The 288,358-nt window shown below is 33.6% G+C and overlaps 11 protein-coding genes and 2 long non-coding RNA genes across 41 annotated transcripts in view; 9 read left to right on the top strand and 4 right to left on the bottom strand.

Annotated features, from left to right (window-relative positions):
• Positions 1–31,004: 31,004 nt before the first annotated feature.
• Positions 31,005–35,769, top strand: LOC136271378 (uncharacterized). The gene is made up of 3 exons (XR_010709304.1): positions 31,005–31,081; positions 31,718–31,840; positions 35,659–35,769. It is a non-coding gene; the product is annotated as an uncharacterized lncRNA (long non-coding RNA).
• A 94-nt stretch (positions 35,770–35,863) lies between these two features.
• Positions 35,864–54,784, top strand: LOC136271942 (insulin-degrading enzyme-like). Its single transcript, XM_066072539.1, has 4 exons — positions 35,864–35,948; positions 53,315–53,387; positions 53,681–53,773; positions 54,585–54,784. The coding sequence occupies exons 1-4, from the start codon at positions 35,898–35,900 to the stop codon at positions 54,782–54,784; spliced, it is 417 nt and encodes a 138-aa protein (XP_065928611.1). The 5' UTR covers positions 35,864–35,897.
• Positions 54,785–54,868: 84 nt separating this feature from the next.
• LOC136271670 (uncharacterized) lies at positions 54,869–55,539 on the top strand. Its single transcript, XR_010709609.1, has 4 exons — positions 54,869–54,974; positions 55,066–55,168; positions 55,254–55,349; positions 55,430–55,539. It is a non-coding gene; the product is annotated as an uncharacterized lncRNA (long non-coding RNA).
• Positions 55,540–58,177: 2,638 nt separating this feature from the next.
• On the top strand, positions 58,178–121,027 carry LOC136271669 (insulin-degrading enzyme-like). The gene is made up of 11 exons (XM_066072060.1): positions 58,178–58,302; positions 58,569–58,679; positions 71,584–71,704; positions 80,039–80,130; positions 89,387–89,498; positions 110,833–111,000; positions 111,091–111,215; positions 112,246–112,393; positions 117,043–117,104; positions 117,414–117,551; positions 120,074–121,027. Exons 1-11 carry the CDS (start codon positions 58,192–58,194, stop codon positions 120,167–120,169), a joined length of 1,284 nt encoding a protein of 427 aa, XP_065928132.1. The 5' UTR covers positions 58,178–58,191; the 3' UTR covers positions 120,170–121,027.
• A 9,203-nt stretch (positions 121,028–130,230) lies between these two features.
• Positions 130,231–148,536, bottom strand: LOC105334644 (potassium voltage-gated channel subfamily KQT member 1). 2 transcript variants are annotated; one of them, XM_034476438.2, is made up of 14 exons: positions 147,810–148,536; positions 142,053–142,496; positions 137,875–137,965; positions 136,927–137,053; positions 136,395–136,473; positions 135,910–136,006; positions 135,399–135,527; positions 134,585–134,695; positions 134,200–134,295; positions 133,542–133,839; positions 132,351–132,435; positions 131,967–132,042; positions 131,483–131,577; positions 130,231–130,673 (listed from the first exon to the last, which is right to left on the bottom strand). In XM_034476438.2, exons 2-14 carry the CDS (start codon positions 142,376–142,378, stop codon positions 130,496–130,498), a joined length of 1,788 nt encoding a protein of 595 aa, XP_034332329.2. In that variant the 5' UTR covers positions 142,379–142,496; positions 147,810–148,536; the 3' UTR covers positions 130,231–130,495. The 2 variants fall into 2 exon arrangements, with proteins under 2 accessions (XP_034332329.2, XP_065927349.1); XM_066071277.1 differs by lacking the exon at positions 147,810–148,536 and adding an exon at positions 145,998–146,159.
• LOC136271941 (homeobox-like protein HDP1) lies at positions 143,557–156,368 on the top strand. The gene is made up of 15 exons (XM_066072538.1): positions 143,557–143,645; positions 147,941–148,046; positions 150,163–150,844; positions 150,886–150,971; positions 151,152–151,547; positions 151,818–152,033; positions 152,304–152,447; positions 152,736–152,969; positions 153,096–153,617; positions 153,888–154,103; positions 154,374–154,517; positions 154,806–155,039; positions 155,166–155,471; positions 155,652–155,975; positions 156,210–156,368. The coding sequence occupies exons 1-15, from the start codon at positions 143,557–143,559 to the stop codon at positions 156,366–156,368; spliced, it is 3,858 nt and encodes a 1,285-aa protein (XP_065928610.1).
• Positions 156,369–158,881: 2,513 nt separating this feature from the next.
• On the bottom strand, positions 158,882–162,771 carry LOC117691115 (splicing factor YJU2). The gene is made up of 7 exons (XM_034476436.2): positions 162,614–162,771; positions 162,298–162,398; positions 161,853–161,997; positions 161,095–161,229; positions 160,656–160,837; positions 160,134–160,260; positions 158,882–159,697 (listed from the first exon to the last, which is right to left on the bottom strand). The coding sequence occupies exons 1-7, from the start codon at positions 162,635–162,637 to the stop codon at positions 159,284–159,286; spliced, it is 1,128 nt and encodes a 375-aa protein (XP_034332327.2). The 5' UTR covers positions 162,638–162,771; the 3' UTR covers positions 158,882–159,283.
• Positions 162,772–163,701: 930 nt separating this feature from the next.
• On the bottom strand, positions 163,702–197,119 carry LOC105338968 (mitogen-activated protein kinase kinase kinase 15). Of its 16 annotated transcripts, none has more exons than XM_066072255.1 (41): positions 196,964–197,119; positions 196,507–196,648; positions 194,455–194,677; positions 193,937–194,112; positions 193,518–193,593; positions 193,250–193,342; positions 192,463–192,569; positions 192,195–192,243; positions 191,591–191,712; positions 191,256–191,368; positions 190,854–191,013; positions 190,590–190,671; positions 190,391–190,468; positions 189,670–189,830; positions 189,293–189,388; positions 188,985–189,072; positions 188,204–188,337; positions 187,950–188,077; positions 187,641–187,744; positions 187,043–187,181; positions 186,871–186,932; positions 185,183–185,248; positions 184,912–185,012; positions 184,121–184,189; positions 183,226–183,287; positions 182,004–182,079; positions 181,462–181,551; positions 179,082–179,147; positions 178,411–178,473; positions 176,077–176,136; positions 174,714–174,894; positions 170,593–170,658; positions 170,308–170,389; positions 170,030–170,109; positions 169,441–169,546; positions 169,123–169,276; positions 167,974–168,066; positions 167,551–167,606; positions 167,102–167,184; positions 166,908–166,984; positions 163,702–166,515 (listed from the first exon to the last, which is right to left on the bottom strand). In XM_066072255.1, exons 2-41 carry the CDS (start codon positions 196,644–196,646, stop codon positions 166,431–166,433), a joined length of 4,047 nt encoding a protein of 1,348 aa, XP_065928327.1. In that variant the 5' UTR covers positions 196,647–196,648; positions 196,964–197,119; the 3' UTR covers positions 163,702–166,430. The 16 variants fall into 16 exon arrangements, with proteins under 16 accessions (XP_065928327.1, XP_065928325.1, XP_065928326.1 ...); XM_066072253.1 differs by lacking the exon at positions 196,964–197,119 and adding an exon at positions 196,782–196,927; XM_066072254.1 differs by lacking the exon at positions 196,964–197,119 and adding an exon at positions 196,782–196,927 and having other exon boundaries at positions 182,010–182,079.
• Positions 197,120–197,270: 151 nt separating this feature from the next.
• Positions 197,271–212,153, top strand: LOC105338971 (homogentisate 1,2-dioxygenase). The gene is made up of 16 exons (XM_066072270.1): positions 197,271–197,344; positions 199,306–199,383; positions 199,568–199,656; positions 200,699–200,804; positions 202,190–202,240; positions 203,248–203,342; positions 203,563–203,597; positions 203,721–203,800; positions 204,310–204,409; positions 204,670–204,791; positions 205,933–206,037; positions 206,526–206,652; positions 207,797–207,849; positions 207,972–208,100; positions 210,533–210,668; positions 211,307–212,153. Exons 1-16 carry the CDS (start codon positions 197,336–197,338, stop codon positions 211,360–211,362), a joined length of 1,371 nt encoding a protein of 456 aa, XP_065928342.1. The 5' UTR covers positions 197,271–197,335; the 3' UTR covers positions 211,363–212,153.
• Positions 212,154–215,099: 2,946 nt separating this feature from the next.
• Positions 215,100–224,747, bottom strand: LOC105338972 (triadin). 3 transcript variants are annotated; one of them, XM_020071707.3, is made up of 3 exons: positions 224,624–224,747; positions 217,888–219,440; positions 215,100–216,734 (listed from the first exon to the last, which is right to left on the bottom strand). In XM_020071707.3, coding segments are annotated over exons 1-3 (2,856 nt in total). In that variant the 5' UTR covers positions 224,626–224,747; the 3' UTR covers positions 215,100–215,433. The 3 variants fall into 3 exon arrangements, with proteins under 3 accessions (XP_019927266.3, XP_011442627.3, XP_011442628.3); XM_011444325.4 differs by lacking the exon at positions 224,624–224,747 and adding an exon at positions 221,902–222,433; XM_011444326.4 differs by lacking the exon at positions 224,624–224,747 and adding an exon at positions 220,665–220,802.
• A 739-nt stretch (positions 224,748–225,486) lies between these two features.
• On the top strand, positions 225,487–238,088 carry LOC105338981 (uncharacterized). 4 transcript variants are annotated; one of them, XM_066071243.1, is made up of 16 exons: positions 225,487–225,708; positions 226,131–226,314; positions 226,924–227,082; positions 227,191–227,278; positions 227,405–227,522; positions 228,718–228,841; positions 229,294–229,440; positions 230,036–230,233; positions 231,475–231,600; positions 232,399–232,593; positions 234,034–234,195; positions 234,885–235,096; positions 235,819–235,945; positions 236,263–236,421; positions 236,627–236,812; positions 236,958–238,088. In XM_066071243.1, exons 2-16 carry the CDS (start codon positions 226,140–226,142, stop codon positions 237,254–237,256), a joined length of 2,475 nt encoding a protein of 824 aa, XP_065927315.1. In that variant the 5' UTR covers positions 225,487–225,708; positions 226,131–226,139; the 3' UTR covers positions 237,257–238,088. The 4 variants fall into 4 exon arrangements, with proteins under 4 accessions (XP_065927315.1, XP_065927313.1, XP_065927314.1 ...); XM_066071241.1 differs by having other exon boundaries at positions 225,487–225,720; XM_066071242.1 differs by lacking the exon at positions 225,487–225,708 and adding an exon at positions 225,766–225,788.
• A 19,563-nt stretch (positions 238,089–257,651) lies between these two features.
• LOC117691114 (uncharacterized) overlaps positions 257,652–288,358 on the top strand; it is a 139,913-nt gene continuing 109,206 nt past the window's right edge. The window contains exons 1-7 of one of the 8 annotated variants that reach the window (XR_010709409.1): positions 257,652–257,822; positions 258,262–258,407; positions 259,930–260,047; positions 260,132–260,274; positions 260,749–263,085; positions 263,174–263,215; positions 263,760–264,090. Coding sequence is in view for 1 of the 8 variants with exons in the window: in XM_066071669.1 (XP_065927741.1) it covers positions 257,766–257,822; positions 258,262–258,407; positions 259,930–260,047; positions 260,132–260,274; positions 260,749–261,170 (886 nt within the window). In the remaining 7 variants the exon portion in view is untranslated. Of the gene's footprint in view, positions 257,823–258,261; positions 258,408–259,929; positions 260,048–260,131; positions 260,275–260,748; positions 263,336–263,759; positions 264,091–288,358 lie in introns of those variants that run through there. The other 7 variants (XR_010709407.1, XR_010709408.1, XR_010709406.1 and 4 more) reach the window with 7 other exon arrangements.
• On the top strand, positions 273,444–281,725 carry LOC117692044 (uncharacterized). The gene is made up of 5 exons (XM_066071642.1): positions 273,444–273,589; positions 274,011–274,153; positions 278,386–278,500; positions 278,575–278,717; positions 280,898–281,725. Exons 1-5 carry the CDS (start codon positions 273,533–273,535, stop codon positions 281,250–281,252), a joined length of 813 nt encoding a protein of 270 aa, XP_065927714.1. The 5' UTR covers positions 273,444–273,532; the 3' UTR covers positions 281,253–281,725.

Raw genomic sequence — 288,358 nt, 5'->3', positions numbered from 1 at the left:
TTACCCTTAGAATAAGATAAGATAAGGGATTTTAAGGTATAAATCACATTAGCAAACAAGACATGGAGTTAAAAAATGCAATTAATAAGCATTTTATCATGATTTTTTGAAAGATAGGGTCAAATAACTGCAGCGATGTGTGCTAAAAATTTTCAATAACGTGCTAACGTGCGTTACTCAATTTGTATGCACACACCCCTGCAGTTATGGGACTGTTTCTTTAAAAAAAAACATGATTCAATGGAAGTGTGTTCATAGAACTGAAGCTGTGACTTGTTGAATTCACTCTTATCCTTATTTAATGATAGTTTTCTTTCAGATAGCCCCTTAAGCATAACTTTTAGATTTTTGTCATACTCGAGTTGATTTTCCCCAAAAACAATTATATTATCACTGTTGTTGCGGACAACGTGCAGTTTTTCAAACGCAGTATTGAATTTGTTCTGGAATACTTCGGCTGCGGACGAAATTCCAAAGCTGAATCGCTTGTATCTACGCATTTCTACAAGAGTTTAGAATGTTGTGATATTGCGTGATTCCGGATGTGATTCAAATTGATGATAGCCTGCATTTAAATTAAGCTTGGAAAACACTTAAGCACCGTTCAGTTTCAATAGTGTGCCATCAATTGTTGAGGTTACGTGCCATTAATGTTGAATGGTTGTTTCGCTTTACGTATGTCAACACAAAGTCTAATTTCATAGGCTTTTGGGGTTTGGGAGCGAAAAGGATTGGTATCCCCTCCACTTTTTCGATCATGTCAAGCGCTTTCAACTTTTTTCGCTTTTGTGTTATCTGTGATGGATCTATCTAACATGGAATGGTATTTGTCTAACTCTACTGTAATGAAAAACCCCTGAGACTATCAAAAAGAACCTGAGACTATAAAAAAAAACCTAAGGAAACCTTGAGTGACACCGAGTTATTCCTGAGAGACCCTGAGATTGGCACTGAAAGTACTGAGGAAACACTGAGAGACCCTGAAGTCAACACTGACGGTACTCCGAAAACTGGGAGAGACCCTGAGGTCACTTTAAAATGAACTAAATCATGGGATTAAAATAAAATCAGAAATGCTAATTTCATTAATTTTCATAAAAATAACTTTGATTTTAAATTTGACTAAATCTCATTTTAGTAACTTTGGGCTTTTAGTAAGAAAAAGAAAGCATGTTCATGTGTGAACCATTGATACTGCTTGGTTATATTAAGGTTTTATTTTCAAATAAATCGCTTAATTTTGTGTTAAAACTACAACACATTTTTTCACAATAGAGATAAAAAAAATTGTTATTGAAAAAACCAATAATTAATTAAAACAATGACAATTCACTAAAAACTTCCACTGTACTGTTTCCTTAATCTCTGCATATTACCCTCTACTTTTGTTGTGTATATCAATTGCCAGTTCATTTGTTTGCCCATGATCAGAAAAGCTCTGGAACTAACACAAAATATATACAAAATGTTGACACGCGAATTTGCTGCATGTAATGAACAGCTGCCCAGGGCTTTATTGACAATATATTACCATATTCATCTCAGGCACGTAAAAACGTGGGTTTTTTTTTGGGGGGGGGGGGGGGGGGGGCTTGCACCCCTACAATCTATCTTACAGCAAACTTTATTTTAAGTAAATTATAAAAAATGAACATGGAAGTGCTCGCCATCTCCTTTCTTCCTCTTATGGAGCATGCCAGAAATTAAAGTGAAAGAAAGGAAATTAAAATTAATTTGAAGAAAATTGAAGTGTTGGGTATAGTACGCTGCCTTTTTTCCAGGATATGGAGTTTTACGATTGCAAGAAGTTGTACATGTATTACTCCCCCTTGCTTTTCTTAGCTTGTCGAGATGTTTTGACGACCCCTCCCCCCCCCCCCGTCCACTTTCCAAAGAAATGTTACTTGCATGCACCATATTAAATAAGTCCCATTAAAGAAGATAAACAACCTTTCTCTACATTATATCAAGCATCATGAATTAAAATCGCCAATGCTTTTTAAAATCATTGCTTGTATTTTTTTCTTTTCAAAAGGTTGAAAACCTCGAAAAAAGAAATATTTCTTGTCACCGAAAAAGCCGAAAGAGGGCTATGGAATTTCCGAGGTCTGTTTAAAAATGTTTACTTTTAATGAAATGGCACAGTTAAAGAACTTCGACTCTTACTGTCGTTGCCCTTTGTTATTGGACAAGAACAAACCTTCAAATTAATTATTTGAATTTTTGTTTGAATAATCGGACAGATAAACATCACTAGGTTTAAAAAATGAAGCAAATAACTTTCCCCTATTTCTTTCCTTTAAACTCAAAAATTGAAATGATATTCAAACACAAAGTTCAGCTCTTTCTTTGTGTACAAGTACAGAACACATTCTTTTGTTGTCGTGGAAAATAACAGACAGGATCACACTATACACACAACAGAGTGACTGCGGCAACGTGTGAAAATTGGCCACCTGTATATATCTTGTAGCATCAAAATAAATAGCTGCAACGGCCGAAAATGCACCGTAGAACAAAAGACTGATTTTTTAAAATTTTAATTAAAAAAGGAACTACCACTGGATCTGCACGGAAAGTAAAATATATTAAAGTTTATTATTATTAATCAAGGACTACATACATAAAGTGATCGTTTTAAATCGGAACTTGACAATTACGTAGAGATCAAAATAGGTAGGTTTATTTCATTTATTCATAGCTTAAGAATGAATTTCTTTACTAATGTTCTGTATCATTTCCCTGAGAGAGAGAGAGAGAGAGAGAGAGAGAGAGAGAGAGCATATGGAGTTCGGTAACTTACATAATTTTATTGTTATCGCATTTAACCTGTGGTGGACCCCTCTTTCGAAATATCATAAAAATATCTAAACTAATGTGTGGCTTTATGTGACAATTGTCTAAGCATCAAAATAGTCTGCCGATCTATGTGTGCACAAGACATAAATTTTAATGTTCCGGCAATATTATCAATTAGTTAAAATGACCATACTGGTGCTTAAATAGATTATCACAGTAGGCTATTTTTTTTTTGTCATATGATGCAAGAATATGCAACATAATAAATCAGAAATAAAAACATTTAGAAATAATGGAATCTATGAATACTCATTAATCTAATATGTTTTGTTAGGGCGACTTAACTGATATAATCATGATTATTTGTTTTAAAACCATTTCCTTTGATGACTGACTTCTATAATTTCATATCGGAAGAATATTTTAAATGTTTATGGCCCATGATCAATTTTGATTCATAAATTTTGTAAACAAATGTGGCCCTTTCTTGTCGCATGTACAATGTAAAACCAGTATACATGTAGAAATGTACATATACATGTAAGTAAGGGATATATACTTATTATTTGGGTTTTTGTATTTCCCTTAATCTGAACTTAAGGCAGTTTATTAAAGATGTACTTAAAATGAGCACAAGTCTGATCATATGTAATTGCATCAATAAAACGAATTTATTTCGATGCATTATGTTAATCATGTTTATATTTAATGAAGATGAAGCCAATTATTCAATACTTGATCTTCAATAATAAATTATTATCAATTTTTTTTTATTTTAAATTTTGATACTATGTGCCTACCTAAGGGTCTCTCTGGGTTTTCTCAGTACCATCAGGCCCGACCTCAGGGTCTCTCAGGGCTTCCTTAATACCCTCAGTAGTCTCAGGGTTTTTTTTATTACAGTTGTGTATGTGGCTGCGTTACTAGTGGTATATTTTTGTCAAAATGGAGTTTAATTTGTTTATTCTTCAAATTTTATTCCATTAAACACTGATAGGTTCTTTTGGCACGATTTCTCAATTTCGTTTTCGTGCACGGTGGTCGCAATCCATGGTACAATCTGCATCTCCATGCATGTAATGTATTCTAGTATTCTAGTATGCAGCCACAATTTCTTTTGGTCACATAAACTTCAGCTGTTCCGATTTTCTTTTCATTTTCGATGGTTGATGTGAATTTTCCAATCATTTCTAGCTTTGCTGTTGAGCCATATGCAAAAACAGAATTGTTCGCTTTCCTCAGTTTTTCTACTTCTTAATTTCTATAACGTTTCACCGTCGATTGCGTTGATGCTTGAGCCGGTGACAACAAGTCACGGGGAATTCGTTGATTTGAACTTTCATTTGTGGTTGCTTATATACAGAGTTAATCTGACCCATACCAGAAACGTATTTTTCAGATTCATCATCAGAGTCTCTTTGGTTGGTAGCTTTATCAAGTTGTTTGACTGACTTAAAAAGGAGCATGCAGGGTTTTTTTATTGGCCCACTAAGGCAGAGTCACCAGGCTTGTGACATGAATTGCACGTTATACCTCTGGCGGGCCATCTTCCAGTCCGATGAGGAAATGATACTCCACAAAAACAACACTTATCATATGGTTGCACATCCTTGTGATGCGACGTTCTCTGTTTCTTTCCAAGAAACTTGGGTGCGTTTTGCGTGTTTTTATCGCATTGACATCATTTGCGGATCTGTCTGATTTATAAATTTCATTTGATTGTCTGTCTAATAATTCCATATATCGCACTTGCTTCAATAAATCGTTCAAACTCATGCCTTCCAAAAGTGCTCATTTTCTGCAGCGCGTTGAGTTGCATCCCTGAATTATTTGAGTCTTTAACTTCTTGTTGTTTATGGCGAACTCGCATGTTAATGATAACCGTCTAAGCTTCGTGTGAATCGTGTTTATGCTCTTGCTGTTTCCTCTGCTTAAATTAATAAATTTCGATTTCTGCATTTGTGTTTTTGTGCAAAGTATTCCGTAAGCTTGGCTAGAGCAGCGTCTAAGTCGTCTCCTGTGTCTTCTCCAGCATAGTATAGGAGTAGCGCACTTTGTCCCGGTTTGTTGTTTTTAACACCCACTGCTTGCAAGAATAAGATTGTCTAGTCTTAACTTCCACTTTTTCCAAATAATATCAGATGCGTTTTCATGCAAGAAAAAGGTGAGAAACGTTGTAATGATTACATTATGAATATACCACAGGTGTTCCATACGGTTGAATGTCCAAATAACACCAAGGAATCCTCGTCGCCATCGTAATGTATTTGAGATTGAGTAAGAAACACGAATCTTTTTATTTGGTAAAGTGATATTATCATTTGAAAACAGGTGTTGGGTTTGGACAACAATTTACTCGCGAGAACAATGGCAGTCAGAGAGCAGTTAATAGCTTGAATATAAACACATAAATATAAACACATATCGGGAGTCGATTCAAAATGTTTGGACATTACAGGGTACACCGTATGTAAATGTACATGTATAAATCATGTGCACTTGCCACATACAGTTAACAGGCATAGGTAATTGTGTTTGTATGACTGTTGAAAAATCATGTATACACATTAATAATTTGTACATACACCATATAATTTGTTAATCCGCCGTAATTGTATAATATACAAAAATTGACTGGGGTTGAGGACAACATTGATTATATTAGCCCCAGAGGGACGAAATATTGCCCGACGCGAAGCGGAAGCAATATTTTCGTCCCAAGGGGGCTAATATAATCAATGTTGCCCTCAACAACCCCAGTCAATTTTTGTTTTGTTATATGAAGAAACAAACCAAAATTTAAGAAAATAATTGAAAATAAGTCGCCGTTATTTTCTCAGCTCAACAAAGAATTCACGAATTCAATTTTGTTCGAAAATCATTTCCAAAATATCCTAATCATCAAACGGTCACTGGTGATATTCCGCTGACTGAAAGAATTAACACACAGATGTTCTACTTGATTTTACTTCACAGTAATTCGCAAATCCGTATATCCTTTATGATAGCAAACCGTCGCATCACGCGTCTGTTGTTTACTTGCCTTGACTGACTGTCTATTAGGATGTCACCTTGTTTTGGAGTCGCGAATTTATTTATGTCACCGTTTACAAAGCAACAAATCAGTGGCGATTATTTGAATTACAGAGAATGTTCTATAGGTAATATTCCTAGCCGGTCAATAGCAAGAAAATATTGACCGGTCAATATTTTTCGGACGAGCTATTATTCAAATTATTGACTATTCATCTATATAGAGTTATTCAGTGAGAATATACTACTGAATATAACAACATTTAATATTACATGTAGTACGTGCTGTAATGGCGCCTTGATCGTGAAAACATGTAAAATGCCTATAACTTTACCCTGATAGTGAACAAATATCAACGCATTATTTTAAAAAAATAAGTTTCATCTTGTTCCTAACATTTGATAGTTATAAATAAAGGGAACGCAAAGGTACATGTATATACCGGTTCAAAATTATATTGTAGTGAGCCAAACAGTTTCCAATCATGTAATGTAGTTTTTTTTCACTAAAGACCGACTACCACAACATGCCTGCATGTAATAAGGCATTAGTTGTTAAAAACTAAATTGTTGTTAAAAACTAAATGGAAGCTAAAATATTTGTATGTCAACAATATTCAAACACGTAACATTGATTTAAGAGCCAATCATTTATAAGATAGAAACACTTCCTTACAGATGAGCTCCCGTGGCGCAAGTCGGTGTGCTAGTAAACTGAGGGTACCGGCTTCAATCACAATCTTGGGCAGATTGCTCAATTTTTCTATATTTTTAAAATAATTGAAAGCAAACACCGTTTTTAATAATTTTTTTCTTCATTAGAATAATTGGAACTTCATCAGAAATACATATTTTTTTCACGAAATTTACAAGTTCATGTAAAATCAATTTCTCTTGACTAATTTGCTGGTTTGTGTATCTAGATATGCATTTATTTGTGTATATCTAGTTCAAATGTTTTCTTTGTTCAACCTCAGAAAAACCCTAGAACTAACAAAGAAAATACAGATTTTAAAGAATAAGAATGTGCGGACGCATGGCTGGTTTTTTTTAAAATAATTACATCGCATAAAGGTTTAATATATTTACCAATTGATCGCAATTGATTAATCTGTCATATAGTGAATACTTTTTGTTTGTAAATTAAGTATAATATTGATAAAAGACTGTTATGATCGAAAAAAATGGCTTAAATGTGACTTACAGAATTTTTGACATTAAGGACACCTATATGTTACAACATTGACCTACCGGTCCACCACCGAGAGGCACCAGGCCATAATTCTCTTGTTGCACAGGCAACTGCATATATCTAATGAATTCCATGATGGCATAAACAAGCAAATTGACTGCATTTAAATGAACGTCTCATATTCTTTTCGGCTACCCATACATTATTTTCACCTATTCTGTTAAATCCGCCTGGTTCAACTTTTTTTTCCTTTTTTTATCGACAACTGTTTTATTGTAAAATCAATTTCTTAGATTGATTTGATAATTTGGAATAAAATCAATGTACCATATGACTTGATATCGGGTGTAAATGTTTGGTTATTAGCCAATTTTTCATAGGCCTAATTACCCCAACCAGACGTAAAGTTGAAAGTCGATTGAAACTCTAGAGCGATGGGCGACCGACTTCATGACCAACACCCCCACAAACATTTATATACTAAACTGTGAAAAATTAAGTTGCTGTTTCTTTATAAGATTCCTTAGTAGTACTAGCTATAGTGCTATATGTACTCTCTTTGTTTTCATTCTATGTAACTTTAAATATCATACAGAACGGACTGGCCGTCTTTTGACCAATGTGTGTGAGTGGGTGGGTGGGTGGGTGGGTGTGCGGGTGTTAGCTTTATGTCATAGAGGAACGAACTGGCTGTCTTTTGACAAATTAGTGTGTGTGGGTGTATGGGGGTTGGTGGGTAGTTGGGTGTGCGGGTGTTTGCGTGCGTGCGTCCCATTCAAACAAAGAGAATGACATGTGAATTTTATCGTCATTTTTGACGTCATATACTGCCAGTTAATGAAATTAAATTCTACAAAAGAAATAAAAATTTGATGCACTTGAAACACTTTTAACACATTTGCACTTGCAAGCAAAATGATATACATATAATCTTTCAAGTTTAATTTATCTATTTGCAGAAGACATGGCAACTCAACATGTTTTTGAAGTATTTGAAAACGATGAAATTGAACGTTCGGAAAGTGACAAACGAATCTACAGGGCCTTGAAATTGAAAAATGGGCTGAAGATTATTTTGATAAGTGACTTTGATACAGAAAAAGCATCCGCAGCCCTTGATGTTCATATTGGTAAGTATTAATAATACCGTAGCCTTTTCGATAAAACACAACTTTTTCAAAAACAGTTGTTTAAAAAAATGTGTATGCCTTCACCAAACGCATTTGCGAAAGATCTCATCTTAAAAATTAATTTTATGTACAACAAGTCCCCTCCTTATCAAAATATTTTGAAGAAAAAAAATCAGATCAATCATGATTTAAGTAAGTTGAATGTATGAAAATCTATAATAAATCTTCAACATTAACGATTTTATGCCTCCTCATTCTCCAACCTACACATCAAACAAACTCAAAAATGTGTTGAAAATCTTATTGATCAGAATATGATTATATCCTGATCAAAAAATATAAACATTGATGTACATCATATCTAGATCATACTAATAATTCAAGTAGAACAAAAAATGGAACAGTTTACGCTTTATAAACCGCTAAGCGGTTTATAAAAAGGCGTCAACTGTTTCAAACCATTTTATATCGTATAAAACAAATAAATACTGAATTCATTGCTTATAATTTAAATTTTTTACTCTTAATTGTAGATGAAAACGGTCACTTGACCTTTAAAATGACGAAAAATTGTACAAAAGTCAAATGTAACCTCAGGCGTATTGATATGTTTTTGACGCTATGACGTAGGCAACATTCTTTATACAATATAAAATAATTTTTAGCCAATCAGAAAGCGCGTTACAACCAGAGATAAAATTATTTATAAAACAAACTGATGGCAGAAGGCCAGAATATGATTATATCCCGATCAAAACATATACACATTGATGTACATCATATCTAGTACATACCAATAATTCAAGTACAACAAAAATAAAAATACTGTAACTGTAAAAAAACATATGTTAAAACCAACTGCAACATATATAATATGTAGAGCAGAATACTATACAAGGTAAACTATGCACTCAAACACATAAGTAAATTATTTATAATACAAACTGATGGCAGAAGGCAATTAAGCCAAAATGACAGAAAATGTACATATACAATAGATGAGTTAACAATGATAACTAAGAAATGTAGAAATAAAGCCGCTCCTTGGGATTATAATTGAATAATTAGCGTTAAAGTTAAGAAATTCGACAAGACACAGACTGTTCAATTTATAGACTGATAAAGTTAAAGTTAAAAGTACATTCGTATATTCGTCTGCTTAAACCATTTATAATTATAAATTGCATTTATACTAACTAGTTAGTTCCTTTTTATTGGTTTGAAAATAAGTACCAAAACAGTGTGAAGTTAAGTTAAAGAGTGATTCAATACTTTGAATACATGACTTTTATTGTGTGTTTTACATCAACAGAAACGTTTGTTGATTTTAAATACTTGCTAGAGGACATGTGCTCTCGTAATGTTAGAAAACTAAGACGTGCAATAATATATGTATTATTGTTTCAAAGAAACGGATCAAATCGAATGATACACCAGTTGATATAAATGCTTGTAAAAGTATATTCTAATTAACATACTTTGTCCGGTTTAGAATTTTTTAATTTTTAATTATTTGACCCAAAATATCTTTTAATTTTTTTTAAGGGAAAAATAATGAAAAAAACGAACAAACAAAACAAAAACATAAATATGAACTCATTATTTAAAGATACATAGTAAACACTTTTATACTTTGCGCTACGCTGCAACAATAATTGATCAAACTTATATATATATATATATATATATATATATATATATATATATATATATATATATATATATATATATATATATATATATATATATATATATATATATATATATATATATAAATTTGAAAGAACATGATGTGTTTTGATTTGATCATTTCATTATTCTACGCGGCTATGTTAAAGCTGCCCGATTAATTTCGCAGCGATATGGCAATCTTAATATATTTTACGTGAAATCGGGAGAGAAAATAAGTACAAATGTGAATCTTGCTGTGGGAAACCTACCGATTAACCCGATTTTGTGTAAATCGAGCTTAAACGGTAAAAATGTGCCTATTTTCGATGGCGGTGCGATATGTTTTGACAATATTTCAAATAAACGAAATATTTATATGAACCCCAAGCAAGAACGGCAAAATACATTACTTATCGAAGGATTTTTCATAAAAATATTTTTGATTTAATGTCATTATTCACATGCGCCGATGCGATTTTTATAGATTATTTACCGTGTTAGAATAGGTATATGAAGTCATTAAAAAACATCAATTTCTTTTTTTTTTTTTTTTTTTTTTTTTTTTTTAAATATATATTTTATTCAGAAAAGATGCAACCCTTTACAATATCTGATTGCCCCGGGCCAGGACAAGCAGTTAAAAAAATCTTAACTTATAAACAGATTATAACAATCGAATAAGTTCTAATATTTTACCTCTATATATTTTTGTTTTTGAAAAATTCAACATCTAGTCCATTTCTTTTTACCGAGAGACCTTTTGAAAAAATTCAAAAGCGTGTTAAATGACTGAAAATTTCATTCATTCTATATGTTATTTTATATTTTAAAATACATATGATATAATTGTATTTAAAAATACTGTTTTTTAATTTTTTTTCTAAATAGAATCCTATAATGATGTGTTTCCAGCATACATCGAAATTCAAAATACTATTCAATTTTTGCCACAATCTTTGTACAGATATACAATCAAATAAAAGGTGTTTAATGTCCTCCTTTTCACACGGACAGAATTCACAATTTGCATTAGACCTTGATTTACATTTGTATTGAAAGGAATTACAATTCAAAATATTCTTTAACAACTTATAATAAAATTCACAAAGTCTTTTGTCATACATGTTCTTAACCTTTCTTTCATAAATATCTTTCCAATTATCTTTACCAATATTAAATAAATTGTTAAATGCAGATTGGTAACAAGGTGGTTTGAATTTTTTATGAAGCAAGTTTACATAGTAGAATTTACATTTCTTATCGTATATATCAAATGTTCCCTTAGGAAAATTATAAACATTTCTTTTCAGTATTTTTGTATAAAAACAACACTTCATATCAAAACAATCACTTTTTTTTCTTAATTGCTTTCTTTAAAATATTGTATTCACACAACCAATTATTTTTCTTCTTTAGATCATTTGAAAGTTCTTGTAGTGTTTTGAATTCACCATTTTTGTTGAATAAATCTTTAACAAACAAAATTTTACTCATTACCCAGTTTTAGAAAAATAATGATTTTCCCTTATGTTCAAACAGAGTATTATTCCACAGTGGTTGTTGTGCAGATGTTACATTAAAAAGTTCAGATATATTAATTAACCTTTTACATTCATTAAAACAACACAGCATTTCTTTATACACAGTAGGTAGATGTAACAAACATACAATATTTTCAACTTTTCTTTCAGACATTGATAGTATATAATTTATATCTAATCCCGTGTTTTTTTAATATATCCTTGAAATATGTTATTAAGCATGCAAGATTCATCTACAAGTCTTTTTACCCATGATGCTTTCATAGCCTTAAGTTTCAGTTCTATGTCTACTAGACCAACGCCTCCGTCCTCAATTTTGCCAATTATTGTATCTCGTTTTATTCTATCTCTTTTATTACAAATAAAATTAAAAATGCTACATTTGATCTTTTTCAAGAAATCTTGATTTGGGAGGGGTAAAATTGACCCTACGTAAATCAGTTTTGAAATAGCTAGAGAATTTACTATACAATTTTTTCCAAAAATAGTAAATTTTCTTTTTTTCCATGTTTCAAAAAGTTTTTCCATTTCATCGTAATTTTTTTTCCAGTTTAAATCAAAACATTTTTCTTTATCATGTCCAATGAAAATTCCTAGACATCTTACAACATCGTTTGTGACATTAATTTTGCCAATTTTAGAATGTTTATCTTTAAGTTTTCCAAGAAGTATACATTGTGTTTTGTTTAAGTTAACTTTAAATCCAGCATGATCACATAAAGACTTTACTGTTTTAATGGCTTTGTTTAAGGAAAGCATGTCTATAAGTGCTAAAGTAACATCATCAGCATGTTGTAGATTTTTAATTTCTTTACTCATATTAGCAATTTTTATACCCTTTATATCATTTTTAGTTTTAAGTTTTATAGCTAAAATTTCTGCAATAAATAAATGCAATAAAGCTGAAATAGGACATCCCTGTCTTATACCACGCGACATTTCACATGTTTTTGAAATCCAGCCATTGTTTTTTATTCTAAAAATTGGATTAGTATACAGTATTTTTACCCATGAAATAAAATTATCTCCAAAATCAAATTTTTTAAGCATTTTAAATAAAAAGTTCCATTCTACTGAATCAAATGCTTTTTCGAAATCTAACAACAATAGTAATCCGTCTTTATCATTCTCCATGCAATACTCGTAAATATCTAAAATAGTTCTGGCATTTGCGCCAATAAAACGACCTTTGATGTATGCAGTTTGTTCGTTACCGATTAAATTATTAATAACTTTTTGTAGCCTTCTTGCTAATATAAACGCAATAATTTTGTAGTCAGTGTTTGTCAAACTAAGAGGTCTGTAATTTTTTAGATTTTTATTATCTCCTTTTTTGAAAAGAACAGTAATTAATGCTAAACGTTGTGAGAATGACAATTCTCGTCTTTCAAATATTTGCATGAGCACATCATAAAATAAGGGACTAATAAGTTTCCAAAAGATTTGTAAAATTCACTTGGTAATCCATCTAACCCAGGAGATTTGTTATTTTTCATATTATCTATAGCTTCTTTGCATTCTGCGAGTGTAGGTCTAGAATTTAGTATATCCTTTTCATTCTTCTTTAATTTTGGACAGTTAAAATCTTCTAAATAATCACATATTTTTTCGTCTTCAATTTTTTTAGTTTGATACAGATTTTCATAAAATTGTGACATTTCCTCTAAAATATCAGAATTAGATGTAACGGTTTCATTTCCTCTATCTAACTCGTATATGGTATTATTTGTTTGATGTTTCTTTTCTAGTCCTAACAAGAAATTTGTATTTTTTCCACCTTCACTTATCCATTTTGTTCTAGATCTAACTTGTGCTCCTTTAGCTATTTAATTATATAATGCATCTAAATCTGATTCTAATCTCCTTTTTAAATTCATGTCTATTTCTGAGCTAGGTAAGTTTTCAATATAATCTATTTGTTTTTCAGTTGATTTAATCTTATATCTTATATCTTAAGTTGTTTTTAGATTGTTTGGAGTATATTATAGAGAAATCCCGAACTTTTACATTAAATTATTCCCATTTAGAAGTAGCGTCTAGAGAATCATCTAACTGATTAAAGATAGAATTAGTAACTTCTTTATAATCTTCTTTATAACATCAAATATAGTGGTGGATGTCACTGTTAATTAATGTAATAAAAGTTTAAAGAAACTAGCTAGGCTAAAGTATTTTTCGATAATTAAAATAACATCATTTTTCTATATATATTTAGCATCGGACTTCCTTAACATAGCTGCATATTAAAAGTTAAATTTTACAGGTTATATGAAAGACCCGAGGGATATTCCTGGACTTGCCCACTTTTGTGAACATATGCTTTTTATGGGCTCAAAAAAGGTAGGTAAAGATGTTTAAAGTTGTTTAGTATGATTAAAACTACATTTAAGCATGCTGTAGGAGTGTAGTTAAAAGGATGTCCAACATTAAGGATCGTGAATCAAGGCTAAGACCTTCGATTTTAACTATTTGATGAGGTACGCAGTATTATATAAAAAAAAAAAGCATTAGGTACACTCATATGTGAGTGTTGAACACACTGAAATTCGAGTTTCTAAAATTTTTACAAAACAAGTATTTTAGAAGTACTTGTAATGATAGTTTAATTGAAAGGGAGATATAGTGAAACTATATAAATATAATTGAAGACAAAGATGCATGCTTATAGAGAATTGTTTTAAACATAATAGAGTAGCTTCTTAATTGTTTTTACGGTCACATACCGTACATCGAATTGTTCGTACTCTAGTATTCCGTGCTTATTTTTGTTTTTTGTTTTGAGGGGGGTGGATGTTTTTTAATTAGACTTTAATTTTATTTTTTTTAACCAAAATTATTCATTTTTTTATTTTCTCTATCAAATATTAAAACCTTAATCTAATTGAAAAATTGTGAATGAATTGAAATGGATATTTTCATTGGATTTTCGGGCATTCCTTGTTTAATGTGATAGGATATTCATTAATGACTTGTAACCTTGTAATCTCGTGTTTATTAATCTATGTAATGTATATTTTGGAACAAAGTAGAATGTTAGTTTAACATCAGTAATAGTTTATTTTGCATCCCGGTTTTTTGGTTTTGCAAACCACAGGGCGAAAAACCATCTTTCAGCAAGTACTTAAAGGTGGCTTAAAGATGACTTAAAGGAGCTTAAAGGCTATACAACCTTTAAGCCGCCTTTAAGTCACCTTTAAGCAAGTGCTTATAGGTCCTTAATGTCCAAACTTCTTTAAGCCACCTTTAAGCCACCTTTAAACATCTTTAAGTGGCATTTTCGCTCTCTTTACACTGCCTTTACACTGTCTTTAAGTGGTCTTTAAGTCAATATTGATCAAGCTGAACAATAAAAACATATATTAAATGCAAAAGCTCTTTTATAGGGATGGGAGGGGGTCATCCAAGTGATAATATAATTTCCAAGGAAGGGGGGTGTTCCAGGCGGTTTTAATCGTCGCTCCATTAAACACAGATCGCTATCATCAGCACCGCTCCGATGGACACAGATTGCCGTTATAAAATTCTTTATAATTTTTGGGGGTTTCAAAATCATTGTAGGGATTAGCGCAGTCTTTGTATCTTAATATGTGCATAAAACTAATTAAAGTATGTTTGTTTCCTATTATAAATTAATCGGTGAAAACAATCTCTCTCTCTCTCTCTCTCTCTCTCTCTCTCTCTCTCTCTCTCTCTCTCTCTCTCTCTCTCTCTTAGTTCATCCAGTTATTAAACAAAATAAAGATAATGAACCACAAATGCATGATTTAATTTGATAATCGGTTTAAGGTTTGTATTTTTGTTTTCAATTTTCATTATTTCTAACTCTAGATCTGCTAGATACATGTTAAAGATGAAAAGACTCTCAACTGCCTTTGTTATATCGGGCAGGATATTACTGCTTTGTTTGTCTAGACATAGTTTTGTTCGTTTGTGTATATCTAATTAGAGTCTATTGTTTGTCCAACTTAAGAAAACCCCTGGAACTAACACAGAATATACAAGATATACACAACAGTTGTGTCGTGTGCCCAGGTGCATGTTTGTGTATATCTAATTAGAGTCTATTGTTTGTCCAACTTAAGAAAACCCCTTGAACTAACACAGAATATACAAGATATACACAACAGGTGTGTCGTGTGCCCAGGTGCACGTCAGGGTTTCTTAAGGCGTTGAATCTTAGTATGTACGAGTATACGAGAAGTCTAGAGAATGAAAGTTAATTTACATTCATTCTTCATTTTCAAAATATTATTTCCTAGCTCTGGGTTTCAAAAATGTTGCGTCTACAAATTAACAATACATGTATGTTAGAGTAAAATCTTGAGGTTAATTAATTAATGTACCGGTGATCATAATTAGGGGTTGATTATTTAAATATATGTATAAGGGTAAATATGTCAAATATGCCCAGCCTGACACATCATACAATTGTATGTACAAGTCATTTGCAATTGCCACATGCAGTAAATACGTCACCTGTAATTGGTAATTCGTTATAGAATTGATAGTTTAAAAATCATGTACATACAATTACATGTAAATGTTTAAACATATTGGAACGGTACCGCGATCATGAAAACCGGGAAATTGCGGAAAATTGAACAAATACCCTAATAGTATCAATGCATTTAATAAAAAAAAATTATTTCATTTTCTTTCTTACATTTTTATAGCTATGAAATAGATGAACGTATATCTACTCGGTTTAAATTTATTAACTAAGAAAGCCTACTCTAGTGAACCTAACGGTTTCCATTTAGGTATAATATATTTTTGTTCACTGAAGACCAAGTTCCGTATTTCATTCTAAATACATGCATGCATGTAATTTATAAATTAGATATAATTGATTGTTACAAACTGAATGGTTTGTCAAAATCTTTTCAAGTAAACACATTCAATACAGTGATTCAATATCCACTGATATATAGGATATAAAAACGTCCATGTAAATGTAAGTTGCCGTGGCGCAGAGGAAGTGTGGTGATGCTAGTAAACTAAGGGTCCCAGGTTAAATTCTCGCCGTGGCCGGTTTTTTTTGTTTGTTTTTTTTTCATTTTTCTTTCTAGAACAAAAACCGTTTGAATACCTTTTCTTTCATAAAGTTAATAAATTTTGTTGGAAATTAAGCACAATATTGAATTAAAAAATTGTTAATGGCTTAAAGGTGGCTTAAAGGTAGCTTAAAGGTGGCTTAAAGGTGGCTTAAAGGTGGCTTAAAGGTGGCTTAAAGAAGTTTTGACATTAAGGACCTATAAGTTGTCCTTAAAGATGGCTTAAAGGTGGCTTAAAGATAGTCTTTAAGCTGCCTTTAAGCCATCTTTACGCTTTCTTTAAGCCACCTTTAAGCAACACATATAGCTTAAAGGTGGCTTAAAGATTGTCTTTAAGCTACCTTTAAACACCTTTAAGCTATCTTTAAGGAGGACTTAAAGATGGTCATTCATCCTGTGAACGAGTCTGTTGATTTTGTTTATAGCAGGTGTGATTCGTATTTCACAATGTTTAAGAAAATGGGAAGACGCCAGATTAATTTTTATAATTCTTCGTGTATGAGGATTATGGTCAAAAACAAAAACTGTCATTTGTGACCACTGAATTTGAAATATTACCCTACATGCTACTTAACTGTTTAGGTCGTTATGGTGGAACGTTGGTCGTTGATTGCTCTGTGGTCAACTGTTTCCTTAATGTACTGTTTAGAGCAAACATTGCAACGAACGTTGGTCGTTGATTGCTCTGTGGTCAACTGTTTCCTTAATGTACTGTTTAGAGCAAACATTGCAACAGATGAAATGAATTCAGTTTTCTGTGCAACAAAAATGCAGCTCAATATCTTATGTACGACCCAAAATAATGTAGAGAGCACATAGTTGCATGCTGCAATCTAATTTTCTCATCCAAATGTTGGCGTAATAGAAACCATTTTGGTGCCCGCAGCTAAATATTTATTTGCATGCATTGTTTGCCATTTAAACGATCTTTTGTTTAACCTTTAAACAGGTTTATTTACTTTGGAAAGTAGGGATATGAAGGAAGCATATGGAATCAAAGATACCTGTAATTCCGCAAAAAACATCGTAGGTACTAAATGCCTATTAAATTATCAAAACCCCGACCAAAGTCAACTTAAAAATACCAGCGACATTTTTTTTATAATTTAGACTGCAGTATTACGTAGAATTACCAACTAATGACGTCATGACTGAAATGGTTCGGGTTAGTATTTTTTGCATTATGTCAAATAACAGAACAGCCAGGGTAGGGTTACATCCAACTATCACAGGCCAGATAGTAATAAAGTAAATCCATACATCAGTAGATATGTATTTTTGTGATCGGCTTCAGCCAATCACTGTTGTGTCCATATGAGGCATCCGGCAAATGCTTCCACGTGCGCACACATTTCGCTTGCATAAGTAGTTCTTATAAAAACTTGAAGTTTGGTTTGGTATTTATATAACATTTTACCCAGTTTTATTTCAATTCATTTACCTTAATTATGAGATGCAAACATACATAAAATACAGTTCGACCTGTTTATTCAAGAATGCAGGTTTTGTCTCACGCTTAAGAATTTTGATCGAAAGATTCATTCAGTAATGCAGTTGACCTCGATGAACTAACCTCAATCATAAGAAGATGCTCCATAAACTGACCTCGATCTATTTATGTTGCATAATAGGATCTAGGAAGATGGCTTGATTTATAAACAAGGCTACGTTATAATGCGACCTCAATAGCAAGTTATGATGGCATTCAATGTTTTTCAGTCGCATTAAATTATTTTAATACAACTCTTTCTTTGTATACGCGTTAATGCTCTTTGAAGAGTTTTATTCAGTAATAATAATAAGAAGAAGAAGAAGAAGAAGAAGAAGCATTAACATTTAATAATTACGTAAAAAAAAAAAATAAACTAAACAAGGAGTTTACGAACGGCTTTCCCCAAATTTATTTCAAAATTAAATTTGTTGACGGTTTATAATGATGAAATTATGGTGTACAGATTCAAAATATTCTATATTTTGTAATAATACAGTACTTTTTTTAAATTTTTTGACATCAAACTGATCATGTTGATTGCTTCTAGCTATTAATATATCATTATTGCCGATCATTCCTTTAAAAGGAATACTTGTTACAATTATTGCATGTCTGCAAATTTCACAGTATTAATTCTAAACATTTGTATTTTTTGAAATTTTTACAAGTACCACAATATTGTATCTTACATTATATTTCAAATATAAAACCAATGCATTACATGTCTCTGTTTTGTTTTGAAATCTACAACATATTTTATATTTAAATATTTTGTAAGCTATGAAAGACACAATAGTATCGTAACGTAAAACCCAAAATATCATCTTTTCTTTGTATATCAAATCCTATAACTCTGTTAAACTCTGTTAAAGGTGACCATATCGTCTTAACATGTTCACACTAAAAAGCAAATGTTTTACACCTTCAGTTTCTCTAGACATCTGCAAAAAGCAGAGGACCTATTGTTCATTAAAAAGAAAGCTGTAACAGCACACTGTTTTGTTTAGAAATTTGAAATTCAATTCTCACATTCGTTTTTCAAATATATCTTTTACTTTGTTTTGTAAATGTCATACCAATGTTCTTTTTTCCACTAAATAGTCTCTTAAACAACGTCTTGTGACAAGGAGGTTTAATTTTTTTTTTTTTATACAACAGATTTTCGTTGAAAAATTTACATTTTCTTGTCTTCAGTACAATGTAAACCATTAATAAAAAGAAAATCGCCATTGAATACTTTTTATACAGAACTGATCAGACCCAACCTAAACGAATGTAAGGAAAGTAAAAAAAAAGTGAAAGTAAACCAAGACTTAACCCTGGGTTTACTTTAGTGGTTTACTCTAAGTTTACTAGAGTGGACCCAGGATAGACCCAAAGTAAACACAGAGTAAATCTGAAGTAAACTCAGAGACTTAACCCCAATCAAATGTAGAACCCTGAGGCACACGCTACATGCGTATTTGTAATATACAAGTGGTGGGAATGAAAGACAGTGAGATAATTAGATAAAAGACAGGTCTGCTATATAATTAAATGTTTAATCAAAGTACTGAAGAACTGACGGGATTTGATTTTGTCGATGTTTATTTATTTAAAATAAAGGGTATATGTTATTTTGCATGACAAGTACATGTAGTTTCTAATTTGAATTGCGCACATTTTTATAACATGGATTTTTGGACTTTTTCGACAAGAATGTCGAGAAACCCCTATATGAATAATATTTAAAGATAAAATAAATTCAATCAAACTATGTATCAGTAAGAAAAATATTTCTCGAAAATTGTATGGATCCAAGCAATATTGAACTCTAGTCTCGTTCAACCAAACGCTCGGCTGACACCGTAAATCTCCGACAAGTATTTACGGGGACAACCGAGCGCCGAGTTGAACGAGACTATATTGAACTCTGGCGTAGGAATACATACGACTACAAAAAAATTTGTTTGTACCATTTAAAATCTGACTATGTTCAAGGTATTTATAAATAAGATTCCTTGAAAAACAATGTTTTATCATATATTACATCGAATTCATCAATTATTTTCTAGAACTAAATCTTGTCGGCAACAATTATTTGTGCCGAGGTTCAAACACTGTTTCACTTTCGGTTTGTTTGAGTAACTGCATAGGAGAGTTGATTAAATCAACTCCCCAAAAAGGCCATAAAATCATACAGCGAGTAAACCCAAAGTAAACCCTGAGTGAACAAATATTTTCCCCACAGTAAACCCGGAGTAATCCCAAAGTAAACCCAGAAAGTAAACCAGGGGTTACGTTGTGGCTAACTCTGGTGTTAGGTTGGGATTGATAAGTACATTATATATACATGAATATTTATACAACATTTCATTTTAAATATTTGTGATGTTTATATATTGCATTTCTTTATGCATACATCCAGTTAGCTGCTTAGAGTAAATGACCATTTTGGAAGTGTTTTGATTTAAGCACCAGCATTAAAAAGATCCTTAAAATACAATATGGCGCTTTGAATCCAATTTTATGACAAATTGTTTTACTATCAATTTGAAAAAAATTATTGTTCCAAATTGGTTGTTTGGCAAAATTTATATAAGAAAATTTAATCAGGTCTTTTTTTAACAATCGTTCAAACTACAAAATACTTGTTTATAAAAAAAAATAGGACTTTAGAAATGGTTTTAAAGTTAGAGCTATTAGTCTTCGATACGTTAAATACATAATTGATATCACAGGGCGAAAAACAATCTTTAAGCATGTCCTTAAAGGTGGCCTAAAGGTGGCGTGAAGGTGGCTTAAAGGAAATACCATCTTTAAGCCACCTCTAAGTCACCTTTAAGCTGAGCTTATAGGTCCTTAATGTGCAAACTTCTTTAAGTCACCTTTAAGCCATCTTTAAGCCGCCTTTAAGCATCTTTAAGTGGCATTTACGCTCCCTTTAAGTTGTCTTTTAACCATCTTTAAGTTCCCTTTAAGTCAAGTTTGATCAAGCTGAACAATAAAAACATATATTAAATGAAAAAGCTCTTTTATAGTGATTCTAGGTCTAACTCTAGATCTGCTAGATACAAGACTCTCAACTGCCTTTGTTATATCGGGCAGTATATTACTGCTTTGTTTGTCTAGACATAGTTTTGTTCGTTTGTGTATATCTCATTAGAGTCTATTGTTTGTCCAACTTAAGAAAACCCCTGGAACTAACACAGAATATACAAGATATACACAACAGTTGTGTCGTGTGCCCAGGTGCATGTTTGTGTATATCTAATTAAAGTCTATTGTTTGTCCAACTTAAGGTCAGACGACACGTTCCTCGAGAATCTTTTTGTATTTCTTCGTAATAAAGAGTTCCAATAAAAAATATTAATTTTATAATTACTTAAAAAATGATCAAAATTTACTTGGATTTGGTAAATGTCTAGATGGTCGATCGGTTAGAACCGTGGCCGCTCACTGCCAGAAACGTATAGGTTTTAGAGGTCGTGAGTTCGAAGCCCCGCCCGGCGGAGATATAGATATAATATTGTGAGTTTATGTATTTATTTTTATATCAGCAATTCAAGTGTATTTTCAAGAAGATTATATAGGAAATTGCATACTCTAGTATTTTGCAGAAATGCCTGGTAAGGTACCCTAATTTTTTTGCAAGAAAGCTTGTCAAAGTAGTAGTAAACCATTAACAAATTTCTGGAAAAAGTTATCTAAAATTAAGGAACGTGTCGTCTGACCTTAAGAAAACCCCTGGAACTAACACAGAATATACAAGATATACACAACAGGTGTGTTGTGTGTCAAGGTGCACGTCAGGGTTTCTAAAGGCGTTGAATCTATTATGTACGAGTATACGATAATTCTAGTGAATAAAAGTTAATTTACATTTGTAATTCATTTTCAAAGAATTATTTCCTAGCTCTGGGTTTCAAAAATGTTACGTCTACAAATTAACGATACATGTATGTAAGAGTAAAATCTTGAGGCTAATTAATTAATATACCGGTGATCATCAATAGGGGTTAATTATTTAAATATATGTATAAGGGAAAATATATCACATACCCGGCTTGGTATATCATACAATTGTACGTCTAAGTACATCATTTGCAATTGCCACATGCAGTAAATACGTCACCGGTAATTGGTAATATTGTTTGTTATAGAATTGATAGTTTAAAAATCATGTACATACAATTAAATATTTAAACATACTGGAACGGCGCCGCGATCATCAAAAAACCAGGAAATTGCGGGAAATTGAGCAAATACCCTAATAGTTTTAATGCATTTAATAAAAGAAATGATTTCATTTTCTTTCTAACATTTCTAAAGCTATAAATTAGATGAACGTATATATACTCGGTTTAAATTTATTAACTAAGAAAGCCTACTATAGTGAGCCTAACTGTTTCCATTTAGGTATAACATATTTGTGTTCACTGAAGACCAAGTTCCGTATTTCATTCTAAATACATGCATGCATGTAATTTTTAAATTAGATATAATTGATTGTTACAAACTGAATGGTTTGTCAAAATCTTTTCAAGTGAATACATTCAATACATTGATTCAATATCCACTGATATATAGGATATAAAAACACCCGTAAATATGTAAGTTACCGTGGCGCAGAGGAGGTGTTCCAGTAAACAAAGGGTCCCGGGTTCAATTCTCGCCATGGGCGTTTTTTTGTTTTTTTTTATTTTCTAGAACAAAAACCGTTTTTAATACCTTTTCTGTCATAAAGTTAATACATTTTGTTGCTAAATAAAGCACAGTATTGAATTATTTTTTATAAATGGCTTAAAGGTGGCTTAAAGGTAGCTTAAAGGTGGATTAAGGAACTTTGGACATTAAGGACCTATAAGTTGTCCTTATAGGTGGCTTAAAGGTGGCTTAAAGATAGTCTTTAAGCTGCCTTTAAGCCTTCTTTACGCTTTCTTTAAGCCACCTTTAAGCAACACATATAGCTTAAATGGGGCTTAAAGATCGTCTTTAAGCTACCTTTAAACACCTTTAAGTTATCTTTAAGGAGAACTTAAAGATGGTCATTCATCCTGTGTATCTACAACTCTTAAATACAGTAAAACACGCTTATAACGTCCCAGGGACGGGCAATAGTACTTCGTTATAAGCGTAATTCGTTATATCCGTCAAGTTAACAACATGAAATAGAGACTTGGGGAATGAAATTTACTTCGCTGTAAGCGTTAATTCATTATAAGCGTGTTCGCTATAAAAATGTTTTACTGTATCTATGAACTATTTTGTTAATTATAAAATTTGTGTCAATCAAGGTTCTAAACCATGAAGCTTTGAAGGCTTCAAACTTCGATTCAATAGCAACAACACCTATATCGCCATATTAATGTCTTTCAATAACAGTATCTCTTTTGATTTGATTTCTTTTTTTCCAAATGAAACTAAATATGCTACTTGTTAGTTGTCTAATACATTCAGGGTCAGGCTTAGGTTATATAGAACCCACATGAATTATTTAAGATATAGATAGTAATTAAGAATGCATGCTTATCCAAAGATAAATAATATTATCTACGATTCAAAAAGTTTTTCCAGATTTTAAAAATATTGTACCCAATTAAGTTCATAGCATTGGTTTTTGTTATGTCCAATGTAAATACCCAAACATTTAACAGCATCATTGGTAACATCGATGCCGCCTATATTATTGTATCTGTTTTTTAGACTACCAAGTAGTATACATTGCGTTTTGTTTATACTTATTTTTGATCTAGCGTGTTTACAGAAAACTTTAACTGTCTTTATTGCAACATTTAAAGCGCAGGACAGATAAGCCTACACATCGTTTTGATATGCTAATGAGGGGATAATGAGATGTAACGTCATAATATACGCCCTGCCTCTGTATTTCCATATATAGAAAATATACCGAAAACAGCTGTTTAAGCAAACAATACGGCTGATTTAATACTTCATAAGAAAAATATAACTACGAATCACTCATGTGTGTTTACACCAATCAGAATATACAAAGAATTTCCATCTGTCGTATGGGTGTGAATATGCGTCGTAAAAGCGCTCGTCACACGAAGTAAACACGTGTAGCTGGTATTTCCGATGATGGCGATCTTTTGATGATTTATCAGGTATGTAGATTAGATATACAGTGTATTTGTAATGTACCAGATAGCTTTATAACTATTTTATTGTTATTTTATACAGTTGATGAATTTCTGATCGACTTACTGTGTTGTTTTGTTCAAAAAATGAGGAGAGACTGCATTATTAATATTTAGGCCTATACAATGTACATGGAGCTCTATTGCCAGTCCTTTAAATTGTTAATCATTTTCATCTGACCCATCGATACGAATCAGTTCATAGCACTTGTACTGACAATATTTAGCATTACAAAACTTTTTTTTAATTTGTAAGTAAACAATACAAGGCTGTGTGAAAACAGCTGATTTGATTTTCTGAAAACCAGTACAGTACAGACTAAAAGATTGTTATAAACAGCTGATTTCATTTTCTAGGAATTGATGAACAGCTGAACAATAAGACCTTTCTATTGTGTTCAAAATTCGTCCATGACAGTTCATTTATATTTTATACACATTCATCAAGTTGATATAATTTGTTCATGCACATTAATTCTTAACTATTACTAGTTTTTTATAAGTCAGTATATTACTATCATAACACTGTTTGAAATATTGTCACCTGGATTCATACTTATGATTCTGTATTATTGGTAATAAAAAAACCAAATTATAATAAACATATGACTGCATGTCTTCATCTGATTTTCTCTAAATGAGGTACATGCATGGTCATATATGGTACTGTTTGTGTAGAATGTGTATGTGTAACTTTCAAAAAATATTTAAAGTGTTGGTCATTTTACCGATCAATGCAAAATATATGTAGACCTTTCACAAAACGTTCAAATTATTGTTGACATGTCCTATGCATGTATATTAAATTGTATGATTTCCCATAATTATTCTTTTTTTGGCAGAGTAATTTGAAAAGCGTCACACTGATTTGAAAAAAAGGCTTGAAGAAAATGTAAGTAAATAACATACATGTATAAGTACAATAATTCATCATTAAAATAATGATAAATCTGATAAATCTATTAGACAATTCAATTAGAAAAAGCATTTTCATGTACGAATTAATGGTTTAATTTTTTTTTAAATGATTGATAGAAACCTATGTTATTTATCAATCTACAATTTTGAATAGTTCATGTTTACAAATTGCTCATTCATCAACATATCAACAATACATGGTGTGTTTTCACACTGACTGCACCAGCATTATAATAATATCAATTTTGTATATAATTAGTTATGTTACAGAGAGAGAGAGAGAGAGAGAGAGAGAGAGAGAGAGAGAGAGAGAGAGAGAGAGAGAGAGAGAGAGAGAGAGAGAGAGAGAGAGAGAGATTTAAGGTCAGGCCTGGTAAAATAAAGGGGTGAAATTTTAAAAACTATCATACACATATCAAGGGTGAGGATGCTAATAATTTCAAATCGATCAAACCGAAAAGCTTTTTCAAAGCTGTATTTGAATTTGTGCAAAATTTAAATGCAAATCAAAACAAAATGAAATGTTTATTAAGATGAATAAATTCCATTGTCTATCAAATTGTAGAAAATACTCCATTTTAATCTTTCAGCCATTTGATTATAAGTTAAACTAACTGAGATATATATAGTTTTCATTTTAGCCGGTACCTGCTTTGTTTTCGGATATACATAAATGATGTTCTTTTGGTGACAATTTACCCGCACATTTATCCTGGGGTCATATAGAAGATGAAATGATGAAAAACCTGAACTTTAAGAACAGGAAAACTGTGTTTTTGAAGAGAGAAGAGGAGCAGAACTAAGAAGTCATACAATTAACACATTGACATCATCTAAAGAAATTGCAATTTTGAGTTTGCATGTATTTGTCAGGTTTAAGTGTTGTCACGTAACTTTTTTTCAGAAAGTCCCTTTATCTTCTTGAATTAATAAAACAAATTAACCAAACATAATTGTTTTTATATTCATAATTTTGTTTGAGACGTTGAAGGGGAAGGACATTTACTTAAGGTAATATATTTAATTGCTCTATGCTGCATGTATTAAGGATGTAAATGGGTGGGGGAGAGAGAGTATCTCACATAGGAGAATTCAGACTTATTTAAATTCTATTTATTGATGTGAACAAAAATGGCTTTTTATCGCCTTGTCGCAGGATTTACACACCCTCTTTTCTTTCTCTGTAATGAGAAATGAGCAATTAGAATTTATAATGTGAATGAATAGTAATGTAACCCCCCCCCCCCCTCTCCTTAATCTTAATATTTCTGCATATGTTGAAAAAAAATAAAAGTCAATTTTAATGAATGTTAAGATTAAAAGTGTAACATGTGTAATCTAAAGGTGAATACTGTTGATTGCTAATGGGGGTTGGGAAAAGGCATCATACATGGGCAGATCTACATGTATAGTCCCCTTGGAAAATTCTAATTTAATTCACAATTTACATAGTAAAAGACCATGGTAAACAGAATAAAGTTACACCTTTGAACCCCCCCCCCCCCGAATAATATTTACAGACCCAAGCAGTGCTATAGAATATGCATTCATCGGGCAAAGGCAGCACATGCATTCATCTGACATTAAATCATAATGAAAAATACTCCATATCTTATTTTTGAATATAGTTATATTATAAGAACAATTTAGTGATATTAATGTCAGGGGCTTCAAGGACACCCAATCCCTCAAAATTGTGTACAATTAGCTCTTATATATTGTTCTCATATTCCTAAAATATATAACGAACTCACTAACTCCGCGAATGCGGGTAAACCATGAAAACTGATACACAGCGGTTTTTTGTTTGCATCAATGATACGACAGAGGAAATGCGGCCGATTCATCGTAGCCATCTTGTCTCTTTTAGAATAAATGATACAAAAACATGTTTAAATAACCATTTACATAATGTTTTGTTGAAACATATCTTGAAATTAATTTGGATTGGGTGACAAAATGACATCGCGCCTATATCACAAGATTTGTCGCTCAAAGAGTTACCTCCCCTTTTGGGATCAGTGCGTTTGAAATGTGCATTGATTTGAGAGACCTTCCAGCTTAAGAAATTAAATGCAAATGTTCAATTGCAAGCCGGCTATAGCTATTATTAAACTTGGTATGATTTACTTCCCTTTTACGAGTTCTTTATGAAAACCGATGCTCATTTGTTGAGAGATGAAGGTTTGCTTTGTAATTTTAATCAAAATATACCAAAATGCACTATTTTAGGAACAAGTAGCCAATATCTAAAGACATTTACATAACTAGTAATCTTTACAACTGAATGAGCATTGATTTCTATGATGTATGGATAATTTTGAATATGTTGCCATATTACTAAACGTTCTTTGCCTTGCCCTTGAACTTTTTGTCTCAATTTAGCATTGACGTTTTTGAATTGTCTAAAAGACGCCCACTTGCCCTAAAAAGTCACGTGACCGTCAAAGTAATACACGGCCAAGTAAAGGTGACCCATATCTTAACAAAACACAAAAAATAGTTTAGAACTATACATTATGCAGAAATAAATGGACAAAAGTAAAACGACCTCCTTTTGCTGCTGTTTAAAAGCAAAATGTTGCCTTAACTGTCCTGCGAGGAAAAACATGTTAAGGTTAATGTGACATCTTCCGCATGTTGAATAGTTTTATATTGTCTATTATGTTTAATATACAGCTGAGATTGGACATGCTTGTATTATGCCTCTATATTCATTTCCAAGGTTTAGAAATTCATCCATTGTTTTTAAAATTGTATTTATGTAAAGAATTTTGACCCACGACATTTTTTTTTACCTAAATTCAATTAATTTAATACTTTAAAAAAATCCACTCAACTGAATCAAATGCTTTTTCAAAAATCTAAAAATATCAATAATCCTTCATTATCGTTTTCCATGCAGTATTCATAGATGTCTAAAATTAATTTTGCAATAATGCATATAAAGCGCCCCTCAATGTATGCTGCTTGTTCCATGCTTATTAATTTATCAATAACTGTTTGTATTCTTTTGATAAGAACAAAAGCTATGATTTGATAGTTGGTATTTATTAAACTTAGTGGTCTGTAATTCTTAAGGGTTTATTTCCCTTTTCTTAAATAGGAGAGTGATTAGAGCTAACCGCTGTGAAAAAGGTAGTGTCTGTTTTCCGAAAATATTAAATAAAACTTCATAAAAGAGAGGACCTATTGCTTTCCAAAAGTATTTATAAAATTCAGCCGGTATACCGTCTTAACCTGGGCACTTGTTATTCTTTAAATTATTTACTGCAACTGTGCATTCATCAGTTGTAGGTATTGAGTCGCAATATTATTTTTCACTGTTGCACTGTTGTTTTCACAATTCAACGTCACTTAAATATGAATCTATACCAACATTATCAATAAATTTACTGTACATAACTCTTCATAAAAGTGACACATTTCCTAAAAAAATTCACTATTACTTGTAACAGTTTTGCTATCGGTTTTTATTCTGATATTGTATTGTAAGCTTGATGTTTCTTTTCCAAGCCTAAAAAGAATTTTGTATTTCGTTCACCTTCGTTAATCTGTTTTGCTTAAGATCTCATCTGCACTCCTTTCGCAATTTAATTGTACATGTAATCTATTATCTTTTCAGGCTTGGCTGACTGAAAGTAGAATGTTGTGTAATTTGGTCGAAAAACTCTATAAACAGATTCAAAATAAAAATAATAAATCTAAGAACTCGTATACGTATTTAGGTGTTTGTTGAGAATTGAACTAGAGAAAAAAAGAATATGTGTTCACTTTTAAAGTAACATTTATTCAGTTCCTAAAATTCACAGATCAAAGAAACTTAAAGACGGAATTAAAAAAAAGACACTCTAGTTGATCTGCTAAAAACAGCAAATATATACTCAAAAAAATGCTAGTAGGTGGCTGATCTTGTCCTAAATAGAGGTGAAGTCACTTGATTTACATAGCCTACATCTTTTGCTACATGACATGAACTTCCTTCACCATATCCCGCATGAATCACCAAAAAAGCATTGTATTGCTTCAATGTATGTCATGCATCTGCTTACATAAGATAACACTGATTTAATCTTACAATCTGTGTGATATATGTAAAAAACGGGAATAGCTACATCACTTTTTGAAAACATATTATGATTAATATTTACATGAATAAGCATTTTATACAGCTATTAATACATAAAACATTATAAAACCACAGCGGATACTCTTTTAGTATTATAGTAATTTTAAATAAAATAGCGTGTAACGTGCGCCGAACGCAGAAATCTGATGAATACAAAGGAAGCGACTTTCCCAGTTCTAAAAATAGTGACCCCTCACATCCTGTTTAGAGCGCACTCTGAGATTACACACCAAACAGCTGACATAAATGCAAATGTAAACATTCAAGAGTTAATTATCATTACAAATTTCAATTTTTTTTCTTACAGTATGAGAAAGAAAATGAGTTTTTAAAAGTAAGTATCAAATATATAAACTGTATCTTCATATTATTCCCCTTTTGTTTGAAATATATATTTAGGTCAGTATTTAAAGTTCACATGGAGCACATATCATTTCCAGTAGTAGGATGTTTTCTTAAAATTATAATAGATTTCAGTTTATTTAAAACATTTAGAAAGATAGATGGATGGATGGTTGGATGGATGGATAGATAGATAGATAGATGGATGGATGGATGGATGGATGGATGGATGGATGGATGGATGGATGGATGGATGGATGGATGGATGGATAGATAGATAGATAGATAGATAGATAGATAGATAGATAGATAGATAGATAGATAGATAGATAGATAGATAGATAGATAGATAGATATGACAGCATTGGTTATTGACCATAATCCTCATTGGACAGACGCGGAAAGGAAAAGCAAGGAAAAGTTCTGGATGCACAGACTCAAATCATTCAGACCTGATGGCATGAACAAACAAATGGACTTCACTAAAATGAACGTCTCATAGCCATACATCACCTGACACCCACATAGTAATTTCATCAAATCTGTCAACTGCGCCTCTTTCATTTATTCGTTCCTTTACTACCTTTTATTTGTAAATCATTTTTTGCCAAATTTTATTTATTTATTTTCATTTAATTTTATCTCTTTTTAATAAAGAATTCGAGTCTATATCATAAGTGCCGTACGAGTTAACAACGGGGGTTCAAATTTTCATTTATTAACTCGGACGTCAATTTCAATTAGCTAATTAACTTAATCAGGCGTGAAGTTGGCAGTCGAGTGATTACTTCAGAGCGATCGGCGACAGAATATACACTTTCTTTAAGAATGTGAACAAATGATGTTTATAATGTAGCTATTCTTCTTTATACGTTCTTAAGTAGTTTAGTACTAACTTTAGATTTTGTTTTCTTTGTTTTTTACCAATGTAATTTATTTTTTGGTCCTGAAGAAGGGACTGGTTGTCCCAAAAATATGACAATTTCTATTGTTCGTGTCGTTAGCCATTTTTAGTGCTCTTATATATATATATATATATAACAATAATTTATAATTGTTATAATTGAGATATAATTTTTATATCTCATCTTATAACCTTGTATCTTTTGATCCGACACTTTAGATAACGAGTGTTGTTGGTTTGCTAGTGCTTCTTATATATATATATATATATATATATATATATATATATATATATATATATATATATATATATATATATATATATATATATATATATATATATATATATATATATATATAGTTTTTGGGTGAACATGGAGGAACCAGCAATGCAATTACTTCCAAAGAAAATACGATCTATTATTTTGATGTGACATCAGAAAACATACTTGGAGCTATTGACAGGTATATCAAACCTCATCATAATTTCCTTATAATACTGATAATCACTTTATAGTCTTTTAAATTAATGGGTTTTTTTGTAATACAAAAGCGTCTGATTTTCAGATTCGCACAATTTTTCTTGTGCCCTTTATTTACCAAATCTGCAATCGAAAGAGAAATTAACGCTGTTAACTCAGAACATGAAAATCATTTAAAGTCGGATGGTTCGAGATTGTGGAAGCTTATTGATTCATTGGGGAACGCTGAACATGCCTATGCCAAATTTGGAGCAGGTTGAGTTCTTCAGAAATGCAAAATTCTATTATGTTTTTAGTCAAAGTTTGACTTTATTTCAATTTTTTTCTACGAATAATTTTATTCAATTCATTTAGATAAAAAGTATGAGTGTTATTTTCTATTTTGTTTGAAGACCAATTTTTGCTCAATTGTAGTTTGTATCAACACATCTGAGCAACAATAGCAATAACTCTAACCAAATAAGATTTATAGTATCAAATACATAAATATATCTTGACAAATACGTAAGGCATACCTTATCGTAAATTATCTTAAAATTTCCTTTTTCAAACTCTCATAATTTATTGCTAACTTTTAGTTTTTTTCAGTTTTTGAAAATAAGACTTTTCAATGGCTATCTATTTAGTCCTATGTAAAACTTATTCTTGTGGCATTATCATTTATGTTTCTCATATGATCATTATTTGAGCATATTGGAGTTTTGCTAACTGAATATGCTTTTACACAAGTTTTTGTTGAACAATAGTAAGAATGATTTGAAATGCTCCTTTGAGGTTTTAACTAATTTTAACTAAAATGGTCAAATGTAAGCTTTCAAAACCTACACCCAAAGTTGCATATTTGATATAAAAGAATGCAATGGAAATTAATTATATGTGTATCAATTAAAGGGAATAGAGACACTCTATGCACAATCCCTAGGTCAAAGGGAGTTGATGTCAGAAAACAACTGATAGAGTTCCATTCAAAATACTACTCTTCGAACATTATGACACTAGCTGTGTACGGGAAAGGTTGGTAGAATAACTTACTCCTGTATAAAAATGAATATCAGTGAACATTAAAGTATCACAAAAAAATAAATGTTTATTGTGATGGCTCTGGTAACAAATAAACATTTGTCATTTATTTGTAATTTCACAACATCAATTTCATAATCCTTAATTTCTTAATTCTCTCACTTTAGAGCAGATTGTTTGCAATAATTATGCAATAATGTACGTCACCTTTATATGGACTGTATGCACATGCCTTATTTACATTTAATCGCATTGTTTTTAATTTTTATTCTTTAATTTCGATTTCGAACCACAAAACTAATATATATATATATATATATATATATATATATATATATATATATATATAAAACAGAATGCGACAGTCCAAATTAAATAAATTGTTTCCTGTTAGCGCTTTCAGCCATGTCGGCTCTTCAGACAGTTATACAAAATTAAAAACGTTGTTTGTAACGTTGTCAATGACGTCGTGTTTTTAAAGTTCATTATGACGTCACAATGTACATCAAGGTAGCAATGGCGAGAACTTAATCAATGCAGTTAAGCATAAAATGTAAGCAATGCATAGACATATAATAAAGTACATATATATATATATATATATATATATATATATATATATATATATATATATATATATATATATATATATATATATATATATATATATATATATATGATAAATCTATTTTCGATTAAGTTTTGGGTTAAATATTTTAATAAAATATATTTGATATAAACGAATGCAATGGAAATTAATTATATGTGTATCAATTAAAGGGAATAGAGACATTCTATGCACAATCCATAGGTCAAAGGGAGTTGAAGTCAGACCACCGATATATATACATATATATATATATATATATATATATATATATCAGGCTTAGGGTAATGCTAAATGTAATGGTAATGCATTGCAATGCATTACATGTTTTCAAAGTAATGCTAGTAATGTGTAATGCCACAAAATTAGCATTACAAGTAATGGTAATGTAATTTATTACTTTCCAAAATTTAGTGTATTGCTGGCATTTCATGGCATTACTTTGCATTACTATGCTTATTTATGCATGTTCACTTTAAAAAATGTGATGAATAAATGAATAGCTGAAATTGAATTTGATTAACTTTATTATTAAGAAGAAATAATTCTTGAAATAAAAATGTTTTAGTTGTACCGGTATTTTAAAAGTTTTATAAAATTTCATTTTTAAATTGTTCATATTCCTAGATATAACGACACAGTTTCATAACATTTTTATGAGTGTTGTTTTTCAGAGTTTTAAATTATTTAAACAATTTACTCCAATTAGTTTGCACTTCAATAAAGATGTGTCAACAACACACTATGCCCCCAGGATAACCTAAGTATCAAAACAATCTATTATAATAAGAAGTGCTAAACACCCCAATCCCCTTCCCTATGCCATGTCCCAATAGAATAGGGGACAGACATGCACCTTTAAGGGCAAAATGAATGCACTGTCCATCCATGATGAATATCAAAATCACTTCCAATATAACCCATTTGAAAATAATTTCTCTCTCTCTCTCTCTCTCTCTCTCTCTCTCTCTCTCTCTCTCTCTCTCTCTCTGTTGTACATGTATATTAAGTACATTAGTTTGGACGGATAGAAAATACAAGATTTATTTTTTCACTTAATATATCTTAAGATATCCCAGCTTCCGCTGCACCTGTAGAATGTTTATTGAGTATAGCTGGGAAAATTTTCAAACTAATAGGATGCAGTTTTGAAACTTTGATCATAAAGTGCAACAGTAATCTTTTGTCTTAAAGTGTCCTCAGCATAAAGAAATCCAATTAAAATATATTAAGAAATATAACTGGGAAAACCCCTCTGTCTATAAATTAATACAATGAAGTGTCAAAATTATAAAGATTTGCGTTATCTGGGGAAATATCTCTACTTAGCTTTTTTATTTTAGATTTGCACTATTTGCACCAATGGCGCCATTTCTTGGAGCTCGCTTAGGCACAAAAATTTGGTACAAATTTTGTATCAAAAATATCATACGTTTTGATCTGCATCTTTATTATCGATTGATATTTTCTTGAGACATATATAACAAACATGGAAGATTAGCAAGAGTTTTTCCCATATAAATCAAGAAAAAGGGGCTGGCATTGATAAACTTGGTATTCTATGTAGTTCAGTATAATTTATTAAATCATATATGAGTCTTATATTTTCTCCAATAAATCTTCCTTTGATGAAACCAGTTTGCATTTGTCTTTATTAATTTGTCTAATTATGACTTAATTCTATCAGCAATGCACCTTGATTCTTTTTTGAAAACAACGTTTAGGAGTCTTTTTGGACGCATTTTTTAGGAACAGTTTTTGTTTTCAAGGTTTCGGCAAGCAAGTTACAATTCCTAAATTATTTGGTTCTGTAAAATTCAGTAGTATGTTTCAGTTATTAATTGCTCCCATAATAAAAGATCCAATGTTGCTCCCCGTAAAAAAAATTGAAAAATTCGCTCATGTATCCGTCAGGTCCTGGACTTTTATCATTTTTTCATATTTTTTCGAAATTTTTGGTTTATATTCTGTATTCTATGGTTTTTTGTAAATATGTAATTCACATTCTGACGCAACATAAACATGCTCTTGCACTAACCCCAAAATTGATTTTCTCTCACACTAACTCTTAAATTGAATTTAATCGCTCCTTACCCTCTTCGTACTGGTATGTTGGTTTTAAAATGTCTTCGGTTTACAATTGTCTCAGAATCGTCCAAGCCACTTGCTGTAAATTTTAAATCTTCCATCCTCTAAAGTTTAGCCTAGCATAAAAAAATTCTGCAAAAGATGATTAACTGCATCTTCATATTGAGTTTTGAGACGACCCCTCTTCATATTTTTATGTTAAACATCTCATTAACTCCATCCATTTTGAAAGAAGATGAGGTAATGTATGTTATATATGTAGTAATAAATCTTCCGTCTTCTAACGTTTAACCTAGAATTTAAAAAATTCTGCGAAAGATGACCATTTTTACCTATATATTGGGTTTTGAGACCCTCTCTCTTTATATTATTTTAGGGGAAACACCACGTTGTCTTCATCAATTTTGAAAGATGTGTGATTTCGAATTGATATGTGGTATATATGCAGCATTGAATATTCCACTCTCTAAAGTATAACCTAGCATATAAAGACTTACAAAACATGGCCATTTTCACCTATATATTGGATTTTGAGACGTTTCCTCTTTATATTTACAAGAGAAGCACCCTGCATTTTATATTCATTTTAAAAGATGGACGTAAAGGTGTTCATGATATATCCATTCTTCGATATTCTACCCTCTAGAATTTTTTCTACATCAGAAGAAAGACCCAAAATTTCTATTTTCCCTATGTAATGCATACAATTATCCAATAAAATGAATACATATTTATAGACTCCCCCTATTCACTACAAAAAGGACACATGGTGATTTTTTTTACATCACTTAATTGAAAGTGTGATTTAATGTATCTACCATAAAAATCAGCAAAGTCTACCCTACAGTATTTTAATCATTCATCTAGATTGGGTCTTTTTAATCATGAACTATCCTTTTCAACCCACACAAGTTCGTAATTTTTATTTTGAAGATATATAAATATATCCTTTTTGAACATAAAATCATCATACTGCTTATCGACTACAACTCTATCCATATACTTACCACATATGACTGGGTTTTGTTTTGTTTATTTGGGTTTTTTTCTTTTGTTTGGGGGGGGGGGGGTACTTACTCATAAATTTCTGGGTTTTGTTTTCTTTTGCAATAAACAGAATCTTTAAATGAATTGGAAGAGATGGTTGTACCCCTCTTCAGTGCAGTTGAAAATAAGTCAATAGATGTTCCATTTTGGACTGAGAGTCCATACGGCCTAGAGCATATCAAGGTGAGTGTAGAAAATTAACAAAGAAATATAATCAATACATCAATAAATAAATATTTAACAAGAAAAACTGATTGTTTCATATTTCAGAAAATATTTTATGCTGTCCCTGTGAATGATATAAGAACAATGTTGGTAAGTTGGACCATTCCAGATCTAACAGATTGGCATGCCTCAAAGGTAAGATAATCATTTATTAACAAAACTGAAAGATCATTTGTTAAATCATTTGAATAGATATATTTTAGGCTACCAAATTACACTGGAAAAACATTTTAATTTAAAAAGCTCACTTTTCTGACACTAAGTAAACAGAACTATTAATCAACATAAACCACGGTCACCGTGATGCCTTAAAGATAAAAATTCCATTTAGGAATTGAAATAAAAATAATTTAAAAGGCGAAAGAAATCAGAAGACTTTGATGAATTGACCAAATTATTGTTTTGGGGGAAACATAAAAAAATAGTTTTTAGGAATTATGAGAACGAATGGAAAATAAAACGACTCAAGGATCTTCTGTTAGAAATTTGCACTACCTTTTCTTCATTGTTACTAATACCTAAATAAATGTGAATTATAGTAGTAAAACATTTTTTTTTTTAATATTAATAGCGAGCTATGCTAGTGGCGCTCTGTAGACAACGTATACGAACGGAGGAATTTGAAATTAAAATCTGCACATTGTTCAGGAAAAATTTTATAAGGTCACGTGAAAAAAATTAAACTCCTAATAATCCTTTGCGTTGCAAAGCAACATAGGGGAAAAAGAAGCATTTCTCAGAACATCCTACTCATAAATCGCAGACATATTTTTCATTATACAGAAAAAATGCTTTTAAAAATCAACTAACCAGCACATATGCTAACATAAAAACTATACCTATCCCAACTTTTGCTCACCTATGACGTCATTCTATCTCCCCAAATTTATCCGGTACACTTCTACGAGAACTACAGATGAAATGTATTTCCTTGCTTTATCATTGGTAAGAATGCCATGCAGAGCACTGAGTCCGATAAAATATGCTGACCTTCATGCAAATAACAATAAGTAGAAAAAAATAGCGATTCAAAGTGGCGGAAAACTCAATTTATTTTTTCTTCTGAAAGTATCTTCCTTATTGACAAGCAGTAACAAATAAGTCCATGAAAGAAATAATGAAAGTTTAGTGAAAATGACAATAAAAAAATGTCAACAATCTCAAAAATCGATAAAACGAAATACAAAACCAAAGCAAAGCAAACACAGACCTCAACAAAGATAGAGATTGGATCAGGTGCCTTGGAGGAGTGAGTCCGGTCGTACCTGCTGTTTGCTCTTTGTCATGATCATGAAAAACTGAAGCACTCTTGTTTATGAATGATGCCGAAAAGTGATTTTGCATAATTAAGGCGTGCTTAGTCTGAAAAAAAATATGATGGCTATGGCGAATATGGCATTTTTTTTTTTTTTTTTTTTTTTTTTTTTATTGAGTTTTTCACTTTCACAACATATATACATACATACATGACTTATCTTGTACATGTATTTATATAAATTTCTTGAAAAGCTTCTAAGTATATGATTATTCTATATTATACAGTTCTTATGTAGTGAAAGTAAATTTTGAGAGAGAGAGAGAGAGAGAGAGAGAGAGAGAGAGAGAGAGAGAGAGAGAGTAAATGAAGGGGAGAGAGCAAGGAAAAGGTTTGGGGCATTGTTCATATATGAATATAAAACTTAAACCATAATCATGTGATAGATCCCTGTTCTACAGGGATACTTAAGGGAGGAAAAAAGGATAAAACACGAAAAAAGGACATCACAGTTCAAAACAAGATTGAGATGAGACACATAAAGAGACAATTTAACTATATATAGTACAGTGCTATAGCTTATCACATATATTTTGCAAATGGCTTTCATACTCCTTATATCTACAATTTTTCATTAGCATATATTTTTCAGTCAAGAGCCTTTCTATTACAACATTTTTTAATCCATGTATATTTGGATTTGTATTACTTTTGTATTTACAAGAAAAAATATATTGCTTCACAATAAGAACCAACAAGTTAAAAAATCTATAAATATCTCTATTTTTATATTTTCCAAAGAGAACTGATTGTTTATCAAATGTTATTAACAGATCAAACTGTCGCAAAATCCAGTCTTCAACAGCAGACCATAATTCTTTTACAATAGTACATTCATGGAATAAATGTCCAATACTCTCTTCATCTCTTTTACAGAAAGTACATACAGGAGACTCTGCTTTTTTTATTTTGAAAAGATATTTATTTGTCGGAACAATCCTATGAAGAATTTGGAACTGTAACCAATGTAGTTTTGATTCTTGTGTAGATTTAAAGGGGAGTTCAAAAATTTTGTGCCAGGTTTCTTGTGCATAGTTATGACCATTTTCTCTCCATTTTGGTATAGATGTACATGTTTCTCTCTTTTTATCTAATAATAAGTTGTACATAAGTTTGCAGCCTTTACGGTTATTATTAAAAATTAGGATATGATTAGGGATAACAGGTCCATATTCTTTTATTATTTGTAAGTTTGGTATGTTTAAATCTTGTGTATTCAGTCTGGTCCTTACAGCAGTTCTTAAACTTGCATATTCAATAAAGTTTGTCATTGGATTTATTTGTTTCAATTTTTCAAAGCTTATAAAAGTTCCATTAATATTAAGTAAATCACTAACAAAAATAAATCTTGTATTGGCAAAGCTTTTAAAAAATACTGATTTATTGTCCACTGTGATTTTCGGATTGTACCATATATTATCATTTATAACCTGGGGTTTACTTATTAATACATTTTGCTCCTGTATTTTTAACCAGCTAATGAACACCTCTTTCCAGAATGAATTTCCCAAAGTTTTACATAAACTATATGAATAATCTGTGCCATTCCTCCATATTTCTGGGATTTTAATTTTCAGAATGGATTCTAGAAGCTTTACCCATTTTGTATCAGCCCTAATAAGTCTTTTTATCCAAGTGGATTTGAGTGCGGTAATAAAATCCCTATAATCAATCATTTTGAGACCTCCATGGCAGTAAACTTGTACAATTATACTCTTCTTTACTCTATGCACTTTACCACCCCATAAAAATTGAAAAATATCATTTTCGAAGTTTTTCAAGTAATCAGTACTTGGGTTGGGTAATGTTAGTATTAAATTATTTAATTTTGGTATTAATAATGTCTTAATGACTGTGATTCGCCCAATAGGGGTTAATTTTCTTGATTTCCATTGATTTATTAATTTTCTTATTTCTGAGAGTTTTGGTAAGTAGTTTAAATCTTCCATTTCATCTAGTGTTACTGAGAATTTAATACCTAGGAGCTCAAATGTTAAATTGTCCCAACTCAGTTTCCATCGTGAGTGATGAAATACATCTCTTGAAAATTTTTTACTACCGATCCAAACCATTTTTGTTTTTGTGAAATTTATTTTTAAGCCTGAAACCTGTGCGAAAGAGTCTAAAACCCTGAGGATGCCATCATATGATTGAGGTGTACCATCCATTATTATTGAGGTGTCGTCTGCGTATTGAGTTATTTTGTATTCTTCCCCATCTATGATTATGCCTTTAATATCTTTATCGTTTCTTATTAGTATTCCTAAAATTTCAGCACAAAGTAAAAATAGGTATGGCGATATTGGGTCCCCTTGTCTACAGCCTCTTTCCGGGTAAAAATATTCTGAAATTACACCGTTTTGAATTACACAAGCTTTTATTCCATTATAAAAGGTTTTAATCCAATTTTTAAAGGAGGGTCCAAAATTAAAAAGATCTAGTGCTTTCGAGATAAAACTCCATGAGATAGTGTCAAAAGCTTTTTCAAAGTCAATTAACATTAATAGGCCTGGTATATCATTTTGTTCTGTATAGTACATGAGGTCATAAATAAGTCTTATATTTTCCCCAATAAATCTTCCTTTTAGAAATCCAGTCTGGTCCTTATTTATCAGTTTATCTAGAACTGTTTTCATACGTTCAGCTATACTTCCTGATGCTAACATGTAAATTACATTTAATAAAGTTATAGGGCGCCAATTTTTCAAAAACTTTTTAGGTTTTCCTGCTTTTGGAATGCACGTTATTACACCAAGTTTATTAATTTCTGAAAAACTTCCTATTTCAAAGGATTGATTTATTGCTCTTGTAATGAATGAACCTAAGTCTTTCCAAAAAAATTTAAAAAACTCACTTGTGAAACCATCTGGGCCAGGACTTTTGTCGTTTTTTGTTTTTTTAAGGAAATTCAGTACCTCTGTATTCGTTAAAGGACCTTCAAGGGTGTTTAATTCTTCATTATTAAGTTTAGGGCTATTTATTGTTTTCAACTTATCATAAAAACTATATTCATCTATGATTTCTCTTTTCTTATACAGCTTTTCATAAAAGGCTTTTGTTTCTTTTAATATTTCTGTTTGATCAAGAATGAATGACCCATTTTCTTTTTCTATATTTGGAATTTGTTTGTTAATAAAGTTCCGAGTCTCAAGATTAATAAAATATCTAGAAGGCTTTTCCCCCTCATCAATCCATTTAGACTTTGACCTTATACAATGACCTTTTAATCTATTTTTTCTTATGTTAAGTAACTCATCTTGTTTGTCTGAAAGTGAATTTAAAAAGTTTTCTGTTAGATTCTGCTCTAAAGAAACAATATCTTTTTCTAGTTTTTTTTCTCTTTCATTTAATTGTTTTTTCTTATAGGCAGAATATGAGATGGATTTGCCTCTTATTTCAGCAAGCAGAATGTCCAAAAAAAGTTGATTATCAATAATGAATTGTATCTCGTCATTTCTAATATTTTCTAAGTTTTCTAAGTTGTATATGGGGCAAACATATTGACTTTTGACTTCCCTAATTATTTTTTTAATAGAATTAATATATGTCATATCAACTAAAAGGGAATTATTAAATTTCCAGAAGCCTTTCCCGTTTATAAATTCATTTATTTTATATTCTAAAATCACAGGAGAATGGTCTGATCGATAACTATTTTCATATTTAATTTGTGGTACTCGGTTTGTAAGTGTTTCAGATATTAGGAAAAAATCTAATCTAGCTTGTTTTACGGGGTTTTTTCTCCTCCATGTATATCTCTTTAGATTTGGATTAGTTTCCCTAAATATGTCTACCAGATTAAATGTATCTATTAATTTCAATACTTCCATTCTAGCTTTTGGGTTGTTCAAGTGCTTATAGTTCATAGAATCTGAATCTTTATTCATTACTAGATTAAAATCACCCCCCCCCCCCCATTATAATATGCTGGGTATTTAGACACGAGTCAATTTTATCTATTATTTCCGAATAAAAATTGGGTGTATCTAAATTTGGACCATATATATTTACTAGTAAAAGGTTCATATTTTCAATAGTGGTATCTAGTATCAGATAATTACCACTGTCGTCTTTATGTACATTGTGTACCTTATATTCAAAATTATTATTTAAAAGAATTGCTACCCCTCTTGAATTTGTTTTATAACTATTAAAAAAAGCTTTAGATCCCCATTGTGATTGTATTAATATTTCCTCTTTTTCATTAAAATGCGTATCTTGTAAAAAATAAATATTGTAGTTTTTCATTCTAAGATTTTTGAACACATCTTTTCTCTTATTGAAATCATTGAGCCCTTGGCAGTTTAAAGTTAATACTTTTAACTTATTTTCCTCAAGATCCTTGTTGTCCATTGGATTTAACTATAATCATTGCCCCAGTGTGGAAGAAGAGAAGAAAGATATCAACTAATGAAAAGTAATATGGAAAAAAATGTGCAGGCATGTCTTGGTGAAATTGGCGTCGAGATTAACCCCCCAAAAACCACTGTATTGATCATAGTAGTCAATTTGAAATAAAAGTATCGTTATATAACAACTAGATTCAGTTCGGGTGTAGGTGATGCCATAGGCACGCTCATATGTCTAAAATAAAAAAGATATATTATTTAATTTGCTGTATGATCCCTTTTTAAAAGTGCTTCTTTCGTGTATAGCTTAACTCGGGATATTTACAACAGTAAATTGAATTTTCTTGGGTAAGATACAGGACAACGAGAAAATTTTGACATTAAAGAGAGTACGTTTAGCCCCCTACTGTGTTTTGTGGGAAAAAAAGACAAGAAATAAGGAAACATTACTACCTTCTACAGAAACCATTTCCATGAATATCAATATTCGTAACCGGATATAAACACATGCTACGTAACATCAAAACTCAATGCTCCAACGTAATGGATAAATAAATTCCGGAATACTGTATAACTTATTCAAAATAAATAAAGTAAAAAAGATGAAATGGTTTACAAAAAGATCATTAATAACAAATTAGGAAAAAAAAAACAAATAATAAAACAATATTATGATTGAAATATTCGTGCACCGTATATCGAAAAAAAAAAGCCGAACTTTTCGGGCACATAGTAGACACGAAGTACATATACTGATGAACCCAGGAATTGTAAATCTCAGTAGGTTCGGTAAAGACGAAAAAATTGGGGTGATATATAAAATAAATATATAAATAAATAAATTTATGAAAAAAGAAAACCAAAAAACAAAGCTAATGAGAAAAAAGGAACACATATGAGGTACTTCACATTTCATATATAGAAAAAGGCTTAAGTTTCCGTGCACTTAGTAATTACCTACATCTTCATAAACAGATACAACATTATAGCGTTTTTAAGAAAAATTAACCGTTTAACTGGGAATGGTTTAACACAAAAACAGTGAGCATGTCACGTTCGGGTTTATATTCAGCCTTTGTTGAGCAGGCGAATATGGCATTTATTAGGTCAAAATTGCCAACGGCCAAATTTCACAATTCTTTTTCAAAAATTTTATATGTAGAAGAAACAAACTATCATAAATTGGTACAACATAATATTTTTCATATCTAAGGTGCGTTCAGTCCGACAAAATATACTGATGTTTAAAAATTGAATGTAAAGGGCATTTGGCACGCCTTGGTTATAATTTGATTTTAGATAGAATTATAATTGTTTGTTTTATGTATTTCTCTATTCAAGAAAAAATCATAGTCAATGCCATGCCATGTAAAACAACACATTTTTCCTGAACAACCACACCTAAGTCATGATAAAACTTTTCCTTGACCAAATGATAATCGTCCTTTTTACACGCTTTTTCTTCGTTTAAAAAAAAGGAAGAAAATTACAAACTTGGTTATTTGCCGTTTTGAATAACCAGTTTGAATTGCCGTTTGATCTAATTAACGCTATTTGTGAAAGGCACTCACATTTTTTAAGATTAAGCATACTTTCGATATGATGTAATACTCTGTTGAACCAAGCCATTAGTGTGTGTCATTTTTTCCCATTGAAAAGATATTAAGAACAAAATTTAAAGATTAGTTATCCACCATTTTGAATCGCCATTTGACCTTCTTAACGAACTTTTCATGAAGGCAAGCATATTTTTCGAAATTTAGCATACTTTAATTATAATAAAAAAAACATGCTGGACCAATAAATTATTATTTGTCATTTAAACGGATTTCTAAAACCCTTTTTAGAATCTGGACCAGACAATAAAAAAATGGTTTGTTACAAATTGTATTAAGAGCATGTCTACAAGAAAACCATGCAAACGGTGGTTGGAGCAAGGTTCTCTGATCAACTTCCATATTTTATGTGTAACAGTGCGCATATACATGAATTATTTTGCCACAAACATTTTTTTGATGTGGTCAGTCTTAACTAGCTTCTGCAGCTTTGTTACTAAAAATAGCATTTTGCACATTTTAAGAAGAAAATTGTGCATAATTCACCAAATTCTTGTTAAGAATTCTAAGTTAAGTTTAAATAAGAATTCAAAAAGTCGTTAAGAGTTAGTAGTAACAAGATACACTAGTGTAAATCTTTTTGTAAGATTTCCCAAATATTCTTTCTGTTAAGTGCAGATAGGTCACGAATCTGGCATGTTTCCAACTTTTTCTAAAATTGTAAATATATATAGATTTTTTAAATGCTTAAAAGTCAGAAAGTGGCACTTTAAATTCACGTAATCTGTTTTTAGTTATAAAATGACATTTATCTTTACAATGTATCAAACTTTGTCTTTGGACTCTCAATAATATTGCAAATATATTTTCTTAAAGTTAGACATTTTTCTACTTTTAAAACTCTCCAGATTCTGTAGTTTAACATACGCTTTACATTGTCACATGTATATTATGGGAAAAAAACTGACATATCGCGAGCCAAACAATCTTTTACTGAACTAAAGGGTTGCTTCAACACATTTCAGTTTTTTTTTTAAATCAATGCCATTAAAACACGAGAAATCATGGAAAATAGGAATTTGAATATAAGTTGATTGTACTTAACTATTTTTGTAAATTCTTATGTATCTCACTGTTAATGAAAAAAAAAGTAATTTATATCAAGCAAATTGACATACCCCACACACCCCATTATTTGCGAATGCTACACATAAAGGCAGGCAGTGTACCCATTAGATACACGAATGAATAATTACAGGGGCAAAGCTACAAAATTTAAAGTACTGAAGTACTTTAAGCCGGGCTCTTTTGGTGTGTAATTATACATATTATTTTGTAAAGATTTACAATCTCTCTCTCTCTCTCTCTCTCTCTCTCTCTCTCTCTCTCTCTCTCTCTCTCTCTCTCTCTCTCTCTCTCTGTGCTGATTCGATAAACATAGTGATACATGAATTGATCTTTTCCTTTTTTATACTTGAACTAGTGATCTTTTGATTCAGGAAGTAGGAACCAATTTCATAACCCTCACCCCCACCCCACCACCCCACTCCCAAAAAAACCAACAAAAACAAAAAACAAAAAAAAATCACCTCCATGGAAAAAAGTTATTAAAGAATAAGTAGCATACCCTGCAAGGCAGATCTGTAATGCGATTACAATTATGTTACTTTTGTCAAAACTTTTTGGCTTTTTATTTTGCAATAATATTGGTATCGTAATTTGCAACTGTATTTTTTTAGTGTTTATCATTTTTTTTTTTTTGGAAATTGTCAGATGTAAAAACAAAGAAATGATGAAAATTAGCAAATAAACATTAATTAATATTAATTATCATTTGATCGTTGGTATTAATAATCCTATGTTATGTTAATGTTATAATCTCATTTTACTTTATTTTCTTCACATGAAGCATGCACTTTGTAGCTCTGCTAAACAGTAGAGAAATCTGTTTAAAACTAACAAGCAATATCATTATAAAATTACTACAAATGATCTCGATTTCCAGATATTGCTAAAATTTTAAAATCAAACATTTTTGAACATGCTTTAAGGCAGATTGTTATATTGAAAATTGGAATTTTTTACTTTACAGTCAAATGGATAAATCAGTCTATGCTTCAAAAATAAAATTACACTTACATTTATTGAAAAATGCTTTTATTATGATTTTTTAAAAAGTCATCAGCATTTTGTTTTCACTGTAACACGACAGCGTGCATTAATCATTAAAACAGTATGCATTCTATAACTGAGACATATCCAAATTCAACATCATTTCAGAATTCTGAGTAAATGCATTTTTCTCAATAACGAACGATATGATTCTTTGCGTGTATTTTCATATCAATCGATATATTTTAACACTTTCTTCCCGACTTAACGCTTTTCAGTACTTTCAGTACTTTGATTCTTCTTAACTTATCTAACTTAATGCGAGCTACCTCTTCTTCCAGTCTTATCTGACGATCCATCAATTTTTTCTCCTGGTCGAGAAATTTGAGTCTTTGGCGAACTGCTTCAACATTGGCTTGCTTCCTTACCATTGCGGACCTAGAATTAGACGTTATTGATTGTTGCTTTCTTGAGGAGGTCACACTCATATTGTCAATGAGATCTTGTTTCAATTTTCTGATGCACTCATATGTCTTTACTACTTCTGTTTTCCTGAGAAAATTCTCTGATGAAAACGCATCATCTTCCTGCATGTCCCCGGGCCGTAACAGAAATTCAGAAAATTCAGGGGGAAAGAGTTATATACAAACGATGTTTCTCGAAGAGTTCTTGTTCACTAGATTCAATACTGTTTACACTTTTCAGTTTTTCTGAACTAACATGCTGCCGCACGTCCTTTATCCCATCCTATAGCTTTTGATTTTGTTTTTGTAATTGCTTCCTTTGATTTCCTGTAAAATTTGCCTCCCTTTTTGGTGGGTGACCTTACTCTTTCTGGTAAGACCAACTCCCTTTTCTCTGGATCTGAAAACGTCTTGTACTAGTATCCGACAAGAACAGTATATGTAGGGATAGTTATTTTACTGTACTGCCACAAATGTTGTTGATATGTGGCATGCCAAATAAGATGACAGTTAACCAATTTATTCTATACGGTAAATGACTGCGATACAAATTAAAACAATCATAAGTAAATCAACAACCAATCACATCTAAAACAATAGTACAGTTTGATCTTTAGCCACATTGATAATTATTTATGTCACGAATAACTTTACATAGTTTAAAATTAAAGCAGGACTCCTGTACAAGGCAATTATATGCTGTACTTAAAATATCAAACAGACATTCATTAGAATTTCTTCTGAAATATGCTTACATGTACAGTATAATCTCATTCAGTAAGATACATTTTAGTATGATGTTTAAGTATTAAACATGAAAGTACAATGTAGACACTAATGGCTCACCATAGTCCTATATGAGACCTTTTAATGTCATACATTTTACAGTGCTGCTATCCTGAAAGTTGACAAGGATAGGATAGGATAGGATGCAGGATGCACGATACATGATAGAAATATAAAAGTTAAGTTCTATCCTATCCTATCCTATCCTATCCTGCATCCTGTAGCCAATCAGATTCAAGTATAAATTTCAGAGTTATTTTGCGAAACAAAAATTGGCTAAACAATGCATTTTCAATGTAAATTTAATACGTTTTACAAGTTAAACCATTTAAGAATAATTATTATATCAAGAACGCAGTGCATAACACTAATGCGCGCTAAAATTTCGGCGCTACATCTTTGTCAATTCGTACGCAAGTACGGAGTTACTGCGAGAATTCGATGCAACATTTGACAACGTCAGAAATAGATTTTTGTATTTACTTCATTTAAAGTCTGCAAATTAATAAAAGCTTGAATTTATAAAAGACCAATTTGGCATTTTAAAAGATAAACATGTATACAAGAAACAGACATTGCTTCACGTTTCATATAATTTCTTCGATGCCCAATACATGTAACAGGGACTCATATTTCTGTCCGATATTAACCTGAACATATCGAATTAATAAATGTTAGCTAGCTATAAATGTTTAAGAATTTATACTTTAAGAATAACTCCGAGTGGTTTAACTATAAACGATGTAAACTTCCTAAAGAAATCATTTATTTTCAGATCGTGTTTACATTTATCGCCGAACAAATCGCTCGAATAACGAATTACGCTCAGTTATATGTGATAAGAAAATAATTTGATAAAAATATGTGACTAAACAGTTCCTCAATAAGTGCATCGAAGTTATTTATCTGTTTTTTATGCATAAATATAATTAAATCAAAAATCGAATCGCTTACCTGTTTGTTTACGTTATTGTGTCCATCCCGCGTACGATTTAATTTTACCGTAGCACAGGTAAGTAAATTATCCCGCTCGATGAATATTCGGTTTTAAGATTTAAATATTCATTTTGAGTACTATATTAATTGATAAAATCATTTTATTCTTAAATTTCGTTTCATTTAACTTGCATTCCTATATTTTGAAAGTATGGGATAGGATAGGATAGGATAGAGCTTATTTGCAGGATAGGATGCAGGATACAGGATATAGGATAGGATAGGATAGTTTTGTCAACTTTCACGATAGCAGCACTGTAACAGTAAAACAAGTAATTGAGATATATGCATTGTACAAAGTGTTCCTTGATATAACGAGAGTGTAATGGTATGTGCTCAGATACTTACACTGTTATTTCCCCAGATTACAATCTAAAAACAACAAAAATATGGTGCACGGCATGGCATACTCAAATTTGAATGACGTCATGTATCCTAAAATTAACTCGTACCAAAACAATTCATACGAACACAAAAAAATACACAATTGAGGCGGCACAACGCGACATAACGTGAATAATAGACGAATACAAGTGTGCACATTTCTAATGAATCTGACGGTGAAATTGTGATCGTCGTTCTGGCATCGCTTTCCAGACTACCACACCGTTAAACATAATTGTTTATACCTGTATATTCTCAATCCAAACAAAAACTCGTATAAATGGACCACGGGCCTTATTCTTATTTTCTGCCAGATCTGGAGAGAAATAAAAAAAAAATTAAGAAGATCCTGAAATCAAACGGCACATAATCACCCCTGCGAATGTGTGCGGAATGTTTTCTTTATAGTTGCTAAGTGTGTAATAAATCCAGAGGTGCTCGAATAATAGTTCACGAGACTTCACCGAGATTTGTTCAGTTCCTATGAAATTTCGATCGGAAGTATAAGTGTTCGGATAATATTCTCAAAATACGCAAGTACTGGTCGTTTTTCATATCGTATCCTACTTTGGTTTATGTTAAAACATGACATTCTTTTAAGATGTATGTCTTATTTCATCATACATATTTGATGATTGTAGTGTGCAATACCATGTTTTTAAAAAATACAATGGGTGTCTGTTTTGTATAAAAACTTAATATATCGAGCCATTTTCAAGGGACATTCTGCATAAAATAGTCTGTTTCACCATTGATGATATTACTAGGTCAGGCGCGGATCGAAAACTAATCATCAGGGGGATTTCTACTCAGCATGTTAATTGTTGGAACAGCAGACAAAAACTATATTTTGTATTTTCACATTTCTAGAACACATTTTATCCACCAATTAATGAAGATAAAGTTTAAAATCAATAAACTTCTAGATTTTATATTTGACTACTGTAGTCCCTAGATTCTATGAAATAGACTATAAACACGAGGCACGATTTTTACTGCTAAACTGAAAGGGTCAAATAAAACCCCATGGTCTAAAATGTAAATGACAGATAACAATCGCAGGATGTAATGATTGCTCGGAAAATCAAAATGTACACAGTGCACGGGATGTAAGCGGGTGCAGAATATTTCCGGTGCCTGTGAATAATTTGTACTCTATTAAATCTAGACCAAGAATAAAAGTATGAATTACCCTTGAATTTTAGAACTGTGAAAAATACAATCATCGATTTGATACTGAATAAATGTGCATGCTATGTATTTCATTTCTTTATTTATCAAGAATATATCAATCCTGCTTAAATCAAACAATAGAATATCCTTGTAAACAACTTAGCAAAAAAACTCTAAACGATAAAATGCATGTGCAGAATGCAGTTTGCATTGTTTTCGTAGATTCCTGCGTTGGTGTAACCTGAATCCGGCCGAAATTTCTACTTTCGACTTGCCTCCATATAACCCCTACGATCACAATTTGTAAATCTGACGTGTTCCCATATCAGCGATTAATTATTTTATTTAGACTTGGCATTTCCATCTATGTCCTTAACTTTGCACCTTAACACCTTCATATTCATAAACCAAGCGTGTTTTATGGTACTCTCTGCGTGATCAATACATTTCGTACGTGCGATCCAAAAGGTGCGTTCCAATTGCACTGGAGACATAAATTTTTATTTTATTTTTCTCTTTATTACTGTTATTACTTTATTTTTCTTTATTTATAGGGTGAGTAAGTGAAGTACAAGTCCCTTTTATCTCAAACACCTTAAACGTCGTATAAATAAAGACTCCTGTATAAGATTGTGCTCAATTTAGTAGCACCTGATACGAACTCGTTATGAGGAACAAGTAGATCTTCCGTTCGATTTTTTTAAAATGATACGATAAAATATAGATTACATTTTAGAACACCCCCCTCTTTTATATATAGTATCTGATTGCCATGATATTCTAAAAATTATATTAAAAATCTATAAAAATTAAAAATTAAAGATCGAATCTTTAGGTCCCCTAAAAATCGATAAATACATCATAAATGGGTGTGGCAATGATTTTGCAGACAGATATTGTAACGATCAACACATTTGCTTCTGTAATGCATTACTAAATCTTGATCATTTTAAAGTTAATTGTAATGTACTTTATCAGCGTTTTTGCCCCTATTGAAAAGAGGTTAGCCCCTTTGTCTTGATTTCTTTCTTTTTTTAAATGCTTTTTATACTCTACCACTCGTGTTACATATGTCTTAACAAAGTATCAACTGATAAGAAGATGCAGATCTAAAAGTTCGAAAAAATTTATTCAAACTCCATACCAGATTTTCGGTCCTAAGTTAGGTCCAAGAAAGGGCCGAATAGCGTAAAACAACTTAATAATGCACAACTTCAAACTATAGTTTACCTATCCTGAAAATTTCATAGTGATATTTCTTTTTTTCTCTTAACAGCTTTGCACAAAAATAGGTCGTAAAAATTACAGAGTAGGTCATTAATGAAAACCAGAAGTGACGACAAGTAAAATTTCAAAAATTTATTAAGATACATCAAGTCCAATCATCTGCAAAGAAATTGTTGAAATCGGTCGAATAGTCTACGAGAAATCCTGTGCAAAAGAGTGGGGTAAAATAAAAATAAACAGTACGAAACACAGGATGAATGACCATCTTTAAGTTCTCCTTCAAGATGGCTTAAAGGTGCTTAAAGGTAGCTTAAAGACTATCTTTAAGCCACCTTGAAGGACAACACATAGGTCTGTAATGTCCGAACTTCTTTAAGCCATCTTTAAGCCATTAAAAAATCTTTTAATTCAATAGTGTGATTAATTTACCAACAAAATGAATTAATTTTATGACAATTTAATCAGCTGTGATCAGTGGACAAATACATTCAATCTTTGCGAAGTAATTATTTTAAAAAAAAAAGCAAGGCCTTGTTTCTGGATAAAACAAAACACCTGTTGTGTAAATCCTGTATATTCTATGTTAGTTTCAGGGTTTTTTGGGGTTTAATTAACATTCTACTACAGTTATTGCCGAGATCAAAGAGATGCCGCGGACATTATTCTCCAATATACCACGAACGTCTTCAGTAAACTATCAGATCAGAAATACCTATCTGCATCGCACTGATCATGAAAGTACAACTTCAAACCGTAAAACGTTTTAAAACCATGTCAATGTCAGGTGCTAGTTCCAGTCAAAACGATGTGTATTGCCTCAATTGTTTATTTTTTAAGAGATCAATGCAGCTGTGCCTAGCACATTTTTACTGCGTGTTTTTACATAAAATACATAACGTGTAGTAGTAATAATCATATTAAATTGCCCTTAAAATATTAGGAATATAACTCAAAGATATTTTATAAATAAGTGAAGGGATTTAAAAACCAAAGAAAAATTCTGTCGTCTGTATGTAATTCCTTTGATCGATACACATGTAAGCATTACTAACCAAACCAATTGGGTTACACGGAACAGCCGTCAAAATGACCTATATCGTCTCTCTATAGGAGAAACGATCTGTAGAAATACTGGGCTGTTAGTAGAATAGAAATAAATTTCTTGTGAATGTTGCAGGATAACCTCCTCGATCTCGAAATGTTGTTTAAAATATAAAATTTAAAAATTTAAAATAAAAATATATTTCAAAACAACATTTCTCGACCTTGGAGTTATTCTGCAACATTCACGAAAACTCGTACTTTATTTTTTCAATTTTTTTTTTTATTTAGACTAGACTTTGACCTGTGTGTGCACGGTTTGACATTGCATAATTTGATATCGGACATTTACCATATAGATACATCGACACACCATATTGTTGACATTTACATAACCAACCTTAAGCCTAAAATAATGCTATTAATTTCACTTCACTCTGTTTAGTTAGAATAATCTAACTGTGTTTTGAAACAGGCCTTCACCACAGTTGAAGCTAGGCTTCCCATATACATGTACCAGTAATGTAGCAACAAATCCCAGAATCGCTCCGAAACGATTTTGGAGAAAATTAATGAAGCTGCATGAAAAATAATAGTAAAATTATTCATAACAAACCATTTTGAGGCTGTAAATACTTTTCATCTAAAAATTAAATTCGAATTCAACACTTTTTCAGCAACTTTTTTTACTCCCTTCAATTTTTACGCACCACATTCACATTCGGAACTCTCGGGATTTTTCATAATAAATGCAATGCGTTAGAGTTATCTCCCGTATTTTCTTTGATGAACAGAATACGTGTATAGCAAATGTTCAATAAAAATGTACAGTACACGTATTTGTATTATCGTTTCTGAGTTTATCCATGCAAATGTGATATTGTGGAAACATTAACCAAAGAGCCTCCCGTAATTTAGCGTGAATGTAATGCGTTAAATTGTTAAATCCAAAAAATTAAGATGATTTCCGGATGTTTGTTAGAAATTTTCGTTGATTTTTAATTGGCAAAGCTTGACTGAGAAAAAATAAAAACAAATTGGTAATCATCAGGTACCAATGATGTTTGAAATATATAAAACAAAAAACAGTACTCTTCCGATTTCTCGGTATTAAAGCCCAAAAGTTCGAGTCTATTATTTTAATATAGTAGTATATATATACACAACGAAATAAAAGCATGTCTAGACACACAATGCAGCGATTTTAACAAGAGAAATTGATTAAACATGAACGTGTACGGTTGATAAGTAAATAATGTATATTCTGTTGCAAGTTTCAATGATTCCAAGACAAAACAGGTATTAAAAACGGTTTTTGTTCTAAAAAAAAATCAAAACTCTCAAGACGAGCATTGGACCCGGGACCCTTCGTTTAACAGCATCACCCCACTCACTCTTTTATATCATATTAATCGGTGGCTATTAAATCAATGTAATGAATGTGTATTTTTTACCTGTAATTTTTTAAGGAATTTTTCTTAAATTTTCAAAAAAAGAATTCAATGCCTTTAATCAAAAAATAGTAATTGACCTACTTTTTCGAAAGTGATTAATAACACAACCATGATAGGTTTTTAATCCACAATTAATGGGTTTTCATTATCATCAGTGGAATTAGTTTCATTCTGAGTAAAGGTGTACCTTAATAGAGTTTTATGTTTTAACACATATCAGAGATAAATATGATATGAAAAACGATCAGTACTTACGTATTTTGAGAATATTATCATATACTCACACTTCCTGTCGAATGTTTACTGCACAAATTTCTAAAAAGTCTCGTGAACTTTCATTCGAGCATCTTTGGGTTTATCTTAAGTGTTGCAACGATATAAAAAACATTCTGTGCGCATTTGCAGGAGTGTAATTGAGAATACAATATATTATATCATTTTATTTTTTCACCGTTGATGCATTCATTTTGTAAACATTGCTTTAATGCAAATTCATGCTGCACTCGTCCCAACGATCGCCCTATAATACATATTAAGGATATCAATATTAAAATTAATATTATTAATTTTTTCAAATCTTAAACATTTTAGAGCTCAACATTTATTACCACTAACTGTCTATATTTCTTGTATCAATTTCATAGCCAGGACATATTCTTGGACATCTGATTGAGCATGAAGGAAATGGAAGTTTATTTTCTAAACTCAAGCAGAAAGGTTAAGTATGCCTTTTAATGTAGCAAATATTATTTTTCTCATTATATTGTATTCTAATAATGAATAAGATATATGAGTTTATTTTTGCTAACATATTTAATTCGTTTACTTTGTTCATCCGATACCTTCAAACACCATTGATTAACGACTTCGATAAATAGTAAATACTCAGGATTATTTACCCAAATGTTTGATTAAAATCATTTTATTCATTGGCAAGAAGTATATAGTGAAAGAAAAAACAGACAGGAAAATATTATTACTTAAATTTGACAATTTACAAATATTAACAGGTTGGGTGAATTCTTTGTCTGGTGGACAGTCAGCAGGAGCAAAGGGATTTATGTTCTTCAACATTAATTTTGAATTATCTTTGGAAGGATTAGGTATGCTTGTCTATATAATGAATATCAGGAAATATTGTCTAGAAGCCTTGGTGCACAATCAACCACCGGTTGAAAAATCCAATTTCGGGGAAACTAAAAATCTTTTTTTTTAAATGTAGCTAAAATATGATGCTATTTAACAACAAATCAATTTAACGGATATCCATGAAAAATTTATTACCCAGACACGTTGGTTTAAATTTGTAGCATTTGCAATACACAGAACAATTTTTTCTCTTCAGTCAAACGAACAAGGAACAGGAGTTATGAAAAAAATCTAAAAAAAAAAAAAAACATTCTTCATGCTACAAGTTATACACATTCGAAATTCAAGAAAATATAGTGCATTGTCCTGCAAGATTTGTGATAAAAAAAAATGCAACTCAAATTATAGATCTGTGACCAGTATGACAACACATTTTTAGAAAAACTTACTCAAAATTCACCGATGAAATAGATGATATTTTTTTCAGGAGTAAAAACTTCAGCTTTATGAGGCTAAAAATGCATTAATCTTAACTTTTTCCATAATTGTTTTTTTATTATTAATAAGATTGTTTTTAAATTCCATCTCCTCTATACAATATAAAAAAAGTGCTTTATGTAATTGACATTTTTTTATCAATCAATATTTTTTTTATGTTTCACCGCTGAGTCCTATTAGCCTAATTTGTAACACGTTTGACTGTATTTTCGTTTTCTGTATTAGGTATTCCTGTATTCTTAACTGTATTATAAATGACATACAAAATGATTCATCAATGAACTGTCTTTAAAGATAATTATTTTGAAATATGAATATAATCTTCAGAAAACATAGACAACATCGTTCAAATGATGTTCCAGTACATCGAAATGCTGAAAACAAATGGACCCAAGAAGTGGATTTTTGAAGAGTGCAAACAGATTTCTGACATTAGGTTCAAGTATCAGAACAAGGGACATCCCATCGACCATACTTACATACTAGCCAAAACAATGCAGGTAAGGAAAGGGAATACATTTTTTTGATTTCTTGAACTCTAATAACAATTTTTTTCAATGGTACAAAGAATCATAATTTTGAACTCCATATTCTCTTTAAATGATGTAAAAAGACGTTCCACCTCACCAAGGCTTTGAGTAGTCCCTGTCTATTGAAAGAGTACAGACCCGACTTAATCACAATGCTGTTGAGTAAATTGATTCCTGAAACAATCAGGTGTGTTCCATGATTATAATACATTTTACTAAATTATACTTAACGAAATATTGCATTGCATTTATTGTTCTTTTTACCCTTTTTACCTCAGAATTGGGGTTATTTCAAAGAAATTTGCTGACCTCGTCGATCAAAAAGAAAAATGGTTTGGTACTAAATATAAGCTTGAAGATATAGCTGATGAAGCAATACAGGTCAATATTTGCTTAAGAATATGAAATAGATAACGTGAATATCAATATGTGGAGCATTGTGAAATAGGTTTTTTTTTCAATATAGAAATGGAAGAATTGTGGATTAAGTGAGGATCTTCATCTTCCGCCGAGAAACGAGTTTATTCCAACTTGTATTGATATCGTCACAAGAGAAAAAAATGTACGTGGTGGTTTAAGTAGAACACTATGACCAGTGCAAACGACAGATCATAAAATATCTTGTTTTATCTTCTTTTTTAGAACTCACCAATGCCGGAGGTTATCAAAGATACTGGCTTGACTAGGTTATGGTTTAAACAAGACGACACATTTTTACATCCAAAAGCTTGTCTGACTTTTATGATTTCAAGGTATCATCATGCATTCTTTAATGTCATCTGAGCCATCGGCTCAAATTTTCTGTGGTTTTGTTTTGGGTTTGCATCTGCTTGCTTTGGAAATATATGTGTCTAGTCACAATTTGCGCTCAAAATTTTGAATTTTTCCTTTTCCAATTTAATCTGAAGAATGGTTAACATTAGCATTTCTAAATCCTCATCAAAATATGAATGTCAGTAGTCGAGTTTACTGTACCAAAAAGATACAGAATTCTTCGTTTTATAATAAAGATTGTTCATTGTTGACGTAATTGTTATATTGATAAAAATGCCATTCAAATATTGCCTTTTATGTAGAAAGTAAGAACACAATGAAAACGTTTTTAATAATTTTGCTTTTCATGATTATTGTGTGATTATGCTTATCGCTTAACAGTTGCATTATTTATGTAAAAGCAAATTTTTTGCTCCGTATATCTCTTGTCACTTGTCTTTTTGCAATCAAAGTTTTATTAAGCAACGAAAACGGTAACTATATAAAGCATTATAAATAGATTGATATTCAGAAATGAGATATATGTCACATAAAGAACATCAAAATGAAGCTTTAGATTATTTGTATATAAATTTGATTCAATTTTCTCCTTTATTACGGAATGTTTTATCAATATGTGCATTAGATATTGCTATCGCAATATATATCTTGGCACTGTGGTATTCCAAATCAATATGGCAATTTTCTGATACTGATGACGTGGAACACAAAAATACCGTTTATTTTTTTACTGCATTTTAACGAGGCCAAGTACATATCGAATGCGCACGCTTTCGCGCAGCGTTTTATTTGTATTGTGACGTCATCTTTTTGCTTGGTTGACGCCATGGCGTGATGGTTTCAACTCCAGATATTCAGCGAAAGTTGTTGAAAATAGCTCGTTTGATACGTACGATTGATATTATATTGTGGAAAAAACATAAATTCTCGACGTATAAGCTATATCTGTGCTCGGGTCGAAAACGTGAAGAGGGTTCAGCAAGTCTAGCCCTCAGTCACGTTTTCTTAACCCGCTTTCATACATGTATAGCTTTATCAATTCATATATTTCAAGACAGCAATCATGTATTATATATGAATGACCCTTAATATATGATGTTATAAATTTATTAATTACTTAGATATGTCTAAATGTTTTAATAATATTATAAAGAGCACCATTTCCGCCTTGGTCAAATAAAAAATAGCCATTATCTGACAAATCTGGGAAATTGGGCATACAAAAAACAACTTTGATACGACCCCAGGAACAAATCAGGAGGTAAAAGGGTTTTTTATTTCACCATTCGATGCCTTTTAGCAATAAATTTGATATGTAGAACAGAAAAAGAAATCCCTAAGGCAGAAGTTGTTTTCAAAAAATGTTGAAAATGTGCAAAATTGATACATTTGAAGCGAAATCCCATTAGGCACTATGTTAAAAATTAACAAATTTTGAGATGACCCCTTAAACGAACGATGTGGTAAATGTCATATTTTTTTTTTATCTTAAAATTATAATTATATCAGTAGATTTTTATGTAAAAAAAAATCATTCAAAAATCTAGAGCAGAACAAATTAGACCCGGCCTCGTTAAGAGTTCCTTTAAAGATAGTTTAGTGTATTACGAAGGACGAATAGAGCCACATAAAAAAAATTATTATCTCGTAGTTACGAGAAAAGATCTCGTAATTACAAGTTAATTATCTCGTTTTTACGAGAAAAGATCTAGAAATGACAAAAACATACCTCGTTATTACGAGTTAATTTCTCGTAATAACGAGAAAAGATCTCGTTATTACGGGTTAATTGTCTCGCAATTACGAGAAAAAATATCTCGTTATTACGAGAAAATATCGTTATAACGAGAAAAGATCTCGTTATAACGAGAAAAGATCTCGTTATAACGAGAAAAGATCTCGTTATAACGAGTTTACTATCTCATAATTACGAGAAAAGATCTCGTTATAATGAGTTAATTATCTCTTTATTACGAGATAAGATCTCGTAATTACGAGAACAGATTTTTATCTTTTAATTGATATATTTGACGTTACATTGACATAATTAATAGCTGTAATGATCAAGTGAGTAAAAAGCATAAACTGTAGCTGTCTACTTAATATGTAAACGAGGAATACGTTTATAAAACTTTCAAATCACCTTTATGATATTCTGTTCACTTTTTCTCAGTTTTGATTTGACATAATACAATGTAACTTCATTAATTGTTCAATAATTGTTAACATTGAAAGCAAAAACGCTTTTCATCTCTAAGCACAATTCCAGATTTTATATTCTTTGATATTGAATTAAAAATTACTGTTTAGATAATCAAAATCAACGATAACGTGCTTGAGGTGTTTTACAGTTTTAAAAATCATGCTTCATTACTTTAGATATAGTAGTTTAGAGCTATAATGTTATCAACATATACTTTTTATCAATCAAACAAATTTATCTTTAATTGAATCTAAAGTTTAATTTTGCAAATTTTGATTCAAAAATGTCTACAATACAGTTTCAATGAGAAGGGCGATAAATTGTGTTACATTACCTTTGAATCAACAATTGTAAATATATAAAGAGACTATGTAACTTTGACATTTTTTGCAGTCCTTTAGTTTATATGGATCCTCTGAACTGCAATATGGCTAATCTGTTTACTGAACTATTTGAGGACGCCCTGAATGAGTATGCATACAATGCAGGCCTAGCAGGACTGAGTTACAGCTTAACGAACACGAGAGTTGGGTTTCTTGTAGGTTATTTTGAACGCATATTTTCTTTTATGTTTACAATATATATAAACCTTATGTATGCTTGCATACGCATTTAATCAAACTTCTAAACACACCAACAATTTTTTTAAATGGTTTGATTGTTTTTATTCAAAACCTCTCTTTTCATATTTTTAAGAATCAAATTATCCGTCCACCAAAAGCTACACAAAAATACGTAAACCAGTTTTTGAAATACTTAATTGAGAATTTTTACTGAAATCCATAAACTCTATGTTTCATTTAGCTGACAGTAGAAGGTTACCACGACAAACAGCCTATGTTCCTAAGAAAAATCCTTGAAGAACTTTCTGAATTCAACGTTGACGAAAAGCGATTTGGCATTTACAAGGAAAAGGTAAGATGAAATAGGGTTTTTACTTATTAAATAATATGTAACCTGTCGCAACCTTTATTAAGGTATTCGATGTATAACGACCACATTTTGTACCTAATAAATGAATGGTCCGATTTGCTTAATCATGATATCATTTTGAAGGTGTTATCAAATAAAAATACTCCACCAAAGGAATTTTAATTATGGTCCAACTAATTACACCTTGAATTTTGCATTGAAGTCTATGGGCAACGTATGTTTTATTAAGATGTTGTAAAAAGTAACTTATAATTTGTAAAACTCTCTCGGTTAAAATACATGCATAAACTTTCTTTTTATCAAAATATGAAATAAAATGAATCATTTACCGCAAATATTTTGACAAAATTAAAAATCAAGGGGAGATAACTCTTTAAAAAATTTTAAAGTGCAAAATAACCGGCTTCTTACATGTTGTCTGTCATGTAAATTTGTTTCATTTCACTTTCATAGTTATCTAGCAATAAATATTTAACTATTTTAAAATGATTCAAAATTGTTCAATATCCCTTCATTATACATTGAATACCTTAAACTTCAAGTCTAAATTGAGAAAACCATCAGCAGATATTGCTGGGTGTTGCTTACATATGATTGTGCAAACTATTTGGTGCATGATGGCCATATTTGTACTTAGTATATCGAATTTAATTTACGCCTATAAATGTTTTGTAGTTTATTTTGTTTTGTACCAATCTATCTACTATAATACTTTTTGCACTCTATTAATCTGGGTTTCTGATATATAAATTTGGTAAAAAATTGGACTAACACAATGAATAATAACCTAACACGTAGTCAAAATTAGTTTGTTTTCTGACAATGATAATTGGTATAAGTATTCAAAGCATTAATATCCAAACTAGGTGATGTGTATTGAATTTATTCAAAGAAATAATATTATAACAAAGTAAATTAATAATAATTTAATTAATAATGAATCAACTCTGTTTATCAGCATACGAGGGTTGTTTATAAATTATTAAGACATTTACTCTTACTCCATTAGGAAAAAAGATATATCATTGAAATTTCACCAAAAGGTAAACCCGGATATCTTTTATCAAAGTAATATTTTGAGGTTTATGACATCATTTGCTCATTCCTGTTAAGCTAAAAAAAAAACTTGCCTACACCCATTGATCCAGAACAACCACACACTCATCGCATTGTCATTTTAATGTTTCTTCTTGCTCGAAACGGAAAACGAGAACTTTCAAAATTGCAACAGTTACAATTCTCTTGGTTCTTTATTTTCTGTTCTAAATCAAGTTATTTCTTCCTAAAAGTCATCTTACCGTAAAACGTCTTTTTCGTGTATTCTGTATGTATTATTACAAATGTTGAAATGCAGTCTGTGTGTAAAAATGCCTGCTATTGAGCCAATTTGTTTCAATTGTAGTTACATGTAAGCTATCAGTAATAAACTCCGATTTACTTAAGCTTTTGACCCTTTTTCACCGTTAAGTTTTTGTTTTAGCAATTTCTACGGCAGAAATGGTCTTCTTCCAAAATTCCCAACAACTTGATGGATTTTCATTGCGCTGCATCGACGTCAAATTTCAATAAACCGTCGTAGTCAGATGTCTCGGTACATATTTTAAAACAATCGACGAATTTCAAATCGATCACACCTGAAACTTGCACAAATGTAAGTCACAATGAATAGCAAAATGAACGTATATAATTTCATTTTTTTGTCATTAATTGTAGGTTTACCGACACTTAAAATGTTGATGTTTTAATTTCTTAAACTACAAGTTTGGGCCTGCGCCGGGTACCACGACTACCGATTTTTTTGTGTACCGTCGTGAAAAAATTATTTCGTGTTTTGTAATAATACTTGATTTGTTTGATGATTTGTTTAGATTTCTAATGCCAATTTTCATTAAAATGTGTCGCTTAGAAACGGAAATACTTTTGTTGTATCAATTACCTCCGAACAACCCTCGTATTTTTTGGATAATTTATTTCTTTTTCAAGGAACAGACATACAGAACAGACATTCAGTCACACACACATACATACACACCCACACGTATGAAAAAACACCTAAATGTATTATTTAGTGGTTACTTGCCTATATGAAAAGAAAATAAAGGAAGTTTAAGTGACAAAAGAGAAATATAAAAAATAGTCATAATGAAAATAAATTAGATGTCAGCATCAAAGATACCTTTCCAACTATCACATAATTTTTCAAAATATTGTTATTTACAAGTCTGTATTGCAGCATATCTTTCAATATTGTATTTTAGTTTTAAATGACAAAGGAAACCAATTAGGCATCGAATCTTATTTGACATAAGACAACAAAATATATATTGTTTTATATAAAGAATTATAAAATTAATGAATTTGTTATGAAACGACAATGGAAGTTGGCCAAGTATAATATTAGACATATTAAATCCGATTCTTTGAGAGGTCTTTCTGTAAATGTATAAACTGAGTTCACTCCACAGGGTATGTATTTTCTCACAAGAAATAAAAACATGTATAATAGTTTCAACATTACTTTTACAGAACCCACCCCTATCAGTAGTTTTGACATTAATTTTTTAAGGTAGAAGCCAACTGGAAGAATTTTGTGTCAAATTCTAAATTGAAGCCATTGTACAGAAAAATCTTTGGAAGTTTTAAAACAAATCTTAAAAATGTCACATACAGTAAGATCTTCAACATTATAATCCATTAGATCTGTTTTCCATTTGGTTACAGCAATTGGAACAACTACATTTTCATTTAAAATATTATAAAAAAAATTGTGTACACTTTTCATGGGGTATAACTGTTTGGGGAAAAATGGTATACATGGATAAGGATTTCTGTTAACAGAAGTCCTGTCAATATTAGACATTTTGAAAAACTTAAAAATTGCTGTTTTTACACTATTGTATTGCATTGTACATATAACCTTGAGATTGAATTTACATTTAAATTCCTCAATATCTAAAAAATTACAATTTTCATCTTAAAAATCTTGTATAACCTTACACCCGCCTTGTACCAAGCTTTAATAAAAACATATTTATTTGCTATGTGTATGTTTGAGTTATACCACACTGAAGTATTTAAAGAATTATCTTTTACCTTTGGATGATCCTTATAGGTAGTAATAAAACATAACTATGAATTTAACACATCTTTCCAAAAATCATTGTTTACCTTGTGTGAACATTCAATTACAAAACTATCACCTAAATCAAACAATTTCTGTAAAAACTCATTTTCATAAATGGTAAATAAAAAATCCATCCTAGGTTTGTGTGATTTTGTAAGCCTTTTAATCCAAGAACACTTAAGAGATGTTATAAAATTGTTAATGTCAACCATTGTCAACTCTCCTGACGAATAATCATGAGTAATGACTGACCTCTTAACTTTATTAATCTTAGATTTCCACAAAAATTCAAAAGTAGTTTTGTTAAGGTATAAAATTGTTTCTTTCTTTGGATTTGGTAGTGATATGAATAAATGGCTTAGTTTTGGAATTAGCAAACTTTTAATAACAGTAATTCTACCAATGGGAGTAAGAACTTGTCGTTTCCATTGCTGAACCATAGCTATAAATTTTGGAATTAGTAAATTATAATTCATATCGACAATGTTATGAAGATCTACCGAGAACTGAATTCCTAAAACGTTAAATGTTGTTGACCCCCAATCCAATTTCCATCTTGTGTGATGATAGACCTGATCTGAATCTTTTTTTGATCCAATCCAAATTATCTTTGTCTTAGATGGATTTATTTTAAGACCAGAAAAACAAGAAAAAAATTATGGTTTCTAGAGCTGCAAAAAGGGAATTGGGTGAACCATCAAGGGCTAGTAAAGTGTCATCTGCATATTGTGATATCTTATGTTTATCATTGTTAATAAAAATATATTTAATGTCTTTGTTTTTAATCATCATTGCTAGGATTTCTGCACACATGATGAATAAATATGGAGCAACAGGGTCTCCTTGCCTACATCCCCTTTTTACAATAAACTGTTGTGATAAATGGCCGTACTGTAAAATAGCAGCATGGAAGTTTGTATTTAAAATCTTAATCCACTGAACAATATTCTCTCCGAAGCCAAAATATTTAAGGACTTGGTAAATGAATGACCACGACATAGAATCAAACGCCTTTTTACAATCTATAAGTACTAAAAGATCAGGTATGTTTTTGAACTCAGGATAAGATAACAGGTCATAGATAAATCTAGTATTCTCTCCATTGTACATTCCCTTGATAAATCCAGACTGTGTATCAGATATTAAATAATCTAAAACTTTCCTGATTGTAAAACTGACGCACCCTGAAATAATCTTATCCAAAACATTCAAAAGAGTGATTGGTCGCCAGTTTTTTTTTAAAACTGTCTAGGTTTATCACTTTAGGCAAACATGAAATAATTCCAAGTTTCTTTGAGATGGGGAGTTTCTTCTTCAGAAATATACAGTCAATGGCTCGTACAACAAAATTTTTAATATCTTTCCAAAACAATTTTAAAAAAATCAGCAGTGTACCCATTACCTCCAGGAGATTTGTTGTTCTTCATATGTTTTATGACATTCAATACCTCTTTTTCTAAGAAAGCCTCTTCTAAACCATTTGACAACTCCTTTCCTAACTTAGGTGAATCGTAATAAGAAATAATACGATCTAAATCAATCTTTACCAAATTTGTATCCACACTTGCATATAAGTTTTCATAGTACTTCTTTACACAATCTAGTATTTCTCCTTGTTCATATAGTATTCCAATATCCTCAGTTTCAATTTTTTTTTGTTTTGTTTAAATAATTCCTAGATTCCAAATTGCAAAAATATTTAAGGTTTTTCGCCTTCCTCCAACCATTGGGCACGAGACCTAACCATATGCCCAAGTAACTTTTCCTTGCGTAGTTTTTCCCAAAGCACTTTTCTTTTCATCCAAAGTATTAATATCAACAGTAGAATTTGATTCATTATACCCTATCTCCTGAATAAGCTTTTCTTAAATGTTGTTTCTGACCTTTTTTCTATATGTTGAATAAGAAATAGCTGCCCCCCTTATTTCCATCATTAATATCTAAAAAAAAAAAAAAAAAGACTCGTCAATAACACTTTTACATTGAAAATTACAACTCTCTATATTGTCTAGATATTGGCTACTGACTGACTGAATAATTTCTTTAAATTTTACCACATATTCTTTGTCCGACAAAATAGAATTATCAAACTTCCAAAGCCCACATCCTTTGGTGAAAGGATTAAATTTTAACTCAAGCAAAACAATGGAGTGATCAGACCTGTAACCCGGTTTAATAGAGCAGTTTTCAACTAAATTTGACAAACTATTAGAAATAAGAAAAAATATCAAGACGACCTTGTTTCAATGGATTTTTCTTGCGCCAAGTGTAGACTTTTTTATCTGGATTCAGAACTCTATAATAATCGATAAGTTGCAAATCTTCCATAATTTCTAAAAATTTACTACGAGCCCTAGGGTTTTTAACTCCTGTGTAATTAAAAGTATCAAGAGAAGGATTTAGAGTTAGATTAAAAGCACCACATAGTATAAAATAATCATTATCAAAATCTAAAAAAATATCCCTTATATTTTCATAAAAACTAGTGGTGTCCATATTAGGCCCATATATATTTATAAGTGTTACCTTGTTTTCTTCAATGATTAGATCCAATGCAAGTAAGTTACCATCTGTGTCTTTTTTTTTCTCTGAGGACTTTGAATTCAAAGTTGTCATTAAAATGTATACAAACACCTCTTGAATTTGACAAGTATGAGTTAAAAAAAACATTTATATCCTCACTGAGATTCCATGCATGGTTCATGCTCAGGTATAAAATGTGTATCTTGAAGACAAATTATCGAGTATTGTTTTTGTTTGTAGTAATTAATGACATCTTTACGTTTATTTAGAGTTGCAAGCCCCTGACAGTTCACCGTAGCTATTGTAATAGTATCTGACTGTGGCATCGTGTAAAGTAATGAAATAAAAAACAGTGCAAAATAACATAATAGAGAATGACTTAGATTTAAGCAAGTAATCACTTACCAGCCCATTATTTGACAAAAACACACACACACATAAACATTCACACCACAAAGCACACCTATCGTTCATTTGTTTGGTATGGATCAATTAACTGTTCTTTGTCCTCGATCCCGATCGAATTGTTGCTCCCGCAATATCGGATTTAGAGTCTTTTTAGCTTCATGTCCACCGAATCCAGTAGATCGAATTTGTGTCGAACTCCTTGGTGGTCCAGTGCAAATATTTTCTCGTCGAAATACCAGGTTCTTTGAATTTGCTGGTCGTTGTTTCATCGCCGAAGAAGTTGTGAATTTTTTTGAGTTATATGATCAAACATAAAAAAATTCTTTTTTACTTCTTGATTTGATCTGTGTTTAATCAAATTAACTTTTGCCTCTGTGTTTTTGAATTTGGCGATGACAGGCCGAATTTTTCCATGTTCCCCCGGGATCCAGTAAATTTCCAAGATGTCAGCAGGGTCAATGATCACTCCTACTGTGTCTTTCATAATTGCGCAGAGATCCTCTCGGAGATTTTCCTGTCCTTTCTCCTTCCATCCCATGAACTTAATATTGTTCTTTTGGGAATACTGCTGGTTTTTATTCGCTAATGTATATGCAGTTTCTGTTAAAGTTTGATACCGCTTTAAATTATCTTTTAAAGATCGCAGTTCTTTCAGATGTTCGTGGAATTTCTCTTTCAATGTGTGTAGATCCATATTCACTCCCTCTGAAATGTCTTTGATGCAAGATTCAAACTCTTTAGCTTTTGTGTCAATCTTTATATCAAACTCGTTTCTCACCTTGGCCGTAACGGTACACCTGAGTTCCTCTTTAAGCGCTTCTTTTACTTATTTGATGACTTCATTTTTTATTTCTCCCTTGATTTCAGACACAATCATCGTAACAATGCTTTTTATATCGTCGTTTTTTACCATTGATGTTCTGATTTCTGACAAACTTTGGTGTATGAGTTTCAATTCATCGGAAATATCAGTGGCGTGACCCTCCGTATCGGACCTACTCGTGCGCTGTAATTTTGACGGTCTTTTGTCAGATACAGTTGAGTTTTTTACAGACGATGGGGCATAAAGCAGACTCAATTGTACTAACCTTTTGTCTGTTGTTTTCTTGTTCTTTTTTTCTTGTTTTTGTTTTCCCTCCATAGCCAGCGACATATTCCAACACAAAACAATCCGATGAGTAGGTACTACGAATATTTTAACTTCACAATTCACAATATAATATCTTTAAAGAACACAAAATACAGCAACTGCCGGATTTCCTACTGTTCCTTTATGGATTCAGTGCCTTTAGTAAGCCTTTAAAGTTTTAAAGAGACAAAAAAAAAAACAATTTTTGCGGAGCCGTCCAAAAAACCGTCAGTCAACTTTCATAACGTGACCGGAACAACCCTCGTATAAATGCATACTTAAGCTATCGTTAATATAAATCGTGGGATGATCATATATTTAATATCTCAAATTAGATTAACTGTTGTACACGGTCTTTTGTACAATTCCCGTGACAATTTGTACTCTTAGTTTGTTAAACTGATCTCTGATTTTGGAATTAAGAAATGCATTTTAGCAACTTCACAGTGCAAACTCGAAATATTTAGGATTTTGAATATCATGAGATGCTTAGATATCTCAGATTAAAACGAATTTTTGACAAACGGATGTGATCTATGTTATCATCTAAGTTTCAACTACATTTTTCTTCGAAGAACGATTAAACAATCAAGATCCGGTAATCTGGTAAACCTTGCATCAGCGATAGCTCTAGCCAAGGCATTGCTGACTCACTGAGCCCGGCTAAAAACTTTAAAAAAGGATTGTTTCCAAGAGAATACTCCAAACATCCTACGCGGTTCTTATATATAAGTTTCCAGTAATTACAAATTCTTAAACTGTAGATTCCTAATTAAACGCGAGGACCTAATATCCACCTAAAATTGCGAAAGCACATCAGGCAAATTCTAAAAAATCGTTATAATTTTTTGACAGATCTGAACGAAACTATGATTTTAAAAAACTGACGCTCGTGATTTGATTTTTTGCGATTTGATCCAAATCGGTGGAATTGCGGAATAAAGTTCTCTCTTGAAATAAGTTATTGCTGTCATAGAGATGTAAACAAAATCCTGGGGTTGTTCAGTCGGTAGACATCCTTTTTGTGCGTCAGCTGTATACGTCTTGTGAATAAAAAAAATAACTACATTATTTTAAATGTTGTGGCAACCTTGAAAGGGCTATGATGCATTTAAATAAAACATTGTCAGAGTAGAGGTAAAAGGATAACTGTTTACTTGTAAAAAAAGTCTTTTATACTCCTGATGTAGATCATAGGGGGTTTATTTTTTAATTAAAATCAAATCTATAATATTTTCTATTTGAACACATTGTCCGCTGTAACATGACTAGCGACTTTTCTCTAAATCTATAGGTTATATTATTTAAAAACAACCGGCACTCTGTAGAATATTGGAGCAAATTTATCTTTAAAGGAATAATGAGCTTCATGATATTATTTTAATGCCAACTCGAAAGTACATTAAGCTTTAAATCGAGTACTAGGGGTGAAAACACTTAGACAAAATTTGCTTCCAAAACAAATTCATACGTCTGTAAAGTAAATCATAATCTGAATTATTTTGCAACTGTATTGATGTCTGGATCTCAAAATAAATGCATTAGAATAATTTTACTTAGTGTCTATGCAATAAAAGTTTTACACAAAGCTGTCGCTGTTAGTTAGCATAGTAGTGTGAGATGTGATGTTCGGAAAATGGTGACATTTGCCGTATATGATCGACTAAAGCCGTTCACAAAAATCGTTGCTAAAAAGTTTCTATCAAAGACCAATTTTTTTGTTTTGATCAGTTCGCAACTTGTTTTCAAATTAGATAATTTTTTTAATTATTATTTTTTTTTAGTTCTGTAAGAGTTTGAATCAAGAGGTTGAAATAAATACAGAACTACGTGAAAGTATTTAACAAGAAAATATGATTTACAAACGGGGGAGGGGACATTAACCAATAAATATAAGAAATGTTCAAATGTACAGAAAAGAACATGTATTACATAGTCTTAATTGTAAAATATATGACAGAGTATAAGGTTTGAATAAAATATAACGAAAAGCATCTGAAAAATGAATATCAAAATATGGGTAAGAATAGCATAAGTGGGGTTTTTATTTCCTTAACCAGCCATATGATAAAATGCTATTCCAATACAATTTTATTATAATTTTATTTTCTAATTAGATAAAGTAAAAAAAATGTTCAATATTTGCATATAGACGATGCTATTTGAATTTCCAAGATAGAAACCATATGCATGTCAAATACCAGATAAAGTGCTAACAAGTGGTGTACCTAATCATGTTGTTTCGCTACATACATCAATGTGTATACTTTACAGAAATTATGAATATCTTTAATTTTTATGTAATAAAGATTACACATTGATGTTTGTTAATTTTTGAATCAAGAATCCAAATGGGATACTTTAAAATGCAAGAAAAAATATGGTATTTTCTTGAATAGAGATAATATTTAATTTCTGTACGAACTGTCGTATATCACATAATGCCAGACTTAATCAAAGTACTGAGAGTACTGAAAGACAGGGTCTTGAAAGTTTGAATTTGTAATTGTCCTGGAGTTCCTCTAATATGCTTCCAAAACTTATGAGTTTGAATTAGTTGTTACAATCTGTGTTAAGTCGGCTTTTTTGCAATTGTCTGATACTTTGTTTAAATTTTCCTCAATCCCAGCCCGTCATAATTGTAGAACAGGCCCGTAGCATCGGGGGGGGGGGGGGCAGGGTTTTTTTTGCTTGTCAAGATTTTTTGGATGAGTCTGCCCCCCCCCCCCCCCACTTTCAAAAACGATGCTACGTGCCTGTAGAAAATTGACACAACGGTATATTATGTAAAATAAGACCCCAAGGAAAATTTTTAAAAATTGCTACTAACCGGGAAAATCAAACAACTATATCAAAGTAGATAATTTTAATCATTAGATTTATTAAATTTTGTGACCCAAAGGAAAATCCACAAGTTGGATGGTATCCGTAATAAAAGTTTTATGAAAACTCCGAAAACTCTGAAACGGCTGAATTAACAAAGAAAGTGAACATTTGTATACCGATTACAAACACAGGCACCTGACGTTAGAAATATTTTTTTACAATAAGATTCCAAGAACTTTGACAATAAAAAGATTTGTCACGGTCGCCATTTTGATTTTAAGACCTACTTATCTGACACGATTTTCTTCATTTCCGATTCATGCAAATTTAATAGGTAAAAATAAATCCGTTCGCCACTTACTACTTGTTTGTGTAAACTCGTGCATCACCTACACGAATTACGATACAACCGTTCCTTTCATTAAAATTCATACTCCGAAAATCAGAGAATTGTCAACTCCGCAATTAGCGTGTAAATGTAACGGGACCAACCTTACTTTGAGAACTACAAGTGCAACAGCAATCTTTTATTATTCATTTAATTTGAACCTGATAGTGAACATGAACCTGTAAATAGTTTAAGCATGTTTTATTTATGAAATATTTACAAAATCTATTTATTTAGTTTTTAAATTACTTTTTTAAAACTTATTGACTTTTCACAAAGTAATGGTAATGCATTACTTTACTCATGTAATGGTAATGTGATACATTATTTCACAAAAATTAAGTAATGGTAATGGTAATTTAATGCCCTTATTCATGAAGTAATGGTAATGTAATGCATTATTTTACAATGTAATTCACCCTAAGCCTAATTCCAGCTAAGCCGGAAAACATGAACATTAGCATTTAACTTGGTTCTTCAATCGATAAGATTGTATATATTATCTGATGTATAAGTCTTCCAAATTGTATAATCTATTATAGATTTTGCTTACCATGCATTGTTTAAAATTTAAATTCAGCTCAATCAACTAAAGAGCCAACGCATGAGAAGGGAAATTTAGACTTGTTTTTTTTTCTTTGTACAAAATTCCTTTAGAGACGAACAGCAGTCATACCGCAAGTAGACTGAAAGCCAATGAAACACCTATTTAATTTGTAAAACATCTACAGGTGTATAATCCGTCCCGATTTTAACTTCGCCTTGCGCATTAAGTTTGGTGGTATTATGGTGAAAGATTTTCAAAATAGAATTCACAACTTTTCAAAAATGGCACATTGCGTTTGGGAACTTTAATTTCGATTCCACCATCCACCTCTTCTTTTGATTAATGAGCTCGTACACCAACTGAATCGTCAACAGCGCTGTGCATTCAGTTACGTAACTCATTCCACATTTGAACCCGAGCAAGAATATTTTGATCAATAAAACTATTTGTTTATTTTCTAAATAGAATTTTGTTTATACACAGAGGACTTAAAAAGATTTAATGCGTGTTTTTATAATACATATTTACTGAAATGCATGAACACTTTCTGCACTATTTTCTTACACGTAGACTCAATTCATGTGTTCTACGCGTGCCTTCCGGTTTGAGACTTCGGCTGACAGTAAACCAATATACGGGTTCACGTGACCCCGTCTAGAAAGTAAATGAAATATGTTTTGTTTAGTATAAATTTGCAGAATTATGTTGCTTATAAAAAAACAAAAAAAATAATTTTGTTGGAATTTTAACATCACCATTTGATGTTTACTTGATGTAAAATAGGTGATGCAATCATATAATACAAAAATTCATCATGATTAAAAAGGGAAGAAATTTAAAGTGCAAAAATTGATTTATATTTTTTTTTTTGGCTATATACAGTTTTTGTGATCGGCTTCGGCCGATCACAGTTGTGTACATATGAGGCATCCGGCAAATTTTACTATCTGCGCACGCATTGCGCTTTGCACTATGTTATTGACTTTGCAATGACAGCCTTATTACAATCTAAAATTTGATTAAATCACGTAAATTACTAAAAAATTTTACACATGTCTTTGCCTTGAAGGTAATTCAATTATACAATTACATGCATAATGATTCAAATCACGTTTTTCTTCACTTATGCGTAAGAATATTAATCGGTTTATTTTAGTTAATTTGCCTACTAAAAGTAAAGCTTATCCGAGCATTGCAATTTCGGAAATAAACAAATCAGTGCTGTATATCTTATTTATCATGTTTAATGCATGCTTTCGTATTACATTAACATTAACATAGCTGACATTAACATATCATTCCTTTGAAAGAAATACTTGTTGAACATTTTTACAGGTTCCTAGCTATAGTTATATCGCTTTTTTAAATATAAAATCTCGTCAATCGTCTATCAACAAAAAATTGATATAAATACGAGGATACAACTCATTAACAGTTATTCTTTAGATATGATAAAACAAACTTTTATTTATTTCATTTGCCCTGGGGTTACCTATATTGTTTTTTTAACAAACAAATACACACCAAGTACGTCGATCTACAGTATCTCTTATGCTCAACCAAACCAGCTGCAATAGCAAGTTTACTTATTACGAGAAAATTACAAAAAGTTTTTCGTTTACCTTTGTGGAGACCGTGCCCGTTAAAACTTAAATTAACATATTAAATTTTTATCGGGTACGTTCTCCAAATAGAATGTAAGCAATAAACTAATATCATATTTGGTGAATTTTTACACCATTTTTGTTATTGTATTTTATCTGTCATTTCTTGATTAAGCAAATTTCTTATGCACATTTAGATAGCGTAGAAGACTGTTGACCATAGTTTGATGCCTTAAAAATGCATGCTAGCATAAGCATAACAAACTCTGCAACTAAACCAAATCTTCAAAAAGATAGTATACTTTTTTCTGTAATTTGTTGTTCTTCTATTTTTCAGTACATGCGTGGTTTGCGTAATTTCGATAACAAGGAGCCCTATCAGCATGCTATTTACTACGCCAATCATTTAATGGCAGAACTTGAATGGACAATAACAGAATTGCTACATTCAGCAGCAGGTCAGATACATAGATATATGTCTATACATCAATACATTTAATACATAATAATCTGTTCTTAATGTGGCTGTAATGAGTATTCTTATGGAATTCAAAACGAGGTTAACTTCGGTAAAAACGATAACTTACAAAGTGTAAATCATATCACTATTACGCAATTTGTCTATATTCGCTGCGGTGACTTTTATTGTTATCAAAGACACTGTTAGAAATAACTGTAAACCCGATGGGACTAGAGAACATATAAAAGAAACAAGCGTTTAAGTAAGACATGTCACCGATGTAAGACATTATTACACTTATTTTAACATCCTCAGATATTTTTGAGAGGATTTTTTTCTTTGAAATGACTGCCACTGAACACACTTAGCAAAACTTTTAAGTGTTCATCCTGATAAATAGAATATTTTAAAACTGTCGAGATATAAAAAGTAAGTTTTTAACATTTCCTTACCGATGTGTCATCAATAGCACATGTAAAAAGAGATCATACCTATTGAAATTAATTACCCGTGACGAAATGTTACGTTCGTTAATTCGTTTAAATCAGTATTTTTCTGCGCGTCCTTGTTATGTTTGCAACGTTTTGTGACTGCTGTTTGTCTTAAGTGAAAGTTTCAAAAGAAAAACAATTAAAATGGCCGAAATCACCATTGAGGAGATACTTGTAGTCTGCACCGTTGGACTATTAGTGTCTGGATTTTTTCTATGAAAGGCTGTGCTAGCTTTAAGTCTTCTGTTTAATTTTTCATTGATGTTTTAAGAAAAATAGAGCCGATCAGCATTTGCGATTTTTCAAATCAAGGAGATAAATCAAATGTTAACATTGTTATACTTGACAAAATAAAACTCTATTCTATTATAGAATTATTTATGGATTTATCGCCAACCGGTATATGCACCTTATTTTAACCAATTTCAAAGTATCGTATCAAAATTCAATCTTCATAAAACATTATAAAGAGGATATCCATCACATTAATCTTGATATTATTTAATACTGTCCAATAGCTGTTCATCTGTGGCGTCACTAAAATTAGCAAATTCCCATAATTATGCGAACAAATAAAATCTTGTCATTTTTCCTTCATATTTTGCCTTTGGACGTATTGAGCGCAGATCTGCTCAAATAAGACTTTTACAAATGATTTTGTAAATATAATTATGCACATCATAGTTAAAAATCGTACTTGAGTTAGCACGCACTCGATGTTTTCCAGTTAAAAAAAAGTGGGGAAAAACCCTTATTTTGCTCCAAAACATAAAATTATCAAAATAAGACATCTTCGTGACGTCATTTCTACGTATATTATGAGGTTACTTGGGTGATACGTTTTTACATACTTTTTCAATATGTTTTTAAATATCATTGACATTTTTTCAGTGCTTTCTATTAAACTTTTTTAGGGGCGGGGAATACATAACACCACATTTAGTCCTTTACGACAACAAAAGCCTCATATCAAAATCACAAATAGTATTGTATTATTATCCTGTCGTGCATGGATCCTATCCTATCGTTTATCTTGTAAAACTATCGTTGCAGGTTGTGTGACATTATCTTGAAAACTCATATGTCCATATAAAACGTGATTTGCTAGGTCTATAATATGGACAGTGCCATTTGCGTGAAATTTGAAAAAAATTGAATTTTATATACACTTTTCAGAGGGTTATATCATTCAAAATTGTATTTTAATTTTTTGGCATTGCATGATTTAAATTATAATGAAGATGATGATGATAATGATAAAATGATTTTTGAGTATGAAACATTCAGATGCATTTGTGTATACTTCATCTAAGTATTAGTTGGTCTTTTAAAATGAGTAAATATTTAAAAACTCCTCAAAGAAGTCTATTGATGTGATTTGCTGCAAGTAATTTGAAGTATCAACCCAGAGGGATTAAAGACACCTTGTACAACCCAATCAACAATTATGTGGTGCCTTATTTAAGAAATAAACAAAATGTTAAAAGTTCATCGTGATATTAACTTAGTTGGTCAAGTGAACTAGTCCTGTGAAACAGGACTACTCTTACAGTCTTCGATGTTTGATGTTATTTTATCCCATTATCTATATATAGACATCGTTGTTCCCCGTTGAAAGAATTACAAAACACTTCAAAGTTACATGAATTAATAAGATACATGTATATGCGTCATCTATAATTTACTCCATAAACTGTTAAACATGTGTTTTCAGGTTCTTTGATCATTTGATCTAGTGTAAAATAAACATTGATGGATAAAAGATTGACCGCTCTAAGTTAATCTTAATAATAATACATTGTAAGTTATGAAAATTAATTTAATTGCATGTTAACATATTGAGAAAACAATTCTCGGGTAAACTATTAGTAGCTTTTAATTCAAAATCAGTACAAACTCTCTCTCTCTCTCTCTCTCTCTCTCTCTCTCTCTCTCTCTCTCTCTCTCTCTCTCTCTCAAAACATTACATAAAAACTTTTCTAGAGTTAATGCCTATTAAACGCTTCTACGTACTTTGCTGTATCACAAACATGTAACATGGAACTATGATTACAATTATACCCGCACTTTCTAAAGAAAGTTCGGGTATATTGTTGTTACCCTATTCCGTCCGTCCGTCCGTATGTCCGTCTGTCACGTTTTCTTTCTCAAACTGCTCTTACATCTTATAAACCAGCAAACTGAACTCTTGGAGTTTGATTTGGGGTGTCATGTAGTTTTGTAAAAGGGTTTCAAAAATTCTCTGGTTGTCCTGGGGGTCAAATAATTGGTAAAAAATGACTTTTTTCACAAAAAACGTTCTTCCTCGAACTCCTCCTACATTTTCAACAGTAGACAAATCATCTCTTGGAATAAGTTTTAGGGTATTCTATAAATGCGCAATAAGGTTTCGGAATTTTTAATTTTGTCCTAGGGGTCATTTAATGGCTGAAAAATGACGGTTTTTTTATTTTAAAAAATGGTTTCAAAAACGTCATTGATTAGCAGTAGCCAAATGATCTTCTAGGATAGGGTTGGGTGTCATATTGAAGTGTGATCAGGTTCCAGAATTTTTTTTTTTCATTTAGGGGATCAGTGGGCAACGGAAAATGACGTTTTTTTTGCAAAAAAAGTATTGTTCCCAGAACTCCTCTTACAACTTTTGGAGTAGCTACGTCATCTCTTGCGATATAATTTGGGCTGCCATATAGATGTGCAATAAGGTTTTAAAAATTTAAATTTCATCAAGGGAGTCAAATAGTAGCAGAAAATTGACGTTTATGACTTAAAAATAAACATAGATCCAAGAACTCCTCTTATGGTTAAATGGATAGACACATCATATCTTGGGATGTGATAGGGACTGTTCTATAGAAGTGCAGTAAGGTTTTAAAAATTTATATTTCATTCAGGGAGTCAAATAGTAGCAGAAAATTTACGTTTATCAATCCAGAATAAATATAGATCCTAGGACTCCTCTTATGATTTAATGGATAGATATATCATATCTTGGGATATGATAGGAACTGTTCTATAGATGTGCATTTGTGCATAGTTTTGAAAAATAAAATTTAACCCTGAGGCCCATTACCTACATACCGTTTGATGCCCTTTAAGGATCAAGAATATATATGGTTAAGGGGTAAGGATCTCAACCGTTTTCGAGATATTCGTGCACTTCCTGTTCGAGGGGGGTCACGAACAACCACGGGGCCCATGACCTACATACTGTTTGATGCCTCTTTGACACAAGGAACAAGAATATATACGGTTTAAGGGTGGAGATCTCAACTGTTTTGAAGATATTAAGGGACTTGCTGTTCAAAGGGGTCAGGACCATCCACAGGGCCCATGACCTACTTACATTTGATGCCCCTTGACATCAGAAACAAGAATATACTGGGGTATATGGTTTAGGGGTCATGATTATAACAGTTTCGGAGATATATGGTAATTTCCAATTCCTGGGGGTAGGGGATGACCCCAGGGGTCAGATCTAATAAACCCTACATATTTCCAGTAATAATCAATATATGATTATGAAAACCTTATATTATCATCTTTGTCCGTTTTCATGTTACCATTTACAATAGAGTCTACAATTCTTCCTACAAGGTACAATGTTAGACCCAACACCCTTTTGACCCCCCCCCCCCCCCCCCCAGATAATTTCTATCCCAAAATAAGAAAAATCAAACCAGGGTGCACAACTAGATATGCTGGCATTTCGTATCCTAGAGTTTTGTACAATTCTGTTCAGCACCTCTGAGAAACAAGTTCAGAGCGGAAAAGATGAAAAAGAAGATGAAGAATAATAATACATATAATAAGAACCGTACAAAAACAATAAGTCTCCAAATGTCATTCGGGAGACTTAATAATAAAAATTAAATAGAGATAGGATCATCAGACATCAATAATTTAAAGATAATTGACAATTGCTTGACCTTTAGGGCCATGACTTACATGCCATAATGATCTGATGCGCCATGACATTAGGCGAAATAATATCTTTGAATTAAGGTGGGGATCTCAATGGTTTTTATGATATTTGACAATTTCAGGAAGAGCACTTGGGATCATTACCTACATACCATCTGAAATGCCTTGAACAAAGAAACAATAATATATGTACATGATATATGATTCAATTTCATAACCCAGATATAGATCAATCATCTATGCTTTGTAATACTTCCTATGCATATATACATGTATTAGTTTGTGTTTTGTTCTATATAACCGTAAATCTGGAAATTTTTACGTCGATTAATTTTTGCGAATCTGAGTCAAAAAGCTATAGATTAAATTTTACGTTTTAAATTTTTGCGAATTTTCATCGGCGCTAAAAATAAAAAGCACTCAAATATTAATTGTCACACATATTGACATGCACACTGTTAGCTAACCTTTGGATATCGTATATTTCTGCCGCTTCTATAAATACTACAACTATAAAATCAATTTGATCTATAGGCATGATCGATGGTCAGTTTTTTATTTTAACCAGCAAGCACGGTCCTAACGAATGTGGCGATAATACTTTTGTGAATATATTGACGTCCATTTTGAGATGGTAGCAAATCTTTCATAACACTCCCGACTTTTTTACTTACGATCCCGAATTCAAAAAAGAAAAATTACTTTGTTTTAATCAGTTAATAAATATAGAAATAAACGTCTAGAAAAATACAACATTTATTAAAAAACTTGTGAAGCAAAAAGAAGCGATTAAAAATAAAATAACATCTTTAATTAGTCACGCATGCATACAGTGTCATCAGTGTACAATAAAATGTATGCCAACTATAGGAAAAGATTAAACATCTTGATCAAATTTTAAAACAGATGGTTGCATAATTCATAGGATTTAAAAATGCAAGTGTTCATACATGCTAAAATCATACAATTAACACTTTAAATATCAAAGGAGAGTCCCAGAGCATCGGAAATGCCGGCTTTTTTGAACCCGTTGAAGACCTTTTCTGGATTTTTTTTTCCAGATACGCTATGGCTGAGTCAAGCCACGTAGCACTTAGTGGCTTTAATACAGACATCCCTAGGTTAATTTCAATATCACCACCAGCTTGAAGAATGGATGCCACTTTCTCTCCATATCAAGTTTCAAATTGATCTGGCATGTGATCTTTCACGATCTTTTGGACACTTAAGTCCATTGGTTGGAGATCGGACGTGTAATTAGGTGGGACGTGTACATATACGAGTCCAAGTTCTTTCATCCGTTCCCTAAATTCCTCAGAAAGTTGTGCACTGAAAAAGTCTAAAATGATCATAGCTTTTTGTCTCAATGGCAGATCAAGCTCATCCCTCACTTTAATAACGTACGGTATAATGATTTTGTCCAAGTAGCGGAAACTTGTGTCTTTCATTTTTATGACTGTAGTATGGCTTAGTCCTATTTTAAATTACAATAACAAATTGTCAAATATATGACTTGGAACCCCCATCCCCAAACAAACTCAGACATAAAGTGTCGCCCCCCCTTCCCCCTTGTTGCAGGGTCGATATGTGGTCAACTCAATAGTGTAAGTCTGACACATGAAAAAAATAACTTTTGCAATTAAAGTAACAGAAACTTTACAAATGTGATAAGATAGGTAACGATGATTAGCTTATTTAAATATTAAAAGATGATGATACAGTATGATAGCAAAGGGAGATCACTTATCAAGAAAGTGAAAGTAATAGTCATGTACATATCGGTGTCTCATAATATTGTGCTACTATATTACTCACTATACATGTTATTATAATTACGCTTACCTATATTGGTCAACATCATAATGATAATCCAATTAGAGCACACTATGAATCCCTTTAGCTGATCATTCCAAAAGAAATGTTTATGCATGTTAAATACTCCTTTTCTGCATATGAAAAACACATACACGTATGTACGCACCACGTGAAACCCATCTAATCGAAGAGCTGGGTAAAACTACTACCCACTATTGAGACCTGCAGACTTGCGTTGTGTACGTAATTTAAGACAAAGATCAGTTATTTGTAACATGCATGTATTTTTATGACATATTCTTCAAAACCCCTTGCACTATTTTATCAGGTAATAACAACTTTACGGTGGTGCAGGCCACCTGCATATTGTGATGTATACTTCCTATTGAAATAAACAATAAAGTATAAATATAATATTTTCCCCAAAAATAATGTTACCTTACATTGAAGCGCAATGGGTTAAAGCAATTTCATGTCAGTAAAGGCATTGGAGTCCAAGGTGTATTTTTTGGTAATTTTACTATTGATATGAATGAATTTTCATGGGGGGAGAGGGTATTGACCCCTCACTCCCACCCCTTTTCTAAATCCGTGCACACGATTATGTACATGTAGGCGCACAGAAGCAAATCTAAAGGCGGCAATCGCAGCGGAGAGGGGTCATAATTTAATTTTGTTTGTAATAATTATATAGACTATTATACTTTCTATGACATGAAATGTTAAGATTATTGATTAACTGAAAATCACTGCAAACAGTTCAACCCCAAATTGCAAATAAAGTGCTGCTCATGTGTATTATCATATGGGAAGGGATCTCATCCTTCAGTTATGAAAATTGTAATTTTTAAATGTATTACTGGAACTTGCATGTGGCCTTTATTTTTATTTAAACTGGTACAAAACTGTGTTTAGTGACAAACACTTGGTGCAGGTATTACTGCCTAATGACAGCATCTAGTTTATAAATTAGACATAATTGATTGTTACAAACTGAATGTAAGTCAAAATCCTTTAAAGTAAAAAATACACACTCATTACATTGATTCAATAGCCACCAACTTATAGGATATAAAAACCATCTAGAGAATATAAATTACCATGGTGCAGCGGGAGTAAGGTGATTTTTGTAAACGAAGGGTCCCGGGTTCAATCCTGTCTTGGGCGTTTTGGGTTTTTTTTTTTCATTTTATTTTCTAGAGCAAAAACCGTTTTTAATACATTTTCTGTCTTGGAATCATTGAAACTTGCGACAGAATATACAGTATATACTTATATACCGTACATGTTCATGTATAATCAATTTTCCTTGTTAAAATCGCTGTGTTCGCTGTGTGTTTAGACATGCTTTTATTTCTTTGTTTATATCTAATCAGAATCTATGATTTGTTAAACCTCAGAAACACCCTGGAACTAACACAGAATATACAGGATATACACAACGGGCGTGGGTTTTTTGTCCAGACGCAAGGCCATGCTTTTTTTTTACAATAAATACTTCGCATATAGGTTGCATATTTGTCCATTGATCACAGCTGATTAAATTGTCATAAAGAAAATACATTTTGTTGGTAAATTAAGCAAAATATTGAATTAAAAAACTTTCTAATGGCTTAAAAGTGGTTTAAAGGTGGCGTAAAAACTTTGGACATTAAGGACCTATGAGTTGTCTTTAAAAGTGGCTTAAAGGTGGCTTAAAGATAGTCTTTAAGCTGCCTTTAAGCACCTTCAAGTAATCTTTACGCTTTCTTTAAGCCACCTTTAAGCACCACATATAGCTTAAAGGTTGCTGAAAGATCGTCTTTAAGCTACTTTAAAGCTCCTAAAAGCTATCTTTAAGGAAAACTAAAAGATGGTCATTCTTTCTGATATTTAGAATAGCAACAATGACGATCGTTCGTCCCTTGCATCACTGCACTTTTGCTTGATAATTCGACCTTAGCCTCATTCCGAAATCTAACACAAACTTTATCTCTGGACTCATTCAAATTCTAATACAAATATAAGATTTAAACATTTATTTTAACTGTCTTACTGTTCTGATTATAATTATATGTTACACTGTTGTTTTTCGCATGTAAGCAAGTGATTTCTGAATATTACAGATATGACAGTTGATAAACTTCAGGAGTTTATTCCAAGAGTGTTGTCCAATTTGTCTATAGAGGCATTTATGTATGGAAATGTTACAAAAAAGGTAAGACAAAATATATATAAAAAGCAAAAAATATAATGGAAAAGAAACACCGCTTGTATTTATCTGATAAATGATTTGAAGGTAAAGTATTGTTTGTTATTTACAATATGTATATTAGCATTCCTATGTCCGCTAATTTTTACGTTAAGCTGTGTTTCATCTCTAATTCATGTTCGCCTGTAGTGTGCAAAAGCGTGTTGGGTTTCATTTTTTTTGCTTACAAGGTCATTGCATTGACCATAGAACTTACGAAACAATGACTTCAATCGAGACTGTTGACTACAGGGCTGCTATCGTGAACCAATCCTGTCCTATTCGATATCCTGTATCCTGCATCCTACCCTCTAAACAAGCTTTATCCCATCCCATCCCATCTCAGACCACCAGTACATATGAATGAAAGTTAAATTAAACGAAAGTTGAGGGTAAAATGAATTTATAATCCAACTATCATCTAACATAATACTCGAAATGTTTCAAAAGTACAAAAAACTGAAAATATCAAGAACGAGATAACTATTTCACCTCTGCCTTTGTAATATTATATCGTATGCAGAGCGTACACAATAACGTAAACAAACAGGTAGGCGATTAGATTTTTTTTATTCAAAATATATATTATATTGACTCAAAGGCATATAAAAAAAATAATATACATTAATGGAACTATTGTTTAACAGAATTTATTATCATTTATCAAATTCTTCTTTAAAGCATATTTTAACTGAATGAGCTAATCTGTAATCTACTAATTTGTTAGGCGATAAATGTTAATACGAGAAAGGAAATTATAATAACTTCAGGACCATTAAAATACTGAAATTGTAGGTAGATCATTTAGATTTATTGTTAACAAATAAATTCCTACGCAGTTATGGTCAGCTTACATTTTTTAATTTATGTCTGTTTAGTATTAGGCAGGGATATACGTCCAAGTTAGTGGACAACAAAGAATTTTTTTGAAACGTGAAAAGTACACACACACAACGTCTGTTTCTTTCTCGTGTGTTTATTCATTTACTACTCTACTCGTTGATTGCAGCCATACCTTTGTAAACTGTTGAATAGTTTAAATAAAGCAATAAAAATATATTTGTGTAGTAATTATACGCTGTGCTGTGTAGCTAAAAATTTCACAGTGTCCGCATAGTTACGCCAATCACGATTAGATAAAATTGTAATGTAGAACACATCAATTTCTTACTGTTATTTAAATATGTCACATTAAAAATCAATCAAATGTTTTTTTGCTTTGCGTAACACATTAGATTAGTATCGTAAATGCATTGTTTGATTAATTTTCGTTCCGCAAAATCACTCTAAAATATATTTTCAAACCTGATTTGCTACGGGATGCAGCATAAGATGAGATAAGATAGAATAGGATAGAAATTCTATTCTGTATCGTGTATGCTGCATTTTATCCTATCCTATCCTTGTCAGCTTCAACTTTAATGATAGCAGCACTTTATCTTGTTTTATCAACTTCTTTGTTAGTAGCTTACCTCCTTTAATTTACTTGTCAGTAGCTTGCCTCGCCTTAGAAATTGTTCATACGTAGAGCCTGCCCTTGCGTTTTGTATTAATTGAGAGACAAAAACTCCATACGCAGGCAATGAAGGTATATTACTACAAAAGTAAGGATAGTTTACTACAAAAAAATTGAACTCATCACGTTTATCATAAAGTTTTGCTGTTGGGTTACCTTAAAATATGTCCTTTTCTAGTAAATTATCTAAATAAGAGATGACTTAAACTCTGTGATATCTTTTATTTCAAGTTAACTGGGATATATCGAGTCGAAATGATAATGGAAGTCACAACTGTTTATTAATAATACGTCGTCGATATGCTTTAATGTTAAGTTAAAGGCCATTTCATTTGTATCTTATTCTTAAATAGCTATTCTCCAATTTCAAATTTGATACATTTAGGCCAAGGAAAATAAGAATGGGCAGTTGACGCATCTTAAACCGTACGATCATGATAATTTAATTTAATTTAAACATATTTTATTGAGTGATCAAATGGATTAGGCAACAGGCAAAACCTATATAAACCCTCTTCAAAATAAAAAGTCAAGAAGTGGTGTTATAAAATAATCATAGAATATAGTATATAGTATAAGTTACCAGTTTACAGAGTGATATATTATTGATATATTTGTATACAAGAGAAAGGATAATTGGATAATAAATAATAAGCTTAACTTTTGTCATATGATGGAAAATTAACTTGTTGTTTAGCATATACATGAACACATTCATTCCTACATTTATAAACCCTTCACCTCATTCATTCATACCTACAGACAGACATAGAATATTGGTGTCATGATCCAGCCCATTTGAAAACAGAATCAAAAACGCTTAGAAGCTATAATATAAAGATGAACATAAGAAACAATTTTATAATTTAAGTTGTATGAAGAGTCAGAACTACCATAAAGAATATAGTTAATATGAAAAGGTACACTAATGTCATTAAATTGATTAAAAAGTTTAACTCTTTGTTGAGTGTATCTTGGACACTCAAGAAAAAAATGTATATTACCTTCAGATTCAGACCCACAATTTGTACATCGACTATCAGCAATTAAAAAATCCTTAAATAAATGAGCATTTAAATTGCTAGCTTTATTCCGTACTTGACATAAAATAATATCTTCTTCCCTATTGCCAAAGCTGTAGTGTTTGCAAGTTTTGGGTATATTTTGTTTTTTGAGTTTTGCCTTCAAAATAGACAAAGATGATGAATGTTTTATTTCTGCATCAAGATTATTCCATAATTTAATTGTAGACGGAATAAAGCTATTGTAAAGAGAAGTAGTCCGACATAGTGGCAGAGAGTAAAAATTGCCATTAGACCTAAGATTATATGCATGTTCCGTTGGAAAGTATGGTTGAATTAAGTCTAACAAGTACTGCAGTGCTAAACCATGAATTATTTTGTAGAAAAGAATAAGCTTACGTTTATCCCTTCGAGATTGAAGGGTTTCCCAGCCAAGTTCGCTATATAAGATACTTATAGATAAGTTAACTCTCAACCCTGCTATTATTCTGGCTGCTTCAATTTGTACTTTTTCAAGCAATTCAGAGTTTTCTTTGGTACAATTGCCCCACATAACATCACCATATTCCAGTATAGGTCTGGATCATGATAAATGACATATGATGTCCAAAACGTAGGTTTTTGTGTTAGAATTAGGGTTATTTATTTTTTTCTAAACGCTGCAGTTTTTGGACTATGAATGAAAATAACAGGTTTTTTTCTCAGCATGTTTGATCCGTAAATTAGACACTTTTCCATCGGCGTCCCTGATGTATTTTTATAAGCGGCTAATAATTGATTTCCTTTAATTTACTGAGGCAGACATGTAGTTGAGGAGAACAATTCTTGTTTCCTCTCGTTATCTAAAGTGTCGGATCAAAAGATACACGGTTATAAGATGAGATATAAAAAACACTAAAAATAACCAACGACACGAACAATAAAGTAAAATATTGTCAAATTTTCGGGACAACCCGTCCCTTCTTCAGGGCAACAAAATAAAACTACATAAGAAAGAAGAAAAACATCTACAAAACTAGCATTAAACTACAAACTAAATAATATATAAAAACTAGATAATGTATAAAAACCGGATCAAAACGTGGCATCTACATCTTTATATTTAAGAATTCGAGCCCGAGAAAGAAAAATCCCGTCCGATGCAGCGGATGTTTTCTCTTTGTATTGTAAAAGGGTTTTCCTATCTTTTGTAAAAATTTATCAATTGCAGATTGAACTGTGTGGGCTTTGTAGCCTCGATTACACAGATGGGATTTTAATATTTTGCTATGTTCTTCAACGATTTCATTAGAAAAACAGATTTGTCTGATTCGGGTTGTTAATCCTTTAGGAATTCCTCTAAAAGTATGGGGAGGGTGGCAACTCGATGGCTTGAGGTAGAGGTGAGAATCAGTTGGTTTGGTATGGAGACTGAATTTTATTTCACCATCTTCTAAGGTTGATGTAGTATCCAAAAATACATTTTTGGAACTAGATATGTCCACTGTGAATTTAATCGAATTGTGGAAGGAGTTGGCAAAGGTAATGAAATCATTTAAGCAGTCTCAGTTTTGGACTCATTTCATCTAAATATCATCAATGAACCGCAACCAGATCAAAGGTTTGTAAGGAGCTCTGACAAGCAGGTTGCGTTCCAATCTTCCTATAAATATATTGGCGTAAGAGGGAGCCATTTTGGTGCCGATAGGTGTACCACTTATTTGTATGTAATGTTTGCCATTAAACATGAAATTGTTCAGCTTGAGAACATTTTCAAGGAACTTGAGTAGAGATTCGGTTGACGGCTGCTGAATCGTTCTACTGTCCCATACCTCCCTGCAAGCCTCGATACCTTCATCGTGAGGAATATTCGTGTACAAGGACGTGGCGTCCATTGTAACGAGAAGAGTATGGTCTGGCAGGCCAGAGGAAGGTGTTTTATTCAGGTATTCTTTAGTATCCTTGAGGTATGATGGCAAATCTTCTACATGTGGATTGGATGTAAATCTATCAATTCAGATATTTTCTCCGTGGGGTGACCGATGACACTAACTATAGGGAGCCCAGGCATTCCTTCCTTGTGGATTTTTGGAAGCAGATAAAATTGACCCGGTCTACAGGAAATACATTGTGAACAAATAGGAAAGGCACATTGTTCACAATGAAGTTCACAATGTTTTGTAGAATGATTTGGACATTTAGGGTAAACAGTCGTAGTTCCTCGTTTTTCAAATGGCACCACTTTGTGTTCACTGGATACATCTGAAAGATGTTCCCCCACACAGGCTTTACACAGATGTATGTCACAAATATCACAGTACATAGGGGGGCCTGGGGTCTCACAGAGTCGACACCGTAACACATCCTGGGCACTGCGCTTGGGGTCCATAGCCAGAAAAACTTTAAACTAATACAATTCTGAAAAAGAATTGTTTTCATTTCATACAAATTAACTGCAGGTAACAATTGTGAAAGAAAATGCTTTCAATCACTTTCAAGCATTTGCGACAACAATAGACTTAAAGACTTTAAAAACGTTCATATCACTAACCCTGGTCCACTTTTGTATTGTCTGTTCTATACTAGCTAAATAGTGTAGAGTGTATGCATTTTAGGTTTTTTTTCGTGAATTACCTATCAATAAATGTAAGTCACTGCATTACAGGCGCATATCTGATCCTTCTGGGATTTTTTCACTTAAACATTTTTGGGCGAAGCGTTTCATAAACATTAACACCAATCTCATCATTTTCATACATTTCCTCCAGGGTGACAGTGATGAGAACTGACAACTCTTTAGTAGGATCAGAGTCCAGTTTCTTGGCTTCAGCTAAATACGCTTGTTTGTCTAGGACAGCCACTGTGGATCCTTTGTCTGCTTTCTTAATGACAATGTCGTCCCTGTTTTTCAATCTTTGTAGAGCAGATCTTTCTTCCTTCGTCAGATTGTCAGGGACGATTTTTCGGTTGGTCAGGAGCTTCTCAATGTCTGACTCAACAGCATCAATGTAAGACTCAAGTGCTCCACATTTGCCCGGTGCCGGTTCCCAAGTACTTTTGGGTCGGTACAACTTATGTTCCTCTAAGTTGTGCAAGAATAGCAAATTGTAATTTGAAATCCACTGAAGAGCCGATCAGGCGAAAACGCTCTGGATTAAATTTGAAAGAAATGGATTATTGTGTTATCGTCTACTGAAAACCTTTTTCTATATCGTTACCTATACCAAGGACTTATTGGTGTATATATATATATATATATATATATATATATATATATATATATATATATATATATATATATATATATATATATATATATATATATATATATATATATATATATATATTTCGAAACTCGTGTGGAAGCATTCTCAGGAAGTGTAAATTTTAAGTTTGTTCAAAAACCATGATCCCCGGTGTTAGGGAAGGCTGCAATTGGAGGAGTTGAATTTTTACATCAGAATATGTAAAGTAGACACATGATTAATCTTTAAAAGGGCATGATCACAATTTTGATTAAAAATTATATTTCCGTTTTAAATGTTTACATTGCTTCAGTGAGGCATTTTTTTTTATAAACAACCAAAATTTGAGTGTCATTCGTTGTGTTATTAGCGAGATAAAGGGTTCACAGTTCTCTGTCATGTAAACAAAGCTTTTGTTTACGTTTTGAAGTTGAAGTACAAATTCCTGTTAAAGATCTTGAATGAATGCAATAAACGCAAGGTACTCTTTATTCATGCTTAAAAACGAATTAATAGAGAAAAAAAAGCTTGAAAAGGCACTTTAGACGGTTTATTGAACCCATGTAAACAAAAATAAGGCACGAACCTTGTTTACTTGTAACAGAAATTTGAGCTCTTTAGCTTGCTTATAACTTTTTGACTGATACTTAAATTTTCGTTGATCATTGCATTTCTAAAGCATTGAAAACAATAAAAATAGAAGAAAAAAAATTAGACCAAAATCGTGACTATGCCCATTTAAAAATCTTCTTCTCAGAAACTTTTCAGTCAGGAAAGCTGAAACTTGTGTGGAAGCAAATTATGACCTGCGGGGTACGGTTTGACCTCAATTGGGGGTCGAATCTTTATATAGGAATATAAAGAGTAAATCTTTTAAAATCTTCTGAGAAACTAATCAGCCAGAATAGCTCAAACTTTTGTGGAAGCATTTTTCAGCTAGTATATATTTAAAGTTGTGAAAATCATGACCCCCGGAGGTAGGGTTGAGCCACATTTAGGGTTCGAGTAAATCTTTAAAAAATCTACTCAAAACCCGAATGGTCAGAAAAGCTGAAACTTGTGTGAAAGCATTTTAAGGTACGGTAGAAATTATGATCCCCGAGAATAGGGTGGGCCGCAATGGGGGGTTGAATTTGTACATAGGAATATATAAAGAAAAATATTTAGAAATCGTCTTCCCAACCTCGTCAACCTATTGATCAGAAAAGCTGAAAATTGTATGGAAGCATCCTTAGGTAGGGACAAGGTAGATTCAAGTTTGTTCAAATCATCATCCAAGGGGGTAGAATGGGGGTCACAACGGGTGGGTGGGGGACTCATTTTTACATAGGAATATATAGAGAATTCTTTCAAAATCTTAAAAAAACATTTGCTTAGAAAAACTGTAACTTCAGTGAAAGCAACCTAATGTAGTGTAGATTCAAATTCGTTAAATTCAAAATCTTGAGGAGTAGAGTTTGGCCACATTGGAGATCCAAAGTTACAACGGAAAACATTTCAATTCACAAAAACTGAAATGATATAATATATGGTTTTACTTATATGCAAGCATTATGACAAATTGCTGATTTTTAAAATTGTCTTTGGCCCCTGTTTAGGATGTTGTTGAGAACTGCAATGCTCAACATGTGATATGACTATAAAATCATCCGGTTAGAAAAGGGATTATAAACGTAAGAATATCCCAGAGGAAAATGAATTTTTATTTAGACATGTCTACATTGTCCAAATATGATGTATTATGACTTAAATGAGCTGATCTTATCATGCCTATTGTTGCTCAGGTGAGCGATGTGGACCATTGGCCTCGTGTAGTCCATTATTTCCATAGTGCATCAATTGTTTAACAATTTTTGATCTTTTAGATTTGTTTTACGGATGAATTTACTTTATCTTATGAAGATATGAATATTTGGACATATTTAGTCCATGGGATAAAAATGCTGCTAAAAAGTAAATATTCATCAATTATTATAAATGAATTTTGGAACGTACAGAAACCATACAAACCATATTGAAACCATACAAACCATATTGAAAGCGTTGAAAAGGAATCGTTTTGTACAAGAAGTGTTTCATATCGTATGATAAGCGTATCTATACTACTATATTAAAATAATATTTTTGGTCTTTAATACCGAGAAATCGGAAGAATACTGTATATATTTTAAACATCATTGGTACTTGAAGATTACCAGTTTGTTTTTTTTTTCTCAGTTAAGCTTCGTACATGCAAAAAAAGTTGCATTATATTTGTTAGTAGAGTGAAGTTAGAATATGTTTAATCGTAAAAATGAATAATGTCCTGCGGACACAGTTTTACAAAGAAAATATGTGTATGTTGGTGAAAAGGTGTTGAATTCTTCCATTCTTTGGATTAAAAAATTTAGTTGAAAGGTATTTGCAGTTGCAAAAAGGTTTGTTGTGATGAATTTGACTGTTATATTCAAAGCAACTTCATTACCTTCATCAAATTCGTTCCAGAACGATTCTGCTATTTTCTGCTACATTAATACTGTTATAAGGGAGGCATTCTAACTGTGGTGAGGTCGGGTATGGCCTTTCCCGAGACACAATTAGATTATTTAAACTAAGGAAAGTGTAGTGAAATTAATAGCATTATTGTAGGCTTATAGTTTTGTTTTGTAAATGTCATTAATAAGGTGTGTCTATGTACCTGTTTCGTAAATGTCCGACATGCAATGCCTAGTTCTTTAGTACACAAGGGAAATTTCCTTACCGTGTGAAAATCGTATTTTGTTGTACAAGGAGCGTACCGTACATTCCGAGAATGGTTATGTATGGTATAAATTTCATAGAATGCCAGAAGCGTGCAAGAAACGTACAGCTGTCAGTAATGTGTTAACTGTAACAAAGAACACTTAGAAACAGCTGGATTGAGTTGTTGTTGATGACTAAAATACACACTACATCTGACTCATGGCCTGTTATTTAAAGCATGGGGTATCATTGATGGCATTTCATAACATTTAAAGGGAAAAGAAACTATACATATGTAGTAAAATAAATCTAATTATTAACATCGCTTGTGTATAATCTGCACATTCTCGTCCACATAATTCATTCCTGTGCGATGAAATGTTTTGTACAAACTGAACAACAGCTTCAAAGTTTTAAAATGAATCAATGTAAGTTTATAACATACATTCATGTATGCAATGAATGGTCAAATATTGAAACCCTAACTTTATCAGCTATATATCATTCACAATAGTAAAGCCCCTCTCCAGTTATGTCACCATTAATTCAACAATAGATACTTAGTCTAATAAATGTCAAACCTAAATGATGTGAAATTTTAACGACTGAAAAAAAAGTATTGCAGGCGGTATTAAGGTAAAAATTATGATTTCTTCTAAAGATTTTGTATGTTTTAAATTGTTGATATGAAACATAAATGTTATAATAAAATGATCAATTTTGTATTTTCAAAACAAAAGCAATCCAGAGAATTAATGAATATGACAGAGAACATTCTTACAAAAAAGTGTGGGACTAGAGAGTTGTTTGCGAGCCAGTGTAAGCGATACAGAGAGGTGCAGATTCCTGATGGTTAGTAATTTTTATAATTTTTTTTTTATTGTTTAATGTATTGCATGCTAGTATTTGATAAAAGAGATATATCTACTTTATGTAATATAATATGTTTTCTTATCTCGATGCTATATATTTTTTTCCATGAAAGTATTGTTTGTCTTAATGAAAAATGACAATAACAAACAGTCAGTTATCTCAAACATCCACAACACGAAATACAAATTCAAAGCAGAGCACCACGGACCACTAAAAAGATAGAGGTAGTATCAGGTGTCTAAAAGGAGTAAGCATCCTCTGCTGATCGGTCACACCCGCCGTGTGCTCTTCGTTGTAATCGGGAAAAAACGGTAAAGTCCGTAGACAATTAGGCGATTAATTATGGTCTATCAATTAGTATGAAAAACGTCAGTCAGGATGCGCCCCAGTAGAAGATTGTATTTGCTGACAAGGCTGTTGTTTCGACTATAGAACTTACGAAAAACGTGACTGTTGATAGTCCTGTTTTATCAACTTGTTTGTCAGTAGCTCGCCTCGCCTTAGAAACTGTTCATACGAAGAGCATGTCCTTGTGTATCACATTAACTAAGAGACAAAAACACCAAATGCATGTGATGAAGGTATTGTTCTACCTAAGTACAAAAGTTGACAATAGAAAAATTGAAGTCATCGTGTTTATTATAAAGTGTCGTTGTTAGGTTACCATCGATGTCCATTTCCAGTAAAATATCCAAATATGAAACAAATGACACAAACTCTATGATATATTTAATTTCAAGTTCACTGGGATATATCGAGTCGACGTAAGCATTGAAATAACAACTGTTAATTGGTAATACGTCGTCGATATACCTGAATGTAGAGTTGAAGGTCACAGCGAGTGATCTGTAATGTAATGTAAAAACAAATATCAAAAATTATTTCCAGTGTTCAACATGATTAACTTTATTTTCTGTGTACAAGCGCCAATGTAAAATATATGTGATTACACTTCAATTCATCCTTGCCAATGAAATATTCACTGCACGTTTTCTTATTTGAAAAGAAACAATTGTGACTTGGCAACACCATTAAAAAAATCGCCACTTGTCTTTGTTTTGAATACCTTTTCAGTCTACACCTGATTTTCACACCAGACCACAATTGTTTGCAGGTCACCCATTAAAGGGGCATGGTCACGATTTTGGTCAAAAATTATTTCTCCGATTTTAATGTTTACAATGCTTCAGTAAGATATTTTTAATACACAACCAAAATTTGAGTGTCATTTGTTGTAAGCGAGTTGCATAGCTTTGTTAACATTTTGTGAAAATTACAGTTTTAGAGCAAAATTAATGTGTTAAACGTTAAACGTTTGTTTATGGTTAAAATGAACAAGCATTCTGAGAGTTTTGCAAAAGCAATACACATCCCCGACCGGTTTGTAGAAATTTGTGACAATAATGCAGTTATGCAGAATATCATTTCTTATCGTCTTCTGTACCATGAATCAACAGACTTACGCGATAACGAACCCGATTGTTATAATACAAAAAACCCTGTCGATTAAATTTTTACAGAACTTATTTGTTTGTTAGAAACAATACAAGGAATGGTCCAAGTAATGCACGAAATTATTCCTTACAACATACTTTCCTCGTTTATTCAATACACACCGAACCCAATAAAGAACCCGAACTTTAAAAATTGGAATAAAAAAATTCATTTTCTCGAAAATATGTCAACCAGACGCTACAAAAGTGTAAACTTGATCTGTAGTTTGACATTTTGAAGCTGTTCAGCAAATTTCATATCATTCCTCAAACGCATAAAGAAAAAAGTGTGGAAAACTGAAGTGGGACAGACAGACGGACGGACAAACGGATGGACTGACGGACGCAGAGGAAAGCTATAGTCCCCTCCGGTGAAAACCGGTAGGGGACTAATAACAAGATAGACAAATTAGTTTGAAAAAAGATTTTTACAGGTATATTTACCATTAACTCAAAAAGTAAGTCATTGACCTACTTTTTTGAAAGTGTAAAAAAACACTACAATCAAAAGGGCTATAATAAATAATAGATGGTTCTTTATTATCATCAGTAGATTTTTTTCATTCTGAGTAAACACTCTGACTTAACTAGCATTTGAAAAGAAGGATAACTCTGATCACAATACGTGCTATAATTTTAAGGCAAATAAGAGTTACTGTCCTTGAACGCAATATACAAAAATATAGAAATATGTTCTATATCATAATGAATATGATATTTAAGCAAATACAAAATATAGTTTCATTTTAGCTTTTTTGGAGATTACATTATTTTAAGGACGTTGTTTACTCAGGGTTTGGGTTCTCCAATTCGGATTGTTCCAAAGTTTAATGTCATTAGTAAAATGTGTTTTAAGCACAAAAAGAAATTATGAAACGAGTAACAATTGACATAACTTTCTATAGTTTTACTATATTATGGAATTAAGCTCACACAAAGTTGGACTTATAGCAAAACAGAGGATATTAAGACCAAATTTTTCAGATTTTGTTTTTCACTGAAATATGTTTGGGAGCGCTTAAGATTTGACAAATGTTGAATAAATAAAATAATAAATAATTTTATTTGTGTCTTGGATGGGGGATTTTAGTTTTGATTGATAAACGCTTGTAAAGCACAACCTCTGGGGAGTAAATTGAATTTTCCAGAATGGGGAAACCAAGAACGCGATTTGACAGGACGACTTCGTCATGCATTGCAGAATGATGCCTTTGATCGGCAATTTATCGTTAATTTAAAAAAAATTATAAATAAAATGGATCAATATGATACGAATTAAGTTTTTGTGTAAAGAACATTCCAGAACAGATGTTGAGGAACGCGGTTAGACTAATTAACTTCATGGCGGAAAAGATAAGGCAAGTTAACCATTGGGCAGATACTTTATATCTGACAACTTTAGTTTAAAATATGCAAATAAATATGCATCCGCTCGTGTTTTTTTTTTTCGTTCATTTTTTATCACGAAAGATTGGAAGAAAACCTTATACATTAAATTTTAAACTTTGAACAGATTGTGGTCTACGTCAATCTATATAAATAAATGATGTATGCACAAAAAGTCGTAGCTGAATTGGGGGATTTTTTTCTTCAAAGCAGTCTGAAATTGTGAAATTTTTATTTGAAACAATGACAAAAATTATAATGAAATTTGACCTGAAGAAAAATTAGTTTGCTATTTTTTCCAGACAGCTGCAATAAAAAGAATAAAGGCCACGTACATGTATACATCATCCATTTCAGTTTATATTGTTATCCTTTACCCGTTCCTCTAAATATCCAGCCATGCTGTATTTTATTTCAAATTTGAAAATATGTTAAGAAAGCAATTAAGAAAGGAAAACGTTTGGACTCTGAACAAAAATATGGTTCTGCATATTAAGCATTGTATGGGTTTAATGTGAAAAGTGTTAATTCCCTCGCATTCATCGGGATATTATCTAGTATAAGAAAGAAAATATAAACTATGTAACTATCACCTGTTTGTGGAGCAAGGTTTAAATCACATGCCTTGCTGCTGCACATGGTACTGCTTACTACAAGTAACCTGGTTACAATAACTAGCCTTTAACATACATCAAAATAAAATATCAGAGCTTATATATAAAGGTTATGAATTACTAGGCTTTTTTGACAAAATAAATTGTTTTATGAAGCAGATAATTAAGCATAAAAAATAGAATTACCAAAATGTATCAATGAACAGATGATATCAAATAAGTACAATGTATTTATTAAAATTCAAGAATCTAAAAATAAAACACTTACTATAACTGTAAAATATAGATTAAACTAGATCTCGTTACAAGTAACGAGTATGTCTTCTGTCCGATTTGTTTTATATGATACGATGAAATATCGATACTCTCTTCCAAATCTGAGAATCTTTTGAAACTAGGCTTCTTGTCTCGGGACCGGAAACGGGCGAACGGAAGTGATTAATGAAATTAAAAGCTAATATTTCTTGGACATTTGCCTAGTGTACATAACTGTTTATAAGGCTAGATGAAGCACCCAAGAAAGTATGTTAAACTTGTAAAAAACGTGAATTGCTTAAACCCTTCTTGTGAGTACTGGAAGTGACGGTTGACAAAATAAAACCCGTTAAACATAATTTCAATCAACTGTCTTTCATTCATTAAAGTCTCGTGTCTCAATCACTTACAGTGACTAAATTATCGCTGGTATCAAATTTGTAAAAAGGAAACCTACGTAAGAAATTTAAAATATTTTACTGGAAGAAGCATACTATTTCTTATAAAACATTGTATAGTTAACATATGGAAGATTTCATGCTGATAGATTCATTCCATGTAAAATAAATAAATTAAGAAAAAAATATATTTTTTAAGTGCCTCCAGTGACGACCGGAAGTTACAACGAATTAAACAAAATAATGTTAACACAGATCAATACATAGAGTTATCATCCCACAAAATTTGGTTGTTCAAATCGTCACCATTTTTGAGATGTCGTGGAGTCAAAGTTTTTTGTCTCTTGACAGGAAACGTACAAACGGAAGTGATCAGTGAAAATAACAGCTATTATTTCTTGACCATTAGACAACTGTACTATATCGTTTATTGATTGAACTAAAATTTTTAAAGAAGCACAGTTAAACATTCAAACAACTTGATTTGTTTGAACCCTTCCGGTGAGGACCGTAAGTGACGGTTGACAATATGAAAGCAATCAAACGCATTTTCCATCAAACGTCAATCACCTGACATCATGTAAGTTTTGTGTCTTAATCTTGTGCACTTTTAAGATCTCGCCGGTAAACATTTGTTTAAAAAAGCTATCTTGAGATGTTTCAGATATCTCATCGGAAGTATATTCTTCTTTTTTTATTATTTAACATTAGATAGATGACATATGTAAGGATTAATACTTATATTTCAATTCTATATGAAATAAACTAAATGCAAAAAAAGAATTTTTAAAGTACTTCCGATGACAACCGGAGGTTATGACGAATAAAATAAATAGTTTAATTACATTCACAGACATTGTTCTATCATCCTACAAAGTCTGAATGCTCAAGTCCAAAATTTTTTTTAGATCTCGATGTCAAAAGCTTTTTGTCGCGGTACAGAAACGGACGACAGAATATGAACTTTGAAAAAAAAAATGAAAATACATGTATTTTTCGAGATATATATTTTCTATCAATCCTGAAAATTTCAAGAAATCATGTGGAAAAAAAGGGGGAAACAAAATTCGTACCAAATTTTCGTGCCATAGTGAGCTCAAAATGGCACAACTGGCGTAAAACAAAAACAATATGCACAACTTCAAACTATGGTTTACCTATCCTAAAAATATTATATTCATATCTCTGATAGTTCATATCACTTCCAATCATCTGTCACTGCTGACTCTAACAAATACTGAAAGTGCCATGTTTTGCTGATAATTTCTGATATTGACTGACATTGTACTGTTATTGCTGATAATTTCTGATATTGACTGACATTGTACTGTTATTGCTGAGAATTTCTGATATTGACTGACATTGTACTGTTATGCTGAGAATTTCTGATATTTACTGATAATTTTACTGTTGTTACTGACAATTGCACTTGGTTCTGATATTTACTGTTAATTACTGATGCTTTTGCTGTGAGTTTTGATAATTAATGAGATTTACTGTTGGTACTGAGAATTACTGATAATTACTAAGAATTTTCTTTTAAGGCCAGAGAATTTTTAAGAAATTAATTTTAATCACTGTAACATGCAAATTGTTCACATATGATTTAAAATTAACGAAAAACAAATACCGGGCATTTTCTCGAAAAAAAAAAATGAAAGATCTAGCTAAAGTTGCTAAAGTTTATCAACATTAACTTCTTTTTTACAACCACAAAAAAATAGACTTGGTCATTCTTCTTTATCTGCTTCTTTATTAGAATTTATATTTTTTCTGTTTTTCCTTGCTCCAAGTTTTATTTTAGCTGATTTAAACAATTCAGCAATTAAATTAAATGCATGTAGAAATTATAAAATTGCTATATATCCCATCCCCGTGAGCGAATCCACTCGATACTACAGTGTTACATTGCATATCAAGAACAATTTATAATAAACAAAATTTTATGAAGATTTTAATCACTTTATATAATTAATACATACATCTAATGATTCTCAATTTTAAGCGATCAATTCTTTTATTGAGCCGTGTTAAATAATTATAAACTTGAGATGTTTTTATCCCGGCCATTATCACTAATTATGTCTCCAAAGTAAAATCAAACACTTTTGTTTCGCGGTGTATTTCCCAGCCACTTACATCTGTTTATTCAGAGGCAAGACATATACACAGGTGGCCAGTTTTCACACCTTGCCGCGGTCACCCTGTCGTGTGTGAGCCTGAGTCTGAGCGCTGTCTTAGTTCTGAGAGTTTTCTTCCTTTTTTTATAATTTATTTATTTATGAAATACAAACATACACACAATTACACCCACAAAAACCACACACAAACACACCAACCCACACGCTCGCCTGCATATTTTAAGTAATAAACTCCATGTATAGATGGACTTTTATAGCGCTAAGCAGTGGTTACTTGCTTGAAAAAAAAACCAATAAAAACAATTAACAACAAAAAAAGTACGGAAAAGGAAAAAATAACTGAATAGTTAATAAACAAAAGAGGAAAAAACAAAACATAAAATAGACAAGAAACAGAGAGAAAAGTTATCAGTCAAATATTTTTTTCCAACTATCCCACTAGCTGTTTTTCAAATTTATGCACTTTAGCACTTTGAATTGCAGCATATCTTTCAACATTAAATTTTATCTTTAAATGACCAAGAAAACCAATCAGTGTTGGCACCTTGTTCAACATCAGACAAGAAAATAAGTATTGTTTCATAGATAGAATAATAAAATTGATAACTTTGTTATGACATGTCAATGGAACTTCACCGAATATGATATTTAATACATTAACCCCAATCCTTTCAGAAGTCTTTCTGTAAATATGAAGACTCAGTTCACTCCACAGAGTATGAATTATATCACAAGAAAAAAAACATGGACTATGGTTTCTACATTTTTCTTACAAAACCCACAGCTGTCAAAAGACTTGATATTAATTTTTTGAAGGTAATACCCAACTGGAAGAATTCTGTGTAAAATTCTAAACTGTAACCACTGAACAGAAGAATCATGAGTTGTTTTAAAACATCATTTACTGAAATATCATCAACACCATATGGATTTAGTTCTGTCCTCCATTTTATCATAGCAGATGGGACATCCTCTTTCTCGTTCAAGTAGTTGTAAATAATTTAAGTACATTTTTCTGATATTAAAACAGGTTGCAAAAAAAACTGGCATACATGGATTAGGAATTCTTTTGACAGAACTCCTATTAATAGATAATAATTTCAAATTTTTAAAAATTGATGTTGTAATGCTATTATATTGCATAATACATATATCATTGAGGTTATATATGCTTTTAAATACATCAAAAACTAAAAGATTACAATCCTCGTCAAGAAAATCTTGCACTACCTTTACCCCACTTTTATACCAGGATTTATAAAAAATTGTTTTGTTGGCTACTTTTATATTGAAATTATACCATACTGGAACATTTAAAATGTTGTCCTAAATGGTTGAGTAGTTATTATTGTTATACTTTCATGTTAAATACTGAAATCTGATTGGTTAAGACGCAGTTAATAATATTTTCTATTACCCTCAGCGTTAGCAACGCATTTAGCAACGGGTAACATTAAAAAATGTTACATGCGCGAAAATTATGCGCGTACGGTTCGCTGTAGAATTCACATTATTCCTATATAAAAGCAGTAAAATTTTCTTAAAAATTAAGACATTCAGTATAACAAAATAAATAGTGCCTGTTTGGGAGGATAACAGTTGAAATTGACACCCCTCGAAAACCATTGTCAACCTCCGCTTCGCGTCGGTTGACAATGGTTTTCTCGGGGTGTCAATTTCAACTGTTACCCTCCCAAACAGGCACTATTTATATAATAGTTTTTATATAACATGACAAAGAATAGAGAACGTCTTTCCAAAAAGCATTGTTTTCTTTATATAGGCATTCCAATACAAAAGCATCTCCAAAATCATATAATTTCTGTAAAAAATCATGTCCATTGATAGTGTAAAAATATCCATCCAAGGTTTATATGATTTTGTTAACCTTTTTATCCATGAACATTTGTGGGATATAATCAAGTTGTTTATATCAACTATTTTCATACCCCTTGAAAAATAGTCTTGTGTTATAATTGATCTCTTAACTTTATCTACCTTAGATTTCCACAAAAATTCAAAGATACATTTATATAGGTATAAAATTGTCTCCATTTTTGGAGTAGGCAGTGAAATAAACAAGTGATTTAATTTTTGGATAAGCAAACTTTTAATAACAGTAACTCTGCCAATAGGAGTAAGAATTCTTCGTTTCCACTGTTCAATGAGTGCAATAATTTTTGGGATTTGAAGCCCAAAATTATTATCTATTGATTTCGTTAAGATTAACTGAAAACTGAATACCTAAAAGATTAAAAGTTGTAGATCCCCAATCCAAATTCCATCTTGTATGATGATAAACTTGATCAGAAAATATTTTGGAACCAATCCAAATTATTTTTGTCTTACAAGTATTTATCTTCAAGCCAGAAAAACTGGAATAAAAATCAATAGTATCTAAAGCTGCAAAAAGAGATCTAGGTGAACTATCAAGGACTAGTGAAGTGTCATCTGCATATTGTGATATTTTGTGTTCTTTATTATTTATACAAATACCCTTTATGTCCTTGTTTTGTGTAATCAGTATTGCCAGGATCTCAGCACATAGGATAAATAAATATGGAGCAACAGGGTCCCCTTGTCTACAGCCCCTCTTTATATCAAATTGTTTTGATAAAAAGCCACTCTGTCATATAGTGGCCCTAAAGTTGGTGTTTAAAATCTTTATCCACTGTATAATATTGTCTCCAAATTCAAAAAACTCTATAACTTTATATATATAAACGACCAAGACATTGAGTCAAAGGCTTTTTTTCAAAATCTATAAGTACTAAAAGACCTGGAATATTTTTTTTTAATTCAGTATAAGACATTATATCATAGATAAATCTAGTATTTTCCCTTTGTATCTACCCTTTAGAAAGCCAGACTGTGTATCTGATATCAGCGAGTCTAAAACTTTTTTAATTCTCAAGCTTATACATCCTGAAATAATTTTATACAATACATTTAAAAGAGTAATTGGTCGCCAATTTTTAAAAAAAATGTCTAGGCTTATTATCTTTTGGTAAACATAATATAACACCAAGTCTTTGTGAGATGGGGAGATCCTTTTTCAAAAAAAAAAATACAATTTATTGCTCTTACAACAAAATGTGTTATATCTTTCCAAAAAAAAATAAAAAAAATTCAGCGGTATACCCATCGCTTCCGAAGATTTGTTGTTTTTCATATGTTTTATAACAGTTAGTACCTCTGCTTCCACAATGTCTTTATCTAAACTTTCGGCCACTTGCTTTTCTAACTTAGGTGGGTTGTAATTATAGATAATATTCTCCAAATCTACATTAACTTAATTTGCATCATTGCATGCATACAGATTTTTATAATAATTTTTTACATTGTCTAATATTTCTGATTGGTCATATACCATTCCTGTACCATCCACTTCAATTTTTTTATGGTTTTGTTTAAAAAATTACGGGATTCTAAATTACAGAAATATTTTTAAGGTTTTTCACCTTCTTCTAACCAAAGAGCACGTGATCTTATCATATGACCTTGTAATGTTTCTTTGCGAAGACTTTCTAAAGCATTTTTTTTCATCCAACAATTCAATGTCAACAGAATTATTTGACTCCAAAGCTTCAATTTCCTGTAGCAATAATTTTTCTCTATTGTCTTTTTTCTTTTTCTTATATGCTGAATATGATATAGTAACCCCCCTTATTTCCATCATTAATACTTCCAAAAATAAACTTTCATTAATACTATTTTTACACTGAAAATCGGAACTTCCTATTTTTTTCTAAACATTGACTACTTACAGAATGAATAGTTTCTTTGACCTTTGACACATATTCTTTATCAGTCAAAAGACTATTATTAAATTTTCAAAGACCACGTCCTCTCTTAAAGGGATTAAATTTAATTTCAAGTAAAACAATAAAGTGGTCTGACCTGGACCCTGGCTTAATTATACAGTTCTCAACTAAATTGGACAAACTATTAGAAATCAGAAAAAAATAAAGACGACCTTGCTTTAATGGATTTTTTTACGCCATGTAAAAGCTTTCTTATCTGGATGCAAAACTCTATAGTAATCAAGAAGTTGTAAATCCTCCATGACTTCTAAAACTTTACAACGAGCCTTAGGGTTATTTATATTACAATAATTATGAGAATCCTGTAAAGGATTTAACACTAAATTAAAATCAACACATAATATGTAGTATTCATTGTCGAATTCTAAAAATATATCTCTGATATTTTCATAAAATTGAGAATTATCTGAATTTGGGCCATATATGTTTATAAGGGTTACTCTGTTATCTTCAATTGACAAATCTAAAGCAAGTAAATTACCCCCACTGTCCTTTTTCTCACCATGGATTTAAACTCAAAATTGTTGTTAAAAAGAATACATACACCCCTTGAATTTGACATGTAAGAATTCAAACAGTATTTATATCCCCACTGAGATTCAATGAATGGTTCATTATCAGAAATAAAATGTATATCTTGAAAACAAATTATTGAATATTGTTTTTGTTTGTAATAATTAATTACATCTTTACGTTTACTAAGAGTTGCAAGCCCCCAACAGTTCACAGTAGCTAGTGTTATGTTATCTGGTTGTGGCATCGGAAAAAAATAATGTAAAAAGCAATGTAGAATGACAGAGTAAAGAGTAGTTTTAAAAAGCTGTGTAAACCCCTGGCAGTTCACCATAGCTACTTGTATTAAGATATTGCCAGTCGATGGCATAAACTTGTGAACACGAACACAAAAACAGCATAAAGATAAAAAAAAAAGTAATAATAAACAAATGGATAGTTTCCTATAAGCAAGCAACCACTTACCAGCCCCTGGTTAAGCCCAAACACACACGCACCTGATCTTACATTCACACACTTATTCATTGTTTTTAGAGTATTTCGACTCCGACCACCACCAGTCATAAAGTCAGGATATTTTGAATCTCGATCCCGATCAATTTGGGACAGCCCGCAAACTTTCACCTTAGGATTTTTTTAACTTCCTTCCGACAGTGTCTAATATGTCAAACTTATAACGATCTCCTTTCTGGTCCAGTCCGAAGATTTTCCATTGTAATACCATGCACTTTGGATTCGATCGTCATTTTTCAATTCGCGCAGAAGTTCCGAATTCATTTGCGTGATATGATCAAACATGAGGAATCTTTTTTTCACCTCTTCCTTTGATCAGTCTTAATTATCTTCAACCTTTACTTCCAAGTTCTTGAATTTAGCGATGACTGGCCTCGTTTTTCCTTGTGCACTTGGGATCCTATGTATCGCCAGTATATCCGAGGGGTCGATGGGCACACCCGCCGCCTCTCGCATAATAGAGCACAAATCCTCTCGTAGGTTTTCCTGCCCTCGCTCCCAGAAATTTAATGTTATTCTTTTGGGAGTACTGTTGGTTGTTGTTGGCAAGTGTGAGGGCAGTTTCCGTCATGGCCTGGTAACTGTAAATGTTCTCAATTCCTGTAGCTGGTCGTGGAATTTCTCTCGCAAAGCCGTTAAATCCATGTTCACACCATCAGCTATATCTTTTGTATGCGATTCGAATTCTTTTGTTTGCTGTCGATCTTGTTTTCGAATTCAGTTTTGACCTGAACCCTTACGCTTTCTGTGAGTTCTTGTGTTAAAGTTGCCTTTACTTCCTCAACAATTTCTTTCTTGATCTCGCTCTTTATTACTGACACAATTTTGGTTACGATGTCTTTAATATCTGCGTTTTTCACCATTGACTCTCGGATTTCGGTCAAACTAGCATATCATATATAAGTTTCAGTTCATTTGACATATCTGTATCTAGGGTAGGTGTTGAATGCTTGGTGTCTGAGCTGCTCGTCCGTTGTTGTTTTGACGGCCTTTTATCCGACACTAGAGAACTTTTCACGGACGACGATGCCGATTGTAAATTTAAACTCAAATGTTGTTGTACCAACTTTTTGTCTGCTACTTTACTGATACGGTCAGCTGGAAGTTTTTCGTTTTTCTTATCTACCTTATACTGCTTTTGTTTACTATCCATTTTCTGACAGTTCTGTGAGCGAGAACTCATGGTGATTTTTCACTTCACAATAAAAAAAGTCAAATACTCTACGTATACTCACAGGACGATCACAGAATTTTATCAAACCATCTAGGACACTACTTTTTCTTTAGTTTGAAATTTTTTGGAAGCTTTTTAACGCTTTTAAGTGACAAAATTTAAATTAATTTGCGGAGCGCTCAAATTTCCCTCACTCTACCACCATCACGTGACCGGAAGTCTCTAAGGGTTTTCTTGATTCCAGACATGAAAAAAAGTTTTTTTTCTGCGGCTGCAAGACATATACACAGGTGGCCAGTTTTCACACCTTGCCGCGGTCACCCTTCCCTGTGTATAGTCTGAGTGTTGTCTGTTAGTTCTGAGGGTTTTCTTGATCCCAGACATACAAAAGATTTTTTCTGCATGCTTTTAAGCATGGACATTAATTATATAATCGTTGATTTATTAAGGAAAATCAGGTAAATTGAGAGAGATACAGAGAGAAGGGGGGGGGGGGTTACAATCAAATTTCTGTTGCAATAGGCAGTTGTGATGCTGTAATAGGACTTTATCGTGCTTATGCCTTTCTGCCTTGACGCCTCAAAATACTTTTTACAGATCATTCATGAGAGAGAGAGAGAGAGAGAGAGAGAGAGAGAGAGAGAGAGAGAGAGAGAATTATAAGCATGATAGGCCGTAACACTTTTTCACTATATTGAATTAGTGTTTTTGTAGTCAAAAAAAGTTAAAAGTTTACAACTCGAAAAATGATAGAAATGGCCGTTGTAATTATTTAATGGAACTTTATCGTGCTAATGCCATTGTGCCTGTTCTGTCCAATGTTAGAGTTAACTTTTTTTAATTATTGATTTTTCATTTTAGAACTCTTTTGTGTTTTTCGGTAAAATTGTCATACGAAGCCCGCCTTTTGTTTATGCAGTTGAACACCGCGCTGTGTATTTTTTGTTAAGATAAGCCTTCCACAGAGTAAGTAATGAATTAAAACTTTTGGGTGCGTCTTTTTACCCCAATGAACCCCAATGAACCCCAATGATACCCCAATGAACCCCAATGAACCCCAATGATACCCCAATGAACCCCAATGATACCCCAATGATACCCCAATGAACCCCAATGATACCCCAATGAACTCTTAAATACTCAAATGATACTAAGTATGTTCATAATTAATACACTTAGTGAATTTTTTGTAACAACATGTTACACAAATGAAATTTCAACTATTTGCCATTTTTTCACCGATTGGGCCATATCTTGTAATGAGTAATGATTAGAATTTTTTGAGCTAAAATTTGACTCAAAGATTAAATTGTTTGTGACCTGTAATTATGTCCTGATTTGAGTTTGTGCTAGTTCAACATAATTTAAAGAAAAAGAGACACATCGATTCTTTTCCATTAGAGAAAGACTTCAGTTTCGATATTTTCATTTGTGAGTTTGCTCGCAATACCTCTAGTTTCGTAAACAAAAAAAAAAAACCAAACATTATCAAAGTACATTGTATACATGTATTAAAATATACAAAACATATCCCCAATATTAATAACACAAGGCACCTTTAACGTATCGGGTCTATGTATAGATACTAAACCAGTAAATTGAATATACAGAGCACTGAAAATGGCTAACAACGCGAATTTTCACAATTTCAATTTTTCGTGTCGCTAGCCATTTTTAGTGCTTTATATACGAGGGTTTTTCAGTATTTATTGAGACATTTTTCTCTTATTCGTTTAGGAACAAAGAATAACCCTTGCAATTTCACAAATATCTAAATAAGGATATAGTTTATTGAAGTGAAAGGTTTTCTGTCTACGGCATGATTAAATCATCCCTAGTTAGCTGTTCAACGTGCCTTCTACCAGTGACCCAGCGCAAGTTCTGCAAATTTTTCACAACGTCATTTTAACGCTTCTCATTGCTCCTGTGTTTTAAACACCTTACAGACGAACAGAAATAAGACTTGCTCTTTATTTCTCATCTTTTGTTTTCATTTCAAGATGTCATCATTTATATTTTCTCTCATTCTTGATTTTTTGTGGAAAAAATTTCGGGTTATTTTTACACGAAAGTCAAATTACTGTTAATGTCTCCTTCAGTCATTTTGTACATACATTTATTTCAGAGCTGTTGATAAGGGTTATCTAGTAAAAAGATATTTAGTCCCTTTGTTTTAATTTTAGTAAAACCATCAGTAAAAAAAAATATGACGAATTAAAGCTCTTTATCCTTGTCATCGTATAGTTTTTGTTTAAGCAATTGCGTGGCCTTAAACGGTCTTCTTCTGATATTTCAACCAGTTTGAAGTATATTCGCTGCGCCGCCATGACGTCAAAATTCAATGTAAAGTCGTTGTCAGATTTGAATTTTCTATTGCTTGGTAAATATATTTGTACCATATTCGTATTTCAACTCAAACATCAGTGAAACTTGGTCAAAAGGTAGTCGCACAAATTGTAAAACGAACATATATTATTTCATTTCTTATAACATTAACTGTAGGTATACGGGCACTTAGAAATTGGGTGTTCAAGTTTTTAATCTCAGAGTTTATGCCTGCGCCAGTTAATTATAAGACGATAATCACCGAAGTCCATATATATCCTTTCAATGATTACCACCCCATATCAGATTTACAAAATCGTCAGAGAAACAACACATCATGACATTTATGTATAAGATCTTAGAAAATCGTCTTCTCTACTCCCATATATATTTGTGCGCAAAATGTTTTTATTGTGTCCACTTTCTGGCCAATCTTTGTAGATTTAATAAATTTATGAAAATATCTAAATATTGCAATCTTTATTCAAGTGTGTCATCAATTCCTGAAATTTCCGATCTACAAAATTCACATATTCTATTATTATTGTAGTGAAAAAAGTTAAGTAATAAGATTTCGACAACCTTAAAGTCATTAACTTTCTATTGGCTGTTGATAAAAAAAAAAAAAAAAAAAAAAAAATGAGACGCATGACCATCCAATGAAACAAATACACAGAGTTTGATTGACAGGTTTAGTCATACATGTATGCAAGTGTGACCCGATGTCCGAAGTTATGCGCGCTTATTGAACAAATTAAATTTAAAAACAATAGACATGACCTTTTTCACTAAAAGTTGATTTAGGTTTGTTTCTATCTAACCTTTCACATAAAAAATATTTTTTATAGACTTAAAATGAACTTTATTCATTAATGTTGTGTAATAACGATATACTAATCATTCCGTGTTGATTAAATAAATATGATCATACTAATTTTATAAAAATATTCTTATCTCCCCAAAATAAAGACTTTCCCTAATTACATAATTATTTTCCATTATATATGATCTTTTTCTGTTTGAATGTATAGTGAGAATATATAGATCTATAATTCCATATAACTTTATTGATAACGGTCGGGTGTTTTCGCTCAGATCACATGTGTGCACCGAGAGGCTTCGCGTCCAATTTAGTAAGAAATAATCTTTCATGGAAAATACAGGTTCACCTAACATTTCTCCATAAATTGTAGGCATCAAACACCTCATATATACACTGACAAATTCTTATTTTTGCTGAAATAGTGTATCTTTTTGGTGCTAGAACCATTATGACTTCATAATTGATTTGATTAATCTTTTCCCGTATTTTACGGCTTTAAAGTAATTCTGTAGAAAATAATATTCTGACATTCGATATTTAATCACGAGAAAAGTAGTCCCGGTACCTATATTCAATTTGACATCATTTTAAAGAGGAGGTCAAGAGCTTGTTTAATGCCGTTTTTGGAGAGACTGTATGCATTCTTCCTACCATATTTCAATTGTAGAAAATGGACAAAACTCCGAAATATGTTGCTTTTATCCTTTATACTTCATAGAAAATGGTTGTTTAAAACAAGATTTTTTATTGCGCTTACCATAAATTTAAGCCCCGGTACACCCTATGAAACAAAGATATTGTTATGAAGCATCATTAAAAGAATTTATATCTTGAATTTCATAAACCTGTAGGCACCTTTCATTTACTAGATCTTGACCTTAAAATAACTTGACGACATATACAGTCAGAGATCGGAGTTGAACGTCGCATACCGAATTGTACGTCATAATAGCCAATGCTTAGTGGAAAGGGGTGCGTAATAACAATTGAAGATTGTCGGTGGGGTGTGTATAAATTTTCATGAACGCGGATGTTTAAGGCGAGTTAACAATTGGACTGATACTTTTGATCAAGCAAATCTGATGCAAATAAACGTGCATACGCTAGCGTTTTATAATTTCATTTTTATACCATGACAGACATCTTCCCAGTTCAAGAGTTTCTGATCCGCTCCGCTATATATAAACCGATTTTTGAGAAGGATCAGAAACCCTTGAATTGGGAAGATGCACAGCAGATTGGTAGTTAATACTTATACTTTATTTGTAAACAATGAACGGATTGTGTTATACGTCTTTACCAATAAATGATGAACGCAGAAAACGGGAAAGTTGAATTGGATAACCCCTCTCTCCCCAATTGCTTTTTAATTTTGCTCCCAAATTGCTTTATATTCTTATTTGTGACAGTAATAAAAAATTATAGAGAAATTTGACCTTGGAACAAATTGTATATATCATCCATTTCAGTGTGGATTTTTTAAAACCCTGCCAGCTCCTCTAAATATTCAGCCATGGTTTGGATTTTTTATTTTAATTTTAAAGAATAGTTTTTAAAAAAAGAATTAAGAAAACTTTAGGTCAAAAATGAACAAAAACAAAAAGGAAAAATAACCCTTTGATATTAATTATATACATGCACGGTGTTTATTCACACGCTTGCGCGGAAGATCTTTTAACTATGCACACATTTAGTTTCATTGGGGTATTAATATTTCAAAGTTCATTAGGGTATCATTGGGGTTCATTGGGATAACATTTGGTATCATAGGGGTATCATTAGGTGTATTTGGGCATCATTGGGGTAACATTGGGGTTCATTGGGGTATCATTGGGGTTCATTGGGGTATCATTGGGGTTCATTGGGGTATCATTGGGGTTCATTGGGGTAAAAAGACGCCCCGAAAACATTTTATTATTCTGTAAAAAGATGATTTCAACATGTTTATAGCTTTTACAGTAGCCATAATCAGTTTTATGTGTAATAACTGAAGCTTTCTTATTGGAGTGTTTTCGTCTGCAACAAATGTAAACATAGGCTTGTTTTGATTTGAACAACTTTCTGTGAATTATTTGCTAAACTTTATATTGATAGTTTTACAAGTTATCTTGAATGTTTTCTTGTAGATTTGAGCTAATATTTGTGGTTAACTATATTTTCAAGTGTTATGCTGCAAAAATGTTTTTCTATGGAAGCCCAAAAGTGTCATAAGCTTTATGTATAGAGTTATTATTGATAACTATATATAAGTATCTCTTAATAACGGTGTGCACATTTATTTTATATGAAATTCAAAGTCTTTCAATGTATGCTTTGTTTATATTTTAGTCTTTTACCAAATACACATTCACATTGACAATCTTCCTGGGAGTTGTTGTTAATGTAAGAGGTTAAACATTCTGTGCAAGACCGGACCAGGGCGTCCTTACGCGACAAAATAGTGCCATTTTGACTCGATATATGCGAGCAAGAGAGAGAAAGAGAGAGAGAGAATAATGATATATATCCAACTTTTTCTTTTAATCAAACGCAACAACGAAAATTATAAATATATTTATTTATAATTATAAATATAAATATTGTTGTCAATAAAATACTTTTGACTTTGATTAAATATTCTCAAGATCATGGATTCCTGTATACGGATATCACGTAATGTCATACACAAGGTGTTAGACTGACAATTTACAAGGTTGAATTGTGGCACTCAAACCTCTTGATCTGCTATATTCAGATACATGTACTGTCTCGCCATTTTTTCTGTGAAGTAAATCCTCAAAGAAGTTTTAAAGTCCTGATTGGGTATCCTCTCCATTTTAGATAAAATAATAATCATGTTAAGAAATACGGGTTTTTTATTGTTGAAAAGAAAATGTCCACCGCATTTAGAAATTAAATTTTTTTTGGATTATGCCTTTAGTTACCAATTTTTTACCCATTTTCTAATTTTAAGTCTAAAACGTTATCTGTGTGTTTCCGAAGTTCGAAAGAAGCTATATATCAAATAAATAAAAAGAATATATAATTATATAAATAAAAAAACTCAAAATAAATTGTGCTAAATCTGAAATCTCTGTTATTTATTAATTAAAAGACAATGTTTTGGGCCTTTAAATATTCTCAGTCATTATTAGCAACTCTCAGTACCAACTGTAAATCTCAGTAAAAATAAGTAATTATCAGAACTCACAGCAAAAGCATCAGTAAATATCTATAAATATCAGAACCAACAGCAATTATCAGTAATAACAGTAAGATTATCAGTAAATATCAGCATTTCTCAGCAATAACAGTACAATATCAGTAAATATCAAACTTATCAGTAAAACATGGCACTTTAAGTATTTTTTAGAGCCAGTAGTGTGTGAAAAAAATGAAATCGTTTGAATAGTTTTGAGAAATCGCGTTCATGAGTAACGAGTAGATCAACCGGCCGATTTGGTTTAAATGATACAATAAAATGCCGATTCAATTTCAGAATTACCCCCCCCCCCTACACACACACAAACACACTATCAGATAGTGAATAACAATTCCACGTCATCAATCATCAATTTACAATAAGATCTTCCGTTGGAAACAGAAAAACTTATTAATAACTAGACGCTCTTTTCGAGCAACGAAAGGTCTTCCGTTTGAGTGCACCATAAAGTAGGCAACAAATTAGGATAGTTGTTCTTTTCTATCATTTCTTTACACTTCATCAAATTCCATACTTAAATACTTAAATTATACATTAAAAAGTCGCTATTATTGTGATTTTTGATAAAAATTTAAATGGAAATAAGTAAAATCTATCATTTTAAATATAAAATCATAAATCCTAACACAATTACGGAAGAAAAATAGTCTCTCTCACTCGGGGACTGAACCCAGGTCGCCTGGGCACAAGTCCACCACTCTTACAACTCGCACTTTCGCTTCATGACTTTGGAGCCAAAATCTCGAGAATGCGTGGACCAATTTTAAAACAAATTTTATATTTCAAAGTTTTAAAGATGTCTCTATCAAATAAAAACATAAAAACAATTTAAGTAAAAAAATTGAAAACTTAATGTTTTTTTATTTCCTTCCGGTGACGCCCGGATATTACTAGACAATAATTGCGAGCAACGAATGGTCTTCCCTTTGGGGGCACCATAAAGTACACAATAGGGATAGTTGTTTTTTTGTATCATTTCTAAACACTTCATCAACTGTATTGAACCCTCTTTTGAAATTTCAATAGACATATGATTATGCTTGAATTACACTTTTAAAAGTCGTTATTATTGTGTTTTTGATGCAATTAAAATTGAAATAAGTAAAATCCATCATTTCGAATATAAAATTATAAATCTTTACACAATTTAGGAAGAAAAAATAGTCAGTACTAGGGGACTTAACCCGGGTCGCCTGGACACAAGTCCACCACTCTAACAACTTAGCGACGCGGACTCTCGCCTCAGGACTTTGAAGCCCAGAATCTCGAAAATGCGATCGGTTGTAAATCAAATTTCATGTTCGAGAGTTTTGAGAGCATCTCTTTCGAGAGAAAAAACAATAAATTTCAAGTCCAAAAATGAAAAATTAAGGTTTTTCATTCCATTCCGGTGACAACTGGAAATGACAGCCAACGTTCGCATGTGAGTGATGCACTGCAGCCAAAGACTTCTTACCATCCTTGAAAATTTGAAATGTGTATCTTTAATACTTTTGGAGGAAAATTGTGAACAAGCAAATACATAAAATCTTCAGAATCTCGGGAACGGAGGTGGTGATAAAAAATTTCTTTAAAATTTTGTGTTGAAAAAGATCTGACATTTTCATCAAAATCTACTGAAGCATTTTTCAGAAAACGTTACAGAAAAAAATGATGATAATAGTGGAAAAGAAACAACGCGACATCAATAAGTCCTTAATAAGACCTTCATAATAAGAAACAATACGAAAATATATGGTCTGCCGTTGGAAACGGAAGACCTTAAAAAAGGTTTTTTTTATCTCTTCAACTTTTCTATCTTAGGGGTATCATGCAAGGTTAATGTTTGCCGAAGTTTGAAGGATGAAACAATAATTACCTAAAAATATCAACAGTTCTTTGCCAGGGCCTAGGAGACATTAACAAATGAAGAAATATTTTCAAGGTCCTAAAAATCAATAATCATCATTTTTATATCCTTTAAGATACTCATTTTTAAATAGATAAAGATGAAAGCTTTGTTAAAACACAATGGGCATATGACTGGGAGTTTTCAATTCATTTAAAGTTAATTTGATATGAAAGTGGATGTTCTGCGTATGAACGTTTCTTAGGCGAGACAAGCTACTGACAAACAAGTTGATAAAACAGGACTATTATAAGTATCGATTGAAGTCATCTTTTTATACGTTCTATGGTCTATACAACGACTTTCTTAGCAAATATAACCTTCTACTGGCTCGCATGCTGACTTACGTATTTCATACTTACTGTTATACCATAATTACTCACCTAGTTGTCCACGGACTTTTTCCGTGTTTGCACAGCTCCTGTTTTGTATTTTTCATTTGGACTTCTGATTTTGAACACTGTTTGTTATCACTACATCTCAAAAATAGATTTTATCAGCAAGAAAAGCAACATAAGATTGAAACTTTTACCAATGCAAAACATGTTAACAATAACAGAGTCGAGCTGTGTTTAGAAAATAAAGAATTCAAGCATCTGTATATTACTTGTCAATTTTTTTCAAATCATTGAAAAATTCTCTATGAATCATTATAGACATTAAAAGGTGAAAAAAGAGAATTTTAAACTAAAATCGTGTCCCTTCAATTATATATGTTAAATGTCATTGGTCGTATACTAAATCTGAAATTTTTATTTTCGTAGGTTGCTATTATCTCTACCAGGCAGAAAACAATGTTCATAGAAGTAACTCAGTTTGTATTTATTACCAATGCGGTCTGCAGGACACACTATCTTCAGTATTATTGAAGCTGTTCTTGAATATTATAGATGAGCCGTGCTTTGACATCTTAAGAACAAAGGAACAACTAGGTATAGAAATAGAATCAAATATTATACTTCTAGTTTTCAATTATTTTGATTTCATTATTCATAATGAATGTAAAATTTTTCTTAAAACAGGATACACTGTATACAGTTGTTTCCGTGAAGCATGTGGAGTCCAGGGATTGGAAATTGTAATTCAGTCAGATAAACCTTCACAATATCTGAACGACCGAGCAGAAGCCTTTCTTTACCACATGGATGTAAAAAAAAAAATTCTGCATATACTCATTGTTTTTATTTAGCACTTTTACATTCTACATATTTCAAACAATTAAACAGTGTTTCAAATAAACCGATTAGAAACATTCTAACACATAAGCACACCTCCAAATCATACCCCTGGTCGTTCTGTGTTCGGCCAGGAGTTTGTAAATGACTGTTTATTTCACACGAAATTTCATACAAATCTTCACATTTATATTGTTTTTCTCTAAATTTCGTATGAAATATTGAAAAGCAATTGGTCTGCTTTCACATTTTTGATCCTAAACAAATGTTTTGATTAAAATGATACAGAAAATGACAAATAATCCTTTTTTCTTTCTCTTGTCAATACTTGCTTGATTTATTGCATTTACACCCTACACACACACACACATATATATATATATATATATATATATATATATATATATATATATATATATATATATATATATATATATATAGATGTAGATAAATAAAGCCTTGGTACAACAAAAAATACTTAAATAAATAAAACAGAATGCGACAGTCCAAATTAATATATATGTATATACACACAAAAATGGCTAGCAACACGAACAATAGATATTGTCAAATTTAATTTTCGAGACATCCATTCCCTTCTTCAGGAAAAAAGAAATAAATTACATGGGCACACACGAAGAAAACAAAATCAAGCGATACTTCTAAAACTACTACAGAAGATATAAAAAAAAACTACATTATAAACAGTTTTAGTTCACATATTAAAGAAGGTCTTGACAATGCGGCCGAATCTAATATCTAATATTTAGACAACTAAATTTGGCTATCGACACGAACAAAAGTAATTGTCAAATATTTGGGACAACCTCTTCCTTTTTCAGGACACAGGAAACTAATTCATAAATTACATGGGTGAAAACACAGAAAGCAAAATCTAGCACTATAACTTATACTACAAAAGAAGCTATAAAAAATTAAAACTAAATTGTTTAGGGCTTTATATATATATAATACACAATTGTATTGCTTCTCATTCTTCAGAATGTAATAAGGGATATGAGTGAAGAAGAATATAGTCACTATGTAGAAGCCTTGGTAAATGATATTTTGGAAAAACCAAAAAATATTTATGAGCAGGATGCCGAATATTGGTGTGAAATATCTTCAAATACTTACAACTTTGACAGAGGTAAAGTTTTTTTTTTAACCAACAAATATATGGTCAAAATTATTTAATTCTTCTTTTTCACTAATGACCAAAGCAAACAAAATTTCTAATTGTTTATCCCTAAGAATTTTCTTTAAACCCATGTCGTAAGACCCGTGTAACGATAACGTCTTCTAATTCACCTTATAGTCCAAACTAAGAAACAATGACTTCAACAGTTTCAAAAAGTATCTAAATCGTGATTGTGTAGATATTACAAATTCAATACTCAAATCTAGCAGCACAGGTCTGATCTCAAATTCCAAATCTGTATAACATCATTTCACAGGAGTTTATATAGATAGGTTTGATTGTTTTTGTCCACATGTGATGATCATAAGTGAACATTTACGGCTTTAATTTCAAACTTATATTTTACATCTAAATACAGGAATAGACCTGTCAAAACTTCCATCATAGAATAGGGATGTTGGTTCTGAGCCTCCCGTATGGTTATGAGACATTGCTTAAGTACTGAAAGGTTATATATAGAAACATATATGAGTACATGGTTTTAAAGGTTACAAAGGTTAGATGAAAACTTTTAATACTTGAAGTAGCATACAGTACCAGAGCTATCGATGCGACATAGGGTCGCCAAATATGCGACTTGTTAATACACTCACAATTTCGATATTATTGTGCCTGAGTCTTGCAACTGGTAGCATACCATCGTTTTGGACTACTGCAAAATATATATTAGCTGTACTAACAAAAACCATTGTCAGGTTATAAAGTTCATTCTGTCACTGTGCATTGAAACAACGATTGTGCATTTTATAGGTATCGAAGTGTTCATGACTAATTTGGCAAACTAATAATTTGCACTCATCAGGGTCTCTTTATGGCTATTTGGTCACATATGTCCTAAAAACAAGAGAAATATTCCGAAAAAAAAATTTCTTCTGTCTGGCGCCCGGAGTAGGAAAGCATCCATAGTCTCTTCTGAATTGAATAAATTTCCTAGTCCGACTTCACCAGTCCGAACATAGAAGTAGGAAAGAAGTAGCTCCAAGTGACCTGTTCTACTTCGACATGGAAACAACTTAACCAAAATATCAGTCATGAAAAAAGTAGATCTGTGACTACTCAATAATACATCAAATCATATAGTTTGAAATCTCTCGGGTCTTCTCTGGATGAAGTCAGTGTATTTATATCCTTAATTTGGAGTCAATTGGTTTCTTTTTTAAGTTCTCCAGAGTGAATCACAAAAATAAAAATTTGTATATAGCACAAGATTAAACACACATCTAAACCTTAACACTTTTCACGAAATCCATAGTTCAAGGATTAGGAAAAATTTTTATGGCCGAATTACTCCTAGATCATCGTCACTTGTGGACAGAGGGTTGGTGCAGATGGGGAGGTTAGTTTCGCGGAACATCTTCTGCGTTCCTCTGTTGCGAAGACATAGCTGCCTTTTCTTCCATGTTTTTGTGTGCCAGCTCTGGGTCTTCAGTATTTTGCCCATGAAGATTCTTCGTTTTTCTTCTCTCTGAGTAATTGTCTTGCTAATTCGGTGAACATTGTCTATGAGCAATTGATCAGCTTACCGGATTCTACTTGTTCGCTTGGCCTGGATTTCTCTTGGTTTGGTAGCGTCTTTCACTATAGGGTTAAGTTCAATTGTTTTTCTAGAGTTCCGTTTCTCTGGCATCAAACAACAGTACGGAACGTTCTTGAAGAAACCATTCTAATCTCAATGGCTTCCCCTTGTTCAACAATATGACAAGCAACCAGCACAGCATATACCTCGCAATTTTTTAATAATTTTATGTTTCTTAATACAAAGCCTTCACGTAATTTCCATTGCCAAAGAGGAAATAACATAAAACCAAGGACTATCTACCCAATTCCGCCGTACGTGCATTTATAGGAAAGACTTGATCCTTCAGATTGTAAGGAATCTAAATTTGTCTAATTTCTGTGTATTTTAGAGGACACTATTAAGTGCATTTATCTATTTCTAGTTACAATTTTGAAAGAAATCGATGATTTTGAATTTACGTTTTTTATTATAATATGTGGTAATGACAATAAACCATGAAAACCAGGAAAACCTTGTCCCGTACTTATTTGAATGTTTTAAAATTAATCTTAGTTCACTTACGAAAGTCAGTATCATGGTTTCTTTACTTAGTCAGCGGTTCATGTATTTTGAGATTATGTTTAATCTCCTCGACTCTGCATAAACAAATTACCGAAGTGCTATGTTTGTCTTTGCTCTGCGTTGACTTCTTGAAAATGTGTGTAATCCAGCCCAACTTCCTCCGTCTAATTTCTATTAATATTGGCTCTCATCTAAAGTTCTTCATCTGTTACTCTTTTAAGCCATCGAATGTTGAAGATGCAACGAGGTCTGTAATCTCCTGCAAAGTTGTTTTCGTCATTATCCTTGTATCTGCTAAACAGCAGAACTGACTTCTCAATGTAATTAAGGAAATTCGGACTGGAATATTTATAAAAATTGTGAATGTAAACTTTATGCTTTGTATCCATTTAGTGTCACTGTCATTCTTAAACTGTATTTCATTTTTAAAAGAGTTTAGCAATTTATATTATGTTCACAATTAAGAAAATCTTAATCATAGTGTATAATTTTTAGGGATTTTTTCTTAAATTTTCAAAAAATACTTCATGGCCATTGACTCAAAAAGTAGGCCGTTGAAAGTGAAAAATACCACTACCATGAAAGGTCTATAACACACAATTTATGGTCTTCATTATCATCAGTGGAATTTCTTTCTATTCTGAGTAAATGTATTCCTTGAAAGTTATATGATGGAAAAAATATAATTTATAAACATCAGTCTATATTCCAATATTTCTAATATTTGGTGACTGAACTGTTAATCAATTTGTGGAAATTGTGGAAATATATAACACAACCAGTTTTGGTCAAGACATAGGAGAAGAAATTCGATTTATTATTTGTGAGATCTCAAAGACGTTTGACAAAGTTTAGCATAATGGCATTTTTGTTCAGCTAGACGACTATGGTATACGTTATGGGATGGATTGAGAACTATTTGTTTCATAGACAACAAAACGTTGTAGTAGATGGTTTTACATTTTATATATCTAATACTGAAACTTAAATACTGGTGTCCCTCAAGGCTCTGTTTTGGAACCATACCTGTTTTATTGTCTATTAATGATATTTATTATGATTTTTATTTAGATCATATTGTTCAAATGTCTAAGAATTGCTTGTTGAATTCAATAAAGACAAAACTGTTTATATTGATTTTTTCTAGAAAATATATTGTATATTCCAATACATATTTTTGAAAACATAGGTAAAGTATTGTTTAGGATAAATCTCATTTAGGTCTCTGTTTTCAGAACGATGCTATCTATATATATATATATATATATATATATATATATATATATATATATATATATATATATATATATATATATATATATATATATATATATTCTATCAAAAATAAAGGTGCAAAAAGATTGAATATTCTTAGAAGACTTAAATAAAGTTAATAGCAAAACTCCTGCTTTAATTAGACCTATTTTTTAATACTTTGGTGTTGTTTGGGATAACTGTTAATAAAAAAGATGCTAAACTCTAAATAAAAAGGATTTTCACCGCAGTGTTTGGATGAAATATTAGAACCATATTGCCCACCAGTTCACACTTACTATCTAAGAACCAGTAGTGAAGAATTTAAAATTCCACAAACTAGAACAACATCTTATATGGACGGTTCGTTTTCCCTTCCACTGTCAAACAATAGCTTGATTTACCAAATCAAATTAGAAATGATTCTAGGATAACCTCTTGTGAGAGTCTATTAAAATCCAATTTTTTTAGGAAAAGTAATGAACTTTTTAATTTTTGGACATGTAAATATAAGATATTATATTGTCAATTCAGGAACAATGCAGGTATCTTAATTGCAGATATGTACCTTAGTCTAGCAGAAACCTCATTGTGTGGTAAATGTCGATTCAGTTGAATATTCTTCTCAATATTTTTTGTCGAATGTTCCAAGTATGAATCATGTAGAGTTACACTTTTTTAAGTCATACAAATATCATAATTACATGCGGTACTGATCATTTGTTTTTACTTCATTTAATTTTAAATGGTATTCCTAATCATGGGCTTAATATCAATGTTCAAATATTGAAAGCAGTACTTACTTTTATTGCAGCAACAGAATGCTTTTTATAAAAAAAAAAAAAAACTATCAAAAAAAGTATTTGACCTTATCTTTTCATTTCAAACCGGTGTCATACTGTTATTTTTTTCCTCTTTCTTTTCTTTCTTCATTTGTATCTTTTCTATGATCTGTGTTGTATTAACAATTTTGAACATTTTTGATATCAATTTGTTCATTTTGACCGTGGTGTGTAATCCCATTTGATATAATATATTGAACAAAATATTGTTTAAAACAATAGTGTTAATAGATTATGAAATATTCTAGAATCTAAGAAAAGCTACAATCTTGCATCATTTAACTGGTCGAAAATTATGACTACACCTATAATTATGTTTGATAAAACTTGTTACCTGCTTTATTCAAGGTTTTGTAATATTTCTAACTAGAGCAAAGTGGTTGGATGATCTTTCTTTTGAAATCTAAATTTCTGTTTTTAAGATAATATTGAAGTTGCATGCTTGAAAACTATCAAAAAAGACGATCTAATCAAGTTCTATCAAGTATGTATCATATCATATTATATTGTCACAAGGTCTGAAGAAATGTAATTAATCTGCTGTAATTTTATTTCAAATTAGTATTTATCTGCAGAAATGAATTGGGTGTTTTTCAGATTTGCCAATAACAATTAAGCATCCTATACGTGTAATTTAAATACTTATGCTTTTTTATTAAGGAAGACAATTTTCTATACATGTGATAATGAGTTTTGTAGTGCAAGCCATGTTATATCTCATTTTTGAATAAATCATAATATTTGTTAACTCCAAAAGTGTAAAGGTTATTAAACAAATTTATTTTTACTTAAGGAGTTCATAGCCATCGACGCCCCTTACAGACATAAACTTGCAATCCACGTTTGTTCGTCATTATCGGAAGAGTTGAAGGCAGACGAGTTAAGTGCAAATGACACAGATTTGCTGCCATTACCACCTAAGATACCCGAGGTAATTTAAAAAAAAATAATACAGCTAAGGCCAAAATTAAAAATATTTATGTTTCCCCTAACGCGACCGACCCAATTAAATCCCGCCGACTGAATTGTTTTTTTTTTCACCACATTGAAAACACATTTTTATTTTTTTTTATAAAGAAACCTTATTTGACCCAAAATCATTTTTAGAAGACCCACATCGTTTTCGTTTTCCAATCATTTTCAAAGCCTCGATCATTAACATGGGCGAACTACTCGCTTAATTTTAGGTTACTTCGCCGGAATTTCCTCCGAAAGAGAATGTGTTCTGAGTTCACGATGGTGTAAATTAACCCCAGAGACATTAAAATGATAATCTTTTAATTCAATAGACGTTTCCACAGCTTCAGTTAACCACTGTTGTGATTAATTGATTGTATTATTTTTTATGTGTATAAATACGAGTGAGGCAACATGTAGTATAGCTACTGTGTTTTGAAGATTACAAACGATGTTTTATTACCTTTAGTGTTGATATGAAAATTAGTTGGTAACTTGTATTTAGTTAATAACTCTACCAAATTAATGCTAAAATAATCATAAAACCATATGCCTACAGTTATCGTAAAATTAAAATAATCCTCTACAAAATGATTGGTCAAAAGGTTGGACTTATACCTCAAAAATACACAGAAGTACAGAGACTGATTTAATTTGTCATTTAGCTAACACAATTACAAAACATTTCATCTATAAAATGTATGAATACATCAAATAAATTAAATTTAATAGATTGAATAAGTTTGTAAAACTTTTAGAAGGTGTTTTATTTTTTTAAACTTGCTTATAAAGTTTAATCCAAATTTAATCAAGGTTGGATCAGTGTATATCATCATTCCTGTAGGTTATGCTGTATAAAATATTGACAGTCTTCCTGATGTCATACTTCTTCCTACTTTTCTGTTAAGGAAAAATTAATCTCCCCAAAATTAGGTTGGAACCTGTGGGACTATTTACGTTTTGAAAAAATTAAACAGTCAAATTTCAAATCAACAGATACAGAAGAGTTGGTTTTTGTTATGACTATAACTTAAATGAAATTACATGTAGGCAAAGGACTTTATATATTATGGGCCTAAAATGGCCTCCTAAAAGGAATATCACTATCTTACTGTAATTCTTTGTTTTCTTTCTATACAGATATATATGTGATGTTATAACTTTATGTTCATTTTGATTCAAGTGCCCACAATTTAGAAATACGGCATTGTAAAGACAATCTTTTACCGCCATTTTTGCATTTTAGCATAAAAAAGCTTGTATTCAAGAAGTTTTTCTTTCAGGAAACATAGAGCGCATGCTTGAACCAACAAAATATTTTAATTAAGGAATGAATTCAATATTTATTTGTTTTATACGATATAAAATGGTTTGGGGCAGTTTACGCTTTATAAACCGCGAAGCGGTTTATAAAAAAGCGTAAACTGTTTCAAACCATTTTATATCGTATAAAACTAATAAACATTGAATTCATTGCTTATAATTTAATTTTTTTACTCTTCATTGTAGATAAAAACGGTCATTTGACCTTTAAAATGAGGTAAAATGGTACAAAATTCAAACGTAACGTCAGGCGTATTGATACGTTTTTGACGTTAGTCTTACTATGACGTAGGCAACATTCTTTATACGATATAAAATAATTTTTTTAGCCAATCAGAAGGCGCGTTACAACCAGAATTAAATTATTCAGAGATGTATCTAGCCAAGACTAATAAGTGACAAAAAATTTGTCCTGGTTCAAGCATGCGGTCTATATTTCCCATTCGTAAAAAAATGAGAAAAATGTCAACTTCGACTGATTTTGATTGACTTATAGAATTACGTCACTTCTGACGTCATATACTGCAAATAAGTGCAAATAAATTAATAAATAAATTAATATACTTTCAGACAACATTTATATACCAAATTTTGAAAAATTAATCGATACTTTGAAGTAGGTATATTATGATCATTAAAATGATATTTAAATATAGTTTTACATGTACATCGACATACAACTGATAATGAATGTATTCATGCACCTTTAGTCATTGAATCAAACATGCTAAAATTTAAGATTGAACAATATCAAATTGTTAATCCGATATTGAATTTGTTTTACATTCCATCAGCACAAGTATAAAAATTTGTTTTACAACTGGTCCTATTTTTTTAGTTTTGTAATTAATTAAAGAATTGATTTTTTTTTTCATTTTTAATTTATAATGTATTTTATATTGTGCCCTGACAGAAACAAATTTATTTACCTACCTACCTACCCAACTTCAAAATTTAGGGTCGGGTTAGGGGAAAAATAGATATTTTTAATAATGGCCTAAATCATTGCGACATCAAGAATATTATATAATCGGAATAAAATAAAATCAACAAAATGCGTATTTTCTATTTCCAAATCTATATAACAAAAAAAACCCATTAAGATAAAGTTGTACACTCGTTTCAATTGCGTTATGTTCATTTAATTTGTTTCCCTTTTTTATATTTTAACAGCCTATTCTTGTAGAAGATATTGCAGAGTTTAAGAGATGCACTGGATTATATCCTCTCCCAAAACCATTCATCAAAATTGTGAAAGTGGCTGAATAAGTTGATGCCCTTGTTCTATTTAATGAGGATTCACCAAAATTCGAGAAAAACAGTTTGACAATTTATCGTCAACTTTTTGTAGAATAAAAAGTTTCCTTATGTTTATGTTTTCATGTATCGTGTCATACTTTACTTATTAAGCATATCCTTACGAAATCGTGTCAAGATTATATCTGTGTTTGTTTGGCGATATATGTGATAAACATGTTATGATTAGCGATGGCTATTTCAAACTGGTTTACCGATTACTTTGTCGAAACGACGGTAATTGGTAAGTTGTTTATAATTTCTGAAGTGTATGTTGTAACGCATATTCTAAACCAATTTCATTGTAAGTTTCATTTTGTAAATTTCATGACATTGATACGTAATCAAGAATCAAGTTATACTGGAGACAGTTAAGGCCCTTGGGCGATGATCTGAAGAAAATATAATCAGTAAGCGTTAATTATAATTATTGTTAAAACGTGTCACCACCCTGTCTGATTTTCTTTGATCATTTTAAATGATATTTAAAGCACTTTGGAGTTTCCTAACAATTATTTTTGTAATACTTACTTTCAGTGTGTTGGTTGTACATTTCACGTTACGTTTTGGATACGCAAATGTAACTACAATCCTAAAAGACTTATTGTAATATGTGTAAATTATATATCCATTCAGATATAAAGGCACAACTTTTTAATAAAAAGACTATTTGGTTTTGTACATTAAGATGGTCGTGCTGATTTTTTAGAGTACATTAAACTCCTTACGAAAAAGAGCTCTGTATAAAAATACAGTTCATTGCTAAAGGATAGTTTCCACCAAATCAAATCATATCTGAAAAGCACAAGGTACAATTTTTGCCATTAAATTCGGAAGATTTTTAAATTTTATGAAAATACATATATATGTTATCTTCAACAAGTATGCTTATAACCTAGTAAGTTATACATGCTTTTTCATGTTTTCAAAAAAATGACTAAAACATTTTGTCATATTTCTAAGATGTAGAAATGGTGAAAAATGGCAATTTAACTTACAGTTTTCTGTAGAGAAAAACGCTGTTGCCTACAAGAAAATTAATATATTTTATATGATATCACTTGATAATGTTACAATGTGAATTTCATTGTACGCGACGGCTGTGGACATAGTTTTCTATTTCTATTCAAAAGGCAAGAATTACTGTCGTCTCCTCATTTTTAAGAAAAATACTGTAAATTGCACCGTTTATGACGTCACAACTTCACTTGTGAAAGTTTTATTAGATAACCATATATATTCCTTATTTGTAGGAATCTTTTGTTTAAAAAAGGTTACATTCATTTAAATATCACGTTAAATAAGGGCAATATGCCAAGATATGTACCTTGCTCTCAGAAGAAAATCTAATGCTTAATTCGGTGACCTCTCAGTGTTCTATGTTGGTTTTGAATTTGTTAAACATTTTTACAGTCTTCTTGATCAAAAAGAGTGGTTAGTCGTTTTTAGAATACAAATAACCGTGCATTTACATAATACTTTTTAAAATTAATAAAATTTATTAAATGATGTTCATACAATATAACTGTGTTGTTGGTCTGTTTTTGTGTTTGTGTTTATTGTACCCTCACTTTCTAAAGAAAGTTCGGTTATATTGTTGTTACCCGTCCGTCTGTCCTTCTATCCGTCCACAGGTTTTACTTCCTCAAACTGCTCTTACATCTTGTAAACCAGCAAACTGAACTCTTGAAGATTAATTAAAGGTGTCATGTTTTTTAAAAAGGTTTCAAAAATTATCTGGTAGTTCAGGGGCCAAATGAGAGATTTAAAAAATGACGTTTTTTCACAAAAAATCTGGTTTCTCAAACCTCTCTTATATTTTTAATAGTACACGAATCATCTATAAGAACATGTTTAGGAAAGTCATGCCCAATAAGGTTTCGGAAATTTCAACATTGCCCTGGGGGTCATTTAGTGGCCTAAAAATAACTTTTTTTACAAAACGTCTGGTTTCAAAAACGTCAACATTTTGCAGAAATCAGGTTTCAGATTTTTTTAACACAAAGTTTAGTAAGCAAGAAAAAATGACGTTTTTTTTTAGGGGGGGGGGGGGCAAACAAATATGGTTGCCAAAACTCCTATAATAATTTATGAAGTAGCTATGTCAACTCTTGGGATATGATAGTGGCTGTCCTATTGATGTGCGATAAAGTTGTAAAAATTTTGATTTTATCAAGAGAGTCAAATAGTAGCAGAAAATTAACGTTTATACATCCTAAAGAAAATTAGTTCCTAGAACTACTTTTATGATTAAATGTCATATTTTGAGATAAGATGGGGGCTGTCCTATAGATGTGCAATAAAGATTTAGAAACATAAATTTGATTCTGAGTGTCAATTAATGGTATATTCAAAATTATGTTCCTTCTACAAAAAATGAATTCTGGGACCTCCTCTTAAATTAACATACCATAAGATTCACAAGAAGAAAGAATATATATAGTTTTTTGGAGGGATCACAAGCATTTTTCAACATATTTGATCTTTTGTGAATGGTGTCAGAGTGACCCCTCCCCGGAGATCATGACCTACAAATGACACACGATTTGACTTGACGTGGGCATGGTTCAAGTAAAAAAAATATTTGACTGTTCGGGGGAGGGGGGGGTTCAAGATTCAGAGTCTTTTCTTACTGTTTTACAGTAGCAGAATCCTTAATTTTTCTTAATTGTTATTTTTCTTTAGTATTACCTAAAGGTTTTGAAAATAGATTTTTTTATATAGGAATTACATCAATGGGTCAGAAACTACATATAAGATAAAATATTTGATTTCCTCCTGGTCTGGAAAATTTACTGGTTGTCTCAAAGGGGGCATAACCTATTTATCATTTGATGCGCATTAACACAAGGAGCAATAATGAATATGGTTTAGGGGCGGAGATCTGGTTATTAAAAGACGTAGGGGCTATAACAGCCAAATTTGGTCCCACAAAAAAAATTGAAAAAATGTTCATGGATTAAACAAACAGGTCTAATTGAATACACAAACACGCTTTTTACCCCCCCCCCCCCTTTTTTGAATTTTTAGATGTTTTGAGCAAGTTTTATACTTCACTGAAAAATCGCCAATTTCTAACTTAAAGTCGGATATATCAAGAATCTGAATGTATGTTAAATAACTTAAATAATATATGTATATTATATTTATAGCATACAGATCCGTTGAAAAAAATAATATTATATTCGATTAGTAAAGGTGGTTAATACCCCAACCTACCCCTTAGTCCTACCCCTTGACCTTAATGCACTAAGTGGAACTGATATCCATGAAACCGAAATAAAGGTAAACTGAGCAGCTTATAACAAATACATGTAAAAATCACATAATGATTCAGATGTGTCCTTCAAGGGATATTACTTTATTCATTGTCATGCAAGTAGTCTGAATTTAAAAACCCAGAAAAATGTTATTCTTCAATACATCCGTCATCACTAGAGTCACTGTCATCGATTTCCTCTGGTTGTGGCATATCTTTTGCGTCTTGCATGTTTGGGTCCAGTCAGTAATATGGGGAAATGATTGAGCGAGATGTCGCGCATACTTGGAAGTCGTCAAACACTTTCCTTAGCAAGTAGGATTTCGACGAAATATGACGACCTTGAGGTTTGGTGCATATCAAATGGGGATCGAGTTGGTTTACCATGAATTCAAATTCTGAGTTTTCATTAAAATTTTCTTGCTCATATCACTTTGCGAAACCTACTTGATACATCCCGATTGCCAATCCTCTGATCCCCCTTTTCTGTCATTGCTGGAAACTTTATATCAGCTGCATCAATTTTCTGCCAGTGTCCTCTTATTTTGTCAAGATTGTCTCTTTTCACTCGAATCTGCAGGTCATTATTTAGTCTTGAAAGGTGAAACATTTTACACCCAATGGTTTCCTCGTCGTCCTTTACAGCGCTTAGCGCTGGTAGATATTTGTTACAAAGAGCTGCTGCTATCGAAATATCTTCGCCAACAAAACGTATGAGAGTGTTTGGAAGAACTCTGTCAAAATACAGGATTTAAGTCTAGCGTTGCCGATTCAACCACCCACCTGACTTAAATGACAAAGTATTACTTTCTTCTGTATTCAGCTGTTGTTGTCCTTTTTTTAAAAAAGACAGGCATTTCCGTCTTTATGCCGATGTCGCTAAGAAAATCTACCGAATCTCTAAACCCTCTGTCAACAACGAAAACATCTCCATCCTTCGCCCAGTTTATTATTTCTTCTTTGTCGTGGTCAAACATGTGTTTCAGTATCTTTGCATCATTATTCTGGGCATCAGATATATATGGTCCAATGACGCTTACAAAATAGCCAGAAGTAGACACTACCACCATCATCTTTATTAGAGGCCGGTGTTTGTGCAAAATGTAAGAACAGCGCTGGAACCGAAATTGAGAATTTTTTTGAATATATTTTTATGTTCCATCTAACAAATTTAAACAAATAGAGTCTGGGCCAAGGGACGGGTGTTGTTTCTAATGAGATATTCTCTTGTTACATGTTCGAAACCGATATGATGTGGCGTAAATGTTTGTAATAGATTTTTTTCTGACCGATTAAAAGGCACACCTGATAGATTCTCTGGAAACTTGGGAAAATGTAGCTAATATTTTATTTGATAAACCGGTTTTCAATTTTGTGAGGTAAATACCCAAATAGTTCCTCGCACTTCGAACCTGTGTATCATGATCGATTGACGACAGATATGTATACAAGTTTTCAAATGCTGTTCTGTTGAGACCAGTCAATTTGTTTATGTCCGTATCACTGAAGGTAAAATCAAAGTTAATCCCCTTTTCATCTTATTTCAGCAGTGCCTCACTTACTTTACCGAGAAGAGTCATGATATATGTTTGTGAGGATGTGTGATTATGTATCCTGATGACCTTACATAAATCAAAAAAACAAGTATAAAATTTTTAACAAAATATTTAATAACAAAATAAAATAAGAATTAAACAGAAATTTCAACAACAAAAAAACAAACGGAAATATACAAATGAAATAATTGAATGAAATAAAAGTATATTGTGTCAGCCCCGTTCCGGTGCACGTGGTTTTGATGAACCCTCAGGACAGTCATGTCAGGTTTATCGGCAATAACGAGAACTAAGTTGGAGTAGAATGTTCATATGCTGCACGGGTCTACCGAGGCTGCATTAAACGAAAGTTTTATTTGGTGATGTAAATGACCCATGGCCTGGTTTACACCGATTGAAGTTTCTTTCAATAAACTCAATATGAAGAATATTTTCAAATGACACAAATTATACAATCATAAATATCAAACTTTCACAATGTTAAGTTTAAACTTGTAAAACTGCGAGGATCAACCACAGGTATAAATTCATAAGTAATTTTAGAATGTGTCGAAAGGGTCGCCGTAGTTCACTCACTCACTGTAGAACAGCGGTCTCTATAAAATATCCCATGAAAATGAAAACGGCTAGTCATAAATACAGGAGCCGGAAATATTTCAGCACCCAAGAACCCTCCTTCCCTGCCAGGAATTGACGTTTTGTAGGGACGGGAAATTTAACAGCAAAACAAGGCAAAAGAGTCCCGGATAAAATAAACAAAAAGAAATACATACTACCGAAAAACTATTCAAACGCCTGTGGTTAAAACGTTAAAAAAATTGGGTGTTTTTCTGAAAACAGGCCCCTGAACATTAGACGGGATGACGACCACGTCTATCGGCTGATGTTCCCGGGTACCACCCGTGCATTCTTTTACCAACTATTTAAGGTATCAAGGAGAGGCGCCCCACAGGATTGATGTTACCACGGTAACCAAGGGTTAAAGTATTAACACAAGGAGCTCCCCAAAAGATTAACCGGAAGGGTGAAACAAGGGAAATTATAATTATACACAAAGAAGTTTAGTTTGTTCCACTGTTCTATTGAAGTTCATGTTTTGCTTGAAGTTGTTCATCACATTGACTGACTTCTCGGTGATCATGGCATCGGCAATATGTACCTTGCAGCACCTTGATAACATTCTTGTACGAAAACAATTAAACCTTGCTTTTGATGAAACAACTATCAACTTAGTCCCCCGCTTTTTGCAAACGCAATATATAGAATGACAGCCTCCTATTGATGGGAGGGGTAACGATATATTCTTTGGGGAAAATTCCGCTCATGCTTTTGCCTCTGTTTGGACAACAGGTTTGGGTCCGTATATTCCCTGATGATTCCTTTACTGTGTGATATTTGTTTAATACTCTCGTCTGCATCTACCACACAGTACCATTTTCTCTGCAGTTATCTAAGAATGTTTTCTCAATGACTTGGTGTTTGTTGTTTGCACCAGAAAGAGGTCTTCTCTCATGTTGTTTCGTTCTTTTGTTGCAAAGACGCAAGGAAAGTTTCGTCGTTGCTCTGATTACATTCTGTAAATAAGAAAGAGAAAATTGTTAAAACTCATAATGCCTAGATATAGAGTACTGTACTAAAAAATAATGAGGATGTCATTGAATTCTTGTTATTTTGAATTATTTCCGTGTGTGCTAGTAAACCATAAAATATTCCAAAATCCTTTAATTTTTATATTCAGGCTACACCCTGACCCCATTTGTACAGACATTTATTCTATCTTCTTGGTTATGAAATCCTATATCTATAGGAAAAGATGTCTTAATGAAGCACTAACAAGTCATGAATTACTTATAGATATTGAAACACATATATCAACTCTAAGATATATAGCTACCCAAAATTGCAGATAAGGTGATTTCTATAAGAGATCGGAAACTTGGCTTTTTCTTCTTAATAAACTTGACTGAAGAATTATAGCATACTCTGACTGTATAGAGATGATATAAAACTATAAATCAATTTCTAACTCATGTTCAACAACCAGTTCTCTCTCTCTCTCTCTCTCTCTCTCTCTCTCTCTCTCTCTCTCTCTCTCTCTCTCTCTCTTTTCCAAGGAAAAAATTTGTTTTGAAGTAAATTTTCTCAAAAATGTTATAATCACTTTACTGTATACAAATGTATTTGATTGTTCAACTTCAAATAAAAAAAGAATAAATTCCAAACTACTTAATATAAACTTGTAAGTGTTACGACAACTTAAGATTATGCTAGACGTTTGTGTTAGTATATACAAGTTAAAACTAATGAATAAGGCAATAATTCACAGAAAATATTTATTATAAGACAAGTAAGAAAATGAAAAAAAATGCCTATCTAATATCCATGAGGGCTGGTGCTCAACAAATTACCAAACACATATACCTTATGATTATACTCCTTTATGATATTTTTATATAACGTGTTCTAGAAAATCATATGTCTGTGCAGTAAAACTTCATATTTCCCTGTCATTGTTTTCATCTTATTCCACCTGGTCGGAATCCACGCAAAACCTTTCATGCACATTAAAAATCACGAGTTTAAATTCTTAAATTTAACTGGATTAGAGTCTTTATTAACATTTAAAATCCCTTCAAAGCACTGTTAAGGCTAACTATGAAAGTATCAGCAGATTTAAACGTTTAAAAAACGATGCATCTGTTATTACAAAATAATAATGTAAATGTATTTTTTCATGATGTAAATGTAATATAAAATGAAACAGTATAGTAAATGCTACTTTGTATGACACTTAGTGTGGCCCCCAAAATTGATAGTCACGTGACATATGTTGAAAATTCTCCCGAATGGAGGTCATAAACAAATTTCAATATTACAAGGGCATACCCTTACATGAATTAAAAGTTTTAATGATAATTAATTTCTACTTTTCTGGTAGATTTTGGAAAGTGCTGCTGCTTTGTATAGAGTTCTTCTTTTATTAGAATAAATATCAAAGAAATGAGCTCCGGTTAGAATATATATGACCTTCGCTTAATATTTTACGTATTTACTAATTCATTCTATTAATTTCATCGAAGCAGCAGCACTTTGTAATGAATTAATTCAACATTCCCTTAATTTACATCCAAAAGATCGTAATGATCTGTTTAGTGTATGCCCTTGTAAAAAGCGGATTTAGATAGTCTTCCCGAAGTCAAACACATCGAACTAGTACAGTAAATATTCTAGAAAAGAAATAATACACGCTCTAAAAAACAATCACATGCCGAATCAAAACAAGCATAAAAGATAGGATTTAATGGTATGCTTTTTTTAAGAGTGTCTTCTGTTCATTTATAAGATACATTTTTCAATGTTAAAAAATTGATTGAACCGCCTCTCTCTACACAAAATATGCGTCAAAAATTACAGTATGACGTCACATCGACAAGTGCACCGACAACAGTCAGTTGTTTTTATTTATCGTTGTTGGACTTAATTGACTACAAAGATACACGCATAGGTAATTTTGAATGTTGTTTGATGTTTTCGTACCCATAACAATCGGTCATTATATTATTTATTAGCATTTTTGACTTGTTTTGTGTGATGTCATAGTTAACATTTCCCGTACTCTCTGGTCGGCGCGACCACAAAGTAAACCTTAACAATGCTGCGTTATAAACCAGAGAACTAACATAGAAAGAAACGGTTAACAGTCAGTACATGTAGGTTTTTGCTTTTCAGTTGTTGAAAAACAAATACAACCTAAATTATCACATATCGTAAGGTATAAAAAACAATTTATTGCATGAACGTTTGAGAGATATGAAGATTAATTCCACCAGAAAAAGCATATTTCCCTCGGAAATATGTTTTTCCTGGGAAAATAAATTTTTATATCTCCCTCACAAACATGCAATAAATCTATAATATTTGATAAGTTGTTTTGCCAGTTGTTTTGCCATAAACTATTTAAAATATCGTTTCTTTCTTGATACAAAGCTCTTTGTTTAAAGGAGTTTGATATAGGCTGAAAATACCCTTGACTATCCAACTCTCTTACAAAAATCTCTATTGATAGCTCAAAATTTAAAGGTCAAAGGGCAAGGATAAATTAAGATTTATCGGCAAAGACTAATGTTTTTAGCAATAAATAAACATGATAGATTCCTAAAAACCTCGAAACGGAATCAAAAAATGGCCTCTTGGATTACACATTTTAAACTGTAAACTTTATTCTAAACAAGATATCAAAATGAATATCGACCCCTCCAAATCCCTTATTTTTTTTTAATTTTCTATCAGAAACCTTTTCTGGTCTGCACATTTACTATGTTCATTACACATGAAATATCGTAACATTTATTAGAAAACTTGATAAAATGTGACTCGCGTTATTTCAATTTAATATTGAAACTCCCATAGACGATTTCCATTGAATAATAAAACCGGAAGTACACTTTAGTCTTGATTGAAACCTAGAATATACATTAATAACTTCCATGTGAACAATGTCTAGGACTCTTATAAAATCCTAAGGTTCATTTGATTTTTTGGTTTTAGATCCTGCTATTCTCAAATGTGAGATCTAATATCTAAAAAAAAAAAGCAAGATATATAAAAATGCCTATGCTATACAGCTAAGTCCAAAATTTGGATGCTGTAATTCAAAGAGTAAGAAAGATATTGTGTTTAAATGAATTTTGAGTATTTCTTTACGTGAAAACGGAAGTACTAGAAATGGAAGTCCAAAACCTTACTTACGCATGTTATTAGGAATTGCAATTAAACTATTGCATAATTGTTTCAATACACCTTTCCGTTTTCAAAAACGTGTAATCAACTATGTCTGTCCTATGGCTATATGCCGGTTGTGCGAGTGTATATTTCTCACGTTTGTTAAAAATTGGCCGACATAAGACGACCGTTGTCCAGTTTTTAGAGGATGCCAGAAATAGAGGGTGCTGGCCGGGACTTTTTAATTCGGACGATATTTAAGGGGTCCTGGTTTACAGGGGTGCCAGTATTGAGAAGTTTCTCTGTATCTGTTAAATAGATTAATGATATCTTTAATATTATTTAATAGACAAATTAATACGCCCACACATTATGTTTGAATAACCACTTTATAAACAACAATTACAATAAGATACAGTGAGTAACAATATTCAAAGTATCATTGCTAAATCACTTTGAATATCAAAAGTGTATTTTCACAGTTGTATGTTTTTGTTGTGATCAAATTCAAACTGTCGTTTTCAATTAACTACTGTTTGGTTACTGATGCGAATCTCGTTCTTTTATCCATTATATAGTTTTCGTCAATCTCTACTCGCACAGACAGCAAAATTAGGTCAATTATTAACTTAATTGCTGGTCAATCACTCCAACAATGACTTCATTAATGTGTCCTTTAGCATGTAAGACTTCTTTTTCTTTGACCAACAATGTTAATTAGATTTCTCACTTCGTTGTCATTATTGGACGTGTCTATCACAGTCACTGGTGCTGATTACGAGTTTCTTGGTGTTGTGTGTGAAGAAGCACCAGAATCTGGTCCATTTTCATGTCAAGGTCTCGCATCTGGTTCTCCATACTGGCGAGCTTAGAGAACACAGTTGTTCTCTCTTTGTCTCTTGTTAAAACGTGGAGTGGTTTCCCTAGTGTGGTGTCAAGTCTAAACAAAAAAGAAAACCAACGCTCGAAAATGAGTAGATACTGACGAATTATTAAAATTTATTTAAATTTCAAATATATATATATATATATATATATATATATATATATATATATATATATATATATATATATATATATATATATAATTCAAATGTATATAATTTATTACGGAGTCAGTTATTTGATCCCCCTGCGTTTTAATTTTCATTGTAGTCTTAAAAAGTCTTAAATTGTAAACATACAAAATGTGTTCTATAATTTTATCATTTGAATAAGAAAATGTGCTGGGATATAAGTAAGCACTAGAAAATCCTTAATTCAAAAGTATAGTCTTCATATCTTTATCTTATTTGTTGAATGGTTGTAAACAGGTTTATATTGTACAATTCAATATGAAAATTATTCTTAAAACATCATAAATTGTGAGACATTCTTAAATGTGTTGTGGTGTGTGTAGGGAGAGCGAATACGTTTTCATAAGTTGTGCCCAATCTCTCTCTAACAATTTGTTACAATGAAATATGTTCAAATGAGTTTTCGTTTTAAAATCATGGTATAAGTCGACCTTGGTTTACCTTTGGTTTTGCATCAATTTAGATACGAAAAATATAATTTAACTCAAACATATTTGGTCCCCACAGATCAGTTTGTGTTTAACTATCAAAGAAATAAGTTTATCAAGACATAAAATGATTCCATACAATCATATTTAATCTAATTAATTTGAAAAACCACCATTTGTCATATTGTATTAATGTAAAATACTACATATAAAAATATAAAGTCAATTTTATCAACATAACAAACCTTCTCTGGAGTTCCTTGATCCGCACCATCATGTTTAAATGTCCCTGAGAATACTGCTCGATAACATCCCTGACGTCATAAGGTTTCCTGGCCAACTTAACATACAAAAAAATCACAATAACTGAAACATTGTGTTGCAGTGTAAAGTCATTGTTAAATCATGGACTTGGAAAAAGAAGAGTTACTGTAGTTTAACGATTCAAGTTACATGTTAAACTATATCAAATTTAATCTAGTGAAAAGTTAAATCATTTCAAATTTTAACTTGTTTGGTTGCATTTTACAGCCTAAATATAATGATCTGTAAACAAAGGGGTGATCTATATAATTTTATCTTTTTATATCAGTTCAAATCAATAGTTAGAGGGTATTTTATGTGCAAATGCCAAATATTGTTTGAATGACTAAAACAAAATTTAAAGCGCTTTTAAAAATGGGTCTCAATTGTTAGATCACAGTTATCTCTCCTACTTTGTCTTTTTACCTGAAATCGCCGTCTGGCTACAAAGAATTTTATTCTCCTGATGACTCGTATCATAATTTTGTGTTGTTCTGTTAATCTACAAATAGATTAAAACGTCAAATCATAGATTTACATACAGAATATTATATTTTTTTTTAAAAATAGATTAAAATATTTTTCATGGATTTACATTATTTGTTTTCTATGATGCAAATGAAGTCGGAAACATTGGGAAAAAACACTAAAACTCTAAATACATCATATATACATTCAGTGGTTTTTAAACTGCCAAATATAACTATAAGACAAACTATCATTTCCATGTACCGTATGGTTGAAGGTATTGTATATCAAATCATTATACTGTTAAGATAATCTTACAATGCACAACAAATTAGAACATACTCCTGAGGTTTTGAAACAGATTCCTCTTCTTGACCATCTATAGAGAACTCTGCCATTTCCATGGATTGGGAGTTGTTCTCGTCAGCTATATATATAAAAAAAATATAAGTGTTTCTGAATTTTACTTATGATTACTAGACTTTGACCCGTGCGTGCACGGGTTGACATTGCATATCGGACACTTACGAATAGGTACATCGACACAGTTTATTATTGAAATTTGCATAACAAAGCTATAAGCCTACAATAATGGTATTAATTTCACTACACTTTCCTTAGTTTGGTAAATCTAACTGTGTCTCGGGAAAGGCACTCCCCACAGTTAGAATGCATCCGTTATACCCGTAATGTAGCAGAAAATTGCAGAATCGCTCCGGAACGATTATGGAGAAAGTTAATGAAGTTGCCTTGAAAATAACAGTCAAATTCATCACAACAAACCTTTTTCAGACTGCAAATACCTTTTATCTAAAAAATTTAATCCACAGAATGGAAGAATTCAACACCTTTTCACCAACGTTCACGTATTCTCTTTGTAAAACTGGGTCCGTAGGACATTATTCATTTTTACGATAAAACATATTCTATCTTCACTCTAACAAATATGATGTAACGTTTTCGCATGTAATCAAATATTTTTGTCATCACGAAGACAAAAGTAATTAAGTAGATACATGTACTTGAAATGTATATTTGTTATTTTATACTTTCTCTCATAAGAAATCATTAATATATATGAACAGAATATATAGCAAAAGTCCAATGAAAATTTACCCGTATATGTATTATCATTTCTGAGTTTATTCATGCAGATGTGATATTGTGGAAACGTAAACTAAAGATCCCGTTAGCGTGAATGTATTGCGCAAGCGCAGGATTGTAAAATCCGAAAAATCCAAGTGATTTCCGGGAATTTTTGAGGAAATTTCGTTGATTATTAATTAGCGAAGGTTAACTGAGAAAAAATAAAAACAAATTGGTAATCTGCAGGTACCAATTATGTTTAAAATATATAAAACAAAAGACAGTATTCTTCCGATTTCTCGGTATTAAAGATAAAAAATTCGAGTCTATTATTTTAATATAGTAGTATAGAAGAGACGACACTGTTCAAGAAAAAAAACTCCCAGATTTTGGCACGACGTGAAAATGACAATCTACGTTAATAAGTTAAGTCTACTTTGAACTCACAGATCTGATCCGGGCTTGTTTTCTCTGGACATTCTGGGATCGATTGACAACTTCCCTGACGATCCGATATACTCGCTGATCGGGAAAACCCGCGTCTCTTCTTCAGTAGACTAGATTTTTGTGTGAATCTCGACATGGAATTCGGGTTCTGCTTACTGTTTAATTTACTCATGGAATGATTCATCAATTTTGAAAACCCGGGATGGTGTTTATCGAAATGTCGTTTCTCCTCTATGTGAACCTTCCATGTCGCTGACGACTTAAATGGCGGTTCGGCGGCGTGACATCGCCACAGACACTGAAATGATAAAATAGTACAGTAAACTAGACATAGACACCACTGTAAATATTTAATTTAAATCGTTATTTAACTTCAGCACAATAAAGGACGGACACCAACTTTAAAACATTTCGTTGTTAAAGCTCGTACAAATTTGAACAATTTAGGATTTTGAAAATTATTCAAAACTTAGTATCAACATGTTAAAACAGAAATCTGCTTACAGACTGTATATTTTCCAATAATTTTATATTAAATAAATATTATGTTCATGTTTACAGAAACATTTATTTTATTTTAGAGTAAGTGTTGATTTTATAATTAATGAAAAGCAGTTCAATAAACGTTTTTCTAGTAATATGGATAAATTAGTGTTACCTGTATGAGAGATGCTGCGGTGGGGATTTGTCGATTAAAGTGTTTCTGTCGTTGTTTTTGTTGAACTTTTAAAGCAAACCCTGATCCCAGAATACCCTAAAGAAAAATAAAGACATTAACAGTTTAGCAACAGATAATACAATTATGTATATATATATATATATCATTTAATGAAATTACCTGTAAATAACAATTTCAATAGCATTCCAACATGTTACGTATCCTGTAAAAGTCGATGATTAAAATCAAGTTAGTACTACTAACAAAGTTATTCCTATCCCTGAAATCTGAGTGCAAAAACAATAATATACACTAATTATATGCATTTAATTTTTTTTAGCAAGTACTACCTAACTAAGAGATCAGATAAGGATTGTGAACTCACTGCAGGAAGAGCGAAGAAGGATATGGCGAAGACGGAGAAGCAGGAAGCGACGATCCTCCCCATCCAGGTCTGGGGCACTGTGTCCCCGTACCCTATCGTTGTCACGGTGATCTGGAATTCAGAAAATAAACCCATTAATAAATCAAATAAAAAATCCCATGATTGTCAAATTGTTGTCACTGTTATATAAAAATCATAGGTGCAGTACTATACAGTAATAATTGTACAGAATAATTGTACAGTAATAAGTGAACAGTTATAAATTAAATCAATATCATTGTCACGGGACAGTTATGTAGATATGAAGTCAAATTACTCAAATCTTTACTTTACAGAAAATCCTGATTTTCACAATACTGAAGTTACTTGTTTCAATATATCTCTTTTTTTTGTTTCAAAATTTATTTAAACAATGTAATTTTGTATTTAGATATAATTCTATCTGATAATATTGTCATGTTGTAAATTTTAAATTTACTGGGTGGCAGTAAATACAAAATTTACTACATAACAACTTGTCATGATGTAAATTTTGTATTTACTGCCACCTGGTAAATTCAAAATTTACAACATGACAATATGCATGTCGATTATCAAGTTAAACTCCCTTTCCGCAGTATTTTGGTACATAGGCTTTCAATTTAAATAATAACTATTTATGTGGTCTACATTTATTGTAACTGGTATACAGTGATGCTACATAAGAACTACATTAAATATAAAACGGTTTAACTTATACAATTCATCTTTTGTTATTGTTTTAAGTTATACAATGCTTTGTTTGAATAAAAATTATCAAGTGATATAATCTTACCACGCCCCACCAGAGCGCATCTGCATAGCTTGTAAAATCTGTGGACCCGTTCTCTTTTTCCGCCAAATAGACAAAATAGGAAGAGAAGATGAGTCCCAGGAACCCTATGTACAGCGTCGTGATGAGTTCCTGTTAATATCCCAGGTGACGAAGTTGTTATTCATTGTAAAATGGATTCAGTTGTATTGCTATCTTTATTATTATTTGTAATACTTTATTGTAGTTTTTATCATTCATCCTTTATTATTGTTATATATTGTGTAACAGATTTTTTGTCCTTTCTAAATTTGTATCGACTTCGAATACATATCTGTTAATGTCATGGTTTATTTGAAACGGAACATATGAAATATTTTAAAATTCTCGTATTAATATAACTCTAAGTATTGACTTACCTGTACGAAGACTACTAAAAATATTTACATATTTACATACCTGTCTATGTACATAGACACCTGACAGTGTATACTTACATGTCTATGTACGTGGACAACTGACAATATATACTAACCTGTCTATGAATGTAGACAACAGAACCCAACAGTCGCCACGTTCCACCCTGTCTGTCTACGTGTAACATACGCAGTATTTGTAGAAACCGGACACCTCTGAAATAAAGTAAGGTTCAGGATGATGATATGAAACGGTTAGTCATTGGTAGAATAAAACAGTCCATTGTCAAATAGAGGTTTGTTTTGGTATTTCGTATTAGTTTTTCGACTTTTGTCTCACGGTAAAATGAATATTCATTTTACTTTTAAAATTTTTGTAATTTTGTTTTAAAATATATGATTAATCAAGGCTTGAAAATGCACATTATTTGTCCGTTTTCCTTCATTTTTTCTTTGAAAGGTATGGATAGATATATAGATTTACATTGTATATGGATTCATATAACGGATTAAGGAAAATAATGTCTTTTCATATTTGATGACAGACTTTGTATATGTAATGTTTATTTCTCAGTGGTGAAACTTTTGCATGTGAGTTATTTACCTGATGGCGGACGTTGCGAACACTTGTCCATTAGAACCGACAGACAAGACAACAATGGACGCCGTGACCACCAGGAAATCTGTCAGGAAAACAAGTCTGATGTCATGGGGTTTATAGCAAGCTCGGATTTTATAATTCAATTCTATTAAAATCTAAGGGAGACTGGGTTGTTTATTCTACCATAATTTTTTAGATATGATTATATTTGCTATAAAGTAATATTTATTAAAGAAAACTTCCATAAATATTTATGCTTTGAAATTTGAATGTTTTGTTATATCTTTATAGAAAGCTCTTCTTTTAAAAAAGATTAATGTAGTCCAAAATGTGGCCACAGCCACCCAGCCCTCTTAACAACACTACATGTATATTTAACAAACTATATTTTTTGCCTTTGCCAAAGATAATATGACATTACATTCATCTTTATAAATATATCTTTAAAAAGCATTACAAGTCAGGTGGTCATGTTTTACAATATACGTAATAAGCTTCCTGTATGTCTTGATCTACTTCCTGTTCCGGTACTTACCAATGACGGAGATGGGCTTCCGGGCGAATCTGACGCGTCCCGCCAGTCCCATGTACTTACTCCTACAGCCCGCGGCCCAGAGACGGACCACGTACTCCAGACCGAAAAACACCACCAGGACTATCTCCTACAAACAGCGGGAAAAACGTCACTGAACCGTTATCAATTAACGTCAGTTAAAAAATCCCGCTAACACAATACCACGTGCAATTTAATACAGTTAGAACATTACGTATCCATTGCTTAAGTGGGGTTTTTATATAATCTTAACAATAGCAAGACCTTTGACACAACTAAAATAGACAAACGCTCAAGTAGATTTTTATGATACTGTATTTAACAACTTTCAGCTTTAAACATTCAAGAGTACTCGATACTTTAAAATACGTTTCTTAAATTACGGAAATAGTTCCTGCATGTGTATATTTTTTTAACTGACTTAAATCGCAAAATATATTATTTTAATATTAATAACAATTTGTTTAATATAACGCATTTCTAAACGTGATTAAAATAAAGTTAAATTTTGCGATTTCCTTGTAAATTTTAATTGACTTTTTTAAACGATCTTAAAACTTTGTAAAGTATCTGGTCAAATGTAACTTTACCATTCAATGATGTCGTTTAAAGTTCCTCCTCAAACTAAACAAGTGGGCCCTTAAATAGAGATCGGACAGACAGACGGACGTTGTTACATTTATTTAACCGACCTCCCCCATTCATACCAGGTATCTCACTAGCATTACAGGGGGTACTTGTAAATACTGAAGTACTTGAGATAATGTACGGCGACGAGGCTGCCAATATTTCAATTGATTCACGAACCCTTAATATTTACCGAAGCCTATGCCATCTCTATTACATTGGATAATACACTGTTTGTATTGAATTCATTTTTATATATTCTAAAAAGTAATAACTATTCATTGCACAAGTCTTTGTTCTCACCATGTAGAAGAGTGTTTCGTTGGCAAACTCGGTGTACTGGTCAATGGTTGACAGCACACTGAAGATGAGACAGATCAGCACCATCATGAATCTGGAATAGTAAACACTAGAGATGAGAAAGATTAGCATTATCATGAATCTGGAATAGTAAACACTAGAGATGAGACAGATCAGCATCATCATCAATCTGGAATAGTAAACACTAAAAATGAGACAGATCAGCATCATCATGAATCTGGAATAGTAAACACTAAAGATGAGACAGATCAGCATCATCATGAATCTGGAATAGTAAACACTAAAGATTAGACAGATCAGCACCATCATGAATCTGGAATAGTTAACACTAAAGATGAGACAGATCAGCACCATCATCAATCTGGAATAGTTAACACTAAAAATGAGACAGATCAGCACCATCATGAATCTGGAGCAATAAACACTGAAGATGAGACAGATCAGCACCATCATGAATCTGGAATAGTAAACACTAAAGATGAGACAGATCAGCACCATCATCAATCTGGAAAACTAAACGCACAAACTTACAAGTCATGCTGGATAGCTATAAGGTTAAATCTGGAATATCAAACAAACAACTTAGACAGATTCTGAAGTATTCAGCCAGGTGCTTGAGGACATGACCCCTCCCACCACCACAACCCCAACCCCAACCCCCCCCCCCCCTCCTATTAGTTAAAAGTCATGTACACAATACATTCCTTTCCAAATATATGAAAATTAATTGAAAATTATAAATGTTTTAAAAACATCCACACTACCCTGCATATCAAAAGTTTAGTATGCAGACCGGAGGTTGATTAACATAAATCATTTATATTCATAAATTGTCAGATCTAAAATTCATATTTGAAATGGTCGTGTTGTGTACTTGATTTAATGAAAGTTTCTAATTAGAAAACAGAGTTTGATTGCAATCTACAATTGCTCTATGTTCTTTGATAAATTTATATTAACTTGTTTTGCGCGGTCAAACTGCATGTGACAGTTACTATGTAGTTATTTTAAAGGGAAATCTGACTTATAAGATACACAAAAGGCCCGTGTGTTTAGTTTGCAACATTTGGAAACAAATATCAGGAAATAAACCGCTGGGTACAAAAGGACTTCCTTCATTCTTTGTTACAATTCATCTATTGCCTATAAACAATGATAAGTATCTGGTCGTTGGAGCATGTGGATAATGAGCAGGTATTATAGCGCCCGGTTATCATTTATTCAGCGTGTTTTACCGCGCGAACAAAGGGAACCAGAGAAGGCGCGTTGCGTCAGTTTTGAAAATTCATTAAAGATTTAAAATCCGTATCTATATCTTATTTCAACAGACAAAAAGAGAAAAGAAGTAAGAAGAGTTCAATGTTCGAGACTTGTGCGCATATCAGACGTTTTATATCAGGTGTTTTATATAAGACGTTTTATATCAGGCATTTTATACGCTGATTCTAAAAAGACCCCAAAAACGTTTATTCAGGAAATAAATCAAACGGCTTAATTCTTATTATTAAGCAGAAACATAAAGGTGCGTACAAAAAAACACACTGAATATGTCTCCGGTTTCCATGGATTACAGTAGATTAAAAAAACAGATTAAAAAACAGTTGTGCGGTTTGCCAGAAATATGTGTCCATCTCAGAGTCGATCTGTTAATACATGTATCGATACAATATCTGATGATTGCTCTGACGTGACGCCATGTTGTGACGCTACTTAACCCCTGACCCCTGTGTTAGAACAACAAGCAATAGGATTCTGAATGTGTTCACGTCAAATAACAATGTAATCTTGTATACCTATACAGCGTAGCTTTAGAGGATTCTGCGATATAGTAGAATAAGTTGCTGTCCCCACAAAAAAACATGATCAACATCCAATTAACCAGACACAGAGAACTACATTCTGTGGGTTCAAGGAGAGGGGGGGGGGGCTAATTGGAATATTTTTTTACGGTTGCGACGGTTTATTTTTTATTTATTTTTTTTATTAGGATGTGTATTGGGTTATAATTTCGATACTTAACTATAAACGAAAAACAAGAGCTTCAGTTAAGTTATTCTCCTTCCATTGATGTCAAATGTGCATTGTGATATATTTTACCAGTAAATGCTTATTTGTCGATGTCGTAGGTCCTATAACAAACCAAGGCTAGGCAGACATGTTGAGTACGGTATGATAATTTGTCTGCACAGCCTTCGTGTGTTATAGGACCTACGACATCCAAAAATAAGAATTCAATGCTGATATTTTCTATAATAATGATGTTTATTTGTATGAAGTATTTGTGTCTCGTCACTTTAAAGCCATTATATGTACGCTCTTAGTCAGAGATATGAAACAAACACGGAACAGTCAAATAAACATGTATCTAGCTCGCTACTAAAAATTATAGTGCCAGAAACTTTACGGAGAAAATCTCCTTTATTAACGAAAAGATATGATTTAACGATTATTTTTCATAAGTACATTTGAAATTGGTTATGTAAGTTTGAACGAGTCATTATATCTAACAAAAATCGCGCTTTCTGATTCAATGTCTTCAAAAAATTATTTTATATCGTATAAAAAATGTTGCCCACATCATAGTTAGACTAACGTCAAAAACGTATCGATCCGCCTGACGTTACGTTTGAATTGTTAATGGTTTGATGTTATCTATAATTAATAGCAAAAAAATTAAATCATAAGCAGTGAATTCAATGTTTTAGTTTTATACGATATAAAATGGCGGGGAACAGTTTATGCTTTTTTACAAATCGCTTCGCGGTTTATAAAGCGTAAACTGTTCCAAACCAATTTATATCGTATAAAACTAATAAATATTGAATTCATTCCTTATTAAATATATTCAAAACTAAGACTAAGTGTGTTTACAGAAAATTGAACGTTGCATATTGCCATAGCAAACATGAGGGGGAATATACACTGAATATAAATAAATAAGCTATGGAGACGACCATCAGAGGACCGGGATCCTCCCTGCATACTCTGTATCATGTTCCATCCGCTGGGTTGACATTTCGACAGCCTCATTTATTTATCATTTTTGTCATTTTGTTTTTCTAGTGTGCTTCTCCCCTAATCGTTAAATAGACGGTGAATATTTACACAGAAGAAGGACGAAGTTTTTTTGTAACAGGTGTAACCTTAATTATTGATTCTGTTCTGAGAACTACTTAATGTATATTGAACCGATGCACTGCGCTTCATTGGACTAAAAAATCCTTAAAAGTCTACAGCGTGAGAAGAGGGATAAAGGACAGCGTATTTTATCTACTGATAAATCGGCACGAGAGTTGGGGTAGGGGTGGGGTCCCGTTATGAAGACTGAATTTTTTTGTCTCGGTCCATTATATTTTTAACATGACGTTATCTAAAGATTTATTTGCATGGCATCGTGTATAAAACAAAACATCTTTCCAATGGATGCAAACAGCAGATTGATAATAAATACCGGAAAAAGGCAGGACAGTATTTATATTGTAATGTCACTGGGGTCTTTTTTAAATGAAATACAAGTATTACTATACAATCCAGATGGTGTTTAATTTCGCCATTGTTATAAATCACTAATTTTTACACACAGTTTTTTATCATGGAGATACATGTAGTTTCATCCCAAATTAAATCAACCAAATTTTATTATGTGATATTTTCTTCATTAAAAATTTACATTTTGATAAAATACTGATTCAAGAAGTATATATAACAACAATTTCAACCTATCAAAATAAAACCGGGTTTCATCTAATCTTAAGTTTGTTTGATGACTTGGATAAAAGTTGATTACTGGTTGAGTCAGATGAGCACATATATTCTTCTTATATGAATACATATGGTAAAACTATCACTGAAGAACATATAGAAGGTACATGTACATATATATCAGAAACACTGAGATAAACATATCACTAACACTACTTAATAGTATGGAGAAGAAGATGACAAATCATTTTCACTGTAACTTGCTAAGTTAAGCACCTACATGTTATTGTGGTAGATAAATAGAATTACTTTCATTGTAAAATGGTAGATAAAACACTTATACTGTATAGTGGTAGATAAAACACTTATACTGTAAAGTGGTAGATAAAACACTTAAATTATACTGTAAAGTGTTAAATTAAACATTTATACTGTAAAGGAGTAAATGATGTACTCACACTGTGAAGTGGTAGATGAAGCACTTCCAGCCCGTGGGTCGCTCCAGGAAGTTGTAGACCTTGCCCTGCACAGTGAGCGTCATCTGGGTCTTGTTCCGGACGCGGTACTTGTTCTCCAGGATCTTGTCCATCTGGTTAATGACCGGTTTGAACTCCATCCACGCCGAGCCCGACCCCTCTGTCCTGTTCCCCGGGGGTGCGTCATACCGCTTGCTTGGGGAGCGGGACAGATGGTTGTTGTTTGTGGGTGGTTCCTCATTGAGCCGCGAGGGAGCGGTGGTGCTGTGGTTTAGCAGCGCCCTCTGTGTTTCGTCCCCTGCCTCCATGCGGTGGCGCTACATGTCAGACCGCGATGGACAAAGATATATCAGAGTCCTACAGGACAACGATTCACCAGAACCCGCAAATCCCGGAATGTCGATGTGTTCATCAATCATTCAGGCTCTGGAACCAAAAAAATACATCCTCTCTGTTAAAACTCCGAGCACATAATGAAAACAATTGTTATAGTGACACGCCAATAGTCGCCCGATACAGGGCTTCAGTGCGGCTCATCTAACACAAAGGTACCGAGTCCATGTGATACGGTAGTGACTGGTGTGTCAAAATATAAACAGCGGATTATAACAATCGGTATGAAGCTGAGAGAACGAGAGAGAGAGAGAGAGAGAGAGAGAGAGAGAGAGAGAGAGAGAGAGAGAGTACATTATGTGAGAGGTAGGCGTTAAGAAATGATGGTTGTATTAATTAGTTATAAGTATGGTGGGATCTAATCACGACCATCTCTCCTCTGTATGTTGTAGTAAGTGACGGAAACGTCACGGACAGCCTCAATGAGGAAATAGATAGTTGTTGTGCAGGTAATACTGGTGGATGTGGTCGTGCGATTCTCTCTGTATTGACCGAAGGAGCCATGTGGCTCATAGATAAAAAATACCTACTACTTTTACACATTAATGGTAGATTATTTGAAAATATTTCAATGTGTTTTTAAGCTATAAATATCTGAAATTCTTAAAAAATGCATGAAATCTTAGTGAAAACTTACTGTTTTGTATCTTTTAAGAGAGTGACACGCTCCAATACAAACATGAAACATGAAAATTGATTTATTTAATGTTTTGGTGTTAACCCGGGCATTAATTGGGTACACATACATACAAGGACTATATTGTGACAGTCTTGGATTTTGAAACGGAAATCACAATTCCCAAAAGTTTAAACTTTAATTTCAAAGTCAGGGTTTCATTCATTGTTCTGAGTTATGTCTGGTGTTTCGCTTCACGGTCTATGGTCTCCTATGAATTATTACGCAACCAATTTCGTTGCAATTATATTTCAATAATTTTAACAACTTCATGAAGTAAATCTCATTAAGCTTTGCAGACGGCTGACGGCTGTATCCCTTAAATCCTCTGTCTTTTCCCCGTCCATCAGTCAAAAAATCAATTTCCAGACAAGGGGTGACAACCATGATCCAAAAATCGAAGGTAGCCGCCGCGTAATGGCGGACGTGAATGACGGATCGTGGCGGGCTGTCCTGACATATGTCTACCGTCAGCTGAATAGAAATGTCGGCCCTGACAGCCGGCGGTAGGCGGCCTTAAAAGCCGCGACAGGAAGTCCAATACACGGCCATGACGGATGAGGTCTCCCCTGTCTGGGTCACGTGACATCGCTCTCCATTAGCTTCTGAATCAATACTGGCTTACTTAATATGATCATAATTTTATCCCATTGAAGTAGAAATTAGTATTTCACTGCAGTCATGACCATAAGCTCTGAGAGTATCTAAGGTCACTGGTGCAAATAACACACCCTCCACCCACCCACCCCCTACACCGTGTACGTCCACCCACCCACCCCCTATATAGTGTACCTCCACCCACCCACCCCCTACACCGTGTACCTCCACCCACCTACCCCCTATATAGTGTACCTCCACCCACCCACCCCCTGTATAGTTTACAGAGCAGTGCGAGCACAGAACGAGCAAACATTTGTACACTTGTTTCTACTTCTGCGATGTTTACCCTCTGACTGCGAGTGTTTGTCCGACTTTGTTAATGTTTCCTTTGAAATTTAGTTCGGACAAAGTTCATTAACCGAAACAATTAGCGGGTCTCGGAACATTGTATGTATATACAAGATCAGACGATGATTGGTGCTGACCGAAAAAAAACAGCTGAGAACAGTACAGGACTGTCCGAAAATAAGGTCATGCAGAACCTCGGATCTTTGGAAAGCTTAAGGTACCTCACTACACCTACACTTATACTTTTTGAGAAACTACGTCATAAGATGGCGATTCAAATGTTTTGTTAAACTGTTTATATCGTTCAATTTGGTTGTATATCGTCGTAGCTCAGTGGCTAAAGTATTGAGCTTCTAAACCACAGATCATGGATCCGCCTGGAGCTTTTGTTCATGTTAACTGAATTAAATTTTTGAAAATGTAATTTTTCATCCAAAATTGCACATGTTTTGCCTATTAGACTTAAATACTTCTATCCTTTATGATATCTATCATAATCAAATAATTTTCTGCTGATTTGAGAAAATATTTCACGGTATAGTGAGCCACCTTAAGAGTGAAGTCAAAGGGAAATACTGCCAGCGCCAGGAATCTTTATAACGTAAAGGACTGTTCAGAAATTCGGCCAGTACTAGTATACTTCGTGTCTGTGGACAGTACAGGACTGTCTGAAATTAGGCAGTACTTCGTGTCTGTGAACAGTACAGGACTGTTCTGAGAAACAGTCCCGTAGCTAACCTTCCGTTCATAAGTTATCCATGTACATCATTAGTTCTCACTAGTAGGTGTTGATTATTTTGTTAGAATAAAAATGTAAGACAGACTTCGCACTGGAAAATAGACTTGTTGTCTAACTGTCAACAGGGTCCCGAACTGGTATACACTTTAAAAAAGTTGTAGGTGTTCAGCCTAATGCATCAAATAATTTATAAACTACGAAATACAATAATCCGAAATTTTCACCATTCTGTAATTGATATGTCTTCTCGTCAAAATAAACGACAAAATAGACGATGCCGACTGAAATCAATCACCCGTAACGGAACGTTAAAACATTTTAAGCGATATTTTTCTGCGCACGCTCAATATGATTGGCAACTTTTTGTGATTGATATATACATGTATTAGTCTTTAGTTATAGTTTTTAAAGAAAAACACTAAAAATGAACAATATGATAGAGAGATGATACAGAGATATCATATATCAGATATGATCTACGTTCCTGATTGATATTAATTGAGGAAACAGTTAGAGACTTGGGAATATTGGTGCCTCGTTTGTTTCTTTGACAGGTTATACTTACTTTACATTTGCTTTTTATTTTGTCATCGACATTGTTTTAAATATTAAGCAATCCAAATGAAACGCTATTTTAATATATTGATCTCTTCTTTAAGTGAAACGGCAAACTAAAACAGTCGGAAAGCTCTTACCGGGTATTCGTGATATTTAGCAAAGGTCAAATTGGTTGGTCGCAACCAGAGGTCATGGTCAATTAATATCGCTCTTAACTACTTGAACGTTAGTTGAAAATCAGTCAAACCGACGACAAGACAAATAAATGTGTTTATTTCAAAACGTAAAAGCATAATAATGGGTGAACACTTGGAACTTTGGACTACAGTGGACAACAGTGGACTACAATGGACTACAATAGTATACAATGGACTACAATGTACTGCAATGGACTACAGTAGTCTACAGTGGACTACATTAGTCTATAGTGGACTACAGTGGATTTCGGCATTCAGTGTTTGACTTGGTAAACCTTGTCCAGATATCAGACCCGTCTAGTCTACATGTGATGTCAAACTTGTAGTGTCCAGACATGATGTCTGGGCGACGGGTTAACCCCAACCCTGATATTAGAGAAAGAGAGAGAGAGAGAGAGTGGGGCCGGACATGGTACCTGGTTGATCCAGAATTGGTGTCAATCGGTGGATTCCGAGGATCCAGACTCGGTGTCAAATCGTGTACCGGTAAACGGCGGAGTCAACCGATTCTGTTCTTGAGTTGACACATCAGATTTACTCGGTATCAGGCATCATCTGATTATCTTTGTCCCAGCACAAGAGAGACTCGACTTGTAGAGATTTGATTGCAGATAGAGGTCACTCATAGCGCGGAGAATGAACTACGTCACGGAAACAACGCATTACGAGGGTCTGGGCACACAATGGCATTATTAACTGCCGTGATCTCCTTTTATATCATAGTGGCCTCCCTTTAATCGGGGGATAATCCTTTTTTTTCTATTGATATATATATAATGGTGCTATACATTTGATGCTATTGTTCTTATCCCATTCATGTCTTATCAATATCTTTAAAGTTCATCAATTTAAAACATCTAATCAATCCTATACGATGCAGATTATCTACAAATTAAAACCCAACAATAGTCATAGAACAATTATCTAATCCGCATTTAAAAAATCTGTACAAGGTGAATATATAGGTTTTTTAAAAGCTTTCTGAGTTGAATATATAGATTATTTCTTTATTCTAAGCATCTCAATCTTTTATTTAAAAATCACAGAAATCAAAATCTGAAATATGAAGGGGGCTAATAATAGGGAAAGGGTAAAGTAACACTCAAACTAATGTATCGTTAGAGAATATGGTTCAGTAGTGAAAAAATATACATAGGGGCGGCATTGAAGTAGGATTTGACCAATAAATTTCTAAACCAACCTTTCTTATTAGCGCACGATATTTGAAACAATTATAGAAGTCTATTTTGGAAATAGAAATGCCCTACGAGCAGGATTATTTATTACCATGCGCCCTCCCACAAAGCGCCCCCTTCGTAAAGCCGGTATGCCCACATGGTATTTTCAACGAAAAAGGAAACATGTTTTTAAGCAGGGTCATTTTTTTCGTGGACCTTTATTCCAATATTTTTATCGTTTTGTTATTTCCAAATTTATACAGAAATTAAAGTGCAATTCATATGAATAACTGTTTGTGAAAGACGTGCCTCAGAAGATGACATCGGCACCTTCTGCCCTAATTCATAGCAGCGAGAAAAATATTTCTCATAAAGAAAGCTCAGCCACGTGTAAATAAAAAAATTTCTTTCCTTTAAATGGATTGTACACAGCTGTGCTATTTGTAATAAGGCCAAAGTTAGCGCCACCCTTGCTTTCACATGTGTAAGGTGTGAATTCCACTGACTGACTGATTGACAGACAGACAGACAGACAGACAGACAGAGGGACACACAAACAGACAAACAGGGCATAGAAAAAACTGTAATGATAGATGACTGCAAAATTATATAGCAGCAAATGATCCTTTTTAAAGAATCCGACATTGTAGATATTTGAAACGAATTGACTTCATGTTTTTATTATACTAGTACATCCCCGATTCTGGTGTTATATATTTGTTATATACTAGTACATCCCCGGTTCTAGTGTTTTAGAATATATAGTTATAAATATAGTGAATTCCCGTTTCTATTGTTAGAAATTAGTGATATACCTAGTTTCTGCCTGACTCCGTGGCTGATACCTGAATACTTAGTGCAGCATTCAGGACATCTATTAAGCTTTATTCTACATTGATCTTCACTCCAGATCATTTTCGTATTATGTCATTAAATTTTGAATTACTTCTATCATACTGAATAGGCTTACGTTTATTTACGATGTATTAGAATGAATGTAATATAAATATTTTAGTAAAAGGAAGTGGATTAAAATATATTTAGGATTACCACTAATCCGCCATCAGGTATTGTCCTCAGAGTTCATCGTCGCTAATATGTCGAACAAATGAATAAAAACACAGAATAATCACAACGATCCCCCACGATGTGTAGGGTTGGTGGGGTGTAAACTTGTCCAGGTCACGCGGGGACGGGATCCTAGACGCCCCCTCAATTAGACTCCTGGTCAACCACAGAAAAGGGGAATCCCACGAAACAGCTGCACAGATCCTTGAGACACTGACAGTAGGTTCACTGACACGCTGTCAGATACTGACACAATGTTGGACAATGACAGCCACTGACACTCACTGACAGCCTCCGTCCACACTACGTACGATGTACTAGTTGTACTAGTTGTACACTAGTTGTACTAGCCTTGACCAGGCTCCCAGGACTGCAGTGTGTACACGACACTCATGTAATAACGTAGATCAATGGCTGAATCCACTAGCACGCTTTAGTGATCGTAAAGAACTTGCTGTCGATCAGAGGTTTAAAGTAAGAGGTGAAGGCTGAGTAATTAAACGTCTATTGTGGGGACCCCCTTACAGAGACGGTCCGCTGTGTCTGATCCAGGATTCGGGGATATTTAACTCGGCTAATTAACTCACTGGAACCTCTCCGTTACAGCGATAGTTCAGAGGGGGCTGTCCCGGCCAAACAATGGCGTGAATAAGGACAGGACAGGGTGTACTTAGCGCCAATACACATTTAATACAGCAACACAACAGAGTCCACATAATTCCTCAATACACAACCCAACAATGCTTGCTACGTCAAAGTTTAGACACCAAGCATGGGTTTAAAATATGGACCATTCCACTCAAGGAGACCAAATGTCGTGAAGAGAGCACCGGTCATTAATATCAAACTCATTACTTAGTTCCTATATGCAATATAGCGTCCGTGTAAATACACATAAGTTATACACAACGATAGAAATGAAATGGTTGCACAAACGTTTGATGTACGTGTATATTCAACTGTTCTTGGAGGACAAATGTATAATATGGTACATTGATGAAACAGAATGATAACATCTGACATGGATAACTCAATCTATAACCACGTGTAAATCCTGATTCAATAAATAGTAGCGTAATTTATTTATAAATATTATAATAAAAAATCGTAAATTCTAGACATGTCAATAAATAGCTATTTATAATGTTTATATTTAAGCATTGAATAATTTTTTTTAAATGTGGTCTCATAACTGCAATTTATTCAATTTGTATGCACACATCGTTGCAGTTTTCAGACCACATCTTTAAATAAAAATGATTCAATGCGTACTTACAGTTGTGTACTCTAGTAGTTTTAAGGTATGCTGATTTTAGTAAAGTCGTTCATTAAAACATGTCACATTTGACTAATTTCTCCATAAACTTCTAACAACTATTAAGCAGAAAAAAGTTAACTTTTTTAAAGTGCAAATATAATGCGGCTAAGTACTTCTCTAAATGTTTCTCTGTTACTGGTATTCTATATATTTCCCTAGTACTATTGATACATTTGACTACACACGCCGCCCTCTAGTTGGATATTGACCCCGGTCTAATCCTGTAATAGGTTGGCGACAGCTGCTCTCATTTCACGTTCATAAAAATAGCGTTTGGAAGATCGTGTTGTCCTTTTTGTTTTGCAGACTATGATGCAATACAACCAATATAAATAAAGTGAAATAAACAGATGTCTTAAATATATTTTAGGAATAGGAAGTAAAGGTCAAGGTTAAATTAAGACAATGACCATTATATAATACAATTCATCCTATGGTTACTGTCATATATACATTACAAATTAAGCTAGATGGACGCGAAAATAGAGGAAATAGCAAGCTATTAGAATGTTCGCAAAAAAAGCATGAGCTAATCGCATATGATAGACAATGGACGTGGAAATAATGGGAGTAGTTTTCCTGCGATGAAGAAATCATGAACTGGTCCGAATATTTAGCAATGGGTGCAACTCTCCGTAGAGAAAGTTTAGAATAGCAAGTCAGTTTGATATTTATTTGTTGAATTTCAATTGAATGAAAAGCGTAAATACATATTACAGAAATGCACAATAAAGACAGACAACGCAATTTCAAACTGAAAGGGAGAACAGAAAATGCCAGTCTGAGAAATAAACTAAGAAAGACAGACAGATATTCCCTAAAATATGTATAATAGACACAATACAGCCCTAACTTAGAAAAAACAAACAAAAAGGCACATAGAGATACATATTAAAAATAAATTAAAAACAACTAAACATAGAAAGACAAAACCTCCACATAGATACCGGCACAGGAATACATCAACATACACAGTAAAACCCAGACATCAATATACAATAAGATATCCACATACAGGAAGACATCAATATACAGGAAGACATCAACATACAGGAAGACATCAACATACACGAAGACATTAACAAACAGGGAGACATCAACATGCAGAAAGACTTCAATATACAGGAAGACATCGACATACAGGAAGACATTAACATACAGGAAGACATCAACATGCAGAAAGACTTCAATATACAGGAAGACATCGACATACAGGAAGACATTAACATACAGGAAGACATCAACAAACAGGAAGACATCAATATACAGGAAGACATAGACATACAGGGAGACATAAACATACAGGAAGACATCAACAAACAGGAAGACATCAATATACAGGAAGACATAGACATACAGGGAGACATAAACATACAGGAAGACATCAATATACAGGAAGACATAGACATACAGGGAGACATCAACATACTGGAAGACATCAACATACAGGAAGACATAGACATACAGGGAGACATCAACATACAGGAAGAAATCAACATACAGGAAGACTTCAACATACAGGGAGACATCAACACACAGGAAGACATCAACATACAGGAAGACATTAACATACATTTAGACATTTATATACAGGGAGAAATCAACATACAGGAAGACATAAACATACAGGAAGACATTAACATACATTTAGACATTAATATACAGGGAGAAATCAACATAAGGAAGACATTAACATACAGTTAGACATCAACATACAGGAAGACATCAACATACAGGTAGACATCAACATACAGGAAGACATCAACATACAGGAAGACATCAACATACAGGGAGACATCAACATACAGGGAGACATCAACATACAGGTAGACATTAACATACAGGAAGACATCAACATACAGGAAGAAATCAACATACAGGGAGACATCAACATACAGGAAGACATCAACATACAGGGAGACATCAACATACAGGGAGACATCAACATACAGGAAGACATCAACATACAGGGAGACATCAACATACAGGAAGACATAAACATACAGGAAGACATCAACATACAGGAAGACATCAACATACAGGAAGACATAAACATACAGGAAGACATCAATATACAGGAAGACATAGACATACAGGGAGACATCAACATACAGGAAGAAATCAACATACAGGGAGACATCAACATACAGGAAGACATCAACATACAGGGAGACATCAACATACAGGAAGACATAAACATACAGGAAGACATCAACATACAGGAAGACATCAACATACAGGAAGACATAAACATACAGGAAGACATCAATATACAGGAAGACATAGACATACAGGGAGACATCAACATACACGAAGACATCAACATACAGGAAGACATCGACATACAGGAAGACATCAACATACAGGTAGACATCAACATACAGGAAGACATCAACATACAGGTAGACATCAACATACAGGGAAACATCAACACACAGGGAGACATCAACATACAGGAAGACATCAACATACAGTTAGACATCAACATACAGGAAGACATCAACACACAGGAAGACATCAACATACAGGAAGACATTAACATACAGTTAGACATTAACACACAGTTAGATATCAACATACAGGAAGACATCAACATACAGGGAGACATCAACATACAGGGAGACATCAACATACAGGAAGACATCAACAAACAGGAAGACATCAACATACAGGGAGACATCAACATACAGGGAGACATCAACATACAGGAAGACATCAACATACAGTTAGACATCAACATACAGTTAGACATCAACAAACAGGAAGACATCAACACACAGGGAGACATCAACATACAGGAAGACATCAACATACAGGAAGACATCGACATACAGGAAGACATCAACATACAGGTAGACATCAACATACAGGAAGACATCAACATACAGGTAGACATCAACATACAGGGAAACATCAACACACAGGGAGACATCAACATACAGGAAGACATCAACATACAGTTAGACATCAACATACAGGAAGACATCAACACACAGGAAGACATCAACATACAGGAAGACATTAACATACAGTTAGACATTAACACACAGTTAGATATCAACATACAGGAAGACATCAACATACAGGGAGACATCAACATACAGGGAGACATCAACATACAGGAAGACATCAACAAACAGGAAGACATCAACATACAGGGAGACATCAACATACAGGGAGACATCAACATACAGGAAGACATCAACATACAGTTAGACATCAACATACAGTTAGACATCAACAAACAGGAAGACATCAACACACAGGGAGACATCAACATACAGGAAGACATCAACATACAGGTAGACATCAACATACAGGAAGACATCAACATACAAGAAGACATCAACATACAGGAAGACATAAACATACAGGGAGACATCAACATACACGAAGACATCAACATACAGGGAAACATCAACACACAGGGAGACATCAACATACAGGAAGACATCAACATACAGTTAGACATCAACATACAGGGAGACATCAACATACAGGGAGACATCAACATACAGGAAGACATCAACAAACAGGGAGACATCAACATACAGGTAGACATCAACATACAGGTAGACATCAACATACAGGGAGACATCAACATACAGGTAGACATCAACATACACGAAGACATCAACATACAGGAAGACATCAACACACAGGGACACATTAACATACAGGAAGACATCAACATACAGGAAGACATCGACATACAGGAAGACATCAACACACAGGGACACATCAACATACAGGAAGACATCAACATACAGGAAGACATCGACATACAGGAAGATATCAACAAACAGGAAGACATCAACATACAGGTAGACATCAACATACAGGGAGACATCAACATACAGGAAGACATCAACATACAGGAAGACATCAACAAACAGGAAGACATCAACATACAGGGAGACATCAACATACAGGGAGACATCAACAAACAGGAAGACATCAACATACAGGGAGACATCAACATACAGGAAGAAATCAACATACAGGAAGACATCAACATACAGGTAGACATCAACAAACAGGAAGACATCGACATACAGGAAGATATCAACAAACAGGAAGACATCAACATACAGGGAGACATCAATATACAGGTAGACATCAACATACAGGTAGACATCAACATACAGGAAGACATCAACATACAGGGAGACATCAACATACAGGTAGACATCAACATACAGGTAGACATCAATATACAGGAAGACATCAACATACAGGAAGACATCAACATACAGGAAGACATAAACATACAGGAAGACATCAACATACAGGAAGACATCAACATACAGGAAGACATAAACATACAGGAAGACATCAATATACAGGAAGACATAGACATACAGGGAGACATCAACATACACGAAGACATCAACATACAGGAAGACATCGACATACAGGAAGACATCAACATACAGGTAGACATCAACATACAGGAAGACATCAACATACAGGTAGACATCAACATACAGGGAAACATCAACACACAGGGAGACATCAACATACAGGAAGACATCAACATACAGTTAGACATCAACATACAGGAAGACATCAACACACGGGAAGACATCAACATACAGGAAGACATTAACATACAGTTAGACATTAACACACAGTTAGATATCAACATACAGGAAGACATCAACATACAGGGAGACATCAACATACAGGGAGACATCAACATACAGGAAGACATCAACAAACAGGAAGACATCAACATACAGGGAGACATCAACATACAGGGAGACATCAACATACAGGAAGACATCAACATACAGTTAGACATCAACATACAGTTAGACATCAGCAAACAGGAAGACATCAACACACAGGGAGACATCAACATACAGGAAGACATCAACATACAGGAAGACATCGACATACAGGAAGACATCAACATACAGGTAGACATCAACATACAGGAAGACATCAACATACAGGTAGACATCAACATACAGGGAAACATCAACACACAGGGAGACATCAACATACAGGAAGACATCAACATACAGTTAGACATCAACATACAGGAAGACATCAACACACAGGAAGACATCAACATACAGGAAGACATTAACATACAGTTAGACATTAACACACAGTTAGATATCAACATACAGGAAGACATCAACATACAGGGAGACATCAACATACAGGGAGACATCAACATACAGGAAGACATCAACAAACAGGAAGACATCAACATACAGGGAGACATCAACATACAGGGAGACATCAACATACAGGAAGACATCAACATACAGTTAGACATCAACATACAGTTAGACATCAACAAACAGGAAGACATCAACACACAGGGAGACATCAACATACAGGAAGACATCAACATACAGGTAGACATCAACATACAGGAAGACATCAACATACAAGAAGACATCAACATACAGGAAGACATAAACATACAGGGAGACATCAACATACACGAAGACATCAACATACAGGGAAACATCAACACACAGGGAGACATCAACATACAGGAAGACATCAACATACAGTTAGACATCAACATACAGGGAGACATCAACATACAGGGAGACATCAACATACAGGAAGACATCAACAAACAGGGAGACATCAACATACAGGTAGACATCAACATACAGGTAGACATCAACATACAGGGAGACATCAACATACAGGTAGACATCAACATACACGAAGACATCAACATACAGGAAGACATCAACACACAGGGACACATTAACATACAGGAAGACATCAACATACAGGAAGACATCGACATACAGGAAGACATCAACACACAGGGACACATCAACATACAGGAAGACATCAACATACAGGAAGACATCGACATACAGGAAGATATCAACAAACAGGAAGACATCAACATACAGGTAGACATCAACATACAGGGAGACATCAACATACAGGAAGACATCAACATACAGGAAGACATCAACAAACAGGAAGACATCAACATACAGGGAGACATCAACATACAGGGAGACATCAACAAACAGGAAGACATCAACATACAGGGAGACATCAACATACAGGAAGAAATCAACATACAGGAAGACATCAACATACAGGTAGACATCAACAAACAGGAAGACATCGACATACAGGAAGATATCAACAAACAGGAAGACATCAACATACAGGGAGACATCAATATACAGGTAGACATCAACATACAGGTAGACATCAACATACAGGAAGACATCAACATACAGGGAGACATCAACATACAGGTAGACATCAACATACAGGTAGACATCAATATACAGGAAGACATCAACATACAGGAAGACATCAACATACAGGTAGACATCAACATACATGAAGACATCAACATACAGGAAGACATCAACAAACAGGGAGACATCAACATACAGGAAGACATCAACAAACAGGAAGACATCAACATACAGGAAGACATCAACATACAGGTAGACATCAACATACAGGGAGACATCAACATACAGGGAGACATCAACATACAGGTAGACATCAACATACAGGTAGACATCAACATACAGGAAGACATCAACATACAGGGAGACATCAACAAACAGGTAGACATCAACATACAGGTAGACATCAACATACAGGGAGACATCAACATACAGGGAGACATCAACATACAGGAAGACATCAACATACAGGAAGACATCAACATACATTTAGACATTAATATACAGGGAGACATCAACATACAGGAAGACATCAACATACAGGAAGACATCAACACACAGGGACACATCAACATACAGGAAGACATCAACATACAGGAAGACATCGACATACAGGGAGACATCAACATACAGGTAGACATCAACATACAGGGAGACATCAACATACAGGGAGACATCAACATACAGGAAGACATCAACATACAGGAAGACATCAACATACAGGAAGACATCAACATACAGGTAGACATCAACATACAGGAAGACATCAACATACAGGGAGACATCAACATACAGGGAGACATCAACATACAGGTAGACATCAACATACAGGGAGACATCAACATACAGGGAGACATCAACATACAGGAAGACATCAACATACAGGAAGACATCAACAAACAGGGAGACATCAACATACAGGAAGAAATCAACATACAGGGAGACATCAACATACAGGGAGACATCAACATACAGGAAGACATCAACATACAGGAAGACATAAAGAGAAGATTTCAACATTCATAAAGACATCAACATTCAGGTAGACATCAACATTAAGGTAGACTTCAATATACAGGAAGACATCAACATCCAGGAATATGTCAATACATAGGATGACATCCACATACATTAAAACCCAGACATCAAGGTCAGGGGTAGTTTGGGTTAACGTCTCACTCAAGTAATACTCTAATAATAAAAGATAACCATCAAAGTTACATTTTACAAATACCTAGATGTTTTCTTTCATTAGATATTCTGCTCAGCGGCGGTTGTTTACTTTAGGAGATTTTTTAAATATGTGTTTTAGAATTGTGGCTGAATCGCTTTTATAATTATGTGCATATTTGATAATTAAATTTTAAAAAAGGGATAGAGAGACTGATATTTTAAATGTCAAAGTATTATCATTATTGATATTAATGAGCGTGCTTTAAAAAAATCGTTAATTTCTTACAGCGAACAAACAGCGGGAAACACCTGACTATCTGTATTCATATGTTAAGTATATATAGGTATTTAATCGTTGTAAATATCCATGAGGGGGGAAAATCATGTTGAAATGATACACAGAAAAAGTATAAACTTACATATCTCCATGAACTAGATACTGGTATAGATTTTCAATTGGTGTTTTATATTTATTGCATACATTTCAAGATGTTGGTATAGAGTTTGACTTGGCATCTTGATCATGAACATGTCTCAGGCTTCGGTCATATAAAATTGGCAAGACCTGGGGATAAGCGAAACTAATTGCAGAAGATAGAAGAAGATGGAAGCCACTACATGTAGTCGTCCTAAAATGTCCCCCGTGGGACGCAGTGGATTAAGTCAAGTAAGTCATACAATTAAAATTTAAAATTCAGTATAAGACTGTTCCTCTTTGTTATAGCTACCTACACACATCATGTATTATTAATAAGTATCTTGTGAATGATGGAAATTTTGATTTAATTCTTAGATCTGTCATGGTCCTGGGCTTGAGTCACGCAAAATCAACGTTTAATGGTGGTAGTAAAATACATCTGTATCAAAATCAATCAACACAGATGAACGCTTCAATAATTCATAACAAAAAATATCTCGAGGGAGACGTGCTCGCGAACCCCCTGTACGGTCAGGTCATAGTGAGCCATTCATTTATTGTTGATTACGTCAGTTTTAATTATATTAATTACATTAGGTCCTGCAGTAATGAAGGAGGACGTGGGGGCACTGATCACGTGACGCAGTCTGATTTAGACTCGTCCAATAAATCCCACATATTTATTGTGGATACTTTCGCAAACAATAAGTATCTGCATTAATTCGGGATATTTTGGTATATATTGATTCAGTGTTATATAATAGTAAACTAGATGAAAACTTCGGGCTATTTTATCATAAACTTATACTCATTTTACTTTTGTACAAACTATTACAGTAACTAATGATACTTCAACATGAATTAACCAAACCAACATGATACTAGGAATAAAATCATGCATAAATTAACTCATGATACTTTTATTAGCATTAACTAACTTCGGATAAATTAGCATTCACTAACTTAGGATATTCAGTATCACCTATTCAGGTAACTTAAGCATATTAAACTGAAGAAACTTTGACATAATTATACGTTTAGATACTCAGGATAATTTAATACAATCTTCAGGATACTTTTACATAACTACCAGGAAACGACCCATTGTTTGAAATAATGAATTGAGGATAATTTTTAGTGACTAAAAGATGATCTTTCACAAAATTTTAGTATGGTTCAGTACAACTCAGTATAAGAGTTACTCTGGATACCTTGAATTAATACCTGGAATTATTATTGCAAGTTAAAATTGGACTTCTATATCTGGGATTTTGTATATTTTGATTACATGTGTAATATGTCTGAGAAACGCTTAAATGTTAACATCACATAATCTCGAGATAGTTTTATGTTGTGTAGTAGGTTAGGAGGAATGAGCATGTAAATACAATGAAAATATTTGGCTGGGCAAGGAATCGAACCCCGGACACCTGCAACTCTAGTCAGGAGCTCTACCACTGAGCTACCCAGGCCGATATCCACGGTCCATTTAACCCAAACTATCACAGTTGCTTAGTAATTTACTTTAGTATACTTTGAAGTTATTCTACTCTGATATAACATAAGAGGGTTAGATGACCATGGCCATTTTTAGACTGTATTGGTCTCCTTTAAAAGGAAAGCTCTATATAAGAATATATGAAACTGCCCAGATTTAAGGTAAAATATATGGACTTCTGTTTATTACATAGTAGTTTATAGCTATAAACGTGACATCTAAAAGTAGGATCTAATTATAATGGCTAAAAACATGACATCTAAAAGTAGGATCTAATTATAATGGCTAAAAACATGACATCTAAAAGTAGGATCTAATTATAATGGCTGACTTGTTGACCTCCCACCCTCCTTAACTGGAGTAATTCAATCAGGACGGACCATTCAGAAAAGTTTCACCTACTTCTAAAACTCTGATGTAACTATAAAACTTGTGTATAATATAAGTATAAACTTTTTAGTCTCTTGTTTATTTTCATACATAACAAATACATATACATTTTTTTTTACAATATTAATAATAAAAGTCCCTCTACATGACAGTTGTCTGGCTGAACCTATGACATAGCTTCCTGTTGGAGATTTATTGAGGGACGGTGTACACCTGACCACCCAGTGTGTCAGTCAAATCATCTTGGTACAGATTTCTTCTTCATTCAGAGCTGTTCTTACAGAATTTGGAGGACTTGAACTTCAGATAAGGAGCGGGGAACACAGTTAGGACCAATCTATCACCAGATATATATGGCCACTAAGTGTCTATGACCACCAGATATATATGGCCACTAAGTGTCTATGACCACCAGATATATATGGCCACTAAGTGTCTATGATCACCAGATATATATGGTCACTAAGTGTCGCTTTCTTCACTATCAGAGTAACTTCCCAGCATGCTCAGCGCTGAGCTTCCTGCTGTCGTAACAGGTCCTGACTGATCTCCTTTTGTCTGGGTCTGACCAGAGTTTGTATTTGTCTGGGTTTTATCTGCGTTTGCCTGTTGTTTTTTCTGATCGCCCTCCAATGTTCCGTCTACACGAGAGGAAGCACTGCTGCCACTTTGTCCCATAGAATTCGTCTTCTTTTCACTTGTGTCTGATTTCACTGTCAACGCCTCTGATTTCTCGGTCGATGCCGATCCCTTCTTCTTGTTACTTTTGACGAGTTTCATCAGCGAGGCTTTGCTGCCCACAGACCCTATACTTCTCTCCCATACTGCCGGCTTAGCTGCTTTACTGGTGCCTACTTTACTGGTTCCTGGTGCGTCCTATAACAAAATGTGTACTGGATATAAAACACTGGTACAGAAACAGATCATCAAGTCATTCTGCAAGTTGTACATGTCTTTTTGTGAAGCTTCATACATTTATAAAATCAACATTTATTTACACGCACTGGAGAGGATATTGCAATTACATTATGTCTAGTAAGTACATTATTTTATGTAAATTGATTTTTCAACAAATTAGGGTAGGTTTTTGATTCGTATCAACTTATATATACATATAAGTGCGACTACATGACATTAATGTATTTGATTTTGTGGAAATTGATACTGCTTTCTACCAAAACACACAAAATGAAAAAACAGCAAAATATGATATGTTTATAGTAATCATTCAAATGAACTAGATTCAAAATATCTTTAATTAAAAACACAACTGATGAATGATGCATGCACTAATTCTGTCTCCCATGCTTACGCTGGTCAGGAAGTCCGTTGGTTTGGTGGTGCTGACTGGTCCCTTCTTTACTGGTGGCCCTTCTCCCTCCTCCTCATCATCATGGAGTCGTTTAATACTCTGACCATTCACCTCACCAAAAAGCTCCCTGAAATTATAAACAAACACTGAAAGTGGTTCAAAAAATGCGTTCATTTTCTTCTTTATCCATTTGTAATCTATATAGCTCTTTCTCATTCACTGTAATATTTTTTTTCTCCTCCCTGTTTATCTTTTTCTTTCTCCTCAAACTTTTTATCATCAAATAACCTCCAGACTGTTTTATCTGTCTGTCTGCCTCTCTCTCTCTCTCTCTCTCTCTCTCTCTCTCTCCCCTCTCTCTCTCTCTCTCTCTCTCTCTCTCTCTCTCTCTCTCTCTCTCTCTCTCTCTCTCTCTCTCTCTCTCTAACCTTATTTCTTTCCCCTCTCATTCTGCCTGTCTCTCTGTCTCACATTTCTTCCTCCTTCTCTCTCTCTGTCTTTCCTTCTTCACCTCTCTCTCACCTTATCTCTCTCTCCTCTTCCTCCTCCTGAAGTCTCTTTAGCTGTTTCTCGTACTCCGCGTGGAATTTCAGAACCTCTTCATGGTCAACCTTTGCATGACGTGCATTCATGTCCCTTATCTCTTCCAATGTGTCAATTTCCTCAATTTCTTTTCTACTTGCCTTTGTTCTGTTTTCAAGAATCTGAAAATTTAAAACAAATTCATTGTAAAGCTCTACAGCAAAAGAAAAAAGCTCTTTTTATTTGCCATATATAGACTTTTCATTTTCAAATGGCAAAAAAGAATATTTCATTGTCAAACAGTGTATAATAAGTGAGGATGTCAACAATATTTCTCTAGAAAAGGTTTTTTGATCTATGCATGCTAAAAATATATAAGTAACTGTAACCTTCAAATGACTGCAAAACGAGTGAAAAAACCAGGATGTTGGACTGTTACCTTCATTGGATTATTTAGCTCTTCATCTTCCTTATCTTTGATTTCTTTTTCAGCCATCTGTCTGGCAAGTTTCTCCGCCTCAAACAGTCGTGTAGCACCTGCTTCCAGGGTATAGTCTGTGTTCTCCAGGTCAGTCTGTTAAACAACATCACATTTAGTATTCATCTTTCCAAACATCACATACTTTTATAATGTCTTAAATCTTAGGGAAGGCACTGAACAAATAGAAAACTGGGAGGGCATGTAATCAGAGAATCTCCTTCGATTTGATATGAGCCATGATTTACATCCTGCTCAATCTGTGATTTCTTTCATTGTGTTAGGATCTGAGATAAAAGATACACAAGTCATATCACTTTTGGCTCTTGTATCAACTTTATATGGCACTGGGGCAAGGGCATGTAATGCTTTTAGCACTGGGGCCTAGGCCATTTACATTCGGAAAAATTAAGACATATGTGGAACTTTAGGAAAAATAAATGCACACTGAAACTCTGTAGACACGAACTTTTGGATCATAGTGTTTTATTATCAAGTTTATGATGCACAAAAACAAGTGAACAAGTTTTGCTATCAGAAAAATCCAAATGTGGTCTTCTATATTGGGACTAATGACAAATGGAAAAATTCAGATAGGAAAAGGGCACTGTTTTGAATTTGGAATGACTCAAATTAATGGCACTATTAAAGACCCTGTCGCAGTCTAAGAACCATGTCAAATCAATGTTTTATATCTACTATAAATACTACAGGTGTACCTTAAACGCAATCTCTGACACACAGCGGGGACACTTGATGTAGAATCGGAAGATTCTCAGCCCCAGGTAATACTCATCTTCAACATCCTCCTTTCGAGAGTTGAACTTTTTCCCTTTGTAGATGTACTCCCCGCAGTTATCACACCTGTTGTAAAAAAAAATCAGGTAAGTTATCACACCGCTAGCCAAAGCAAAGAGTAGACCAATGTAAGCTCTATAATGTGACAGTCAGACAGGTTCGAAAGCCAGTGCCAGAAAGCTCAGTTAGTGGATCAACTGACTAGAGATTCAGGGGGCTCAGGTTCGAATCCAGGTCTGGCATGTAATTATTCTCCCATCCTGTTACACTATACAAATTGTTTACAAATATAAACCTGATTCTACACATCTTTCGAGAAGACTAGATTAAACCCATATAAAACTCTTTTAAGTATCTATAACATACCTCATATTCATGGGCGCCATTATACGTATGTTGAACGGTCGGTTCTTCTGCGTCTTCATCTTAGGGATATCCGTGGGATCAAAATCCGGGGGGTAGTATTTCTGTAACGAATCACATTAATGGTTACATCAAACTAGTCATCAAACACATTAACAAGTAAATTTGAAATAACCCAAACGGTTCAAATATATCGTCAAAAGCGAGCTAAACTCTGTATCTATTACACATTACAAACATCAACAAAAGATTAAATCCGTCATTAGTTATAACAGTTAACAAACTACCATTACAGTTTCTCAATAGTTTAACAACTTACGTTTAAGACTTTCCTTTCTGACATCTTCTTAAATTACAAGTAGTGTAAACAAAACGGTAAAGTTAAACTCGATGATCGACGATCAACAATCACTCTCGAACCAGACGGGTGTCGCTAAAACGTGGAACGTAAAGATAAACATCGTATATATTATTATTTACTTATTAATATGTTAACAAACCAGAAACGATAAATCAAGAGTATTTTAAAATTTCCAAAATGTTTTACTACAAATTTTAGTATGTGTTAATTTTTTTCCAGGAAACTTTGTATGTAACCTCAAATAAACTTTCCATTCATTTCGCGTTTTAGCAACACCCAAGTAGATAAGTCGATCACAAACTCATTCGACTATTGTTAATGTGGTCTTGAAATATTTCGTGACAAAACGTCAATTTACTAACTTACTACTATTTAATAAAGGCTTAATCAATAACATTCTTCTCATCTTATTCACTTCCAGAAATAACAAAAACCCACAGTGAGTGAGAGAGAGAGAGAGAGAGAGAGAGAGAGAGAGAGAGAGAGAGAGAGAGAATTTCATACTGAAGTTATATACAGAGAGAGAGAGAGAAAGAGAGAGCTTGCTTCATAATGAAGTTATATAAACAGAGAGAGAGAGAGAGAGAGAGAGAGAGAGAGAGAGAGAGAGAGATCGCAATCAATCGAGATAGAGAGCATTTCATAATATTAACATTTTCAACTTTTTGTCTGTGATAATTTTAACCCTAAAACCCAATTTATAACTTCATAAACCACGAGTGACACAAAATGGGCATGTTTTATAACATAACCAAAAAACGGTATTGGCTGCAACACATAGTAATACATAGCATGTGCTACGTAAAAAAAATAGTGGTTTTAAAATAATGTTGTTTTAAAATGTACAAATTAGAAATTCTATGAATATAATAAGGAAGTAAATTATGATAGATTTGACCACGTTCCGACTGATATTATATCACCTCATAATACTCAAAGAATGATTCCTTATTCTTTAAATGAAGCTATATAAACAGTGCTTTTTTATACAGTGACAATTAATTATAACCTTTTGATTTAAAAAAACACAACTCATCTTCACAAGAATTTGTATTTATTCCTGGTTGGGATGCAACACACTTGGTGACCATTTTATTCAGTGACAATATACAGAGATGTATAAACACTTGTAACTTTTCATTATTTATGCAGATAATGTAACAATCAGAGAATATATAACATTTATAACATTTCATAATCTTAACACAGAGATAACATTTTGTAACAATTCAATCTGATTCAAAGGTAATTAACTTTTGTTTAAAAAAAAAACGATTCACTTTTAATAATTAAGAGATAAACTTTCTGTATCATCAAGACATAGGTAGGATATTAAATGAAAGAATATAAACTTTATGAAATGACATTTATCTCTAATAAGAGAAGATGGACTTATGTTTAGACTCGACTTTTCATTCCAATCCCTTGCCACACATACAACGTTTGCGTCATTCATCTCAATCTCACCGAGACTTCATCTCAATCTCATCAAGACTCACACATTTGGTATAGAGCTAGACCTTTGTGAATGGGGAATACATCAACAGTAAAGCTAAGAATAAACCAGTCATAAGTAACAACATGGTAAAATAAACTGATAAAAGCAAACAACTGCAATTCTAACACACAAACAATACTGAATGCTTACTGGGAATCAAGATAAACTTTAAATTTTTTCTAATCTAATAATCAATCACCGGGCGATTTAAGCATGACTTTGGGTGTATTCGTTTGCTTCCTCCAGAACTGGTCCAGGATATCTCCAGAGTCTACCTGCTATTTGAAAAGTAGAAAAAGCAGATCTACCGGAGATCTCCATACTGCAAACGAGCAAATTACATGTAGGATTACTCTTGCAGCTCTCCAATCGACCAAACGAATACATCCTTTCTATTAAGAATTGTTTGGAGTGTGTTGAGGTGATGTTTTCTGGTATGTGCATGTGCAAGGATTATAAACAGAAAGTCGGTCATGTTGCCAAAACCCATAGCAACAAGTTTCGTACCGATAAACTAAAGGTTAAAAAATTAAAAAGTATTGGTAATAACAGTAATTTGTAAAAATGGAAGGTGAAAATTTTCAGGATATGATATTGGACAAATATCTCTGAAGGTCTAAAAACAATGTCAAAGTTAAAATGAATTAAAATGGAGAATAATCTTATTCCATTCATACTCGATATAAACCTAAAAACAGATGTAAAACTTCTAGTAGAAAGAAATCACCTTAAAGACTTAAAAAAATTCAGAGGCAATATAATGGGTAAATTCATGATAAAACAATGAACAATAAAAGTCCAATTCAATATAAAATAGATTGAGGAACAATATGAAATAAATTCAATTGATGATAAATTCTTTCGAAATAAAATTCCTAGATAACATTAATATTTTCAGATAGATCTGAGAACAGCAAGACATACACAAGTATACAGTCTGTTTTGCATTAAGTGGGCTTGATGGCCATTTTTAGACTATATTGATCTCCTTAATTAGGAGAGCTATATATGAAGATGTAGGAAAACATTCAAATTTTAAAGCTAAAAAATATAAATTTTCTTTACCAAATGAAAGTTTTAAACTTAAAACATCATTTCTAAAAATTGAGGGTAAATCTGTGGTTAATTTGTTGACAATCCGGCCTCCTTACACAAAGTAAATTGTTAAAAACAAATTGAAGACCACTTATAAAACACTTAACTTCTGATAAACTTTTCTAACTGAAATACAAGATTAAAAAAAATCATTTTGCATCATGTCTTGTAACAATAGAATTTAACAGGTAAGCTACAAGTACATGTGGAAGAGACATTGTTCAAAATATTGTGCTATCAAAAAGTTAAATAAATTTTTCCAAGAAAAAAAGTGTGATACAGAGGGTAGTTGCAAACTACAAGTCTGGGTGTAAACAGAGTCTGATTGTTCACATCTTGTTTGCTACCATCTCATCCAAATATCCTCAAATCAATGGATGGTCGATATCATCACAGTGTTTTGTTCATCAATAAAGTTAATGCCTCACAGAAAGCTGATATTTTTGACGATGAATGGGAATACACAACCGTAATGTACAGTGAAAGTTGAATACTGAAGTAGCACCACATGGACAGCATCAACTAATAAACACACCCAAAGGAAACACACACCTAATGTAAACTTACCCAATGTTAACTTACCAATGAACCAACATCACTGTCTCTAAGATACATGCAGAAAATTAACACACTAATTAACGATGTGCAATTACTTGTTGGCAATGTCATATGAGACTAGCCCCCTCCCCCCACCCCTTCATGATTCACAGCACTTTGACATCACAGACATAAAAACACTTAAAAGAGGAAAATAATAGTCAAGTTACACAAAACTTCCACAAAACAATAGTCAGTCAATGTAAAATTTGGTATAAATTAAAAATACTCGTAACTTCCTTCAATCCCATCTCCCGACTGTATAAACCAATCACAGGAACAGTCTTAAACCATGTGACTAGGAAGGAGACAGGTCATGTGACACCTTATTTTCTCCCACAGACACAGTCCTTGCTGTTTCTAAGTACCTTTAGCTGCATACACTGTCGACGTCTGACCTGTGACATCGTTTGACTGTCCAATGTCATGTGACATCATTTGACTGTCCCCGGTCATGTGACAGTCTTGTGACACAGTATGACTGTCCCTGAATCCATGAAGAAAACTGTATGACAACCATGATAACGCAGACTTGGTGACAAACACAAGGTCACTTGGTAACCTGGCCTTGACCTTTGACCTCTGTTACCTCTCCTGGAACATTTTCTCCAGGCCATGCTCCTTCCTGTGGCTCTGTATAACCCGCCACAATCGACACAGGACGCCACCTCTGCAGAGAGGAAAAGAATTCAGAACATAGTAACATCAGACAATAAATACATACAACTAATTATATCATGGTTTCCTTAATATGCAGGGATTTTACCCAATGGCATGCAATAAATTTTTGTTATAATAACACCTCAATGAATTCACAGCTGATTTTTATGTAAATCTATTGATATGACATACAGAGTTTTGTATCGTACAATGCTATAAAATCAGGTTTTACACAGTCACCAAAACTGCAATAAAACATGATATAAAGAATCTCTGATGATCTGTGAGGGTATATTACAGTTATTATACTCTTGTGTGTTTTTCCCCTCCCCAAGGTTCGCTCAAAACATTGAGATCCTATAATGTTTATTTTAGAGACTATGAAGGCCACTAGACACTGACCGGAGGCCGAGCCGTTGTAGGTCCTCGTACCGAACTATCTCCAGCAGATCCGACAAAACAAACTGCTCCTGTGTGATCTAAAAAACAAAAAATTACATTTGTTACTGTGTATGGAATCATATTCAGCTGATTCATTACAAAAAGACGAATCATGTGAGGATAATACAGCTTTAGTAATATAAACCCAAAGTTACCATCTCAATGAGATCTTCATCAAACTTCCTGTTTCTGAGCCAGAGAACCAGTGCTTCGTCCGGTGGCTCGTGGATGGCCGGGACTAAAAGTGACAAAACAACAGTATTAGTGGGGTACACATCTGACCGGTCTGTATGGAGGTGATGCAGGGACAATGTTGATTACATAGTTTAGATGTTACTGACCGGTCTGTATGGAGGTGATGCAGGGACAATGTTAATTACATAGTTTAGGTGTTACTATAATGGTAGAATATTGAAAGTAGATGTATAACTGCCATATGCTACAGAATAGCATCATCAACACAAACAATGCAGACTTCACAGTATGGTATATACCAGAAAGACTTGTGGTCCACAGTCAGCTTAACATTACACAGTAACAGAGGTCAACCAGAAAGTTTTACACCATTATGGTAAATCAGAAAGTCTTTTGGTCCAGAGCTTACCTCTAGCATTGCTGAGTGCTGCAGCCTCTGTTACATTGTTGATTGAAGATAAAGCCCTACAAAGACAGGACAATACTACATACAATACAGACTTAAAGAAACACACAGGTTTTTCATCAATACAATCTCACATCAGTTTATTTTCTGAGAATTAATTAAGAAATTGAAAATCTGATATAAATCATCAAAATCCATCAAGACCCAGAAAAGTCCTACACCTCAAGAACAGAATGTATTATTGCAGTTCTGCCTGCAATAGAGTCAATTCAAAGTGAAATTGTTCAATGATACAATAAGATTTCCTTAAAAATCCCTATTTAAATTGATCAGCTTTAAGACGTTCGTTAGACTTGCTGTATTTTCTATAAAATAAATGTGTTCTGATTAATTGGTTGTGAGATGTTCAATCATAATGTGGCTTACTGCATGTTCTCTAGATGTGTTTTCTTCTCCTCTATTGTTTTACGTAAAACATCACCATACATCCTGTTTACATCCACCAGTTGCTGAAGCAACCTAGAAAACACAAAGTCAGCCTTAAATAGTCAGCAAGGTATGCTCAGGACATTGATAGATATAATTAAAGTTGAAATTGCCATTGAGATCAAATGCATCATTACTACCATAATATCAACAGAAAGTTCACCGGTACTTCTAAATAACCCTCAGGCTGACACTTTCTGTTCTACCTGTATAAACTACTTCCTGTTTGACCTTCCACCTTTTGCATGGACACTTCCTGTATAACATGACACTAACTTCATGACCTACTTCCCGTTTGACTTGATAGTTACTGCATGTTTACTTCCTGTACAGCATGACACTTTATGACCTACTTCCTGTATGACTTGATACTTACTGTATGTTTTCTTCCTGTACAACATGACACTGCATGACCTACTTCCTGTATGACTTGATACTTACTGCATGTTTTCTTCCTGTACAACGTGACACTGCGTGACCTACTTCCTGTCTGGCCTGATATTTACTGCATGTTTTCTTCCTGTACAACATGACTCTGCATGACCTACTTCCTGTGTGACATGATATTTACTGCATGTTTTCTTCCTGTACAACATGACACTGCATGACCTACTTCCTGTTTGGCCTGATACTTACTATATGTTTTCTTCCTGTACAACATGACACTGCTAGACCTACTTCCTGTCTGGCCTGATACTTACTGCATGTTTTCTTCCTGTACAACATGACACTGCATGACCTACTTCCTGTTTGGCCTGATACTTACTGCATGTTTTCTTCCTGTACAACATGACACTGCATGACCTACTTCCTGTTTGGCCTGATACTTACTGCATGTTTTCTTCCTGTACAACATGACACTGCATGACCTACTTCCTGTATGACTTGATACTTACTGCATGTTTCTCCTGTGCAACATGACACTGCATGACCTACTTTCTGACTGGCCTGATATTTACTGCATGTTTTCTTCCTGTACAACATGACACTGCACGACCTACTTCCTGTTTGGCCTGATACTTACTGCATGTTTTCTTCCTGTACAACATGACACTGCATGGCCTACTTCCTGTTTGGCCTGATACTTACTGCATGTTTTCTTCCTGTATACTCTCCAGCTGGTTCTGTAGCTCTGAGACGGCTGAACTACGATACAACAAGGCTGACTTTCCTGAGTTTGTGGACGGAACTCCTGACGTCTCAATCTCTTCCTCCTTGGATCCGGCGATGTTTGCTCCCAGATCTAAATAATTCATAATAAACTTAAAACAAGTCCCAATACCACCAAATAACCAGATTATAAGAAGGATTTTATTCTAAACCTCACTCGGTACATGGCAAGTAAAAAGTAAGATCAAAAGAGGGATTTTATTCTACAGTACTACTTGCTCCACTCACATGACGTACCTGGAGAAAGGATCATAATGGCCTCCTGCACTGCTCCCCTCAGTAAGTTGTCCAGGGCAAACATCCAGTGGGGCTGGATGCTGTGGCTCTTTAGATGCTTACTGACCTACAAAATGTCATACAGTTAAGAGATAAGGTATCATTTTTGGACATATATCGGGATATAAATACGGGATGCCCCATTGGTCATATGATCAAATCCCATAAAACCCGAAGGTTTTTCCTCAAATGAATCTTGACCTCTATTGAAAACACTGTTTTAGCAGGGAAACATTTGCCCTTGTTTTAGTTTCACCCCTTTCACCCTTGTTGTCAGAGAGCAAATTTAAGACTGAGCAAATTTCATTCTTGCAAAGAAAATCTCTTTTCACACAATTGCATCTGTATGAATTCAAGACAAGGCGAAACCGTTTGCAAGTGTAGAAGGGTGAAAATAACACAGGGCAAAACTAACCCTGTATACATCATGTACATACAGTACTTAGTCTAGCTCTTAATAAGACAATTTTCTATTGGTTGCTGTAAAGATCAATTATTCATAAATATTTCAGATCAAGGATACTAAAGAAAACTGATAAACTGTACGCACTGCTTCGTGGAACACATAGAGGGCTAGCTGTATCTCCATCAAAGCTGCTGCATCAAAGTCCACCGCGTGCCGCAATTGTTCTGAAATAAATCAGATCATCAGCTACTTCATCCTGGTTTGTAAGATACAGGTGTACTTATGGTACATTAATTCTCAGTAATCAACCAAATCCTCTTTCTAAGTTATCAATCAAATCCCCTTTTACGGAGAGCAATTAAGATGTGCTATGTAACTAATGAGCTATAAGCCACATAGAGAGGTACAGAAGTAGGCCGTACCGAGGGTGTCCTTGATGCAGTGTTTACAGTTGGGATCCGAGATGTAGTTCTTTAGACTGACCAGCATCCATCGTAAATGTTCCTAGCAATAGATAAGTAAAAACAAATCTGTAATGTCCAGAGATTAATTAGTACACACACTATGGACAGTCTACAGATATAGCTGTACTGACTATCAACCAAAATATCACTCTCTCCTCTACACACTTGGCAAATATTATAAAACTTAGATCATGTAATTATTTTGTAATAACACAAAAGCTGATGTGGACTTAATACACTTACCACACAGAGCTTGGGGTTGGATATTGTGGCATCCTTGTGTAAGAACTGAAGCCAGGTCTCACAGATCTGTAAATGAAGAAGAAACATGATTTGATGATCAAGAACTGTTGATCATAATACCAAGCCATCCGGAGGTAACAATACATCACATCTCTCAAACACCTGGAGGTAACAATACATCACATCTCTCAAACATCTGGAGGTAACAAAACATCACATCTCTCAAACATCTGGAGGTAACAATACATCACATCTCTCAAACATCTGGAGGTAACAATACATCACATCTCTCAAACATCTGGAGGTAACAAAACATCACATCTCTCAAACATCTGGAGGTAACAATACATCACATCTCTCAAACATCTGGAGGTAACAATACATCACATCTCTCAAACATCTGGAGGTAGCAATACATCACATCTCTCAAACATCTGGAGGTAACAATACATCACATCTCTCAAACTTCTGGAGGTAACAATACATCACATCTCTCAAACATCTGGAGGTAACAAAACATCACATCTCTCAAACATCTGGAGGTAACAATACTTCACATCTCTCAAACACCTGGAGGTAACAATACATCACATCTCTCAAACATCTGGAGGTAACAAAACATCACATCTCTCAAACATCTGGAGGTAACAATACATCACATCTCTCAAACATCTGGAGGTAACAATACATCACATCTCTCAAACATCTGGAGGTAACAATACATCACATCTCTCAAACATCTGGAGGTAACAATACATCACATCTCTCTAACATCTGGAGGTAACAGAACATCACATCTCTCAAACATCTGGAGGTAACAATACATCACATCTCTCAAACATCTGGAGGTAACAATACATCACATCTCTCTAACATCTGGAGGTAACAATACATCACATCTCTCTAACATCTGGAGGTAACAAAACATCATATCTCTCAAACATCTGGAGGTAACAAAACATCACATCTCTCAAACATCTGGAGGTAACAATACATCACATCTCTCAAACATCTGGAGGTAACAATACATCACATCTCTCTAACATCTGGAGGTAACAATACATCACATCTCTCAAACATCTGGAGGTAACAAAACATCACATCTCTCAAACATCTGGAGGTAACAATACATCACATCTCTCAAACATCTGGAGGTAACAATACATCACATCTCTTAAACATCTGGAGGTAACAATACATCACATCTCTCTAACATCTGGAGGTAACAGAACATCACATCTCTCAAACATCTGGAGGTAACAATACATCACATCTCTCAAACATCTGGAGGTAACAATACATCACATCTCTCAAACATCTGGAGGTAACAAAACATCACATCTCTCAAACATCTGGAGGTAACAATATATAAATAGTGCCTGTTTGGGAGGGTAACAGTTGAAATTGACACCCCGAGAAAACCATTGTCAACCGACGCGATGCAGAGGTTGACAATGGTTTTCGAGGGGTGTCAATTTCAACTGCTATCCTCCCAAATAGGCACTATTTATTTTGTTATAACGATTGTCTTAATTTTAAAGAAAATTTTACTGCTTTTATTTAGGAATAACATGAATTCTACAGCGAACCGTACGCGCATAATTTTCGCGCATGTAACATTTTTTAATGTTACCCGTTGCTAGGTGCGTTGCTAACGCTGAGGGTAATAAAAGGGATTATGAACTGCGTGATAACCAATCAGATTTCAGTATTTAACATGAAAATATAACAATACATCATATCTCTCAAACATCTGGAGGTAACAATCTTCACATCTCTCAAACATCTGGAGGTAACAATACATCACATCTCCCAAACATCTGGAGGTAACAATACATCACATCTCTCTAACATCTGGAGGTAACAATACATCACATCTCTCTAACACCTGGAGGTAACAATACATCACATCTCTTAAACACCTGGAGGTAACAATACATCACATCTCTCAAACATCTGGAGGTAACAATACATCACATCTCTCAAACATCTGGAGGTAACAATACATCACATCTCTCAAACATCTGGAGGTAACAATACATCACATCTCTCAAACACCTGGAGGTAACAATACATCACATCTCTCAAACATCTGGAGGTAACAATACATCACATCTCTCTAACATCTGGAGGTAACAATACATCACATCTCTCAAACATCTGGAGGTAACAATACATCACATCTCTCAAACACCTGGAGGTAACAAAACATCACATCTCTCAAACATCTGGAGGTAACAATACATCACATCTCTCAAACATCTGGAGGTAACAATACATCACATCTCTCAAACATCTGGAGGTAACAATACATCACATCTCTCAAACATCTGGAGGTAACAATACATCACATCTCTCAAACATCTGGAGGTAACAATACATCACATCTCTCAAACACCTGGAGGTAACAATACATCACATCTCTCTAACATCTGGAGGTAACAATACATCACATCTCTCAAACATCTGGAGGTAACAGAACATCACATCTCTCTAACATCTGGAGGTAACAATACATCACATCTCTCAAACATCTGGAGGTAACAATACATCACATCTCTCAAACATCTGGAGGTAACAGAACATCACATCTCTCTAACATCTGGAGGTAACAATACATCACATCTCTCAAACATCTGGAGGTAACAATACATCACATCTCTCTAACATCTGGAGGTAACAATACATCACATCTCTCAAACATCTGGAGGTAACAGAACATCACATCTCTCTAACATCTGGAGGTAACAATACATCACATCTCTCAAACATCTGGAGGTAACAATACATCACATCTCTCTAACATCTGGAGGTAACAATACATCACATCTCTCAAACATCTGGAGGTAACAAAACATCACATCTCTCAAACATCTGGAGGTAACAAAACATCACATCTCTCAAACACCTGGAGGTAACAATACATCACATCTCTCAAACATCTGGAGGTAACAATACATCACATCTCTCAAACATCTGGAGGTAACAAAACATCACATCTCTCAAACACCTGGAGGTAACAATACATCACATCTCTCAAACATCTGGAGGTAACAATACATCACATCTCTCAAACATCTGGAGGTAACAATACATCACATCTCTCAAACATCTGGAGGTAACAATACATCACATCTCTCAAACATCTGGAGGTAACAATACATCACATCTCTCAAACATCTGGAGGTAACAATACATCACATCTCTCAAACATCTGGAGGTAACAATACATCACATCTCTCAAACATCTGGAGGTAACAATACATCACATCTCTCAAACATCTGGAGGTAACAATACATCACATCTCTCAAACATCTGGAGGTAACAATACATCACATCTCTCAAACACCTGGAGGTAACAATACATCACATCTCTCTAACATCTGGAGGTAACAATACATCACATCTCTCAAACATCTGGAGGTAACAGAACATCACATCTCTCTAACACCTGGAGGTAACAATACATCACATCTCTCAAACATCTGGAGGTAACAATACATCACATCTCTCAAACATCTGGAGGTAACAGAACATCACATCTCTCTAACATCTGGAGGTAACAATACATCACATCTCTCAAACATCTGGAGGTAACAATACATCACATCTCTCTAACATCTGGAGGTAACAATACATCACATCTCTCAAACATCTGGAGGTAACAGAACATCACATCTCTCTAACATCTGGAGGTAACAATACATCACATCTCTCAAACATCTGGAGGTAACAATACATCACATCTCTCTAACATCTGGAGGTAACAATACATCACATCTCTCAAACATCTGGAGGTAACAAAACATCACATCTCTCAAACATCTGGAGGTAACAAAACATCACATCTCTCAAACACCTGGAGGTAACAATACATCACATCTCTCAAACATCTGGAGGTAACAATACATCACATCTCTCAAACATCTGGAGGTAACAAAACATCACATCTCTCAAACACCTGGAGGTAACAATACATCACATCTCTCAAACATCTGGAGGTAACAATACATCACATCTCTCAAACATCTGGAGGTAACAATACATCACATCTCTCAAACAGGTGACAGAGTACAGGTAGACAGACAGGTGAGAATTAATAGGTGTAACCTTGACCTACCTGTTCCATGTCTTTGGTGAGGATGTGAACCAGTGTGATGCGACGCTCCGAGTCTTTCCTCAGCAGATAGAACCCGCCCAGTCCTGAGGAATCGTGGGAGTTGTGATCCATGTCCCCAATGTCCGGCGACAGATTCAGCATACTCGAGCTCCCAGACATACCCGAACTCCCTGCATCAGAACTGAAAGTAAAAGTACTGACCTCTCAATAGGTAGAAACAATGACCTTGACCAAAATTCATTACTGTCAAACAGTGTAACTATTGTTGATGAGATATATATAAGGAAAACAACAAGTGTTTTCTAAAACAAAGCTAAGTGAAGGTAAACATGACAAAAATGAAGAAAAAAAATGTGTCTATAGCTACTTCGATATATGAATTCTGAGTAAACAATGGTCATAGCATAGAGGTAAAACTTGTGTCTGTTGGAAAACATACAATGCCACAACATCTCGATTAAATGAACAAATGAAAAACAAAATGTTGTTTCATCAACCAAATGTATCTAAATCAAAGCTCAATGACTTTTACAAACATTAAGAACAAAGAGTTAAAGGTAAAATGTGTAGGTAATTTACATAAATTTTAACTGTAATATGTTTGATGTTAAGAGTAAAAGTTCAAAAGATATTACCAATCTGGTGAAAGCAATATTTGTTTTAGAAAGATGATTATTTTTCATCTATACCTACGGTAATGTAATAAAAAGTTTCATGAATATGAAATTTTATGTGAATTTTGAAACTAAATCATTTTAATGTGAGTTGTTATCCAATTAAATTTAGTTGCATGTTGTCATATCTCAGTTTATATATTGGAGGAAATAAAGTTATGAATGAATGGGATTCTGAAAAGGAAATAATAGTTTTGAAGTGAGTTTTGTGACTATTAGAAAATATGCAGAGAACAGCCAAGATGAGTATAATACTATTGGTATCTCATACCAGAACACACAAAAATTTACCAGGTATAAGTCATTATAAGCCATCAATATTAAGTGATAAAGTTAGTATCTTGAAATAAATAACTACAACAGAAAAGGAAGAGAAAAAATTAGTGCAGCACAGTCTACACAGTTGTACTGACAGACAGTAGCTGACAGACAGTAGCTTCAAGTTTAGTGTGATAAACAACGTCCATAGAAGTCTGACAGTCTGGGACAAAGAGGGCACCCATTATAATGCTCATAAAAAAGGTCCAGAATGAATTTCCTGCATGGGGCCCCTTTTTTGTCAGACTTCAGAGGACCAAGATATAAAGCATGCATGATATGATTAGATCCCTGCTACAGAAAGTTAAAACCAAACGGTGAGTCAAAGAGAGGCAGCAGGCACCACGACTACACCACGTTACCATGGTTACCTGTAGGTCAACCCCTCCAGGACCATAGGCGAGGGGGATCGAGTGAGTGGCGATGGTGACCTGTAAATAACAGCCAATCACATACAAGCATTCTGATCATGTGACATACACAAAACAAGCAGTGACTCCAATACCCTGATTTCCAGATTCTAGTTAGTAAAGCTTTAATATTACAGTATCCTATCTGCTCCACATGCATTCTTACTGCATTTAATAATTGACTGACTTTAAAACAATTTCTACAACAAGTAATACTTCATCAACTTTGATGTTATACTTGTCTAGTACTGTGGAAACATTTTTTTTTCTTGAGGAGGGATGTTAATGGGTAACAAGGAAGAAACCATGAAGGTTTGTGGAGATATACTATTATATCGGAACATTATCTAAACAAAATAAATGCTAATGAGAAGTTTGTGGGAATGTTAAAACTACAGACACTGAGCCCTGAAGAAAAAGCAATAAATTTATTATGATTCCACAGTACTTAATGTTAGTTCTGGAGTTATCCTTGTTAAAAGCAATACTTTATAAATGACGAGCTATCAGTCGGTGTTAGTCCCAGCCCTGGGAGAAATCATACTGGTGACTTCGGTAAATGTCTAACCGTACGCATCATTACTACTTTTCAAATGAAATTCTTCTTGAAAAATTATAGAAGATCTTTTATAAACTACAAAATTCTACAAAATTCTCCATCTAAATTACATTTACAGTTACTGAAATAAACTTTGTACACAAGAGTTAGATACAATGATTTATAAATAGGTGAAAGTATTTATCCAATGTTGCATCTTTTTTGATCATCTTGTTTACTTAAAAAAAAAATAATAATAAATAAAGTGAAATTTGTTGCAAACGGATGCATCTGCAATGCATGATACATTGTAAATTAAAACAACATACCTGAATACAGTACATGCTGTTCCCTTTACATAATTGTAATAAAATTGTCCTCTCATTTATAAGAAAATAGATGACATTGATTTATATCCAATAGAACTGTGATTGATAAGGTAAAGTCTTAGACAAAGTGATGCATGGACAGTGTGGCTGATCTGTTCAATACAGCAGATCATAATTCAACCATGATTAGGGAAAAAGCAAGCCATTAAGCCATAGGAAAAACCATTAGCTACAAAGGTAAATTAATCATAGCTCTTCAGTGAAAGGAGGTCAGTTAGGTGATCAGGAAGCAGACTGGTTTTAGAGAGATGTCTGAACTCATTGTAATCCTAATGTAATACACCATATAACTGTCTGAGTGCTTCCCTGAAATCAAATTTATTCAAAATCCTGAAGTAGACCAATCGCAGAGTTAACAAAGAATCTATTATTTAAATCATCCGGTGGCAGAATTACAGTGACAAAGTATTAATGCAGCAAAAATACTAGTGTACTAAAAAATATTTAAACTCAAATTTCTAGAACACTTTGAATTTTATCAATTTTTTGGTTTAGATATTGGAATAAGGTTGAAAGACCAAGTTCTTTATTTTAATGAAAACACAATATTTCCATGCATAAAATATATAACAAAAGGCAATAAATAGCAATCAGCATGCAAAGAAGAGTTTGGCTACAGCATGTAGTGTTTATTCTGAAACAGTTGTGAATCCTGTTCAGATTGAAAAGATGTTCTTATAATACAGGATCAGACCCAACCACAATACGCCAAAGGAGTTAATTAACAACACATGAAAAATTCCTCAATTTTAGATAATTTTTCATAAAGAATTATTCATTAATATCTATTTGCATTTCAATCTTTTAAACTCCCAAAAATTCAGGGTTTCTTTACCAGGCTTTTTTTGGAGTTGGAACATTTTGGATTTTCCCTGGAATAACATGGTTTCAAAAAAATAAGTAGCATGGAAATTGTAAATCAAATTAAAAAAAAAAACACTTTGAAAAGATGATTAAATGTTGCATGCTAAAACTTTGAGAGGTCACAAAAAATCAAGGTTTTGCCTAGTAATTTTAAGAGCCTAGGGAAAGAGATCTAACTATTCAAAATAATAAAATGAAAAAAAAAAGACATGAAATATTAGAAGCAAAGCGCCTTAAGGCTTTTATTTCTGACACCTCTACCAACAGTCTATATGATCCACACAGCCAAACCACACAGGACTTGAGTATAACCACATGGGCCGATTACAACCAACATGACTGAGTATGATCACACACAAGTAAGACCACATAGGAGTAGTTATTATAAGTGTATTCACTTCTGATCACAGCTAAGCACAGCAGTCTAACATCTCATCCATAAAGCCAAGGCATGCCAAGGCTGATCACATGACACTCACATGACAGTCATGTGACCTGACTTACCTCCCCCTCTCCAGGAATTTGCTGTCCGATCCCGCCCGTTTACGGAAAACTAGATCTATTTTCCTGAAGTAAAATGACCCGATACCGTCACATGCATTGTCAGTACAGTGTGTACTGCACACACCTAGCGGTGCAGCTAAGATTACATCCTCACACAAAACAATCCAAACTAACTCAACTCAAATAGTCATAGGTTATATCAATGCAAAACGGACTTTCCTTTTCTAAATAAATTCTGTGATACTTTTTATCAAATAATAAAATCTATCTTTTAACTTCAAAACTTTGATTTTAAATTGAGAATTGATAATGAGGTTGATGTAGAATATATATGATCATTAATGCACACAGACAGTTTAAGAGAGTATATCTGATGCATCAAATACTTCATGTTGTTGCTGCTTAAACTTACTCTGGTATTGAGTGGTGTTTTCTTTCTAACTTGTTATCAAATATGTATCAACAATTTCATTATTTACCCCTTTTTAGTTTTAATTTTCCTTTATAAAATGTTAAACTCTTCAGGCAAAGGAGGAGGGTATTAATGAATTTAGCAAAGCAAAAGATGTCATGGTAACTAGGATAATATCACGGTTAGTATAAAGAAATCTAGCTACATAGCTGTGATGTTGCCATGGTAGCATGCAATGTGTCCCCGTTGCCATGCCTACCTGTCTGCTCGGTCCATGGCCAGAAATCCGGTGTGAACACTACGTGATCTGTGGTACTTAAGATCACTGGAAGAGAAAGGAGGCCATCAGAGCCTGTCTACTGCTTGTGTCTCTTTGTCAGTCACTCTTATATTCCTTGAAAAATCAAGTCCACCCTCTTTCCTCATAAGTCAAGTCAACCGTCCTTCCAAATAGTAAAGCTAACAATATTATATAAAAGTCAAGTCCATCCTCCTAATTTAAAGGTCAAGTCCATCCTCCTAATTCATTTATTAAGTCACATATACTTACTCAGTAGTCAATTCCACCCTCCTTACTCAATAGTCAAGTCAACCCTCCTTCCAAATAGTCAAGTTTACCATGTTATATAAAAGTCAAGTCCACCCTACTAACTTAAAGGTCAAGTTAAACCTCTTTCTCGATAGCCAAGTCCATCCTCCTAACTCAATAGTCAACCCCCTACTCAATAGTTAAGTACACTATTCTTACTTAATAGTCAAGTCAATGCTCCTTTCTCAATTATTTATCCATCATCCTAACTCAATAGTCAAGTCCATCCTACTTACTCAATAGTTAAGTTACTCATCCTTACCCAATAGTCAAATACACACCTCTTAATACCCAATAGTTCAAGTTTACCCTCTTTACTCAATAGTCAAGTCTATCCTCCTTACTCAATAATCAGCCCCCCCTTTACTCAATAGTTATGTCACCTAACCTTACTCAATAGTCAAGTCCACCCTCCTTACTCAATAGTTAAGTTACTCATCCTTACCCAATAGTCAAATACACACCTCTTAATACCCAATAGTTCAAGTTTACCCTCTTTACTCAATAGTCAAGTCTATCCTCCTTACTCAATAATCAGCCCCCCCCTTTACTCAATAGTTATGTCACCTAACCTTACTCAATAGTCAAGTCCATACTCCTAACTCAATAGTAAAGTCAATTACCCTTACTCTAAAGTCAGGTCCACAATTCTTTATGCTAAATAGTTCTCCTTAATCAATAGTCAAGTCCACACTGCCTAATATTCTATTATCAAGTCCATCCTTCTTACTCAATAGTCAAGTCCACATGCCTTAATACTCAAAGTAAAGTCCACTCCTCCTTTCTCAATAATCCCGTCTTCTTTCCTTACTCAATAGTCAGTTCCTACCTTATTACCCAATAGTCAAGTCCACACTTTTTACTCAATACCGTAGTCAAGTTAAGCCTCCTTGCTCAGAAGGTAAATAAAACTAAGTTGTCTACATAATGAAGTCCAACTTCCTTGCACAATAATTAAGTTCATTCCTCTTTTATAACTACATAATTAAGGTCAACCTTTCTGGGTCAAAACTTTCATCTCCAAAACCCAATCTTCTTTTCATCTCATCTACCAATCTAATGATTATTACAACAGTACATGCAAAAACAACATACATTTACTTGTAATTGTATGCCTATAATCATATTTGTCTGTTTCTCCAAATATCTGAATACATAAAATCATATCATTATTTCTCAAGTCAAAACAAAAGCTAGCTACCTCCCAGCAACCCCTGCACCCCTTCCATCCCTCCCACACTTTGTCTTTCTATCTTAACATATGAAAGCTTATGCCGCATGCAGCAGCCAATTTAAATCTTTCCCCCCAATATTGTTTGTTTTTCACTTTTTGTTTTGCTTGGTGCTTGCTAATATTCCAGGCAACCCCTGTCACTGTCTCTATTGCAGGTTATCCCTGTAAACTGTCATAAACAGAGCCGTCTTATTGGTTCCTAATTCATGTCAAATCTAAACATCTTACACACTCATCACAGTGAAAAATGCTGCATTGAAAAATAAATTAAAGAATTGCAATTAATCAAACCATTCTGTTAATTAAAACATTATTCAAACTGTTACAATTAATCAAAATTAATTATTATAATAAATATTGATACAAAGAGAACAGATTAGAGTGTGCAAAGCCAGAGAAGATTTCCATAGTTTGAACAAATTACATGAAATAGTCGGAGGAACTATAGACCTCAATACACCAAGAGGTCATCATGGATTGGTTTGCTTATATAACACAAGTTCAAGTACAATCTCATCTAAGGTCAAGGTCATCAGAAGGTTAGACTGATGGAGGATCCAACACACTTTGTGTGAAAGATCCTCTTGTTGACTCCTAGGCCCTGAGACATTCTGAGAGAATTAGGTCACTTAATATTAATTACGTCATTTAATATTAATTAGGCATGCAGTGCGGGATACAGAAATACATTAGATGCTGTTGTTTACTGACTCTAGTCTATAGAACTACACAAAATCAGAGCAGAAGAGAGAAGAATAGAGCAACTGAACACACTGAACCAAGGGAGAGAACTGGTGTTAGGTCACAATTCCTTACATTTCTCTATCTTTCTCCTCGGCCGTGTCATAATCATCCAGATCCATCGTATCGTTACTGCCTATGCTGGAGGCTGGAGATTTGGGCTCCCTGCCAATATATACAGCTATCATGGTACATACCAATACATGTACTATACAGCTATCATAGTACACACCAATACATGTACTATACAGCTATCATGGTACACACCAATACATGTACTATACAGCTATCGTAGTACATACCAATACATGTACTATACATCTATCATGGTACACACCAATACATGTACTATACAGCTATCATGGTACACACCAATACATGTACTACCAACCCATTTTCACAGTATGTGCTTATGTCAAAACTCAAGTCGTTTCTCTCTCTCCCATTTTTATAGCATTTCCTTATTTTCCCCATCCGTTCCTCTTTTTTTTATTACCCCTCTCTTTCCTCTCTTTTCCCTCTCCTGCACTTTCTTCCACCTCCTTTGCCCTTCTCCCCCCTGTCTTGCCTTTCATCTCTTGCCCTCTTTCTTTCTCTAATATAACACAATTTCTTACATGTACCTCTTTTTCTTTGGTAGCTGTAGCTGCATTGTGGTTTTGTGCTGGAACTGTCCCTCTTGGCCTGTGGGCACTAATAAAACAACAGAAGAACATTAAAACAACGAGGCAACATTATAACAGGTACATCTGTCCTAAAACAACCAAATTCACCAAAGCAAGCTTCAGCAAAACAAGTAGACTTATCATTACAATAAACATTACAACAACCAAACATATGAAAACATCAACATAATGCAAGAACAGCACTCTCCTAACAGATCTTACCATTGAAATCAATTCTAGATTAGAATCTTGTGATTTTAGCTTTGCAAACATTAAAATCCAAATATATGTTCGAATTTAGAATTTGGTTTGACCTTGAACTCTATCCAGGTCATTCTGAATTTTTTCCCTCGAATATATAATCCAACAAAAAGATCAATCCAAGGTATTTTGGAAGATAACAATTGATGGAATATACAACTGTATAATTTGTCATTGAAATAATATAAGTTACCCAAGGGCATGCTTTGAGGTCACAAAACAGATTTTTTTCTTTTATACCCAAATTTGTCTCCCCAACAAAACATTATTACTTATTAGGTTAGTTACTGACTCACTACGGAAATATATTGGGTTGATCAATCTCATAGATGGCGAGGCGAAGCCGAGCCGTCTATGAGATTGATCAACCCAATATATTTCCGTAGTGAGTCAGTAACTAATCTAATAAGTGTTTTGTTTTCCCAAGGACTATCAAGCGACATATTTATTCACAAATAGCGATGATCTACGTAAAGCCATGTACAAGATGCCTAACATCTCGTCCAATTTAACTCATTTAAACTCTTCAAAATTTTCAATCCCACCTTTTAAATACTCTTTAAAAATCCTTGCTTCACCCATGTTTACTTACAATGTTTTGCTGCTATTCAATTTTAAATGTTTTCTCCCTTTCCTCTGCAGCGATTTGAGCAAATTTCGACGCTGCCATTTTACGGCATGCGGTTTATGTATTAAATACTATGAATTGTCGAAATGAGTAAGCGAAGCGTCGACCAATGACGGCCATATTGCCTAATATTATTTCTCACAGAACAAATATAGAGATATATGAGGCAATCACGTGCTATGTTTAAACCAATGAAAATGTGACATTTCAGTCCAAGGGAAAACAAATAATTATTTGGATCAACAGAGAGGCACTTACTGTTATTAATAAGTACATGTGACTTACTGGAAATACTGCGTAGATATTCCCCGTCACTGGCTCGCTTCTTCTTCTTCTTGGCCAGTGTCCTACAACAAGGCAACCCCCCTGTATACAATTGTAAAGATTCAACACTCCTTTATGAATAAATTTCGTAAATATCAAATTTTCTGACAAGGCACCATTCTATTCCAGTGTCTATTTAAAGAACAGAGACTTTTAATGCCAACAAATCAAAAGTCAAAATGTTATCATAAGAGAGTAAGAGTAGAACCAATCCCAATGACATAACCATTCCAGCACATTCTGATAAATTCCTCTATGACATAGTCCTTCAGGTATTATAGCATAGTTCTTAAGACATTGTGACATAGTTCTTCAGATATTATGGCATAGTTCTTAAGACATTGTGACATAGTCCTTCAGATATTATGGCATAGTTCTTAAGACATTGTGACATAGTCCTTCAGATATTATGGCATAGTTCTTAAGACATTGTGACATAGTTCTTCAGACATTATGACATTGTTCTTAAGACATTATGGCACATTCCTTCAGACATTATGACATAGTTCTTACGACACATTCCTTCAGACATTATAACATAGTTCTTACGACAAAATAAAAAATACCTTCTGACATTGTGGCATTATTACAAATTCCTTCAGACATTATAACATAGTCCTTCAAGCATAATGACATAGACTAATTATAGTCCTTTTGACATTTTGGCATCGTCCTTTATACATTTTCATAATGTCATTCAGACATCATGACATAGTCCTTCTTTTTCTTAAGATAGTCATTCAGCCATTATGTCATATTTCTTTGAAAATTAAGACATACTCTCATTGATATTTTGACATAATTTTTCAGACACTTTGACATAGCTCTACAGACACAGCGATATACATGTACTTACTCCACAATAAAGGGATGCTTCAGTAGATCCTCGGCTCGAGCTCTTAGTTCTGGTTTTGGTTCAAAGGTCCTAAAATAACATGATACATGTAAATTACATGATTGTAATTAACACACACTACATGTAAATAACACATGATTGTAATTAATAATACATGGTACATGTAAATAACACATGGTACATGATTGTAATTAACACACACTACATGTAAATAACACATGGTACATGATTGTAATTAACACACACTACATGTAAATAACACATGGTACATGATTGTAATTAACACACACTACATGTAAATTAAACATGATTGTAATTAATAACACATGGTACATGTAAATAACACGTGGTACATGATTGTAATTAACACACACTACATGTAAATAACACATGGTACATGATTGTAATTAACACACACTACATGTAAATAACACAAGGTACATGATTGTAATTAACACACACTACATGTAAATTACACACAGTACATGTATATACATATGGTACATTCATTTAACACAATACATGCAAATAAAGCTGTACATGTAAAAAGCATGATAATTTTAATTGACGTATAGTAAATGTTCATAACACACAGTACATGTAATTGTGGCATGGAACATGTGTATGGTTCTTGAAAATAACAAACAATTATACATGTAAATAACACACAGAGAAAGTAAATAAAACACATATAATGCTGTTACGACACAGTAAATGATCACAAAACTGGTTATTTTTACTCAAAACTTGACAATAGCAGACATCCAGCCATACAATGAACAGATGCTTACTTGAGCAGGAAGTCTTTGGCGTTCTCCGACATGGTGTCAGGAATTTCTGGATGCATTTTGTAGAAGCCGACTTTGAACATGGCCGCTTCTGGACTGCCCAGCTGTAAAGACAATCAACCCAGGTACTTATAGCCATTGATTAACTCCACAATACTATTTATCACATACGTGTATTGATAATCAATGAGGAAGATGAATAATGCTTCAGATGTACACATGGATTCATACAGATTCCACAAGTATCTGTTCAGGATGTGAGTACATGACCTACCTCTATGAACGGTAGCTTCCCCGTGGCCATTTCTATCACAGTACAGCCCAGCGACCAAATGTCTGCCTACAAATATCAAACTAGAGGTACTGTGAGCAAGCTCACAATTGATACCCCCCGCTAAGAAAAATCATAACTGATCTATTTTTTCTATTATAGAAAATATTGAATGAATCTATTTCATCGTCCATTTTATAAAGATAACAACTGCTCTATTTTTTAAAACTGTTAATGCTTATATGAGTACACAAACCAATTTCTATTCTTTAAATTCCATTTTAGTTCAAGTTAACTGTTTATGCATGAGGACATTTGCATCCTTATGTTAACAAACATGACTCGAATCAAACGAAATTCCACATGTCAAGCAGCCACTTAATATAAACATTTTGAATTATTGGTATACTGAGCCCGATTTTTTTTTAACAATGACCTTGAACTTCCTCAATTGACCTTTGGTCAAGGTCATGACATGCTCTCAGGTTATAAGCATTCTAGATGTGAATTAAGAACTTCCAATATTTGTCCATTAGAAAGATATGGACTGGTCACGAGTTTTATACTTTTCTGCTAGTGACCTTGGCCTTGCCCAAATGACCTTGGGTCAAGGTCATGACACACCCTTAGGTCATAAGCAATCTTTGTGTGAAGTAAGAACTTCCAAAGTTTCTCCATTAAAAAGATATGGACCGGACACGAATTTTGCAATTTTTTCTGTCAGTGACCTTGACCTTGCCCGAATGACCTTGGGTTAAGGTCATGACACACCCTTAGGTCATTAGCAATCTTTGTGTGAAGTTAAAACTTCCAATGTTTCTCCATAAGAAAGATATGGACCGGACACGAATTTTGCACTTTTTCTGTTGGTGACCTTGAACTTGCCCGAATGACCTTGGTTCAAGGTCATGACACACCCTTAGCTCATAAGCATTCTTTGTGTGAAGTAAGAACTTCTAATGTTTCTCCATAAGAAAGATATGGACCGGACACGAATTTTGCACTTTTTCTGCCAGTGACCTTGACCTTGCCCGAATGACCTTAGTTCAAGGTCATGACACACCCTTAGGTCATAAGCAATCTTTGTGTGAAGTAAGAACTTCTAATGTTTCTCCATAAGAAAGATATGGACCGGACACGAATCGAACAGACAGACGGACAGACGGACGGACGGACGGACGGACGGACAGACGGACAGACGGACGGACGGACAAGGTGATTCCTATATACCCCCCCAAACTTCGTTTGCGGGGGGTATAAATAAAACAGTTAGCACTCAAATAACATTCTGTGTAAATGTCTGTTAATGGGGAAAGAAATAACCTCAGCATTTATTGTATATTCTGTATATGTATATTCTGTATCTTTTTTTGACGAGATCAAAGAGATGCAATTGCCATTATTCTCTAATATACCACAAACATCATCATTCAGTAAATTATCAGATAAGAAATACCCCTTAGCCTCTAACTACTTTTGAAAATATGACCTCAGAACGTAAAGTTTTAAAACAATGTCAATTTTATGCCTAAAATGTTAACTTAAAAGTACCATCACAGTACATCAAACCCCTTCATGCACAAATGCTGGCCCCAGTTATAGCAAACAATTTCCTAATACATTTGATGTCGACAAGTATCAACGTTTCAATCTATACACTTCTCATAAAACACAGGTTTACATGTACATACCGGTGGTCCGTAACCACGGAGACCTTTGTCTATCACCTCAGGAGCCATGTATTGTATCGTACCTGTAACAAAATCAACAGGTAAAATCATACACAAGTCCCTTATTTACTTCTTATATCAAATTCAAACTCAATATTTCTGGAATCCACCTTCAACAATAAACAGTACTTACCAGCAAAGGTCTCGGCGCAGGGGTTGATTCCGGAGAGTCGCTTGGACGTACCGAAGTCTGAGATCTTCAGGAGGCCGCTGTACGTGTTTACCAAGACGTTATCTCCTTTGATGTCGCGGTGTACAATCTTATTGTCATGCTACAACCACAAAATAACCGACAACTTAGGACCGTGTATTATAGAACTTTAGTACGTTAAACTCCAAAACATTTAAAAAAACACATTAGTATACTTTACATTCCTGAAGACATTGTGAAACATGTCATAAAAAGAATCTCTCACGATTTGCAATGGTATATGAATTTTATCCAAATCGTTGGATCGCCAAGGCTCGGGGATAGAAAACACACAACTCGTTGGACAAAAATCATATACCATAGCAATCATGAAAGATCCTATATATATTTTTATAATATAAAAATGATTGATTTCTTTTCTACTAGGTAACTGTTTTGTAATTCAGGTTATGATAAGAATTAAAGATTTTACAGATGGTTGTAATGGTGACAGATATTATAACACCCTGTATATCTACTAGTTTTTCAGTATTATGGTACATCTATACAGTATCAGATATAAAGAACTTGGTTTATTCACCAGGTACTTGAGGCCCTCCAGGATCTGCTTGCTGTAGTAAGCGATCGTAGTTTCATTATCCTTCAGGGGGCCCCACTTGGACAGCAACAAAGCTGACAGGCTTCCTAAATACAGAAGGTTACGGCTGATGATTAATCACACACCGGCCAAAAGATCACTGGATGTTTACACACAAATGCTTCATCATGTGAAATCATATTTTCACTCAGTATAATTTCTGTCACAGATATCCATGACAATGACATTCACTTCTTTCAAACTTGTCAACAGAATGACCCTTGATCCTCATTGACCTTTGACCTTACTGACCTCCAGGCACTTGTTCCATGACGATCTTGAAGTAGCCGTCCTCACTGAGAGAGCCCAGGTATTTGACGATGTTTCTGTGACTGAGTCGACTGTGCAGCTTGATTTCTTCATGAAGAGGCTGCACTTCCCTAATTTTGAAAATTGGGCAAATTCGAGGGTAAGACATGTTCAAGTCAAAGTAAAAGAATGAAGACATACATTGTACAATGTATTTATCACCACTATGAAAGCATTATGAAGTCATAAGCCCATACTGTGTGTTTTTCTCTGGGATTTCCTTGACGGCGATCCTGACTTGTGTTTTAGTGTCACGTGCTGCGTACACCGTACCGAACGTGCCTCGCCCCAACACCACGCGCTGGTTCTTCTCGTCCAGTTCATATTGGTACTAAAAATAGACACAAACAGTTAACAGTGGAATCTACGACTAATACAGGTACTATAAATCGACACAAATAGTTAACAGTGAAATCTTCAAATCATACAGGTACTTTAAATAGACACAGACAGTTAACGATGGAATCGCCAACTAATACAGGTACTATAAATAGACACAGACAGTCAAGGGTGGAATCTCCGACTAATACAGGTACAAAAAATAGACACAAACAGTGAACAATGGAATCTCCAATTCTGGTAGTATAAATAGACACAAACAGTTAACCGTGGAATCTCCAATACTGGTAGTATAAATAGACCCAGTTAACAGTGAAATCTCCAACTACTACATGTACTATAGTCACAGACTACTCTGTCAGCATATACATATATGTTCAACATGGACTCACTACAAAAAAACGTTATTCACAATGGTTTCCATGGATAATTAAAAAGGTCCTGTTACAGGACTCATCTTCAATAAAATGTATGCTTTGTTTTCCAATTTTTCCCCCCAAAATAATTAAGTTTTTGCCTGAATTTCAACTTTCTCAATGCATTTATAACTATAATAAATTTCCCAAAATAAAAAACTCATGACTTGTGTTAAAAATCATCAGATGAGTGTCTCAGATTGGCTCATGAGTTGTCCCATACCTCTATCGAGTCATACTCGTCCACGGACTCGTCAAAGACCTGACTGTCCGCCTGGTCCTTTATCATGTCGGACACCGTCTTATAGAACCTGAAAAACAGAGTTGTTATAAGATCAATAAAAGACATAGGTCGCATCCTTACAAGGTCAGCCTCTACAAATGGAGGCCTTGTCAGACCTACCGTACTTCCCATTTTCACAATTAAAGTCCATCATTGACCCTCATAAGAGAAAAAGTTTAAATACCATTTTGGGAAGTCTAGGTAAAAATCTGGTAGAATACAAGGAGAGTCCTGGCTGTCACACTTACTGTCTTCTCTGTAGTTCTGAGGAAAAGTAGATGTGGAAATCGTCCGAGTTTTCCTGGACATACAGAAATACAGCGCGGCAGTCTCTTCTATATAAACTGAAAGAGAAAGGGAGTGGGGTTATTAAAAGCTGAACAACAGACAGAGGAGAGACAGATGGGCACTCTCAACCAAAAATATCACATATCTCGATATCTTGCATCAAAATCCTTATAAAAAACACAGAATAGGTATGATGAAGTGCATAAATACATGTATCAAAACCTCCCCATCTGATATCCCCATGACAATTCAATACACACGATAATTTATCAGGGGATGGGTGAAACTAAGATATTATTCCCGACTCCTTCGATGGCAATGGCGGGGATATCATTACCTGACTCCTTTGATGGTGGTGGCCGGGAACGTCCACTCATGGTCCTTACAACAGTCAGACTCGGGGTAATCGTGCCACAGCCGGACTTCCTTCGTTTCCTCGTCCCAGTTTATTTGGACGTAGCTCGGCATCAACACCTTGGTCGGCTCTTGTACCAACACCTGCAATTCAATTATTAATTTATCACTGATGAAAGTTATAAAATAGACAATATATCATTCAATATATCATAAGAATTTATTCTTGAATAAATGGCAATTTGGATACAAGTATCATCTGACTTTACACTGTAGATACCTAATTAAATGCGAGGAATTCATTTCCGCGTAAAATCGCGAGTAGCAACTCTCACGGATTTTAAAATCTCGCTTGTATTTTTCAGACAGTTTTGAACTATAGGAAATTTTAACCAAAAAAATGCTGATCGCGATTTTATATTCTTGCGATTTGATACAAAATACGCGGAATTAAGTACTCGGTCGCGTAATATAAGGAATTTACAGTAATTCAAGGACAAAAATTAATTCTGAACAGAGCAAGAATTATCCTTTTAAAAAATGTAGTAAAACTACAAAGAGTAAAAATTATAACAACATATGTGCTTTATGTAGATATATTAGATATACATGTAGACATGTGTGTTGATCTACATATAGACATAGATGTACACTTATAAATTCTTTAGGACCACAGTCAATACTAATAGATATGGCTGACTTACAGGGAAGGAACTGCTGGTTAACTCCTTCGGGTCCGTCTTACAGGCCTCGGCGAAAAACTCCATCCAGAAATTAAACAGCTGAAAACAGACCAGAAATGCCACTAGATCAAATTAACAACTAAAGGAAGTCAGAATGCAAAATCAATGTCTTTAAAATCTCTTTGATTGCTAGACATAAATCCTTTTTGTTTTAACCTACCTGGAGCTCTTTGGAATAGCTAGGTGTTTTCTTCTTGAACCTCATGATTAACGCAATGTTACCCACAGTAGACTTGAGGTACCTGTGAATTAATCGACAGATAACAACATTTATTTGATATCAAGTGTGTAACTTAGGAAACTTCTTATTACACAAGGCTGGCCTTTGAAGTGTTAAACTCTGAGGATCAAATTGAGAATAAAAAAGAAAATAAGATCAGGTTTGAACCAGTTTTCTGTGGAGGACTAGTTTGCCGATACTGACCAGTTTGGGGGTTCCAGTCTAAACATGCACTCTGCTGCCTGCACTGCCTTCCCATAATCCTGTGCCAGCACAGAGATCTCGAAAAACGTGGCGACATCCCAGTAATCCTGCAGGGATGTCAAACTTCCTTTCTTCCCGATCAAATTGTTCAGTACCAGACCTGACAGTGAGAGAATCTTAATGATGAATGAACATATGTCAAACAGGGCAGCTGCACAAAATATCCTTACAAAGACATTACTTTATACAAAACAAGTGCAACCAAAAGCTGCAGGAGAAAACAGTAATTCATTGGTCATTCTGTATTTTAAGCAACACATGTATGTGAATCAATTTGAAAGTAATTTTTTTTATTTAATTTAATCTCATTTATTTCTATTTATAAGATATCAATTGTCTCACCAATTCTCTGAAGCTCGGAACAGGAAGCAAAATCTTTGCCTGAGATAACTAAGAGTGTCGCTAGATTGATTCCTGCATACTCGTTGGGCTGTCTGTCAAAACCCTTCCTATACCTGCAACAGAGGTTATTCTAACTCAATTAACCTACAATCATGTTTAGAGTATATAATTTATCATTAGATTAAGGTTACTTGATTTTTAAAAATTTTAAATATTGTGGCATGGGGAAAGGATTAAATTCAACATCATGTCATTTCAAGGCAATTCTAAACGTCAAATGTTAGAGCTGTAGAAGTGAATCAGACTACGTCTATAAGACAGTATCTAGTACTGACCACTGTACAGCATTGTCCAGCATGGACCGGTCCGTGTAGTCCGAGTCTATGTACAGGTCCTTGTAGATACGCCCACACAGACACAGCATGTCCGGGCTAGGGTTCTCCGTCTGACGAATCGCCTACAAGGAGAGAATAACGGGTTAGTGGTACACTTAGTCTGGCAAACATCAAAGATTACAGAAAAAACATCAGGGTATATCTCTCACAGACATCTCTCATGATGCCAATTAATTACACATTACTTCAGTCACAGGATAATGTGAACTCATTAAATGGATCTGAAAATATTTAGAGGATATCGCTATTGAAATTGATTTGTTTCTGAGAATGTTACTGTTTTATTTAATGTGTTCAACTTGATAATAGTGGCCTAGGTAACAGATTTTCCCATGATCTATTAGGGGACTTGATTTATTTTTCAACCCTTTAAGTGTATTTTCTATATTCTGACATTAGAACATGAAAATCAAATGCAATATAATAGAGAATGTATTTCCTACATGTCATTCTAAAATTTCATCTTTAGAGCTCTCCTAGTTTACAATTCAATTTGTATATCTGACCAGAAAAGATATATATCACCTTTGACCTTTGACCTTACCTCTAAGATGACCTTGAGAGCCTTGCTTCTGTCTCTATCTCTATTTCTCCTGCAAATTATAGTTACTACATAATCAACAGACATAACAACTTGCATCATTAATCTGGTACATGGTCAACAGCCATTAATAATATGTGGGTAATGCTAGGTTACCTTCAGACTGGTAGTTACAATAAGATAAGTTTTACCACATGTCTAATGCAGAATATGTCACACAAAACTGACCTGTTTGGACCGAATGTGTAATGGTACATCACAGAGAACTTACCTGTTTAGAGCGAATGCATAATAGTACATCACACAGAACTGTCCAGTGATCTTGTTTTGAGGAATTTGCTCTAGGTCCTCTACAAGCTTCACCATGGCATCATAATTCTGAAGCAGAATAACAAAAGTTAAAAATTCCTTCCATACAAGTTAATCCAAGAAATTAAACTGCTCACATATATTGATCTACAAATCTTGATTCAATGATATTGATCTAAAGATATTGATCTATGTGTATGGATATTGGTCTACAGATATTGGTTTCGAGATATTGATCTACAGATAATGGATTATGGATAATGATTTCGAGATATTGATCTACAGATATTGATCTACGGATATTGATCTACAGATATTGATCTACAGATATTGATCTACAGATATTAATCTACAGATATTGATCTACAGATATTGATCTACAGTTATTAATCTACAGATATTGGTCTACGGATATTGATATTGATCTACAGATATTAATCTACAGATATTGGTCTACGGATATTGATTTAGAGATATTGATCTACAGATATTAATCTACAGATATTGGTCTACGGATATTGGTCTACGGATATTGATCTACAGATATTGGTCTACGAATATTGATTTAGAGATATTGATCTACAGATATTAATCTACAGATATTGGTCTACGGATGTTGATTTAGAGATATTGATCTACAGATATTGGTCTACAGATATTGATTTAGAGATGTTGATCTATAGATATTGATCTACAGATATTGATTTTCAAATATTGATTTACAGATATTGATCCAAGCTTCCACTGACCTGTGTCTCCCTCAGAGAAATGAGCATATTCATCACCACCTCCACACACAACAGTTGGGGGTCGTCCAGCCGCGTCCTCATGGCCTCCAATACCTGGAGGTCAAGGTCAAATGATATGAAATGAGGTGAAGGTTAAAGATCTCCATTAATCTTAACTAACAGGATATACAAATGACATACATTGAATTTCCCCGGAGTTTTACTGCTTCCTGTATGACTGAGATATACACAGGACCTGTTAATATTTATACTTGTATATATTGCCTACCTTGACTAGTTCCTCTCCCTTGTACTGGTCCCTGGCCTTGCGTAAGTCATTGAGGAACCTCTCCTTTATATGAACCCTGTCAGTGAACATACAATGCCTCATATGTCTCTTTTACAAATAAATGCAATGTCTCGCATACATTACATACAATATCTATTCTTTAAAAAAAAATTGGCATATACTGTAAACCAACTTTTATCCGCGACGACATCATCTTGCGATTTACTGAACATTAACTAATTTGCGACAATTAATTTTTGCAAGTAAACTTAATTTTGACCATACAACAAGGACTGGTTTGCGGCAACAAATTTTTGTCGCAATTCTCGCAATTTTTCTCACTTGCAAATAAAAAGTGTTTGCTGTATTCTTTAATATCACTAACAGGGCTTCAATAATGGTAATTTTCCCCTACTTACGTATTTTCCTTCTCCATTTCACTGAGCTTCTTTTTGAGCTGTACAAACAGGGACTGCTGTCCTTTCTCTGGGTGGACACAGCAGTTCTGGGGGAGGGTGGAGTTCTCCACCACCACACACGTCTTATTGTTGTCCACCAAGTACGGGAAAAACAGGACATTGTTACCACAGGACAGCTGGAGGTCAAATACAGACAGGGCATTCATACAGGGGGATATACAAATCAAGTGATTTTATACAGCAGAAATACACTCTCTGTTATACCAAATATACAATACATTCAGTTTATGAACAACTCTAATGGACAAAGACATAACAAGGCTTAGGGTACAAGGTTTGGGCACATGACCCAAAATTCACAAATGAACAGGAAATTAGGACCCTTTTGGGGGTTGGGGGAATGAAAGACACTGTTGAAGAAGGGGATAATAAATAGGTGCGAGGTGGGGGGGGGGGGGGGGGGGGGGGGAAGTGATACTTCCAAGTGGATGAGACTTTGGGGGAAAGGAGCTACTTACCCTGAGTGCCAGAGACTGTTCAGGATCTACATCATAATGGAGTACAATATTGAATTTCATCTCCATGCTCTGCCGGACCCCGATGTGATAGAATAGGGCCGACTGCTGGACGGGGATACTCATGTCCACGATGACCACGTCCGCATTGTAAAATAGGTCCAGGACAGAGGTCTCTCCAAAGTCCAACTTCTCAAACTGGACATTCTCAAGCTCCGCCTCCAAGCTTGTAAGAGAAGCAAATAACATCATATCAACATATGATTTATAACTCGGAGTCACAAAACGTCAGATCAAAACACAACTTTAAAAACAGGGCTGGCTAGTGGTGGCCATTTAGTTTTTGTTGCTATGTATACATGTATACATCTTTGTTACACAACAAGATCTGTATAATAATACAAGAAAATGTTCAATGGACAAAAATATCATATATATAAAAGTATAACATGTGTAAGGCATATTTGATGTGGAACTTGTTGACCACCTAGCTTCCTTAGAGACACGCTTTTGCTGATTCAATATGAATATTGAAAACCATGTATTAAAAGCATGGACATATCAAAATATTAGCAAAATTCACTTCAACATTATCTTGCATGCGACAACTGGGGTATACATGCAAGTTTTGGCAGAATAATATTTGGCAGAATTTAACAGGCATAGAATAGTTCTCAATTCAATGGCTGTTTGCAAATAAATTATCAGACATTTGGTAGGTCTGAGACAATTTGTTATCATAATTATGCTAGCCTACACAAAAAAGATTTCCAGCGAAAAAGACAATTCAGAAAGTCAAGGGGAGGGAGAGTTAAGTGTGTATTACCGTCACTGCCTCCATACTACAGGACCTCCATACTACAGGACCTTCATACTACAGGACCTCCATACTACAGGACCTTTACTGATTTAATTGTTTAGATTTTAAGTTGGGTTAGAGTTGACTGCAGTATTTGGCAGCAAATAAAAGACCTCCCGGATTCTAAGATATCGGTGAGTTTATGATGTCCGGGTTTTCCACAAAGTATTGTTTGCCAGGCATATAGTCATTGATTGGATCTATCTGAATACTACAGATATAACTGTACAATCAACTGGGGATCTGATGATTGGTCTTTAATGTATTTGTCTGCTTATTGATTTTTACCCAAGGTTAGTTTTATTTACAATGGGAAAGATTCCATTACTGGCTCAGATTGTTAATTGATTAATGCAGGTTCAGTTTAGAAATCTCCCAGATTACACTATATCACAATGTAATTCACTGGGCTATACTGTAACACACTACATAATAATGCAATACACTACATAACAATGTAACACATTAAATTGCTATGTAACACATTAAATTACTATGTAACACATTAAATTAAAATGTAATACACTTATATAAGAACGTAACACACTAATTTATAGTGTTTAATAGCTTACCTCCGACACACATAGACAACTATAGCTTACCTCTGACATACATAGACAACTAAAGCTTACCTCTGACACACTTTCTGGATGACACACATAGACAAGTTCTATAGCTTACCTCCGACACACATACACAACTATAGCTTACCTCTGACACACATAGACAACTAAAGCTTACCTCTGACACACATAGACAACTATAGCTTACCTCTGACACACATAGACAACTAAAGCTTACCTCTGAAACACATAGACAACTAAAGCTTACCTCTGACACACTTTCTGGATGACACACATAGACAACTATAGCTTACCTCCGACACACATAGACAACTATAGCTTACCTCTGACACACATAGACAACTATAGCTTACCTCCGACACACACATACCCAACTATAGCTTACCTCAAACACACACAGACAATTAAAGCTAACCTCTGACACATATAGACAACTATAGCTTACATTTGACACACTTTCTGAATGACACACATAAACAACTACAGGTGTAGCTTACCTTCGACATACATAGACAACTAAAGCTTACCTCCAACACACATAGACAACTATAGCTTACATGTACCTCCCACACACTTTCTGGATGACTCACATGGACAAGTTCTATAGCTTACCTCCGACACACTTTCTGGATGACACACAGTGCCAGCTGGCGGGATTCTTGTAGGGTCCCCGAGGCTGTGGTGGATACCTTGGGCTCCCCACCTTGTGATGACACTCTACCCCAACTGTCCACTATAGACACCACCTTCATGTCTGGTAAATACAGAAAAAGGTAAAAACAGCTGTCACAGAATCCTAATGAATGCATCATCACAAACAACAACATCAAACACAACATCAAAGGTATCACTGGCTTAGAGTCGTTTATTTTACAATTTAAATCTACCTTTCTTTGGTTTCGACATTTTCAGTAACAGAAAAGCAGCGCTTTATGACACACAGACATGCGTTTTAGCCTCGCCTGATGGCCTGAGGCATACGACGAGCATGCACACCTCAACTATTTCGACTATTTTCCAAGCATTCTTCCTGCTTATCGAAAACAAAACAAAGTGCGTCATTTCCTACCTGTTGGATTCCTAGCTGCATATGTAAAACTGTCGTATCCATTTTTGGAATTCACTTACGGGTACCTACAATATAATAATTCAAAACAATTCCCACAATGACCTCCTTTTTTGGATGATGTGAGGTGAAGGTCAAGGTTGGTATTGAAGTTTCGGGTTTTTACGCTAAAAGATATTGATGAGTACCGAAGTCATAAACTGATCATTTGAACAATTCTATTTTTTTATCTTTTGCTATTCAAAGAATGCTATTCGAAGCAAAACATCTTGTCTTATATTTTTTAAAATGATATTTGTAAAAATTAATTTATGATCCTGCTCAATCAAACGTTTGCAAAATTCAAGCGCTTTAGCGACACTGATTGATTTCGACATGGAAAAGGTACACAGACGAATTTATGGTTAAATTTTTCTCTCTTCATTACAAAATGCGAAGAATGTCACTTGTCATTGAGGATACAGTTACTTTCAAAACATATTTTTCATCTCAAATCATGCATGGTTTTTCGTGATCCTTTTTATTTCTATTATATTATAAGAAATTGATAACGACCTTGACACACTTGTAAACAGTGACCACGTCAGTCTCTTGTTTTTGACGTTTTATCGTATAAAATGATAAATACTTGCATATTCTGGAGTGTTTTTCAAATTTTGACTACGCTGATTACCACAAAATATTTTTTGTTTCATGATGTCTTAAAAAAACTGAACAGTTTTTAGAGGTGTGTCAGTTCCTAGTATTTTATTGGCTCTGTCTGAGAGGTGTGTCATCTTCTTCAATGTGAGGGTTTTTTATTAATTAGACAGGGTATTTTACTTTACCAAAAATAAGTTTTACAGTGGGACCAGGGACATGTAAACTAACTGTTATATTTATATGTCTCTGGATGCGAGCGTTGGGCTGGGTGCATTATACTATCAAATACACATCGGTATCTTTGTATAATCTGTAATTTGTTAAATTAAGAAAGGTTTACCAAATGTATTGATTTGTCAGTGTGATAGTGAGTGCAGCTACATGTTGCTCAATCACCAGCGCAAAGCAAGGGCTCGAAGCGCTCAGCTGTACCAACAAGGTGTGTGCGAAGAGAAAATTTGAACCAGCTGCACATTTATCCTGTCAAATATTTTGGCATCAGTTTTTTGTACCAACATGAGTACTCTGTTTCAGTTGGATCAGCAAATCCCTGTAAATATGTTTCCATTTCAAGCTCTCGCAAGAACCAGCTAGATAAAAATAATTCATGACTAATAAGGGTAACTATAGTCTGTCCCAAGATATTTATGCAGCACATTTGGACGATTTTTAATAAAAATACACTTACCTGTGAAAGAAGTACAATTAAAATAGTTGAAAGGGATATTTTCCAAGATAATTTCATTGACACATTATCATCTTTCACTCGGAAAAATTCACAGGGACGAAAAAAGATTCCTTACGGAGATTTATAATGGGGAATGTTTACATCTTTTCTCCATTCGGAATACACTCGGAATACATCGCGCAATATTTCAACGTTATCATCCGGGCTTGCTGCAATACAAAATCTCAGTAGACATTACATTTTTTAGCATTGTATTGAAACCTGATAAGCTAACAGGGGCGTTTTGACCGAGAAATCTTGGAAATTTTTCATACTTTTGAATGAACATGGTTTAAATCCTGAGGTATTTATAAATATCAAGCAATTAAGCCAAATGTGAATCCAAAAAATCTTGGGACAGAGTATAATATGTATAACTTAATTTACTGCTGACTCAATATTCACGGATCTATACCACATCCGACTGATCTAACCTTTAACCTCGGTACACTCTTAAAGAAATACAATCAAGTGATGTTACAGTGGTCGGCCATATGCATTATACAGGGAACTACTGGTCCAATTTAAACAGAACTGTTAATGGTCAGAATAACTTGGGCCAAAAAACTGTGTTGAAGATTAATGTGCATCTGGTCCAAATTTTTTCTTTGTACATGCCTTGATGGTAGAACTTGCCTCTTGCCAGCATACTGCGCTGGCTATAAAAAGTTAAATGCTTAAAGTGAAATTAACTCTAATGTTACAATCACTTTTAAAAGGGGTAAAAACTCTACATTGAACAGTCTTTGTCAAAATCTGTAGCACAACTATTTGCTCAATAAAAATACTGTATGAAGAGTCAATTTGAATGGTTCAAGTAGAGGACATCATGGAAAAAGTGCGCATGCATTTTAAACATAGAATTGTTCAAACATTCAAGAGTTTTACATGTTAATGGAGTTTGTTGTTCATTTTTAATCAAAATTAAACCATCATACAATTTCCTGCATCATTAAACCATAAACTGTCTTTTTAGTTGACCTACCTGAGCGGGTTTGGGAACGAGTTCTCCACAGAAGATCCCAGGTGTCCAGGGGCCTTACCTGTCGGACAGGTGAGTCTTTTTGTTGTATTCTCTTACTTCAGACAGGTGAGAATTATTGTCGTATTCTATGACTTCAGAGAGCCTACCTTTTCAATGGTCAACTTTTATAAATTGTATGGGTTTTCTTCACTTACTCGATAATATTAGTTAACTCTTACAAAGTGCACATGACGAATGATTGAACTGCTTACAGAATAATCCCCAGAAGTGCGCCTATGGATTATACGCAGAGCAGTTGTCTGGTAGTGCCTTCACAGCCCCCAGAGAAACCAACAAACGAAGGTAAGCAATCAGACAAATCTATTGAAGAACTACAGTTCAACAAAAATAATTGTAAACTCGAATGATTTGTTTGAATGTTTTAAAATTAAGATATAATAATCTTAGCTGCAATAATGTAGCCCTCTCCAATTTTTTATATTTGATGTTTACTGGAGAGGGCTACAATTCCACAGGATCTCCGTAATGGTGCAAAATTAATTTTTATTCTTGCAGCTGACTTCGGTCTGAAAAGCTCATTTTAATATTTGACTTCCTTAAGATAAAATGATTTTTTAATTCAGGTTGTACAAACTAACCGTATATAAATCAAAACCAGATAAAACACATCAGCAGGGTCTGTTTACTAAACAGAACCTAAAGCCAATATTTACAGTTTGTTTTGTTTGTTATGCCCTCCTTCGAAGAAGGGAGGGCATATTGCTTTGCTGCTGTCTGTTGGTCGGTCAGTCCACCAACAGTTTCCGTTTATTTTCTTCTCAGAGGATGAACATATTGAAATGAAATTTGGTATACAGGTTAATTATGATAATATCTAGGTCAATATCGATATTGGGTACGATCAAACAATTTTCGACAGAGTTATGGCCCTTGGACGTAGAAAAATTACAGTTATTTGCAGTTTTCTCGTTTTCTTCCCAGAGGATAAACATATTGTAATGAAATTTGGTATACAGGTTTATCATGATAATATCTAGGTCAAGTTTGTTATTGGGCATGATAGAGCAATTTTCGACAAAGTTATACCCCTTGGACTTGGAAAAATTGCAGTTATTTGCAGTTTACGTTTATTTTCTTTGTGGATGTTTCCAAGGGAGGGGGGCATAAGTGTTTCACAAACATCTCTTGTTTACAGCTTGGTTTTGTCTGTTTTCAGTTGGCTTTGTCTGTTCAAAGTTGGCTTTTTCTGTTTACATTTGGTTCTGTCTGTTTACAGCTGGCTTTATTTCCAGTTGGTTTTGTCTGTTTACAGCTGGTTTTATTTCCAGTTGGTTTTGTCTGTTTACAGCTGGTTTTATTTTCAGTTGGTTTTGTCTGTTTACAGCTGGTTATACAGGATCCGCCCCTCTGTCCTGCATCACCCCTTCAAGAAGACCGACCGAGGACTGATTACACACAACTGGGATGATATTTCCCCAAATCCTAACCAGGTCAGTAGTGCATCTACACTTTCATACATCCAATCTATTGAAAATTAGATCCTTCACGCTCTCATATTTGATATGTCACTGTGAGGGATATCAAATACGGGAGTGTGAAGGATCTAATTTTAATTAGATTGTCATACATCCGACATAACTTCTCCTGGAAATCTCTACAAACTACTGTGTAATCTAAGAGAAAGTGCTTAAGATTCTGCCCATATCTAGTGGATATCTCTTTATTATTCTCTAAACTATTGGATATCTAGTGGATATCTCCCTGAATTCTCTATATTACATGTGCTTAAATACAGGATAGCTCATGGATGTATTAATGGGCGAGTCGATCATTAATTAGAGTTCAACCCAGTAGTAAGGAAAACTTATGGTGCGCATGTCTGTGTTCGAACGCACATTGGTCGATGTCTGGTTAAAAAAATGAGAAAGATGTTAATTGGTACTCATAATTTTATTGTTCATGAAAAAAGAAGGAAAATACCTTTTAAACACATTAAATCATATGTGTGTGCACTAAAATTTAACACATTGCATGTTGTGCTCATTTAAATAAGCAAAATTTGGAGGTTTCGCTTTCCGCTGCCATCTTTAAACTACCTGACTAGAGACAGACCAGAGTCTCTCCATTGGTTGGACCACGGTTTGATTTTAGTCAGACTAAAGTGAGTTCGATCTCATTTTAGTTGAACTACGGCGACCGTAGTTTGTGATCAAACTCGCTCTATATTAATGGATATCTTGTGGATATCTCTATAATATTGGATATCTTGTGGATATCTCTATATTATTGGATATCTTGTGGATATCTCGATATTATTGGATATCTCTATATTATTGGATATCTTGTGGATATCTATATATTATTGGATATCTCTATATTATTGGATATCTTGTGGATATCTATATATTATTGGATATCTTGTGGATACATCTAAACTACTGTAGATTCCTTATGAATATTTTACCTAATAACTTGGTGTCATGATTCAATTTTTTTTGCATCAAATGGCAGGATAAAATCACTATCACCAAATTTTTATCATTATACATGTATTTTCATTTAGTTTACATCTGCCTGAAAAATAATAATGATATTTTTAAATCCGTAAGATGTGCTTGTTATGAATTACGCTTATATTAATTCCTCACATTTAATAAGGAATCTAAAGTATCCGATATCTGTTCACACCGCTAAACTGTAAACTTGACCTATACTATCGGGCCACTGATTTTCTTTTATGTAAGATTTAGTTTCAATGGACTTAAATTGAAAAGAACAATGTACATGTATTAGTTGGAAAACCGGATGTTTAAAATGTATTTCTATAATGAATGTTCACATTATTTGCATGTACGTTTGTTGATTTTGTTCCCAGATGAGGTGGCATCCATTCGATCTGCCAAAAGGAAAGAAGGATTTTGTACAGGTAAGTGTTGATACATGTACCTACAGGTAAGTGTTGATACATGTACCAGGTAAATAACTTACAGCAGAGAACCAGGGGCAAGGTTCTTAGGTATGGTGTAGTAGTTCTAATCCAACTGCAATGAGCATTACCATTAAAGAGAGATAACTCTTGCAATTAAAATTAAATGATTCCTTGCCAGTCAACTTTAATTTTGAAAAAATAGAAACTGATGACATTTGTTTGGCCTGGACAGAATTCTATCAGTGTTTGTAAAAATCCAGTATCTTTATGTTACAGTATTTTTTATTCATTATTCATTGACAAGTAAACCCTTTTTATATAGTGATTTCCTGATGTGTTTGCATTTCCCACTGAAACTAACATCGATATGAATAACCTGTTTTAAATTGCTTTACCGCCGGGTATTTTTTGACAACTTGTAAAAAAGAGTGATGAGATTTGCATCATGTTCTTAATTGTGTCTTCAAATGTCTGCACATTTTAAGTTTTACAAATCAATATCTAAAAAGCAGGAAAAAACAATAAACACAGAAAATTTTGGAAGAAAGTTGACTTCTGTTTCAATTGTGCCCCTTGGATGTAGAAAAATTCCAATTATTTGCAGTTTCCGTTCATTTTCTTTGAAGAGTATGCACATATTGAAATGAAATTTGGTATACAGGTTTATCATTATAATATCTAGGTCAAGTTTGATTTTGGTTGCGATCCAGAAATTTTCGACAAAGTTGTGCCCTTTGGACTTAGAAAAATTCCAATTGATTGCAGTTTCTGTTTATTTTCTTTGCATAGGATGCACATATTGAAATGAATTTTGGTATACAGGTTTATCATAATAATATATAGGTCAAGTTTAATTTTGGGTACGATCAAGCATTTTTTGATAGAGTTATGTGCGTTGGACTTAGAAAAATTTCAATTATTTGTAGTTTCTGTTCATTCCCTTTGCAGATGTTACCAAGGGAGGGGGGCATAAGTGTTTTACAAACACCTCTTGTTTTTTGCAGGGATTGACAACAATCTGCGGGGCGGGGGACCCCAAAGGTCGGCATGGTGTGTGTATCTATGTGTACACCTGTAACACCTCCATGGCAGAAGACAGGTGTATCTTCTCTTGCTCTCTCACTCTCATTCTCTCTCTCTTTCTCTCCTTTCTAAATATTTTTTTTCTACTATTCTAAGTACGAAATATATTTTACATCTGTATGAAAACGTGCTATCTCTCTCTCTCTCTATCTATCTCTCTCTCTCTCTCTCTGAAACAGAATATTGTAATGAAGCCTGTATTATCCAGTAACTTAATGCTGAGATTTGTTTTACAGATGCATGTATAACTCAGATGGAGACTTTCTTATAGGTGAGTTATTTAAACTAGGCTTTCAGTAGAATTCAGTTCAGTTAAAGGAAGTCCTGAAGAATGGTGTTTTGCTGATCGTTATCGTTATTTCAAGTGTTACCTGTTTCCATTCTTTGTTGACAGTTCCACAGCAAGGCCCCCTGCTCATCACCACAGAGTTTGGTAGAATGAAAGTCGACCCAAACGAGATTTGTGTCATTCAAGTAGGTCCACTGGTCTGAATGGCCAGGCTCCAGGGAGGGGCGCTCTGTGTCATGTTGTCTTATAAGAGAGGCCAGAAATTTTGGGGACATTTTGCTGTTTGAATGATTAGTAAAATTATAATTTACACTTCAGAATCATGGTTTTAGTCTATTTCTTCTGAAATCAGTAAATTTACTATATTAATAATAATATTCATGGCATAAAAAAAATTGAAATTCAAATTCAGAAGCGAGATAAACATACTAAGTATTAAGTTAAACGCAACATATTAGACTAAGAAGACATTTCAGTTAACTAATGATATGTCATTGATTTTATGATTTAAGTAGACATTTCAGTAAGCTAATGATATGTCATTGATTTTATGATTTAAGTAGACATTTCAGTAAGCTAATGATATGTCATTGATTTTATGATTTAAGTAGACATTTCAGTAAACTAATGATATGTCATTGATTTTATGATTTATCCCAAAAGAGGACTTTAGAACCTTTTTTGTGTTTGGCAGCAAGGCATGCGGTTCAGTGTGGATGTGGAGGGGCCCTCTAGGGGGTACGTTCTGGAGGTGTTTGATGGACATTTCACTCTCCCCTGTCTGGGCCCCATAGGTAAGTAGTAGAACTCATTACAGATAGTTTACAGTTCTGTTAATTATATTGAATAGGTAAGAAAACATGTTTGAATACACATGTTGCATGTTGGTTAAGGGGGAAAATAATCAATCTAACATGTGACCTCTAACTAGTTGCCCTTCATCAGTAGCAAGCTAGCACTGTACAACAGATCAAATATACCCTAATCACAGTGACCACTCATTGAAGGCTTCCCTTTGTATGTCACTGTACTGTCATGTGTCAGTTTTCTGTAGGAGCTAATGGCCTGGCCAACCCCCGAGACTTCCTGACCCCTGTCGCTTGGTTCGAGGACAGAGAGGTCAAACAGTTCACTGTCATCAGCAAGTACCAAGGACACCTGTTCTCAGCCACACAGGTAAATATAGTACACAGGTAAATAAAATACACAGGTAAGTATAGTACATAGATAAATAATGTATACAGGTAAATACAGAACACAGGTTAATATAGTACACAGGTAAATACAGAACACAGGTAAATGTAGTACACATGTAAGTACAACACACTGGAAAAACAGTACAGATATATACAGTACACAGGCGAATACAGCACACAGGTAAATACAGTACAGATGTATATACAGTTCACAGGTAAATACAGTACACACTAACTAAGGTAAATACAGCGCACAAGTAAATATAGTACCATATAGTACTTGAACCAGATGTATATACAGTACACAGGTAAATGCAGTACACACTGACAGGTAAATACAGTACAAAGGTAAATACAGTACAAAGGTAAATACAGTACACAGGTAAATACAGTACACAGGTAAATACAGTACACAGGTAAATACAGTACACAGGTAAATACAGTACACACTGACAGGTAAATACAGTACACAGGTAAATACAGTACACTGTTAGTCACAGGTAAATACAGTACACAGGTAAATACAGTACACAGGTAAATACAGTACACAGGTAAATACAGTACACAGGTAAATACAGTACATGGGTAAATGTAGTACCGGTACATATTAGGTATATGCAGAACCTGGTAAATATGGTCTAAGTGCCAGGACACCTGTTCTCACCACACAGGTAAATACAGTACACAGGTAAATACAGTACACGGGTAAATACAGTACACAGGTAAATACAACACACACTCAGGTTAATACAGCACACAGGTAAATAAATGCACAGGTCAGTATAGGACATGTTCTCAGCTACACAGATAAACATAGTTCACCTGATTCTAGCTACACAGGTAAATATTGTACACCTGATCCTAGCTACACAGGTAGGAATTAGTACAAGTACCAGCTACACTCCGTCAGGTGAATATTTATAATTTTATCAGATACTTTTTCTTTGCCAAACAGGTCAAATAGTTGTAAAAAACATGTTTTCTCTTTTATTATACATGTTCAAATTTTTAAAAAAATTCCTTCAAAAGAGATGGAGGATTTCATAAATATTTATTTACCTTTGAATCTATTAAAATTGATTAAGAGCTGCTAAATCTGGAGGCATGTTTTGTTGTTACAGACCCACTCTCCGTTTGATGTGGTGGCCTGGCATGGGAACTACTCACCGTACAAGTACAACCTGAGTCACTTCGTGACGGTCAACACGGTCTCTGTGGATCACATGGTGAGTCCCAACACACAAACTTGATACACAAATCTATGCAGACATCAGTCTACTTCATATTTACTTAGACTTACTCTATTGAACAAAGGGCAGTTAAGTTATCTTATAAGTGTTTTATTTCAGACGTATAATGTTCAGTACATCATATTTATAGTATTATCATGATTCATAGAATAAATTCCCTGGCTGTATACTTTAGATTCCTAATTAAATGCGAGGAATTAATATCTGACAGTGTATAAAATAGTGAGAAGCATATCTCACAGATTTGAAAATATTGCTTATTAGTTGTAAAGATATAAACTTCATGAAATTATCAGGCGTTTGCCTTTTTATAATCTCACAATTTGATGCAAGCAGTTGAATTGCGGAATTAGGTACTCCTGTGAAAGAAGGAATCTACAGCAATGTCAACAAATTGTTAAGTATGTAAATATAAATGATAGAGGAGACATTTGATTCATCATACATTACTATTCTCTTTGTAGGACCCCTCAATCTTCACAGTACTAACCTGTCAATCAACCAAGCCGGGTGTGGCCATCGCTGACTTTGTTATATTTCCTCCGCGGTGGGGTGTGGCAGACAAGACATTCAGACCCCCCTACTACCACAGTAAGACCTACTACAATACTAAGACCCCCTACTACCACAATAAGACCCCCTACTACCACAGTATAACCCCCAGACTAACACAGTATAACTGCCATACTACTAAAGTAAGACCCCCTACTACCACACTAAGACCCCACTACTACACAATAAGACCCCACTAATACCACAGTATAACCCCCCCCCCCCATACTACCACACTAAGACCCCTCTACTACCACACTAAGACTCCTCTACTACCACAATAAGACCCCCATACTACCACACTAAGACCCCCCCCCCCCTACTACCACACTAAGACCCCCCCTACTACCACAATAAGACCCCCCCCTACTACCACACTAAGACTCCCCTACTACCACAATAAGACCCCAATACTACCACACTAAGACTCCTCTACTACCACAATAAGACCCCCATACTACCACACTAAGACTCCTCTACTACCACAATAAGACCCCCCCTACTACCACACTAAGACTCCTCTACTACCACAATAAGACCCCCATACTACCACACTAAGACTCCTCTACTACCACTGACAGTAAAACTTCCCCTACTACCACCCAGCCCAAAGTTTGTTTACACTACAGGTTTGTAGGGATAGTGACATAGAATCCCCTGAGTTATAGACCTCATTGTTAGGTCCACGTCAATAATTATATATAGTTTATTACGTGGTATTTTTTATCATAATGTAGCATCCAATATTATGTATAATATGTATCATATGATGATTAATGGAAAGGGATGTATTATAACAATTGAAGATTGGTGAAAAGGGACTTACTGTATGATAAAATTTATAATACACCCCTAGAGTTTACAATTCTGTGGTACCATTTTAATTCGTGGGGATCAATGTTTGTAGGTAACCAAAATTGTCTTGGTTCATGGGGACGTATTTTCATTGGTTGTGTAATCATGATAATTTTGATAAATATTAAACAAATGATTGTGTATAGGTTTGTGGGGATGTAAATTCGTGGGCCAGGGTTACCCACGGAAGCCATGAACATTGGTCCCCCATGAACAATCATTATGATGATTCCACAGTGCATAGATAGATGAATTTTCAGTCTTTATTGCACAGGGGGGAAAATGATTTATGATTTAACAGTGTATTGTTTTTTTCTTTGTTCTTCAGGAAACTGTATGAGTGAGTTCATGGGTCTGATACATGGGTCGTACGAAGCCAAGGTTGGTTATCTCTTCATCCTTAAAATGATTCTTACCATCTTTAATATTTACTGCTGACAAACTTAAATATTAAGGGCTGACAATGATAAGCTATATATATTATGAGTTTTGTGTTTTTACAGGAGGAGGGATTCCGTCCAGGGGGCGCTACTCTTCACAGCATGATGACCCCGCACGGACCAGACGCAGACTGTTTCGAGAAGGCATCCAACTGTGACCTGAAGCCTCAAAGGGTGGCCGAGGGAACCATGGTAAACATCCTAGTGTCTAAATAAAACCAAATATTGATAAACAGTGCTCACTGATTGCCTAATATTAATCAGTATTGATTTTGTATGGGGAATACCATCACATTATGAAAGATTCTTTCCCTGGTTCTGTTTTGAAAACATCATTAAAATTACTGACACACAGTAAACTTACCATCATAACTGACATAGTTTTAACTAGAACTAAAGAATTACACCTTGTTAACTGGTTCTTATTACGGATAAACTGATCCCTATTATTTACATATCACATTATTGACCCATTGTAAACTGGTTCGAATAACTAACATATTGTTAACTGGTTCACATAACTAACCTGTTGTTTACTGGTTCACATAACTGACCCATTGTTTACTGGTTCACATAACTGACCCATTGTTAACTGGTTCGAATAACTAACATATTGTTAACTGGTTCACATAACTAACCCATTGTTTACTGGTTCACATAACTAACCCATTGTTTACTGGTTCACATAACTGACCCATTGTTAACTGGTTCACATAACTGACCTATTGTTTACTGGTTCACATAACTAACCCATTGTTTACTGGTTCACATAACTGACCCATTGTTAACTGGTTCACATTCCTGACCCATTGTTATTGGTAGATCGGGATTGTGTTTGAACATGGATTTATCTTTTTTCTGCAATAATAAGTAATTGATTGCAGGTTAAAGATGGTCTAGAATTCCAAACTTATATCATATCGACTCGAACTTTGAAATTTTATTTACATCACATAATAGAGAGGTTTAGCAGACCTACGTGTACTTGTACGTGTAGGTTACAAGTTAGAACTACCCATACCAGCTCAATTACTTTTCTTGTTTAGCAGTTGTAACGTGTACTTGTACGTTTAAATGTTTTAATATAATTATGGATATCCTCTCCTACTAAGCTGAGGATGTTGGTTATAAACGAAAAGTAGGAATTCTGCATGTGTTAATTTTATTAAACATCATTTATTATATATGCAAATTTTTATTTTTCACAAATTAATAAGATAACGGAGCCATTGCATGTTTTGGAGGAAGAGATGCGTGAAATAAAACTCCAATAACATATTAAACGCTAATGAAAATTTATGTTGGTAGATATCAGTATTCGCATTGAATATTCAGGCTTAAGAAAAGTTAACATATTTTTTCAAATTAATAGACAACAGGGAAACAGAGGCTACAAGTTCGACCTTACGGGTACTTTGCAATTTACACGTATGTTCATTCGGGTACATACGTGTAGAAATTCGTCATTACACAAACCGATGACGTAATGCACATATTTTCCGTTCTACACGTACACGTACACATACACGTTGGTTTGCTAAACCTCTCTAATTTTGACTGACAGCATTTGTAAATGGAAATGGAGGTAATTTTATACAAATAAACAGGTAGTGAAAATAATTCAGGCATGGGATCATGCTCATGACAAATAAAGCATCTTAATCAATTCTTAAAATATTAAGAGATTTCTACATTTGGTATGACCTAGGAACGTTATTTTCACATGAGGCATCTAACAAAGTAGGGAAATAGAAATGCTTGGCTAGATGCTAAAATATTCCTAGACTAGAATAATGTACTGTATTGATAACACATGGATAATTACTATTTTTACCCTCTTACAAGATATATGGTTCATACATTTTAAAGGGGCATGGTCACGATTTTGGTCAAAAATTATTTTTCCGATTTTAATATTTACGATGCTTCAGAAAGGCATTTCTAATAGGCAACCGAAAATTGAGTCTCATTTGTTAAGTTATAAGCTTGAAATTATTCGCTATGTAAACAAAGCGTTTGTTTACATTTTGAACATTGAAGTAAAAATTTCAGTTTTAAACCTAAAATGAATGTGTTAAAAGTTAGGAACTGTTTATCTATGCTTAAAATAAATAAAAAGATAGACAAATAAGCTGGAAAAAGATTGTTACCGGTATATGGAACCTATGTAAACAAAAACAGGGCACGAGCCTTGTTTACATGACCAAGAATTGTGAGCCCTGTATCTTGCTTATAACTCTACGAATGACTCTCAGATTTAATCTGATCATTAGAAATGCATTTCTAAAGCATTATAAATAATAAAAACATAAAAATAAAATTTTACCAAAATCGTGACCATGTCCCTTTAAAATATTTATAATCAATGAACATGTGCTGTTGAACGAAATGCTACACTAGCAATATTTAATGTACGGACCATCTAAAATCATTAGTTTAAGCAAAACATTTAGAATTTAAGAATTCACAAAGTAACTTAATTTTTGCAAAGTTCATAATTTGAGCTTTGAAAGAAAATTTATTCAAGATCTTTAACGTCAGGTTTTTATTGTTCTATTTTTAGTATATAGGCTCATGTGTCTTCATATTTGACATTGTTTACTAGTTCTGTCTACGTTTTTCAGGCTTTCATGTTTGAGTCCTCACTCAGCATGGCGGTGACAAAATGGGCCAATGAGAATAAAGTGGACGATACTTACTTCAGCTGCTGGCAGCCTCTCAAAAAACACTTCACAGGGAAACGGGGTGATGATGAGATCGGTAAATAAACTAATCAGTGAGAGATCAGTAGATAGACTAACCAATGAGAGATCAGTAGATAGACTAACCAATGAGAGATCAGTAAATAGACTAACCAATGAGAGATCAGTAAATAGATTAACCAATGAGAGATCAGTAAATAAACTAACCAATGGAAGATCAGTAAATAGACTAACCAATGGAAGATCAGTAAATAGACTAACCAATGAGAGATCAGAAATAGGTTGACTGGACGATCAGAGATACATTTAGAGATTTACTTAGTCCAATAGATGAGAGATATGTAAAAACAAAAAAAAAGTCTAACTTATTTGTGTCTTATAAATAGATTAATTAAACAATTAGTGATCAGGGCTGCATTTTACAAAAGAACTTGCGACTTCCGACCAAAAAAATGAATATTCATTAATAACAAACTGATCAATGTTTTATTGTACTATCTGTATTTAAATATAATTATGTTATCGAAATAGTTGTAAATAAATGGTTTGATATAATTTTTTTCATTATAGACCTAATTCCAAAAGACTGAAAATATTGATGACTTTGTCATAAGTTCTTTTGTAAAACGCAGTCCAGGTATTAGTTTTACTGATCAACCAGAGATAAGTACATAGATTTCTGTTGCTACTCTACAGATAATACAAATAATGGTGATGGTCCTAGCAAAGGGAAAAAGAAGAAGACAAAATAAAGAATTCAAGAGGATGGGAGGAGAGAAGGGGCTCGTGAAAGGAAGAAGAAAAAGACAAAGAATTCAAGAGGATGGGAGGAGGGAAGGGGCTCATGAAGGGAAGAAGAAAAAAACAAAGAATTCAAGAGGATGGGAGGAGGGGAGGGGGCTTGTAAAGGGAAGAAGAAGATGAGAAAGAAGAAGACAAATTATACAAAGAATTCAAGAACATTGGGGGGGGGGGGGGTTCAGGGAGGGACTGATGTTGTATAAACAATGCGTACAATCGCTGAAGAACAGTTTCAGTTGAATAACAAAGTATAATGATCTCATCACAAGTGTACCTGTGTATCCCAGATATTCCTTGTTCTCTATCAAAGTCAGAAGTCATCATGCATATAACCAGTATTACTGATGATCACTGTGCCATCACTGTGAATCAGAGACATAAATAACACAAAACACGCTAATGGCGGAGTTGCCAATCTCTGTTATTTATGTCTCTAATTGTTATTGAATCTCATAATTATTTGTTTTGATTTTTATGTATGAACCCTTACTATTAAACAGTATCTATATAAGATAATAACACATGCTGTGTAAATACTATTATATACTGAGGAATCATTAGATTTCGAGGTGGCTCAATTTTTGTGGTATTCGTGGGAAGCCTTTCCCCGCGAATTTTACATCCTCAACGAAAACAAATTTTTAAAGTGTTAGTTTTCTTCTTGAAATTGAAAACTGGTTCATCCACGAAATTACATCCCCATAAATAAGCAATAATCCTACAATCCACGAAAATTGACCCCCACGAAATTAAATGATTCCACAGTATCAGCAGAGATGCTTTTTCTCAGAGTGAGTCTTTAAAGCCGGTTGTTAAATATGCCTATATATTGTTAACCAATTTTTATTTATGTGAAAAATTTTTTTTGCAAGGTTTGTGAGAGTCTGCGTCACAGATATTTCTATCCACAAACCAGTCATGATCTGTAATCTACACCTAAGGTCATGAAAACTAGTCGCCATGAAGAAAATTTGGTTTACAGTTAACTCTATTTTATGTCATGTATGTTACTGATAAGTGACGAATCTCGGTGGAGATTAATGATAAGCAGTTTGCCTAACAATCAGAAAGGCTTGAAGTATTTTACAGTCAACAAACACATAGCTGTGTCATGTTAAAGAGTGTATAAATGATTTCATTACAACTTGATGTGCCTCTTTATGATGAGTTTTATTTAGTCATGGAGGAGATGTGAGTCTCACCACTTTGAGTACACTCAGACACTAGAGAGTAAGTCTTGTCGTATGGAAAATATTAGTGCTCAAGTTTGTGTTTTATCGGGCCATTGAATTAGTACAGTTATTATGTCTTTAATATGTTTTTATTTTTAATCTAAATATAATATAACCGACACAATTCTGACAAACAAACAGCTATCATCATGCCATGTCTACAAGACTTCAACAATAGATGTTTTATTTCTGTGACCAGCTCTGGTCCTATCCCATTGAGAAGGTTTTACACATTCAGTAGATAAGTACACGTGTATATATATATATCAGTATGGGGTACTCTGAAGTACATACTGTAGACTAGTATGTATACTGTTGAATTTTTGCAATAAACTATATGCTTTATACAAGCGGTTTTTTTTTCTTTTTGTATGTTAAGGGGTTTTTTCAACTTGATTTTGAAAAAGAAAACACCGGTTATTGAAATGGGGAAAATGGCGGGCGAGTGGGTCGGCAGCTGCCAAAAGGGTACCCTTATTTTACAGATAACTCCTTCTACAGTTTTCAAGATAGGAAGTTGTTCTTTTGCAGATCAATTGTACATATATCAGAGATGTAGATATTGCTAGGGTTTTGATTTCTGATAATTTATGAAAAAAATACTAGCTGTTGAACTTAGTCATTTTTTGGCACAATATTGCATAAAGGGTATACCCCTATTGTACGGATAACTCCTCCTACAGTTTTCAAGATAGGAAGCTGTTCTATAGCATATATCAGAGGTGTGCACTATACTAGGATTTGGATTTCTGATGATTTATGAAAAAATACCAGTTGTTGAACTTAATTCTAGTTTGCCAAGTATTGCATATAGAGTACCCAATTTCTCGTTATAGGTAGTGTTTATCAATTTAGGGTTGACATGGATTTTGGATATAGTTCACATAAACAATAAATATAAAAGAAACCCCCGTTTGCTGTCACAATGACAGCTTTACTCTTGTTTCTTATTGACTAAGTAAGCCAACTTATATGCGCCACAACTTTAGTTCGCTCACCTGAGCCTAGCCATAATTCTAATACAAGTAAGTAGAGTTGATCTAAATTTTTGAATCAAATTCAAATTTTTTTCTCCACATATTCTTTTATTGAACATTAAGCCCTTTTGGTGGTTTCAGGTTTTTTTTAACAAGAAAAGAAGACGGGGGAATAAGATGTCCATAAGATTTGGTTGTAAAACATAGTCTCAAATTTATTGATTTTTTCAGTTAGATTATATTTGATATTGTTATAATACAATTTCACAATGGGCAATTTCTAACTATATTCAGGTTTGTATACATGTACGAATGCCATGTGCGACTTTGGCTACGAATTGACGGACTATCATTATTTTTCTAAAACGTTCAATTGTTGGGATACAAAATGATATTTTTTAAAGTGTAATGGGTTATCTCTTAGTATTTAGTATAGCTGCAGCTAGCAGCTGCTATATCTTACTTGTCTCAAACTTCCGTGAACCCAAATTTCAAGAAGAGCTACAGTTTTGCAGCGACAACCAACCATACCCAAGGGATTATGAAATCTTCATCACCCGAGGATGCGTTCACACATGTTTCAGCCTATCAATCCAATTCAAAATGTTTGATAATTCTAGATTATTCTACTTTGAAAAACGGGCGTGACTCTTTATTTGAACAAAACTGAATTACATGCAGTAGCATATCTAAAGACTGTTAGAGGGCGAATTCGGAGTGTACGGTAAAGTTGTATGAATCTTAATTACTACCAAGGTTATAAAATTGTATTTAGTATAGAGACAGATAATGCACCATAAATTAATTTTGCTTTTAAAAGCTGATTAGAGTTGTCTCCCGCTCTTACACTGTTAATCCAATTTTAATTTTATGGCGTCATCATATATTCAGCAATTTGGAAAAAAAATGGCGATATAAGCTATACTCTGTCCCGAGTTTTTGCTTCCATCACTTTTTGCTTGATATTTCGATAATCATAAATACCTTTGTGCTCAAACTACGTTCATCCACTAATATGAAAAATTTCCAATACGAAAAATATCTGTTTTGAAACGTCCCCTCTACCGCTTCAATACACAACCAAAAATAAAAAGCTTACGGGGATTTTGCATTGCATCAGCCATAAATAAGCCCGGATGGTAACGTTGAAAAATTGCGAGTACTTCCGAATGGAGAAAAGATGGAAACATTTCCCATTATAAATCTCCGTAAGAAATTTGCATGTTTTCTTTCCTGTGAACCTTTATGAGTGGAAAATGATAATTGTTTAATGAAAATATCTTGGATATATTCCCTTTTATCGATTTCACCTGTACTTCTTTCACAGGTATGTGCATTTTTATTAAAACTCATTTAAAAGTGATGGAAGCAATAACTTGGGACAGACTATAAAAGAAGTAATGGGAACTTGGATGCAGAATTATCTACGGGGAGAATAATGTGCAATGCCTCATGTAAATAACATGCATTACTATAAACAACAGATAATATCATTTATTCAACAACATCGGCACCATTTAAAATCCGTAGAAAAATAAATATGTATAACAATACTGTTACCATGACAACCGTACACGTGACTATATACACTGATATCACAGCCGTTGAGCATCCACAAAATACTGCATCGGATACTGACATATAAACCAGAATCAACATTGATTAAATAAAATAGAAAATCCGTAATATAAATAAAAAATGAGAACATATATATATAATATCGAAAGACAACGCCTAAACAAAAATATTATCTTGTTTCTTTTTCTAGAGTCTTTACGTATTCATGTGTCCACGTTTACTCTCAACGTCAGCTCTATGTTCCAAACACTTCTGCAATAGAGTCAGTAGAGTGGTCCGTGTTTTTGCTTGACGCATTAAGACGCTTTGCGTTCGCCTCAATCAAAGAGGTGGCGGAAGTGGCTGCGTCTCGCTTGGTTACTTCCGCCTTAGAAAAGGCCTCTTCTTTTACCGTTTCGTCTGCTTCTCTCTCCGTTTTCTGATTTTCCTCTGTTGTGTTCTTGTCGTTTGGTTTGTTTGTTGAAGCTGGTACCGTTTCTCCCTCCTGTTCTTGTGTCTGCTGAGTGTTATCTTTATTTGAATCCTCTGTCGGTTTCTGTGTTGACTGATTCCCGTCTGTCGACTTCTCTGTTGACTGGTTCCCGTCTGTCGGTTTCTGTGTTGACTGGCTCCCCTCTGACGGTTTCTCTGTTGATCGGTTCCCCTCTGACGGTTTCTCATTTAACTGGTTCTGTGGCGCCGTGACTACTTCAATCTTCTCCGCCGATGGCTCCAATAGTTTGGATGGAGATGGAATCTGGTCTGAGGGCGTGGTGTTTGGGCTGTGTTCAGGTGGTGACTCAGCCGATGGGGCGTCTACATTTGTCGTCTGTTCAGGTTGTGTTGGTGTTTCCTGTACAGGGGGATCTGGCGTCAATTGGTCCATTGTCTCCTCGGGAATTTCTTCAATTGTATTTTTCCTGGAGCCTAACAGACTTTCTTGATGAGGATTATCGCCATCAAAATCCCACAAACGACCTCGAGCCCTTCCTCTCCCAGACAGGTTAAACTCCGACATGTTACGATAGTCAGGCGTCATGGTGAAATCCGTCGAAGTGTCATCAACTTCCGGTGTGTCTTGTTTGCCGGTCGTTTCCACGTTTGTCGAATCAGAACGCTGGGGAGATTGCTCGGTCGTGTTGTTTGACTTAATTGGGCCTCGTTTTGGATAGAAGCTATGACGCTGGTGGTCACGTGGTGGGCTTAAGGCGTTTGCAGCATTTCTAGAAATAATGACCTCGCCAGTTGAGAATTGGAAAGTCATGGCCGGAAGTTCTTTTTTCAAATCTCGTTGGATCAAGGGTAGTGGTGGTTGGGGACTAACATCCGGAGCTTTCTGCCATTCGGTCGAAGAGCAGCGTAAATCCAGTTTGACCAACGGTTTCTCCGTGTTTTTTATCGGATTTAGCTTCTTGGTACTGGTGTCCCCAAACACTTCCAGGCGCTTGAACTTCAGAACTTCTCGCTTGGCCTCGGATTTACTCATATCCAGGTTCGAATCTCTTGTCGGCGGAGGAGCGTTTCGACCATTCTGGTTTGTAACCGAGGAATGTGAGCCTGGAATGATACAGAAATAAAATAATGAATAATATATAATTATAGACAGCTGTTTTTGTGTAACCATGGTAACAGATGTAACAAATCCAAAGACACCTTTCTTTACCGGCTTTGCTAGAATTCCTATTAATATAAATATTTATATTAATATAAAAATTAAGAACTGTTAAAATATAAAGCAACGCAATTCACAACAAATACCAGGAAATACAGATTGTTTCTGGGGTGTCTGCGCAAAATTCCATTTTTTTAAAATCAATCCATTCAATTAACGAGTTTGCTAATTTATTAAGTAAATAAATATCTTCATTTTTCATCTCATTAAATCACCAAACCGTGAGATTCCGCCATCCAGCGAAATTCACGACGGTCGTTCCAGACCAGCGACATCGGCGTACGCCGGCAAACCTTCCCCGGCCAAATGAAGGAACAGGCCGGGTCCGACGCCGGTTTGACAAATGAAGTCCTACCCTGGGACTCGCGCTTTCCTCGGCAGTGGAGTTTTGGTGAACACGTTTGTAACTATACAACAAACTTGGGCCATAACATCTTAGTAACTACGTTTCAGCGTGAAGAGAAGGAGCTAGTGGGTTCATTGTTACAGAACTCTGATACAACATTGTCTAATACAGTATCCTTTTCTTCGTGTGGTGAGAAATAATGAACCTCTCGATTCTTAAGAAGGATTTCACAATTTATCAAACTGGCGTACGCCGATTGCGCCGGTTGACACGTTGTTATATATATAGGTATAATTAAGTTTGCTCATATACTACTAGTATTCGAAGTTAATGTATAGACAAAGACTGCAGAATGCTTAATTTTCGTGGAGGAACCCTTTAAAAAACCTGTATTTCACGGTGCCTTTAATGAATATTGAATTTTGATTTGATAATCTGTTACCATGGTTACATAAACATTTTGATCCACAAAATATTGCTCTATTTTTTTTACGCCAGTTTATAATTATTTTATTCGCCAATTTACCGTTTACGTCATATGACTGACGCATTATGGCTTACGCCTATATGGAACAAAAGAAGTACTAGTCTGCCTATGAAGAATAACCTTAATTACGTATGCCGTAAGGATCAAATAGACCCACTTATATACATGGGCCTCTAACAAAAGCAAAGGAACCTGAGTAAGTTACCTGGGGAGGTCACCTGTCTGTTGTCTGGGTCAGCCGTCTCACTCCTGCTCTCGTCTGTCGCCTTCTTCTCTATCTTGATCACCGACAGGGCTCTGTCCAGCGGCTGCTCCACAGACTTGGCTTTCTGCCAGGAATGCTCGATGTGACCCGGACTGACCTTTGACTCGCTGGAACGAAGCGAGTTTCTGAGTCGGATCGGGGTCAAGTCTACTGATGTCCTCGCCCGGAACAGACCTGACCTGGCTCCATTGTTCTCAACAGTTTGCTTGGCAAAGTTGAACTTCTCGCTCGGATGAATATCGTACGCTTCCACTGCGAACTGGTCGATGTTTACAGTTTTGACTCCGTCGCCGTCTTGCCTCTTGGCGTTCATGAGATCCTTCAGCGTAGTTTTCTGCTCCTGGTGATAGAACTTCTCGGCGTCATATTGATACAGAGGGATTTCCGCGTCTGAATGCGTCCTGTGACGCTCAGTGCGCGCGTTCTCGTCACCAAGCATCTTCAGCCGCAGCATGGAACGCTGCTTCAGTTTGTAATGTTCCCTGTCGATGATGACGTCACGCTTTATGGGTCGCTTCACATTTTCTCTAAGTTCTAGATATTGGTTGGGTATCGGGTTTAACGGTCTCAGTATTGGTAAATGAATCTTCTCCTTTGAGGGATTTCTGGGTAATTTCTGTTGCGAAGAGTCACTCTCACTTTGACTTGTTTTTTCCTCTCTTGCCATTTTATCGGCTTGTTCTATGACGTCATCGGGCATTTCCGAAAACCATTTTTCGAGATTACTTTCTTCCGAATTACTCTCCAGATGTAAATTCCTTTTCTTGATGACGTCACTACGCTCCTCCCCGCGAGTGAGATAGGGAAGGGTTTCTCCAGACACGGACTTGATCACAGGCAAAGGGAAACCTTTATTTTCATCTGTTAACTTGAATGGTGGAGCTTTGCTTTTTGTCCGTTTCTTCGAAGAAATTGTGGGTAATATAGTTCGCGCCACTCTTTGAGCTTCAACTTCCGGTAGTTGTTCAAGGTCCTTTAGATTAAGGTAGGGGGCGTTTATAAATAGCGCTGTGATGCTGGGGTCTTTTCGCTCTTTAAGGGTCAAAGATCTCAGGTCCTGACTACTGTAGTGGCGCTCCTTCCTGGACGCCGTGCGTAGACCTGCCGCCCGCCGTAAATCACGCATGCTCGTTGTACGCGTGATACGTGGGTAGTCTGATGGCACAGAATCCGCGGACTTGGAAACATTGGACACGTCATCGTACGACTTGACGCGCCGTTTGCTGATCAGCGAGTACACGTTCCTCGGGTTTGTGAAGTCGTTCTCAAACAGGCCAGGGTTACTCTTGTACAGGAGGTAGACGGGATCGTACTGCGATCCCACGGAGTCTTGGTCAGTCATTATCTGGTCCTCTACATTGGTCACAAGGCGGTCGTAGTCTAAGATTATAGGCTCACACGACCCGGTCGTTAGGAACAGATAGTCGGGACTGGTCCGCGCGTCACGCGACGACTCGGGGGAGACCTCGGTGTTACCTTGGAGACGGACCGACCTGAAAAACAGAGGACAGAAATAAAGAAAATATGTCAGTACAAAAAGAGGTTTGCAAAAATCCAAAACAACAAAGTCGGTTGACAATAAAAGTTCGAGCTTTCATGCAGCTATCACTGCGACCAATTACAATGTACAAGCATGTAGTTATTGCAAGGAACTAAAGATGGGTGGTTGGGTTCTTGTGAGGTCTTTCAAGGACTCCGTAACCAGTAGATTTAAAATTAAACTGTGTATCTCTAATTGTCAGCAGGCCTAAATTGTCATCAAAATACGTGAAATTGTCATAATTGTCAATCAAAAAAATGATTTATAAATTCGTTTGTATTGTGTTTTAATAAAGAATAATTTGAAAATGCAGTTATCTTTGGGATAAAGATTTTTATTATGGTGTTCCGTTACCCGTTTATGAGTGGAATAAATCGACTTAACGCTGAGATAAACAGACCGATGGAGGAAAGGAAGGATGGACGGACAGACCGATGGAGGAAAGGAAAAATGGATAGACGGACCGATGGAGGAAAGGAAGGATGGACAGACAGACCGATGGAGGAAAGGAAGGATGGACAGACGGACGGACAGACGGACGGACGGGTGAGCAGACAGACAGGGACGTTAATACAGTAATAGACAAAGCATGAAGTCCTCGTGGGGTCGAGAGCTTACGGACAGGATTAAGACGGTCAAACGATCAGAGAGGGATTAGAATAATCCGGAATAAACATATGGTCAGAGAGACGTAGATATAACACAGGTCAATATCTACACGGACTCACAGGAAAAACTGTCTAATAACCAACCTCTCTATAAAGATAAAATATAAAGATATAAAACGATAATTTTATCTTATTTTAAAGAGATATATCTCGACTGTTACTCTTACTAGGGCATACATGTTTTCTACCCCATCCCACCCCCCTCTTTGAGGTATCATTTTTAAATAGTTTACTTTATGATACACGTCCATATATATCTTTCTATAAAAAATGTTCTATAAAAGTCAAGTACAATGGCATAGCTGCTATGCGAGGTACGTATTCTATACTCTTTAATAAACTTGGATATTTTGCCTACTGAACCATAAATAAAAATTTATTTATTTATTGACAATGTCTTTAAAAACCAGAGAGAGTCTCTATACATCAATTTTTAATTACACCCTCCTCCATTACTTAGCACGCTCTACAGACACCTAACTCCTCTAATCAAAGGTAGAATAGCTTACCATTGTCAGGACATCACAATGACGCCTAGCACCACGGCATGAGGAATGAGAGACGAAGAATGAATTCAGTTCAGAAAAGCGACTAGGGATCAACGAAGCACCGATCAATAGGAAAGATTGCAAGTGAAATAAAAATCGTTGTAATTGAATTTTAATCCGCGGCAAAGCTGCGCTGGTCGTGCATTCTTATGCAAATCAGTTACCCCGTGCCGAGTCAATCCCTGTTTTATTTCTGTTTTTCTTCTATCTCTCACTCTTTCTTGTATTACCCTCTCTCTCTCTCTCTCTCTCTCTCTTTGAAATGATGTTTGTTCGACCGTCTCTCTCTCTCTCTCTCTCTCTCTCTCTCTCTCTCTCTCTCTCTCTCTCTCTCTCATAACTAACTTATCTATTTTATATTATTTGATATTAACCCTGACTGCCAAGCAATATTTTTTTGCAGTCTTAAATAATATCTTATGATCCTTTTTGACAGCCGCAAATCAATATATCCTATCTCAAGTACATACTACCGAAATATTTCGCAGACCAAAACACACTTTAAACATAATTAAAGATAAAAGTCAAGCCTAGATTATCAGCTGGCGCGTGTGTCATAATTCTGAAGCCCCCCCCCCCCTCCTTCTCCTTCGCACTTTTTTGTTTTTTATGTATTAATTTCGTCCTGGGTTTTTATTTTCAGTTTATTATGTGTTACAATAAAATAAAAACTTAGTTTTTTATCGATCAAATCATGGGCAAATAATGTAGTTGGAATGCAGACATTTCTACAAACAACAATGTACATACAAACTAGTTATGTCTGTATTGAAAATCAATGGTTTCGAGAACTGAAATAACACCGAGGGGGGAAATCGAGCCAAAAAATCGCTACCATTTTGTTGCTTGAATTTGAAATTAAGGAAACTTTGTATTCAAACAACTCTAAACAATGCTGTATTATGTATGCATAAGATAGAGTCTTGGCAATGGTTTTCTTACCGACAATCTTCAAAAATAAAATCAGTTCAGAAGATAGGATGATTATCCTTCATACTTTAAGGATGGAGTAAAATCAAGTTCATGAGCCATTTTATAGATACACTGACAGACAAACACACGGACCACACCAACCTACCGCCTCTCTGTGTGGGTACAGTTATATGACCTGATTAAAGATTTAGGAAGAATCCCTGTTTTAGGACAGAACATTTTATAGATTAAGCAAAGACGAAGAAGATAGAAGTTAGTGTTTTACCTCTATCAATTTAAATTCCAAGTAAACAATTACTCTGGGATTCAACATAAGGTGTAGTATAAGCACCACCGGACAGTTCCCCCGGGTTATCACACTGTAGGTTCACCCCCACCACACGCGGCGTACTTATCCTGTCTGTCTATCTGTCTGTCCGTATCCGGGACTCCCACTATTGGATCAATCCCACAAAATCCCCGCGATCCGATTTCGCACACGTTCCCGTGTCCGCATCGATCCGCGGCCCGGCGCAATAGGTAGTGTTCCCCAGGTGTGTATAATTAATGTCCCCCCGAGAAATCTCGCCGAACTCCAACAAGGGGGGTAATCCTGTAGAAGGGTCCTTCAGAAGAGCACTCGTCTCACAGCCAGCTATGTCCTCCACTTCTCCACAAAACCTTAATCCCTGACCGCGCATTAAAAGCCTGCCGTGTTTATACAGCTAATGAATTTTTATGAAAATTAAAAGTGAGGCAGGCTATAACTACTCGTGGATTTAATTCTCGCCGCCGTGAAATCGACCTTCTCACTCGGTTTTGTTCTATGGGTATTTGTGTGGGGAGAATGTAGGGGGCGGGGCCGGGTAGCTTTGTTATAGAGTCGTCACAATAAGTTGGACAATGATTAAACGCGGCACATATTTACTTCTAATGTTAATACCAATATCGGCCAACTTAATTCATTGTCATTACATATATACCTCTACTTATAAATAGAAAGCTACCAAAAATTTTGTTCTCTCTCTCTCTCTCTCTCTCTCTCTCTCTCTCTCTCTCTCAAACAAAGAATTTAACTAAATGTTGTATAGTCATAAAAAGAAATAGAAGGCAATACACCAGGGTCTACATTTGATTTTTAACCGTTAAGGCCTATATACACGTTCAGGGTGTCGTCATGGTGTCAGTGTAGAGTTTGGGGTTTGGGCGACAAGTCGTCTTCAGATGGGATTAACGTGAAAAAGAAAATCCTCACGCAAAATACAGCTCATCAAATCAGAAAGAGACTTCCACGTGAAAAGAGTCCAATTAATGTCTGATTATTTGGGTCTAATTTACGGTTAACATGTCTGCATGATTCAACAATCAACAATTTTTCATTGTAGCGCGGACCTAGGTGGCTATAGATTGGGTGTGTTTATCCATTGTGTATCGCGCCACAATAAGTGTTTGTACAGCTTATTATCAGCTAAACCAACTCCAGAGTTGTTCTGTTTTATTATTATGTCGTGCTTAAAATGGAAGTCTTTCTGAAAACTTATTTAGTCAACAGTAAGACCCACGAGGCTATTTATCTATGAATAATTGTATTTGACGAACTGGATTCCTCTGATACAGCATTGATCTAATTATTAGGATCATAACTTGAATAAATATTTGTTTCCTTTGACTTCATAACATGTAATTGTACAGAGTCCTTTAAACTTTGTAGATGTATTTATATTATACGGGGATTCCGATCTCGTTCACATTTTGTCGAACGGGTTCATGTAGATGTTTGATAAGTAAGAGGAAAATAGAGTGGTCAAATTGTAATCAACCTGCTTTAGGACGTGTTTTGTGATGGTTTTATATTGATATTTGGTCAAAGTTTACCAATGGACGGATAAATAGATAAGTATAGTGTTTAGAATCCTATAATACTATAGAAACTAAGATTAGAGTCGGATTGGGCAATGGTATGGAATAGACGGTAGCCGGGTTAGGCGGGTTTGTCTGTATGTGGGGAGTTTTATTATACTTTGTTTGGCGATGTAATATTCAAGGCAGAGAAAATTGAAAACCATAGCAAACTGTGACTTCTAAATAAATCGTTAACAGTTTTATTTCCGTACGTACCGTAATTAATCCTTTCGACATTCCCTATAACGCAACTTAGATAGCTTCAAACTGTTCTAAGGGAGATAATCACTTCTGTCTGTACACAGTCCATTGGAGAGTTCTTATTCAATGCAACTTTGAATAAAATACAGATAGCTAGAGTGATCTGTCTGCTTAAGTTTAAATACATGCAGAATAACATTTTATTAAACCGATGAATTAAGAGTTGTAACTCATGCGCGGATCCAGGGACCGTTCTATAGGGCGCGAGGGATATTAATTTTGTTCGCCGGGCGTCCGAGGGTGTTAAGGATTGGGAGGGGGCCCGGATCGAGTTTTTCGGACTCCCACCCCCTTTTAAATGGGTGCATGGTTGTGACTTACCGAAATGAAATTACAATAATTAACTACATATAATGCATCTAGTTGATAAATTTATTTTCATTTAGTTATCTTACAGTTGTTCCTTAGCATTGCATGACCAAATATAATTAACTCGTTATGAAAATCATATATGTTGTGATTGTATGCTTGGATAATTACAAGTCTGTAGCTTGTGATTAGACTCGTGGTTGCTAATTCGAAGCTGATTCAATGGATAATTATATGATGAAGGGGAAACCTACATGGACAGTCATATGGGGTACTCCGTGTCTCTTTTTACAAATGAGTTGCAAATTATGTAAAACGCATGTTTATCATTTATTTTTTGGTATCAACAAAAAGAATATTATGAAAGAAATAGATCTTTATCACAAAAAATTTCAATCTTTGAAGTAGCGACCTTGACAGTAGTTCTTCTGACAGAACCGCGTTAGTATATGGCGGGTCGCATTCTAGTTTTTCAAATCAGAGGTTAAATGCATAAAAATAAGTCAGAAATATGATAAGAAATTAAATCTACTTACATGTCCAAATGCCCAGCAATTACATGTACATGTACCAGTTCTATAAAATGCTATCCGTGGCAAAAATAGCCGCTCATGAACCCAGTTTGATTTCCATAGTTTAAGCTCAGCTATGAAATGGAAAGGTTAGAACAATCAGTAGGGTTAGGGGTTGTCAGAGGCGAAACGTTTGCCTCTTTTTTTAAATTTTGTATCATTATTTTGAAGGAAAAAAAATTTCTCTTCATAATTCTAAATAATATAATAACTGCAGTCTGCATGAATTTATTTAAAAAATTTTTTGCCCGATATTCATGTGAAATTCTGTATGAATTTTGTTGAGAGAATTCCCCCCTCAATATCCCCCTTTGTCCCCCCGCCTATAACTGTATACCGTTGTATTGTTTTAAACTGCGCTCACGAATAAAGCGTTCACTTCCCCGGACCAATGGTCCAAGTCAGCGCGGGGTGTCCGATGTCAAACATAGACCGGTGAAACAGAGAGGAACCTCAATACACCACGCAAACAACTTTTACCAATATTGAGAAATTGTATCTCATGAAAAACAGAGGACTTCAATTAGCAATAATTTTGATTTTAAAAGATGCAGCACCTCCAAAAATCGACCAGCACTGCTACTATTTATCAGCTGTTTATACAATGATATATACTCCGTACATATCGTTAGGCTAGCCTAAAATAATATTTTGAGAATCTGAAAGTTTATTCTATTTTCACAAAAAATAAGTCAATTAATGATTTATTTTTATATTATTATTATTTAATGCATTTGTGAACTTTTAACAGTGTTTAAACTTACCAACAAACCAAGTCTTGTGAACCGGATAAAAACTATCTGCACACTTGGTTCTAAATTTAGAAAAGTGTTTACTTCCGCATGCGAGGGAAAGATAGCAACGAACAAACTAATCCTAGAGTTTAATATTTGTGTAAAAGATAAGCGAGAAAATGACTACTAGATATAAACATCAACTAGATCTGTTGTGAAATGTATCTCGCGGTTGTCTGTTAACCGAGCCCTGTGAACATCGGTGCGTGGTGAGCCGAGGCAGTGAGTCCCTATCATGGAGGTGTCTATACTGGAGTAAGTCAACAGGTGAGACCACCTTAACTTGTTTATCCATTCACCCCGAACCTATCCGAGTGTCAGTGAAATCCGACAGTGTAAAAAGATCCTGAAGTAATATTACCGTCACAGTGTGACAATCTTGAAATCAGAAGCCAACGTCATGAGTTGTTTTTTTTTACCAATTAAATTACCTACATGTAAGCATGTTAAATTAAATAGCCAGGGCAGCTAAAGACAGTTATATGTGATATGAAAAATATTGGACATTTATGAATCAACACCAAAGTGTTGATTTTAACTAGATTTGAGCCATATTTCTACTAATTCTATAATTCTTCTGGTTGGTGGAAAACCTATAGTTAATTGTGATTTCCTGAAATTTGATCTTTTCACGTACATCTAATGATCATACAAATTTGCGTCTGTTGATTTAACAGGTGGTGACGATGCCTGGACAGTTCCGCAGCGCGGGGGACATCCTGTTCACGGACCACCCCCCTATGCCGGGCCTGATCTCGGATGTCCAGCTGAAGCAGTTCTCCGAGACCAGTAACTTTCTCCAGTGTCTGGTTCCCCTCACCCCCGACAAACCGTTCTTCTTTGCTCAGATTCGAGCTCTGTGTATGTGTTTAATCTTGATTTTTATTTTTTATCCAAATAATTGAATTGAAATGTTTTGGTTACCAAGATCTGGCAAAATTTGGCTAACCTTTGAACCTTGAATGCTAGCTTAAACTCAAATATCCAAGCACCAGTGGTCCATCTTCACAACGTCAAGGTTTTGTGATTACGGAACTCCACACAATGGAGTTCCGTAATCACAAAACCTTGACGTTGTGAAGATGCAGTGGTCTGGAACTTTTAAGATCAGTGATTTTTGCATATCTTATTTTATTGTTCATTAACAGCTACCATTAGTGATTTATTATGGCGTACTTTAGGTTTTATTATAATCAGTCATTTTTTGCATACTTTTGGCATTTTTATGATTAGTGATTTTTGTGTACTTTTATGTTACCATGATCAGTGATTTTTGATCTCCTTTTTGGATTTCATCTTTATTAGTGATTTGGGGATTGAAGATACTTTTTAATTTTTTTTTTACAACTTTAAGGATTTCGACAAAAGATTGGATTTATTGTGATATTGTGATATTGTGATAAAAAAAATTTGGCATACTTTTAAAACTTTTACACTGTTAGTGATTTTGGCGTAATTTTTTTTCAACAGCTGATAACAGTGAGATCACCATCGGAATCGCTGGACCAGACATCGCTGAGGATGGACGACCGGGCCGGTGGATTAACACGGTGGGATACAGCAGTGATGGCGTCTGTCGGACATCACACAATGATGCAGCTAACTCCCATGGAGCCAAGTATAGCATAGGTATCGGGAACTCTGTTAAATTTTAAAAAAGATGAGATAAAATGACGTTTGAATTTACACAAAAGATGCATTGTATAATTTATAATTTGCTTATTTGTTTTTTTTAAGGTGACATGTTTGGGGTTTTTGTTAACCATTTTGGAAAGTCGATGTCAACTGTCATTTTTGTAAAAAACGGACTTCCTGTTGCCACAAGGTAAGATTTCTTGATGAATCAAGATCTTTAATATCTATGATTCATTAAAGTCTTGGTTTTAAAACATATTTTCTTATGAAGACATTCTGTCTGATGTCTCTCTAAGAACTGATGTGCCTGTTGTAGATATCACTTTGAACCGGACCACAAGAAGTTTTTGCCGACGATAAGTCTACAGGGTGGCCCTATAGACCTAGGGATCATGTGGCCCCAGTCAGTCATAATGAAACCTCAATTCTCTGATGTAAGTAGGATGAATATATTATAACCAAAGAAGAAGGTGTATACTGTAGCTACCTTATTTTACGCGAGTACTTAATTCAGCTATTCAGCTGTTTCCCATCAAATCGCGAGAACATAAATGCCAAATGCCAAATTTTTATCATAGTTTTAAGTAGTTTACATATGTCCAGAAAAATAAAAACGAGATTTTAAAATTCGCGACATGAGCTTCTCTACACGGATATCAATTCCTCGTGTTTTAATAGGAATCAACAGTAAATACTGTGTTTTTATCATTATTGGAAGTAATGAACAAGTTTAAGTGAAGGAAAGTCAGTTTAGAGGGTACATATTAAATTTGACAGTATTTGTATCAGTAATATATTTTGTTACACACTTTACTATGACAGTCATGCCTTTGATTATAAGCAGATGGATTGTCTCAACAAAAAGTTCTACAAAAATTAGAGTTAAACAAACTTTTTATGAGACAGACAGACAGAGAGACACAATAATGCCCATAATGAATATAATATCTGAGCTTTTAATATTAATTGTTTTCTAGAGTGGAGAATTAGTTGGAGTGGAATCATGTAACTACCTTTTGTTAAAATGTGACATGTGTCATGTACACTACTTGTCATAATACTTGATAATGAAGGATGAGAAAGTTGTTTATGATTAGGATTAAAATGAATGAGGATTTTGTTGATGAAGATAATCATATGTGTAATGATATGATATTGTAATTAATACAGAGGTTGTCGATGGCAGTTATATAGGAATGTAAAACTGATGAATCAGATCATAATTATAAGGATGATGTTGATGATAATTATGGATGATGAATTGATGATGAAGATAATAATACTATGAATGATAATGTTATAGTTGATGATTATCATCTTAGATGATCATCATCATCATAATGAAAAAGGTTTATTTTAAACTTGGAGAAGTCTGTACCAATTCCACTTTTCCAACACCAGTTTTTCCACAGGTGATATAATCTAGTTGCAGGTGTGTAACTCCCCGTCATAAAAAAAATTTGGATCGCCAGATCTTCTATTCAAATTTTTCAGATAGAGAGTTTAGTAACAGACCTACAGCCAGAGAAATCTAGGTGATAGGTCTTAATGACAAGAAGTATTTCAATAGATTATTTGCGATAAATATGACAAAGTAAATAGAGATGAAATAAGTTTCATTACTTACAGAAAAACATGATACACTGGATGGCTGACAAGGATGTGAGATTCAATATGGCTGACAAAATGTTTCTGTTAGATTCTGAGGCAGAGAATATGGGAATAATACAGAGCCCAACTTCACTCAGTAAAGGTGATCAACACTATATGTATATACATGACCAATGAATTCTAACCTGCTCTAGATAGAGTTGCTATAGTCAATAGCTACATACACCATGCATAATGTAAAGAAGTCATATGTATCATGTGTATTTTAGAGAAGTGATTCTATAATTATGTTTGTTTGATATTAAGGTTAAGACATGACCAAAACAGATTTGCTCAAAGACATAACTACCAAATTTGATAGCTTTGATGAAAAACATCTACTGTTATTAAATATCAATAAAAATCTTAATTTATATAATTTTGGAAAAAAATTAGAGTTATCCAACCTAATGCATTTTACTCTATACCACTGATGAATGTTTGACAGAGAGGTACAGGGTGCAGACCTACATTTATACACTGTGTCTCAATGGTCACACATTTTCCATTTTTTTCACAGTTTAGTGACCAAATGTTTTCTCCATATATTCACAGAGTTTGAGCACTACGAGGTGATTGTTCAGAGTGTGTCAGAGTTACAGGAGGGACCAGCCGTTGGCATAGCAACCTGTAGTCTGCTGAAACCAACACCCACATGTAAAACAACTGTAGATTTCTTCCGACTATCTGCTGATGGTGAAAGTGAGTTTAAACTGAATGTTTAGTATAATATTTTGTATGATATCTCTGTATAATCTCTGGTGTGATATCTTTATGTGATATTTGTATGATATCTGATATCTCTGTGATATCTGAATGTTTTCTGTAAAATATTTTGTGTTATATTTTGTTTGATATATCTCTGTTAATTAAAGACAAGGTGTAAAAAATAGCTCAGAAAATTTACAAGCGAGTCAAAACGGATGAAAAAGACATGCATTGATTCATATACTGCGTAGTCAGTTAAATTCGTGAGGGCCAATTCTCTCAGATTGTTGGTTTTTTGATTATTTGTTAAGGTTAGGGTTGATTTTGTGGATGCATCAGTTGTCAGTTCATCCAGTAACAAACTATTCTTAAATTTGTTTTCATTGAGGACGTAAATTTGTTGGGAAGGGCTACCCACGAATACCATGAAAACTGAGCCACCTCAAATTCTAATGGTTCCTCAGTACATGTGCTGGAAAGAGATAATAGATTTTCATTTCATCAGGCAGCTGGAATGATCCCTGATTAAAAGTAGATAACATAGCAGACACTAAAAGTGGCTTTCCTTAAATTCTGATTCTTTTTGTAGATATTAAGATTTCTGTGGGACAAAGGATGGGAATTGGGATCCACTATCCCAAGGAAGTGCGGGAAAATCCCAGTCAGAGTGACAAATCCCAGCAGCTGGTGCTTGTGTTTGTTACCATAGATACGAAGATTGTACACGCCTGTATCATCATGCAGCCAGAGGGCGGGTTCTTTCCGCTGGTCATCCTGACCAAGAACGGTGAGTAAGGGACAATGTCATGAAGTACTTGGGTCTGAAAAGTAAAAAAGATCCAACAGTATATCTACCACTGAAAGTCAACTTCAGTATCATCACACAAGGAATATTGACACTCAGTGAATTAAATTCCTGACATTCATGTATAATTTCATTGAGTATACTGTACCTCTAAAATTTCTTAAACACAATCTGAAAAAAAAGAAACAGAAAAATTCTTTTTTTAAGCCTTTTTAGTTCACCTGAGCTGAAAGCGCTTGTGAGATATTCTAATCAAAATTAGTCCGTTGTCCATCTTTATTGTTGTTGTCATTATCATCATCATCGTCTTAAACTGTTTAATTTTTAGACTTCCTCTCCAGAACCACTAGACCAATTTCAACTAAACTTGGCACAAAACATTCTTGATTAGATGAAAGGGCTTCAAGTTTGTTTGAAAAAAAGAGCCCTTTCAAAGGGAGATTATTAAGAAATATTGAAAATATGTTGGTATCTTAAAAAAAATTTCTTTGCAAAATCAGTAAGGAAAGCTGAAACTTGCGTGGAAGCAGCCTCAGGTTGTGTAGATTCAAGTTTGTTCAAATCATAAACCTCAGGGGTAGAATGGGGCCACAATGGGGTTCAGATTTTTACATAGCATTATGTAGAGAAAAATCGTTAAACAATTTCTTCCCAAAATCCAATCAGCAAAAAAACCTGAAACTTGTGTTGAAGCATCCTCAGGTAGTGCAGATTCAAATTCGTTCAAATCATGATCCATGGGGGTAGGGTGGGACCACAATTTGTTTTTGTTGTTGTTTTTTTGGGGGGGGAGGGGGGGGGGGGTCAAACATTAAAATATACATGTATAGGGAATATGTTTAAAAATTGTCTTCAAAAGTACTACAATGCTACTAATTGTGAGATTATTATATTACTATACAAGAATCCCCAGATAGTGTAGATTCAAAATTGTTCAATTTTCTGAAGAAATACAAAACTACCTTTAGTGATGTCTCTATTTTAGCATTTTCATATCTTCATATTCTCATATCAAGGTTACAGTGACGTTTTTGTTTTTATAAGTTTTTATAGATAGTTAATTTTCCAATTTTGTTACATATAGGTTCATGTGTAAAAATTTCAAGAGAGATACAAGTACTGTTGTTTAGGTGAGCAATGTGGCTCATGGGCCTCTTGTTTTGCTTACTTGCACAGCTTTTGGTGTGTTTAGTTCAATTTACAATTAGGGATTAATTTTACAGGCTACAAAGTAACTCTTGACGTGACAACTAATCGTAAAATTGAGACGCATGAAAATCTGGATGAGGTTTTTGAGAATTATTTGGAAGAGGCCAACCGTCTTATGTTGAATGATTCTCTTCAGAGGCGTAAGTAAACTGTATCATGCTGAATGATGCTCTACAGAGGTGGACAGAGATGCTAGTGAAACAAACTGTATCTTGGTGAAATATTTAGTACCACATATCTGGTACCATTGTTTCATTGTATACCAAATTGAATGTTTAAAGGTGGAATAACAGTTCATCACAAAATGCCTGACCGCTGATCAAAACAGCATTTCGTTTTTTTAAAGGATTTTATCGAAGGCAATATGTAACTCCCTCCATAGCAGAGTGGATGAAGTGTTGGGCTTGTGTTTCGTACATCCCAAGTTCGAAATCCCTAGAGATTTTGTTGTTACTGGCTGAATTGAATTTTTTAGATATTTATTTTTTATGCCCAAACTGCTAATTGTTCGCTTATTTATGCATACTTCATTTGTCATTATATCTCTCATAATGAAATAATTTACTGTTAATTTGAAAGACTTTTTCCAGGTGTGTTATTTCACCTTAATTAGAGAAATTATATAATGTGTTACTGATTAATTCCTGTGGAAAATAAGTACATGTACATGTAATAAACTAGATTTTTGTAAAATATATCCATCTGTTATTGCAAAATTGAAGTTTCGAAAAAGATGCAAAAATAAATACAATCTGCTCAGGTTGTATTGAATTTTTTAAACTATCTCTTTATAGCTAGAAAAAGAGTAGGCAAAAGACTGTGGATAAATGATTAAGCACAAGCATTGAAAATAATGTCAATGTTCAAGCCTTGTGAAATTTTTGACTGTTAATTTTACTAGCCTAATTTAAAGTTTCTACTTCCCTCTAAATCTACAGAGCTGAAACTAGAAATGATGAGGAAATCGGAAGATTTGACGGTCGAATTACATGAGCAGCTCCCCCTGGTGGACTTCAGTAAGCAGTACTGTCGAGTGAGAGTGTCCAAGGAAGCTATGGGGATCCACGTCATCCAGTTCAGCCTACCGCTGACTGAATCCAGACCATACTACTGTATAGAGATACGTAAACTCAGTAAGTCTACCTCTGACTGAATCCAGACATTACTACTGTATAGAGATACGTAAACTCAGTAAGTCTACCCCTGACTGAATCCAGACCTTACTACTGTTTAGAGATACGTAAACTCAGTAAGCCTACCCCTGACTGAATCCAGACCATACTACTGTATAGAGATACGTAAACTCAGTAAGCCTACCGCTGACTGAATCCAGACCATACTACTGTATAGAGATACGTAAACTCAGTAAGTCTACCCCTGACTGAATCCAGACCTTACTACTGTATAGAGATTCGTAAACTCAGTAAGTCTACCGCTGACTGAATCCAGACCATACTACTGTATAGAGATACGTAAACTCAGTAAGTCTACCCCTGACTGAATCCAGACCTTACTACTGTATAGAGATACGTAAACTCAGTAAGTCTACCGCTGACTGAATCCAGACCATACTACTGTATAGAGATACGTAAACTCAGTAAGTCTACCTCTGACTGAATCAAGACCATATTACTGCATAGAGATACGTAAACTCAGTAAGTCTACCTCTGACTGAAGCCAGACCATACTACTGTATAGAGATACGTAAACTCAATAAGTCTACTCCTGACTGAATCCAGACCATACTACTGTATAGAGATACGTAAACTCAGTAAGCCTACCCCTGACTGAATCCAGACCATACTACTGTATAGAGATACGTAAACTCAGTAAGTCTACCCCTGACTGAATCCAGACCATACTACTGTATAGAGATACATAAACTCAGTAAGTCTACCCCTGACTGAATCCAGACCATACTACTGTATAGAGATACATAAACTCAGTAAGTCTACCCCTGACTGAATCCAGACCATACTACTGTATAGAGATACGTAAACTCAGTAAGTCTACTCCTGACTGAATCCAGACCATACTACTGTATAGAGATACGTAAACTCAGTAAGTCTACTCCTGACTGAATCCAGACCATACTACTGTATAGAGATACGTAAACTCAGTAAGTCTACCCCTGACTGAATCCAGACCAGACTACTGTATAGAGATACGTAAACTCAGTAAGTCTACTCCTGACTGAATCCAGACCATACTACTGTATAGAGATGCGTAAACTCAGTAAGTCTACTCCTGACTGAATCCAGACCATACTACTGTATAAAGATACTAAACTCAGTAAGTCTACCCCAGACTCAAACACGGCCATACTACTGTATAGAGATACATAAACTCAGTAAGTCGTCATTTAATTTTGTGACGAGCACAATTTTTTGAGGACTTTACCATATGTTTATTTGAATTTGAATTGTGACAGAAAATCATTTTTTGTTAGATAAATTCATGTAATATTAACACAGAATATTACTAAGTCAATGCATATGAAAATTGTTGCCTACTTCAAATGAATTCACAGTACTAAGTGTCGATAAGTTTAATGCAAGAACTATTTTTTACAGGTGAGGACTCGGTGCTAACACTTGGTCTCGCTCACTCCAGATTTCCACTTAACAAACATCCGGGAAAACTCCCAGAATCCACTGGATACAACTCAAGGGACGGCAAAATGTACTACAACAAACTACATGAGGGCTTCACTCCAGGGGAGAGATTTGGAGAGGGTGAGTGTTTCCTTGGGTACATATAGTCAGGGGAATATGAAATGTGGTAGAATATAACCACTTTGTGACCGGTTAAATATAACCACTTTTTACCGGTAAAATACAACCACTTTGTGATTGGTAAAATACAACCACTTTGTGATTGGTAAAATACAACCACTTTGTGATTGGTAAAATACAACCTCTTTGTGATTGGTAAAATATAACCACTTTGTGACTGGTAAAATATAACCACTTTGTGACTGGTAAAATAAAACCAGTTTGTAAGTGGTAGAACTCACACACCACTTTATCATATCATACACCCAATAGTGATTCATTTTGAACAGGGGAATCACTCAATAGAACATAACCAGTTTGTTAGAAATGAGTTGGATTAGTTTCTGGCCAGACCAGACTCAAGTTGTTTTTGGAGGAAGCAATTGTTTTATCCACTAAACTTAAAGAACTATTAGTATCCTGTAATCCAAAAAATTACAAGGCATTGAGTTAATTAGGCACTGAGTTAATCTGGAAAGAACTACAATAAAAGTTATGCTTGGAAATAGAAAGTGTTTTTGAATCATAACCCTGGATTTATATTGCTCACTCTTATTTTCACAAAATTTTTTGAAGAAGAAATCCATTGTAAGATGCTTTGCAGCAAAGTATCAGGACTTTATTTCTAACTTAGATTATTTTTTTTTCAGGAGACATGGTAGGGGTTGAGATTTCAATGTTTGATAAGAATCACCCAGTGGCTCTCTTCTCCAAGAACTATCGTGCTATAGGCACACGGTACGTCACGATGCCTGACCAGGACCAGATGTTACCGACTGTGGCTGTGTGTGGGAACGGTTATGATGTGGAGATTGACATCTACTGGCAGAACCAATACCTAAAGGGCCCCGCATTCAGTGAAGTAAGCTCCCTCTATTAAGGAACGAATTTATTTTTTACCTACGTAATACTCATAGAACATAGGTAGAAATTAAATTAATTCCTTATGATTAAATATTCTATGACTAAAATAAAAAAAAGGCTTACTTTTTAAAGAATGACGTTCTTATGTGCAAATTTGAATGTAACATCAATCAATTAATTATGTTTTGCATGTACATCTTATTGTGATGTAGGCAAGTTATTTTATATGATGAAAATTAATTTGTTTTACCATTCAGATGAGGCATTACAAACAGAATTAAATTATTCACTAATAGTACAAAAAAAAACAATCAGTGAAATGGGGATATAAGGTTCAAACAAAATGTTTTGTTTCTCACACACCACTGTATCATATCATACACCCAGTAGTGATTCATTTTGAACAGGGGAATCACTCAATAGAGTTATTATTATTCTTAGCAAAATGAAAGTAAGATAAATGTCTGCCACTCCATATATTAAATTTAGTAGTCTGAGAAACAAAAGATTATTTTTTAATCTATTAAAGTCTGTATGACTGTTTATCGAAAGATATGTTCAACTCACAACCAGATTTTTATGAGGTGTCTTTGTTTGGTCTCTTATTGTGTGTGTTTTCAATATCACGGGAGGACACACATTTTTGTGTGAAGACACTTTCTGAAGGATCAGATTTTGTAAGGTTCAGTGATTTGTAATGTTTCACTCAATTTGTTGCAGTGTAAGCCACGTGACTGGTGTTACCCCCAGGAAGTGACGGTGGACAGTGTTAGCCGTGTGTTCAGTGTACCGGAACACGAGGATGTCGTTCTGATTCAGTCACCGCGACCTCTGAACCCAGACAACAGTCAGTATTCTCGTTCTAATATCATAGAAGAGGAATGGGACATATCTAGGTTCTTAATCTACCCTGATTTTATTGTGATTGCTATAAAGTGCAAAAGTTTTACATTTTTGACTCATCTAAGAATGTTTTGTGGCCCAAATTTGTGGAGTTTGAACCTACATTGTACTTTAAATTGCAATTACCAGGATATATTTGAGTGTTTCGTTCTCATTATTGTCTTTCTGTACCATTCCTCTAAGCTTATGACATCATGTTACATAAATATTGTGATGTTTGATAGATGCCTTTTGAAGCAGTATGTATTTTTGTTGTTGTAGATTATGACTTTTTTGAGGTGCAGATCTTGGACGAGTTTGAGGGGTCCGATTCTCCTCCCCCAGGGATTGCCCTGGCCTCTCCCTGTCCCCAGAATCTCTCCCCAGAGGGTTCTTCTAATTTTAGATTGGATTTTGTGCGTTTTTTGGCCATTAATGGAGGTAAATAAAAATTGTTTGTGTTTGACAATAAAATTTTCCATTATTATCCATTCCATTGTTTCTTTTATCAAATCTCAAGTCTCTATCTAATATTTAATCCATTTTCATTTTTTATAACTTTTCACAAGTCTTGTGAATATTGGTTTTTGATAATGGCAGAATGTGTCTAAACAAAATGGACCAAACTTGATCTGATTTGTTTCAGCTGAAACGTCTGTTTCTGTGGGGGACAGGATTGGTTGGGGGGTGATAGTTCCGGTCAGTGAACAGAACAAACAGGAGGATCGCCTCATCATCTGTTACCTGTGTATCAACCTAAAGGTCGCCATGACCCGGGTCATATACCAACCCAGGGGAGGGGTGTACCCGGTCATCATGCTGCCCAGTGGAGGTAAGTCTAGTGAATGTGTAAATAGTGAATCTAATATACATGGCTTGGAATGTAAAATGATTAATCATGATTATAAATTAAGTTATATTTTTATGTATAGTACTGACATGTGAATAAATCTGGATTGTTTGTAATCGTCTTACAGCGAACCGTGCAAAGCTTGGAAATATTGTTCACATAAGGTCACATCCCATAACACCAAGCATAGAGGAAAACCTCCTTAAAGAAGCCAGGGACCTACTGGCCAAAGAGAAGGACTTCAAAGCAGAAGGGAAAGATGCACAGGAAATGGACATCGATAATTCACTGTTTAAGGTGCTTGTTCCAGAAACTGAAGAGACAACGCAAAAAAAGAGGAATTCTTGGAAGGTTGCGGGAAATGTGATCATGGCTGCCAATGGATTTAAGCGGAAAAACAAATCCACCAGTTGTGTGTTGTTATAGCACATGTGTAGGGTGTGTGTGGTACACAGTGTTAGGTTTGTGTCACAGCAATTGCAAAGTGTTATAACAACAGTTTTACATGTGTTGCATACCTTTTGCATGACTTTCTATAACAGTTACATGTGCTGTTGCCCAATACATGTGCAATGCAGCAACATGTAAATACTCTATAAACAGAGCAGCAACATGTTAATACTATATGTAACAGATCAGCATTGCTAATTTAGAACTGAATAACCAAGTGTTAACACATTGAGTATCTCTAAGCCTAAAGGACATGCCTCTGAATTGTATCTCTCCTTGAAATAATTGCAATGTTAACAATGGTTTGTACGCATACATTTATTTTTGCTTATTTTTAAGCAACTTGCAACATTAAGATCATTAATTCATTAATACATTTGACAAGTCATATAATTAATGATTATGTAAATATTCTATTCAACATTCCAATCTTGGGTTATCTATTTGTAATTTTCAAATTTATACTGTGTTCTAAACTCTGTATTTATTTTTGTTGGTAGTTAGATAACAAGTTACTTGTATTACAATGAAAAAAATTTCTTTATTTAGACAACTACAGAATACAAAATTTGCAGTATAAATATGTTTTGCTAATAGAAAGCAGGGTTTATTTTATCCATACCACAGTTGTATAATGGGAGACTGTATTCAATTTTTTTCACATACATTAATTTATACATATTTTGCTAATCATGTAATGTTTACATATTATATATTTTTATTCTGATGATCATAAACCTGTGATATGTTTTTAACATTGATATACTATCATATGCTCAAATCTTTGATAAAACAACCTAATAATATTGTTACATTTTGTATTGTTGATATTTTGTTACTTTTCTGAAATCAGGTCCATGGTAGTACGTCAAATTACCAATGTGACAGGATTTAGAGAAATGACACCTGATATCACACTAAGAACAAGATACGGTATTGGCATTATTTGGCCGCAAAATTTACGATACTTTCAACGTCTTTGTGTTATTGAAGTTGTGCATTGTACTAATTTTGTTATTAGCGAAATCCTACAGGCACTAAAATGACGTCATTTTTCATAATGACGCCACTAATGTGCGCTAAACATGGAATGCTCTTTTAAATGCGTTACAGTATGATGTTTTATGAGTAGTTTTCGTTAAAATTAGACACTTTTACATGCAACAACCACTTTCATAGTTTACGTGCCGGCTCATGATTTCATCATTTATTCATACAATTAAAATGGTGCTGGTTGTCACATTTGAACAATATGATTTTTTTGGAAAATGAATACGAAAAATAATATATTACTGACGTCAACAACGTTTTTATCTATTGTTATCGACGTCAACAACGCTATCGTTGGTGAGTGAGAAGCTTATTAGTAGAATGTATTTAAAATTGATAAGTTACTAATCTGCAAGCCCTAAATATTGTTCCACTGATCATGCATAGAGTACAGCTTACGAACACGAACGGTGAGACACGGTTCAACAACGTGTAACACCCGGTGTGTACATACATGTATATATGTAAAAAAAATGGAGGTTTCAAGAACAATACTATTTTGTTTAATTTAGTTATTTTAAACAAACTTAACTATGTATTAATTAACTAAAGAGAAACTAAAGGGAAAAAATAGAAAACAACAACAAATTACAAGGCAAACAACGCTTATATATATATAAACCTATACGATTGTTCCGGTGGATATCACCGACATATTGAAAGGCTTAATCAAAACACTATTATTTTTTTTTAATCATGTTTAAGTCACATTGTAACTATAATATAAGATCGTATACACAGTAGTCTGATCACTTTAAAGGGGCATGGTCACGATTTTGGTCAAAAATCATTTTTCCGATTTTAATGTTAATAATCCTTCAGTGAGGCATTCTTAATAGGCAACCAAAATTTGAGTGTCATTTGTTGAGTTATAAGCGAGTTATAGAGCCTACAATTCTCTGGCATGTAAACAAAGCTTTTGAAAAAGGGTTTCTATTGGTATATTGAACCTATGTAAACAAAAACAGGGCACAAGCCTTGTTTACATGACACAGATTTGTGAGCTCTGTATCTTGCTTAAAACTGAAAGACTGACTCTCAAATTTCCTTTGATCATTAGATATGCATTTCTAAAGCATTGCACATAATAAAAACAGAAAAATAAACTTTGACCAAAATCATGACCATGCCCCTTTAAATATCGCCTAGAATTATAACGGTAGAACATATATTGTCTCCCGTAATATTTTCTCACGAACTCTATTCAACGAAATCAAATCTAAGGGCTGATGAAAACAATCGTACTTTCTCAAAAAGAATAATATAGTTTTTAGCTCACCTGAGCTGAAAGCTCAAGTGAGCTATTCTGATCACATTTTGTCCGTCGTCCGTCCGTCCGTCCGTCTGTCCGTCCGTCTGTCCGTCTGTCCGTCTGTAAACTTTTTACATTTTGAACTTCTTCTCTAAAACCGCTTATCCAATTTCAACCAAATTTGGCACAAAGCATCCTTATGGGAGGGCAAATATAAATTGCAGAAATAAAAGTCCGATCTGTATTTAAAGCGGAGAAAACCTTGAAACTGTAGAAAAAGGGGGGTGCATTTTTAAAAATCTTCTTCTCAAGAACTACCGAGGCAAATTCAACGTAGTTTAGCATAAATTATCCTTATGGGAAGGAAAATATAAATTGCAAAAATTAAGGGGTAATTTTGTGTCAAATCTGAGTTATTACGAAAATAATAATAAAGGAAAGGCGTGTTTCAATCAGTTTAATAGCTTCGGGTTCGGCATCCGGTAAAATGATTCCATACTTCTAAAACGAGGTTCTTTGTTTAAAGCAGCCATGACATTATACGAAAAAGGGTCGATCTGACTATGATGAATTTGCTTGTTGTGCAACAGTTCGCGTATGAAGGGAAATTTTGAAAGATGCAAAATATATTGGTGCCGATTTTGTGAAGTAAATTGAGGCTAAATATTTCAATGCGTTGACAGTTTTCACACATGACGTTGGTGTTAGCTTGTTCTGATTTTCGTTTCGTTTTCATTATCTATGCTTTGTAACCTGGAAACTATCGTCTGTATTTCGTGATTTTTACGTATCAAATCAAACAGAGACTTCGGTAAATCAAACAGTTAACTGTTTTCCTGCGCAAATTAAGCAAAATCTGATGTAGGGGTACTGAAATACAATTCATTCTTTCGGTAATTCGGCATTATCTTTTGCGTAATGGAAGATTAATGCAATAGCTCGGCATTTTCTCGAGTTTATTCAGTTTAAATAGAGTTTGATATCGCTGACGGAAATATGTAGGTATATACATGTATATATATGATTCATTTCGAAAAAAATAAATTGTGTTCTTTATTTGTTATACATGTGTAACAAACGAGTATGGTATAGATGTACTTCGTTTATTGTTGATATTATTATTATTATGGTGACGCTCCTACAAAACATAATACACATATAAACTTCACAATCATAAAGCATCACAATTGATTCAATTACTATAATGACAAATATGTTCAATTACGAAATATTGTTTTTCTAATTATCTTATATTTAATAAATGATGGTCATAAAAAGAAATAACCCTATTACAATATTGAATATGCAATGTTGCAGATTAAAAATATACTCTGACAATATGTAAATGCCATAGTCAATAATTTCTCAAGTACACATGTACCTACCCTAAATAAGGGTGAAAGGAACTGTATTACATGTACTGGTAGATAATATCTGAAACAAACCATTTAGACATGTAACTATGCAAAATATGCATGTCTATAATTGTATAAAAATATATGTAAAATCAATATCACTGTACCCTTTTCAAACATTAGTCTGTATTCAAATCATGAGTACAATTCACTGTGAAACCTTTAAACTTTATAAACTTTCTTGATAATTTCAACATATACTCTTATCTGTGATACAATGATTACTTTGATATAATTGCTGATAAAAAAAACTAACTTTACTTCAATACAATATAGTAGCAGTACAATTATTTTACTTACAAAAGTTTTCTCAACTCACAACTGGCCTCAGCAATGGTCACAAACAAAATGGCTATTGTCCGAAATTTATAATCTCTATGATAATTGAAAATCTAACAAAATCAATTTCTTTATAAAATTGCTTTCAAGAAAAACTATTAATATCCATACACTATATGAAAAGTACCTTACATTATCATTATCAAAATAATACTAATTCACATATGTGTTCAAAATGTTCAAACCATTTTCCTATAGATTAACTAACAATATTATGATGTAATAAAAAACACATCTTGTTACATAAGCGTCCGTAGCCTACTGGATAAGACAGTGGTCATCACTTCCAGCGGCCAGGGTTCAATCCCCAGTGGAACCTCTATTTTTTTATTTGAATTTTTAAACTTATATATAAAATATGTATTAAAAAAATATAAGATATACAATTCTTCATCTCACATATTCCCCCACTTTGTTATTGCTGCCCTCAGCAATGGAACAAATTTTGTTATAAAACAGGATGAATACATTATGAGGTGAGAAAAAAAATTTCCAGTCAGTCATAAAAAAATTCATTCATATGAACAGTTTATACAGCATGAAAGTAATACACAATTAATACTGTTTCCACGCTTCATTCAACTTTGTTGCCAATGCAGTTCCTAAGTTAACAACTGCATCACTAAGTTCTTGAAAGTTTTTGTTTTGAATCACAGTCCTTTGTACAGACACAATAGATTTAGGAAGACGATTCGGATTCGAATGTTTTCCAGCGGTAGCTCGCGTGGAACGTCTTGGCAGAACAGTTGGCTGTTCTGTATCACTTGCTGTATTTACTGTTTCTTCTTCGATATCTTCATTTTGGTCGCAATGCATCACCTTGAAATAGGAATCTTCCTCATCGGAGTCATCAGAATTTGTAACTGGAATTTCCACATCTAGTTCCTCTGTAATAATTTCACCGGTGTTAAGAATTTCTCTTCTGTTCACATTTTTCACTGGTCCTGAACCATCTGCTAATTGAATAGAATATACGTTATCACTTAATGCACTAATGACTTTATAAGGAGTGGGGTCCCACACATCTTGAATCTTATTTCTTCCTTGCACACGATTTCGGGTTAAAACTCGGGTTCCTACAGGAATAACACTTTCTTTTGCACTTTTGTTATAATGTTCTTGTCTTCTCTCTGCATTTTCCTCTAAATTTTTCCGTGCGTGATTAAATGCAATTCCAAATTTCTCTTTATGGTTGGAAAGGTACTTATCGATGCTGTCTGGGTCTGGAGTAGATATTCCTAACAAATGGTCAATGGGTAACACTGGTTCACGACCGAACATGAGAAAATATGGCGTATATCCAGTTGACGAATGAATCGTTGAATTGTAAATGTACACTAATTCTGGTAGATGTTCCGTCCATTTCCATTTCTGTTCTGGTGATAAGGTCTTTAACAAATTATGCATAGTTCTGTTATATCTTTCAACTTGTCCGTTTCCTTCCGGATGATATGGGGTGGTTCTACTTTTGGAAACATGATACATATCACAAAGTTCTTTGACGATGGAACTCTCAAAGTTTCTCCCTTGATCACTGTGAATTCTCCTTGGTATGCCATAATGGAAAAACCACTCTTTGATAAGAACTTTTGCCACTGTCAGTGCTTTTTGGTCTTTCGTCGGAACAGCTTGTGTGAACTTACTAAAAATGTCTGTCATGACAAGCACATTCTCTCTGCCATCGGATGAAGGTTCCATTACAGTAAAATCTATCGCTAAAATGTCCTGTGGCTGATATGCTAGTAAACTGGTTATCGGTGTTCGTATAGATGGAATAGGAGCTTTGGCTACCATGCATCTTTCACAGCTTTTACAATACAGTTCTACATCTTTCACCATGGTTGGCCAGTAGCACCGTTTCTGAATTAACGATAGTGTTCTTTCACATCCCTGATGTCCTGCATGGTTATGGAGAGATTCTAACACATGATCCTTCAATATGGTTGGAAGCACAAGTTGAGTTATTAATCCAGTTTCCATTTCTATGGTTCGATACAAGATATCTTCTTCAAACTTTAATTTGTCTCTTTGTTTCAGAAGTTTCCTAACGTCTTTGTTTTCTTGCTTCAACTGTACTGTAGTCGGTTTGGTAGAGGACCTCAACCAGTAAATAACACGGCTAATCAATGAATCATTCTGTTGTAATGACGCTATTTCTGCTGTTTCATATCCTGGTAACGTTGATGTAGCATCTATTCTTGATTCTGCATGTATGGCGTTAACAGAAGTAGGCGTAACAGATATTTCCTTCGATAAATCCATCAATGGGGAACTACACACGATACTCTGAACTGCAGTTTCAGAATGACATGTCACAGTCCTAACTTTTGGAATAGGTTTTCGACTTAATGCGTCAGCATTTCGATTCGATTTTCCAGATCGGAATTTCACCTCAAAGTTGAACTGTGCTAATTGGCTAGCCCATCTCATTTCCGTAGCTCCTAACTTTGCAGTCTGAAGATAACTCAATGGATTGTTGTCCGTATAAACTATGAATCGAGATCCAAGTAAATAATCACGAAACTTCTCTGTTACGGCCCATTTCAGAGCAAGTAGCTCTAACTTCATGGAACTGTAGTTGTTCATGTTTCGTTCTTGCGGTCGAAGTGTTCTTGATGCATAGGCAATAACAACTTTGCCATTTTCCTGTTGTTGTGATAACACGGCACCAAGACCATCCATACTTGCATCAGTTTCTACGATGAATTCACGTTTAAAATCAGGATATCCAAGTACTGGCGAAGATGTAAGTTTCTGTTTTAGAGTTTCGAATGCATCATCACATTCTTTTGTCCACGACTCTGGAATGGAAATCCGTTTCACTTTCTTTTTCTTTGTCGACTTCTTTCCACCAGATGTAAGTTCATGTAAAGGTCTTGCGATTTTGGAAAAGTCTTTCACAAAGCGGCGGTAATAACCAGCCATTCCCAAGAAAGATCTCAATTCTTTTTCTGTAGTTGGTTTAGCCCACGATTTCACAGCTGCTGTTTTATCTGGGTCAGTAGAAATTCCCTCAGATGATACAATATGTCCTAAATATTTAACAGATTTTTGGAAAAACCAGCATTTTGAAGGTTTCATTTTGAGTCTATGCTGTTTAAGTTTAGAAAACACAATATCGAGTCTAGCAAAATGTTCTTCGATAGATTTTGAGAAAACTAAAATGTCATCAAGATATAATAACAGAATTTCAAAATTTTCTTCACTAAAGCAAGCCTCCATCAGTCGCTGGAAAGTGGCTGGACTGTTGCACAGGCCAAAAGGCATGCGAAGGTATTCATAGAGTCCTCCGGTACCAACTCTGAATGCTGTCTTGGGAATTGATTCCTCATCCATCTCCACTTGATAGTATCCTTGTGCCAAATCTATGGAACTAAAGTACTTAGCACCATGTAACATGTCAAGAGTCTCTTCTATCCTCGGAAGGGGGTATGCATCTTTGATGGTCTTCTTGTTCAATTGTCTATAGTCGACACATAGCCTTATACTTCCATCCTTCTTGCGGACAATAACAATGGCTGATGCGAAAGGACTGTTACTTTTTCTGATGATTCCTTGATCCAACAGCTTACTCAAATGTTGTTTCACTTCCTCCAATTGATTGGGTGGAATTCTTCTATGTGGTACACGAATGGGTATTTCGTCAGTTAATTTGATCGAATGTTTAACTAGAGATGAATGTCCCAAATCAGAATCATTTTGACAAAATGCATTGGAATGTTTCTTTAATAAAGCGTCAAACTGTGCTTTCTGTTTTTCAGTAAAGTCTACATCACCAATGTGGAATTCTACATCAGATTTCACATTTATATTGTCTTCTGCTTTTTCATCGATATCACAATGATCCTCTGTTGACTTTACTATTTCTACTTTATGCAAAGTTCCAATTCTGCTTTTGGGTTTTAGCCAAATATCTTCGTTTCCTAAATTTAAGACACGAACAGGAATCTTTCCATTCTTTACCTCACTTAGTGTGTCTATTACAGAAATATTTCGTGGTAATGATCCAGTTGCTCCTTGAATCGCTTGAACAGCTGCTACCATTTCTTCTCCTCTCCGATTTTGACGCGTTGAACCAATGACGACTTTCATTGAACAAGCTGGAATTAAAATGTCTTCTTTTCCTGCCACTTTCACAAATGATAACCGATCACAGTTCTCTGTTAAATCAAACACTGTTGATATTCTGTTCCAGTTTTCTTCTTCTTCTCTGTTAATGTACGCAGGTGTAGTGTTATCAGTTTTCAAAACACGGTTAACATATTTCAGAATATTGCATCCCAGAATTCCTTGGACAGAACTGGAATTAGTATTTTTGGATACAAGAAATCCAACACTATGAAATACGCAACCAAAAAGTTCAATGTCAAGTTCTACATAGCCTAGGTATGGAATGACAGTATTATTTGCAGCAACTAGTTTCAGGAGTCTTTGAGTATCTCTAAGTTCAACGTTTGGAAAGAATTTTCTATATACAGTTTCACTCAATGTAGAGACTTCTGATCCCGTGTCTAATAAAAATGTTACATTAACTAGTCCATTCAGTTTTACTTTTGTTGTAGGACACTTTGAAATACTGATTTCACTTTGAATGCTTTGGTGTTGTAAATCTGTTTCAGAGTCTTTCCTGAGTGGCCCCTCATCAGTTAGACTCCCCACTGAGAGGGTGTGCCTTTTGGGTGATTCATTGGTCCTTCTTCTTTTCCACGATTATAATATCCTCTTCCGCTATTATAATATCCTCTTCCATGTCCTCTTCTGTTAGAGTAACCCCGGTAGTTTTGGCCTCTGTATCTTGGAGAATAGTTTGGTTTCTGTTTTGTCATGGACATCAGCATATCTATTTGTTTCTGTTGGTGTTCTAACATGTTTTGTTGACATTTCACAAGTTCTAACAGATCTTCGCTGATCGGAGTTTCAGTTGATACTTTGTTGACTTTAACTGATGGTGTATCATCAACCCACTGTAGCATCCTCTGTCTGAATTCAATAAACGGTAATTTAGGGTTTTCAAATGCAAATCGACGCACTTCTCTCTTGATCTGTGAATCCATGATACCATCTATGAATTTATCTGTCACAACTTTGTCCATGGTTTTCATATCACAACCCTCTTTCTTCGCAATCAATGACGCTAATTTCATGAGAGCCAGAGAATATGTTTCTAATGTTTCACCATCGTTCTGTTTTCTCTCGTAAAATTTATGACGCAGTTGAGTTACAGTATCTTGCACTTTATAAGTGTCTTCAATGATTTTAAGAATATCCTCTGGAGTTTTCTTCAGTTCTGCTGGTCTTAGACGAACTTCTGTTTTAGCAGATCCAATGAGGTGGTCATTGATGAATTCAATTTTTCCTTCTGTTGATGGAATACTCAGTATATGTTCTCTCATATCCATTAGCCAATCGTCCACATCCGGATCACTGTCATTTTCAGGTCTTCCTGCAAACTTACTCAGTTTTCGTTCAGATTTGATGTATACGGTAGGCTGTTTCTGCTTCAGTTGACTTTGGGCAAGCTCCATAAGTGTAAACTTCTCTTTCATTTTCTTAAACTCGGCCTCAATTGCAGGATCCATCGCTGATTTCACATACACTATAAACTATAGTAACGAAATGTTCCTCGACGTCACCAAATCTCTATCCTGATTCGATGTCCCAGCTCTTCATAAAATGTTGTAAGTTCCTCTCCTCAACATCAGTGAAGAAGTCTGGTGAGCCATCATCGAAATCCCACTTCTGACACCATTGTAACAAACGAGTATGGTATAGATGTACTTCGTTTATTGTTGATATTATTACTATTATGGTGACGCTCCTACAAAACATAATACACATATAAACTTCACAATCATAAAGCATCACAATTGATTCAATTACTATAATGACAAATATGTTCAATTACGAAATATTGTTTTTCTAATTATCTTATATTTAATAAATGATGGTCATAAAAAGAAATAACCCTATTACAATATTGAATATGCAATGTTGCAGATTAAAAATATACTCTGACAATATGTAAATGCCATAGTCAATAATTTCTCAAGTACACATGTACCTACCCTAAATAAGGGTGAAAGGAACTGTATTACATGTACTGGTAGATAATATCTGAAACAAACCATTTAGACATGTAACTATGCAAAATATGCATGTCTATAATTGTATAAAAATATATGTAAAATCAATATCACTGTACCCTTTTCAAACATTAGTCTGTATTCAAATCATGAGTACAATTCACTGTGAAACCTTTAAACTTTATAAACTTTCTTGATAATTTCAACATATACTCTTATCTGTGATACAATGATTACTTTGATATAATTGCTGATAAAAAAAACTAACTTTACTTCAATACAATATAGTAGCAGTACAATTATTTTACTTACAAAAGTTTTCTCAACTCACAACTGGCCTCAGCAATGGTCACAAACAAAATGGCTATTGTCCGAAATTTATAATCTCTATGATAATTGAAAATCTAACAAAATCAATTTCTTTATAAAATTGCTTTCAAGAAAAACTATTAATATCCATACACTATATGAAAAGTACCTTACATTATCATTATCAAAATAATACTAATTCACATATGTGTTCAAAATGTTCAAACCATTTTCCTATAGATTAACTAACAATATTATGATGTAATAAAAAACACATCTTGTTACATAAGCGTCCGTAGCCTACTGGATAAGACAGTGGTCATCACTTCCAGCGGCCAGGGTTCAATCCCCAGTGGAACCTCTATTTTTTTATTTGAATTTTTAAACTTATATATAAAATATGTATTAAAAAAATATAAGATATACAATTCTTCATCTCACACATGTAGTGCATGTTTCTTGTGTTTAATTGTTTACAATTTCTATTTACTCACCATATTTGAGTGTTAAGCTTCGAATTGTAAGCAAGATACATAGATTCTCACAATGTTCACAATTCTATGTTTGTACACAGATCTTAAAAACTAAAGATTAAAAAAGTAAAAAAAATGTCAATATTTATTAAGAAAATTTTCAAAGTCTGTTCTTCCAGAAACCAACTTTAACAACTTATTGTATTGTAAACTTAACCTTTTTAGCTCACCTAAGGTTGGGGCCACAATGGGGGGGTCGAAGTTTAATATAGGAATATATAGAGTAAATCTTTAAAAATCTTCTTCTCAGAAACTAATCAGCCATGAAAGCTGAAACTTGTGTGAAAGCATCATCAGGTAATGTAGATACAAATTTGTGAAAATCATGACCCCCGGAGGTAGGGTGGGGCCACAATGAAGGATCAAAGTTTTACATAGGAATATATAGAGTAAATCTTTAAAAATCTTCTTCTCAGAAACTAATTGGCAAGGAAAGCTGACACTTGTGTGGAAGCATCCTCATGTAGTGTACATTCAAAGTTGTGAAAATTATGACCCCCGGGGGTAGGGTGGGTCCACAATGGGGGGTCGAAGTTTAACATATGAATATATAAAGTAAATCTTAAAAAATCTTCTTCTCAGAAACTAATCGGCCAGGAAAGCTGACACTTGTGTGGAAGGATCCTCAGGTAGTGTTGATTCAAAGCTGTGAAAATCATGACCCCTGGGGTACGGTGGGGCCACAATGGGAGGCCGATGTTTTACATAGGAATACACAGAGTAAATCTTTAAAAATCTTCTTCTCAGAAACTAATCAGCCAGGAACGCTGAAACTTGTGTGAAAGCATCCTCAGGTAGTGTAGATTCAAAGTTGTGAAAATCATGATCCCCAGGGGTAGGGTGGGGCCACAATGGGGGTCAAAGTTTAACAAAGGAATATATAGGGTAAATCTTTAAAAATCTTCTCAGAAACTAATCAGCCAGATGATTCTTAATAATTGTTAAGACTTTGGCCCCAGGACAATTCTTTGGCCTCCCGAGAAGGTTCAGAGTTTGATGTACGTTTATATCCCGTATATAAACTATTGTTAAGGATCTTTTTGAGAACTGCAATACTCAACATATGATATGACTATAAAATCATCCTGTTAGAAAAGGGACTGATTATAAACATAAGAATATCCAGGGGAAAATGGATTTTATTTATACAGGATGTACATGTATTATTGTACATTGTCCAGATAGTTTGTATTATGACTCCATTAAACTGATTTTATCATACCTTTTGTTCCTCAGGTGAGCGATGTGGCCCATGGGCCTCTTGTATATTTTGTGTTATTTTAAATTTTATTATTTTTTCTATAATGCATGTTTGTGATGTACATGCACATGTCACATTGTAGGAACGTAAGTGTAGTTTTAGGTAGTGATGTTTGTCGAAACGAGAGAACAAGTAGCGCTGCGACCAGTATTTTGATCGTACAATGTACATTGTAGACGGAAAATACGTAACATAGGCGTCGGAAGCAAATTGAAAGTGGGGGGGGGGGGGGGGCTAGACTAATCCTCATAAATATTGAGAAAAAAAGTAATTCCCAAAATCATGGAAATCCTAATCCGTGGGGGGGGGGGGGGGGGGGGGGAGTATACCTATCCTTCGAAAAGAAAAATTTACTTACCCAAATTTTCTCTTTTTCCTAAATCATGAAATTCCTAATCCGGGGGGGGGGGGGGGGGGGGGGGGGCTAGTAGGTTAGTTTGCTTCGGAATCTAATCTTTCAAGGTAAATTTAGGAACACTAATCTTTCCTGATAGAAAAAGTGTGGGGGGGGGGGGGGGGGGGGGCTGAACCCTCTATCATGCTATGTTTCTAATGGTTAGGTATAACTTTGCAAAAAAAGTGGGGGGGCCCCCCCGGTTCCGACGCCTATGCGTAAATAACTAATATCTGGAGGGACAGTATCGCGATTTTTATACGGTTGTTAACTCATCATTTCAATCTTAAAATCTTAAAATATATCTTCGGAAATTATTTTTATTGGATCAAAACAGTGCAAACATTCAATAAGAAATCGAATCAAAATTTCTTGAGAAGTGTTTCTCGTTTCTTTCACAAAACAGGTTGTTTCTTGTTTTGAAAATATTTTCCCAATACGATGTCTTTCAGATAAAAAAATACGAAGGAAGCAAATGAATGCATTCTTTGAATTTGAAGGTTCAGGGTTTTTTGTTTTGTTTTTTTTTTTTTACCATGCCTCGATATTGGACACTGTACGCGTAGCTCTTATACATTGTAAGTATGTACGGGTTGGTCTGATTTGTAGTTGAACATGTCTGCTTAGTTTCGAACATTACAATGAGCTAAAATATTTCTGTTGATTGAAATTACGTTTTCTAAGACTCGTTTTTTTTTAAAAAGGTTAAAAAAACAATTACAAAAAAATCGGACACAAATGTGTAAAAAAAACAAAGCCCATTAATTTGTAAAATGTTATTTCCCGCGCTTGCGCGGGATGTCATCTAGATATACAAAAATTGAGAGAGAACTGTCTTTTGTTTTATATATTTTAAACATCATTGGTACTTGAAGATTACCAATTTGTTTTAATGTCTTCTCAATCAAGCTTCGCTAATTAATAATTAACGAAAATTCCTTTTAAAAATCCGGAAATCATGGATTTTTTTGGATTTTACAATCTTGCGCATGCGCATTACATTCACGCTGTATCATGGGAGGCTCTTTACTTTATGATTCCACAATATCACATTTGAATGGATAGCCTCACACGATATTACAAATACGTGTGAATTTTCATTGAAAATTTGTCATATATATCTGTTCATCAAAAGAAATACGGGAGATAACTCTAACTCAGTGCATTTAATATGAAATGTCAACATGGTGTGTAGATTTGAAGCGAGTAAAAAACGTTGGTGAAAAAGTGTTAAATTCTTCATAAATATAAATTAACTTTTAGATGAAAGGTATTTACAGCCTCAAAATGGTTTGTTATGAATAATTTGACTGTTATTTTCAAAGCAGCTTCATTAATTTTCTCACAAATCCTTTTGGAGCGCTTCTGCAATTTTTTTACTACATTACAGGTATATGGGAGGCGTTTTAACTGTGGTGAAGGCCTGTCCCGAGACCCAGTTTGGTTATTCTTACTAAGCAGAGTGAAGTGAATTCAATAGTATTATTGTAGGCTTAAAGCTTGGTTATGTAAATGTCCGATATCATATGCAATGTCAACCCATGCACGCACGGGTCAAAGTCTAGTTTTTATATTAAAGGTTTTGATATCAATTGCGTATACTGTAAGTATATTATATATAAAGTTTCTAGTTCCACTTGTCAATATAAATACTTGAATACAAATAATTGTACCTGAACTCCGCTTTTAAATCTCATTAATCCAAAATGTAAGCCTCCAAACTTTGTTATCTCCTGGAGATGCTACTCAAATTACGAAGTCCAGTACTTCTTTCACCAAAAGTTTATTAACAATCGTGATCGTACAGTTAGAATTACAACAATTAAAAGCAGCCCAAATCAAAGAGACTGGTCAATATCATTTCACCTGGGTATATATAACATTTTACTTATGAGGGACAGTTTTGACTAGTTCGGCCCATTTACGACGATCATGAGTGAACATTTAGTGATCAAAATTAAGATTAATATTTTATTTCTAAATAAAGTAACAAAACTGTCAAAACTGCCGATCAAAGAGTACGGATGCAGGATTTGAGTCTCCGAGTCCTGAGTCTCGGGGTCTCCCACCTAGGTATGAGACATCACTTACTCATAATACGTTCATTCATACATTGCATAAAAGGTTACAAAGGTTACCATATAGAATACACAATACATGACTCAATATAGAGTACCAGAGGTTTCGTTGCAGACACAGAATCGCCAAATATGACACTTGTTTTTAAACTCTCAATTTGGATATTATTATGCCCGTATTATTCACCCGGTTTTATAACATCATTTAGGAATACTATGCAGTTCTACAAGATCCACAGAGTTCATTCTAAAAAACTGAACTTTATTTATTTTACAACGATTGATAAACAAGTTCTACAACTTATATTAATATCTCTCGTTGGCACGGATGTTAGCACGAGGGGGTCATTGGTGTGGGAAGAAGCCGGAGTACCCGGAGAGAACCCACGTGTCCAAGCGGGCGACCGCCATACCCTATCACATACGACCTCTGTCGATCACGGGGATCGAACTCGGGTCGCAGCGAGTGCATTGTCCACTACGCTACCTGGACACACATGGAGTTCATTCTGTTAATTATAATTAACACTATTCAGTGCGCAGCACCTAGGTATATAACACAGTGACCATTATGTAATACTAGCATTTCAAGGTCATAGTATGGCTATCTGTTTACAAAAACTTATATATAGTTGTTTTCAAAATAGCACTCGTGCATGTGCATATGGCAGCTGTGTAAAAGGATGTGCAATGTCGATTAAAAAAACTACTTATTACAAAAAAACTGCAGCAAAAATATTTGTTTTTCATCATTGAAATTTTTTTAAGTGATAAGTTCATTCATACAATGGTCATCCAATGAGTTCTAACTTACCATTACACACCAATGCTTAATCATAGAACTACGCGTACAGTAAAATTCTGAATATAATTATGCTTAAAATTGCGTTATACGTACAGTATGAAATAATGACAACTCATGATATATTGAGGATTTTTTCTACTTTTATTTTCAATGATATCAAATTATCAGATTATTATCTACATGTACATCGTAATATATTAATGATTGTATTTCGTACAAAATAATCATCTCAGTTTTGGAATGTGACCTTGAATATTGATTGTCAAAAAGTTCATTGAAAATCATGTCGCAAAAGGAATACAACTGTTTATACTTGTGCCAGTTTATTACCATTGAATTGTTAAGGATTCTTTTTTTTTTTACATCCATTTATCAATTCGTTTGATTAAAATCTTCAACTGTTCGCAGAGATTCCTCTTCTATTTGTTTATTCGCTTCGACAACCAGCGCTGCCCAAAACTGTACACTTCCGTTCCTACACTGTGCATGTGGTATATTCGTTTTATAACGCGTAGAATCAGTGGATCGGAATATAAAGTTCCTTCCGTGATTTTGTCTTAAAGTTTTTGACCTAATCTTTATAAGACACTTTAAACGTTAAGATAAAGTTCCTTTCATGATCTTGTCTTTAAGTTTGTGACTCCATTTTTATCAGACATTTTAAACACTTCTAAGATAAAGTTCCTTCCATGATCTTGTCTTAAGATTGTTGACTCCATCTTTATCAGACATTTTAACACTTCTAAGATAGAGTTCCTTCCATGATCTTGTCTTAAAATTTTCGACTTCATCTTTATCAGACAATGTAAACATTTAGATAACGTTTCTTCCGTGATCTTGTCTTAAAATTTTTGACTTCATCTATATCGGACTCTTTAAATATTTTGTTCAGACATAATTTATTTGAAGAAACTGAGAGAGAGAGAGAGAGAGAGAGAGAGAGAGAGAGAGAGAGAGAGAGAGAAAGAGAGAGAGGTTTCATTTGTCATTTACTAATATGTTATCGTTTAAAGTTTAAATGCACATTGTAATAGAATCCATAAAAGCAGTAGTCCACGTACTACACCTGTCAATCAAATAAGCCCGTGAGCAGTACCACGAGCTCTTTCTGTGATAAAATTTTTCAAGTCCGAAGAACATAGAAATATGTTTGACAATAAAGTATTTTATGGTGTTTTTAATGTATAATATGATTCTTACACACTCTATGTGTGAAAGTTGATTTGTTTTTATATACTACGTTGTTTAAGCAGAAAATTACACACGTGGAACCCGTCTTTCTCTCTCTCTTTCTCTCTGTCTCTCTCTGTCTCTGTCTCTCTGTCTCTCTGTCTCTCTCTCTCTCTCTCTCTCTAACATTTTTCAAGTCCAATCTAATCATTTCCATTTCCAATTCCTTTTCATTCAATGATATTTTTTATTTGAGATTGCTTATCAAACTTGCTGAGAGTCGAAGACCCCCCTCCCCTTTCCCCTTACCTTCTTCGAGTTCATTGTTCATGCATATAAAATTAAGACTTGTTATCAGAAAGATTATGAAAGCATAAAGCAATATGACCTGTATTTTGTAAAATTTCAACCAGCTAGTATGCTAAGTCTGCATGTTACTTAAACCTTTATGATAAATAAGGTTAAAAAACATCATTCATTTTTGTCAGAGGAAAGATATCTTTTCTAAGGAACATATAGCAAATGTATTTTTGTACAAGACGACAATAATTCAATTTCGCTCCAATTAAGGCTCCCTAACGGCCCTTTTTACAAAAATTTGGCGAAAAGAAATTGAATAACCATGATATTTTTGTCATTTAAGTAGAAAAAATAAAGGCTCCTTAACGGCCCTTTTTACAACAATTTGCCGAAAAGAAATTTAATAACCATGATATTTTTGTCATTTTAGTAGAAAATAACATTTTCGTTTAAAAAAAAATCATCATGAAAATTGCAGCTCATATTGCTGTAAGAAATAATTTTGCTCTCTGTACATTAGTGAATAGCCAATGAAAACCGTAAGGTAATTGTACATGTATTTACATGTGACTGACTTACTACACCTTGGAATAGTGTCTCAAATCAACAGAAATGTTCCTGATTAGAAAAGATGCAATGTGGCATATAATGCATCAGAAGTATATACATGTAAGTCATATAGGCGAAAATACCGGTATATACAATTTTGTATTTAAACACTTATAATTTCAAAAGTTCAATGAAATTGAAATGAAACGTATCTAAATTAAAAGTTGTTATCTGCGGTTCACAAGCCCGACACTCATGTTACAGATACCGGTATGTTTTTACAACACAGGTAGACTTACTTCTCCCGAAAATATGCATGGCGTCGCGTTTAAAATTTCAACGTCTTGCTAAAAATAGAACAGTTTTCTGCATAAATTCCATGATATATATGTTTAAGTCAAATATATAAGTTATATACCTTTAGATTTGATAAATTCAAGGCTTTTAAGTTATATACCTTTAGATTTGATAAATTCAAGGCTTTTTAAAATGGTTGGTGCTGTGCATATTTGAAACACGGCAAATGTCGGCCAATAACGTCTCTTGTTCTTGTACAGAAATGACACCTGATGTCACACTAAAATGTACAGAAATGACACCTGATATCACACTTTAAAATATAGGAATGACACCTAATATCACACTTAAATGTAAAGAAAAGAAACCTGATATCACACTTAAATGTACAGGAATGACACCTAATATCATACTAAAATGTACAGAAATGACACCTGATATCACACTGAAAAGTACAGGAATGTAACCTGATATCACACTTTCAAATACAGGAATGTAACCTGATATCACACTAAAAGGTACAGAAATGACACCTGATATCACACTAAAATGTACGAAAGTGACATCTGATATCACAATAAAAAGTACAGGAATGTAACCTGATATCACACTAAACAATACAGAAATGACACCTGATATCACACTAAAATGTACGAAAAAACATCTGATATCACAATAAAAAGTACAGGAATGACACCTGATATCACTCTAAAACGTACAGAATCACACTATAAAATGTACAGGAATGAAACCCGATAACACACCAAATATACGAGAAAGACACCTGATATCACACTAAAATGTACATAAATGACACCTGATATCACATTCAAATGTACAGGAATTACACCTGATATCACTAATAAGTACAGAATTGACACCTGATATCCAAAAAAATTGTAGAGAAATGACACCTGCTATCACACTATAATGTAAAGGAATGACTATTAATATCAAACTAAAATGACAGGAATGACACCTGATATCTCACAAAAATGTACAGAATTGATACCTGATATCACACTAAAAAGTGTACAGGAATGACACCTGATATCACACTAAAATGTACAGAAATGACACCACAAATACATTAAGAATACATTAAAATGGTAAAATATATTCTATATATTATGTTTTACGTTTACTTCTTTCATGCATGTAAATTTCAGAAATTCAGTCATTCCGGTATTTTCAATAGTCATTTAGGTAAATACTTTCATTTTTGTAGGTTACCAGTTCATTCGAATGGCATTCTAACGCTTACTCACCTGGGACTGTACAATATCTGACAATAAAATGTTCGGCTTATGACCATTACATAATGACCACGCCCACCTAGCCCTATTAGTATTATGTATGTGTCTGTGACATAAAAGCACATAACATCCTGTCGGATGCAATTTATTGCTGTTGTGAAATGTTCAAATTATGGACATACATGAAAAGTAAGTAACGACGTCAATGAAAATAAATACAGAGAAAAGAGAGAGAGAGGAGAAAGAGAAAATCATTGTAGTTTATTAAAACATAAACAGACTAAAAAAGGTATGGATATTATATAAAATGATGGACAAACTGAGACAACAGGGTCTCACCAACTAGCGACAGATGCTCTACAAAATTTTCTCAACTGATACCTGGCTCGGTCACATGGACTTGGTTGTTGGATAGTGACGTTTCTAATTATTTGTTCCCGAAGTAAGAATTGATTAAAATTGGTAATTTTAGGTGTATTTCAGTGTATTGCATTAAATAAATTAACTGAAATCCCCTGTTTCAATCATGTTTAAAAGGTGCATTCAATGTACATTATTTGTTTAAAAATTTATTACACTTCTTGAGGGTATATTACACACAGGTAGGCGAAGTTTCGGTTTATATCGCACAAGGCGGAAAAGGGAATATTTTCTATAAATATACGATATAATATAATATAATACAATATCACATGCTAAATATAATATTGTATCAAACCATAAAATGAATCATAACAATAACAAACTGTCAAACAAACAAAATATAATATTAAACGATATCATATTTTATTATTGAATATCATATATACATGATACTGTATTATATATTCTATACAAAATGATATGGTATAATATGATATCATATCATATGATACAATTTGTTTTTGCACAATATGATTTCGTATTGCATATTATGAATAATTTTGTATCATACTGTCACAGTAATAAATTGTATACATTACACTTATATTAATGTATCCTACGATTTATAACGAGTGCTATAGTGCTATATTATTCATTCCAACGCAGGAAAATTATTTTAAATACGTCATATACGTCTTAATCTAGAAAATACCCCCCCCCCCCCTTAAATTCTATTAGACCAAATTTCTGATCTTCGAGATGAAATCATTGCGGGCGTTTACTCAAAAGACGGAAATACATTGATGGTACTGATTTTACCAAAACCTTAAAGTGAAAATCATTTACTTGTCATAGTGTTTATTTCCTTCCTGCTTATTCTTATATAAAAGGTGGTTCCTTTTCACATTCTTAGAACTATCCAGTAAGGTTCTTCCGCCCCTCTCCATCTTTTTATCGAACACCCTTAAGTGAGCAAGTTTTGTTCTAATCCGTCAGAATATTTTAGTTTGAAATCGTTTCAAACGAAAACCATGCACAAAAGATTTCACGCCGTTTTAGTTTTGGGGATCTCGTCACTCATCTTACAGGTATATATTGAGGACTTTTTTAAGATTAGATACAACATTTAATACAATTTTTCTCAATGATTGTACTACTATTTTAGATGTATAATTGGATGCCACCCAAGCCTAAATGATATTTTGAAATTTGTTTACATCTTTTAATAGGTCATTTTTGCATTGTTATGCAATGATTTCATAGGGAAATATATTTGCTTCATTTCTGTTAAATGCACATCGAACACGACATCATTGTTTTAACTGAATCATCTGTTATAATGTCTTATCTAAATGAATTCATTGCTAATCTAGTACTGATGCTTGATATATTGAAATAGGGAAACAAATTTAAAAGAAAGTTGAGAGCAAATTAAAAGTGGGTTCTTTTACTTTAAATTTAATACATGTAATTTTTGTTACCCAAAAAGCCAGATCGGGGGTTTATGTATTAAGAATTCCTTTTCAGATAGCTGCGGGGGACTATGATGTATTAGTCAGGTTTCTGGAGTACAACAGAGATAGAGACTTCGACTGTGATGGGCTCTTTGTTAGCGGCGGGGAGTGTGATGTTTACTTCAAAGTATGCCTACAACCTCTTTCGCCGGAACAAATGTAACTATGCTTCGTTGTATAAACTTGAAAAAGTCTTTTCAGTACAAAATGATTGGTTGTACTTATTAGTCGGATAAACAGTTTCTCTGCTCATGCTGTGCACCTTTGTAATAGTGCAAAAAATTATGTTTGTGGCCAAACTGTCCCTGATTTATTTAAGGTATTTAAAAGTCCTTAGTTTCAGGTATGTTTTCCTCAACTTTCATGGTTTTAATTTTAAAAGACAATCAACAATGTTATTCTTTATTTAATATGTTTATTACATTTTGGAACGAGATAAGTACATGGTAGCACTTTAAAAATAAAGGGTTGGATCATTTTTCAAACTCATTCCAGATTTTCATTAAAAGATTTTAAGGTGGCTCTATATACCACTTTTTGATGATGCAGTACGCAAAAGAGTAAATTTAGAAGCATGCAATTCCGGTACTGGCTGATTTAAACTGAGGCGAATTGTGTGGGGACCACACTTTAAAAAAATTTGTTAAATGAATAGATTGAATTTCATAATTGGAAAGTTCATTACTTACAAGTAATGTGGTATGTGACACCTTCACGTTGTGTCGTATTTATCGAAATAAACAATAAAATCAAGTTTAATTCTTTAAATGGTTTCTTTCCCATCGTCGACATATTGCAGCGTAGCGCAGTGGGTTAGTGGGTTCACTACAAACCTGTAGGTTATGAGTTCGAATCCCGTAGAAACCGACAAAATTTTTAATTTTCAAAAATTTTCTAAAACGTATTTTTGGGTTGAATAATGTTTAAGAAAATTCTTAACCGGTGAAAGTATTTTAAAAGCGAAAATAATCACTTATATAGACCTATTATGAAATATGTATGTATTTATCATTCCAACATGATATTTAGGAAATTTTCTTCAACTCAGAAATGAAAAGTCCCCAAGGTGTTTGGGCCTTGGAACTTAGGAACGATTACTCTTACCTGAGGAACTTTCATTCCAAATAAAATTTAAAATATTTTTTTGTGTTTATTTGCATTGATTTTCATTCAATTTTTTATGTCACATTAGAGTACATTTCCTTATAACATCAAGCAGCTTTTTCAGATGATTTGTGAACAGAGTAAGAAAATATGAACAATTATGTTTTGGGGAAATACAAAAAAAAATTGCAATAATTACATTTTTGAATGTTAAGAAGTGCTATATTTTTTTTTAGATGTCCGCAGGAAATATCCATCATATGACAAGAAAAATTCTCTTAATTTGTTGGTAGATAACTTTTTAAAAATGTTTTTACAGAAACACGAAAAAACATTAAAAAATTCTTTAAAAATTCTTATCGTATCCCTATCATCATTTTAATATTTGATAAGTATATGTTTTGTGTTCTTCTATTGAAAATTGAATAAGCTGTGGATGTATAGAGCCACCTTAATGAATATTTTTTTTGTCTCAACATTTATCTTTAATAAGTATTTGTAACCTGTACATACTTTTTACTTAAGCAGACATGTAAGGGAAACAATATTCTATAATCTGTACTTAATTTTCACTCAGGCAGACATGCAGGGGAAGTGATTCAGACGAATTAGACTTAGAAAATACCTACCACCTCGTATTTTCACGTGCTCTATGGAGATACTTTACTTATTATTGGAGAGGGGTTAGGGGTCAGGTATGTTTAGACCTACTAGTGCTTCTTTTCGTAGAAGCGATGTATCCTTCTTCGTTTTTGTTTTTAAAAAAAAATCCTTTTTAGCCCATATTCAACATATTGGTCCACGTGTATGACCTTGACCCCGTTGGTGATGACGACTATTTGGGGGTGACCAGCTACATTCACGTAGGTAGCGGGTCCACGGTACGGACCGTAACTACCACGCCTTCCCACAAGAACTTGAGGTATGAGACAGTGACAATATGGTATAAAGGAACACTTTTTTTAGTTAGCTAACTTAAGGCTTATCACAGTTCATTCCATATTATGCACCTGTCAAGTATATAGCTATTTGTGAACGCACAGAGATAGCACTGCTGTGTTTACTATGCAATGACTGTTTCATATATTATATCTTTAATCCAATACCTTTACTAGCATTAGATAAAAATTTGTATTCACTAACAAGGTCAATATAAAAGTAAGTTTTTTTTCACAAATGAATGGCTTTATTACAAAGCATTTCCCCCCTATGAGTAAAATTGATAACTATCGGAATGATAAGAGCGCGAAATATCCCGTTTGGCCTGTATCTTAATGGACTTTTTTTGTTAACGAGGAAATAAAAGGAAATTAGCCGGTGATTGCAACCTTTTGTTATAGATGATGATAGGACAAAGGAAACCTTCACTTATTGACATTCATTTTTTTTCTTTCAGAATAAAATTTTTGGTGAATGTAACATGCTTATCTCCTCCAAGTAAAAGCCTATCCACTCAAAGTAAAAGCATCTCTACTACACGTGCATCCACTCAAGGTAAAAGCCTCTCCACCACACGTGCATCAACTCCAGGTAAAAGCCTAACCACTACACGTGGATCAACTCCAGGTAAAAGCCTCTCCACTACACGTGCATCCACTCCAGGTAAAAGCCTCTCCACTACACGTGCATCCACTCCAGGTAAAAGCCTCTCCACCACACGTGCATCAACTCCAGGTAAAAGCCTCTCCACCACACGTGCATCAACTCCAGGTAAAAGCCTAACCACTACACGTGGATCAACTCCAGGTAAAAGCCTAACCACTACACGTGCATCCACTCCAGGTAAAAGCCTCTCCACTACACGTGCATCCACTCCAGGTAAAAGCATGAAAAACAATGTCTAAAGGTTTTTTTTAAATCAAATGAAATTAAATATTATTTGGATTTCTCCATCCTTGATGTTTTAATGGTTTAATCTACTTTGTTGTTTAAAAAACTGCGAACGCTAACGCCCGTTTCCCGCCTACATTTGACATCCAAATATTTCGGAATTTCTCTCAGATATTCAAAAACAAAGTTATTTACTAAAAAGTATAATCAATTCCTAATTAATTTATATCAAAACAAAATTTGTAGTAAAAAAAAATGGTTTTTTTTAAACGAAAGTTTTGCTTACGGGAGGTCTAAAAATTTCATTATTGGAAATCGGTCTCTATGAGTAAGGAAAATATAATTTAGCGGCCGATATTTGCATAAAAACTTAAAAATCACATGTTTACACTAAATAATAAAGTAAATATCCATTTTAATCCATATTTGTATATTATTTTTGAAACGTTGCAAAGCAAAATGCCTTTCATTTGGAGTGTATTTTAGTCTGTAGACATATGCCCCCCCCCTCCCGTGAAACCACAAACCCTTTGGTATGAATATGCTAAATAACCCTTTATACCTTTATATAACCCCTTAAAAGGAATTTTTTGTTTCACGGGGGGGGGGGGGGGGTGTTAATTCCGTTTTCCGTTAGTTTCTATTTTAAAATGAGCTATTTTAACCCAAAATACAAAGTGATCTCTCTATGTTTGACCAAATAATTTATATTTAATGAAAATAAGCAGAAATGTTTACATTATCTTAGAAATATAAATTTAATTAAACAATTATCAAAAAATGACTTTAAGTTAGGCGGCTAGACAAAGTTATCGTTCGCAGTTCTTTTTGGATCAATATGTAAACAATCAAATTGAACTAAGATATTGATAGGTTACAAATATTTTTTTTCATGGTGTAGAAGCTAAAACATGTGCATTATCAGGGCAATTATAGCGATTACTGCTCCAAAATAAAACATTACAATGACATATAAACTCTTATCTGATTACGAAAGCTAAAAACAATCTCAACAGGAATAATCACAACCCTTTTTTATATGACCGCCAATGCATGTTTTTACTAGTTGTTTATTGATTTCGTGATTCAAGCCATAACAACTCTCTTCATTATTAAACATAATTGTCACTTTACTTAATTGTGTTAAATCACAACTTATTTTTCAAGAAATATTGCCAAACCCATGAATCACAATACACATACCAAAGCTTATAACGGTAAAATATTCCCGAATGCTCCTGACAATATCATGCCACAATCGAAAGACTTTATATTGCACATCTGCAATATAAAATCACTAGCGTTCAATTAGCAGATATCATAAACTGTTCAATCTAATCCAAACAAACTAAATTGCTGTGAAACACTTTATTTTTATCACAATAATATTCGACGATGAAAGAGTAAGAATCGTTTTCAATTTAATTGAAACTTTCCCAAAATGGCGTTTATTAATTCTTGTAATGTCATGTGAAATATTATGCATATTTATGCGCCTAAACCGTACAATTACTTAATAGGTAAAATGCTTACAAAATATAAAATAATTAAAAAAACCTGACATGCTCCGTGAAGCAATTATCTTATCGTAATAATTAAGCTGTATATTTATGGTACGTAAAAAAAACAAATCGTGGTGTATTTATTAAAAAATACGTCAAGTCAAATCCGAGAAGTTAATCCGCTCACGATCGAACTTGTCCACGAACTTTCTTAACAACCTTCGTATATATCTATGAATTTAAACCGTGCAAGCACTAAACAACACAACAGAAACCTTTCTTGAACGATTTTAAGATTAATCAAGCGCGGGTTTTAGAAAGATGCATCCAATGGGTTTTTAAAAAAAAAATGGCCGATCAGCGTTTGAACAGACAGCAAAAGACATTTGAAGATACATTAGGTAAGTTATGTATAAAACTTGATAAAATTAAATGGATTGAACTATTGATGCAATTTTATTCAAAACATTTTTTTCTATTGTTCAGCAGGATTTACATTTTGGTAAATGCCTATGGATCGGTGACCACTCGGTACGAAACCTTTGCAATCATATTATTTAACTTTTATATCACTAGCTTCTAGATCATGAACAAAAAACCCCAAGATTTCTCCATCCGAAATTTTGAAATAATTGGATTTTTGATTTAACAGTGAGTATTTTTTCCCAAGTCAGTGTTTTATCTATTTGTGCTCGTCTCGCCCTCCGTCTCTTCAATCTGTAGATATCCGCTGTGTCGTTATCCTTACAATCAGTGACAACCTTAGCTCTAAGATGCTATTAATACCAGCATGGCAATTGAAATTGAATTGTGTATTTTCTTGTGAACCTGTTTGACAGCTGCATGTACATTTAAGTAAAACAGTAATTAACATATAATAATAGGTACGTGTTAAGTCGGAAAGTAAAAAAGAGCAGTATCAGAGGGAGACAAAAGTCAAAACCAACCATATGTTAATTCGAGAAAAATGTAATTTACGTACTTTACAGGAAAAAAATGAAAAGAAGAAGAACAAAATTATTTTTTTAGTGTTGTTAGATAAATTATTTATTTTACTGATATTGATTATTTACAGAAGATGACAACCCTAAAGATCAAATATACGAAAACAGCTGAGGAAAATTGGAAAAGAATGGTCATTGTAAACTTGTGTAAATACTTCGTATTGCGACTATAAGCAGTGGTTTATGTGATAAGCATATGTTAATTTCAGTGTGTCCAAACTAATCATCTCGCTCATCTTTCATGCATGTTTTCAAACAAATATTAGATGGTTAGATTATCGCTTCATGTTAAGAAATTTTATAATCATTGTGATAATGCTTTGGTTTTTGTAAAATACAATTGTTGAATCATAATAATGACAGTTTTTTGAACTTATGTTGTATTATAAATAAATTATGTTTTTGCGATACCAAATTCTTTTCCGTGATTTTTATCCTTAGGTTAAACTTTGGATTCATATTTTAAAGCGATCAATTAATACCCCGTAAAATCGCATAAATTATTAGATCTCATTATGCATATTATTCTTTATCAGCATTATGTTATAATTTATTTACAAAAAATCATGTGCAAAAATATATTTTCTTGATTTGATATAAAGCTGTAGAGATGTTGAATAAACTGTTGGCGATACACAACCAATTTACTGTACGCTAAGATAGCATACACTGTCACAGAAAAATTGTTTATTGCAATTACCTATCGTCAAAACTCATACATTGTCATATCAACATCATATATCAACATATCCCGTCAAAACTCGAATACATAATGTCATTCTATTACGCAGTTGTCGTTTCAATTCTGTTTAAGGTCTAATTTAAAAACAAGGAAAAACTGTCAACGTGACAGCAAACAAGATTTTCTTTCGTGTGAATTGATAATCTTTTTTTCAACCCGGAACTTACAAACTCTACCAGTACTGAGAAATTGGGTACTGTATCTGCAATATTATGCAAAAAATGACTAAGTTCAACAGCTAGTTTTTCGTATTCATTATCAACTAGAAAAATCCATGTACAAAGGTTGATCCAAAAGTTTGGTCACACGATGCATCGTGCGTCTCGTTGACGCTTGATTATATAAAATTATATATCAAAAGTTTGAAATCTAATTCCTAATTTGAATTAGGAGAGGGCTTAAATTTCGTCGACTAATTAAAAAAATATGAATGTTTATAACACTATATACATGACATCGCCGCTTAATAAATGGACGTCTTTTATAAAGGTTTTTAATTTAGAGTTAAAGCTGACATGAATTCATGAAAGCATTTGGTCGCCATATTAGTTTCGATCGCTCCTCTACTGCCACTAGGGTATATATACCGGTTGAGATAGTTATGGTCGGTTGCTTTCCAATTGATGCAATCAGGTTGCACGGATTTCTAAATGTATGAACTACACATTGTAGTAAAATGTTTGTAATAAAGAATACAAGAAACAATAATCAATGAAATACAAAATATATTTATTCTTTGAAAGAATTTCCAAGGTAGTTAGACAGCGCCACCTTACTTCGCATGCACATCGAGTTGTTCATACAGAATACATGACGTCTGCATCTTTTTGAAAACCCCAGCGCCGCTACATCCAACACAGCAGCAAAATGATAGTAAATTAAGGAAAGTAACAATGTAACATCGCTTCCATCGGTTTCTACATACATGATGATCGCTACCTTCATAACCTGCATTAATCATTAAAGAAAGCATTCTATTGTTAACAATTACATCATTCTTTTCACAAATTAATAAATTGATCGTAAAAAGGAAGTTAAATTAACTAGAGTATTGTGTATCAGTGTGTTAGAAAAAAGAAAAAACTAAATGTTTTCTATAGGAATTTAAATCAGACATCAGCATGATTATCTCGTGCAGGCAGTTATGCTGAAGGTTTCAACCAATCGATAAACGTGGTGTGTAGATTTCATTCCTGTCAGGTTTTACAGAACTTAGTATGAAACTATGAATGTACAACCAATTTCCGTTAGAAATAGAGGGAATCATACTTTGTGGATGTAAAATATTATACAATAAAACGCGACATAAATACTTCTCAATAACCTGATAAATGTATGCATTCTTTCGTTAGTTTACAAAGCTATAAACTTACTGAGTACAATGAACGGGAGTATTGTTTATTTGTTTAATTGATTTCTAATAAAGGTAAAATAACACCTCTCGATAAAGTCACTCAAATTAACAGCAAATTATTTGATTATAACAGAAATAATAAATAAAATATACATATGTCAAATACGCAAAACATTTGCAGTTTTGGGAATAAAAAATGAATATCTTAAAAATTCAAATAAGTAATCAACAACAAAAGCCCCTGTGGGATTTTAACTCGGGGTGTACGGATCAAAAGCCCGAAACTTTAATAAAAGGAAATACTGTTTCGTTCAAAGATCATTTTTGTGATGAATTCCAGATCCTAATTTTGTACGCAAATATAACCAGAGGCCCATGGGGCCACATCGCTCACCTGAGCAACAATGGGCGTTCAAAAGATATTGTGCTATATGGTCCCTCGGTAGAATAACAAAAAATAAATATTGTCAAGTATTCGAATTTTACACTTATGTTTGCATACACGTAATCTTTGACATTGTACCGGTACCTTCATGAGATACTATTTTTTACCAGAATAAGAAAATCCTACGCAAGATATAAAACTAAACATTTGGTAGGTGTACACTGTTAAGTTGTTAACTTCCAATTCCCTATATATATTCGTTCTGCCCCCCCCCCCTTTGTAAAGCGATCAAAATATATGAGAGCATATAGGTACATTTTTTTCATCAACTACTTACTAATTATTGTATTTTTAAAAAAAAATATAATAGTTATTGTATTTTATTTAAAAAATACTACATGTATAGATGTGAAGAAGAAAATTGTACCTCAATGTGCTCAATTCCTCAAATTTAAAACATTCATAAATTTAATTTGTCTTCTCCATTATAATTAAATGACTGTTATTTACCTCGCGTACAAACCAGGATAATTTTCCGCTGTGATATTTTCTTAGGAATAGCGATAATTCCCCGCAACAGAAATGTGTCAGAACTATGGAAACTGTTTTAAAGATGTCGTTTTTATTTACTCGTGTTTGAAAAACTATCAAAATTGATGTAAATTTCACATTATTTATTGTATAAAGAGGGGGCCCCAGAGAGTAGGTATATACAGAATATCATTCTTTTATTTTGTTTTTACAAGTATTTAACATACTCTAATTGATATAGAATTTCTAATGTTCAACCAAAATTTCAGCGTCAATCGTAGAATTACCGGTATTAGCAAGATACAGAGCTCACAGTTCGCCTAAGTTTGAGTCATATTTTGTTCACATGAGTTTATTACATTCAGCTTAAGATTTTTAACTTGGTATTTCCTATTCAGCATTTAAAATGAAAAAGAATGGTCTAATATTTTCAATTCTTTTATTCACTCAAGACCAGTTAACTGGTATTTGAGGTTCAAAATCAGTTTATACAAACGTTCATAAACACAGTCCAGGATCACATGTACAGTAGGAGTAATAATGACGAAAAAAGGTTAAGTTTACAATACAATTAGTTGTTAAAGTTGGTTTCTGGAAGAACAGACTATGAAAATGTTCTTAATAAATATTGACAAACTTTTTACTTTTTTAAGCTTTATTTTTTATGATCTGTTTACAAACATAGAATTGTGAGCAAATCTCTGTATCTTGCTTATAATTCGAAGCTTAACACTCAAATATGGTTAGTAAATAGAAATTGTAAACAATTAAACACAGGAAACATGCACTATAACAAATAAGGAACACAATTTATTTTTTCGAAATGAATATATACCTACATATTTCCGTCAGCGATATCAAACTCTATTTAAACTGAATAAACTCGAGAAAATGCCGAGCGTCTCAACAAAACCTATTGCATTTATCTACCATTACGCAAAAGATATTGCCGAATTACCGATAGAATGAATTGTATTTCAGTACTTTTTTTATACATCAGATTTCGCTTAATTTGCGCAGGTAAACAGTTAACTGTTTGATTTACCGAAGTTTCTGTTTGATTTGATACGTAAAAATCACGAAATACAGACGATAGTTCCCAGGTTACAAAGCATAAATAATGAAAACGAAACGAAAATCAGAACAAGCTAACACCAACGTCATGTGTGAAAACTGTCAACGCATAGAAATATTTAGCCTCAATTTACTTCACAAAATCGGCACCAATATATTTTGCATGTTTCAAAAATTTCCCTTCATACGCAAACTGTTGCACAACAAGCAAATTCATCATAGTCAGATCGACCCTTTTTCGTATAATGTCATGGCTGCTTTAAACAAAGAATCTCGTTTTAGAAGTATGGAATACGAGTCTTGGTAAAATGGGTATGCAAACCCGGGCCGTGGCAAAATAAAAGCCGGGGCAGATCGACAATAGTCAATTCCAAATACGCATTATTTTGCACAATATTTACAGCGAATACAAATATACTGGTCCATCAAATATATATCCTGAAATGTTAATGAGATTGGCAGATTAATAACTGCCAATCTTTTGTTTTGCCCAGACCAAGTCTTGCCTACCCATTTTACCGGATGCCTAACGCGAAGCTGAAACACGCCTTTCCTTTATTATTATTTTCGTAATAACTCAGATTTGAAACAGAATTAGCACTTAATTTTTGCAATTTATATTTTCCTTCTCATAAGGATAATATATGCTAAACTACGTTGAATTTGCCTCGGTAGTTCTTGAGAAGAAGATTTTATAAAATGCACCCCACTTTTTCTACAGTTTCAAGGTTTTCTCCGCTTTGAATACAGATCGGACTTTTATTTCTGCAATTTACGCATTAATAACCTCATTTGTTACATTTGTTTTTTGTACAAGAAAAGCAAGTTTAAAGGCGCATGGTCACGATTTTGGACAAAAATTATTTTTCCGATTTTAATACTTACAATGCTTCAGAAAGGCATTTTCAATAAGCAACCGAAATTTTAGTGTCATTTGTTGAGTTATAAGCGAGTTACAGAGCTTGAAATTCTTCGCTATGTAAACAAAGTGTTTGTTTACATTTTGAACGTTGAAGTAAAATGTTTAGTTTTAAACCTAAAATGAATGTGTTAAACGTTAGAAAATGTTTATATATGCTTTAAATAAATGAAAAGATAGACAAATAAGCTAGAAAAATATTTTTTACTGGTATATTGAACCTATGTAAACAAAAACAGCGCACGAGCCTTGTTTACAAGACAAAGGATTGTGAGCCCTGTATCTTGCTTATAACTTTACGAGTGACTCTCAAATTTTTTTTTATCATTAGAAATGCATTTCTAAAGCATTGTAAATAATAAAATCATAAAAATAAAAATTGACCAAAATCGTGACCATACCCTTTATGTTTAAAAAACAACATGTCAAATGATATAACGTTTTTATTAAAAGTATTCTACTGTATAGCATTTCTTGCGAAAGGGTAGGTATTGAAAGAATAAGGTACATTTTTTTTTCAATATTTGCCCTAAAATCCAAAAGTTGTTCATATATCATAAAAATACACAAATACTATTTTGAACATACATGTATGTTTATAAAAAGTACCAAGTTATGCACTTGTTTCAAAAATAATAATGACTTCCACATGTTGGCATATTGCTAAGATTTGGTAAAAAATGATGAAAAATGGCACATTTTCTTACAGTTTTTAAAAAGAAAAATGTGTCCGCAGCCGTCGCCCACAACAAAATTGATATATTTCATATAATATCACATCATAAAGTTATAATGTAAGTTTCATCGTGGGCGACAGCTGCGGACATATTTTGCTTATCAAAAAACCTCTAGGGAACTAATGTCTTCTGCTCAGTTTTATGCAAATTACGGGAAAATGCATGGTTTATGACGTCAAAACCAAAGTCTTATCATTTAACTATTTATAGATTCTTAATTTCTGAATATTCTTGTGTAAATAAACGTTACATTTCAACTGTTTGTGATATTTTTAAATTTCACTATAAAACAGGACAAAATATTACTGAAACTGTACCTGTTTCTTTAAAAGCAAACACAATAATGCCCTCCTATTAAACCTTATCTACAGCTAAATAAAATTAACAGTCAAAAGTACCCTAGCCCTGTATCTGGTCCCCTCTATGACAGTCAACTTAAGGTTGTATGTAACATCTGTCGATATGAATGTGGATTGAAGTACATTGCATTCAAAATACTTTCACCGGATTAACATTTGCAAAATTTACTATTTTAGTAAGTTTAGCAAAAAAAAATACGTTTAAAATTTGTCTGGAAAGGTAAAACTATCAAAAGTCCTAGTAGGATTCGAACTCATGACATACAGATTTGTAGTGAATCCTCTGACCCACTGCGCTACGCTGTTTTGTGACAAAACTGTGAAAAAAAAACGATTCATGAAATTTTACTTAATTTTATTGTTTATTTCGATTAATAAAACGTCACAACATGGAAGTGTCCCATAACAACTTAATCCATTGTTGTGTGACCTGTATTCATAGAAGCGTGCATTAAAAAACTTACCTCCTAAAATCTAAAAACCAGATTTTTCTTTGTTCACGTTTTGTACTCTCTTTCTGCCCTTCACGCTTTCCAGTAGCCATACCTGTTTACTTTCTAAATTCATCTCGCAAGGTCAGATTTCATGAAGATTTTAACAGAGAACGTTTATTAACAGGCAACAAAAGAAATAAATAATTATAAAACATTCGTTCAGTAGTTTTTAACTAAATATAATGGTGTTATCTATTTATTTTTTTTTAAATACTTCCTTCTCCAATTAAAATGTATCATTTGAGGCAAATAAACACTGTAATTTTGGCTGATTTTAACAAAACAAACACAGCACATGAGTGTATCATTACTGGTTTAAAAATATATTTTGAATGCATCATCCAACGGACGTTGAATGTATCATTTTTCTTCGAGGGTGTGTTGCTGAAATTAATATACCAGCTACAGGAATGAATTATAGAAACGTTTGCGAATATCAATTTAAAGCTTAGATAATAGGATAATATTCTTATTTTGTGTTATTTCTATAGTACACGCCGTTTTAGTTTGTTAAGTGTCCAAACCTCAAAGTTTGCATTTCTGCCCCAAAATTGCATTAGAAATGGCTCAAACTTCTTCACGTTACAATGCTTTTTAAAAATCAAGACTGGTCATAAAACAGCAAGTATTTAACTTTTCTTTTAACCAAATATTATGAGATTAATATTTGTTAAAGATTGATAATAAAGAACATTTCTTTCCTTAGTGAACGTCTGCTGTCCAGGTAAACAAACAATTTTGAATGTATCACACGGCACTTGAATGAAATGACTCCAAGTGGTTGTACGGTGTGGTTTCACATGTTTAAAGTGACCGGTTTGGGTGTAGTGGTTAGTAGAGGCTCCGGTAACGACATCCGCCGGGTGTCACGTTTTACATCTCCTGAGTCTAGATATAGTGAATATCTCCAGTTAGATAAAATACTAGTTCAAAAAACGAATAGCCATTGAATTCTGGATATTGTTAGGCGGGCACATATTTTTTTTAGCCTGTAAGCTTGTTTTTTTTTTTTTACGTTTTTTATGTTTTGTTTATTATCTGTTTCAAACTTAACTTGTATATTTTATTTACAAAGTCCTTTTTTTCATTCAGCCGACAAAATCAAAAGAACTCATCACACAGATATAGCACAAACCTTTCTGTGTTAAAACAGTTAGGAAATGTTAGAGATCATTTTGGTTAACTACTGTGTGCTTTTAGAGAAAAAGACCGGATATTCGACTACTAAAACAATGCATATGTTTGCTTTAATAGAAAGAAATAACCACAAAATATATTGGAATATATACATGAATCTAAAAAATGAGAAAGAGAGAGAGAGAGAGAGAGAGACAGTTTGATAAAATATGATCGAAAATGAATTTTTTTTTTATCTTTAAGAACCTTTGTTCTGTGCGTTATAGAAAAAATTGAGGTTAAAAAAAGACGTAGTAAAACATGCGTCAAAAAGTATCTCTCATGATTTGCGATGGTATACAAGGCTCGGGATAGAGAACACAAAACGAGTTGGATAAAAGTCATATACCATCGTACGTCATCAGAGATCCTATATATAAAGCCTATACAATGCTAATAAATAACTTAAATAGTCAGAAGACATGCTCTCTGAAAAAAAAAAAGAGCTAGGTTCATATGTCAACAACAACATTACACGACTACGGTTGTTAATGACTTTTTGCAAAGACATCGATAAAAGTGATTTTGCATACGCATCAAATAATCCAATATACTATTTTAATGATCACACGAAGAAAAATAGTAAATTCAATGAAAAAAATGAATGATAAAAAATTTGAATACAGCATCATGATAAAATCTATTTTAAAGCTAAATTATGAAGTTTTAACAGAGCGTCAAGAAGCAAGAAATGACGTCGGCAGTGTGCGGTTAGAATAAATGATTTTTCACATTATGTTTTTTTTTTTACAAAACACAAATTGCTCGTAGGCTCCCTGACCTCATATTTACAGTTTAAAATTATGAATGATTTTTAAACATATTGGAATGTATTTATTTTTTTTAATAAAATCAGTTAAACTGTTGAATTTTCTGTTAATAAATTGGGTGAAGACCTTAAGTTAAGAAGCTTGGCACACTTTGTACCTTTTTAAGTAGCCTTGTTAATTAAAACATGATATCTAAATTGTAACTAATTAAAGTTTTTATATATTTCTTGATTGTGCCTATATCAGATGTATAAGATGTATTTCCTTACCACATTTCCAAAACTATCCAAAAAATTCATCCGTGTCACTCTTCACATTTTTATCTTTTAATTATAAATGTTACATTACATGTACTTATCATATTTTTCCTGGTTTTGCCTATATCGGATGTACAAGATGTAGTTCCTTATATAAAAACCATTCATTAAAATCATAACGTCCCTCTTCCACCTTTGAATCGAACAATTTTAAGGAGGCCGATTGTGGGGATTTTTTGCGGAAAAAACTGCATTAGCAAAAGTCTTTTTTTAACAATATGTAATTCATACCAATTTTAAATTTTTGCGAAGTCTCAAGAATATCGATCAATTAGTTCATTTTAGGACCCATCTCAAAATACATTGAACAGATACAATTTCTATAGTAATATATAGGAAATTTTCATCATTCGCACTAAGAATCAGATTAAAATATACTATAATAGCGATTTTCCCCAAATTGTTATATAGGATTAAATATAACATTTTGTTTACCTTACATGTAAAAACTACTTCATTCAAAATATTTAAATTACCAAATTTTGATGTATTTTTGGAATATTACAATTGCAGATTGGTATTATAGATTCATTAAAAAAATAAGAAAAAATAACTCAAGGATAGCATAATTCTGTTTATAAAACGACATACGATTTATACTCTTTATCTTATGTTTTTTCTTATAACATACTTCCACAAAGCTTCATTTCATCATAACGTCTTTAATGCATTATAGGAATGCTCACCTATCGTACAACTGAAAAATCGTCTTAAATGTTATTTTCCATTAAAATCTAATAAATTTTATCTGTATTTTGTTTATTGTGTTCAATTAAATATAATGTATCGAAAAATGAAAAAAAGATATATATATATACACTGTATTTTAATAGAATACGCAGAAAAATGCGCATTGAAAGCTTAAGCCGGCCTCCAATAAGTTTCTTCCGTCCCTCTTCATTTTTTTTATCGAACAATCTTAAGTAAGCCAGTTTTGAACTTTTCCATGAAGATATTTTAGTTGTAAACCATTTCAAACGAACGCCATGAAGAAAAGAACTCACACCATCTTATTTCTGGGGGTCTTGTCATTCATTTTACAGGTACACCTATTGATGTTATTTTGAAAGTTAAGATAAAACTTAATTTTTTGCAATTTCTCGCAATGATTGTAATATTATTTTAAATTCATAATTGGATGCCAGACTGAATTATGTTTTGAAAACTGTTTTATTACACCTATAAAAAGGTCGTCGTTAATTTAATGTGACGACTAAATAATATGTATTTGCTTTAATTTTTTAAATGCACATTGATCATTAGTTCACAATGTTAATCTGCATCATCGGTAAAGTCTTATCTAAATGAATTCATTGCTAATTTAGTACTGATACATAATATACTGAAATAGAGGTACATAGAGGAGTCTAAAAAATGTTAAAGCGAACTTAAACGTTGACTCTTTTTCATTTATTATTACTTAAAACCAGATCATAAGTTTGAAGACCTCAGATTCCTTTTCAGATCACTAGGGGAGACTATGATGTATTGGTCAGATTCCTGGAGTACAACAGAAATCAGGATGCTTGTGATTTACTTTTTGTTAGCGGCGTAGAGTGTGATGTTTATTTCAGAGTATGTTTACAGCCTCTTTCGCCGGGACAATGGTAACTATGTGTTTATTGTACTCACATGATTGGAACAGTTCATATACAGTATTGATTGTTTCTTATATGGTTTCATTTTCCTGTGGTAATTCGCGGTTTATAAAGCGTTAACTGTCCCAAACCATTTTATATCGTATAAAACAAATAAATATTGAATTCATTCCTTAAATGATTCTGTTAATTTCACTTAGTTAGAATAATCTAATCCGAACAGGCCTTCACACCAGTTAATATGCCTCCCACATACCCGTTATGTAGCAAAAAATGCACAATCGCTCCGAAACAATTTTGGAGCAACTTAATGGGGCTGCATTGAAGATAACAGTCCAAGTTTCATCTAAAAATTTAATTCATTTTAATGAAGAATTCAATACTTTTTCACCAACGTTTTTTACTCGCTTCGAATTTACACACCATGTTGACATTCGGAACTCCCGGGATATTTCATATTAAATGCACTGAGATAGAGTTATCTCCTGTATTCCTTTGATGAACAGAATATAAAACAAATTTTCAATAAAATTTACACGATTTACATGATTTAGCGTGAATGCAATGTGCTTGTGCAAGATTGTAAGATCCAAAAAATCCAGATAATTTCCGGATTTTTTAAAGGAATTTTCGTTAATTATTACTTGGGGGAGCTTGATTGAAAAAAATAAATAAAAACAAATTGGTAATCTTCAAGTACCAGTTATGTTTGAAACATAGAGACCCTTCCAATTTCTCGGTATTAAAGCCCAAAAATTCGAGTCTATCATTTTAATATAGTAGTATAGAAAGCCTAATGTGAAAGTCGCTTTCTACGAAGAGCAGGAAATGGAAGCTTTCATTCTCAATATTTAGCAAAGAGAATTAGCTCAATACATGGGTCAACTTTTAAATTTGCAGTAAAAGAAATGTTTATAATCATATGCATAAACTAGACTTTGACCCGTGCGTGCACGGGTTAACATTGCATATCGGACATTTACGAAATAGGTAGCCTACATCGACACACCTTATTATTGACATTCACATAACAAAGCTATAAGCCTACAATAATGCTATTAATTTCACTACATTTTCATTAGTTTGAATAATTTAAATGTGTCTCGGGAAAGGCCCTCACCACAGTTAGAATGCCTACCCGTAATGTAGCAGAAAATTGCAGAATCGCCCCGGAACGATTTTGGAGAAAGTTAATGAAGTTGCTTTGAAATAACAGTCAAATTCATCATAACAAACCTTTTTGAGACTGCAAATACTTTTCAACTAAAAATTTTAATCCATAGAATGGAAGAATTCAACACCTTTTCACCAACGTACACGTATTTTCTTTGTAAAACTGGGTCCGTAGGACATTATTCATTTTTACGATAAAACATATTCTATCTTAACTCTCCTAACAAATATAATGTAACTTTTTTGCATGTAATCAAATATTTGTGTCATCAAGAAGACAAAAGTAAGTACTTAGTTGAAATGTATATTTGTTATTTTATACTTTCTATGAACAGAATATATAGCAGAAGTCCAATGAAAATTTACCCGTATTTGTATTATCATTTAAACTAAAGATCCCGTTAGTGTGAATGTATTGCGCAAGCGCAAGATTGTAAAATCCAAAAAATCCAGGTGATTTCCGGGATTTTTGGAGGAATTTTCGTTGATTATTAATTAGCGAAGCTTAACTGAGAAAAAATAAAAACAAATTGGTAATCTTCAAGTACCAATGATGTTTAAAATATATAAAACAAATGACAGTATTCTTCCGATTTCTCGGTATTAAAGACCAAAAATTCGAGTCTATTATTTTAATATAGTAGTATAGATAAGCCTGCAAGTGATTCCGACAAAAAAGCATATTTTCCATATAAATGCACGCATATAATCCTCAGTTTAAAATAATAGCTATGTTTGAACGGTTAAAGGGGGGAGGGGTTATGGGGGGGGGGGGGGTCATCGCGTCAAGATGTTACCTATCGCTTACTATGATAGAATGTACATCGTTTATAATTGATGTTGGATTATTATTGACAATAAGAATCACCAGCTTGGATAGAATTATAGATATATTAATATAGTGTACAAGGACCTAAATCACGAAGCGGGCCTTTTTGTTTTTAATACCCTGTTTTCTTGATCTGCAGAACGATTTTGCGAAAATTGTGTCAAGCTTGCGTGTCTTTAAAAATGTACTTGTTTGCACTTTAGCTGATTAAACAATAAGAATGTGTATTTGTTCTAAAGACCCTTTCTAAACATTAGATGTTAAGTATACGAGGGTTGTCCAAAAAGTTCGTGGACACATGTGATTTTATTCTAAATAACGACGTTATATTTAGAAAAGTATTAAAATATTTTAATTATGCATGTGTATAAAATTCAGAACAATGTACATTCTCATAATGTAGTTATCACTACAAAAACATTGCCTGTACAGGCCGCACGGCCCAGTCTGACGGTTACACGACGTTTTTATAACGTCGTACGTAGCGCGTTGGTTTCTGTTACTTTTCAGCGTAGTCACCTTTGCACTGCAAACACTTCTCACACCTTCTTAGCCATAAATCGAACACATCCGAATACCATTTACTGTCGATTTTAGATACAATGGTTCGAGTAGAATATTTAAGTTCATCAGAATTCTCAAATCTTACTCCTCTTAGCTGTGATTTGATGAAAGGAAAAATTGCAAAATCCATCGGAGCAAGATCCGGACTGTATGGCGGGTGTTCAAGAAGATTGAATCCTATAGGAGTTCGATTTCCAGACACGTGGAAGCTGCCGTATGTGCAGGTGCATTATCTTGTTGTAGGATGATATTTCCAAGGTCCACAGCCATGGCAGGGCGTTTTTTCTTAATTGCCTTAACTAAGTCGCGGCGTAACACCTGTAATAAATAAAACCAATGTTTCGTTTGGTACACTGTATGTGACTTTAGAATATGTGGGTTTTTTAATATATAGTAATTAAATAAATCAAAATTAAGATTAGAATGTCCGGGTATTAAATTTATGAATTACAATATGCTAAATGTAGCGAAATGGACGTTTTTAAATCTGTAATTACAATTTAGATGTGATGAAATGGGTAGTTCTCTACCTTGGAGTAGCATGCAGCATTCACCGTCTGACCGGAGGATACAGCGTGGACCAAAATCATTCCGTGCCGATCAGCAAAGAATATATACATTTGTTTACCCACGGATTTCGCAGACTTTGCCTTTTTCGGTGCTGGTGAACCCCGGTGTTTCCAAATGCTGGATTCTGTTTTTGTTTCTGGATCAAAATGATGCAGCCAAGTCTCGTCCGTAGTAATGATTCTGTCCAGCCACTTCTCTCCTCCTCTTTTGAAATTCTGTATGAAAGCCTTACTTGTCTGCATTCGTCTTTTTTTTGTGCTCATCGGATAAAAGTCTGGGCACCCATCTTGCGCAAACACGACTCATACAGAAGTCTTCAGTGAGGATATTAAAAACCGAAGATTTGCTAACATCACTTATTGACGCGACTTCACTTAACGTCAGACGTCTGTCCTTCATGACAATGTCATGAATGCGGGATTTCGTTTTATCGTCACAAAGCAAAGGCCTTCCACTTCTTTCAGCGTCTTTTAAATCGCAAACTCCATCCGAAAATCGTTTGTGCCACTTGTAGACTAGTGATCTTGATATGTGTCGATGCCTTTTTGTGTTCTCCATCATTTGTTTCGTTTCGATAGGTGTTTTCCCCGAGTCTACGCAGAATTTAATGATGGCGCGCTGTTCCATGCGATCCGCCGACGTCGCTTTTTCTGGCGTTTTCAAAGACATTTTCTTGCCGTAAACTCCTTGAAATATCCTCTGCTCAATTAAAAACGGCTTTAAATGACGTATGAAAATGACGTTCACAATTCTGACTACGTCACAGTTGAATATTTTGACGTTTTTACCCGTATTAAAAATACTGTTAATATTCTTATCTGAAAACTCAATCTCGAAGTTTGGACAATTTTGACAATGGGCCGTTCGTGCTTTTCGCGACACTTTAATACAGTAAAATTTAAGTTTAATTTTAATGAAAACATTCAAAACTACTTTAATCTGATTTGGAATTTTATGACAAATATGTTGGTATACAATATGCATATATAAACCCGTTTAAGATGACAAAAACGCGATTGTCCACGAACTTTTTGGACAGCCCTCGTATATATTGTTGTTGATATGCAAACTAAATCTAATGATATGTTTTGAACTTTTTACTCAGGGAAATATGTCGAAGGAAAAATTCGAATATTCTGTTAGAAAACACCCACTACTTTCTATTCTCGCCTGCTCAAAAAGAAGACTATACTTTCCGCTGGGGTAACATTAGGGGAGAAGTAAGTTCACATTTATAGCTGCTTGTTTTTGTTTAAATCAATTTCAACCTCTTATGTTGAACGTATTTTTTCAGCCCATTTTCAATATATTGATCAAAGTTTTTGACCTTGACCCCGTTGGTGAGGACGATTTTTTAGGAACGACCAGCTACAATCATGTAGGTAGCGGACCAATAGTACGAAACGTGACCACCACGCCTGCCGATATGAACCTGAGGTAAATGACTGTAACAATATTTTAAAAATCATCAATTTTTTATTGGTGTTGGTTGATCAAAGGAGTTCCGTTTAAATATAAAACATGCGGCATATAAATTTCTTTGCGCATGCACTGCGATTACATTAAGTTGTTTACCTGCTCTGTCGTATCTTTAATCTAAAGCATTTACCTCGAGATGCAAACTTTTACATCCAATCAGGATAATATATATATATATATATATATATATATATATATATATATATATATATATATATATATATATATATATATATATATATATATCGCTGATGACATACGCGGGTTGCTTAAGGCGACTCAGAGTTAAATGACCGTTTTAAAAAAAATTAAAAAAATGTTTATTTTTTTGAAAACAGTGCTGAATATTAATATCAAGTAAACATTTTCGCCAAGATATTATTTTTCTATTTTTCGGAGTCGAGTCAATCTTTGAAGCTGCCATGCCATGGTATCACGTGACAGTTAAAAATAGATAACTTTTTTACCTTAACAACATTGACAGTTCATTTGTATGTTTGCTACAATAATTCGATCGGCAATTAGTTCATGTTTATTACTATTACTACTAGAATCCTATCGTAAATCGCATATAATAAATATTGACATTAATTATCGGAAACCCTCTCAACTTCTTCAATTTCATTGAAAGTCCTACGGATTTATTTTTACAACAAGGCACATGATTCTAGCAGCACTTTTCAATGATTTTATGTAATGTGCTTTTGAGATTTGCAAAATTCAACTTTCATAATATTCAAGGTAGTGTTACACTTTTGTCTTTTTTTAACACATTGCAGAGGAAAGACCGGTCAAGCCATATACATGTCTATCTGCTAACCTAGTAGCACTCGCTGATAAAACAAAATTATCCTGATTATATCCTAACTGATATTCATCTAAATTTTGGGTATCTGTATTAAATATCTTTTTTCGACATTGTTTACACTGCATTCCGATGATTTGTCTTGCGATATTGATCTTTTCTATTAAACATACATGTGACGTCATCAATCATAATTATACGTAATACAGAGAAATCGAAGATATATTCAGTTAAAAGAAAATGAAATTGACATGTTTCTGATTAAAATATGACATCATGCTGCTTATTGTGAAGTCATATTGATTTAAAAGTTAAAGGTGCTTTCCATAGCAACTATAAATGATTATTAATAAACCGTTATAGAAGAGCAACACATATGGTTTTTGAGAAATATTCGTCGAGGATTTAATTTCGTTGTTTCCGTTGGTAGTATAAATCAACGAAATTAAAGCATGACAAATGTTCAACCAAAGTTTTAATGAGTACAAAGAGATTACAATATGATGAAATTAAATGCAAACGAAATTTTATTTGGTTTAAGGTAATAACACATCATCATAAAATGGCTGACCGCTGATCGAAACGACATTTCGTGTTATTAAAAGAATTTTATGGACTGAAACACGTAAATTACTCCATAGCCGAGTGGACAAATTGTCGGACTTGTGATCTGTACATCCCAAGTTCGAATCCCGTAGGGGCTTTTGGTGTACTTACTGGAATAATTATTTTAGATATTCATTTTTTTATCTCCAAACTGCAAGTTCTTCGCTTATTTGACATTTGTACAGTTTATTTATCATTTTATCTTTCATTATCCAAAAATTTCCTGTTAATTTGAGTGACTTTTTCCAGGTGTGTTATTCTACCTTAAAACAACGAAATTTTGACCCAACAAAAATATGTGCTTTTACAGAATTGTCTTTCTTTTCACAAATGATATCACACACTCCTTTTATAAATTTCCTTACTAATAAGCTTCCTGACTTTCAAAGATCTATTGATGGTTGCGTTTTATTTATATGTTGTAAAACTAATGAGTTAAACAATTTAGAGATTAGATTTATTATTAAGAAGCATTTTACAAACTAATTTATCTCTTTCAGAAAATGGATTATATTTTTTGGTGAATTACATAGTTTATATCTGTTTACGAGAGAATGAAAAGAGAAATGTAAAAAGATAAAGCAATTTTATCCTGAACTTTATTGTTGATAAACAGGTTTACTGTAACATCTTTCCAAGAATAATCATGTGACAAAACAAACCCTTACATATTGACATTCACTATACATTGTAATGTATATTGTACGTACATTGTATTTCGTTTCAGAGTAAAATTCATGTTAGAAATAAAATGCTCATCTCGACCATGTGAAAGCACATCAACCGGACTTACATCTACCAATAGTAAAAGTCTATTTACTACACTTGCATCAACTCCAAGTCAAAGCACATCTACTCGACTTATACCTAGTCGAAGTAAAAGTATATCTATTACACGGGCATCAACTCGAGGTAAAAGCACTTCTCCTGGACTTATATCTACTCGAAGTAAAATTGTGTATACTACACGTGCATCCACTCCAGGGAAAAGCACATCCACTGCGCGCACGTTCACTGGATTTTCATCTGCTCCAGGTAAAACAAAATTATTCAAAATTTTCATAAACTCCCACGACTGTTAGGCATTCCCTTTTCCAGTTGAGGCAAAAGGTACATATTTTAATATGTAAGGCTACAATCATCGTTTCGAACAAGAAATTAGGGAGAACAGTTGTAGAAAAAAGCAGTTGTATAACCTCGAGGACAAACGTAAACATAACGTAAAAAAATGAAAATAGATTTAAAATATTAAGAAATAAAATGTTTTCTTTTAGTGTTTAGTGCAGGTGTAAAGGTTGCTACCAATTGCAGGAAAAATCCTGAGACAACCTTGCAGCTGATGAAATAAATGCAGTTGTCTAGATCTGTGCGACAAGAAATGTTCCTTAATATTTTGTAGGTGCGACCTATCATGGGATTAGTAAATTTGTCTTTGTCAGTGAATAGCAAAAAATCTCGTTAGTATAAAGGATGGTGAGAGTCTAGGTTCTCAAACGTAGTACTATTATCATTTTTTGTATTTCAAATAGGTTCCCTGTCTTTTGCATTAATCCCATAATGTGCCTTTTGCACTGTGTGGGCTTTACTGCATCGAACAAAATAATGATATTTTAATATCTAAAATTGTCAAATCTGGGTAGTTTATGTTTAATTTAGGAGTACATCTTAAAGGTATGTGAAGGAAGCTGCTTGACGGTTGAAGGTAGATATGGGAGTTACTGGGTTAATCATGGATCAAGACTATACATTATGTTATAAGAATGAGTGGGTTAAATATTGATCCAAACTGAATATTATATTTGTCTTTCATTCATCTTTCATTCATCGTCATTCATCTTTAATACATACATGTATATATTTTCTGTAATTCATTTATTCTTCATAACTGTAAATTTTACGAATATATATATATATATATATATATATATATATATATATATATATATATATATATATATATATATATATATATATTTATTTATCAGCAAAATCATTGCAAAAACTATCAAATTTACAAATACCTGCCAATAGTGAAAGTTATAAATATACATAAAACACATAAAACACAAGTATATTCACCGCATTTATTTGTGTAAGCTGTCTAAATCTTATTCATAATTTTCTTTCTAAAATAACAAAAATAAAACAATAAAATTAATCACACCTTGGGTGAAATCAGACGTGTTTGTTTTACCAGATATTATATACTCCTTAAATCATTTCATATCTTACTAAATTGTGGTTACCAGATATCATATACTCCTTAAATCATTTCATATCTTACTAAATTACGGTTGAACACGTTTATTGTTTATCACAATAGAAGCAATTACAATAGGTAGTATAGAATTCGAGTCAAGTAAATTCGTTCGTGCCTGTGAATTACAATCATGTATTCAGAAAACAACAAAAAATTGTATGGAAAGAAGCTAACGCTGATTTTAAGATTGACCGAGCGCTGGTTTTAGAACAGATCAAGGCATTTGAAGGAATATAAGGTAAGTGATTTATTCAAAAGCTTTGATATATTTAATAAAATGAGCTATTGATGCAATGATATTCTAAACAATGTTTTTTTTCTTGTAACGCTGGATTTACCTTTTAAGTCAGTCTCTTTAGATCACGAAATATCATTTAAGTTTAGCATCGTAAATTTTAAAAACCTAATTTTCACCATCTGTATAAGTGGTTGTTTTTTATTATGTCACCATCTTAAATTGTTCATAAATGATATGTGTATAATTTGAAAGAATGTCTTTCTATTAGCAATTGACGACAAGTTTAAAAACTGGAAAAACGAACTTAAAGAGGTGAAAATATGGTAATGATAAAATGAAAAACCATGGTCAGATTATTTTAATAATTTTCCTAAATTTTATTTAACTCTATTAATACATGAAAGTAACGATTTAATGTGTCTTTTCATAACCTTTTTCCCCCAAAATCCCATTAAATAATATTCCATTTCATTACTGATGAACTCATTAAATTCAAACATTTTTTGCATTATACAAGAAAATTACAAAAAATTGATAGCTGACCATCGTACAATATTAGATGTGTAAACACTGAGAAATAAAGTATTATATTTCTGTGACCGTGTAGATTTTACGGTGATAGAGAATTCGTCTGGATCTGCATCGGTCGTGTGCAGTACGAACCGGGTGAGGGAATGTTGGCGTAAAGTGTAAAAGGTTGGGGCGCGCTGTGGGCCGTAAGCTAAAACGAAGGGTAGGTTTGCCGTATTCCCGAAGGTCCACCAGTATACAGTTCCAGAGAAATAAACAGGCAATTGGTGCAGGATTCCACATTATTGGACGAGACTCAACGATGGCAACATTATAACAATTTAACAGACAGACATGTTACAAACAAGTCGGATATGGCCAGAAGTGGCCTCCGGACTCAAGACTCTGGGAGAGTCGGACGTGGCCGGGGCTGGCCGCCGTATTCCAGACTGCGCATTGAAAATTGTACATAACTATTTATAAGAATCTTAACAATGAGAATAAATTGCAATTAACAGGTAATGATATAAGTAAGCTGAGTGAAAGCTTCACAGATATAAAATAATTAAATAAACTCAATGAGTCTTTGATGTCCAAGAAATGAAAATCTGATAATTGCACAATGTTGTTTTAAGAGATTAACAGTCCTTGAGACATGACACTCTGTCTCTATAAAGTCTAATAAGTGTCAATCACTAAATAAAAAAAGTAACTATGTAAGAAATAAACTGTGAGAAAAAATTACGAAACAGATGTTGAATTTTACAAGTAAAGTAAAAAAAAAAATTATAATTGAACAGTGCATTTTGCACGATGATACTACATGTTTATAAGCAAATACAGATCTTAACACGTTGTCTCTAGTTTGATTCGCTGCATTTTATTCACAGAGTGGGACTGTGGTTATGCCCGGTACGATGGTAAAAAGACCACTGGCAAACGTTTTACACGCATTTTTATCGAACGCAAGCGCCAATGAATCTATTAGTATATATGCGGAGATCCTGGAAATTTTACAAGGGGTTTTGAAGAATAATTTTGTATTTCGAGGAGGGGGAACATGAGCGGATGAGAACATTTTTCCGGGGTGGGGGTTGAAAAGTCAGACGGTTATTTGAGTTTGCCAAGGGATGTCCGAGGCATATTTGGTAAGTTTATAATGAACACGTAATTGAAAGAAATTTCGCTGGGGGGGGGGGGGGGTCTGGAACCCTTCCCCTTCTAGATCCGCGCACGGAGAAGACCGATGCCGGTAATTTTACTGTAATTTTAACCATTTTTATTTAATTATTCATGTTCATAATTATCAGAAAACCAATATTACCTTAAAACTTAAGATACGAACCATTTAGTCTCGGTGAGTATTGCGTCCGCGTACGAAAATAATGGCAATTTTCAAGAAATTCGGATGGACGATCTGTGTCCTAGGTCGTCCATCCGATTCTTTTTCTGACTAAAAGCTACAGACCTGCAGTTAGAGATTTTCAAACTCTTATTGATTATGTCAATTTGTTTGTCTCAAAGAATCATTTTTTAAATCAATAAAGTTTTACCTTAAAAAAAAGAAAGAAATCGGGCACAATTTTCAATGTTAGCATTTTACAATTTTATGGTCTAATAAAATTTCAAGAAACAACTCTTCATTGCTTTATCCGAAATATTGCATGAAAAAAATTTACATCGCATTTTTTAAATTACAAAAGGATATTCAAAATGAACTTGGATTAACCGCTAACAAACAGGCATAAAGAGAGACTGAGAACCAATTTCTTCTCTTTTTTTTTTTTACATCAAAAGAAATTAAAAAATAAATCAAAATATATTTTTTTTCTTTGTATGCGTTAATGAAAATGTAGATCAGCAAGGGGATCTTTTTCGTGCAAGCACCTACTTAACAGATTGTTACACGGGTCTACAACGATGACAAATATCGAAAAGGCAATATTGTGGGTGAAGGATGAATGTGTAGTTTGTTTTTTAAGTTTATTTTTGATACATGTAATTATATTTATCTGGATCGGTTATGTTTGTTTTGATTATTAAAGAGGGGAATAAAGAAATGAGTAATTTCCAAGCACGTAGCATCGTTTTTGAAAGTGTGGGGGGGGGGGGGGGCAAACTCATCCAACAAATCTTGACAAGCAAAAAAAGAAAAAAAATGAATTTTCCAAAATTTTCAAAATTTCACTCATAATTTCATGATTTTCATACCATTTTTTTACTTGCTACCAAAATTGGGGGGGGGGGGGGGGGGGGGGGGGAGAGAGCAACTCCATGATAATTCAATTTTTTTAATGTAAATTTTATAAAAATAGTTGCTTCGAGAAAAAGTGGGGAGAGGACATCTTTATGTCATATAACATGTGAAACTGATTTCATTCCACCCACAAGCTTGAAATAATGAAATAATTTTAATGAAAACAATATAAATAGACGTCATAAATCCCATATCAAACGCCATATAACCACTTGATTCTGCGCGTCTTTTTAATGAATTTATAAACAGCGGCAAATTCTAAAATGTATTTTTAAAGGTAATGTTAGCTGCAAGTCTGTAGACCTTGTTTGAAAAAATTCGGATGGTAGTCAATTTTTTCCTGGATACAGACAGAGCGGTACATATATGCAGCTAAGGTAACTAAGAATGATCCCAATAAAATACTTTGTTGAGTAATGCAAGCTTTTAAGAAAACAATACTTATATTTGTTTAAAATATAACACCCAAATACTTCGTCTTACATTCGCTATTTGTAGAACAAGCAGAACCAGTATCAGTCTGACCGGCATCATCATATACATTGTTGGAATTTTATTGTCCTAGCATTGCAATGCTCTGCATGTACACAATTTCTTTTAAAATTTAAACACTTAAAGTGTTCATCTATATGGCTACACATAACGTACACACGTGATTCAAAATAACCCAGACGGAAAACGGTAAAGAATTCAGTCATTGAGTCTACGTTTTATAGAACTTGTAAGAAAACACAATGCGGGTCTGAATGTTTGTTGATATGTCAATCTATCAATATACAGTTTGTTAATTATTTTCGATTGCTAAGGCTACAACGTATTTGATGAACATTGAACAACATTTTTTCCATGCCACTTTTTTCCATGGAAGATAGCGAATACAAGTATAAAGCATTTATAAAATTTATTTAATTACCTCTTTAGAATTGTGTATGGAATAAATAATTTATAAGTTGCTGCTGAAGGTTGTTTGGTATTTTCGTTTGTAGATGTTTTGCAAGTAAAAAACCTGAAACGCGGGGCAAGTCATAATTAATATCCCTAATAACCGTAACTTAAAACTAGCGGCTTTGGATTCAAATATTATCGTATACGAATATTAAGTTCACTTTTTAAAATCATCTCCACGATGATAATTATATTATATCCATCGCAAATCAGTATTTTTTTTTTTTTTGCTTTAAAAGAATTGTTCTATCGGGAGCAATCCCGCGTTCGTTTAAATTGTCATGTCAGTAATACACATTGTGCTTTATATGACGGCCGTGTATACGTATTGTAGAAAAGCTGAGTTTAACTAGAGCAGAGCTCGTGGCAAAGCCCCGAGTAGGTCTTCCGTTGTTGCTGCGAGTTCAAAATATATGTTATATGGTGTCAAACGATTATAATGACTATACTTTCAGTTCTGCTTTTGTTATAAAAACGTGTTGTGATTGAAAGCCTGTATATAAAACGTGTTTTGAAACAAAGAAAGGAAGAAAATATTTTAGGAAAACTATTTGTCGAGCAGAGTTTATGTAATCGTTTCAAACATTCTTTAAAAAGTGAGATGTTTAATGGCGAGTTAAATTTTCAAGGGTAGCAAGCATTGTTATAAACAGTATGTACTCATGATTCATGTCAGGAATTGTATTTCTTTTTTAAACTGAACCCGCCTACAAAACACGTAAACCTTTCTCAAAGATAACTTCTATATTAAAATATTTCTAAATTTTTGAAGACTATGTGCAAGTTTAGAATTGCGTGCTGACAAAATTTACAGACCCTAAAACGTACTACTACACCAAAAAAGCGTGCGGCCTACATGCGAGAAACGTTTCGTGTAAACCTTTTAGAGTTTCATGTAAACCGTTTAGCGTTTCGGGCAAAGCGTGTAAATCGTTTCGAGCAAAGCGTGCGAGAACCGTGTGAAACGTTCATCAGATTTCATTCGGAACTCTCTGACAAGTTAATTGTTTCAAAATGGCGCCCGTGTTTTACATTACTTTAACAAAATTGAGCGAATTTTTAACAAACAAAAGAAAGGTATATATATATTAAAAGACGACTAGTAACAGATAATTACATGTATATTTAACGTTTTCATGCGATGTTTCAGTACTGAAACAATATTAAAATTCGCTATACATAAAAAATATTAAATACAGTTAGTGAAACATGATTTCTATTGGAACAAACCTAAATCAACTTTAACTTGCACGATCATGTTTTGATAAGCATGTATTTTTATTATTTATTTATATCGATAACTCTTACTGAGACCATTCGGCTGTGTACAAGCAGCACACATAACCTCGGACATCGGGTGAGACCTGCACCTGGCTAAACCTGTCAATCAAACTCTGTGTATTTGTTTTCATTGGATGGTCAGGCGTCTCTCTTTTGTCAAAAGCCAATGGAAAATTAATGACTTCAAGGTAATCGGAATACGTATTTGATGAAGCACACAATTTAAATGATAGAAAATTTATTAATTATTTGAACAAAATTAAATGTAAACATAGAAAGGTAATAAAAAAATTAATTATTATGGGAATCTATACGCATGGTACTCAATTCAAATAGATTATATTATGATTTTATTATTTTATGTAGTAAAATCACCCTTCCAACTGTTACTCAATTACATAACAATTGATGACCTGGGGCTATAAATGTTCTGAGCTGTGTGCGCTGAAGCGACACAAGATTCTCGGTCGCATGCGGCAATTGAATTAACACAGACTGGCCGAATAAACAAAGGGGTGGGAAAGTGAAACAAAATGTTACACATAAGAAACCACCAAAAATGATTTTCGACAGATCTTGCTATCTTTTCTCCAATTAAAAAAAATCCAGCGCGAGCACCAGTCAGCGGGGCGGGAGGAGGGGGGGGGGGGGCAGCAATGAGTTCGCTTCCACAATGAAACTACAGTAGTGATTAATA

This window comes from Magallana gigas, chromosome 9 (assembly GCF_963853765.1).
Source record: "Magallana gigas chromosome 9, xbMagGiga1.1, whole genome shotgun sequence".
NCBI classification, from domain to species: domain Eukaryota; kingdom Metazoa; phylum Mollusca; class Bivalvia; order Ostreida; family Ostreidae; genus Magallana; species Magallana gigas.
Note: the sequence above shows the minus strand (reverse complement) of the source record. Positions and strands in the feature narration are given on the sequence as shown.

Bases quoted from the DNA above. Each gene is read 5' to 3' on its own strand.
- LOC136271669 (XM_066072060.1), top strand. From the start codon at position 58,192: ATGGCTAATCTGTTTACTGAACTATTTGAGGACGCCCTGAATGAGTAT. The intron at 111,216-112,245 runs GTAAAAAAAAAA...CTCATTCTTCAG, and splicing joins CCTTTCTTTACCACATGGAT to AATGTAATAAGGGATATGAG. The intron at 112,394-117,042 runs GTAAAGTTTTTT...TCTGTTTTTAAG, and splicing joins TACTTACAACTTTGACAGAG to ATAATATTGAAGTTGCATGC.
- LOC136271941 (XM_066072538.1), top strand. From the start codon at position 143,557: ATGGCGGACGTGAATGACGGATCGTGGCGGGCTGTCCTGACATATGTC. The intron at 153,618-153,887 runs GTAGACATCAAC...ATCAACATACAG, and splicing joins AGGAAGACATCAACATACAG to GGAGACATCAACATACAGGG. The intron at 155,040-155,165 runs GTAGACATCAAC...ATCAACAAACAG, and splicing joins AGGAAGACATCAACATACAG to GAAGACATCAACATACAGGG.
- LOC136271942 (XM_066072539.1), top strand. From the start codon at position 35,898: ATGTTGGTAAGTTGGACCATTCCAGATCTAACAGATTGGCATGCCTCA. The intron at 35,949-53,314 runs GTAAGATAATCA...TCAATTTCATAG, and splicing joins CAGATTGGCATGCCTCAAAG to CCAGGACATATTCTTGGACA. The intron at 53,388-53,680 runs GTTAAGTATGCC...AAATATTAACAG, and splicing joins TTCTAAACTCAAGCAGAAAG to GTTGGGTGAATTCTTTGTCT.
- LOC117691115 (XM_034476436.2), bottom strand. From the start codon at position 162,637: ATGTCAGAAAGGAAAGTCTTAAAC. The intron at 162,399-162,613 runs GTAAGTTGTTAA...GATTCGTTACAG, and splicing joins CAGAAAGGAAAGTCTTAAAC to AAATACTACCCCCCGGATTT. The intron at 160,838-161,094 runs GTAACAGTCCAA...TTAAATTTTCAG, and splicing joins AGCTAAATAATCCAATGAAG to ATTCTTGAAAACAGAACAAA.
- LOC117692044 (XM_066071642.1), top strand. From the start codon at position 273,533: ATGAAGAAAAGAACTCACACCATCTTATTTCTGGGGGTCTTGTCATTC. The intron at 273,590-274,010 runs GTACACCTATTG...ATTCCTTTTCAG, and splicing joins TCTTGTCATTCATTTTACAG to ATCACTAGGGGAGACTATGA. The intron at 278,501-278,574 runs GTAAGTTCACAT...GTATTTTTTCAG, and splicing joins GGGGTAACATTAGGGGAGAA to CCCATTTTCAATATATTGAT.
- LOC105338972 (XM_020071707.3), bottom strand. The intron at 216,735-217,887 runs GTAACTTACTCA...GTATCATTCCAG, and splicing joins CAGACAGGTGACCTCCCCAG to GCTCACATTCCTCGGTTACA.
- LOC105338981 (XM_066071243.1), top strand. From the start codon at position 226,140: ATGCCTGGACAGTTCCGCAGCGCGGGGGACATCCTGTTCACGGACCAC. The intron at 231,601-232,398 runs GTAAGTAAACTG...CTAAATCTACAG, and splicing joins GAATGATTCTCTTCAGAGGC to AGCTGAAACTAGAAATGATG. The intron at 235,946-236,262 runs GTCAGTATTCTC...TTGTTGTTGTAG, and splicing joins ACCTCTGAACCCAGACAACA to ATTATGACTTTTTTGAGGTG.
- LOC105334644 (XM_034476438.2), bottom strand. From the start codon at position 142,378: ATGGAGGCAGGGGACGAAACACAGAGGGCGCTGCTAAACCACAGCACC. The intron at 137,054-137,874 runs GTGAGAACAAAG...CGCTGTTTGTAG, and splicing joins ACGAAACACTCTTCTACATG to GAGATAGTCCTGGTGGTGTT. The intron at 135,528-135,909 runs GTTAGTATATAT...GGATATTAACAG, and splicing joins TTGTCTACATTCATAGACAG to GAACTCATCACGACGCTGTA.
- LOC105338971 (XM_066072270.1), top strand. The intron at 207,850-207,971 runs GTTGGTTATCTC...GTGTTTTTACAG, and splicing joins ATGGGTCGTACGAAGCCAAG to GAGGAGGGATTCCGTCCAGG. The intron at 208,101-210,532 runs GTAAACATCCTA...TACGTTTTTCAG, and splicing joins GGGTGGCCGAGGGAACCATG to GCTTTCATGTTTGAGTCCTC.
- LOC105338968 (XM_066072253.1), bottom strand. The intron at 192,244-192,462 runs GTAAGTTCTCTG...TATAATTTGCAG, and splicing joins TATGCATTCGCTCTAAACAG to GAGAAATAGAGATAGAGACA. The intron at 184,190-184,911 runs GTAAGCATCTGT...ATGTTATTTTAG, and splicing joins GCCAAAGACTTCCTGCTCAA to GACCTTTGAACCAAAACCAG.